The sequence below is a fragment of the Trachemys scripta genome, chromosome 12, assembly GCF_013100865.1.
Source record: "Trachemys scripta elegans isolate TJP31775 chromosome 12, CAS_Tse_1.0, whole genome shotgun sequence".
In the NCBI taxonomy this organism is placed as follows: domain Eukaryota; kingdom Metazoa; phylum Chordata; order Testudines; family Emydidae; genus Trachemys; species Trachemys scripta.
The window spans coordinates 17,001,724-17,233,450 of record NC_048309.1 but is presented as its reverse complement, the minus strand read 5'-3'; the positions used below and the strand labels follow the sequence as shown (position 1 = coordinate 17,233,450).

Sequence of the window (231,727 nt, the reverse complement as noted above, 5' to 3'; positions counted from 1 at the left end):
GGGGGGGCTTTTTGGGGGGAGTGGAGAAAGTTTTGGGCAGTCAGGGTACAGGTAGGGGGTAGGGTCCTGGGGGGCAGTTGGGGGGGGATCTTAGGAGGGGGCAGTTAGGGGACAAGGAACAGGGAGTCTTAATGGCTCTCCATGCGTCTCTGGACCCTCTCAGCTGTCGGGCTTGGACGGAAACATTGCCTGAGGGTAGTGAGAGAATGGGTTATCGGTGAGGTGGGGGTGGGCGTGAGCCCGGTCAATAGGGGCAACCCCTACCAAGATCTGAGCCTTTTCTCACACGCCCGTTAGAGCTCGACATTATGCTGTTTGGGACCCCTCTTTGAGGAAAGCCTCTGGATTGCAAGTCCAACCGCTACCTCCTCGTGGTGAGAGTCGGTAACTGGCTTGGATAGCCAGGCGGATTGCGGAGGACGAACCCACATCCCACATTCAGTCGGGTGTGGGACGGGGTTGGGCAGCCCCATATGGTGCCACATGGATGCCCCCCTGGTAAGGGTAGCCTCCCCCAGGTACGGGTTGACTCCCCCGGTAAGGGTTAGATTCCCCCTGGTAAGGGTAGTCTCCCCCAGGCACGGGTTAGTTTCCCCCAGGTACGGGTTAGTTTCCCCCTGGAAAGGGTTAGTTTCCCCCTGAGAAGGGTAAATCTTTTAGCTATGGAAAAAAGTAATTTATATTTTTATACCGGATTGGCGCTGGACCGGGTTAATAACGCCCCCGCTGTTGGCTTTGATGCCCCGGCTGACAGTGTTAAATATATTAGGGGTGTGATCAGGGTCGCTGGACCAATGGATAAAATGGTGTGGACTATAATGAAGTCTCATGAGCATGAGAGTGAGAATCAAGTCCTCCCAGTGGAGCATGGAGAGGAGGTAGAGGAGAATGTTTGTGATGATCATGGTGAGGAGATTTTATCTATCTTACCGATGGTTTTTACAAGGGACACTTTTAATGATTTAACTATGGACAGTTTTAATCCAGATTTTAAGTATTTAAGTACATTTGATGATCCATATGTTAGGGAATCAAGTACTGATTTTAATAGGGATCGTAATAAGGATCTTAACAGTACTGGTAGTAATATAAATATATTAGAAAGTAGTTCGTGGAAGGATGGGGTTTTTTATTTAGAGTATCCCGTTGATCGTTTTAATTGTCCAATATGTCCCCAGATATTACCAACATTTGGTAAATGGGCCAAACACATTAATGTGGTTCATAAAAGTAAAGACATACGAGTTGTATGTAGTAAATGTGGAAAATCTTCTTAATATCATAATATAGCTTGCCACTACCCCAGGTGCATACCCAAGAAGGCGGATACCCCAATGAAGAGCCATACGTGCTCGGTCTGTGGGCTTGGTTTTCATACTAGATCTGGATTGAGCCAACACTGTAGACATAGACACCCTGCTGTGAGGAATGAGCAAAGAAAAGAAGATATGGCTGCTAAAAGTAAGATCAAAGAGGGATCGACTAGATCTCGTATATGGACTAAAGATGAGGTTGCGCAGCTTATACAGTTGGAAAGGAAATATATTGGGAAAAGGAATATAAATAAATGTATTGAGAGCGAGATGAGGACCAAAACGAATAAACAAATATCAGATAAAAGACGAGAATTAGCAAAGAAGAAGTTAGTGGTAACAGGAGATAGGGAGGAAGTGACTGAGGTAGAGGACATTAGAGTAAATATATTAGAAATTCCGCCCCCAAGAGAGAGGATTTTCCCACTAAAAGGACATCCAGAAGTGGATTTAGTGGAGAAAATATGTAAACGGGGAAAACAAAGTAGGGAGGGAAGAGAAATAATAAATAGTTTAGGGGAAATTGAAGGATTATTAAAGGAGGATTTAACAAAAGCTCTCGGATGGGCAATGTTGGAAAAATTATGTTATTCATTAGTAGAGGGACAGGACCCTAGAAATGAAAGTCAAATAGAGTTGAGGAATAAAGAAAAAGGGAAGATTAGAAAGGAGGGGAGAAGGAAGCAATTTAATGCAATTAGGAGATATGCTACAAAGAAAGCTAAGTATAAATTCTATCAACAATTATTTGATAAGGATAGAAGAAGATTGACTCGCATTATAATGGGAGAGCCAGATAAGGCTAAGTGTGCTATCCCTATGAAAGAAATTGAGGAATACTATGTAAATATTTTGGGAACAATTGGACATGGTAATATGATAGGGTGGCCATCATCCACAGAGAATGCGGATAATGATATATTAATGAGTCCGATCTCTGTGGATGAGATTAGAATAGCTTTAACAGAAATAAGAAAAGATAGTGCTCCTGGCCCAGATAAAGTAAAAGTGAGCAATTTGTGGGATATTTTTAATTTAGACTCCTTAATACTTACAAAAATTTTTAATATATGGTTTCTAAATAGACAGGTACCAGATGAATTTAAGAAAAATAGAACGATTTTAATATCAAAGACACAAGATGAGGAGGAAATGAAGAAGTTAACATCTTGGAGACCATTGACAATTGGGTCAGTTTGGATTAGAATCTATACCAAAATATTAGCAAAAAGACTGGTGGATATGTTAAGATATGTAGTAGACAAAAAGGATTTATATCCGCCCCTGGGTGTGAGGAAAATATTGCTATATTAGACAATTTGATTAAAGGGGCTAAATGAAATGGGAATGAAATTGCAATAGTGTTCGTAGATCTGGCTAAAGCATTTGATTCTGTGGGACACGGACATATAATAGCCGGGTTGAGAAGATTTGGTATAGATGAACATTTTATAGATATTATTAGGGACCTTTATGATAATTGCACAACTAGGGTATGGGTGGGTGATGAAGCTACTGAGTCTATTTTAATTAGGAGGGGGGTCAAGCAGGGTGACCCGTTGTCCCCAATTTTGTTTAATATTGCTATGGATCCCCTTTTAACTAGATTAGAAGTAGAAGGAAGTGGTTTTTATGTTAAGGGTAATAGTGTCACGTCATTGGCTTTTGCCGATGATGTGGCAATTTTAAGTAGCTCATATAAAGGAATGATCAAAAATTTGGGTATCTTAGAGGAGTTTTGTAAAAATACTAATCTCTCTGTTAATGTGAAGAAAACGAAAGGCTTTCATATTTTAACTAAACATAAAACCTATGTAGTTAATCCTAAGGATAATTGGCAGATAGGGTCAGAGAAGATTGAATATGTTCAACCAGGGGATTTTGAAAAATATTTAGGGGCTAGAATAGATCCCTGGATAGGTGTAGGGGGACCAGTACTTAAAGAAAAATTGAAAGATTGGAGTGAGAATTTAATTAAGGCCCCATTAAAACCGGCCCCAAAAATATTAATTTTACAGACATACATCTTACCGAAGCTATTTTATAATCTTCTTTTAATAGAACCCCCTTTTAATCTTTTAGACGATCTTGATGTGTTAGTTAGAAAAATAGTTAAAGAGATTTTACATTTACCTCAGTGTACCACAGATGGGATATTTTATTCTAGAGGTAGGGATGGTGGTTTAGCTCTCACTAAGTTTAGTGTGCAAATCCCAAATATGTTAATTCGTAAATGGAGGAGACATATTGTCTCGAGAGATGATTGGATGGACCTATCTTATCTATATGCAGGAGAAAATCTTGTGGATAAAATATTGTCATTTAGTGCAGTAACATCTCATCCCAAGAAATGGAGGGAAGAGGAATTTTTAAGATGGTCGGAACTGAGATGTCAGGGAATAGGGATAAAATATTTTTAAAATGATTTAATTAGTAATTCGATTTTTAGAAACTCTAGTAAAGTTAAATCGTCAGCGTATATCGCAGCATTGCAGCTTAGGGCAAATATTTATCCTACTAGGGAGACATTAGCAAGAGGAAGAGGAGGTGTGAATGCTCTTTGTAGATGGTGCAGTAAAGTGCGGGAGACTGTTCCCCATATCTCAGGACAATGTTATAAGACTAAGAATGCTAGGATAAAAAGGCATAATAGAGTAGTGGCTGCAGTTGTAGATAAGGTTGGTAAATTAGGGTGGAAGGCAATGATAGAGCCCCATTTGAGAAATAGTAAGGGTGAGTTAAGAAAGCCGGATATTATATTTATAAAAGGAGATACAGCAGTGGTGGTTGATGTTACAGTGCGATGGGAGGATAATGCCGGAAGTTTGGAACAAGCCCACAGTGAGAAGGTGGCTTATTATCTTGAGTTAGAGGAAGAAATTAAAAACTTAACGGGAGGTAAAAATATCCACTTCTTTGGTTTTGTGCTTTGGGCGCGTGGCAAGTGGAGTGAAGGTAATAATGATTTGTTACAATTATTGGGAATGGACAGAAGTAAAAATTTTAAGGAGAGTATATGTAGACTTGTTTTATATTCCACTATTGGTATGATGGCTATATTCAGTGACAGGTAAAGATCCCGGAGTTTCCATTCCGTGTATCTTGCCAAAACTAAATTTTAGCTATTTTGGTTTCCATGCTCTAAATTTTCAAATTTTTAATATTGTTTTGAACATTAACATATTTAGTGTTATTTAATATCTGCCCTTCAATAGAATGGTTTTAACTATATAATAAATACTTATTAATGGATGAAATTCCAATTTAAATTATTAGTTTATTTTTTTTTTTAACTACTGGATGTGGATGCGGACTGGCCGCGTATAGTAACCAGGAAAGGGCAGGTAGTCACGCCTGTACATAAATAGGGGGTGGGGTTCTGGAGGGCAGTTAGGAGTAGGGGTCCCAGGAGGGGGCAGTCAGGGGACAAGGAGCAGGGGGTGGGGGGCTGGGAGTTCTGAGGGGGAGCTGTCAGGGGGCAGGAGTGGGGAGAGGGATCGGAGTAGTCAGGGGACAGGGAGCAGAGGGGTTTAGATGGGTTGGGAGTTCTGGGGGGGGCTGTCAGGGGGTGGGGAGTGGTTGGATGGGGCATGGGAGTCCCAGGGGTCTGTCTGGGGGTGGGGGTGTGGATAAGGGTTGGGGCAGTCAGGGGACAAGAGGCAGGGAGGCTTAGATAGGGGGTGGAGTCCTTGGGGGCAGTTAGGGGCAGGGGTCCCAGGAGGGGGCAGTCAGGGGACAAGGAACGGGGGGAGGGTTGGAGGTTCTGGGGGGGTGGGAAGTGGGAGGGGCAGGGCTAGGGCAGGGCTCCTCCCATCCTCTTTTTTGCTTGCTGAAATGTGGTAACCCTACATAATACAAGTAATCAACAATTATAATCATCTGGTCCTAAAGTTCAGTCTGTACTTTTTTTTTTCATTACAAGTTTAAAAATATCTGTTCTCTCCCTCTGCAACTACTTCTCTGTATCTCAATGCAGCCTTCAAGACCACAGTGTGGGTCAAACACTTGATTATTTGGTATAAACAGATCAAGCACCCTTTGTCTTAGCCTATTTCCAGCTGCAGCCTGCCACCTCTATGCCAGGCTGACAGACTCATACATTTTCTATTTTAAAAAATGATGATAAATGAAAAAGAAGAAGAAGAAGATTCTATTTCAAGAAAGCAGAAATGAGAGTACCTAAAGACTATGGTCACGTTGCTGTGTTTGAAGATCCCATGTCGCCTTTCCCCCTGACCACATGTGGGCACAGCTGGTGTGTCTATAATAACATTACCTACTGAGAGGCAAGTTTCTGGCACAGTAAAGTAGGTGACACACTCAGAAAAAACACTGTATAAATAACAGCCTTAGTATTCTCCACCATGGAGCCCGTGCTTTATCCAGTTTGGCCAGTTTAGGGGAGGTTTTGTGGGAACCTGCAGTGGAAGTGCAGTTCTCTTATGATACAATGAAAAATGTCAGATTCATTTTTATTATAGCTGAGGGAAGTCCTCTGTTACATTGTCCCTGGCACTTGGAAATATAAGAGGGGTATGATATTACTGGGCCACTATAATCTATCATCCAGTGATGGTCCATGGTTGCATTTTCCAGTTCCTCAGGATTATTAATGTTATTGAGCCTGTAAAAATGCATTTTACCAAACCAGTTGATTTAATGAGACTAAAAGCATAAAGTCTTGTTTTAAGGCACTGGAAATAACTCAGAGGGGGCCTGTTTAGAGAATGGAAAGGGTTAATGATGACTCAACCAGACAGAATGGATCCCATGGAATGCATAGGTTCCTTTCTACCTTACTCATGCGAGGTCAATTTAAAGTGTGGTGAATGGGTTTGCTAAGGACTAGGGTCCTCAAAGCCTTCTGGAGATTTATACGGCCATTTTCAGAGGCTGTCAGCCTGTCCTTGGGAAGGACACCCAGCTGCCAAAGGATGCACAATTTGCTGCAGAATATTTTCTTTCCAAATAAGTTATTCTTGTGCCATACTTAGAATGAGCTCCCGAGAGGGCATGATGGCAGGGACAGACATGCTCCCTGGGAATTCAGATACAAACATATCAGCTGAAGGGGAAAACATTCACTCGGTTTACAAGTCAAAAATATTGCTGTAAAACTGCCAGCCCAAGCCAGTATTGGAAAACCCAGTGGTACCCTTTCTGTTTTTTACATCAGCGCTATCCCTCCCCTACAATACAGATCCTAAATCGGAACATAACTGGTAATTAGGTTGATGATGCATGAAGTGAATTTGAATCTAGCTCTCTCGTCTTCAGTTTTATTTGCTCTGCTATGCTGCTGACAGGAGTAAAAGCCTTGTTTTCGTTTTTGTCAATAAACTAAGCAAAAGTCACTCAAAAGTCATGTGGAACCTTATTCTCTCACTTATGTCAGTTTTACACCACTGTAATTCCACTGACTTCAGCAGAGTTATTCCTGATTTACATCGATGTAAATGAGAGAAGAATCAGGCACACAGACAGCAGGAGCAAATGTGGACAGTCCCAGGTTGATCAATTTTGCAGAGTCACATTTCTGATCATGAACGCATGAGTTATTTGAAACATACCTATTTGAAAACCTTATCCTCAGTAGGTACATAGAAAATATCAAGACATTAAAGTGAGAAGTACTATCTCCACAGAGCATTGACCAGATCCTGTGGACTGTGCAAGGGACTTAAGCTCCTTAACTTCTCTGTCTTTCTTAGGGCTGGTCCCCACTTAGTCCGGACTTCGGACTAAGGTACGCAAATTCAGCTACGTTAATAACGTAGCTGAATTCGAAGTACCTTAGTCCGAACTTACCGCGGTCCAGACGCGGCCGGAAGTCTCCCCCCGTCGATGCCGCGTACTCCTCTCGGCGAGCTGGAGTACCGGCGCCGACTGTGAGCACTTCCGGGATCGATCCAGGATCGATTTATCGCGTCTTAACCAGACGCGATAAATCGATCCCAGAACATCGATGGCGTGCCGCCGGACCAGCCGGTAAGTGAAGACTAGGCCTTACCATCAGTAAATACATTCCAGGGGAACATGCTTGTTCTTTGCTGCAGATTTTGAAGAAAGAAAAACTTATACATATCCAGCAGAGATCAGGCCAGATCCTCAGCTGGTGTAAATCAGCATAACACCATAAAAATCAATAGCTCGATGCCTATTTACACCGACTAATGATCTGGCCCACCAACCCCATCTCTTTTGCAAAGGAAGATTCATAAATGCTTGAAAACATAATTAAATAAGAACTGAGACTGGACTCAGCTACATGCAGCTTTTAGCAGAGGAGTCCAACTATGGGAATAAATGAACTGCTGGAGCCTGATTTGCTTGTGACTTACACAGGAGTGACTCCATTGAAGTTAATGGAATTTACAGTCACTAGGTGAGTGAAGAATCAGGCTTTGTGTTATTGTTATAAGAGTTAGGCCAGATCTACACTACACATTTTTGCCAGTTATGTTGGTCATGGGTGCGATGAGGTGTGACTTGTGACTGCCATAGTTGTGCTGGCTAAAGCCCCTAACACCGACACAGTTGCACTGGCAAAACTGTGCTTTTGCTAATACAGCTTATTTCACTTGGGGTGTGGACTGTAATAAATTATGCTGGCAAAAGCATTGTTTTGCTGGTATAAACTATGTACACACTCGGAGCACTTTGATAGCATAGCATATGGGTATAGCTATACCAGCAAGCCTGGCCCTATTTTCAATCAAGCTCATCTTGAGTTCCAACAACTCTGGACAAGTTCATTGAATTAAGTTTACTTCAAAAAAAAATCAAGCGGCAGTGTTTGGGGAGTTGTTTACTAATTATTCTTCATATTTGAGTTAAAGAACTTCAACACAGGTTAAAGGACGGCAGGCAAGGCCAACATAATATTTTACAAAATGATAACAAATATCGTTACCTGTGTTACTTATAACATCTCAGATGTTTAAAGCTGAAAGAATTTTTAAAGTCAAATGTACTTTTTCTCACCACTGAAGTTTGTTTACTGTGTGCACCTCATTCAGCTCCGGCAGTGAAACTAGTATAGTCAGTTTCCAATTTTCCTTCTCATGCAGTGCTGTGAGGTTTGGATTCCTAGCACTGGAAGGAAGGCTTAAACTACTCCCCACTCCTCCTTCACTGAACTAGTTTATGTTTTAAATATCATGGAACCATTTCTATTCCTTTTAGAGCTGGTAAAATCAATGAATACCCCTCTCCCCAAAAACCTGGATTTCAGGCTGAAACCACTTAGTGGCATGGATCCATGTATCCAATATGAAACCTTCAATAGGACATGTCCTATCTAACCTCAGATTAATGCTGAGGGGCACATTATTCCCTTCTGTGGTAGGCACAGAATGCCTCCCAGCAGAAGGACTAGTGCAATTTTGCAGTGCAAGGAGAAGGCTGGATTTGGTTGGGGAACTAAGAAGGGAAGATCCTTGAGTATGGCCTATCTCTCAGTGGAGGGAGAGTGCTACGCTGGAGTAACCTCCATGCAGTGTCTCTGCTTCTGCTCCATGGCTTTATAAAAAGGTTTCTCCTTGGATACTCAGGCTGGTTGCTTGGGAGTGGATTTGCACTTTAGTGAATAAAACAAGTATTATGTGCTGATCTGAGGGTGCAAATGCTGAGGACATGGTTGCCCTGGTAATGCACTCATCTTTGAAAATTGTGGTCTGTCTCTTTAAATAATCTTAGCTGTAATGGAAAACTCTGATGTGTTGAATAAGCAGGGGCACGGGCAGCAGAGACTCATGATCACCAGCGCCTCTTCCTCAATCATCACCCTCTGGGACTCTGTGTGCCTCACACAGATGAATCAGTCTCCAGCAGATAGGATTCTGCACTCATTAATGGTGAAGATCTGAAAGATGGTTATATTGGAGCTAGAAAGGAAGAAGAAACGTAAGGGTCCGTAAGGGTAAATCACCAGAGTTTGGAGGTTAAGAGAAGAAGGGGAAAGTGCAGGTGCTTATTCAAAATGACTTGGTCTGGAAATCTCATAAGAGCAGGTTTTCTTTCGAGGTTACCAGGGAGTTCTGGTTTCGGCCAGGTCACAAATGCCTCAACAGCATATCGAGCTAGCCCAGCAAACCTGACCCCATTTTCAATCAAACAGCAGCCTTGTTTATGGTATTTCTGCATCCAGACAAAGCCAGGAAATTTAAAATAAACCACCTAAAACGTTATTTGTTTGTAAAAGGTTAAAATTCTATTCCATTTGGGCCAGTTCTTGTTTCATCTGAAATAGTTCATCCATCCCTTGTGAGCATGTGAGGCCTTCCAGAAGACAAAGCACAAACAGTAAGCTATAGATTTTTAAGTAATGGCTGCTCTCTGGTTAGACATGAGCATGACCAACAATAGGCTAGAATTGCACTGACACTCAAAAGCAAAGATCCATCATGCTGACTCCCAGGGAATTGTAGGAAAAACTGGGAATGAGTCTAAACACAAGTCACAAGAAAGGAGCGGGTTATTTGCTCTGGTACTTTCTCAGGAATACTCATGAAGCCTAATTCTTTTCTTAGCATGTATAACAACTGACCAATCGTCATCCAGGGATTCACCACACCCTGCACCACAGTTTTGCAACACAAAGCACAAGGAGCCATTGCTGACACATCCACAATATGGGATTACAGACAAATGGCTGAGAACGCCTGGAAGCAGTTTTGATACAGCTTTGTAAGGCTGGAACTCACCTTTTCATTTTCAATAATTCCTGCTGATCAGATACTCCTCCTGCCAAGAAAAACAGTGCAATGTGATATGGTGAGCCCTGTTCCAGAGATTTCAGACCCAACGATATTAATTTAATGCTGCCAGCCTGGAAATAAACTGTCCTGACATTCACTGCTTCTCATATTAACCTCTCCTGGCTTGCATGAAGTCATGCCTGTCAGTGCAGTTTATTGCCCAGTGGCAGTCATGAATTGATATCCTTGAGTTGGGAACTCTTTGTGAGCTGGACATGCTGGAACATCTCAAGTTATTGGGATTCAAGCAGCTTTTGAATTTATGGTGAGAGGAAGCAACTCTGCTGATGACAGGCATTCAACACAGACGCCTCAGCACTGGTGATGCCTTGAGCCTCTGGGGAGAGTGAAAACAGAACTAGCTGGACCAATCTGGAAAACTGAAAACTAAGTTAATACAAGTCTTTCTTTGAATTTTGTGTGCTACCAGGGATATCTTTTCCTAATTCAGCCGCATGGCCCATCCGCATCCTAGGCTGATGTACTGGAAATGGCTAATTTACATATTATTTCAGGGTTTTGTGTTCTGGAAAAAAAATCTGGCTTTTTTGCCTTAGATATTCCTTTCCACCCCCACAAGATTGCCTGGGCCCTTGGACACTTTAAAGGTTTGTATTCAGCCACAAGCAAGTGCCTTTAGCTGACTGCTGCTGATCGAGCTGTGCCCAAGAGCCAGAAGACGATAAGGGAGCTTTTTTCTCCGCGCCATTAACTTGCTTTCCAAAATCCCACTCCCTGTGGCATGGGTGATATATTGTTGGCAAGGCGTTCTCATCCCCTTTCCCTGCCCAGTTTTGTATATGGACTGGAATCACTGCTGCTTTCTGACTCATATGGGGCAGACTGAATTTTCTCCCACTTCACCAGGCTGTTTCCTGATCCAAGAAATACAGTGCACCATTTAAAACAGAGAATCCTCAAGGAAACCTCCCCTATTATATACTTTAAAAGCATGTATCTTTATGGTGCTGAATCATAGCAGTCAGAGAAGAAAAAGAGATTCACTCTCCTTTCTGCATTCCAGACCTCCTGACAAATGTCAGCCCAGCTTAAGTAGAAGGGCTCCATGTCAGTTTAGAGGTCCAGCAAATGGATTATACAGAATCAGACTGAACTCAATAGAGAACATTAAACCTAACCAAGACTGCCAGTACATTTCTGCAAAAGTGTTCGGAATCAGTCAGGACACTGACCTAACTTACCTTCTGCAACTGCTCTTCAGAGATAGCTTAGTGTTGATTAGTGGTGAAGGAGTGGGTGGAATTCATTCTCCATGGCCAACATCTTCAGATGGTTGATTTAGAGGAACCAAGAGTAGTTGACATAGCCCTGCTGTTCTCTACAGGCTGGAAGTGAGACTTCATGCCTGCCACGTTCCTCCTCTAAAGTCCTTCACAGGGTTCCTTTATTTTTCTACATTGAGTTCAAGCTTTGGTGATCACACCTGTAAGGCTGGGCACAACTTCACCCTGCCTTCATCTCAGTACCAGTGCCAAGGTTCTATTGTGATGTATACATTAGAAATATCATGGATGAATGGATGGATGGATGGATGGATGGATGGAGAGAGAGAGAGAGAGCTCCTACATACTACATGCTCCAGCTCTCATTCCCTACATTCCTCTAAATTCTCTTTTCTAACTTCTCTTAGCTCCTTCTCCCATTCTTGGCTTCATTACTTTTTTTCTTCCCTCCTTCTATGCTTGACACTGCTTTTGAGTCATGCACCCCATTACCCTCTTCATATATCTATAAGAACTTTTATCATGAATCCTTCTACAGTCTTCTCCACACCAGTACTACCCTTCAACCTCTTGCATTTTAACGGCTATCCAGTGTATTGTAGTTACTTGAAGTATATTGCAAGCTTTCTGGGGAAAGGACCTTGTCTTCAATGTGACTCTTAACCACTATGAACAGAGCTCTATAAGTTGTAATGCATTTAAAAAATCAAATTCCCTGGCCAGGTGATGTTCTGAGAAACTGACCATGAAGGTGTGGAGATCAGATCTGTGCAAACCCCAGACTATGAAATCAAACTGTAACAGGCAGAGTATTTTGTTGCATGCCTTAATGGCTCTTAGGAGTCACAAAGACTTAGTGACTTGACTACCTCATAAATGCAGTCCCTTAGAAGTGGTCTGCCTGGACTGTCACAATAAATAAGAATAGATAGTCTGTGCAATTACTTCACATTACTCACATGAGTCTAACCTCATTGGCAGCCAGTCAGAAAAGCTCATGTGTCCACAGTACTATCAAAGCAATGTTTAATCTCATAACAACAGTATAAGCAGGCATGTGCAGTTATAATGGATTCATGCACACACACAGCTGCATTGTGAGACAGGGACACATGGAACCAGGGTTTCTAGCATACATGCATTTCTCATGCTATGGCTTGGATAAACTTGGATTTTTGTTACTGTTTGAAACTCTGGCATCTTTTATGATGATCCTGGACACCTACCTAGTCAAATCGTGTAACAGGCAATCTGACTCCTTCTGCCTTAAACCCAACATTAACTAATACTTGAGCAGAGGCCGTTCTGAAATATTACTCTCCTAGATCCTAACAAACATGCAGCAGCTTACTGTACCCCACTCCTAATGGAAAAGGAAGGGAATTACCTTCAACCAGCAATTTTCCAAACCTCTTTGGCTCCCAGTGCATAGCTAACAATTTTGAATTAATGTGCAAGAGCTGTTTGAGTCTTGTCTGAGTAACAATATGTGCAAGGCCTCAAAATCCAGAGAAAGGGATCTGTAAAAGCATCCCTAGAAACTAAGGCACAGAAGGTCACTGTGTTTGCTGAAAAAAGTTTTTGTTGTGACCAGCAGTGAGACACGGTTATAAACAGGAGGATAATTAGCTTCAGAAGCACAAGAATTATTCTCAGGAGCTACAGACTAGATAGCAGAAACTGTTTGCAATCTGACAGACTGTAACAGAGCATGCTGGTCCTTTAAGGGAAGGCACGGCCCACCACACCTACTATGAAGCTTTGGCCATGCTCCCAGTCTGGTTGTAATCCCTTGATGGGAGCATATGACTTGGAGCAAGAAAGGCTTATTGGGGGAAGCAGGATATAAGATCTCTCTGAGCTCAGCATGAGGGAGACTCTGGTGAAAGCAGCAGCTCTCCCAGAGCTTGGGGGCTGGACCAGTGATTCCTTGCTGAGAAACAGCATGGAAGATGCCAGAGAAGGCTTTAGGAAAGGAAAGGCCCAGAGAGACGAGCTTGTGTCAAGGGAGGAAAGACAGTTTGAATTCCATGAACAGAGGGCAGAAGGAAAGGCTGTCCAGGTCCCTGAGGAGAAGGCTGCATTGGTGAGCCCTAAATTCCCCCCTAGGATCAATCTCCATTAACTAAATCCAGGTACAAGATGTTAATCTCTCTCCACACTAGGGGAAAGATCAGGGTTAAACACATGTTAGCTAACCCCACCTAACCTCAGCCTCTTTTCCTAATCTAGACAAACCCAGAGTTGAAAGGTTTCCCCCCTCCGGGATGGCCTGTGTGAAATTCCCAAACCACACTCTAAAACCACATGAGTTGCAGTAATACAAGATTTATTAAAAACAGAGCAAGTAAGAGAATCAGATTAAAGCAAGAGAAACAGTGCGTATAAAATAGCTTGTCTTGTGGTCTGCAATAGCTAATCTAGAGCAGTCCTCTTCATGCTGTCACAGGAAAATAAGTAACATCTGACATTTCTAGGAAATGTGCTCTCTCCGGTCCAGCTTGTCCCTTTCCTCCCAGTCCTCTTGGCAGGATTGTGTGTGAGACCCGGTGAGAAGGCAGCATTCATCTCTTCCTTCCTACCTGACTTACCACTGACATACTTTTCATGTTTTTGTGACATGTGATTTATTAATTCCAGACAGGCTCCCCACCAGCCCCTCCACACACACAGAGGTGTGCCCCATTTTCTCCAGAGGGGGAGATTCCAGTGTCTTTTGACATGTCCATTGCAGATGGGTTCCCCATCACTGCTTTGGATAAACAGTGTAGGTTCCTGTACACCTGCCACATCTTGGGCCTGATTCACATGTACACTAAGGCCCCTTTTACACCACTCTGGGAGCATAAAGGAGCATTAAAATGAGGGTAATTGTGTAAAAGGGCCTTAGTGTAAATAAGAATTGGGCCCTTAGTTCCTAATAAGCATCCTCCACTCTATGAACAGTTGGCTTCTTTTTCTAACCCAGCGGCCACACTTTCTATCCTGTTAATTTGCCCTGGCTGGACTGTTTGCCTTTAAAGATACAGGATTCACTTGTCACGTAGCTCCCTCTTAATTTTATCTCTGCACTCTATCAAAGATGAATTATTGACAGACCAAAGGTTATCTGTCACAATCCTCACCAGAGATTTTTCATCTGATGCTGCCTACTTAACTTACACTAAAAGGCCAAATACTGCCTTTGGCCAGGAGTACAAGCAGGGCTGTCATGTATCCTCTGGCATATACTTACCTACTTCTAGGATACAGACTTCAGCACTGATGTGTCTTGTGAAACTAATCAAATCACAGACACAGATTTCCCTTTAACTGCAGAGCTCACTACCACAGCTGACCGAGCTCTCTCTTCTTTATTCTCCTCTTCCAGCTCTCCCTTACTCTGCATTTTAGCCCATCTCGATTCCTTTCCTTCTCCCTCCCGCAGTGAGGGATGATTTATCCGGAGGTGACACAGCTTGAATTCCAACTGTTGGGGAGATATATTAATCCCTTTCTTTTCTAAATGAATCCAGTCAGAAAAAGAATTAAAATTGTCACTTAGTTTTTGTTCTATCAGTGATGACGCTTTTAGGTTTGTGCTGAATTTCTTGCCTTACAGATCAGAACAAATTAAATGAGATGGGGCTCAGTCACTGAGACAGCCGGTGGAAAGGATGTGAAAGCTTTTGCTGTAGTAGAGCTGCAGTGGAGCTGTGAGGAAGAATTCAAGGAAGCAGCCGAGTCATACAAAGCACGGCAACCTTCCCAACTAATTCACTGTGAGGAACACATTGAATCAACACTAACCTGAAAAGCTGATTCCCAGACTTTGCCTTTCTGACCCAGATTTCTGGTTTGAAAACTGTAATCAGACCCCACATAATACTATCAGTGTTTTAGCCCTTAATGCAAATCCACTCTACCAATAGGGCGCATGACACCAAAACGATCCTTCAGTGCTGTGGGACCCCTCAGAAAGCTGTTCACTCTGCCGTGGTGTGGGGACACTTCAAGGGATCAAGACATAGACCAGGGCTGCAACCCTGCAGGATATTGTCACAAATCTGGAGGGGTATTTTGAAAATGCCTCATGCAATTTAATAGCCCAGCATGAAAAATACTAAGCCTTATAGTGTATTTTCAAAACAATCCTTTAGACCTGTAAAAATACTCTCCAAAATTGCAGTCCTCTACTCTAGACTTTTTGTGGTTAGCGCACAGGACTGGGAGTCAGCTCTGTTTCCCTTCTAGGCTCTATTTCCCTTTCTGCCATTGCCTGGCTCGGTGACGTAGGCCATTTAATCTCTCCGAGCCTCACTTTCCTCATTTGCAAAATGGATATTATGGGCCAGATTCATCCCTATTGTAACTTCATTAATTTCAACAAATTTATAGCAGGCATGAATTTTGCCCTTTAATACTGACCTACCACACAGAGGGGTTGTGAAACTTAACTTCCATTGTAAAGTGCTTCGAGATCCCTGCTAGACACTGTTGTTTTAACATCACAGCAGAGCAAAGTGCATTCTGGAATCACCTTTCTGTTGAAAGAAGCTTTGTCAGGTTCAAAATTTAGTTTTTTAGTTTTTAAATCATTGCAAAACCCAAGACCAATAGAAATGTTTCCATGAATTTAAGTTCCAAATATATATATTAGGACTGTCAAGTGATTAAAAAAACTAATTGCAATTAATCGCGCGATTAAAAAAATTAATTGTGATTAATCGCACTGTTAAACAATAATAGAATACCATTTATTTAAATATTTTTGGGTGTTTTCTACATTTTCAAATATATTGATTTCAATTACAACACAGAATACAAAGTGTACAGTGCTCACTTCATATTTATTTTTGATTACAAGTATTTGCACTGTAAAACACAAAAGAAATAGTATTTTTCAATTCACCTAATACAAGTACTGTAGTGCAATCTCTTTATCATGAAAGGTGAACTTACAAATGTAGAATTATGTAAAAAAAATCAAAAATAAAACAATGTAAAACTTTAGAGCCTGCAAGTCCACTCAGGCCTACTTCTTGTTCAGCCAATCGCTCAGACAAACAAGTTTTTTTACATTTGCAGGAGATAATGCTGCCCGCTTCTTGTTTACAATGTCACCTGAAAGTGAGAACAGGCATTCGCATGGCACTGTTATAGCCGGCATTGCAAGATGTTTTCGTGCCAGATGCGCTAAAGATTCATATGTCCCTTCGTGCTTCAAACACCCTTCCCGGGGACATGTGTCCATGCTGATGACGAGTTCTGCTTGATAACAGTCCAAAGCAGTGTGGACCGATGCATGTTCATTTTTATTATCTGAGTCAGATGCCACCAGTAGAAGGTTGACTTTTTGTTTTGTGGTGGTTCGGGTTCTGTAGTTTTCACATCTGAGTGTTTCTCTTTTAAGACTTCTGAAAGCATGCTCCACACCTTGTCCCTCTCAAATTTTGGAAAGCACTTAAGATTCTTAAACCTTGGGTCAAGCTCTGTATCTATCTTTAGAAATCTCATCTTGGGGTGGGGTGGCTGCCCCACACAGGCAGAAGCAGGGTTAAGGCAGCCTTGGAAAAGCTGTGCAGCACCCAGCCAATCAAGAAAGGGTTTATTGGGAGAGCCAATCAGGAAAAGGCTTTCTGGAGAAGCCCATATATAAAGGGCTGTTCAGCAGAGTAAAAGGCAGTTTCTTCCTGGAGGGCAAGGGAGAAAGACTGTTGGCCGAGGAGCGCCTGAGATACTGCCGTGCTGGGTAGGGTAGCGGAGCAATAGGGGAGCTTTTGGCTGACCATGGCCAGACTGAGGCCCTGAAGCAGGGGCAGGGAAGGTGCTAGGGCTACAGGGGAAGTGGCCCAGAAAAAGTTGGCAGTGGGAATATGAAGAAGGGAAGTAAGTGGTTTACGGCTATAGGGTCCCTGGGCTGGGACCCAGAGTAGCGGGCAGGCCTGGGTCCCCCTGCCCCTTTACTCCGACTTGCCTATGAGGAGAGTGGCCTAAATCCAGACTGCAGTTTGCCCCTGAAGCCAGGGGTTAGACTAGAGACTGCAGTTGTCTGCTGAGGCAATTGGAGGGACTGTGGACCGCCTTTCCCCTGAAAGCAGGGAGACAGCTGGGCACAGCCGGAGAGCCGTGTCCTGAGGAGGATGCTGCGGTTTGGGAGCGACGGGGGTCCAGATGGTGGAGATGGTGGAGGAAGTAGAAGTAATGGCGAGTGAGAGGCTGCTAGTAAAAGGCGCCCTGATGGTCCAAGAGAGCTAATTCCCAGCACGACCAGCAGGAGGCGCCATGGTAGTGGGTCTGCACCGTTACATACCTTCTTTGCATTTTGTGAAATTTGCAGTAAAAGTGTTCTTAAAATGAACAACATATGCTGGGTCATCAGCCGAGACTGCTATAACCTGAAATATATGACAGAATGCGGGTAAGACTGAGCAGGGGACATACAATTCTCCCCCAAGGAGTTCAGTCACAAATTTAATTAATAGATTGTTTAATGAACGGAATCAGTATGGAAGCATGTTCTCTGGAATGGTGGCCGAAGCATGAATGTTTAGCACACCTGGCATATAAATACCTTGGAATGCCGGCTACAAGAGTGCCATGCAAATGCCTGTTCTCACTTTCTGGTGACATTGTAAATAAGAAGCAGGCAGCAGTATCTCCCGTAAATGTAAACAAATTTGTTTGTCTTAGTGATTGGCTGAACAACAAGTAGGACTGAGTGGACTTGTAAACTCTAAAGTTTTACATTGCTTTGTTTTTGAGTGCAGTTGCGTAACAAAAAAAAATCTGTTTGTAAGTTTCACATTCACAACAAAGAGATTGCACTACAGTACTTGTATGAGGTGAATTGAAAAATACTATTTCTTCTGTTTATCATTTTTACAGTGCAAATATTTGTAATAAAAAATAATATACACTTCGTATTCTGTGTTGTAATTGAAATCACCGTATTTGAAAATGTAGAAAAACATCGAAATATTTAATACATTTCAATTGGTATTCTATTGTTTAGCAGTGCGATTAAAACTGCAATTAATCACAATTAATTATTTTGACTTAATCCCATGATTAACTGCAATTAATCGACAGCCCTAATATATTAAACAGACATTTTTCTGCAGCGTTTGTAATCCATATTCTGCAGGATTGTTAGTGCATAAGAATCTTAAAGTTTGACTAAACAAAATTGAAATGCACTCATCTGCTTTCGGTGCCCATACTGAAAGAAATGCTAAATGTGAACAGCATAAACAGTGAAAAATAGATGAGACCAGATTTTCAAATAATTTAGACATGTAATTGTGACTAAAACTGCATATGTAGTTTCTGTGATTGTTTGAAAACTAGCTAATTGTACATGCAAATAAAACTTTGCTATTTGAGCACATAGCTGTAATAATTACATACATAAAATTGGCATAAAATTCCCCATGTATTTTCTGCACCCCCTTACTATTATAGCAGTCTCCAGGTGTGCGGCTTGTGTTTGTATCATGAGGTATTTGTAGCAGTTTTTCCTTAATATTTTACAATGCTGTATTTGGTGCTGCTAGTACGACAGGTGTCATATTGCCTATGTTGAATCAGGAAAAAAATAAGCTCCCATTCCCTGTGCTGCTGCTGCAGTTGCCTGGAATAATGCTCTGAATTCTAACCCTTGACATCCGCATGCACACAGCTTTGATTCTATAGAGAGTAAGGGAGCTGGATGCATGGAAACATAATCCTTCTCAAGTAGGAAGAGACGTTTTCTCATGTTCCCTGCAGAGGTTGAGAAGAGAAGACTCATAGAAATGTAACTGACAGAGCAGTGATGTGGCCACTCTATCTGAGAGACAACTGGGGAGAATCACTTCTAAAGAAGGAGAGGAACTTGAAACTGAATGTAGAGCCCTAGCAAGATCATGAAGTCAGCGCACGGTCCTGCAATTGTTTACAGTTCTACAAACTGCTGATTTCCTGCTATTCCAACAAATGTGACACATTATGGTTTTGCATTATTTTTTCCTAAAACGTTTAGTAGACAGTTATACAAAGAGGCAGCAGAGCTATACATCTGTGAGCTGCATCTCACAACGTTCAGTGACCCCAGGAGACTTTGCAGTTCTGCAAGGCAGTCAGGCTTCCTTTAAAACTATATGCAGAAGGAAGTATCACTGTGAAACTACACATGTCCAAAGAATGACATGAAAATCAGTGGTTTGGCTCTGGGAGACATCACCTGTGGATTCTGCACACCTTATCTTTCTACAATGTCACAATTTAAAAACAACACATAACCCTGATTTTTAGAAATGCTTATGCACAATTGCATCACTAAGATATCTAAAAGAAGCAAAGAGTCCTGTGGCACCTTATAGACTAACAGACATATTGGAGCATGAGCTTTCGTGGGTGAATACCCACTTCTTCGGATGCATGTAGTGGAAATTTCCAGAGGCAGGTATAAATATGCAAGCAAGAGTGAGTCAGGCTAGAGATAACGAGGTTAGTTCAATCAGGGAGGATGAGGCCCTCTTCTAGCAGTTAAAGTGTGAATACCAAGGGAAGAGAAACTGCTTTTGTAGTTGGCCAGCCATTCACAGTCTTTGTTTAATCCTGAGCTGATGGTGTCAAATTTGCAGATGAACTGAAGCTCAGCAGTTTCTCTTTGAAGTCTGGTCCTGAAGTTTTTTTAAAGCAGGATAGCTACCTTTAAATCTGCTATTGTGTGTCCAGGAAGGTTGAAGTGTTCTCCTACAGGTTTTTGTATATTGCCATTCCTAATATCTGACTTGTGTCCATTTATCCTTTTACGTAGGGACTGTCCAGTTTGGCCGATGTACATAGCAGAGGGGCATTGCTGGCATATGATGGCGTATATTACATTGGTGGACGTGCAGGTGAATGAACTGGTGATGGTGTGGCTGATCTGGTTAGGCCCTGTGATGGTGTCGCTGGTGTAGATATGTGGGCAGAGTTGGCATCGAGGTTTGTTGCATGGATTGGTTCCTGAGTTAGAGTTACTATGGTGCGGTGTGTAGTTACTGGTGAGAATATGCTTCAGGTTGGCGGGTTGTCTGTGGGTGAGGACTGGCCTGCCACCCAAGGCCTGTGAAAGTGAGGGATCGTTGTCCAGGATGGGTTGTAGATCACTGATGATACGTTGGAGAGGTTTTAGCTGGGGACTGTATGTGATGGCCAGTGGGGTTCTGTTGGTTTCTTTCTTGGGCTTGTCTTGCAGTAGGAGGCTTCTGGGTACACGTCTGGCTCTGTTGATCTGTTTCCTTATTTCCTCATGCGGGTATTATAGTTTTGAGAATGCTTGGTGAAGATTTTGTAGGTGTTGGTCTCTGTCTGAGGGGTTGGAGCAGATACGGTTGTATCTCAGTGCTTGGCTGTAGACAATGGATCGTGTGGTGTGTCTGGGATGGAAGCTGGAGGCATGAAGGTAGGCATAGCGGTCGGTGGGTTTTCGGTATAGGGTGGTGTTAACGTGACCATCACTTATTTGCACCGTGGTGTCTAGGAAGTGGACCTCCTGTGTAGATTGGTCCAGGCTGAGGTTGATGGTGGGGTGGAAGCTGTTGATAAAATATCTAAGCAGTTATTTGCATCTTCATTTAATCTGATTGTACATGCAATGTTGGTAATTAAACTCTCAAACGAGGCACACAAATGTTTATGCAAGATAGAAAACAATGACCTATGCTTTATTAAACAAGGGAAATACAAAATTATTAAGGAATCTAGCCTCATGTTTTATTCTGTAGTGTATTGGATATATAGAAACAGTAGAAAACTGGGACTTCACAGGAAAATACCAGAGAAGAATCTGGAGTATTTAGCATTCTGTAATTTGAAGCAATTCTCTAGATGTTTAATAAAGTTAGTTGCTACTACAGAAGCTCCCGTTTTCTTTATATGGTGGTCCAATGTTGTAGGGAGTATGAATTTTCAGAGGGAGTATCAATTAGTCATATGGTTACTATAAAAAGTTGAGCCAAATGATTGGCCCAAATCTATCCCTGCCGTGAACACACTGAAGTCAATGGGGATTAATATGTGCCTATATTTCAAATTCAAATACTAACAAGAATGAATGTGCTCTGTAAAGAAAACCTGAACTAAACACATAAATTACCAGGTTGCAGGAGGACTTTCAGCAGAAAATTAAACCTAAATTAAAGCTTCAATCCTGCAATGAACTCCATCTTTTAAACATTTTTTATAGTTCCTACAATCTAATTTAATCTTACTTGATATTATTAATCTATATCTTTCTAATTTTCCCATCACCATGATATGTAGCTTCCAAAGTCCTCCTGTTCGAATAAGTCTTCCTGTCTGCTACAGCATTTACACCCTAAAACAGTGGTTCTCAACCAGGGGACTGGGGCCCCCTGGAGGGCTGTGAGCAGGTTCCAGGGGGTCCACCAAGCATGGCCGGCATTGGACTCGCTGGGGCCCAGGGCAGAAAGCTGAAGCCCCACCACACAGGACTGCAGCCCTGGGCCCTGAACCCCAATACTTGGGGGGAGGGATAGCTCAGTGGTTTGAGCATTGGCCTACTAAACCCAGGGTTGTAAATTCAATCCTTGAGGGGGGGCATTTAGGGAAGTGGGGTTAAAAACCTATCTGGGGATTGGTCCTGCTTTGAGCAGGGGGTTGGACTAGATGATCTACTGAGGTCCCTTCCAACCCTGATATTCGAAGCTGAAGCCTGAGCAATTTAGCTTTGCAGTTCCCTCTGTGGCATGGGCCCTGAGCAATTGCCCTGCTTGCTACATCCTAATGCCAGCCCTGGCTTTTATATGGAGAAATACAGTTATTGTGGCACAGGTGGGCTTTGGAGATTTTATAGCATATTGAGGGGACCTCAGAAAGAAAAGGTTGAGAATCCCTGCCCTAGAATACATCGTTCTGGCATGTCACAAACACAGTACCAGAAAATGCCACGGTTACAGTGACTTGGCCTCTGGAACTGTAGGTAAATCACATTTTTTCTCAGTTTAATGTTTCCTTATTTATCATTATTTTACTATACTAAATATCATTTGCATTTGTTTTTTCTATTTATTGTATTATTTTATCAATACCCCGCACAACCTAATTAGTAAATGACTTTAGCACCTACTTGTGTGCTTGGCTCTGGGTTCAGGTTTCCACTAGAAGGTACCTTTAACATACCAAAATAATTATCTGGCAGTGTACTGCGCTCGGCTGGAGCCAAAGATGATGTAGTGAAGGCTGCTTCTCTATCCTAGCACACTTAGCCTGAGTCACTCTGATAGCCATCAGCTTGGACTTTTCCTGAAAACTTGATGCTGATCTAATGTTCCAGAGCAGGTGGGTTTTCCTGTTGTATATGATCTACAACTTAGTCGCTTTAAAACTGCAATGTCAGCCCCTTGCTAATAAAAACTAGTTTTCTTTAAGCCATTTCCTTTCTCCTGCTCTCCGTCAGGGGACTAAGGCCTTTTAAAATGGGAATTTAATTTTCTTCATGTGTGAAATCACTTCTCTTCTTTCATTACCTTTACCTGTGCCAGGACATTTGTTTGTTATTCTTGGCTGCAGCTGGCCTTCTCTGTGGAATTGTACAGCATCTCTCAACAGAGGGGAGTCGCACCTGTTGTCTATGTACAGACCTTTGGTTAAAATAATAAGAAAACTTCACACTCCTTTAATATCCTTCCTCAAAGGTCTCAGGGCATTTTGAGCATTATTAATGAATGCAGCTTCACAACCATCTTCCCTTTAAGATAGTTAAATATTATTATCCCAGAAAAGAAGAGCAACAGCTGGGCAGCCAAGAAGACAGTGTAATTCAGGAATGTTCTGGGGGAGGATCTGATAAGGGGCAGTGAATGGAGGGACTGGGGATTGTGGGATGGGGACTTGATTCTTGACTGTGAGATAAATCCAATACATGTGCAACTTTTGATTTACTTCATTCCCCCCCCACCCCGAAACTCATTCTAAATTCACCTTCTTGATTTCAAGCAAAGGGAAGTACCCATCAGCTGCCCTACAACAACTTCAGCAGACAGTCCCTCCAGGAGGATATTAACCTTTCCATATAGCCTCCCCTTTTGTTACACTACGTATTTCCATCCTATCACCAAAAGGCCAAACCTACTATTAGCTGCAAGAGAACTTTGATAACTAATAGGTTTTGCTTGCACTCACACCTACAATAGACTGTGATCTCATGGCTAATCACTCTTATACTGTATCCATTCTTGGATTGGAGATCTCCAAAGAAAACCCAAGGACTTCTTATGGGAGCAGGCTTTAAAATGATCTCCACTAAATACTGCATCTGCCACTTCTGATCCTCCATTATTACTGATTCTACTCCCTCTGAGTTCTTTGTTTTAGTGCTGGTTGAGTCTACAGTCCTCATTGGCCTGTGGGCAGTGGGATTAGTCACAAAGCATCTGTCACTCTTTCCCAAGTCAGTACTGAACCAGAGCCTCAGAAAGATATTAACCTTGGACTCCTGATGGTGTCTTTTGGTTAAGAAAAAATCAAAGTCCTGTTGCTTGAGGACACTTTGGTGCCATTTGAAAGGGTTGAGTAAAAGCCCTGTTGACCTGGAAATATTCCCACTCATATAACAATCTAGAAAACCTTATTTGCCCCAGTAGTTTCAATTGGATAGTATACATTCTTCACTTTTTTGTCTAAAATGTCATGTAATTTTTCTGACACAATTGAGCTCATTGCATTTCTATGATGACAAATGTTTCATGTAGCCGCTCAAGCACCCAGTAGGGGTAGCCATAGGAATACATTAAAATCCAGAGATCATTTTGGGTGTTATAAGTGTGACATTCCCCCAGGTACAACGTGGACTACTGAACTGCTGTGTCCCCTATCGCTCTAGCCTGGGGTGCCTTTTACACTGCTTTACTGTCAGAACAGCCACTCCTGGCCTGCTCATGCACAGCCACTAGTATGTAACATCACTCCCAGATGTTTACATGAATGCTCTCCCAGCCATTCATGAATAGATAGAAGACGACACCCACATATCCCCCAGTCCCAGCCTGATATCCCAGAAATGTATGTCTTGTACTGCTCAGTAGCCCACAAGCTCATAAATTAGTCTGTCATTCCAACAAAGGGTAATGAATATGCACTAACCCCATTGACCTAAGTAGAGTTTTCCCAAACACTTCAACCAAACACACTGGTTTAGATAAAACAATAAACAAGTTTATTAACTAGACAAAGATAGATTTTAAATGATACAAGTGATAAAGCATAAAAGTCAGAATTGGTTACAAACGAAATAAAAAGATAAAACACCAATCTAATTCCTAAACTTTACCAAGGCTAATAGTTCTAAAAACAAAATAGGTTATCTCACCATTAGCTATAATTCATTTCACAGGCTGCTTCTTTTTCCAGCCTGGGACCACTCCTCTTAATTCAGTGTTCTTTAGGTATTTGTTGATGTCATGGGAGAGGAGAGGAGATGGTAGAGGTGGCCAGAGGCCTTTCCCCCACTTCTTATATTCCGACCCCTTGTACTGGAAAAGTCTTTACTGGGTCATGGGGTCAGCAGTCCCATTGCGTACATCCTCTGCAAGCTGTCCATCAGGTGAATTGTAAATACTTTGTTTATAACTCCCCTGGTGGTGATTCTCCAATTAAGCAGATACTGGCCTTTTAGCGCCCAGCTGGCGTGCCAATCTGCCTTTGTGAAAATGGTCTGAGGGCATTACCCAGAACTACAGCATATTTCAGTAACAATCATATAGCAAAATCTCACAATTTTACATGCAGTGATATTACACACATTTCAGCAGGATAATAATATTCAGCAGTTTGTGAGTTTTCAAATGATACCTCACCAGGCATACTTTGTACATAATATATAATAACCATATGACATGCATGAACATGGGATACAGGGTATCACATGGGGTACAGTGTGTCACAATGGGCTTCTATTGTTGAGGCCAAAGGATAAAGAGATTAGAGAGGAAGGGGCCTATGGGTTACAAAAGGAGACTGGGTGTCTGGGATCCTGGATTCTCATCTCAGCTCTGGCCCTACCTCACTGTATGATCTTGCTCAAGTCTCTCAACCTTACAGTTTCTTAGTTTCCCCATCTATAAAATAGGGATAATGCTGTGAAAGTTAATACTGATAAAGTATGTTGAGATCATGAGATGAAAGGCATTAAACAAGTGAACAGAATTGTGTTAAATTGCCTCTCTTTCAGTATTCATAATTTTGTGCATACAAATAACAAACAACATTAAATTGTTTCTGCATCTGTTTCTGGGTGCAACTGAAGTTATGTGGATATCTAAGATCCGATGGTTCCCACAGATCAGTTACACATTTTAAATAATATCAGATAGGCATGTAATAGCGTATCCCCACAAACCCTGGGGCAAGAAATGAGGCCAAGTTTTCAAAAGTCCAACAGGTGCCAGCATTGGTAGCATTAGGGTTTTGGAGCTCCCCTTTCCCCCATAAGATCAGTTGTGCAGGGCTGGTCCCAAATACAAACCTTCTACTATCTACGGAGACATTTATATAAATGAGTAGCTAAGTAGCTCCAACACGATGATGCATTTTAATTTTATTAATTTACTCTAAATGTTTTGATTTTTCAACAAAATGAATTGAAATGAAACATTTAAATAGTCTTGATTAGAAAGCTTTCATTTAATTTAATAAGAATTCCCATTCTTATTCGACATTGGTGAGGCCTCATCTGGAATACTGTGTCCAGTTTTGGGCCCCACACTACAAGAAGGATGTGGAAAAATTGGAAAGAGTCCAGCGGAGGGCAACAAAAATGATTAGGGGTCTGGAGCACATGACTTATGAGGAGAGGCTGAGGGAACTGGGATTGTTTAGTCTCCAGAAGAGAAGAATGAGGGGGGATTTGATAGCAGCCTTCAATTACCTGAAGGGGGGTTCCAAAGAGGATGGAGCTCGGCTGTTCTCAGTGGTGGCAGATGACAGAACAAGGAGCAATGGTCTCAAGTTGCAGTGGGGGAGGTCCAGGTTGGATATCAGGAAAAACTATTTCACTAGGAGAGTGGTGAAACACTGGAATGCGTTACCTAGGGAAGTAGTGGAGTCTCCTTCCTTGGAGGTTTTTAAGGCCCGGCTTGACAAAGCCCTGCCTGGGATGATTTAGCTGGGAATTGGTCCTGCTTTGAGCAGGGGGTTGGACTAGATGACCTCTTGAGGTCCCTTCCAACTCTGATATTCTATGATTCTATGATTCTAATTTCATTTCAAATAAAAAAATTCATTTTTTCCCCCAATTTGAATAGAAAATTAATATTTTGTTTTTTTCCCATTTCTTTCCCTTTTCCCACTGGAAAATGGTGTCAGGAGCCAGGGGGCTTGAATGTAGCCCACAAGAGCAACCACACTCCTATCCTCCATCTGGCAGCCTACTGGCAATAGCTTACCTGGGACCCATGAAGCCCACTCCCAATGTGAAGCTCCACCCCTGAGGTCTGATTGGCAGAGTCCCAGAGTGGCTGACTGGCAGCAGGAACAGGAAGCTGTTTGAGCAATTCTGCCTCTAGCCTACCCTGGACTGTGTGGCTCCCCCTCCTCGGCTTGATTTCATGGCACCTGATCTGGGCCTCCATTTTGTCTTCTGCTTCTGACCTTCTGGTATTCTGATCCAGCTGATTGACTCCTATCTCGTGTTTGCTGATTCTGGCTCTGATTACTAGATCTGGCTGTGACAAAAGGGAAGTCAAATGATAAAAGATTTGAAAACCTGACCAATGAAGAAACATTTAACAAATGGGCATGTTTAGTCTTGAGAAAAGAAGATTGAGTGAGGATCTGATAACAGTCTTAAAATAAGTTAAGGGCTATTATGAGGAGGTGATCTTTTGTTCCCATGTCCATTGAAGGTAAAACAAGAAGTAATTGGCTTAATCTGAAGCAAGGGAGATCTAGGTTCCATATTAGGAAAGACTTTCTAATTATAAGGATAGTTAAGCACCGGAATAGTCTTCAAAGGGAGGTTGTGGAATCCCCATAATTGGAGGTTTTTAAGAACAGGTTGGACAAACATCTGTCATGGATGTTCTCGGTATACTTGGTCCTGCTTCAGGGCAGGGGGATGGACTAGATAATCTCTTGAATTCCCTTTCAGCCCTACTTTTCTAGGGTTCTACTCAAAGGGAACACAAACCCAAAACAAATGAAATTTTTCAATACGAATAGAAACTGAACTTTTTAATTTGAAATTTTCATTTTGATTCACTGAAAAATAAAAACAAATCTGGGACAAATTTAGAACATTTTTTATTTTTACATAAAATACCTAACATTTTCGGAGCAGACCTAATCACATTGCAATATTATATGGCAATGAATGTGCTGCCGATTTGATGTGATGACACTGTGTAACCCACACACCTCCTGTGTGTGGTGTTATGTCCCAGGGGTACCAAGACCACTTAGAGAGAGTTAGCTAAGGCTGTAGAGTAGACTAATTTAACAGGTAGTTGGCTTTTAGCTCATGCGGTACAGGCTCACGCACTAAGCTCTAGAGGTTCCCTAGTTCAATCCCACCTGCAGATGACCGGGGTCTGTCGGCGTTACAGTTGCAACAAAATGTCCTCAAACGTTCACTGGCTAAACCACGACTCTCTACCACCTAAATGCGTTCTGTTCTGATTTTGGGGGTTCAGCCCTGTGGCAGGAGTCCTTCTGGGTCCTAAGGTCTTAGGACCTACCTCAAGGTCCTAAGAGGTAGTGATGCTGGCTTATGACATGATATCATTGACTGAGAAGCAATGGTGTTGAGGTGTGGCATGCGGAGTCACTTCCTATCACAGTGACATTTCTCTCTTTGTGGTGACGGTGCCACACTGGTGCCACCTGACTGTGGCTATGTCTACGCTGCCATCGTAGCAGAGGCTAGGCATACCCATACGAGCTAGCATGGGTAACTATTAGGGTTGCCAATTCTGGTTGGACGTATTCCTGGAGATTTAATCACATGACACAATTTTAAATTAAAGATTAATCTTTAATTCCCGGAGACTCCAAGCCAATCCTGCAGTAATGGCTGAAGCAGTGTGAAATGGGGGAGAGAGGGGCTTTCCCCTTTCCTCCTCTGCAGGCCCCCAGTTGTGACCTTATTATCAACCCAGACACGACGGCCACGCCTCTCCGTCAGGCCACACCCACTCTCCCGGCCCCTCCCCTTTTCCTACCCCCGCCCTCTCGTAACCATTGGCAACTTTGTGGGGGGTCAGAGGTCACGCCGGAAGACGGGGGAAGGTAGCGTTGGAGGAGTCACGTGACGGATCCAATATGGCGGCGCCGTGTCCCTGGCGCTATTGCCGCTGCTGAGGGAGTCGCGCCTCTTCTAGATCATGGGGCCCCAACGCGGCCGGAGCCTCTGAGCCCCGTTCGCCTCCCCTGGCGGGGCCTTCGGCCATGCAGCCCCCGGCCCGGGAACAGGACACCCGCACCAAGAGCATGTTCGTCTCCCGGGCCCTGGAGAAGATCCTAGCGGAGAAGGAGGCGAAGCGGCCCCCGTACAGCCAGCTGCGGAGAGCCTGCCAGGTGGCGCTGGGTGAGTCCGCGCCTGGGCCCTGTTCCCCGGGAAGCCCCCGCCCCCGCGCGGCGAGGGCTAGCTGCGGGGAGCCTGGTGGCGGAGGGTGAGTCCGGATCGCCCCAGGTCCCTTGTATTCCCTGGGGGGCCCATTCACCCTCCTTGGCAGCTGCGGGCACCCTGACAGGTGGCGGAGGGTGAGCCGGATCGCCCCCAGGTCTCCTGTATTCCCTGGGGGGCCTATTCTCCCTCGTAGGCAGCTGCGGGGACCCCGACAGGTGGCGCCAGGTGAGTTTGGATCAGGGTCACACTTAGCCTTCCTTTGGGGGATGGCCATTTCCTTTGTGTGCCCCCGCTCCGGTAGGGGAGAGCCAGCCCTAGGTGTGGCTGGGCGAGCCCTGCCGGGGCTGGGAGTTCCCTACTTCCCCCGGCTGCGTAGAGCCAGCGTGCAGTCCGTCTCTGCCAATGGGCAGTGACATTATCAGTGACTGCGACTGTCATTAGTTACCATTCTGCAGGTTAATCGGCCACGTTGGATCCTCTTTGGTCTGTGAGCAAACAGTGTGACTCTGGATCTTCCTGACTCTTAGAGACTCTGTTATTCTCTGGACAAATTTGCTTGGGGGAAGGAAAACGAGGCTTTTTTTTTTTTTTTTTTTTTAAACTCAGAGAAAAGAACAAGGTCCAATTGATTTACTTCTGATGTTAATGTAAAATTTAAATGCTGTCTGTAGATTCTTTTTAAACTAGTTCAGGGGCTATACAGCTGGAAACCAGGAGGGACTGTCAAAAAACTATCAACTTTAAGAACAGTTCTGTCAATCAAGCTGATAATTCTTTGACATCTTTTTTTATTCTTCAAATAATAATCTTCTATATTAGCCAAGTTAATGGATTTTGGGAAAGTTACAGTGTATAGGATAATGGAAATTAGAGTTTGGGCAGGAGAGGGAATGGCATTTGGTCAACCAGTCCAGTTTTTATATTCAAAATGACTTCTTTTGTTTGTGTTCTTTAAAGGGATAACATGAACTTGAATTTTTTTAATCAGTTAAGTTTCAGGTCCTATATTTACCCTGGAGTACTTGTAAAGCCACAAAAACTGTAAAACCAAGTGTTGCTATTTTTGTTTTGTTTCTTTTTTAAGTGTATTTCCCCTAGAGCTGTGTGAAATACATAATAGGTGGAAAGAATCATTGAGTATGCAGGGAAAACAATGAAACTGACTAGACATGAAGTGCTGTCCCGTGCACTATGTAAATACCCTCCTTCCCCCCCCCCCCCCCCCCCCCCAAAAGACACACTCCACCCCAGCTCTGCCTTATAGAAATATTCTGGAGTTAATTGTATTAACAGTAGACTGGGAGGTGGGATCAGGAATCAGGTATACGTGTGATTTGATTTTTTTTTTTTTTTTAAGTTGACTATTTCTGTTATGTGGTGGTAGTATTATAAATATTGCCTTAGCGACCCCAGATTCAGAAACCCCAGTGAGGATTTGGGACTCCATTGTACTGGGTGTTGTACAAATGCACATGGAAAAAATAATCTATGCCCCAAAGAGTTCACAATCTAAAGCTCCCATCCTGGAATTGGATTTGTATATAGGCACAGGAGTGTGCATTGATCCAGTTGTAGGCCTGTTGTCTAAAGTAGTAAGATGCAATAGCTGTGATAAATAGCATGTTTCTAGTTCTTAAAAATGTGTTTAATAAACAAGAGATAATAATAATATGAGTAATACAGTACTAGCTACCAGTAGATGTATTGATCTTGGTTTGACTATTTGACACTTGAAGTAAAACAAAAAAGTGAAATCCTGTGATGCTAATTATGGGGGGGAACCCAATTTCATTGTACTTGTCTTTCACGGGATTATTTCTACTAGTGAATAATTAACAAAAGGAAACTAGACAATTTTATCAAACTGCAGAATATCAAAAAGCACTTAAAGCGGTGCGGTCAAAGACACTAGGGCTATTAATAAAATTCCCTGTGGCTCAGGCTCTGATAAGAGTGATATAAATGAATTTGGAACTAAGTTCTTGTGTCACTGCATATAGACTGTCTTTGGGGGAAAACTGGTGGTGATGGTTGGTATGAAGCTGACTCTTCACATTTTTGGACATTTGTTTCCAAACCTGTGTCAGGCACAAAATTGGCCTGGGCAGATGATAATCTATTGCTCAACTATTGCTGCTCATGTAGAGCCTTGGTTGCTACATTGAAGGAATCTCTACAAGTTATGTTTGGTGAGTGTTGCCAAATAACTTTTTCAGCAGCAACATGAATACATTCTCTTCTATTTATACTTCCAGGTATTAATACTTCATTTACTAAATTTTCCTCCATATCAGATGAACTCCTTTCTATTCCAGGTGAAGAAAAATAAGTTACATTGGAGTTCATTGGTGTAATTCATAATTAATGAATCTTAAACTCTTTAAATAACAGTTATCAAGTATGTATAGTATGAAATGCACTGGGGAGTGTGGAAGTAACACAACCCTTGCAGTCTGAGAAATTGAGGATAGACTGCCTAATCCAAGGGAACTACTATGGGAGAATAAGGCTGCAGAATTGTTAAGAGACTTCTGTTGTTAATGAGACCTGTTTTCTCCGGCCACTCAAATCTTAAACACTCCTATAATTGTGTTGCAGAATATCAAAGAAATAATCTAGCACTCTTTTTAAATTAATGATTTGCCAGCAGAGCTAATCTAGTGAAAGAAGAGCTCAGTGAATTAAGATGAATTTTGTTTTGTGTGTAACTAACATCATGCAGTTGTCAACTGTCTCTTTTGAAATTCCTTGTTAGAATACTAATTTATTAACAGATCTTTATTGTTTAATGATACTTCAATTAATAGCATGCCAGAGCATAAAATAGCGAGTGAGACCACAATACACTAATATATCAGTGACCCACGCTACCTGTACCTGTGGAGAACATGGTGCACTTATGATGGGTTCTCGTTCTAAATAACTGGAGGGGGTGAGGTTTGCTACTCCATTGTTCTAAATAATCATTTAGTTCGATTGATTACTATCTTGATATTTAACCCCTCAATAAAACTTTCTATGTCCTGTGTAATAAACTTGAATCCGATAGCACTAAATTTGGGAGCTTAATTTTTCTCTCTAACTTTAAAATCCCACCCCTATTACTCTTGTCTTGATTTTTTTGAGGGGCACATTCAAATCTTTTAAATTGTATAGCTGTTCTTTTAATGTGTGGGATTTTGAGCCTTGACAAGATAATGCACATGTCCTTAAATTGATTTAGAAAATAAAATTGTTGATATTCTGCAGGTCCCATAACTGAATTATTCTCATAATTGTATCTTCCTAAATTGAATGTATACAAGTAACTGAGAAGTTCCACAGCTGTACTATAAAAATATGAAAGGAACTGTGAAAAGCTGGACTTTCTTCTATTAAGCTTGAGGACATATTTTGACAGTGGGAATAATGTTCATCTGTGAAATTTGAAATCAACCAAATGTGTATGTAACATTAATCAGTTGATGAGAAAATGTCCCTTCACATGTGAATTGCCCCTGAATGTTGTGGTGATTCTTGTCAAAAGAGGTGGAGGTACTCTTGCTCTGTAATTTCAAGTCTTTGGTAACTGATGATTTTCTAACAAGATTCCCACTCTCCCTGGTTACAAATAGATCAGCAACCTGCAGTTTTCTCAGAAGAGCTTCTCAATGTCTAGCATAAAGCTCATCATAGAAATGAGAAACATACTGTGAAGATGTTTAAGTTGTATGTTAAACAGGAGTCCAGACAGGAATGAAAGGAAAGGACTTTCCAGTCATGCTCCTAACTATGTCAGGACCATCTATGGGGCGAGAACTGTCCTGCCTGTTATCTGTAGCAACTTGTTTCTGTAGACTTTTCTGAGTTGAGTTGTATGGTATTGGGTGTAGAATAAATGGAGTCTGAATGATTCCTTCATTCGGAGACTTGCTTCAGCAGTGCTTGTAATAGTAGCTTGTACCCTTAATGCTTGTAAACCCCAGGAGAAATTGAATGGGAGAAATGGAGCCTTTAAACAGAGACTCTGTTCTCTGGAGGACAGTGAACTCAAGAAAATTGGTGTAAAATAGACAAGTATCCAGAATGTCGGGATAAATAGCTGAATAATAAGCATTTATAGAATACTATAGGCATTTATGGCACTTTACAAATGTATTGGAACACAGGCTTAGAAGAGCTTACAATGGGATATAGACAAGATGAAACATAGGGCAGTAATTAAAAGAAAGACACAAGACTAGCCATGCATATGGTTGCATTAAAGTGACATGGCAGTATTTTTAAATGACAAAACTATGCAGCCAGCCTAGTAGCGGGTGAAGGCATAGGAAATCTCACATGTATCTACACTTCACCTTTTTAGTTGTGTGTGAACACGTTTATTAAATTGACTCTAAAATCAAAGTTAGATAGGACTGCACAGTTGTTGCTTGTTCTGTTTAACCTTAAGCTGCAGTGACCTTTAATAAACATCTGTGTGGTGTATGATACAATTTACAATCTAGCTAGTTAACATAATAATTAACATGTGTTTGAAACAAAGCCCCTCAGTTTTACACTGTCTTCACTAGACTTCCCGTGTGGGTGGGTGGGTGGGTGTGTGTGTGTGTGGGTGTATAACAGCTGTTATAACCCCAACATAGTCAATATGGGTCATTTAAAAACCAGAAACCAGACTCTTTCCTCCAGGGATTTGGAGCAATTAAATTTTTGAATTGCTCCGCTCCGGCTCCGCTCCAGCTCAAGGCAAAAACTTACTGGTCCGCGCTCCAACTCCAGGCTCCTCTCCAAAGCCCTGCTTTCCTCCAATCTCACCCTTTTTCTAGTTAAGACAAATTCTAAGTCGTCTTGACCAGACCGGCTGAGAACAGGCAGGGTGTGCCTCCAAGCGGAAGGTCTTGCATCACCACCAGCAACTTTGTCTAGAAAGGCTGGGGAAAAACATTTCCAATAACTATTCTGAGTATTAAACATAGTTTTGAATTTCATTGCCACAGGTCTATCCAAGGCACAATCTTGATTACAAGTTAGCAACATATTCTGCATTTATATTAAAAAAACAAAAATCATCAGGCAGGGATTAGACCAGGGGTAGGCAACCTATGGCACACGTGCCGAAGGTGGCACATGGGCTGATTTTCAGTGGCACTCACACTGCCTGGGTCCTGGCCACTGGTCCGGGGGGGGCTCTGCATTTTAATTTAATTTTAAATGAAGCTTCTTAAACATTTTAAAAATCTTATTTACTTTACATACAACAATAGTTTAGTTATATATTATAGACTTATAGAAAGAGACCTAAAAATGTTAAAATGTATTACTGGCACGTGAAACTTTAAATTAGAGTGAATAAATGAAGACTGAGCACACCACTTCTGAAAGGTTGCCAGCCCCTGGATTAGATTTACTGGTGCCATATGCCAGCTATCTCTCTAGTACGGCTTGATCAAACTATGCAGAATTGAAGCTTTTAATAGTTTTGAAATAAAGTTTGTAGTCCTAATAGTTGCAAAGAAAATCACTTGAGGCAGACTGCCTGATTCTGCAAATAAAAGCAGCTCAGAGAAATGTGAAAATGCACTCTTCATTGAAGCCTAACATAACTGAAATCTCTTCATTAAGTGTTACTGCTGATTAAATCATAGAAAGATTCAGTTGTTTTGGGATTGTGGGCAGAGCTTAATTCCACTTTCCCTATCTAGTCTGACTTTTGGACCTCGGCGTTTTGAACAAATAAAATGTCTAGCAAAATGCCAATATGTTAAGCAAATTATTCCTATCCTCAAAGTGTAGTGCATGTGAAGAACATTCTACTGTAGTGATATAGGTTCAGGCCACCATGCAATAAGGGCAAACAGATGGTTTATCAACATGTTGCCTTTATTAACTATGCAGTAACAATTTTATTAAATTATTTCCCAATTATTTCAGCTTCCAGCACAACTTGTAGAGTCCTCTTAGGGTAGCTTTGCCTGTTCAGTCACTATACTCAGCATTCCCATCACTGTGGCATCTGGACAGCAAAAGCAACAATCTTGTCTTTTATGGATAAATTTGACTACTCCCTGTTTCTTCTTGAGTTAGTCTTTGTTACCTGACATTATTTGCCAAAATACAAAGGAATCCATCTGGTTCAGCTTTTCTCTTCTGACTTTTATTCCATGAAGGTGGATTGCAGATAGCTTTTTTTCTGACATTTCAAGATTTTGTTTAAAGCATGGGGGGTGGGATTTTGTTAAAAAATAGTGTCTCCTTCAATGGATCTGCACCCTCTATGTATTTGGATTCATATCGTTTTGTTTTTGTGACCAAAAATAATTTTATTTCTGTTAACAGTGCAGAATCAGCAGAGCTTAGGGAGAGGGGGAAGGATTGTATTCTAGCTTGTTTGTCTGTAGCAGAACTGCTAGATTCTGGAATTAAAATGTAGCTATTGCTAGTGATGCATGTCCCATAAAGCAAACAATTTGGCTCTTGAGTTCCAGCCTGGATTTGCAGGACTAGTAGTTAAAAATCCGTTTTCTTTGTAAACCGTGCAGTTATGTCAAAAGAGCTGCTCCCTTCATACTTTATCCCTGATGAAGTAATGCTCAGGAAGTTTGGTTGTAATCTTACTGTTTCAACCCATTTAAAGGGCTAAAATAGTAGAAGCCTTTCTCTCTCTCTCTCTCTCTCTCTCTCTCTCTCTCTCTCTCTTTTTTTTTTTTTTTTTAAGAGGCCACAATTCTGGACTGTCTTTTTTCTGCTCCACTCCCCCAAAAAGATGTGGCATAGTCCATCTTTTGAAAGAAGTAGGTTTGTCTTGGGCTGTTGCCAGTAGCATCTTGTGAGTTTGCCAGAAAAATAAATTAATGTTATACATTATGTTCTCGCCTTGACATTAGGCAAAACTCTTGATGTGGAGTATGTCCTGGAATGGTTTTTAAACTCACAAGCTTGAGTTGCGAAACTACTATAGCCTGTATTCCATGGAATTTTGCATAAGGGGATGCTGTCATGCCACAGAGAGTCCAACATTTAACTTTTCTTGCCCAATAGTGCTTTACAGAAAACGAATGAAGCCACACAGCATGCTTGTGGTGTGCTAGTACTATCACTATTTTACAGATGGTGTAACTGTGGTAGAGCAATTAAATGAATGGCCTAAGTTTCCACGGCGAGTCAGTCTCAGAGCCGGAAGTGGAATTTAGCTAACCTTTCTCTTGATCCTAGAATGTCTCTGGTCACTTCCTGAATGGGTCCTGCCATGCTTTAAATCTTGAGCTGAGGGGACTGTCATAATATTAGGCAGCTGAATTTTACTTTAAATCTTGTGTTCTAAAGCTTTTGCTTGTTCTTCTGCATTATCCTTGAACCAGACAGAATACCTTATGCAATGACTGGTGATAGTAGATCTCAAATCATCAGCTCAAAAGTTCTGGAAAAATGTATAGACTTGTATCTTCAGTGAGTATTGGTGTACAGGATTTTAATCCTAAAACTATGTGGATATTAACCTTACATCAGAATTGTGATGGGGAAACAGCTAGTGTATGATTCATAATAAGGAGTGTATTTTGAGCCTTGAGGACTAAGAAGCAAGGTAGCTTCCCTTGCTATCTGATGGAATACAGGAAGTAGCTAAGGCCAGTTCTATTCAGTTGGAAACGTCGTTTTTCATCGGTTTGCAAACTTCAGTCTGGTATCTGATGCAGCATTAGAGAGGAAAACAGACAGCTCTGATCCATTTAAACAAAATTGATTACATGCAAGATAAACCAATTTAGTGGGGGAAGGAAACTCAAACAAATGATTTGAACTATGTGAGAGATTGAGGGCTTATTTACATGCGGAAGTTATTTCCATAATAAGGTAGGGTGTGAATTTAAAGTACTATAGCTAAGGTTACGTTTTAGTCACGGGTATTTTTAGTAAAAGCCTGTGACCTGTCCATGACAGTAAACAAAAATTCATAGCCCGTAACCTATGCATGACTTTTTTTTTTTTTTACTATATACCCCCTAACTAAAACTTGGGCCGAGGGGCTGCAGGTGCTCGGGGGTGCCCTAGGAGCTGCAGGGACATGCTGGTGGGAGCCAGGGACCCCCCCCAGGCTTGAGCCCCCTCCCACACCCAAACCGCTGCTGCTGGCCCATGAGCTGCACGGTTTGGGCAGCCCCTGAGCCAGCACTGGCCGCTGGAGAAGTCCAGGGAGGTCACGGAAAGTCACGGAATCTGTGACAGACACGCAGCCGTAACTATAGCTATTGTGAAGTAACTCCCTATGTAGACACTTATTTCACAATAAGAATGTCTTTGTAGATATAAACTAAGCTGGAAAGAGGGAATCTTCTGAGAATACGAGTTACACGGGGAGTTATTCTGGAATGGCTATGCTGGTTAAATTCCTCGCATAACCAAGCCCTTGCATTACCTGCTGTTTGAGCCAAGAAATGGCTAGCCTAAGCAGTAGGAGATAAGCCTCGTTGTGTAAGAGTGCTAGTGATCAGTTTACATACAAGCATGACTGTTTCAGAGAATGATTAACTCTGTGTAATTCCAACAAAATAAAAAGATTAGTTTTTAAACAGCTGAAAGGAAGACTTAGCTGCAAAGTTTTTTATGACAAAATGAGCATTAATGACCTCTACCAAACTCAGTGACCACATGAGATCTGTCTCCCCCTGCCCCACCACCTGGGGCTGCTGCCATAGTTTCATCTGGTAGACTATATAACCCAGCCCAATCTCTACCCCATCTCTCTGATAATGCTTAACTTTACTAATACGAGTGATCTCATTGAAGCCAATAGGACTATTCATGTGAGTAAAGTTAGTTTAATCAACACAGAGTATTGTTTATCTGGCTTTTGATAGCACTAGAAGGAGAAGCCACCACCAGTTATAAATCATTTGTTTTTCTTTCTGAAATTTAAGATCTGATCAGCAAGCAATCATTTCTTATAATTGAAAACTTTGCAAAAATACTGCTTACAGCTATGTCAGGTCTACACTGAAACCTGTTTGACAGGACCACTCAGCAGTCATCTCATAATAAAACTCTGAATTTTTATAATTCCTGCCATCCAGGGAGCTCAACACATTTTATACATTAAGCTACACTGCCCACCTGTATCTCAACAAACCACATAGAAACAGGATAGTTAGCCATGACATACTATGGGTCTCATTACATGCTTTTCAAGATCTTGCACTTCATTAACTCGAAGGATGTTACTCAATCTTGCTGCTGCCTCTGATGTGCAGAATAGGTAGCATATTGTCCAAAGAGTTCAGTCTGTTCTTGTGCAATTGCTCATTGTTGTCTGCCCCTTCCCTTCTTTTAATCGCTGAACACATTGACCTGTAGTGTGATATGGAAGGATAAGTGTGGTATTAGGAGTCGAAGGTCCCAAGTTCCAATTCTGGCTCTGTCACTAACTGATCTTATGCAGGTCACTTCCTCTCTCTTCCATCTCCTCGTGTGTAAAATGGGGATAATAGTACTAATTCACTTACCTACTTGACAGGCACACTGGGGATTCATTCTTGTAATGTGCTGTGTATAAATGCTAGATATATGTAAGGGATGTATAGTTGTCTGAAACACTGCAAGTTACTGTACCAATCAAAAGCATCTCTTGTTGTGATCAAAGCTGTGGTGTGTTTTTACAATGGGATTCTGCAGCAAGTCCCCCATCTTAGTCTAGTACAAATGTTAGAGAAAACCAGGTAGAAGCTTCTCTCGCCCCACCACTCCCACCCCAGTCTCAGTGACTGCTTTTTGTTTACCCTGGCACTTCTCGGAAGTGTGAGAAATGTCTAAAGTTTGAGTGGACAAGGCCCAGTTGTGGGTCAAATTCTAGGGAGGCTAAGTGAGCATGAGGGGTTGTTTAGAAAGGAGTTGGAATGAGAAGGAGCTGTTGAGTATGTAATATTATTCAGAACTGTGGCACTGAGACACAGACACAAGCTACAGAAACAGTGGGAGGAGGAAGGATCCCAGATTTAGAAAACGTTAATGTCTTTTTCTATAAAATGAGTCTAATACCACCTGGAGAGTTGGGAGGCCCAACTAGGTTGTTAAAGCATTTTGAGATCTTTGGATAGAGAGCACCGTAGAAGTTCAAAATGTAGTTCTGGAATAATAATCTATCAATGTGCCATTGGTGCCACAGTGTCACCAATACACAGTGACACGGTCACAAGTCTTGATAAATAAACGGATCCATGGAAATATGTATCCTGGGCTACTTGACAAAGGTTGGAGCGATGGCACCCAACTTTCATAATATTAACATGACGCTGGAGGGGTCCATTGGAGAAATATATTTGACACCACAGAGATGCATCACTATTTAAGCATGTTGTTTTACAGACAACTACAGGCTCCAAGTGAAGGAGGTGTGATGATAGTGTTTGAGTCCTGGAATGCTCATAGGAGCTCTTTGCGTTCCTCCATTCACTTACTATTCCTTGCATAACAGAACTCCTGAGAATGAGCAAAGTTATTAGGATACTCAGGTGACCCCAAAATCATCTGAATTTGTGCACATCTAGTCCAAGGCTAATGACGCTCCTCCAAAGGTGGTTTTGAAGAGCAAGTACAGAGTGAATTGCCCATTGTCCAGGATTATCACTTGAAACAAGATAAGATACCGACAGTATCCTGTCTGGGAGTTATAAGAGTATAAAACTGCTATCCACAGCTAGTGAAAATTAGGTCACTGTTAAAGTACTGGGATCTTAGATTATTATGTGTTCTGATTTCACTGAGAGTGTGGCATAAAGGCTAAAGTAACATTTGCCGTGTGTACTTCTGATTGGTGGTGATTGCTGTATTGACACTCCTGAAAATTTACTGAATTTAAAAAGTTCTGCTGTTAGTGTACATCCAAGCAGATTTATTTATGTTTGGAAGCTTTGTTTAATATACAACAGAAGGAGTAGCAGACACTAATGATATATAACTTCTAGTTTGAGACTAGTTTACTTCATGACAACTGGCATGTAAATTCAGAAGGTTTAATCACCATTTCTGTTGAATGTTGTCGTATCTTCATTGTTGTGCCTTTTCTTTTTTTCCCTAGATGAAATAAAAGCAGATCTAGAAAAACAAAGGTAAGTTCTTAATACAATTTATAGCAACCTCTCTTGCTGCTATTTGTCAAAGATTGCACACTAGTGAGCGTGCAAGTATCTGAGCAGCAATTTTTGCAAAGTACAAACAAGCTTGCTTATTGGGGAGAGTTTGAATAGCTTTGGTACGGTCTGTGTAAGGAAACGTGTGTATGTAGAGAGTACTAATTATGTAATGCTCGTGGTTGTGGGTAATCAAGCCGTAACTGCCAGCACATTTCATTACAAATAACTGCCACATTTCTGAAGGATGCCAATTTTTCACTTCCTTTTGTTAACTAGGTTTGTCTCTTAATAGTCATGACTTAACCATATTTGTTCATAGAAAATCCTAGTCTCTTCTTTTTATGGTTATTTTGTGTTCAATAATGCATGTTTTTAGTTGTTTTGATCACAAATGCTGGTCTGCGATAACATTTAATTGGCTACAGGTCAGCCAAGTCACTGGATTTCTTTCCGACATTAGCAACTCTGTGAATCCGTGTTATTACATCATATCTATTTTTGTGTCTCTCTCTCTCTCTCTCTCTCTCTCTCCCCCCCCCCCCCCCCGGGATGGTATACTATTAATCTGAGTATCTTAATGGGAAAATCTTTACGTTCTATGCATCCTCCAGTGTGTTAGGATGGTGTTTTGGAGTTGGATGGGGATAAGCTGACAAATGGTAATGTTCTAAAACTTAATAAAGCGGAATCTAATAAAATATTTAAGCAACACTGTATCTAAATTGTTAGTAAAAGCTAGAGATGGCTTTCGTGGAAGAAAGTAAACGTGTGTGTGCGCGCTTAAGATCTAAATGCAAAATTAAAAGTACTTCCCAAAAGATTCTGACATTTCTTGGGGTATAGGGAGGGGGAATTCAGGACCAACAGAAGATATTTGAGTCTCTGAGACTGATCTTTCCCTAGTCGCATCATATTTAATTGTATTTCCTTTAAAAATGAAGTTTCAGTATGAACATCAAAATATAATCTGAGGGCTGTAGTTTTTCTCTTTGAATTAAGAGCAGATTTATGGACGTATAAAAATTCAGTAGTCATTTGAATCTGTGAATCACAAACTGAGTGGAAAATTGGAGAGAGTAATTGTCAAGGCCTATTTACCTGTTAATGCTAAGAGAAGCTACACTTAGTGAAACACTCTGAGAGGAGTAAAGAGCATGATGAAAAGCACTACTAATTCCTAAATGGATAAATGGCAGTTAAAATTTATTTGCACACTTGAGTCCTAATCTTCAGCTAGTATATATGTCATAGTTTCACAGATTTACATCCTTGGTGTCTGTCTGTAAATCAGTTTCCAAAATCATCACTGGCTTCTCCTCTCGCTCTGCTACCTACCAAGAATAAAAATGTCCATCTCAGTCTCAATGTTTGTTTTCAGATTGCCAGTTCGGAAATGCAAGGAATTCATAAAGGTCTCTTAAAAAAAATTTGCAAACACATGGCCCTCTGGCCAGTGACTGGAAACTTCTCCATTTATTAGCATTTTCACTTCTCGTAATGTTGCTTGTTACTTAAAATATTTTGTCAAGTCACCAGTCCCCCAGAAAGCTTCACATGGTCTCTAGAGAGCTACTCTCCGTTATCACCAAGATTGTAGAATTGTAAGACTGGAAGGGACTTCGAGATGTCTTCTAGTCCAGTCCCCTGCACTCAAGGCAGGACTAAATATTATCTGTAGACCATCCCTGACAAGTGTTTGTCTAACCTGCTCTTAAAAAATCTCCAGTGATGGACATTCTGCAACTCCCTGGGGCAATTTATTCCAGTGTTTAACCACCCTGACAGGAAATTTTTCCTAATGTCCAACATAAACTGCCATTGTTGCAATTATTTAAGTCAATTGCTTCTTGTCCTATCCTCAGAGGTTAAGGAGAACAATTTTTCTCCCTCATCTTTGTAACAACCTTTTATGTACTTGAAAACTATTGTAATGTCCCATTCTCTCCCACCCCACCACCCAGTCTTCTCTTCTCCATACTAAACAAACCCAATTATTTTAATCTTCCCTCATAAGTCACATTTTCTAGACCTTTAATCATTTTTGTTGCTCTTCTCTGGACTTTCTCCAATTTGTCCACATCTTTCCTGAAATGTGGTGCCCAGAACTGGACACAATACTCCAGTTGAGACCTAATCAGCGCAGAGTAGAGCGGAAGAATTACTTCTCATGTCTTGCTTACCACACTCCTGCTAATACAGCCCAGAATTATGTCTGAATTTTTTGCAATATGGTTACACTATTGACTCATGTAGCTTGTGCTCCACTATGACCCTCAGATCCCTTTCCACAGTACTCTTTCCTAGGCAGTCATTTCCCATTTTGTATGTGTGCAACTGATTTGTTACTTCCTAAGTGGAGTACTTTGCATTAGTCCTTGTTGAAGTTCATCCTATTTACTCCACACCATTTCTCCAATGTGTCCAGATAACTTTGAATTTTATTCCTATCCTCTAAAGCACTTGCAACCCCCTCCCAGGTATTGGTATTGTCCACAAACTTTATAAATATACTCTCTCTATGTTTATTTATCTAAATAATTGATGAAGCTATTGAACAGACCCGGACCCAGGACTGATTCCTGCAGCACCCCACTCAGTGTGCCCTTCCGGCATGACACTGAACCACTGATAACTACTTTGTGGGAACGGTTTTGCAACCAGTTGTGCATCCACCTTATACAGTAACTCCTTGCTTAACGTTGTAGTGATGTTCCTGAAAAATACTTCTTTAAGTGAAACAATGTTAAGCGAATCCAATTTTCCCCATAAGAATGAATGTAAATTGGGGGTCTTAGGTTCCAGGGAAATTTTTTCTCCACACAAAAGACTGTGTGTGTGTGTGTGTGTGTGTGTGTGAGAGAGAGAGATGTGCGCACACACACAGTATAAGTTTTTTAAACAATTTAATACTGTGCACAGCAATGATGATTGTGAAGCTTGGTTGAGGTGGTGGAGGAAGAGGATGGGATATTTCCCAGGGAATGCCTTACTGCTAAATGATGAAGTAGCACTCGGCTGAGCCCTCAAGGGTTAACACCTTGTTAATGTAGCCTCACATTCTATAATGCAGCACAAATGGAGGGAGGAAACACAGCATGGCAGAGAGAGACACAGAAACACACCGTGTGTGAGAGACAAGCATTGCCCCTTTAAATACGCTGACCCCACTCTAAGTACACTGCCTTTTTAAGTAAATCAGCAAGTTGAGACAGCAGCTGCTGCCAGCAAGCTCCCTCTGTCCTGAGCCCTGTCCTGTCCCCCCCCTGTTCCGTGGAGATGAGGATCAGGAGCTGGGGGAGGGGGACACCCTGACATCAGCACCCCTCTTCTCCCCCCCCCCACCGCACAGCAAGCAGGAGGTTCCCGGGAGCAGCTCCAAGGCAGAGGGCAGGAGCAGCACATGTCAGTGCGGGGAGGCACAGCTGAACTGCCAGGCAATTGATAGCCTGCTGGGTGGTGCTGCACAGGGAATTTAGGGGAGCTGATAGGGGGGCTGCCAGTCCACCCTGGTTCCAAGCCCCCACCAGCTAGCTCCAACGGTCTGCTCTTTCTGCAGGCAGTGGACAAAGCAGGCAGCTGCCAAACAATGTTATAAGGGAGCATTGCACAACTTTAAATGAGCATGTTCTCTAATTGATCAGCAACATAACAACAAAACAAGGTTAACAGAGACAACGTTAAGTGAGGAGTTACTGTAGTAGTGCCATCTAGCTTGTATTTCTCTAGTTTGTTAATGAGAAGGTGATGCAAGACAGTATCAGAAGCCTTATTAAAGTCAAGATATACCACCTCTACTTCTGCTTCTCTCTCCCCCCTCCCCCCCGCGCAGCTTGTTACTCTGTCAAAGAAGGCTATTAGGTTGGTTTGACATGATTTGTTCTTGACAAATCCAAGCTGACAGTTACTTATCACCTTAATATTTTCTAGGTGTCTGCAAGTTGATAGCTTAATTATTTGCTCCACTATCTTTTTGGGTACTGAAGTTAAGCTGACTGGTCTGTAATTCCCTGGTTTGTCCTTATTCCCCTTTTTATAGATTGGCACTATATTTGCCCTGTGGAATCTCACGGGTCTTTCATGACTTTTCGAAGATAATTGCTAATGGCTCAGATATCTCCTCCATCAGCTCCTTTATTCTAGGATGTATTTCATCAGGCCCTGGTGATTTGAAAACAGTAATTTTTAACTTTCCTATTTTAGCCTCTGAGCCTACCTCATTTTCACTGGCATTCATTAAGAGATTTCCAATTGCTACTAAACTTTTTGGTGAAAACTGAAACAAAAAAGTCATTTAGCACTTCTGCCATTTCCACACTTTGTTATTGTTTTCCCCCCTCAATGAGATCTGTTGTTGAATTAGTGGGCCTGTTTTTTCTCTTACTTGTACTAGTGTAAATGGAGAGTAATTCCACTGAAACCACAATGGCTTAAAATAATATAGGTGAAAGGAGAATCTGACTGTATGCTATTTGTGAGGAGGGATGTATCAAAATGATTAGCTGTAATATAAGAAAATCTGAAGTTGGATTTTAAAGCAGATTGAGTCTTCAGGGTTTTAAAATGTATTCAGTTTTGTAGGGAGAAACTTGCATCCCTTTTACATGCTGCGGCGTGTCACTTATATCTGCTTTAATTTTGAAGAGGGTGAAAATGTAGTAGAATTTTTCAGAACACAAGCAATAATTTTTTTCCTCTTAAACTAGGCAAGGCACTGTCTCTCCACCAAAAGCAAACTTCATCGAAGCAGATAAGTATTTCCTTCCATTTGAGCTGGCCTGCCAATCAAAGTCCCCCCGCATCGTCAGTACCTCACTAGACTGCTTGCAGGTAAGTATTCTGTTTAAACAGGAATAGCGTGAGGTATTATGGGCAAAATTGCAGGTCTAAAATCTTTTGTCCTTTTATTAGTAATCGTGACAGTGAAGGAGTGAATTTAGCCAGAACATGTACAATTGCTCTGACAAAAACCATTCTGTATTTACTCCTGCTGGAATTCTGTGCCACTGCACAATGGAGAATTAATGTTTTCTGCAAAATTTTATCTCCACCACCACCTCTCCCAGCACTCCTGCCGGCCGTCAGTCCCAGGTGGCTGCGGTGCCGGGAGTGTGATTATATTGTGGTGTTTTGTCAAAGCAACACATCATTTTTCAGAATTTTAAAATACTGTGCACAGAATTTTTAATTTTTTGGTGCAGAATTTCCCCAGGAGTAATTTATATATGTAAATCACACAATAGGGCTTTGCAAAACTTGGCTGAAAAATCTTGCTGTGATCTGAAAGCTTGTCCCCAAAAGATCCTTTTCAGCTGCCTTTCTTGAAGCAGTTTTTGAACTAAATAAGCATATGTCAGCGTTAGCTTTTCAGGCACTTCACCATTTTACATAACGTGGTAAAGCATTCTGTATAAAGATTTGTAGGTGGAAACTAGCATTCCTAATGGGGCCATTGTAGTAAACCCTTAAACTGCCTTGTAGCACCAACTTGAAGTCAGTTGGAGTTTTGGGTGCAGGATCAGGGCCTTTGATTATTGTCCATTTTTTATCAGCTGTTTCTAATAATTTAAAATGGGCTTTTTCAGGAATTTCACTATTTAAGCAGACTTGGTCTTTCTGGGGTGTTAAAAATAACTCCAAAAACCAAAACTTGCTTATGTTCTAGCAGAAAATTTTGCTAATGCACATTTGTATTCTATTGACTATTATATGGACTGGCATGAAGTCCTTTTATGATGGCATTTTGTATCTACCTGCTCATTGCTGGTACAAAGCTTGCAAAGGAGCTGTTTAACTTGGAAAAATGTTTGGTTTCTTTAAAGCTTTAGTTGTCTGACGTATGGACAATCCGAGCATACATGTGACTCAGTCTGGTCTGGCTCATTTTTGTGCTGTCAGCAAAGGTGAACATTGTCTTGTAGGAGGCTGTAATTGGTTAGGAGAACTGTACACAAAAATCTTTTCCTGCGCTGTATTGCAGGTGTCTTGTAACTGACCATGTGTAATGCTCTAATCTCTAATCTCTCCACTTAGAAACTCATTGCATATGGACATATCACTGGCAATGCTCCAGATAGTGGAGCTCCTGGAAAGCGCCTGATTGACCGGATAGTTGAGACCGTTTGCAATTGCTTTCAGGGTCCTCAAACAGATGAGGGAGTGCAGTTACAAATAATTAAGGTATTTCAGTTCACTATTTTCTAAGGTTCATTTTAGGAATTTGTTTGCTTAATGGAAAACTCTTTCCATCTTGTATGTTATGCTGCAGCAATAGAATTCCTAAATCTGAAAGCCTTTTTAAGGGCCAGATTCTTCACCTGCTTATACTTTATGCAGTCTCATTGATTTCAATGGGGTTTTCAAAGGGTGTAAACTGGTAAGGAATGGGGACTATAAATCTATTTATTTTGATTAAAAATTAAAACAAATTGATCAGCAATTGCTTGAGACTACATAAAATTAGAGGCATATGTCGGTGGCTCAGTAGATATTAGTCCACCATACACTGTGCTCAAAGATCTGGCATGCTATAGTAGCTTCACAAGTCTGGTTTTGGTCCAGAAATATTAGGGTATTGCAGGTGAGAGCAGAAGTTTGCCTGGTGGAAATCCAATAATTTGATGCCAAACGTTAAAGCTTCCATTGGTCAAAGAAAGGAATCTGTGACTGATTGTGAAGGTGGAGAGAGTCCTTATTTTCATTACAATATGTCGTCTTCGATGCAAACATTGACATACTTTTAAAATAACTGCATGGACTAGATCATTTGATATCTCCAATCTCTTTACAAATTTCAGCTATAAAATCATAGGGTTAGAAGAGATTGTAAGGGTTTGTTGTGTAAACTTCCTCCAATCTAATTTTGATTTCAAAGAAATAGTCTATAAAGGTGGATTGGAGTAGACGTATATTCCATAACAAAGCCACAGCCTACTTATTTACCTGTGTAAATCTTCTAAAATATGGTGGTTCCTACTTATTTAGATTTCAATTTTACTCTGTGTGTGTAATGGTGGGTTGTTTTTTTTTGTTTTTTTTTAGGCTCTTCTTACTGCTGTGACATCTCCATATATAGAAATTCATGAAGGAACCATCCTTCAGACTGTTAGAACCTGTTATAACATCTATCTAGCCAGTAAAAATCTCATTAATCAGACTACTGCCAAGGCTACCCTCACTCAGATGCTGAATGTTATTTTCACCCGGATGGAGAATCAAGCTGTATGTCATTATTGCTTTTACCAATCCATCTTCTTTAATGTTTAGCCTTGAAAAATGAACACGCTACTCTTTTTTTTTTTTTTTTTTTTTTGTGCTGTTGTGATACAATATCTCTTCCTCGGTAGTAAAGAAAATCTGGGCCAAATTCTGTTTTGAAATGTGTTACTGGCAACAGAATTTGATCCTGTAACTTATGCTTAACAGAGCTGCATAAAGAAATGGGGACACTCTAGAATAAAGCTCCCTCCCCCTGACCACTACGAAAGGACTTTTTATTCTGGATTTGCCCTCAGAGAAATTGTACTCTTTTAAATGTCAAGAAAACGCAGCTCTATTAATCTTTGCTAATCAAATACCATACATGCAGGCATACTTACAAAAATGTTTGATTTGATCTTCAAAATAAAGCAGTTCATTACACAAGCAAAGCATAGAGGAGACTTTAGACAAATGCAGATGTAACTTTTTATTAAACATGATTAGTGAATGAACTCAGTAATAGTCAACATTTGAAAGTAAGGGAAAAACAGGGCTCAAATTTGAAGGGGGTTATGTTTATGCAAAGCTAATCTGTCAAGTGTAATAGAGCAGCTTGAATAAAATTTAAGATGAAAAATCCACAAAGCTTGTAGCTAGAGCAGAAAGATTGGTTTCTAATTAAATCTAATAGCCATTAAAGCGGGGGTAGTGAATAGGCAGAGCGAGGGCCAAATCCGGACCACCAAACACTTTTTTGAACAGACCCTGAAATCTTTTTATTTATTTATCATTATTGGGGTTTTTTTATTATTATTTTTCTTCTCTGGAGTTTGTACCTTGACCAAGAAATTTGGACCGGGACAAAAAATAATTTGACTACCTCTGTCTTAAAGTGTGAACTTGTATATATTCTTGGTGTATTTCACAGTCTGATGCTTAAGTTATGTGTTAAACTTCTCTTTGCTCTATTATGGGGTGTCTTTGGAGAAATAGTATTACCTTGTTTTTTAGATACAAGATGCCAGAGAATTAGAAAAACCAAATCAACTAAAATCCCAGTCTCCCATGATTCAGGATATGGCAGGATCTCCGAAGATTAATCTACTGCGTCACGGCCAACAGGAAGGAAAACCGTCAACCCCTGAAAAAACAGATTTAACAAATGGCGAGCCTGAGAGAACCGAAAATGCAGACCAAAAGCCAGAAAGAGATCGGACTCCTTCAGTCTGTGGTAAATAAGATCGTGTTGCTTGTGCTGACTTACAGTAAAATGAGTTGCCCACAGGGGTAATTCTAAGTATATCCCTATACATTCTTTAAACTCCCATCTTTTTTTTTTTTTTTTTTTTTAATGGCTCGTTAAATCATGAAAATAACACTGCCTTTCTTTTGGCAATCAGGTCTGCCTCCCTTCTCCTCCCTCCTATTCTCTACTTTGGGGCACAACCCACCATGGCTCTAATTTCTTGGTGTGGAAAAGCATGATCATGTTAGAGAAGTTGTTGAAATGGGAGGTTTAGTTCCCATAACTGCAAGTCTTATCTAGCTCTGTAACTGCCAAGACAAATATTCTAGGATAACACATTTACAGCATTTGTCTTGCAAACTTGTCAGTGAAAGTGGATAGATATCCTTGGGACTCAAACATTTTCTTTACCAAAGTGTAACCACTTTGAAATGAGTGAAATGTTATTCTTGAACTACTTGGTAATATAAAATCTGTGTGTGCCGGGTTGTGCTGGATTTTGACCTTATTGTTTTCAGTTGGGGGGTAAATGGGGTTGGGGGAGGAATGGAGAAGGTGAGGTAAGGTGTCTAGAAACAGAGCTAAAGCTAGTTGAAAGTCCTGGGGGGGGAAATAGTATGTGAACATCTATTTCAAAGATTTTCATAATCATAGAATAATGCTACGCACAAGGGTCAGAATTAAGGCTGCCTCTGCAATTTGGGCATTTCTTAATCTTTGCTTGACTTTCATAGTTAATGTTCTTTACTGTAGGTATTTCGTTTTATTCGGTAAAATAGTACTAACAAATTTGTGCTTATTCAGTAATATTTGACTGTAGTAAACAAAATGTAGTGTTACCTACATAGTGTGGTGGTGGTGGTGGGGGGGTTGTATGTATAAAATGCCTTTAAAAGAAAACACTAAATTGCAGTATTCTTCTTACCTCCCCCACAAAAAATCCTATTTCTTGGCATATTTAATCAGAGGAAACCACTGATGGAGGCAAGGAAATGGTTACAGCCATCCTGGAGGATGTGGTCGTATCAGCTGTTAAAGGTAAAACTTTACTTGGGAAAGGTTCTTCCGATATGAAACGTATATATTTATACAGCTTTTGCCTTGTGCTTTTAGAAGTATGGAATGCCTTTTTCCTTAAGAATTTATTTTGAGATCTACAGATGTTGTTGAGCCTAATAAGGCCTGTAATAGGAACACTGTCAATATCCTTCCATATACAGTAACTCCTCATTTAAAGTCCTCCCGGTTAACATTGTTATGTTGCTGATCAATTAGGGAACATGCTTGTTTAAAGTTGTGTAATGCTCCCTTATAATGTTGTTGGCAGCTGCCTGCTTTGTCTGCTGCTTGCAGGAAGAGCAGCCCGTTGCAACTAGCTGGTGGGGGCTTGGAACCAGGGTGGACCAGCAGCTCCCCTAAGTTCCCTGTGCAGCAGCTGCCCAGCAGGCTAGCAATTGCAGCTGTCCCTCCCCCCACTGCCATGTGCTGCTCCTGCCCTCTGCCTCGGAGCTGCTCCCCGAGACTCCTTCTTGCTCTGCGGGGCGGGGAGGTAGGGGAGTGTGTGTGGTGTGTGTGTGTGTGGTGTGTGTGTGTGTGTGTGTGTGTGTATAGTATATATAAATAAAATGTCTTTTGTCTGGTGAAAAAAATTTCCCTGGAACCTAACCCCCTCATTTTACATTAATTCTTATGGGGAAATCGGATTTGCTTAATATCGTTTCGCTTAAAGTCGCCTTTTTCAGGAACATAACTACAACATTAAGTGAGGAGTTACTGTATCACAGTAACCCTTCCTCTGGCTGAAGCTGAGACAAGCTCCCTCTAGCTGATTAGTGCTGCTCTTGTCCATCAACCACAAGTGTCACCTGTGCACCCTAAGAATTTGTCTGACATTGATATTTTAGTGAGTTTATTATTGCAAGTATTTATTTGGGCTTTCTCGTCTTTTTTTTTTTTATTTATTTAAGTGGCTGAAGAAAAGCATGTTGCAGCTGAAACAGCTACTCCCCCATCTGAATTAGAAGCAGCGGATCTTGCCCCTGCTGGTGGTATTAATGAAAATGTACAAACGAATGGAATTCCAGATGACAGACAGTCTGTCTCCTCCACGGATAATCTGGTAAAAACAAAACCCCCACACTCTTGATTTTCTTTGGGGGGAAAAAGATAAATCAGAAAGTGCAAAAGGACAGCATTTGGTATTTAAAATTAGGTGTGGAACAGTATGTTCTTAATTTTTGCTTTGCTACCTGAAAGTTTGCATTATAAGAGCATGAAAGTAAGATCAGGTTGCATTGTTTTCATGTGAGTGCTGTGGTCTGAATAGTGATAAAATAGTCTCATTCCTGAATGCCTGTAGATATTGGTGAATCTTCATGGTTAGTCTGTCTCAATACCTGGATCTTAGTGGCTTTCAGTTTTTCATCTAAAAGTTTGGAATTACTTCTTTTTGATACAGAGGGTCCTGTGGCACCTTTGAGACTAACAGAAGTACTGGGAGCATAAGCTTTCGTGGGTAAGAACCTCACTTCTTCAGATGCAAGTAATGGAAATCTCCAGAGGCAGGTATATATCAGTGTGGAGATAACGAGGTTAGTTCAATCAGGGAGGGTAAGGTGCTCTGCTAGCAGTTGAGGTGTGAACACCAAGGGAGGAGAAACTGTTTCTGTAGTTGGATAGCCATTCACAGTCTTTGTTTAATCCTGATCTGATGGTGTCAAATTTGCAAATGAACTGGAGCTCAGCAGTTTCTCTTTGGAGTCTGGACCTGAAGTTTTTTTGCTGTAAGATGGCAACCTTTACATCTGCTATTGTGTGGCCAGGGAGGTTGAAGTGTTCTCCTACAGGTTTTTGTATATTGCCATTCCTGATATCTGACTTGTGTCCATTTATCCTCTTGCGTAGTGACTGTCCAGTTTGGCCAATGTACATAGCAGAGGGGCATTGCTGGCATATGATGGCATATATAACATTGGTGGACGTGCAGGTGAATGAGCCGGTGATGTTGTAGCTGATCTGGTTAGGTCCAGTGATGGTGTTGCTGGTGTAGATATGTGGGCAGAGTTGGCATCGAGGTTTGTTGCATGGGTTGGTTCCTGAGTTAGAGTTGTTATGGTACGGTGCGTGGTTGCTGGTGAGAATATGCTTAAGGTTGGCAGGTTGTCTGTGGGCGAGGACTGGCCTGCCTCCCAAGGTCTGTGAAAGTGAGGGATCATTGTCCAGGATGGGTTGTAGATCACTGATGATGCGTTGGAGAGGTTTAAGCTGAGGACTGTAGGCCACTGGCCATAAAGGTTGCCATCTTACAGCAAAAAAACTTCAGGTCCAGACTCCAAAGAGAAACTGCTGAGCTCCAGTTCATTTGCAAATTTGACACCATCAGATCAGGATTAAACAAAGACTGTGAATGGCTATCCAACTACAGAAACAGTTTCTCCTCCCTTGGTGTTCACACCTCAACTGCTAGCAGAGCACCTTACCCTCCCTGATTGAACTAACCTCGTTATCTCCACACTGATATATACCTGCCTCTGGAGATTTCTATTACTTGCATCTGAAGAAGTGAGGTTCTTACCCACGAAAGCTTATGCTCCCAGTACTTCTGTTAGTCTCAAAGGTGCCACAGGACCCTCTGTTGCTTTTTACAGATTCAGACTAACACGGCTACCCCTCTGATTCTTTTTGATAGGTAACTTGGAAAAACAACCCTTTCGAATTTATGGTGAATTAGAAGGGGCTGTAAGAATAAAAACTATTAAGTGCCCTTACTTATATTACTAGCATCTTAGGGATTGTCTAAATGAACACGTAGTTCATGTCAGTCTGGGCTGTAAATATACCACACACTAGTCTGCCATGCATGGTGTCCATGTATACCCTGGTGGCCCACACTAAAAGTTCCCTAGTGTGCTTTGATCTACTCCAGGGAACTTCCAGTGCGCAGCAGCAGTGTCCACACAGACACTTAGTGACTAGCTGGCTGTGCAGAGTAGATTTATGCCCCGACTTGCCACAAACTAAGTGTTTATATAGCCAAACCCTTAGATTATTGAAACTGAGAGTTTAAAAAAAGTCTAATTTACTCTGTTTGCCTGGTCTCTTCTTTACATTTCTCACACTGGACAGTGTAAGCAAATTAGTTTCACTTTTGAGTGTTCTTGCATCATGATGCTGCTTTGGTTCTGAACACTGCAGACAGATGACTTTGTTCTTTAAACACAGATTCCACTGGAACTTAAAAATAAATCATTGCATTCCTGCTAGCTGTGTAAAGATGACTTTTGCTGAACTTAAATTTGTGGCTAAACTTGACTTTTCGGTGACTCTTTAATTTTTTCACCTTATCAGTTGTTTTAATGAAGATTTGATGTGGTGGTTCTTTGCTCATTAGGAAACAGATGTACCTGGATCTCAGTCAGCTGCCAAATTCTCCCATATCCTGCAGAAAGATGCCTTCCTTGTGTTCCGGTCACTGTGCAAGCTTTCGATGAAACCACTTGGTGATGGACCACCAGATCCCAAGTAATGAGATTATATTTACTGAGTTGTATGCTCTTCAGATAGCTATTTTTAGGAACAAAGGGAATCAGATTGTCTAGGTACTTCATAGTACAGCCTTGGTCATCCAGAACTCCCAGTTATGCCCCTGTTTTGAATACATTGAGAGTTCTCTTTGCATTGAAAATTCCCTGTATGCAAACCTTCTTACTTGGATAAACCAAATAGCAGAGGGAGGCAGTACTGCAGGAAACCATTATGCTGTAGTTCATGTGGTCTCAACAAAAGTTGCCTTAGATGTAGTATCTCTGCCGATCTGTAGAAAGAACTCCTTCTGCAGTTTGAATCCTATGCTTTTATGCAACCAGTAGGACTAACTGACCCCATCCCATGGGTTTCAAGCATCTAATATTCTCTAGAAGGAGAAGAATCTCCAAGGTAAGAAGGTTGCTCTTCCCTAGCATTCTCAGCAGAGAAGTTAAGCAAGCTGTTATCTCCAAAATGAACTGAGCTAGTGCTCATTTCACTTGGCCTCAAGAGTCACCGTGACTTACGTGTGTGTGAGAGAGAGAGAGAGATGAAAGTAACCCGTTTTCTTAACAATAGTCTTCTGCTTTCTTCCCCAGATCCCATGAGTTGCGTTCTAAGATAGTGTCCCTCCAGCTGCTTCTCTCCGTATTGCAGAATGCTGGTGGAGTATTCAGGACACATGAAATGTTCATCAATGCAATCAAGCAATATCTTTGTGTAGCATTATCTAAAAACGGGGTCTCTTCTGTTCCTGATGTCTTTGAGCTATCTCTTGCCATCTTTCTCACACTGCTTTCAAACTTTAAGACCCATTTAAAAATGCAGATTGAGGTAAGAGTGCTTTATCTTCATTTTACCTACAAAATGTTCTGTCAACTCAATATATTTTACTAATAATGCAAAGCACAGCACAATACTTTAAAAATTGCTGCTTCAAAATTTTGCTTTCTTTGCACCTTGAAGTACTACCTCCTTTACAAATTGGATATGCATGAGATGAAGATTTTCTTCCAAGTGAAATTACTGTGTACAAATGAATATGCTCATTTAGCATGTTTTTTTTAAAAATTCTTCAGTAGGAAACTGCAGACGTTGTATCTTTGTCTCATTTGCTGTGCACAGGTGTTTTTCAAAGAGATCTTCTTGAATATTTTGGAGACCTCCTCAAGTTCTTTTGAGCACAAATGGATGGTGATTCAGACCTTGACTAGAATTTGTGCAGGTATTTAGTTATAAAAGTTACCTGTTCTTCACAATGTAGAAATAACTTTCCTTTTGGTTTGACAATGATCTGGAAATACAGAAGGCAGCTAATATCAGAGTAGTGGTAGCTTTAAGTGAGTGTCCTAAGAGAAGCATTTGTCTTTTAATTCAAAATATTTTAATCAAGAAATGATGCATAAAATAACTGTGCTCTGATATCATGGTGATGAACATGTTTTAAGAAACTTACTTAGATTCTTTCCACCTATTTTTAAGTTTTATATCTTTGAATTCTAATACTCTGATTTTTCTCATTTTTAAGATGCTCAGTGTGTGGTGGATATTTATGTTAACTACGACTGTGATTTAAATGCTGCTAATATTTTTGAACGCCTTGTAAATGACTTGTCTAAAATCGCTCAGGGACGGAGTGGACATGAGTTGGGAATGACACCTCTGCAGGTAAGAGCAACAACATTGGAAATAATATAGCTCTGCTTTTCCCTTCAGTGCCGCCTCCTTTAAATAATGAGTACCACTTAGTTCAGGGTGGGCAAAATACGGCCTGCGGGCTGGATCTGGCCTGCCAGCTGTTTTAATCCGGCCCTCGAGCTCCCGCTGGGGAGTGGGGTCGGGGCTTTCCCTGCTCCAGCTCTCCAGATGGGGAGCAGAGTCGGGGGCCGCTCCACGTGGCTCCCGGAAGCAACGGCATGGCCACCCTCCGGCTTCTATGCGTAGAGGCAGCCAGAGGGCTCCACTCTGCATGCTACCCCCACCCCAAGTGCCCCCCTGCAGCTCCCGTTGGCCAGAAGCTGCACCCAATGGGAGCTGCAGAGGCAACGCTTGCAGACAGGGCAGCGTGCAGAGCCGCCTGGCCGCACCTCCGGGTCGGAGCCGGAGGTGGGACATGCCGCTGCTTCTGGGAGCTGCTTGAGCTGCTGTAAGTGCCACCTGCAGCCCTGAGCCTCTCCCTGTGCCCCAACCCCTTGCCCCTTCCTTGATCCTCCTCCCACCCTCTAAACCCCTCGATCCCAGCCCGGAGCACCCTCCTGCACCCCAAATCCCCCAGCCTCACCCCAGAGCCAGCACCCTTTCCCGCACCCCTGCCCTGATCCCCCTCCAGTCCTCTGAATCCTTTGGTTCCAGCCCGGAGCACCCTCCTACATCCCAAACTCCTCATCCGCAGAGCCTGCACCCCCCAGCTGGAGCCCTCACACCCCAGTCCGGAGTCCCCTCCCGCACCCTACTCCTCATTTCTCACTCCATCCCCAATATTGTGAGCATTCACGGCCTGCCATACAATTTCTGTTCCCAGATGTGGCCCTCGGGCCAAAACGTTTGCCCGCCTCTGACTTAGTTTTTACTTGTAGCTGCGTTGCACACTAAACATTAGTTTTATTGAGAGTCACCTATGACTGTCACCGGGGAGGTAGTCCTGTTGTTTCATCTCCTAGTAAATTTAGTTGGTTGAATGCCCAATGATAATACTATATTATACATGTTCAGGCCACTCTTTTGTTGGGGGTGCTAAGGGAGAGTTAACACTTTCATGATGTGAGGCTTCTCCCTACTTCATCACCCATGTGACTGAGTCATCTGATTTCCTTCTGTGGCTTACCCCGAGATCAGTAACATTCTGGGTTACAGTACTTGCATTGTGTGGAGTCCATGGTTTTGACATCACCTCTTTATCACAAGCTGTGTTTTTTTTCCCCTCTTTAAAATGGCACTCTCCTAGCCATAGAAAATGATGGGGCATAACAATCATTCTTCAGCAAGTGCAAAACTATCCTTCCAACATTGACCCTGAGCTATGGTCACCTCTTGCTTGCTAACAGTAGTGCTGAAAGCAAATTGTAGGGACCACTCATTGGTATTCTTCACCTTGGAGCTGAACACACCTCTCCCCCACAGTCACAGATCCATTAACACCATCCCCCTGCAATCCCCTTGTTGGCCAGGGAATGAAACTGACTGAGGATTTACAGCTTGGTTGCCTGCCTGTCAAGGTAATGCAGTGCAGCTCACTTACTGGGATGCACCTATATTGCTTTTAGTTGGAGAGGATCTGAATTGTAAATCCTTTTGCAGCTATTAGTAGTAGCATTTAGAAAATTTGAATGTTTACAACAATATTTCTTGCAATTACAAGGATTAAAAATTGGTGATCCCTGATCCAGGACTTACTATAGACAGACCTGGGCCAATGTCAATAAAACAGTGCTAGATCAAAGAACTGAAGTGGCTCTGTATTCCTGCCCTAATGATATTCTTGCCTTAGTCTCTTCTTCCATTCTTTGAAGTCATGGTAACAGTAGGGAAACAGTCCACTTTACCCCTGGAAACACTGCTTTATCAATAGTTGCATATAATATGGCTCTCCAACTAAAAATACTAAAACTGTTTCAAGCTTAAAAAACCCCACAAGCTGTCGTTACTGGTGTGTAAAGCCAAAGCAGTGCTGTACATCAGAACAGCTCTCCTCTACTATGAAGTCTCTCTGAGGTGAGTTTGTTTAAGATTTTACGGGTGTGATTTAACTGGAGAGAGAGAATTTGTTGGCTTGTTCTCTTCCTGCTTTTAGATGTATTTTGTCTCAGCACAGAAATTCTAAATTTTAGTATCTAGGACTTGACCTGTCCAGTACAGTGTGATTAATTTTTTTTCTTATTTCTTTTCTGCAGGAGCTCAGCCTGCGGAAAAAAGGTCTTGAATGTTTGGTTTCTATTTTAAAGTGCATGGTCGAATGGAGCAAAGACCTGTATGTGAACCCTAACCATCAGGCCAGTCTTGGTGAGATTCTCTCCCCCAGCCCCCAGCAGTAGAAAAATGCATTAAAATGTGGATGCCAGTTGAAATGTGTATCCAGCAAATAAATAAATGTATATAACTTTATGTACACCTTTTTGCTGCTGTTATAACACTAGCAAGGTTGCTGTGTGTGTTTCCATAGGAAACCAATAGAGGTACCTGCCCTGAAAAGCTTACAATCTAGATAGTGGACTTGACAAAACACTCTGAATGAGGAGGATGGGGAAACAGAGCATTGGTTACAGAAATAGGATTTTGTGGCTATTTGGTTAAGCATAAAGTCCTATTTCAGTAAACCATGTCCTCCTTCCTCTGCTTTCCATTCCTGGTGTGTGATCCTCACTTCTCTGGCAGATCCACTGACAGGGTTGTAAGGTACTTGAGACATGGATGATTTTTTTTTGTGGGAGCTTTAAGATTAAAAATACAGTGTACTTGGTAGACTGAGGAATATCAAAGCTCTATGAAAAGTAACGTGTCTTTTCTACAAACTGGTACTTCCCAGTGAACATGGGGAAAGATGCTTGTTTACAGATATTTCTTTTTCTGTTTAAAAGCTGAGGTTCTAGGAGTTGAGCAGGAGACTGAACAGGATAGTTCTTATGTGCACTAATAGTGTCTGTAGGCCCCAGGAATTGAAATAGTTTAAAAAAAAAAAACTCTCACGAGGTGGGGGCCTCATATTGAGTAGTGTGCTAGCCAGCTCTCCCCCGATCACTTAGGTGGTGAAACTGGTGTTATTTGTAAGTAGCAATAGCTGTTCTTCTGCACCCTGTACACCCTTCTTTACTAGGCGGAGGCGCAGAGATCTTTCCTCCACTCTTCTCCCTCACTGCTTCGGGAAAGTGGCATGGGGCATAAGATGCCCCTAATGATTAAATATTTGGTGGCTGTTTGCTGGAGAGAGAGGGGTCGGATGGTTTAAAAGGAGTGTGTGTGTTCAAATGCTCTTTGGGGGCATGTTGGCTTTTCTCACTAATCATTCTTATGCTTCTTGTACTCTTCACCTACCTGCAGGTCCAGATAGGCCTTCAGATCAGGAAATGGGTGAAGGTAAATGTTTGGAGACTGGAAGAAGACGGAGTAGTGTGAGTTCCTTGGATTCAACGGTGTCCTCAGGAATTGGAAGCATTGGCATCCAGACTGCTGTCCCTGATGATCCTGAGCAATTTGAGGTCATCAAGCAACAAAAAGAGATAATTGAACATGGGATAGAATTGTAAGTGGATTGGCAAGGAAATAAAGGATAACTAGTGTGAATGTCTGTCAGATGCATCTTCACTGTAGTCACTATGTATTACAGGAACCATGTTTGTTTAGTTTAAAGGGACACTTGTCATAATAAAGTAGCACTGACAACTAAAAATTAACACTTCCTTCTGAAAACCTTTGTCTACTCTTGTCACAAGCTAACTCCTGAGGGGGTCTGTCTGCGGCTGACCTGAGTCACCTGAATTGGCCTTCGGGGCTAAAAATCGCAATGGAGCCCGAACGTCTACACTGCAGTTTTAAGCCTTGCAGCCTGAGCCCGTGTGCCTGATCAGTTGCTCTGGGTTCTGAGACTTTGCACCAAAGGGGTTTTATTGCAGTGTAGATGTCCCCAAAGTCTACTGTAACTAAAAGGAATTGAGGGATGATTTTGTTCACTCTGTGCTCTTGACACAACTTTTGTGGTGGTCTCCTTTTAGGCCGACTCAGCCACAAAGGAGGGGAAACTTGTAAATTGTAAATTACTAATTGGTTTGGAGCAGGTGTAATATCAGACTTCTCTTTAATTAAAAAAAATGGTTAGACTTCAAGTTGGCAATGACCCTTTCAAATTGCTATATTTAAAAAAAAAAAATCCTCTTTAGTTGTATTACTAATAATATTAAATGAAAACTGAATTCTGCAAGTGCTTTCGCCTTTCATGGTGCCTGTGTTACACACACAACTGGGAGAATAAAATGATTGGTCCAATTACATTTGTCTTATAATCACTTAAAAAAATTAAATTATCCTGAATATTGCTATGCTTCAAATGCTGTAGAAGAGTGTTCCTTTTAAAAACATCCAAACACAAGCACAAACCTCCTTAAAACTGTTTTTATTTTATGAAAAAGCTTCTATTAATAGCATTTGGAAAAATCAGGTTTTTTTATTAAACCTAAATCATATTCACATCTTTAATTCTAAAATAGTGGTCTTTGAATATACCACATAATACGCAGGATGGGATGTCTAGTGTTGCCTAGCTAACGCATTAATCCTCCCTCCACCCCCCAATTTCCAGACATCTTTTCTTAACTATTCACCTTTAAGGTGGAAGTAATGTGATTTTTAAATACCTTCCTTTTGTAAGGGCTCTGCAGATGCAAGTAAACTTTATGCACCATAGTGTCTTGTGAAATGATATTCCAGGTGTAAGCTATAACTTTTTTCTGCCTCTCATTTAATTTTTTTTATATTCTGTCTGTATGAATAGATTTAACAAAAAGTCAAAAAGAGGAATACAGTATCTTCAAGAACAGGGCATGCTTGGCACTACAACAGAAGACATTGCACAGTTTCTGCACCAAGAAGAACGTCTGTGTTTTGTAAGACTGAATGCTACTTAAGTGATTAATTTGTTTGATGAAGAGATTCCTTCCCTCTCCCCAGCAATTCAGCTGTTGCTTCTTTCATATTCCATGTCACCTTACTTTAACTACCTTTCATGGTAGAGAATCTAATGAAGGTTCTCAACTCCCTCCCCCTAGGTTAATCTCAAACCACCGCCGCACAGTGGCACTGGAATGGGGGGTGCTGAAAGCCAGCCCCCACCCCCAGCTGAGGCTGGGAGCAAAGCCCTAGGTGCCTGCGCCTATGCCTCCGCACCACTACTCCCAATTTACATACTTCTTTTAGGCTCTTTACAGATCCTTTCTTTTGGCAATGGAAGACAGGGTGGGATTCCCTTCATGCCTACTAACAGGAGCGCTGCCAGCTTTTCTGCCGCCCTAGGCGGTGGAAGGTCCAGCCCCGAAATGCTGTCCCCCACAGAGGCGGCGGAAGGTCCCGCCGCCAAAATACCGCCGTGGTCGCCGCCCCCTAAATTATAGCGCCCTAGGCGACCGCCTAGGTCACCTAATGGGTTGCGCCGGCCCTGCCTACTAATGCTGCTTTTTAGATCTGCCAGAAGAGCGAGCTGGCTTCTTACTGGAGCCGGTTATTTTACAGCATTGACTTCTAAAGGTGGTTTTAATGACACTTAATGGAATGTTGTGACAGTTGACCAGACTCAACTTTCCATATCCAACAGTGGCTCTGCTTATCATAAGCAACATACCAACCTTATTATGAAATTGACTGTAGTGCAACTGTTATACAATAAGTTCATTGAAATATAAAAGGGAGAAGGTACAGTTAGTTTGATACGTAATTTTCATAACAGTCTCTCTTGTGTTTAGACCCAAGTTGGAGAATTTCTGGGAGAGAGCAGTAGGTTTAACAAGGAGGTGATGTATGCCTACGTAGACCAGCTTGATTTCTGCGGGAAAGACTTTGTCTCTGCTCTACGTATATTTCTGGAAGGCTTTCGGTTGCCAGGCGAAGCCCAGAAGATTGATAGATTAATGGAGAAGTTTGCGGCTAGATACATCGAATGCAACCAAAGGTAACTTGAAACATAATATTGGATAAACTGTTTTAGGAATGGTCACCTTGTTGTCAGCCTTAGGCAATAAAGTAAGGCTTGACTCGCGCTTGCCCCACAAGGGCAAGGCACATTGCAGGGATGTTTGGGGGCAGATTTTGTTGCGGCTGTCCATGCTATACTTGTTCTGTAGCTAAATGGAGACCTGTGGGATGTTCCTGTAGGCAGCTGCTAAATCATCATGAAGTCTTGGACAGTAGGTGTGGCAGTATTGGCACTTCAGAGAGCACTTTCTTACCAGTCCATGGGATCTAATTGAGCAAGAATGCTTCAGATACTGCATATCCTGTTTATCCATGTTGTACTTAATCAGTTAAACAAAATCAAAGTTTTGTGAGCCTTAATTGTTAGTGGAAGATTAAAAATCTAGTTTGGTAAGTAATGTGCAGGGTCGCCCAGAGGATTCAGGGCGCCTGGGGCAAAGTGGGGGAGCTGCAGCGCTTGTACTCACCCGGCGGCGGTCCGGGTCTTTGGCGGAATTTCAGCAGCGGGGAGCCCTTCAGTTGCTCCGCGTCTTCGGCAGCACTGAAGGACCTGCTGCTGAAATGCTGCCGAAGACCCGGAGTGACTGAAGGGCCCTCCGCCGCCGTAATGCCGCTGAAGCCTGGACCGCCACCGGGCCAGGGCTCGCGGGGACCCTGTGGGGCCTGGGACAAATTGCCCCACTTGCCCCCACCCCCGGGCGGCCCTGGTAATGTATCTCTGTTTAATGAGGCATTTTCCCACTTGCCTTCAGCCTGTCAAATGTGCATGGATGGACCAATTTGTGATAATATAGACCATTTTACTCTAAAACAAATTTGAAAATGCAATTCTTGCTTGAAAACTTTGACATTGTCTGCCTAAGAATCCAGACTTAATCAATTTCCACTCCCCAGATCAGTCACACATCACTGTTTTAATAAAAATGAGTATATTTAGAAAGGAAACCTGGATGTGAGTGATACACTAGTGGATAAATCTTATTCTAGTTGCTTGTTGAAAACAGTGGAAGAAGATGGAAGAATAGTAATGAATAGCATTTTTTTAAATGCCTTTTTCTGTAATCTTGTAAATGTATGGCTTCACAAATTCTTCCCTTTCCTCTTCATTGGCCTTGCTGTAGCTTTTAGTACATATTAAGCAGTAGCTGGGCTAATTTTAAACTTATTTTAATATAAAAGGCTAAAGTATGAGATTCCTTGTCAGGTTTTACTGTGTCAGGAGTGTGTAATACTTCTGAACTGCATCTCTTCCCTGCATGCGCAGAGAGAGCTAATGGATTGAAGATCTAGACTCTAAAACGTGTTTCTCTGTTTCAGGCAAACCCTATTTGCTAGTGCTGACACTGCTTATGTTTTAGCATATTCTATTATTATGCTGACTACAGACTTGCACAGTCCCCAGGTAGGGAAAAATCACTATCGAACAGTTACAAGTGCTCTTCTCTAGAACTTGTTCTCAAAATTTGACACCTGAATTTTTATCCATCTCACCTGTTGACAGGTAAAGAATAAAATGACAAAAGAGCAATATATTAAAATGAATCGAGGAATCAATGACAGTAAAGACCTGCCAGAAGAGTATCTGTCCACTATCTATGAAGAAATAGAAGGGAAAAAAATTGCAATGAAAGAGACAAAAGAATATGCAATTACAACTAAATCTACTAAGCCAAGTAAGATTTAATTAGAAACTCAATATAATGCTCAGTTTTTTTTAATAGTATCTCGTATTCAAGAATTAACATTATAAAATGCGTTAATTCAGCTTAGCCTTTGTGTACTTCATACAAGTGTTGGCAATCTGGGGACCACTTCACCCAATGCTGAAATGTGGCCACTGGTATGTGGCCACTTCCGTCTAAAAGCGCCTGGCACCACTAGACACTGTTAAGGAGAAGAAGTGAAGAATGCTGTAGCTATTTGAAAAAGAAGAGGGACTTAAGGGAGGCAGACTGTAATAATCTAAGTTGGCGCTTGGCCAGGAGAAAAGAGCTGACAGTCATCTTCTTCAGAGTTTTATGCAACTATCTCATGTTGTGCCATGTTAAACAATGGCACCTCCTAGTTTAGAGAGACGGATTGCTGTTCCTAAGGAGTTTGCAGTCTGAGGTGATAACACAGGGAGGGCTTAGCAGTTGGCAACATCATTAAAGTCACTTGAAGTTTGATGACCTTCCTGTACCTAGAACAGATGAGGACTTAAATGGTATGTCGCATCCAAATGACAGCACCTCCAGCTGCACTGTACTTTTAATAGCATATTGGGCAATTAATGTAGTGCCAACTGAAGGAAGAGAACCAAGTACCAAATAATCAGCACTACCTCCTTCAGTGCTTGCATGCTCCTTCGAGGTCTTACATTTAGGTATTGACTCTCTTTATCTTGAGAGTTGACTAAGTCACAGCCTGAGGTGGTGTTGCTACAGGAAAGAAGAAACAGCACTGATTATTTTAATAGCCTATGGCTATGTCTACATTACACAGCTTTTAGCGACATGGCTGTGTTGCTACAGCCGTGCCGCTAAAAGTCGCGCAGTGTAGTTGCTGCTTGTCGGCTCTCCTGCTGACAAAAAACGTTCACCCTCCCAACGAGCAGCATTTGCATTGTCAGCAGGAGCACTGTCCTGCTGAGAAAGTGCTGTTCACATTAGTGCATGTCGCTGGCAAAACGTTTTGTCTTTCAGTGTTTGTTGCACACCTCTGAAAGACACAAGTTTTGTCATTCAATTGCCAGTGTAGACATAGCCTATGTCTATACTACCACCTACGTTGCTCAGGGGAGTGAAAAAACCACCCCCCTGAGTGACATAAGTCACACCAACGTAAGTGCTGGTGTGGACAGCTTCTCCCGCTGACAAATGCCACCACTCGTTGGGGGTGGATTAATTGTGTTGACGGGAGAGCTCTCTCCCATCAGCATAGAGTGGCTACACTACAGATTTTACAGCAGCACAGCTGCATCAGTACAGTGGTGCTATTGTAAGCTCTCTAGTGTAGCCATAGCGTCTGTTTTGCAAACTTGAGACTTTAAAGCATTCTTAAGTAGTTCACATGAACTAAATGACGTAACGAAATACACCTCTGGATTTTAGTTTTTCTATGAAGCAGGTCAAAGTGTGTGAGATGGTTAAGGGAAGAGCTGTATAACTGCAGTACTGTACCTTAAGATATATGTGGATTGTTGTACTAGACATGTTTTTTTTTTCACCCCAAGGCTTATACTTTATATGAAAGGCAAAGTCCCATGAGAGCATCTTGAGTAAATTCAAAAGCTTCTGAACAAGCTTCCTTAAATTGCAGTCTCTAGATAAAAATTAAAAAATCTCCCTTCAGCATCTGATACCCAGAACTAAGGAATGGAGCCTGATAGCAAAAATATATATATAATGATGCAGGTTTTGTGGTGTTCTTCATAGATGTAGCCAATGAGAAGCAGCGGCGGTTATTGTACAACCTGGAGATGGAGCAAATGGCTAAAACAGCTAAAGCCCTCATGGAGGCAGTAAGCCATGCAAAGGCTCCTTTTACTAGTGCCACTCACCTGGATCACGTCAGACCCATGTTCAAAGTGAGTGTATGGATTTCTCTGTCACGTATCTGTTAGGGCACGTAATCCTCTTCAATCCATAACATGCCTCATTGAGAGCTGTGATAACTGAGCCATAGAGTGCAGCAGTGCATCTCTTTTATGAAGGTGTCAATATTCTGATGTGACTAAAAGTGTTGCATTCTGCCATGAGTCTCTGGCTCAGGAGTGTGAAGAGAAGAGCCGGGAATATTGGAGGCAGAAAAGGGTCTTTATTTTTTTTATAGGGGATATTAATATACTCTAAATCGGGGTGGGCACACTTTTTGGCCCGAGGGCCACATCTGGATGGGGAAATTACATGCAGGGCTATGAATGTAGGGCTGGGGCAGGGGGTTCGGGTGCAGGAGAGAGTGCAGGGTGTGGGAGGGGGTGTGGTGTGCAGAAAGGAGCTCAAGAGGAGTGTGGGGTGTATGAGGGGGCTCAGGGCAGGGGGTTGAGGTGCAGGGAGGGGTGTGGCGTGTGGGGGGGCTCAGGGCAGGGGGTTGGGGTGAGGGAGGGGTGCTGAGTGCAGGAGGGGGCTCAGAAGGGGGCTAGGGTGCAGGAGGGGTTCAGGGTGTGGCAGGGGATTGGGGGGTGCAGGTTCCGGCCTGGCGCCGCTTACCTTGAGCGGTTCTGGGATGGAAGCGGCATGTAGCGGGGCTAAGGCAGGCTCCCTGCCTGCCCTGGCCCCGCGCCACTCACGGAAGCAGCCGGCACCATGTCCCCGCAGCCCCTGGAGGAGGGGCGGGCAGAGGGCTCCGTGCACTGCCCTCACCTGCGGGTATCTCCCCCAAAGCTCCCATTGGCCACAGTTCCCCATTCCCGGCCAATGAGGGCTGTGGGGAGTGGTGCCTGCAAGTGAGGGCAGTGAGCGGAGCCCTCTGCCCCCCTTCATACCTCCCCCCCCAAGGGGTCACAGGGATGTGGTGCCTGCCGCTTCTGGGAGTGGCGCGGGGCGAGGGCAGGCAGGGAGCCTGCCTTAGCCCCACAGCGCCACAGGGGTGGCAATCCTGCGGGCCGGATCCAACCCGCAGGCCATAGTTTGCCCACCCCTGCTCTAGATGCTGTAGAAAAAGTATGTGAATGGCATTCTGGTACTTCATTATGTGAATAGGAGGATACGGTGTTGGCATGGGCAGTGTCTACACTAGCCACTGCTTTAGGGAGAATCATGATTTGGTGATAATGAAACTAAACTTACAAAGGTTTCCTTTTTGCTAGCTTGTATGGACTCCATTGTTGGCAGCTTACAGCGTTGGCCTTCAGAACTGCGATGACACTGAAGTTGCATCTCTGTGTTTGGAAGGAATTCGATGTGCAATCCGAATAGCCTGCATTTTTGGAATGCAGGTTTGTATATGTTAGACATGCTATGTCTAGGTCACTGGAGGCCATCATGGACTCTGACATCTGCAATAGTAAAACTATAGAAGTGTTACTTTGGTGTAAGCTATCTCAAGCAAGTGAAAATAACTTGCTCTGCTAATCTACACATATAATGTTTTTGTTTGCAGAACCGTTTTAGTTTTAATCTGTCCAGAGCTCTGGATCATAAATAAAGATAATAGTGGGGGTTTATTCTTAATCCTCAAATGCCTCTCACTTCTGAGGCTCCCATTAAGATCATTTGCTAGTATGTCTCCAGCTCTTCTGTACTAGATTGACTGGGAAATACTTTGCCATAATTGCAATCACAGAGCCATACTTGGAAGGGAAGTTACCCAAACCTGAGGGGGTTGTGTGCATTTTGGGGTAGAGGGTGGTTTTTGTTTAGTATTTGCAGACATCTCAATTTCTCAGGCTTATTTCTGTTCTCATATTTGTATCTGCATTCTAGCTTGAACGAGATGCCTATGTGCAGGCCCTTGCTCGCTTCTCACTGTTGACTGCCAGCTCTAGCATCACAGAAATGAAACAGAAAAACATAGACACCATTAAGACACTTATTACCGTGGCCCATACAGATGGCAACTATCTTGGGAATTCCTGGCATGAGGTAAAAACTTGAATAGTAAACGTGAGGCTTCAGTGTGCACTCACAGCTTACCAAACTTTTGTTCACCGAGCTCTGCCTGTTTGCACAGCCCACAGGATTTGAAACTCCAGCACCAGACCTCCCCTAACCCACAATAAATTAATCAAGCTGTCCCCTACAATCAAGGAAGGAAAGAGTCATTTCTGTCTTCACGTAGTTGGGAGGTATTTGGAAGCTACATCAATAGAGACCATATAAGTACCTAGGTAAATGGATGAGTGCAGCACTGTCCTCTACTGGAAAGGATATCTGACTAGTTGAAGATATTAGAAGTACTCTTTTATCGGCTGAGCTAGCAGGGCAGTTTCTCTAGCTCCTCAGAATAAGGTCTGTCTTAGAGTAGAAGGCCATGAATTCTGCCTTGATGGCATATGCCAGTATCTGATATCTATATGTATATGTTGCCAGTGATCTTTACCAGGGGCGGCACCAGTGCAGCAAGCCGCAGGGGACGGCCTGCCGGTCGATGTGAGGGCAGCAGTCAGGCTGCCTTTGGCGGCATGCCTGCGGGGGGTCCACTGGTCCCGCAGTTTCGGTGGCAATTCGGCGGCAGGTACGCCAAAGGCGCGGGATCAGCAGACCTCCCGCAGGCATGCCGCCAAAAGCCGCCTGACTGCCGTGCTTGGGGCGGTAAAATACATAGAGCCGCCCCTGATCTTTACAACTACTTCAACTCTGAGAAAAATTTTGCATTTAGATATTGAATCTAGTCTCTTGTTTGTGTTCATGAGATTAATAAATTTTGCATTATCATGGAGAGAGTATATAGTGCATGGGGAGGCTTTGAGAGACTGGGCTAGAACTGAAGTAGAAGTCAAGACTTGTCAAACCAAATTGGAATCATGATCCTATTGTAAACTTGTGGTCGTCTTCACTTGACGCATTGTGGGAATTTCATTGCAGCTGCCATTTGTAGTAATGGGAGCTCACTTATTTATCTGTATGGGGAAGAGAACCTATTGGATAATAAGCCCCATAATGTATAAGTTCTTAAACCACACTCTAAGAAGGAAACTTGGTCTCGTGACCAGAGAACTAAGAGTTGGACTTCTTGGTTCTGTTTTTCACAGCTGCCACTGACTCACTGTAATCTGTGGCAAGTTGCTTAATTCCATTGTAAATTAGCAGTAATATTTGCTTATATCACAGAAGTGTTGAGGTTTAGTGTTGGTAAAATGGTTTGCGAACCTGTGAAGTCTCATAAGGTAAAACGTGGTAGTGATCACTTACATTATTGAAATGTGCCTTTGTTATTAGATCTTGAAATGCATCAGCCAGCTGGAACTAGCACAGCTTATAGGTACTGGGGTTAAAACTCGATACTTATCTGGCTCTGGGCGAGAAAGGGAAGGCAGCATTAAAAGCTATACATCTGGAGGAGAAGAATTCATGGGCCTGGGACTAGGTAAGTTTAATAGCTCTGTCACTTCACAAACCTGCATTTACAAGTTAATTAAACCTAAAAGTTAGTCGCTATGAGAACGAATGATCAGTTCTTCACATGATGTTGGGTCATATATTTAGCTGCTTTCATTTTAACTGTGTGGAGACTAGTGTCACTACATAATTAATGAAAATCGCCATTACTTCAACTAGCTTGGTAATGATTAAACATCTGAACATGTTCCAGTTTCTATAAATCAGCTATGAGAAATTACTTCATAGACTACCCAGATTAACTGCCTTGTAGGAACTTGAGTGTGGCCATAACTTTCTGTTACATCAGATCTAGTATGGCCATAGTCTTGTTACAGACATTAAAAGCTCTACTTTTTTCATTCCATTTTGAGATAAAAATTTTGAAATTACTGAAATCTGTCTGAATGCTAAAATTTTTTTGCTGATGCTAACAATTTTCTGCCTTGAGATGTGGCAATAGATGGTTTTCAAGTTAGATATTTCACCCCAATGCACGTTGCATAGTCTAAAATCTGGTTTGTAAGTGGGGATTAGGGGGACGATGGTACTCTGCATTTACCTGAGAAAAGAAATAAACACTCTCCATGAAAAAACATTTAATGTAGAACTACTCTAGAGTTCCACTGAGACAGTAGCACATTCTGTATATTAATGTAATTAAACTACATGTGCCCAGTACTAATTGCTCATATTCAGTTAAATGTTTATGTAGTACCAGTGTTACTGTAGGTTAATTACAAATATTACATTCAAATGTTTTTATTGTAGCTTTAGGCATAATTGTCATGACAACTGTTACTTAACTACTAATGCATTTCTCAAATGTTAAAGATGATTTGTAAGCCTGTTGTAATCTTGATGGCCTGCTTTCTTAAAATGGATACTAGCCACCAAAATTCAGGATGCAAAACTGTATCCATTAAAACATCTCTATACCCTCCCCCACAAAATCTTCACATGCTCATAACTTTTGTTATGAACTTGCTGAAATAATTTTCAGGCAGTTAATGTTTTTAAGAGGCACACTGCTTTGAAACTGGACCTTCAAATGCAGAATAATCATGGGCATCATTTCTGACTTGTAGCACCTGTCCTATCTAAATTCTAAGCTTCTTGGGAGCAGGACCCATCTTAATTCCTGTTTTGTATAAAATTGAGCATATTGCTGGTATTTAACTATGAATATTTCCTCAGATTAAATGTTTGGATCTGAATGTTTTATTACAGGTAACCTAGTTGGTGGTGGAGTTGATAAAAGGCATATGGCCAGCATTCAGGAGTCTGTGGGCGAGACCAGTTCGCAAAGTGTGGTGGTGGCAGTGGACAGGTACTGTAGTGCTTTCTCTCTTTCTGTTTGTAGTGACTTGCAAATCAAGAGTTACCCAAACTGTCCTGATTTCCCCCTGCAGACTGTCTCTAAAAGCCTAACTTAAAACCAGTTTAAGAACAGGTTGGCATTCACCCTGAATGATGCCAAATCTCCTGGACCTGATGATGATAAAATATTCTGGTGGGTGTTTTTTTTGTTTTGTTTTTTGTTTTGTTTTTAAACCTCAGTCCTGCAACACTAAAGAGAGTGAAAGACTATTCCAGTAAACTAGTCTGGTGTTACCACTGATAGCTGGGTAATTGGAAAAAAGAATGTATGCAAGTTAGTTTGAGGGTGGGAAGTAAAGGGAGAGAGAGTATTCTTAACCCTTTCCATTTGGAGAAATGGCAACCAGAATTCATTAAATTGGTGCCTTTGTAATGCACACTTGGTGATTGTTATAAAGGCTTTCTGCTACGCTGGGTTTGTTCTGTTAATATTTGGCCATGAGCCACTACTTTACAGTTAGACTTTTTGTCATTGCTGGGTAACTAACCAGGTCAAGGTGTCTGAAATGCATCAGTGTCCTCAGTCTATTAGACCATGCTGACTTCTGTATTTCAGCTTTCCTTTTTCACTTCCTCCCTGTACATAGTTCACTCTTTCCACCCGTAAGTGACTGGTGGAAATCCAAAGCATTACCTTGCTAGTCTATTTCGCAGCATCAAGGTTTCTTTATAAACTTGCACCTTTTTACCTGGAAATACTTCAGTCTGTTATGTTCTTCTCCTTTATTTTTTTAAATAGAACTTATATTTTATCACACCTCTTGATTTGTTCTACAGAATATTTACAGGATCGACCCGGTTGGACGGAAATGCAATAGGTATGTATGCTGAACATATGAGGAAATTGACTGTGTTGCAGTAGAACACCCAAAACTCATGGTTTGTAATATCTGTTTAATATTCAGTTGATTTTGTCCGATGGCTGTGCGCCGTTTCCATGGACGAGCTGGCTTCCCCACACCATCCTCGCATGTTCAGCCTGCAGAAGATAGTAGAGATCTCGTATTACAATATGAATCGAATTAGACTGCAATGGTCAAGGATATGGCAAGTGATTGGAGATCATTTCAATAAGGTAATTCAAAACTTAAAGGTTACACAACATGCTTTTGTAGTACTATTTTTGAGTCCAGTTGGAATCATGCTCATTAGCTTTCCCTTAGTAAGATGCCCAAGATTATGTCTTGGAGGACTTTCCTGATTTAGAACATCATAGGTTTTGACATGTATTGATCAACATGGATTTAGTTGAAGCTACTACATTCTTTATATTTGAGTTGGAGAAGTCCTAAGTCTTTCATATGTGTTTGGATCTTAATTGAATCCATGGTGTTGGGCCATAATATTCGTATTATCTTGAGGAGGGGAAAGATGTCTGTCGTCTCCCCTTCCCCCCCCTCCCCCCCTTTTTTTTTTTTTTGGTTTGTTTTTGGAAATCATATGACCGCTTTCTTCATCCTTTGTTTTCCCCCCTTACTGAGAACGTCAAGACATGATTTATTTTGTCCTCTTCTTTCTAAACTATGTAGGTAGTTTCCTTTTGGAATCAGTAATGCCTGGTTAGGTTTCATCTTATAAAATGTGTGTAGACTGAGGGACAGCAACCATATGTGTTCCTTATGCCATGCTTGGATGATTAATTTATTTGTTTCTCCTGGTAGTCTCCGCTGCTAATCCTTTTTTCCACACAATCAATCAAAGCAAGAAAAATGCCCATCTGATTTTTTTTTTTTTTTTTTTTTTTAAGAGGACAATCTAAATTCTCAATTTGTTTTACCAGCTCAGGAGTCTGTTTCTTTAGTTTGAACATGAACAAAAGCACACATGTCAGCTTCAGAAAAACATGGTCTAACCACAACATCTAGCCTAAGAACATCGATGATGTGCAGCATAAATATCTGGATAATTCTAAATTAATCTTTTAATTTAATATTTCCCCATTAACACTTAATCCTTGCCAAAGCATTCAGATGTAGGTACCTAAAGTTAACTGCGATTTAGTTGCCTATCTGACTTCCTTCCACTCCTGACAAGATATACTGACCACCCGTAGCTCCTATTGAAGTCAATGACTGAGTGGTCAGGATCTCTGAAAAAAATCAGCTCATTATCATCTCTGTTCCTGTCTTTAGGCATTTAAGCAAAATGTTGAAGCTTATGAGGTTTGTTCTTGCTATGAAATGTTATCTTATTGAAACTAGAAAAATAGTATACAAGGAAACTGTGTGTTTGCAAACTTAAATATGCTAACTCTCTAACATAAAATGATTCTGCATGTCCTAGTCTGATAGTTTGGTGATGTACCCCTTCCCTCATGCCCTTTAGTAAACGAATCCCTGGGGTTCTTAGACAGCCATTATACATTTGTAAAAACCATTTGGGGGTATAAAGGTTGGGTCATGGAAATGAAACTCCCCTGATGGGCTTGTGTAGTGTACGTTAAGACACGCATACACCCCTTTTCCTTCTCTATTACTAGGTTGGATGTAACCCGAATGAAGATGTGGCCATCTTTGCAGTTGATTCATTAAGGCAGCTATCAATGAAGTTTCTCGAGAAAGGAGAATTGGCCAACTTCCGTTTCCAGAAAGACTTTTTGAGGCCCTTTGAGCACATTATGAAGAAAAACAGGTGTGCGTGCACTGAAACTTCTGTCTTGGCTTGGGTTTTTTTATGCAGCAACTTAAAATGTGACCAGGTTTCCTGTGCTAATGTGGGTGGGATGCTTTCTGGTTTGCAGGCAATGGCAAATAACATGGTGGTTAATTTGTTTTTAAGATCTCCTACCATTCGTGACATGGTAATACGCTGTATTGCTCAGATGGTGAACTCACAGGCTGGTAACATTCGCTCAGGCTGGAAGAATATCTTTGCAGTATTTCACCAAGCGGCTTCAGACCATGATGGGAATATTGTGGAGTTGGCTTTCCAAACAACAGGACATATAGTTAGTAAGTAGTGGTTGGCAGATGGAATACATTAACTAACATACTCTTATGCTAAAAGGGCCTGTCTGCATAATAAACTCTATTGTAGGAGAGGGGGTTGTGGTTTTAAATGTCCAAATTATTTAAAGTATGTGGTTACGTTTTGCCTGCTCCCCTGGCTCTAAACAATTCTGTATCATGGAAGACCAAACTATTGTACAGTGCCTGATAGTTTATGGCATGATCTGTAAGTATCATTGTATATAATCTGAATCCAATCGGGTATATGAAATACTTTTAATAGTAATGTGAAAGTGTTCTCTCAATCCTGTATAATACATCTGGACACCTAGATTAATTCTCCAGCCTTACAGATTTAGTTAAGTACTGTGTCTCTGATATATAGCCTCAAGCAAAGGCAATGATGGGTGTCTTAGAAATATCATGGATGGCTAGAGGAAAACTCTTCCCAGTCCAAGCATAATCTATTCACAGCCCTTTATCATAATTAACTGCGATTTAAGACACTCCACCCTCACACTTCTCCTTAGACAGGGGTAAAAAACAAAACAAAACTACAAATGACTTGATTTCAAGGCTGGATTAGATGTCGCAGTAGTGTGAGGTTAATCTGAGGTGTGATTGTTAGTTGAAAACTTTCTCTCCCCCCGCCCTCTTTGTCAGGTCAGATTGTTTGTGGGGGTATGGGTGGGTTGCATTGTACTAACACCCAGTGCTTACTCCAGTCTGTCTTTTAAACAGTACGTGCTGGAGTTTCAGCACATCGGGTAAATACCTTGCAATGCTAGCTACAAAAGTGCCATGCAAACACCTGTTTTCACTTTTGGGTGATATCGTAAACAAGAAGCAGGCAGCATTATCTCCTGTAAATGTAAACAAACTTGTTTGTCTTAGCGATTGGCTGAACAAGAAGTAGGACCGAGGGACTTGTAGGCTCTAAAAGTTTACATTGTTTTGTTTTTGGGTGCAGTTATGGAACAAAAAAAAAATTACATTTGTAAGTTGCACTTTCACGATAAAGAGATCGCACTACAATACGTGTATGAGGTGAATTGAAAAAATACTATTTTGTTTACAAATATTTGCTCTGTAAAAATGATCAAAAATAAAGTGAGCACTGTATACTTTGTATTCTGTGCTGTGATTGAAATCAACATATTTGAAAATGTAGAAAAACATCCAAAATATTTATAATAAATGTCCATTGATATTCTATTGTTTAACAGTGCAATTACAACTGCGATTAATCACAAATATTTTTTTTGTTAATAGTGTGAGTTAACTGCTATTAATCAACTGCCCTACATATTTTACTTGCTGAGTTAGCCCTACAGAGACATCTACTCCTCTATTAAAAAGATATTTGGGCAAATTGATGCGCTAATTAAAAAGGAGGGACACTGTGTACTCCAATTTTTGAAATGAAGTAATTCTAGTTTCTGATGGCATATTACTTGCAATATATGTCCTGAAACTTATTTTTAAGCATTCTCTGTACACTTTTGTAGAAGTTATTCTGATTTGTTGCTGTTTAAATGCTTTTTACAGCAAGGGATAAATTGACTATGAGTTAAAAAGTGAAACTAAGGGCATGTCTACACTACATGTAATTACTGTGGTGGCTGATGTTAGTGGTGCGCGTCCTCACCAGGAGTGCTTTCACTGACTGAAGAGTAGCAGTGTGGTGGGGCTGAGAGCCAGGGCTCTTAGCTTTGTGAAGTTCTCCCCCTGGGAGCCCAGCTACCCTGTGGGGCTTCTCGCCTTGCTGCTCCCAGTAGGGAGCTGGGGGGGGGGGGGAGAGCCACTTAGGCTTCTTGCCTCCCGTGGGAAGCAGAGAGCCTGGGGTGGCAGGCAGCCAGACTTCTAGCCGGGAGCCTCTGTGCTGCTGGGCTCCCAGCTGGGATCCCAGGGGGAGACAGCCAGGCTGCCAGCAGGGAGTGGAGAGCCCAGGCAACACCACCAGAAGCCTAAGTGACAGCTTGGCTTGGAGCGGAGACCCTGCAGCAGCCCTGCTGGGGAGCTGGGCTTTCTTATCAATTTCAGGGCTCCAGCAGAGCTGTGAAATTGACAAGACAGCTAATAACTGATGTAAGTCACTCAGTGTCTACATTGACACTGCATAGTCCTAACTACACCGACATAAACCCTATACCCCTCGTGGAGGTGGAGTTATTATGTCGGTGTAGTAGGGCACTTAAATCGGCGGGAGCAAAGCTGTAGTTTGTACGCTGACATAGTTAGATCGACATAGGCCCTGGTCTACCCTACACATAAGGCAGCTTAACTGCTCTTTGTATTTAATAGCATTATGCTTAAAAACTAACAGAATAACTTTCTCTCCCCCCCCCCCCCCCAACATCAGTTATAGTGATCTTATTATGGTTACAACTACTAGGTACAAAACTTTTGGACAAATCTGATTTTCATGCTGACTGTCCCTTCAGTTTTTGAACACTAGTCAGTTTCTTTTATTACAGAACCTCTGAGGACTCTCTAGGTTATTTGACCTAAACAAGAAAGGTTGTGCATCTTGCATACAGATAGAAGATGATTTGAAATTTAACAATACTTCTAAAGAGCTTTAACAAAAGTATCTGTGGCTTTAAAAAAAAATAGACTTGAACCATTTTAATGAGGCTATGAAATAGTAATGATCATTATCCTAGAATGGATTTTTAATATTAATACTATTTACCTGTTAGTACATGCTAAGAAATTGGGGTGTGTTGATTCTGTAATACTGTTCAGTGTTTAATATTGATAAAATCAAATTACCAGGTCCTCAGCTGATACAAATTGGTATAGCTTCATTGACTTCGGTGAAGGTATGCCAGTTTACATCAGTGGAAGCTCTGACTCAAAAAGTCTGATACAATATTAATATGTTTAAGACATTTCTCTTTCCTTTGTTTTCCCCAGCCAATATTTTTCAGCAGCATTTTCCAGCAGCAATAGATTCATTCCAGGATGCTGTAAAATGTTTATCTGAATTTGCCTGTAATGCAGCATTTCCAGACACCAGTATGGAAGCAATCCGACTCATCCGTTATTGTGCTAAATATGTTTCAGAAAGACCACAGGTATTTTCTGTTCTTGTAATAATTTTTAGTTTTAAACTGTGATTACTTCTGTAGCTAAGACTCTGCTCTTAAACGTAGACTTTAGGCTCTTAGTGAATATCGTGCTAAAATGTTTACCCCAAATTAGATACCTGTTTAGCATTAGCAGAACACACACTTAACGCTAGTCAACCATCTTCTTTAGAAAATGGAGAAAACTTTGTTTCAATCAGGTGTGGAAATAGCTGGATAAAATTGGCTGTTGCAGCTTTGTTAAATGAAAATTGTAAACTTTTAAACTCTAAATAAGGACTCTTGTAATCTAACTTTCATATTGCATGTCACTTCCTATCCTGTTAGAGCTTAACATCAAATCGCTATTGTATAAATATGTAATATTACAGTAATTCCGTTTAAAAGAATGTAGGCTGAAGTTACCTAATTAACATTGTTAGTTAATCTTGCAAGATTTGCAGGTTCATCAGTTCTTACATGCACGAGCACAGCATTGACTTATGCAGAACTGTGTGCACACATCTATTTGGATGAGCAATTGTGTGTAAATGTGGGTGCAGTTAAGAGGTTGATCAGAAATCTTGTCTTCAATGTACCAAAAGAGACAAATATTTTTTTTAAACCTAGAGTAGGAATAGAACTAGATGAATCTTTTTATTATTTAGAAGTGTTAAGGAGAAACAAATTAGGAAAGGGTTAATCAAATATCTCATTTGACCTGTCACTACTTACCTAAATTTTGAGTAGCCAAATTCTGTTTAGAAGATGCAATTTAGTTTAAAATTCTGAAGTCTTTTAGATGTAACTTAATAGGTAATAATCTTTCTCTAAATGGCTTTCAGGTATTGCGAGAATATACAAGTGATGATATGAATGTTGCTCCTGGAGACAGGGTCTGGGTCAGAGGATGGTTCCCTATTTTATTTGAACTTTCCTGCATTATTAATCGATGCAAATTAGATGTTCGGACAAGGTAATGAGTTTATTTTCTTTTTAGCTGCATTCAGTTATTGAAACTCTGATCAGAGGCAACCATTTTAGCATCTTATTTTTGTATTCCTGTTTCCTTATTGTAGAGGCCTAACTGTGATGTTTGAAATAATGAAGAGCTATGGCCATACCTTTGAAAAACACTGGTGGCAAGATCTGTTTAGGATTGTGTTTCGGATATTTGACAATATGAAGCTTCCTGAACTACAAACGGAGGTAACGAAAGCCCTCTGAAGGATCTTGTTGGGACAAAATAAGAGATTTCCATACAATTGTGAAATAAAACCCCCAAACTTCCCCTTAGTGAAATCCTACTGTTCTGGAAGGAGCCAGATTCTTAGCCCTGGTAAACTGACGTCTGGTAATTTTTTAAAAATAAAATAAAATAAAACCCAAAAAACAAAACTGGTTCAGCCTGGACAGTGGTATATTGTGTATTCCCACACCCAAATGGTAACTAGTTTCTAATCGCCCCTGACTCAAGGTACTTTCAAGATGATTCAGTTTTATCCAAACCAGGACTTTTTGGAGCTGTGTTCCGGCTCCAGGCAAAAACCTGCAGCTCCACTGCTCCGCGCTCCAGCTCCAGGCTCCGCTCCAAAGCCAGACTACATTCCTCTCTTTACAATTCATGTCTTTTTGTATAGCCAATCCTATGCCATGTACCACCATAAGATGGAAACCCGTTCTTTCCATTCAGCACTTACCATAACAAAAATAAAGGCCTGTCATTGTCTTGCAGAAATCTGAATGGATGACAACTACATGTAACCATGCACTTTATGCAATCTGTGATGTATTCACGCAGTTTTATGAAGCTTTAAATGAGATCCTTCTTCCTGACATATTTGCACAGTTACACTGGTGTGTAAAACAAGGTAGCTTATTTACATACATATACACATTATTTTTAAAGTACAATGTCTGGAATGCATGCTTTAACTTTTTTTTCTTGAGGTAATCAAAGCAAGGAAAATAAACCACTATTTCTATATGTAAAACTGATGCAAGAATGTTTTTCATGTCGCTTAATCCATTAGTGACTTTTCTATGTGTCTGCAATTTTTGCCAAATGTGTGCTGCTACTTACGAAAGATCTTTAACTTATTTTGCTTGAATTATGTTAACACTTTTTTTGCCATTATCCTTTCTTCATTTGGCAAAAAACAGCATTTTATTTGCTGCATGAATAACATTTAATCTCACATTGCTTTCACACTTTTATTTATTTTTATATATATATATATATATATATATATAATAATGTGTGTGTGTGTGTGTGTGACAGCATTCTAAAAAGTTAGAATACTTACTTTGAACAAGAGACATAAGGGGTCAGCTACCATATCTTTGTGTTGGAATATTATATTATGTAACCTTTTTATGCAGACAGCACAGAGTGTGTAGGGAAGACTGGGAGGGAAAGGGTGGCTTGTGAATTGAATGCAAACTGTCCTTAAATCCTCTATGGTGCCTAGTTTATTATTTCATGGGAAAATGACTTGGGGCCTCTCGGGCACTGGACTAGGCATCAGGAGATCTAATCTCTATTCCCAGCTCTGCCACTAACCTGCTGTGTGACCTTGGCAAGATGCTTTGTTTCTCTGTGCCTCTTTCCTCTCTCACCATTTGTCTTGTCTATTTAGCTTGCAGGTTCCTCACAACAGGGATTCTTGCTGTCTTTGTACACTAGGGTCCTGATCTTGGTCCTTACTGTCACACAAATAATGGTTACGCTCTAAGCAGGCTTTGAGCTATTGGAGATTCGGTACCAATACCAATTGCATCATAATATCAAACATGCATAATGACTGTCAAGCACAATAGATGTTTAATTCACATTGTTTGACTAGAAGAGCTCAGAGATTAATAAATAAGGATAATTATTTTACAGATAATGAACAGCTGGCTCGATCAGGTACGAACTGTCTAGAAAACCTGGTGATACTAAATGGACAGAAATTCAGTCCTGAAGTCTGGGACCAAACGTGTAATTGTATGCTAGAAATCTTCAAAACCACCATTCCTCATGCGTAAGTTAGTCCAACATAAATTTGTTTTGAGGCCAGCTGTCATGTTAAGGTTATTTATTATATTTCTTTTCTCTGTGAAGCTTGCTGACATGGAGGCCAGCAGGAATGGACGATGATTCATCTGAAAAGCATTTGGTAAGACTTTAAGTATTTCTACAGAAGAACAGTTTATGTGGTAAATCTGTTTGTAAAGACACATACTGGAATTAAATACAGACTATTCTGTATGCTAGGGCCAACTGATCATAAAGTCAAATGCAAGACTATCTCAGTACTTTGATAGTAGAAAACTTAAGCCACATTAGTTACATCATGTGAAAACTGAGTTGTGACAAATTTTAAGTACATTGGATAAACAGAATTATATCTTCGATTGTCACTTCTAGGATGTGGACCTAGATCGTCAGTCTCTAAGCAGTATTGATAAAAATGCTTCGGAAAGGGGACAGAGTCAGTTTTCAAATCCCACAGATGACAGCTGGAAAGGTGGTCCTTATGCAAGTAAGGCTGCATTTCACTGTAAAGTTCTTTAGTTTCAACACAACCTCTAGTCACTGACCCAAATCATTTAATGAAAAACAAAAAATAATTGCTCTACTAACTTGCTGGGTTTTTTTGTTTTTTGTTTTAAACCTAACAACTTGCTGAGGTTCCTAAATCTGTGCTTCAGGTGCCCTAATGTTTTAATGAAAACTTACTAGCCAAAGCACATAATCTACTCTCCCATTTCTACCATGATTATAATTGAGAAAATGTTTGACTATGCAATACGGTACTATACTTCAAAGATAATAAACAAAATAACTGGATATGGAGATGCTGGTAGAACTATGAGTTTTAGTCTTCTAGTTTAACAGACTTTAGCATAAGTTGCATCTAAAACTAGACTGAAAACCAGAGTTCTTCTATTCTATTAGACCAGAAACTGTTTGCTGGCCTCCTTATTAAATGTGTGGTGCAGCTGGAATTGATACAGACCATTGACAACATAGTATTCTACCCAGCAACTAGCAAGAAGGAGGATGCCGAGCACATGGCTGCAGCCCAGGTAACTTATCTTAGATTCTGAACGTCCTAATCTTTTGTCTTTGCATCTTACTATCCTAGTAATAATTAGCACTTTTTGCAGTGCTTTATAGTTTGTGGAAGGCCTTCTAACCATTAAGACTATAATAATAATAATTAATTATTAATTATTAATTTAAAAATGGGTTCACTAGAGTGTAACTTCCTGTATCAATTTCCCCTTTCTGAACACTGTACTTTCTGAAAGGGGCATCTCTTCTAGAATACATGCTCTGTTGAGGGGAGAAGTTATTCTTTGTTTAGCAAGGCTTAACCTCTGAGGCTGATAGCAGGCTGTCTTCAGTGACAAATCCTTAACTCTGAAACTCCATGTTTCAGGTCCAAATACCCTGATCTTGAGGGCACTGTGCAAAGCCCACCTGCTTGTTCCAGTAGAAGGCGGGGTTAGGGGTTTGGATCGGGCTTTGTCTTAACAGGTTTGGTGAGGATGGTTAACTCCTATATTTTATTGCTTGGGGGTAGAGGTGAAACTGATATTTTGGGATTGTCTGCTTCCTGACAGTTGGCAGGTCTGTTATTAATGTGTTATGTCCAGAGGCTTGTGTAATGGGTACACATCTTACAAATATAAAGAATAAAATTGTATTGATGCAACCTCTAATTAAGGCAAAGAAGCTGAACTCTTATGTTGTGCAGCATCTACTTAAACATGTGGAACTACATATCTGACTAGTTAACTTGTCTGACAGTCTTCAGAGCTCTGCAGAGGCAGTGAATCAGGCCTTGTGTGTAGGCAAGTGCTTTGTATCACTCAACGGGACCTCTCTGTGCCTTGAAATGGAAGTCATGTTCTTTTTTGGTCTAATCTTATGCTAATTGCTAAAATTACATCATGTATCTTTGGAAATACACTAGTAGGAAGGAAAGCACTAAATCACTGGAACACAGCCCTAACATTCTCTAAACCCACTGGTCTGATGGAAACAGATGTGTAGATATTGTGGGCCAAACTTTGTTCTGGTACTCTTGAGTAAATTTCATTTACATCCGTGACAATGGAATTATTCTGGATTTAGGTACTTCACTGTGTAACACAACTGAGTTGGTGGTTGTTGGTTTTTTTTGGACCCCTTCTCCATTAACCACCACTAATAACTTGATTTTCTCTGTAGAGAGACACCCTGGATGCAGATATCCACATTGACACAGAAGAACAAGGAATGTATAAGTACATAACGTCACAACATCTTTTTAAGTTATTGGATTGTTTGCAAGAGTCTCATTCGTTTTCAAAAGCCTTTAACTCAAATTATGAGCAGCGAACTGTCCTATGGAGAGCTGGTGAGCACCTTACTTAGTAATGGTTTTGAGCTTTCTTGCTTGTGGGTTTTTTTTAAATATTTACCCTAAGGTAGGAATGTGTAGTATAGCAAAAGTGACTTTTTCCAAGTGTACTATACAGTAAAAGTTTTTAATCACATAGTGCTACTTAACTACTCTATATTAGACTTGTCACTTTTCTAATTCTTTTAATTACAACATTGAAATATTGATCAAAAGACCTACTTCATTTACAATAAAATAGAAACATGATGGGGAAACATTGGATTTTATTTATGTAATTCAGTTTTGTCAATATAACTTGGGGGCGGGGGATAGGTAGGGGGAAGGGGGTTGTTGGCCCAGGGAGCAATGGAATCCATTCTTCTTGCACGGAAGTGCTCATCACCAGGGATCCCAGTTTTCCATAATTTTTTTTTTTTAAATCATCTGATACAAAGGTATAAAAATCTGCATTTTTTCCATGTTTAAAATGAAACTCTGAACTTCAGTTTCCCTAACCACAATATAGATAGGTTCAGTGGAATCCCAATTATCTGATCTAATTGGGACCGAGGTCAGATCGGATAGTCAAAAATTTGGATAATCCGGAGAGCTTCAGCTCTGGGTGGCAGCCGGGCTTGGGCTGTCAGTTTCAGTTTGGTTAATATGGAGAGCCGGATAATGGAGGCTCAGATAAATGGGGTTCTACTGTATGTTTTTATTTTTTCACGAAATGTAAAAACGGAAGATTTTCTGTAAAAACGCAAATTCTGCCTTTTTCCATGGCAAATGGATTTCTAGGATTCCTGCTTACCTCTAATCACTGGGCAACCTTGTGGCAGTATCTTTGACCAGTGCTGCTACTTGGTGGTAATTCTGTACCAACTTGGGGAGCTATTAAAAAAACAAAACAAAGTTAGATCAAACAGTTTTGGAAGGCTCTTGCTTCTGTCTTTGGCGTGTGTGTGTGTGGTCTGTCTTGAATAAAACGCCATATAAAATATGCAAGGAGAGTTGTGTGTGCTGAACTGAGTTTTGTGGGACCATACGTGGATTGAATAGTAAAATACACAGAGATTTTAGAGGCAAATCCAAACCTATGTAGTTTACAAATCTAAACCTCTCAATGATGAGTGACTTGCACCACCTAAGGCTCCATGACAAACCCTGACAGTGCACCCCTCAGATGTCATGTCAACAGCCTACAGGATTAGTTGTTTTAAACATTTCTGTGTAATTAAGTTATCCCTTAAAATGATTTAGGCAGCACTACAATAAGTTGGTCTGCCTAGCTGGTATCTTGAAGTTTAATTATACTTTTTACTGTTTCTAAACTATATGCAAAGATGTATGAATGTGTCAAATTGGAATTCATTTCTAGGCTTCAAGGGTAAGTCAAAACCCAATCTTTTAAAACAAGAGACCAGCAGCTTGGCTTGTTGCTTGAGAATCCTCTTCCGAATGTACGTTGATGAAAGTCGCAGAGATTCCTGGGATGCTATACAACAGCGACTCCTAAAGTAAGAATGGTATTTTACCTAATGAATCTTGGGCTTCAAAAAGACTCTTTGAGGGGGAGTGTCTTGTACTGTTTTTCCAGCACCTAGCATAGTGGGTCCCTGATCCTGATTGGGACTTCTGGGTGCTAGTGCAGTATTAATCATGTTGCCATTCAAAGTAGCTGTGCAGATGGATCATAAATTGATTAGGGATAGAAAAGGGGGCACTCTAATAAAGGGGTTTTGGCAACCAGAAGTAAGTCCATTCAGAATGGATACTATGTGGCCAGATAGCCCTTCCGGCTCGGTGGGATTGGTAGGGTGGGAGCACCAATCGCCATATAGCTCAATTCCCGATGACCTTTTTCAGGCATCTGTTGCATCACAGTTTGAACTTCAGGCAACAAGAGGTAATAAAGATATCAACTTCATCTTTACCCCAAAGATGACTTGCTGCTGACTGGAGGCTCAGAGGATTCATATTGAGTCTGTGTGGGGAGAACTTATAGATTGCCAGTTCAAATCCAGCTGAGGCTGGCAGCAGTCTGGTGACCATTACCTATTGGCTTATAGTTGATTTCTTAAATCAGTGTGTGTAACAGGAAGTCTCTATCAATTTCTAGTCAGCATAGCAGAAATCACCACAATAAATGGCACCGATTATGCCTCTTGTTGGCAGTCTTTCCAGAGGGACCAAAAACTCCGCTTCTGTCCCTAAAAGATCTTGACAGATCTTTGTTAAAGGGATGCTGGTTTGAAGGGGGAATCTTGCACTGCTATACCTGTTCTGAGGATCAGGAAAGGATTTCTCTTCATGGGGTTATCAAACTGATATCTCTTTAATGATTACTATAGTAATGTATTTAAAAAATGTCAGTATGGAGGGGGGGATTTGAGGGGGGGAAAAACCTTTTCCCATCCTGCCAGTAGAGAACCATCAGTTTTAATGCAAGTCTCAATGCCAGTTGGTTATCAGTAACAATTTCGATAAATGAAAACCTAGAGAGACATAGCAGTGTCTTGTTTAAAGTTAGCAAACTCTATTAAAAACACAGATATACGAATAGGAAAAAAAAAAAAAAAAAGCTCAAAGTGCAGCTCCCATTTAAACACAAAATACTGCTGTTACAGATGGCGGCCACATATATAAACTTGATTTGTTTTGTTTGCTGTACCCTTATCTGCACTAATGTGTGTAATTTTTTCTTAGTGTGTGCAGTGAAGCACTGGCCTATTTTATAACAGTAAATTCAGAAAGCCACAGAGAGGCCTGGACCAATCTCCTATTGTTGCTTTTAACAAAAACACTTAAAATCAGTGATGAAAAGGTAAGATAGACCTGGAAATCATTGATACTTGCGTCCAAATATACTTTCTCTGATCTTAACTATTGCTAAAAGGAATCCGTGTTATGAATTCTTTTGTTTTTCAGTATTTTTATTAGCTAACTTGTAAATTTTCTTTGAATGTAGGATTTTTTTAAATTTAGTTTGCCAGTGCTCCACAGTGCACAGAGGAGACTGTCAATGAAATATACTTATTCACAAAGATATGGTGGAGAAATATTATTTACATACCAATATAGATATTCATGGTGCTTTACATACAAATGAATAATGTAAGGTTATGAGAATACTTGGTTTTACATTGCGTATGTTACATTAGTTCCATATAATTTAAGTTGGCAATTGTGGAGAAAATTTGTAGCTATAAATGTAAGTCTCCTGGATTTCCTGCATCCCCCAGGATGTTGACCATGCAGACGAAGGTTAGTGTAAACTGGTGAAGTAAGATGAGGTTATTGGTACTCACTACAGTGTAGTTCACCCAGGGAAGGTTACAAGTGGCCCAGTTTTGCTTGAAGAGTTGTTTAAACCAGCTGCCACAGCAGTGTGTTGATAGTTAGAAATAAATATAAAGCCAGATCTTACTAAACCTTTTATCTTATTGTAAAATATTTTACTTAACTATGCATAGTTATCAAAATAGGAAATTCCAGGCATTGAACTAGTGCACTGTCTCATGGTCTGAAATATCATATTGCTGCTTTACAGTTCAGAAATTGGCTTTAGTGGTGGCATGAGCATTTGATGAGTTTCTTCTCTTCATTGGGAAAAACAATGCCAACTCCTGAGTTTTACTGTTGTAACGTTCTAGGTAATGGGAGTAACTTTCTTTTTATTTTTGTCTTGCATTAAGTCATTTTATTCTTTTTCCACAAAAGTTTAAAGCACATGCTTCAACTTATTACCCGTACCTCTGTGAAATCATGCAGTTTGACCTGATTCCTGAGCTCCGAGCTGTGTTACGGAAGTTCTTCCTGCGTATAGGTGTAGTGTTCAAAATCTGGATACCACAGGAGCCGTTACGGACAACTGGGACCCGTTCGTCTTCATGGTAGCCCCAAGTAAGACTGGCCATTGCTGCTTATTCACAAAGCTTTAGTCATGCTACATTCAAGGAATGGATTCAAGAGGAGGAACAAAAGTCATTGGTACCTCTCTGTAACCCAAGAGAGCAGCAGATCATCCGGATCAAGATGCTATTTTTGGAAAAACAGATTTTTGTTCTGTCTACCCTACAAAAATATAGCTATCAGCAGTTCAATGATTTTATTTAAGTTGTTGCCTACAGAGTTAACATAGTGGATGTAAAGTCTGCTTCAGTGCTAGTCATTCTTACGATTAATTCTGTTTCTGCAGATCAGTTACTTCAATTGTTTGGTCTTGTACCTTCCAGCTTATTCCCATAAATCTGCTGGAAATGATTCCTCAATGGAAATTATTCCCCTTGGAAATACTGAATATGGTTGTATAGGCTTGTGATGTTAGCACATGTGTTAATAATAAAATATATTGCAATGGCTAATGGCCACCAAAAGATCATGCTGGATTTTTTTCTTTATGTGCACATGACTAGAACAGTTAGTGTGGTTTTTTTTAGTTTGTTGTACAGTGGCTGTAGATACACCAGTTGGGGGGAAAGACATTCCTCCTGCAGGTTATGTAGTGAGCCATTTTAAAACCCTTTAGTAGCAGTGTTTACCCTTCCAAGATCAGCTTTCATGGAAGGTTTAGTTGTGTCAGGAGTACGTAGTAACACATACTCTCAAACGAACTCAGAAAAATTTCAAGTTATTAGGAATTGGAAAGCTTTTTAAATTCTTCATTGCCTTTTATATTTTGCCTAATTATCTAGATGAGATGGTAAAATGCAAGAATAGGGTTATTTATTTGATTTTCTTTAAAGTGCACACTGAACAGATTAAGTAAAAATAACATTGGTTTGTCAGCCTCTTCCATTTTGAATATATATTTCATAGCAAAGATGTCTGTTTAGCCAGAAGTAATCTCTTTAGTACATATCAGGACATATCTGTTTTTATTGCCAATTTGTGAGTGTTGGTTATTTTAATGCCTCAACTTTCAAGTTCTGTCAGTATGGCTTGGGGAAATAAAGTCTAATTCCCATCAGGACTGCTTTAGTTAAAAAAAATTAACTTAAGCACACACTATAACACACCTTCCAATACATTCCGATTTATTGGAGGCAACCAAGAAGCAAACTTGTGATTTAACATTGCAATTTTATTAGCCCTAGTGACTTCCATTTTATTTTATTTTATTTTATTTTATTTTTGAAAGGCCAGACTGTAGTGTTCTTGTTACAATGATTCCTCTGATGCACTTTCAGTTTTAACTGAAATTCAACAGAATTGAACCTGTCCATAGGATTATCTGTATTTGCAAGTGACTTAAAACCGTAACTCTAAAGACAGTATAGGATCCATGTGGAGCGGTGGGAGGAAAATCGCCACCTTCTTTAATGTATTAAGGATGCAAGTGGGAAAAGTGTTATCAAGCACTGTTTGTGCCGCCCATATTTGCATACAAGAACTATATAAGTGTTAATTGAATGAAATAAAGCATTTGTGTCTTTAGTACTTATCCTTTTGCTTTGTAAATAGAGATTTTTCCTGCTAATGCAATCAAAGTTTAATATAGCATTGGAAAATCCAAACTTTGGATTTGATGGGGATTCATTTTTTGTGGATTTCTTCAGAGTCAGAATGGTGCTCTTACTTTATATTAACGTAGTTTGTTTTGGCCAGTAGTGCTCTGAGGTTTTCACTTACCTTATTTTGTCTTTTTAATTTTAATACCAAAGAAAAGTAAATGGGTTTTTACTTTAAGTATACATTAGAAGAAATATATAAATTCTTTCAGTAGAAAATAATATATGGCTATATTTTACCATGAATAAAGACTGAAAAATAAGTAATTGCATATAATTAACTTGCTACATTTGAAGTCAGTATATGTCCTTTATGTGGCATTGTAAAGTGTAGCAGTCACTTATTCCCTTCTACTGTATTGTTTCATCAACTACAGTAAGAAAATAAATAAATAGGACTATTTATTTAGATTTTATTTCTCATGTTTGAATGTCACACTCATTGTTAATGAATGTACAGTATATGACTTTAGTCCTGTCTCCTGTTAAAACATTACCTTTCAGGTTGCATGCTTTCTATCCCTATTAGGCAGCATGAAAGCAATACAACTAATGTCTTAAGATCTGAATGATGAGAATTGGGCTTTTTATTTTTTCTCCAAATTCTTTCACAACAATGGAATTATGGGTTTTCTTTCAATATAAAATAGTATTGAAGTGGTTTTAATAAACATGTCTTTATACATATACGGATACTCAAGATAATGAAATTAAGAGCCTTGATCAGTGTTGGAGAGCCTTTTAACACAGCCTGAGGGTTGAGTGACTATTTCCTTAGATTCCTTATGAAAGAATTTGACTAGTTTATATGCCATTCATAAACTGTTAAAATCGGTATTTGATCATACATGACATCTGAAACATTCTAGCTTTACCATGTAGTGTATGCAGTGAGGAGAGACTATAACAGCCTTATTCCTGTCTCAGAGGTTTCTGAAAGTTGATTGTATAGAGAATGGTGCATTAGTAAATGTAATGTCTGAAGCCCTTAATTTTACACCAGCTGTTTGCTTCTCTGTACCTTTTGGAAAGGCCATAACCCATGGACATCATAATAACAAAGCTAAGAGCGCTCAGTCAAAACTCCAAGAGTAATTACCTTCTCGCTCTGATCCTAAACCAGGATCTGCTGGCACAAACTCCCACTGTCTGTGTGGAGTCTCACTGGCTTCAGTGGGACTATGCATGAGAACAGGGATCCATGTTAGCATATTCTGATAAGGATCTAGGCCTCCATGTGCAGTACACAGTTGTATTCAGATGTTGTATTTTAAATGTTATGCCACAAATGACAGTCTTATAATTTAATGGTATTAATGTGGAGTACCTGCATGTTTATGATTTTTTTTTATTATTATTTTTTTTTACTGGAACATTTTGAAGGCGGTGGACAGTGGGAGAGTTGTTAATGTGCTGATTAGGATAAACCCTCAAAATTACCCTCATCTTGGTGCTTCTATTGCTTGTTATGGTGCAAGTAAAATATATTGAACCTTGTTTTTTTTTTTTTCTCCCTATGTGATTTCACTTATTTTTGTAGCTTCTAAAATGCAAACACAACAAGATTCTAGTACAACTCTCTAGCTTAAAAAAATCTAACATTGTAGTGATATATTGATGAATGTTTTAAAAGAATATTCTATCCTTGGCCTGCAGTAAGTTTACAAGCTTTCTAAGGTACAGCTCACTTAAAATGTCTTTAAATTTTGTTCAATCACTTCTGCCACTTCAAACAAAATGTACTTTCTGTGCACAATGTATGTTTTATGTATGTAAAATGCCTAAGTTAGTAACTAGTTACTTTTTCTTAAAGATCTCCATATTAAGTGCATTTAATATCAGTAATTTAATGAGAAGCGTTTCTTGCCCAATGGATGTATACATTTTTGAGAGAATAGCAGAAATAATTATATAATAAAAACTATGTAAAGTTTTCTACATAAAAATATTGTGTATAATACTGTTATAATCCATGCTTTAATCAGGTGGTAAATCAATAAAGTTTTAAAAAGTGAAGTGGTTTTTAATGTAGTAATTAAAACTTATGTGAAACTATTTTGTGGTATATCCAGTTTGTGAGATGTAACCACTCCTCTTGTTTTCAAACTTCTGAACATCAAAGCTTTTGGTGTATGATGAGTAACAAATAGAAATGGTGGTAATGTGCTTTTTAAAAAAAAAAAAAAAAAAAACACAAAACAAAAAAAATTGACACATTTTCAGAGAAGGCAGCTACATCTTGGCTATTCGCATAAAGTTGCCTTTGCAGTCTTGTTAACCAAAGTGATTTGCTTAAACAGTAATGTAATGGTATATGTAGGAAAAATTGTGCTAACTTTAAATTGGGGCAGTTCCCTATCAGTGACAACTTACAAAACATAGAGAATTGTCCACTATTATTCATATCTCTTGTTTTGTTAAGTGTGTTTGTGGTCACTGGCAGGAGAATTCCATTCCATTATTGTGAATTCCCTATAATTCTTCTATGAGCAATGAAGTACAAGTTCTTATGGATGCTTCTGTCAAGGCTGCTTCCCCACTTTGAACTTTAGGGTACAAATGTGGGGGCCTGCATGAAAACTTCTAAGCTTAACTACCATCTTAGATCTGGTCCGCTGCCACCATCCCAAAGCTAATTCCCTTCCCTGGGTAGCCTTAAGAGACCTTCACCAATTCCCTGGTGAATACAGATCCAAACCCCTTGGATCTTAAAACAAGGAGAAATTAACCATCCCCCCTCCTTCCTCCCACCAACTCCTGGTGGATCAAGATCCAACCCCCTTAGATCTAAAAACAAGGAAAAATCAATCAGGTTCTTTAAAAGAAGGCTTTTAATTAAAGAAAAAGGTTAAAAGTCATCTCTGTAAAATCAAGATGGGAAAATAACTTTACAGGGTAATCAAGCTTAAAGAGCTCAGAGGACCCCCCCTCTAGCCTTAGGTTCAAAGTACAGCAAACAGAGATAAACACTCTAGCAAAAGGTACATTTACAAGTTGAGAAAACAAAGATAAACTAACAAGCCTTGCCTGGCTGTTTACTTACAAGTTTGAAATATGAGAGACTTGTTCAGAAAGATTTGGAGAACCTGGATTGATGTCTGGTCCCTCTCAGTCCCTGAGAACGAACAACCTCCCAAACAAAGAGCACAAACACAAGCCTTCCCCCCCCTCACCCCCCAAGATTTGAAAGTATCTTGTCCCCTTATTGGTCCTTTTGGGTCAGGTGTCAGCCAGGTTACCAGAGCTCCTTAACCCTTTACAGGGAAAAGGATTTTGGAGTCTCTGGCCAGGAGGGATTTTTATAGTACTGTACACAGGAGAGCTGTTACCCTTCCCTTTATAGTTATGACAGCTTCCATGATTAGAGGAGTCCTTTTCCAGGTTACTATTCCATAGAGTACCTGTTAGTGTTCTTACTACTTTTTTGGGGGGGAGGGGAGGAGAGAGGAAGGGTTGAGAATAGGTAATTCAGGAATCAGAATATTATCACTTTGATTTCCGCAACAATCATTTTTAACTGCCACTACTACTCATCTGAATAGTAGCTTTTCAGAAGCTAGGAGTACCTGGTTAGGCAGAATAATATATTATGAAAGCTACTTCTAACTAGCATTGTGTGCTCAGCTAAGTTTGTCAAATAAATTGACTTTGTCCTCATTGATGCTTGTCTGATGTTTGTTTATAGATTCAAAATATTTTTGGGGCACAACTATGAACTACAACAATCTCGTCTACTGTAGGAAGAGAGAATAGAAGTCTTGGGTTATCTGATGATAGATGTATGGTTTTTAAATTAGGGTGTAGTATAGACCTTTCTATGCTTTTTAGTACCACTGCAATTATAGTAAAACCTCTACAATAGTCTTAAACTTTTCCTACTATATTAATTTGCAACAATTCAGGCCATAACATTTTATAATCTGTCCAAACTGGACAAATGGCGCCTCGCTTGCACAATGTCAGCTGAGGTGGAACCATGAGGCTTAGTTTGATGTGATTTGCCTGAGTGTGAATTTCCGTATTAGCTTTTGATTATGGCCAGTCTAGTTTTCTGTTGACTTCTTATTTTGCTACTAGCTGACAGGCTGATCTTTTGTGTGCGCCAGAATTGGAGAGTCAAGAAAAACACCTCTTCCTCAAGGAAAATGAGAACCAAAGGTGTAACAGCAACCACAGGGTAACAATTATTGCATACAAATGGAAGTTGAGAAATAGAATATCCGCAACAGGTATAACACAAACTACCATTTTGCCATGGATCTACATCTCATCTTAAACATTTTGCCCGGGATTAGAGTTTAGTGCAAATGGGAGAACATTTAATATACACACTTAATCTGAGCACACAACATATTACATTAATTTAATGTTTGGCATAGTAGTATGTGGAATCAGTAACATGTTGTGGGAAGTGCATTGAATGACCATCTTAGTTTGACACAACCCATAACATTTTTAGGGAATTAAGAGAGTGCTTACTGTCTGCTATTAGTTTCTTCTAGCATTCCTTAATACTCCTGTAAAGGTACTAGAGTGGCTTGTATCCAAACACTTTGTATAGTCTGATTTCTATAGCATTCAGTTTTATGTGATTAGGTTTTGAACTAATTCCTTTTTGGCAAAGGTCCCCATACTAACCCTGCTTTTGTTAGGCTGTTCCAAGAGAGGTGTTGGGGCACCGGCAAAGGCAAGGGGATGAGGAAAGATGGTCAGGAGTCTAAGCTACCCCAGCGTGAGACTGAAGTATCTTCTGTGCTGCTTTGGATGCATGGCTCACACACATATGCCTATCACAGTATGGGGTGTACTTCCTGCAGTGCACTAAATGTGCTCATAGAAGGGGTGTGTGTGTAACCAGACAATTGCTATGCTCTCAAATAAACTCACACAGGAAAATAAAGACGAAAAACATCACATCTGTGGGTGAACATATTTCACAATGCAATTACTTCATCTGACCTATCAGTTCTCTGTAAAGGAAACCTGCATACACTTTCAAAAGATGAGCTTGGGACCTAAAATTCCTAACTCTGCTAGAGATTAAAAAACAGTGCCTCCATAGAGACACGGGATGAACAATCTATAACCCCCTTCCCCCCTTTGAGTGGAGGGGTTTTAACAGGCCACTTCACCTTGAATGGTCCCTTGAGATGTATTAAGTAGTTAAGCTAAACAACATGATGTTCTTTGTAGTTAGATGTGATACTGAGTAAGCTTCTCTTCTCTTCCCCCCACAAGCTCTGTGTAAATGTAAAAGCTGTCTCCACCACCAACATAAGTTGGTCCAATAAAAGATTTTCCCTCCCCCACCCTACTACTTACAGTGGCAGGTTTGACTAAATGGCCATGTTGAGCACCAGTGGGAAGCTTATGCTGTCAGTTTCCTTTTTTTTTTTTTTTTTAACAGGTGCTTGTAAATTCCATGCAATCCTTAGTCACTTGTCCACACAAAAACAAGAGGCCATGCCAGCTATTCCTGAAGCATGATGGTAGAAATGAAGGTTGTGGATGAGCTCTGGCTGGCTTGCTGCTGAGCGGAGCTGTGACAGGGGCAGGCCTCGATTCCTGAAGCTGGAGATTAAATGAGTTGCGGGAGGGGTCCATTGCACTGGCTCCCCTGCCCTGGAAGGAGCAGCAGCAATGGCACCAACTCAGGTGGCAGTTGGTGCTTAACGCTCTGGGGGGGAGGGGGGTCGTGTAACTAGGTGAGACTCTCAGGGGTTGGGGGGTGTATGTGGGGGGGGGGGGCTAATGTACGTTTCCAGCCCTTGGGGGTCGCAGAGAAAAGCTGCAAAACGTGAACTCTGAAGAGAAATCCACCGTCCAGGCCCCGGCAGAGCCGCTCTCCTGCGGGGGGGGGGGTGGATGAGGAGCGGCGGCTGCCTAGCCAGGCCCGGGGGCAGAGCTGACCCAGGCCTGGACCCCACACAGCCCCAAGCCCGGCTGCGCAGGATGGATTGGGGAAGGAGGCTGGCGATTGGCTCGGCAGCCTTAGGAGCGAAGATGTCGGCGATTGGCCCAAGCCGGAGGCGCTAAGGCTTTGTTGATTGGCTCAGCTCCGCGCGCGTAGCGTGATGCGGTCAGTGCGTCGCCGCCGCCGCTGCCGTCGCGCCCTCTCACCGTGGTTTGAATGTGAAGCGGAGCCGGAGCTCTCGGAGCTGCCGCCGCCGGGGAGACCCTCCAGGTGAGGATCAGCCGCGCGCGCAGCGCCAGGGCCCCTGCGGGCGAGGCTCGTAGGCCGGGTCCCCTTCGCTGCTTACATGGGGGTTCCCTGTTTATTCTGGGCTGGGGATGGGCTCTGGGCCCGCGGCCCAGTGGGAGGCGCAGCTGAACGTGCTGGGCCCACCTGGGCCCGCCTTCTTCGCTTGCACCCGCGAGCGTTGGTTCTTAGGCCGAAGTAGTAGGGAAAGGTCCTCTCTGATTGGTCTGCGCTGCTGTCAGTCTCTGGCGGGTAGCGAGTTAGTTTGAGGGAGGGTGGATGCTGCTTCAGTCTCTCTTCTCCGAGGCCCTGAGCGCGCCCCCTTGGCGGTAGGGCCTGGGGGCAGCCTACCCCGACCCCCGACCTAGTAGTAGCGACTGAGGGTGGCGGTGTCGCCTCCTATCCCCTCTTCGGGGACCGCGAAAGGGGCAGTCTCCCCGGCTCCTCTTGCACAGCCGCCGTCCTCCGATCGCTGCAGGGAGGAGATAAGGGGACAGCCTCTGCCCTCCCTGACGGGCATCTCTCGCTCGCCTGTCTCTCGGGCACGTGGTCTGGTTTTACTGCGGTATGATGGGTAGAGGAGCACAGGAGGTGATTTGCACAGCAGTATTTCGGAGGTAGCTGGGTAATAACTGGAGGAAGCCTCACCACATGGGTGGGATCTTTTCAGTCTTTGCTGCAGAAGTCTGTGGCACTGAGTTTCTCCCTCTCACTGTTTGGTTGTGTGCTTTTCCTCTGTCTTCCCCCCTTCCTTGTGCATGCTATACACTCGCTTGTTAGTACAACCAAAGGCTGGAAACTCAGGCACTCGTCTCTGGATGTAAGCTGGGTTCACTTCCCAGCATTGTACCTGTTGGAAGGCACCAGCTTATGCTGCAAAATACTTGTGTGCACTTAGTCCTTGTTCTAATTTAACTCTATCCCTGGTTACTGGCTCCAGTTGAAAGGGAAGAGAGGAGCTAGGATGTATTAAAAAGGAGTGAAAATGAGCTGAGGTTTGTGGAGGAAGGAGGAGCAATCTTTACATCTGTGTAATACTCTGGGCACTGTAGTAAAACAGGGATTTAGAAACTTGGAATGGATGGTGAAGGAGCGATGGTGGTTGGGAAAACATACTAGGCCAAAGCAGCAAAGAGTCCTGTGGCACCTTATAGACTAACAGACATATTAGAGCATGAGCTTTTGTGGGTGAATACCCACTTCATAGGCCTAATTACTCTAAAATATATGTGCACTTCTATGTGTTTAGCTCCTTTCTTTCCTCCATCTCTTTCCTGCTCACTGACACACAAAGTTGGGTACAAGAGCTCTGCTGCTAAAGTAACTGTGGTTACTTACAATCTTAAGAGAAGTTGGGGTTAAGAGAATGGGCGATAGCTGCTGGGGGAAGAGAAAAGTTCCAGAACATGAGACAGCCATTACTTCAATGTGTATTGGCTTCGTGCTCTTCTATGTACTGATATCTGCAACAGAGGTCTGGGCTACACCTAAAATTTAGGTCAATCTCGCTACTTTGCTCAGGGGTGGATTTTACTATATGGATAGAAAAACCCCTTCCATTGCCCGCACAGTGGGCTTTGTGGTAGAAGGAGTTTGCAGAGAAGATGGGTCTTTGGAACAGTAAATCATAGCACACGGCACTTCTTTCTACCTCTTGACTTTGACCTCACTTTGTCTTGTTTCAGGTAAAATTCCAGCTAGTACTTGTTTCCAAAGTATTGTTGCTTAGTCAGTTCCTATTCCGCTTACTCTCTTTTCACTAAATTAAGGAAATAAGTATTCCTGTGAATGAAACTCCTGCTTGATAAGTGATGTAACAATTTAGAGCAGAAATGCAGTGTTCTCAAAAGTTTTTTATAGTGTTCCATGAAAGTGGAATGGGGAGAAATGTCTTTTTTCTTATTTCTGACTCAGTAATCCTCTCCCTCCTTAATATGTGAATTATGTTAGTGTCTGTCAGCATAGACACTTGCCTGGGTCAAAACTCAAAAACGTTTTTACTCTCTCTAGAGTAAGTTGTAGTCTGTTAAGGAAGATGCATTATTATGGCTTGCTGGTGTGTAAAGGGGGAAAAAGTTGCTGGCAATATAGCACCACAGCTACCAACTGTGCACCTGTTCACAATACTTATGTGAATGAATTCATTGGCCTTTGGCTGGAGCAGATATGGGCCCATTACTTTACATAAATAATCCCACTGAAATTAAGCAAGATTTAGTCCAGAGTCTGAAACAGGACTGTGAAAACAGACTTCAGTTTCTTTCTGTTTGAGGTTTTTCTATAACTTTATAGTAAGCCCTCCAGGGAGAAAAGCCCATTCTATTTTTGTGGAAATAAGAGAGGCTGAGAGATGAGATTTCCTGTGGCCCTACAGGACCAGGTACTGACTGACATGCCAGATGCAACTGAAAGGGCTTTGAAATTCTAAACTCCTGCTCTGAGCTCAGAGAAGGAAAGCATAGTCATCTGAGTTTAAAGTTGTTTCAACCGACAGTTTCCCAGAGAAGAAAATCTCTGATAAGAAAGCAAATAGATTGAGACTGAAGGGAATAGAATATTAATTCAGTAGCTAACATATTTTTTGGCTAAAGTGTCTTTTATTTCCTGATTGTAACAGAAAAAGGACGAAAGTAGTAGAGCGGTGGAGTGAGAAAACAAGTTGTAAAGATGAAAAATCAGCAACATTCTTGTTGCTAATGAAAATTCCATCCGCTATAGGATTGTGGGAAAGGGGCTGTGTGTTATGGGTTCATTACTTACCACTGCAGCCATGTATCATGTCTATATAATTCACAAGTGACATGAGTTTAATTAGGGTGGCGTATGTCTACATTCCTATATTATACAGCTGCTTACCAAGGCCAGGCTCTCCCTAGCCAGTACTTGCGATCCATTTGTTTCATGAGCACTGAACTTCATTCAGACTCAAAAGATAAACTGAATGACTTATGTATTGGTTGATTCTCTGGCCTTGCAAAATTATACTTGCCTGGAGTAAGTAATTTTTAATTATGGATGCATCAAATATTTGTTTTACCATAGTAATGGTGAATGAGGGCATTCTGTCGTAGAGCTGGTAAACTCTCATATTAAATATTACCTTTTAGTAGGGTTTTGTTAGCTGATATGAGCTAGTGAATGTGATTGTAGTCAGGTCAGCTGAAAACTGCAGGAAAAAGTGATGCCTCTGACCTTTCTGTTTTGGGGCAGGATTGTATTCTTTTACAACATACAATGGTCACTCGCATACTTATCCCCAGTAAGGTAAATGAAACTCTTGTGGTATTACTGTCTCTTTAAAATGCTATATAAGTACATACTATACCATCAGGCAAAAATTATCTCAAAGAGATGGAGGCTGAATGCATTTGTAGATGCATTAGAAATTGTTGTGGATTGGTGATCAATACTAAAATGGGACACCCAGACTTCAGTCTGGATTACAAAAGTATCTGCTAATACTCCAGTGGAAAAGTGTGTGTTCTCATAGCAAATTACAAATTCTGCAGTTGGTAGCAACAGTTAAAATTATCTCCTTTTTGAGAAGGGAAACATCTAAGGATGGCTCACTGAAGAAAAGCCCAATCTTATTTTTGCCTAACCAATAGGATAAGAAAGTGCTGCTTGGAACAGCAAAGAAAAACAGACCACTGTGGGAAAAGGAGAGGGAGAAAAAGAGCTTGAACAAAATTGAAAGTGTCTTGACTCTGGTCGAGTGATGATATTGTCACTTGAATGATCTCAACTAAGTTGTGAAGGTAACAGCTCACGGAGGTGAACCTGGAAATATGTGTAGGACAATGAGGGGAGAGGAAGAGTAACATAGGTTGGCTTTGGCTTGAAACAGCTGTTAGCAGTCATACATAATTGAGAAAAATGTCATGCTTTCTGCTTTAGATACATATTTCATTTCATATCCGCTTTGCTTGGATATAATACAGGTTATGAATGTACTTTTTGAAATTCCAAATGAAAATGTAAATCCTAAATAAGTGTATGCACAGCCTATTGGGCTGGTAAATAAATTGCATAGAAACTATTTTTTACTCTGAATTCTTAACCAAATATTTTATGCATCTTTAGGTTCTGCAGTTATGGAGCTCAGTGATGCCAATTTACAGACTTTAACAGAATACCTAAAGAAGACACTAGATCCAGATCCTTCTATACGGCGTCCAGGTAAAATGGTTAAAGAGTGCATTGCGCTTGGCTGAAAAGCATAGTATCTGCTTAGCTCTTCTGTCTGCCTGAACTGCCACTGAAGTTTGTTAGATGTGATCTTTTTCCTACCTTAAACTGTTTTGGGTTAGTTTCTAAAGCAGTTGAGTCTTTGAACGAACCCTCTGATAAAGGGTGTAAATAAAAGCTATCCATAACTCTTCTCCCTGTTTTCCTTCTCTTCCATTTCCCTCTTTTCCTAATTTCATATTCTCTTGTACATCATCATATGGTTGTCAATGAAAAGAAGCAATGCTGTTTCCAAACATAGATAATGCTAATTAAAAATCCAGGATTTGCCTCTGGGTGTTCATGGCTTTTTAGAAATGGTGAGGATGCAATATTTCCACAGTTTGCTCTGCATTCAAAACTTTTGTTTGTAGTGGAAACACTCTAGCACCACTATTACTTAATATTTGTCAATTTTTGTGGAAATAAAAATGCATTCTATTTACATACTTCTCTTCTTGAGACACACTCATATGAATATTAGTCTAATTACTAAATGGTGCTTTTTCTATTTCAATGTTGAAGAATGATAGGGCTCTGTGTAAAAGCTAATGCATTTTTTGTTAAACTTAGCATATTCTCTTACAGCGGAGAAGTTTCTCGAATCAGTCGAAGGAAACCAGAATTATCCATTGTTACTCTTAACGCTGCTGGAGAAGTCGCAAGATAATGTCATCAAAGTCTGTGCCTCTGTAACTTTCAAGAATTATATTAAAAGAAACTGGAGAATTGTAGGTATTTTGGTGAATAGTTGAGATAAAATGTAATATAAGCTCTCTGATATGCAGTAAATTATTCTTATGTGAACAGTAATCATGGAGAATGTTTGCATACCCATGCTTTGAGAGATGATAGATGGATCATTCAGAAAACAAGTACAGATCTTGACTTATTGATGGGATAGGAATTAACAATATTTGGGTTCTTGAAGCCTGAGAGAAGACGGTAGGATTCTTGTTAATTTCACTCCATTTCTGGATCATAAGAATAGAGCAGGATAATGAAATGGTGAAGGAAGAATATAGCATTTGACATTCACATTTCTCCAAAAAATACAGAAGACAGTAGCACAAGCCTGGTCTAAACACAAAGTTGCCTCATTTCAACCAAAGGTGTGATTTTTTTTTTTTTTAAACCAATTGATATAAACCAATACAACTTTGTATGCAAACACTCTTTAAATCAGTTTAGCTTAGGTCAGGTTGTAACTGACTTATGCTAACCAATATAAAGAGTGTCCACACTTGGGCATTATATTGTTTTGGTTTCTCACTTAGAGATGTTGTTACTTAAAGTTGTTCTTATTTTGGAGATCCTGGAGCGTTCTTTGTTCAAAATATTCAGCTGTAGTGAAATTTAATTTATGGTTAGAACAACTACATTTGGGACCTATCAACCCTGACAATGTGTGGAGATTTTTGTAGGTACACCTGGCAGCTAAATGCTGAATTCCCACTGGAAGTTAATGGGAGTTAAATGCCTAACTGTCATTTGTGTCTCTGAAAATCTTCAATGTATACATTTTATAATATTGGAAAAAATGCTTTAGGTTTAATGCAAAGTAGCTGTTAAATCAGAATGTGAATTCCCATTACAAATGGGATGACTGTATTGGGGATGTAAAATTTTAGGCCTTTGGTGTCTCTTACTACAGTTTAAATGGACACTGTCATATCACACTTCTTTATATGAAATATTGTATTTGCTGTTGTCATAATTAGTACCCAGCATACAGTTATAGCAAAAGTTGCTAATGGTTTCCTTATTAGTACAAGCACTCAGGATAAAGATGCCATGTAGTAGGTGCATCCAAAAAGTCATTAAGGATGCCATGTGGGTTCAAGCACTCCCTTTGTCGGGCAGTTGAAATGCTGAGATTCACTGGTGTTGGAGAGCAGCTGTACAAAGTATGTGCCCAGGTTCACCTTTCTAGACCATGTGGTCTTAGTGAACAGCCTTGGGCTGGGAGGTATTCCCCTGGTGTTGGAGAGCAGCTGTACAAAGTATGTGCCCAGGTTCACCTTTCTAGACCATGTGGTCTTAGTGAACAGCCTTGGGCTGGGAGGTATTCCCCAGATATAAAGCTCATGGGCTGGGGGAGGAAAAAGGCACCGAGTTTATCAAGCACATAGGTCACGTCTGCGCTACGAACTTTTATCGGCACAAGTTCTGCTTGCATAAAGCCACCACAGTTACTCTATCACTTGTGCACATGCACACTTGGCTCCTTATGTGAGCACTTCATGTATGCACCAGGAATGCTTGTTCCGATGAACAATGCGGTGTGTCATGGGTAGGTAATCCCAGTGTGCCCCTTCCCGTCATTCTCTGCACTGTGTTTTGGAAAGTTTTGACATTGCCTGGTAGTGCGTAAGTGAGTCACACAGGGGTGACTGGGACTGTGGGGTTCAAGTTCTCATCATATGACTTTCTCTACCCCATAATGCCATATCTATCCCATAATTTTCACGCCTGTTTTGAAAATTCTGTGAACCAACGTGGAACTTGTTGCTGTCTGCTATCTCTGACACAAGCATGGAGCATGCACAGCTCTGAACTATTGTCATGAGTATTGCAGGCACAGGAGACACAATCTTCTGGTATTTGAAGAGCTGCGGAGAATGTGATCATTTTCTGAAGAGCAGATTGCTGTGGGACATAGTGAGAACTAGTTCAAGATTGTTTGTGGTGTACATGGAGCAGGTGCAAGTGGTGGAGCGCTGGTTCTGGCCTTGGGAAACCAGTGCTGATTAATGGGATCGCATTGTAATACAGGTTTGGGGTAATGAGCACTGGCTGCAGAATGTTCGGATGTGCAAGGCCACTTTCCTGGGTCTGTGTGCCGAGCGTGCCCCAGCCCTCCAGAGCAGTGACACAAGAATGAGAGCTGCACTGACATTGGAGAAGTGAGTGATGATTACACTGTGGGAACTTGCAATGCCAGATTGCTACCATCATTGCAAAGTCATTTTGGAGTTGGAAAATCCACTTTGGGGACTGTTGTCCTGCAAGTGTGCAGGGCCATTAATCATCTCCTGCTATGCAGGATTGTAACTCTTGGCAGCGTGCAGGACATAATGCGTGGATTTGCAGCAATAGGTTTCCTGCACTGCAGTGGAGCAACAGACAGCATGCATGTGTCTATTTTGGCACCAGACCACTTTGCCACAGAGTACGTCATGAGAAGGAGCTATTTTTCAATGGTTATGCAAGCGCTGGTGGATCACCAGGGACTTCACTGACATCAGTGTTGGCTGGTCAGGGAAGGTGCATGACACTTGCATCTTTAAGAACACAGGACTGTTCAGAAAGCTACAAGCAGGGACTGTTTCCTGATTGGCAGATTACCATTAGGGATGTTGAAATGCCAATACTGATCCTGAGGGACCCAGCCTATTCTTTACTCCCCTGGGTCATGAAGCCATATACTGGTTCAGCAGTTGGAGAATGACAGTTGAATGAATATGCTTTTGGTAGACTGTATGGGTGCTGGCGTTTATTCACACAATTGAATCTCAGTAAGAAAAATATCCCAATTGTCATAGCTGCCTGTTGTGTCCTGTATAATATCTGTGAAGCAAAGGGGGAATAGTACCTGCTGGGGTAGAGGGCAGAGGTGCAGTTGCTGTCTGCTGAGTTTGAACAGCCAGGCGTAAGGGCTATCAGAAGAGCTCAGCATGGAGCTGTATACTCAAGGAGGAATTGAAAGAGCACATTAACAGCAAGCCACAGTAATGCGTTGTGGTGTACAGTGCTCTACCTGGCCCTATAGTATGGAGGCTTGTTACAAATTGTGTGGTGCTTGGTGCACATCTGATGATTTCACTTTGTTCACTGAGCCTATGAATTGTCTTACAATGTCCAATAACAACGAAGTGGGTGCTTTCAGTGCCACCAGGCATTCTGCAGCATATGTTGGAACTAATAAAGGTGAATTATTTTCCAAACAATACTGTTTTCTTGAGTAAATGAAAACACTTAAAAAAAAAATGTGTGCAAGTTAAAACTAAATACATTAAAACCTTAATAGACTTGTGGAACAGAGCTTAAAGAAGGGGAAGGAACATTCATGTCCATTTTAGCTTCACATACAGCAGTCATGGCTCTTAACAGGTCAGTGTATGTGAAGTTGTGGTTGTCTTTAATGTCCCCCAGTGTGAAGTGGTAGGGGTAGGGATGTGGCCCCTGATGCCACATGGAATATGGAGTATACTGGAGTTCTCCATGGCCTTCAGAGCGAGGTGAGCCTGGGATTGTTGAATTATTAGGTCCAGAAGAGTCTGCAGCATCTGTGTTTGTTGATAGAGAAGCCCCTTTATGACCTGGTGCATCTCCCTCTCTGACTCCTGGGCCCTTCCCCTGTCTGATCTTTCCTTCTCCCTACAGTCTTGCAGTATTCATCCTCCAGGTCCTCTGTTCACAGTCTGATGCAGCACTGGCTTGCAGAATCCCACTGAAAATGTTATCCCAAGTCCTCCTCTGGCTCAGGCACTCACCAGTGTGGAAGAGAAACCCCTGATTGCTGCAACTGCAGCAGCTACAAATAAAACACACAGAGGTTCCGTTGTCAGTATAGTCACAATGGAAAACGAAAGTTAAGATTCAGAACTCCCTTCCCTTGTTTCCCTAAAATGTTAAACAAGAGGTTGACATTTCTGCTTCAGAGTGATTGTGCACAGCATCACTCACAGCTTCAGCCATGGTATGCCCTGCCAGGGATGAGGGAAATGAAGGGGGGAATTGCTCGGTTGCATAAAATTATGAATATAGGGCAATGGCACTGAATACTGGCACCATTTTTACACCGGCGTGGGCTTGCCTTTGCTCAACTGCCTGAACTGCAGTGAAGTCTCAAATAGGTCCTGGCTTGTGGCATAGCTGGACACCTCCCCAGTTGTATGTCCCCTGTTGTCGTCCTCATCCTTGCTGTTCATGCCAGGGGCCTGTGATTTGCGTTCCTCAGTGGTATCAATGGGGGAGTTTGAGATGGTGGTATATCCACCAAGTATGGCATGCAGCTCTTTGTAAAAGTAGCAGGTCTGCAGCTTGGCACTGAATCGACCGTTGGCTTCGTTGGTGTTCTGGTATGCCTGCCGCCATTTCTTTGCTTTGGTGCTGCTCCGTGTCGTACCCCTTCTGCCGCCCCCTGTGCAATCTGCTCATAGATGTCCACATTTCTATGGATGGTCTGTAGCTGTGACTGCACAGTATGCTCTCAGGCTCAGGAAATCCAATCCTGTCTGCTCCTGGCTGGAGCATGTAGCTGATGTGGAGAGCTGGGCAGTTGTCCACAACAATGGAAAACTGGTAGTTGTGCTCACCAAGATGGACAATCAGGAAAAGACATTTCAAAAATGTGGAGGGCTTTAAGGTCTCTGTGATGCCTGGGCAGTGGAGTTCACAACCGTGACCAGAATGGTCAGTGTTGGGTATTATGAGACGACTGCTGGAGGACTGTTAGGGTCAACATACCAAAGGGGTAGCCGTGTTAGTTTGGATCTGTAAAAGCAGATCCAGAACAGAACTCCACTGGCCATCACATACAGTCTCCAGCTAAAACCTCTCCAACGTATCATCAGTGATCTACAACCCATCCTGGACAACGATCCCTCACTTTCACAGGCCTTGGGTGGCAGGCCAGTCCTCGCCCACAGACAGCCCGCCAACCTGAAGCATATTCTCACCAGTAACCATACACCGTACCATCGTAACTCTAACTCAGGAACCAATCCATGCAACAAACCTCGATGCCAACTCTGCCCACGTATCTACACCAGTGACACCATCACAGGACCTAACCAGATTAGCCACACCATCACCGGTTCATTCACCTGCACGTCCACCAATGTAATATACGCCATCATATGCCAGCAATGCTCCTCTGCTATGTACATCGACCAAACTGGACAGTCCCTACGTAAAAGGATAAATGGACACAAGTCAGATATTAGGAATGGCAATATACAAAAACCTGTAGGAGAACACTTCAACCTCCCTGGACACACAATAGCAGATTTAAAGGTAGCCATCCTGCAGCAAAAAAACTTCAGGACCAGACTTCAAAGAGAATCTGCTGAGCTTCAATTCATCTGCAAATTTGACACTATCAGCTCAGGATTAAACAAAGACTGTGAAAGGCTAGCCAACTACAAAAACAGTTTCTTCTCCCGTGGTGTTCACACCTCAACTGCTAGAAGAGGGCCTCATCCTCCCTGATTGAACTAACTTCGTTATCTCTAGCCTTACCCACTCTTGCTTGCATATTTATACCTGCCCCAGGAAATTTCCACTACATGCATCCGAAGAAGTGGGTATTCACTCACAAAATCTCATGCTCCTATATGTCTGTTAGTCTATAAGATGCCACAGGACTCTCTGCAGGGTCAACATAGGTAATGCAGTGTCTACGTTCACTCTGCGTCAACCTCAGTACATCGACCACGGCTCAGTGCTGCTCAGGGAGGTGCTATTACTATGTCAACATAATGGAGAGCTTATGTCGGAAGGAGACAAAATTGGACACATTCAACTAGGTTGATGCAAAATGGCTGATGTTGACATAACTTTTTAGTGTAGACCAGGCTTTAGACTTGATAGGCCTTGGAGAAGAGAGCTAGAGGCCAAGATGCTTCTGGCTACGGGGCAAAGCTACCTTTCCTGAGGCTGCTGTAAGAGAGAGATGCCTATGCACTGCTCATTATAAGTCCTGTTCAAGGAAACCGGATTTGTGCATCTTGTAAATAAACAAGCTACATTAAGAGGTTCACTCTCACTTATTTCTGCTCCAAATAGGAAGCTGATCTCGCATGGTCCTGAGTTCTGCTACTGCTCAGCAAGGGGTCAATAACTATAAATCACAGAGAAGGGGGCGGGGGGACATTTCTCTAGTTGTTTTCAGTTTTATTTTGTATATGTGGCAGTGCTTTGAAATTACTTATTAATTGTTTGAAGTTCGCTGGGTTCCAAGTTAAGTTCAACCACCCAACAGAGAAATACCTTCATTTAATTCCAATTCACCTATGGGTGTCTATTTTGAAGTGGTTGGTCAGCCTCTTCAAACCAGTAATTCTGAAGGAAAAAGTGTAGTCCCTAATTTTATAGAAGCATTTAATTTTCTTGGTTTATCTGCAGAGATTGCCATGATAGTTCCAGCATAGGCAGAGGTATATCATTAAAAATAAAGATGTTGACAAACACTCAGTTTTCTACACTGGGTTTCCTTATTGTGGTGCAACATGCTCAATTTATGTAAAGAGCACTTAAAAAAATATGGAGTATTTTTTTCCTTTCATTGCACAGAGGAGTAACAGATGTGTCTCATAGTTAACTAATGTTTTACTTTTAGATTGAAGATGAACCAAACAAAATATGTGAAACAGACAGGATAGCTATTAAAGGCAACATAGTACACTTGATGCTTAGCAGTCCAGAACAAATTCAAAAACAGGTAAGATGACAGAATGAAGTGGGGTCTTTTAGATTGCTTCACTGAGACCTTCGGGAGGATGTTGTGCCTACAAGCCCTGATGGGAGATCAGAGTCATGTTCTGGGGTCTCCCAAAGAGTTTACTCTGTGTGTGTGTGTGTCTCTATAGTCATTCTCATTCTTTGTCTTTCTCTCTTTCCTCTCCCCCTGCCCAAAGAGAACAAGTGGATAAAATAAATGTTTTTTTCTTTAACTTGTGATCCCTCTCAATCTAACTAGCTTAAAGTGAGTGAGCATCTAGGTATTTGTCATGTCAGTCACTGTCGCTCCTAAGGGAATTCTGTACCAAAAAAATAAAAATTCTGAGCACAGTATTTTAAAATTCTGCATATTTCATTAGTCAGTAAATGTGGAGACTCCAGCATGGCAGTGGGGAGCATAGGCCACTGGCTGCATGGAGGTGGGAGATCACCCTGCCCCTTGGGACACACTCATTGGTGAGGCTGCACCAGACCCCAACACAATGCAAGGGCTGGGCTTGCCCCAGAAACACCCCAGGGCCATGCCCCTTCATGCCATATGTACTAAGATAGCAAGTGAGAGGGGGACAGAGTCTTGCATGCCTAGCCCTGGCCCCGATCCAGGTGTGAGGCAAGCAGGGTTAGCCCAGTGGGAATCTAGGTGTGGGGTGAGAGGGTTCTGTGTGGGTGGTTTGAAGGGGGAGATACGGATGCAGAGGCTGTTTGGGGGTTCCTGGTGCCGGGGGAAGGGGACTCTGTGGGGAGGATCCAGATGAAGATGGTTGGGGCTCAGCAGGTGTGGTCTGGGTGCAGGGGTGGGGGTCCGGTTGCAGGAAGGGTAAGAATCACCGTGGTGGGGGTTCGGATACAGGAGACTGAGGGGTTTCTGGGGCGGGGAAGGGGGTGTTCTGGGTTGCTCTGGTATGGGGGGGTCCAGATGCATGGGGGTTGGGTGGACTGGGGAGCAGGGTAGGAGCCACCAGCAATGGTACAAAATTCCCCCAGGAGTAACTGTCGTATGTAAGTACTGATCACTATGCTGCTCACAAATGGTATAATATAATGGTTACATTTCCTTTCCAGTTAAGTGACGCCATTAGCATTATTGGCAGGGAAGACTTCCCTCAGAAATGGCCAGACTTGCTGACCGAAATGGTGAATCGTTTTCAGAGTGGAGATTTCCATGTCATTAATGGAGTCCTTCGCACTGCACACTCCTTATTTAAAAGGTATTAAGGGATTACTGTGTGGATTCCAGAATTTCTACTAAAATGCACAAACCTTTGCTTATTAAATTGAATTTTGTGGTTGTGACTTCTAATTGAAGTTACTGACTTTATAATGATTGGTCGCTTTATTTAAGTGGTTATTGAATTTCATACCTTACATGGACAGTTTTAACTGTAGCATTTAGTTCTTGCATTTGCTTGAATTGACTTGTCTCAAAGTTCAGAGTTCCTTTATAAATAATTAGATGCAAGTTAAATCAGAATGAAGTGCTATTACTATTTTTTTCCCTCCCCCTCCCTTCATTTGCCAGATACCGCCATGAGTTTAAATCAAATGAACTGTGGACAGAAATCAAACTTGTCCTTGATGCCTTTGCACAGCCCTTGACAAATCTCTTTAAGGTACAGGATTATTTCTGAGAGTTGTTTGAGCTTCTTTTAAGGATGATTTAACACTTTAAATTGACTTACTTGTGAATTCTTGTGGAATGCAAGTTACTTAGAAATAGTTGTTTAGAAACGTACTAAATTTTAAACTGAAATCAGGATGCCAGAACTAAAGTCATCAGTACTCTGGAATGTGCTCTCAATAAAATTGTAACATTACATGGCATTTGCAATACACCCAATACATTTCTGTTCATGTTTCCTATTAATCCTTTCTTCTTTTCTAGGCCACCATTGAACTTTGCAGTACACATGCAAATGATGCCAGTGCTTTGAAGGTTCTCTTCTCTTCTCTAATTCAGATTGCAAAATTGTTCTACAGTTTAAATTTTCAGGTGAATCTTAATTTATTGTTCCTAATTATTGAGTCTGCTCTGAAGGAGACAGAGCTGTTATGCTTTAAGCTGTTATGCTTTTTGCTGTAGAATCAATTTAAAAGATCCCCTCTGAAGCATACTATCTGGTCAAGGTAAAAGGTATTAACCTGTGCCTACACGAGGGAATAGGCAGAGGTTGAGATTGACTAATGTGTTTGTTAATTTTAGTCTGTCTTCCTGATCTAGGTAAACTCTAAGTAGCAGATCAGAGAGGCAAAAATACAAGGGTAGCTAGTTACAGGTGAATTGCAAAAGACTCTTAAAAACAAAAACCCTGAATTTGTGACCACTCTGCTTCTTCATAATGCATCAAGGAGCCTGAAAAGCTTTTGTTGCTTATAGTAAGGTAAACAATAGTGAAAACGATCAAAATGTCAATTTTGGCCTTTTCTCGTTTTGTTAGGAGTGTTCAACCTTAATTACAAGAGCCGTAGTGGTGGTAAAGGTTCAATGGACATTGTTTCCCAAGTGTCAAACTATTTTGCATGTCTAATAAGGCTTGACAGAAAACAGTTGTAAACAGTCTCAAGCAAATCAAATGAGAAGGGATTTTATTAACTTTAAGTTTGATAGCAACATCATTTCACAATTTTTTTATTGCCATAGAATTGCTAAGGTATAAAACAAGCATATCTGTGTTTAAAAACACGCTAAAAAGCAAACTTTTAGACTCTCTATACAATGCAAAGCACCCATGTGAGTACAGGCCCTTGAAGTTTGATAAACGTCCCCGTAGACTGTTGGAGTCCACTCCTGTTTCCTTCTTTTGGACTGAAGAGTAGGATTGAGCCTGTGCTTTTGTGTTTTTGTGTTTGAGGCTAAGGGGGCAAGAGGAGTAAGAGTGTCTTTAGTTAGGACAAAAAGGGCCGTGAGTTGCCTCTCCCTGACCATCTTTCAGAGGAGAAAAATCTCTCATGGCTCCTAATATCCCCTGAAGTGGCATCTACAAACAGATACTAGAGATAGAAGCTATAACATGAAGTCTCTGTCAGGGTCTTGCATGATTTCCTATGTCCTTGTCCATCTTCCTTTTTGAGAAAATAAATGAATGAACAGTGGACAGTAAAGCTGCCAAACTAGTATAACCAGGAATGAACTTAAAATGTGCATTTCTTTCATACTTTTTTCCCCTCACAGGATCTTCCTGAGTTTTTTGAAGATCACATGGAAACCTGGATGACAAATTTTCATAGTCTTTTAACTTTAGATAACAAACTTTTACAGACTGATGTAAGTATTCCATAAAATTTGCCTCTGTTCAAATCTGTTTGCAATGGGAAGGAATGACTAAGGACTTGTCTACACTGGCAACGTTAAAGTGCTGCTGTGGCAGCGCTTTAATGTGGCTTTTGTAGTCATGGCACAGCGCTGGGAGAGAGCTATTGATGGACCTATCCTCTGTGAACTTATCTAATTCTTTTTTGAACCCTGTTATAGTTTTGGCCTTCGCAAGATCCCCTGGCAATGAGTTCCACAGGTTGACTGTGTGGTGTGTGAAGAAGTACTTTTTGTTTGTTTGTTTTTAAACCTGCTGCCTATTAATTTCATTGGGTGACCCCCTTGTTGTGTGTTATGTGAAGGGGGTAAATAATACTTCCTTGTTCACTTTCTCCACACCAGACAGGATTTTATAGACCTCTATCATATCCCCCTTTAGTCGCCTCTTTTTCCAAGCTGAACAGTCAGTCTTTTTAATCTCTCCTCATATAGAAACTGCTCCATACCCCAATCGTTTTTGTTGTCTTTCTCTGTGTTTTTTCCAATTCTAATATATCTTTTTTGATATGGGGCAACCAGAACTGCACACAGTATTCAAGGTGTTGGGCATACCATGGATTTATATAGTAACATTGTGATGCTTTTTTGTCTGATCTATCTCTTTCCTAATGGTTCTTAACATTGTTAGCTTGTCTGCTGCTGCACATTGCTCAATGATGCCAAGATCTTTCTTGAGTGGTAACAGCTAAATTAGACCCCATCATTTTGTATGTATAATTGAGATTGTTTTCCAATATGAATTACTTTGCATTTATCAAAACTGCATTTTGTTGCCCAGTTTTCTGAAATCTCTCTGTAACTCTTCATAGACAGCTTTAGGCTTAACTATGTTGGGTAATTTTGTATTGTCTGCAAACTTTGCAACCTCACTGTTCACCCTCTTTTTCCAGATCATTTATGAATATATTAAGCAACATTGGTCCCTGTACAGATACTTGAGAGACCTTGTTATTTACTTCTCTCCATTGTGAGAACTGTACACTTATTCCTATATTTCCTTGTATTTAGAATTGTGAAACACCAATTCAATAGCATTATAAAATACTTGCCTCTTTTTTTTTTTTTTTTTGATAGCTGACTGTTCACTAGTGTTGAAATTTGCATGTTTGAGTTTTTAGTTTTGTTTTATATGAGGATGAAGAGGAAGCTGGATTATTGGAGCTATTGAAATCCCAAATTTGTGATAATGCTGCTTTGTATGCGCAAAAATATGACGAAGAATTCCAGCCTTACCTGCCTCGTTTTGTCACAGCGATCTGGAATTTGTTGGTCACGACAGGCCAGGAAGTTAAATATGACTTGGTAAGTTGTTATATATTTCCATCCAGTTTTAGAATAAACAGTTCAGTTGTGCTAAAAATGGTCCGTTTTATGTTCTAGTTGGTAAGCAATGCAATCCAGTTTCTGGCCTCAGTTTGTGAGAGACCACATTATAAACATCTGTTTGAAGATCAGAATACCCTGACAAGCATCTGTGAAAAAGTTATTGTTCCCAACATGGAATTTAGAGGTAACTAATTTTTTTTTAAGGCATGTTAGTAGCAATTATGACCCGTAAAGGATAACTTTGGGTATAGTGGTGGTTTTGTTACCTGCATAGTAACGTAAGGGCTGCATGATTGGATCCTATGCACCCTTGCACAAGAGTCAAACCAAGTCTCTCTAATAGTATGCTCATCTGTTGAGTTGCTGTGCAAATGATCATGTAGGAAAATCTCAATTTGGGAAGGAATGATGGAAGTCCTTTCTCTTGTAACTTCAAGTTGAGCTATTGCTTTGAATTTTTAAAGTTATTAGAGCAAACACCAGAATAATTCAGGCTGTGTAACGAGGTGGGGCATGGAGAATTTACCCCATCAAGCTTTAGTGGTTCATCTGTCTGGCTCATCTGAATCATTTTGATCCTGGGGCTAGCAAGACTTAACCTGTAACGAAAATTTATTGCAGCAATTGGAAGCTTCTCTTCTTTCTAGTGCATGAGTTTGAAAGCCTCTTGGTGCAAATACACTTAAAATATATTGAATGTGCCCCATCTTTTCTACATCCAATGTATAACAGCTCATGAACATGAAAGAAAAAGAGTTACATTTGTCAGTTAAAGCTCATTGTGTCACTTGTTATGCATCAAGCCCAATATGCTATGTAGTAGCTAGCAAGATCTCTTAATCCCATTAATATCACAGAACACTGTTAAACCATAGTTGTTGACACAAATTATCTCAATTCTTTGCCAAGAACCAAACAAACGAATTAATTAGTGTATCTCATAAATGGTTATTTTCTCTGCAGCTGCTGATGAAGAAGCTTTTGAAGATAATTCTGAAGAATATATAAGAAGGGATTTGGAAGGATCTGGTAATGCACAGATATAGTGGGAATATTTTACATTTTTAAACATAATGCCAAAGAACTGAAGTAGTTTACTGAAGTTTATATATCTTTATTTTTACACTTGGAAGGTCCTTTCCAAAATCAGTTCTAAAGAGACTTTATCCAAATCTTGAGAAAGTTGACTGCCATGCAAAAGAATAATTGTTCAGTTTTCTTAAACTATAATAGGAAAGAGAGTGGCTAAAAGTCAATGTGTTGCTATTGAAAGACATAGCAGAGTTTTAAATACTACAACTCTGACCTGGAATTAGGCACACTTCAGATGTACAACAATAATAATAACTAGTACCTAGTTCTTATGTAGTGCTTTTCATCCATTGATCTCAAAATGCTTTACAAATGAGGTCAATATCATTATCCTCACTTTACAGAGAGGGAACTGGCATTGAGGTGAAGTGTCTTGCCCAGGGTCACCTTACAGGTCCATGGCAGAGCCAGAAATAGAGCCTGGGTCTTCTGAGCGCTTATCTACTAGGCAACACTGCCTCCACTATTGGCATTTATTCATGATGATCCTGAAGTTCTGTGATATAATATGCAGTGGTGGTGTAGCCATGTTGGTCCCAGGACTGTAGAGAGACTTCTTGTGAACTAGTATACCGCTCTTATCGAATTTAGGCAACTGGTTACATTTTATATGAACTTTGAGGCTACTTGGGATACTAGGAAGACAGCCTGATGCATCTGAATCTGATTCTGATTTCCCTTACCTCAGTTATATTATGTTGGAAACCAGTTGGGTAAATCTGCAAACAGTTATGGAAAGTAGGTTGTTACTTGTGTTGTCCAGTTGGAAACCTTAAATTTTTAATCCATTTTTTTAAAAGCTCATTCCATATCTCGAGTTTGTCTAGAATAAGCTCCAGTGTGTACATGTCCTCTTTGGAAACAAAAAGAAAATTTTACAAAATTGTCATGCAAATTTATTAGCCCAGGCACTTTATTGTGAGAGTAAAGAGAAAATTATGATGAAGAAGAAAACTCCTTGCATACCTGTCAAAAAAAAATTTTTCATTGAGCATTAAATATGGAGTGCATGCTATCAGCAGTGTTACATATCTTTGCCTGTATCCTAGAATATTGTTTAACACTCTGTTAATCTACTGCTTAAATTTTCTGCATGGATTTAAACTTATCCATTCTATGTTCATCCCAGTAAATAAAATATTTGACTTAATACTGTACATGGCAATAGTTGTTGGTAGTCAGTATAAACTATATTAGGTATGTAGGTGACCTAGATCCATTCATTCTTTCATATCCAAATAATCTTTTTATTTCTTTTTTATACAGATATTGATACCAGACGCAGAGCAGCCTGTGATCTAGTACGAGGCTTATGCAAGTTTTTTGAAGGACCTGTAACAGGGATCTTCTCTGGCTATGTTAATTCCATGCTGCAAGAATATGCAAAGAATCCATCTGTCAACTGGAAGCATAAAGATGCAGCTATTTACCTTGTAACATCTTTGGCATCCAAAGCTCAGACACAGAAGGTACTTTTACATGCCTTTTATTTTAAACCATAATGTATCCATACACACATCATAGAGTTAAAGGCCACTGGATTGTCTGACCCCCTACATATCACAGACCGCTACCATCACCCAGCACTTGCACATTGGTCTAATTTTGGTCCTTGAATTTAAAGTATTACAGCCCACAGGAGACTAAATTATGTACCACAGGTTGATTGAGTTTGTTACATGGTATATACTGGCAATAAATTAATTAAAGGGAAGGGCATTATGCTGATGATCAAAATTTGGCCCACTGTATATGAATTAGAATGACCTTATGAGAGACTAATACAATTGTCTGCAATCAAGCATCGTGAAAAATGTTATGCACGCTTCTTTCTTGCTGTTCTGCCAAAGAACCCGAATTCTGCTCTATAGCTCTCTTGCTTTCCAGTTGTGAGCATCTGAATAGCAGTACTCAATTATGATACATTAGATGGTTGTGATATAGATAAGGATTACGAAACTGCCATGAAACACATCTCCACTTGATGTAAGAGGAACTTGATTTCACCTCTATATAGAGGTTATAGGATTAGCAAGTGTCAAAAGTACTTTCTCAGTTCAGGTGCTATTTTATGTTGAGCTTTTAACATTGCAGCTAGAAATGATGCCAAAACAAATGTGTGCAAAATAATTGGAGAGGATGTTCTGAATGACAATACCTATGTAGCACCTAGACTGTGGTGATTGAGCACTTTATAAATAACTAGATAAATTTGGGTGCCTTCTGTAAAACCACTTGGAAATAAGTTAGAAAAATAGATGAATGTTGATGTCTATAAAGATTTTTCTTTTTTCTAGCATGGAATAACGCAAGCCAATGAATTTGTAAATCTGACAGAATTCTTTGTGAATCATATTCAACCCGACTTAAAGTCTGCTAATGGTAAGTTGAGGGTTACGTATGCCATAACGCTCCTTTTGTAGCATACCTAAAACCTCTTTGGTGGCCGTTAACTTTTATTGATGATTTTTCAGATGCACAAAAGTTTTAAGAGTAACAATACTGATGGCTTGCCTGCAGCGTATACCCACCCATTTTTGAGTAAGGTAGCAAAGTCAAAAATGTGATTATAGGAGACTGAATATTTTGTATTCTGCTGCAGCCGTTTATTCTGTGGAAGTATTTGGTGGGGCTGAGGATGGGAGGTTTTTCATATTCCCATTTGATCCATGATAGACGGCTGTCTTCAGCCTAGAAATTCAGTTAACTATTCATGTACAAACTACCTCAGATTTTTTTTTTTATTTTTTTATTTTTTTTCGAAGTACTTCTTTAAACTGTGTCATGAGGTTACCTTGATCAGTTTCATGGCTTACCATCACTGTGGTCTATTCACGCATCCGGGCAGAGTTCCTCTGGGCGGCGTCTGCTGGCTCCCTTGACGCCTTCAAGGAGCAGTGGGCGCTGTCCGGGGTTCTCTGCTCGGTGTCCCAGTCAGGTTCTCTTTGTTTGACCCTTTGACCTCACTCCCGTCCCTGTTATCTCATTAGTTGTCCTCCGGAATTATTTGGTTTCCAGGCCCTGTGGATCCTCCCCTTAGGCTGGGGGGAGGGTCCTTTAGCAGTTGGCAGGCTCCGCCCACCCACTTCCTGGTTCCCAATAGGATCAGTGTGGTGGCTAGTGTCATGTCATATTGTTGTAGGTCAGGGCTATGAATAACTGATCAGACCAACTCAAAATCCAGAGTTTAACATATCTGATCGTAAAATTATAAAAAGCAAAAAAGAAGCAAATGTGGAGAGAGCATTACGTTCTTACAACTGCTACATGCTGTGTAAGTTCTCCTACAACAAAGTCCACGTTATAAAATTTTGAAAATGTATTGTACAGATAACTCATGAAGAATTCTTTGAGCTGCTGTCAACTCTGTATGTAATTTTATTTAAATAATAATCTCCATATACAATAATGCCCAAAAGCTCACTAAACATACCATTCATTTGTAGTGAATGAATTTCCTGTGCTTAAAGCTGATGGCATCAAGTATATCATGATTTTCAGGAACCAAGTAAGTTGTTTTTTTAATCCTCCATTACTAGTGTCATTTAGCTTGCAGTCATTTTATACTTACTAAGCCTAACGAACTAATTTCTACACAACATATAATAAATTACTTCAACAGATATTCAGTAACCTCATGTTCCATGATAAATTAAGTCTGAAGGTGAATATTAGTGGTATAAAAAGCTTGTTAATGTTCAGTTACTGTTAGAATAGGGAACATTTAGGATTTCTTTTCCACTCTTAAGCTTCCATGTGCACAGAGAAGTGAAGTGACTTTTAGCTAGGGCTTGCCCAGTTGCCTTTGTCATGACATCTGTTGTTACAGGAAGTACAATAATGTTTCCCCTCTCTCTGACTTTTTGAAATGTAGCAAGAGAAGACATTAGGTATTTCAGTTGTATACTCTATTTTTGCTAAGCTTTTGAAATCACAGGTATGTATTATTTCAGAAGACAAAAGGGCCTGATTCCACACCATTGGAATCAATGTGATCTTTTTTTTAAAAAAATTAACTGTAATGGGAGCAGGATTGGGCCCCAAAATAAAATCAGACAGCCTGATTCTGCTACCTTAGTCATGGTGAGTAGTACCTTATTCCCCAAGCATTCCTGATCAAATTGATACCACAGGGGATATCAGAGAGCTATTTTTCATCTAATAATGGGGGAGAAAAGTATTTTAGGTATATCAAATGCTGGTAGAGAAGTCTATAAAAATGATCAACATACAGACATTTAAGAGGAGAAAAAATATTGAGATCTTAATTTAGAGATTCTTTGCATAATAAAATGCGGAAGAAATATTTAAAAAAATCATATTATATTGATAGGGAGCAATACATAGGTGATGACAGAAAAAAGGTTATGGATATCAGGTGGTCAGGGTGTGATATTAACTGCTGGAGAAGCCTGCCAGAGATTCTTTCTGATCTCCTGCAGAACTTGCGTTGTCTCAATGAAACAGATTCTAAGGTGAATGTTTTCTCAAAATACAGGTGTCTGATTCTACAATGTCAATTTTAATATTATATAAATATTGTCACTATTATTTTTGTAGGTACCTAAAGAACAACTTTTGGTGTCTATCCCTCTCTTAATCAATCATCTGCAAGCAGAAAGTATTGTGGTTCATACTTATGCAGCCCATGCTCTTGAGAGATTGTTTACCATGAGAGGAACTAACAATGCTACACTGTAAGTTTTCAGTTAGAAGTAATTTTATCTCTGGGTTTTTATCATCATTTTAGGGGATTTTTTTTCTCTTCATATCAGAGTATCCTAAGTTGCTCAGAAATTGTATTTTGAATAAAACATTGAAGTGTTGCAAAACTGTGTTTTTCATCTACAGCATTACAGCTCCAGAAATGGCACCATTTGTAGAAGTGCTACTGACAAACCTTTTTAAAGCCCTGACATTTCCTGGCTCATCTGAAAATGAGTATATTATGAAAGGTAAGAAATTCCATACTGTGCACTGAGAAACTGACTTAACGTGAGGTAAGAAGCTACTCTAGCTATGGGCCTCTGAAAGTCTGATTTGAAACGCCTATTTTATGCAGCTTTTTTAAAAAGGTGGATAGACACACTAAATGCAGGTGCTTATTAGTCAAGTTAACATAGCTAATTTTGCCATGGTCCAAATGTGGAACCCAGGAAATATAGTATCTATAGCAGGCTTGTATGTGACAAAAACGTAGCAAGGCCTCAGAGGAGGGATGTGGCAGCTAAAACAACGGGCCCTGATCTTAGCTGGGGCCTCTAGGCTCTACTATAATACAAGATCAAAGGATTTATACGTATAACTGGCAAGCCGGCGCATCTTCATGGATGTAAAATTCTCTATCTCAATTTATTTACAGCTGTCATGAGAAGTTTTTCTCTGCTACAGGAAGCTATAATCCCATACATCCCTTCTCTCATCGCTCAGCTTACGCAGAAACTGCTGGCTGTCAGTAAGGTAAACAGAAGGCTATCTGAGCACAATGTTCACTTCGCTATTAGCTGCTTCTGCTACTTTTTTAAGGCAGAAATCTGTTTTGTTTTTCTTAAAAATGATTTTTTTTTTGTTAAAATACTGGGTGTTGCACAACAAATTGTCAATTAAAATAATAATAAGCAGCTTTTTTACATTTGGTAGGAACTCATTCTTCATACCTAACAGTGAAATAGTATCCTCTTTTGTAGACACAGGTTCCTGCAAAGTTTCCCCTCTTTCATTTGAAATACAAGCTTTATAAAAAACTTAAGTGTATTTATAATATAACAATTATTTTAGTACAAGCTTTTGTGTATACACAAACAGCCAATATATAAATCTGGATTTGTCATGGATAGTCACATGCATCTTAAAACTGTCTGTTTTTCCTTTGTATTGGGGACTTCTCAGGCAGTTGTTTAAACCAATGAAATATGGAGGCTGTAAATGTTATTTATAAAAGAAGAAATTAACTCTTGATATGTTTAAATCTCTTGATCACTAACAGATTTTTTCAGTTCAAGTTGGACTGCTATACTTTATGTAGACAATCCTGTGAAGACTACAGACCACCTTCAACTGCTAACCAAATAAACTTTTTTTTTTAAAGCCTACATTTTGCTGTAGGGAATAAAGGCCATTCTGTATAGATAAAGAATTGAATGAACATTGTTACGTAATTGCAAAATATATTTTTTATTTTTTTCAGGAGATGTTTTCCCATGCTGTTTCTTTTTTTATATTTGTTTGGTTTATCTAGTTATGAAAACCGTATTTGTATATTTCCAAAACAGATAAGAACTTAGACAACGAATATTAGTGGATCTTGCTGCTTTATCCCATGGTGTCAGTGGAATTATTGTTAGAAAAATATAGCATAATGCACTTATTCTTTGACTAAAATTAGATTAAGAAGCTGTAGATTTCTATTTAAATATAAGTTACATTGTGTTAAATAACTGACTTGGCTCAAAGTCTGAGTTGATTGTTTATTCATAACTTGTTTTTAGAACCCAAGCAAACCTCACTTTAACCATTACATGTTTGAATCAATATGCTTGTCGATAAGGATAACTTGCAAAGCAAACCCTGCTGCTGTTGGAAGCTTCGAAGAGGCTTTGTTTATGGTGTTTACTGAGATACTACAGAATGATGTGCAAGGTAACTAAAAGCAATAAGTAGTCTGTGTTCCCATCCTATGTTGTAGTGTATGTGCAATGACTTACTACACATATCTGTTAATGCAGTAATTCTGAGTTACATATTATATCTACAGTTCCAAAGAGCTTTATTTATAAAATACAGTATCCCAACATCTCCTTGGTCATACAGGACATGCCAACTGAAAATTTAACCAATTTAAAAAAAAAAAACAGTTCACTTACAACTAGGGATGTCAATTGCAGTTAACTCACGTGATTAACTCAAAAAAATTAATCGCAGTTTTAATCGCACAGTTAAAAAAAACAACTGAAATTTATTAAATATTTTAGATGTTCTACATTTTCATATATATTGTATTCTGTGTTGTAATTGAAATCAAAGTGAATATTATTTTGGATTACAAATATTTGCACTAAAATTATAAAAGAAATAGTGTTTTTCAATTCACCTCATACAAGTACTGTAGTGCAATCTTTGTCATGAAAGTGAAAACTTACAAAGGTAGATTTTTTTTTAACATAACTGCACTCAAACAAACAACGTAAAACTTCAGAGCCTACAAGTCCACTCAGTCCTACTTCTTGCTCAGCCAATTTCTAAAACAAACATTTATTTTAATTTACAGGAGATAATGCTGCCCTTGTCTTATTTAAAATGTCACCAGAAAGTGAGAACAGGTATTTGCATGGCACTTTTGTAGCCGGCATTGCAAGGTATTTATGTGCCAGATATGCTAAATATTTGTATGCCCTTTCATCTTTCGGCCACCATTCCAGAGGACATGCTTCCTTGCTGATGACGCTCGTTAAAAAGAAATGCGTTAAATAAATTTGTGCATGATCTCCTTGGGGGAGAATTGTATGTCTCCTGCTGTTTTACCCGCATTCTGACATATATTTCATGTTATAGCAGTCTTGGATGATGCCCCAGCACACACTGTTCATTTTAAGAACACTTTCACTGCAGATTTGACAAAACTCAAAGAAGGTACCAATGTGAGATTTCTAAAGATAGCTACAGCACTCGACCCAAGGTTTAAGAATCTTAAGTGCCTTCCAAAATCTGAGAGCATCGAGGTTTGGAGCATACTTATGGAAGCCTTAAAAGAGCAACATTCCAATGCAGAAATTGCGGAACCCAAACCGCCAAAAAAGAAAATCAACCTTCTGCTGGTGACATCTGACTCAGATAATGAAAATGAACTTTGGATTGTTACCAAGTAGAATCCGTCATTAGCATGTCCCCTGGAATGGTGGTTGAAGCATGAAGGGACATATGAATCTTTAGTGGATCTGGCACGTAAATATCTTGTGACGCCGGCTACAACAGTGCCATGAGAATGCCTGTTCTCACTTTCAGGTGACGTAAACAAGAAGCAGGCAGCATTATCTCCCTAAAATGTAAACAAACTTGTTTGTCTGAGTGGCTGAACAAGAAGTGGGACTGAATGGACTTAACAGGCTCTAAAATTTTACATTGTTTTGTTTTATTTTTGAATGCAGTATTTTTGTACATAATTCTACATTTGTAAGTTCAACTTTCATAATAGAGATTGCATTACAATACTTGTATTAGGTGAATTGAAAAATACTATTTCTTTTGTTTTTTTTAGAGTGCAAATACTTGTAATCAAAAATAAAGTGAGCACTGTACACTTGGTATTCTGTGTTGTAGTTGAAATCCAATATATTTGAAAATGTAGAAAACATCCAAAAATATTTAAATAAATGGTATTCTATTGTTTAAGTGCGATTAATCATGATTAATATTTTTAATGGCACGATTAATCGCGATTAATTTTTTTAATTGTTTGACAGCCTACTTACTACTTTTACCCCCGAATCATCCTGTCAGTTTTTGCAGCTTTCTAACATCTACATAGTCTTGAAGTTTTTCTCCTCTCTGTGAAAGATTGACAAATGGAGAAAATTTGAATTTGACTATACACAAAGTGCTTGCAAATGTATACAATAAGTAAATGTAGGGGCAGAAAAGCTTTTTTTCCTAGGTTTCATTACAGGGATCTTAGGTGTTACTTGTAACAATAGTAGGTTTAAAAATAATTTAGACAGAAATATGTTTGTATGAATTGATAGTGACCCTTTCAACTGTGTGTAAATGTCATTTTCTACTCCCTCATAACAGAGTTTATTCCATACGTGTTTCAAGTGATGTCTCTGCTATTGGAAATACATAAAAATGACATCCCGTCATCCTACATGGCATTGTTTCCTCATCTCCTCCAGCCAGTACTGTGGGAAAGGACAGGAAACATTCCTCCTTTGGTGAGACTCCTCCAGGCATACTTAGAGAAGGGTGCCAATACAATAGCAAGTGCTGCAGCTGACAAAATTGTAAGTTGGGTTAATTTGACTGCAACATGCCTATCACTGCATTTTTTTAATTCAGACAAATGAGATACTGACACACTTCCCAAAGCTTAACAAATTTAGTAGGTAGCAAGATTAATGCAGAGTTTTTACTCCCTTTGTAAACTCAAACTTCTCATATAGTAAACTGAAGAATAATGTACACAACACAATGTACACTGCACATCCTCTTCATTCCATTTTTCTTTATTGATGGCAACCACTCCGTCACACAGCTAACCATTGTCGATGCAGAATTCTTGTGCCCAGTCCCTGCTGCTCTTGGCATGCAAATAGATTTCCCCACTTCTGCTAGTGAGATGGGAGAAGCTGGTGCCTCTCAGTAGAGCTCTGGAACAGGAAAGGACAAAGATTTCTCCCAGAAAGAGCATTGGAATGGCGAGGAACAAATATGCCCCCCATGCTTCTCGCTGCAACTTCCAGCAGCAGATTTGTTCTGCGTGTCCTGACCCTCCGTCACCACCCAGCTTCACAGAGTCAGGCCTGAGCAGATAATGCCAGGCAGCCATGTTGTGAATTAGCTTTGTCTTTCAAGTAGTTTTCAAAGTTAGCTCTAACTCTTGAACACTTGGTTCCATCAATATCCTTTTGCTAAATCTTTTTGTCCCTAACTGCAAAAATGAAATTGTCTGTTAGATTGATTGATTTGATTCTCCTTGATATACTTTTTAGGAAAATAGGTGCGTGACTTTTGCTAGTTCTTATCATATCTGCTAAGTCACACCAGAGAAAAATGCTGTCTTTCATTTGTTTCTCTTACAGCCTGGATTATTAGGTGTGTTCCAGAAGCTGATTGCCTCTAAAGCTAATGACCATCAAGGATTCTATCTTCTCAACAGTATTATAGAGCATATGCCTCCGTGAGTATAACTGCATGAAACTAGGTTCAAGCCTAATTACTGAAGACCAGACATATTTATGTACTTTGAAAGATACCAGTGCTAAATTCAATCAAATGTCATAATTTTAAATTAAACTTATATACGCTTTCTATAAAACTACATTAGCAAGCTACAGTTGTAACTTGAATAATTGTTTTAAATTTTTAGAGAATCAGTTGACCAGTACAGGAAACAAATCTTCATTCTACTATTCCAAAGACTGCAAAATTCCAAAACAACAAAGTTTATCAAAAGTAAGTTTTGTGCCATATATGAATTCTGATATACAGAAATCCCTATAACTTGGAACACAAAAAGTGACTGGATGAACTTACCATAGGGAAGAATCCTGCAGTGGCTAAGGGGGATGAGTACATGACCTAAGAGGTCTTTTGCATCTCGAACTTCTGTGATTTATACCAACTTATTTCTATTAGCGAACAAAAACTACATCTTGAGGCAGTTAAGGCTGCACTCCATCCATCCAAAATAAGGGAAATAACTTCTTATGGGGAAAGACTTGTGTTCCTTTCCACCTCCATATTGCTGACACCACTATTGATAAAACACTCCATAAGACTTCCATTTTCATCTCAAATTGATACTGAGAAGCAATATATAATCCAGCTTCATCAAACTTGCACTCTAAATACAGAAACTTTACAGTGACCTGATGTGCTTGTATGTCAATTATATCAACAGATCAGCACATAGGACTCTCACATTTCATGTATTTGGGAAGTTATTCTGCCTTAACACAGCTGTGGTCATGGTTAGGGTTTTGTGTTACACAAGCAAAATGTGTGGCAAATAACTGAAATGTGTTTTGGTGATTTACACCATAATTTAGAGATTATCATAGTTACTCAGTATAAAATCTTGTGTTCTTTTACTATGTAAATAATACAATATGCCACAAAATCTTTAGTCTTGTAGTTAAATGTGTGTCTTTGGCAAGAATAAGAATGGTATGATTGTTATAACAACCTACATCAAACTGAAATTAAGTGATTTTCCTAACAGCCACATAGGAAAGAGGGTTGACAGTTGTTGTGTTACAATTGCTGTAATTCTTAGTTTGTCTATCTAATTATGGCAGGAGCTTGAACACATTGCATGAGAAAATCAATCTTTGTTCATTTCTTTTTAGATATCTAAACTGTACCCTGTGCATAACTTTTTGAACAAATCTCGATAACTGGAATGAATCTAGTTCCTATAACTAAAATTTTACTTTCTTTGGATCACCATTTCTAATCCTATCAAAAAATGCCACTTTTTGAAATCACATGTTTTATGCCAGGTTGAGTAGTAATGGTGCAGTCTGTTTCTCATTCTAAAGCTAGTTCAGAGAATTCTCTAGTTATACAATAGTATGTACAAATATTCTTTAGATAGTTTTTTAACTTGATCCTTTTCTTTCAATAGGTTTCCTAGTCTTCATTAATTTGTACTGTGTAAAATATGGGGCGTTAGCACTTCAAGAAATATTTGACAGCATACAGCCAAAGTTAGTATCATTCTTACTTAAGACTTTTGTATATTTACTACTTGTAAGTGGGAAATAGTTGGTCTGCTACTTAAAAATCAGAAAACAAGTACTTGTCCCTTCAACTAAATAGTCATTTTATTCCCCCCCATCCTGGAGGAGGGGTTATCCGCTGAGATTTCTGCTACCATGTAGCAGTAATACTTTCTTCTGCTGAGACTGGCTGATTGTGATTTCCTCCTGAGTCATTCTGATTGTCTGAGTATCTGCCAAAGAGTGTCTCCTGAAGAGGGCAAGAGGTATTCCCTGTTTCACTTCGATCCATGAGAAGAGTGTGCTGCCTACACACAATTTCCAGTTTGGGTCCTCTGGGAATGCTCTGTCATGCTAGATTCCACATTTTTGTATGGTTTTTTGATGCCTCTTGTTGCTGTCCTTATTTGTTCTCTAAGACTGGGTAGTTCTCATATCCTCTAGTCTTTCTTTTCTTCCTAGCTTATCTAACCTACTTTTCCATGTAATTTCTATTGAATGAACTTGTTAGATCACTTCACTGATGATCGTGGGGAATTGTGAAGTTTGATTCTGTTCCTGTTAGGAAATTAAACTTGGCTTGGTTTGGATTTTTGAATGAACCCATTTCAGGTCACCTCAGTGATGGCATAGCATTGCTTTTCTTTAGATCGCTCCCTGAAGATTACATACACAGTTTTAGTATATGTTTATTTTAAATATAATTGGCGGCTTTTTCCCCTTCACCATTTTTATTTATACTTATCTTTCTGTTTATAACATCACAATAGGATGTTTGGAATGGTTTTGGAGAAAATTATAATTCCTGAAATACAGAAAGTATCTGGACAAGTAGAGAAGAAAATCTGTGCTGTTGGTATTACGAAAATACTAACGGAGTGTCCTCCCATGATGGACACAGAATACACAAAACTGTGGTAAGTGCAGAACAACATCTGAAGGTTTGTTGGTGAAGATACTGAGTGTTGCTTATGCAATTGAACTAATCAAATCCCTTTTTAAAAAAAAAAAAAAATCTTTTGTGGTCTTAGATATGCTTGCTGCAATATGGAGTGAGTGTTCAGGCCTGTTTGCTGTTACTAAGAGAGATATTATACTGCTCCTTCCAGAGCAGATGTCAGTATTGTTTTGAAACTTATCGGACAGGGATGCAGCATTGGACAGGTCAGCTAGGACCCTGCTTGAGAGAATATTACTTTCCTTTATCTTTGCATTACTTATGAAAAATCAAGCCAGGTTTTGACTCATTGGTCTTCAGAATGGCAATATAATTGAGCCTATATATAACTTTAGTTCTGATGTTGCCATTGTTACATTAATAAAATTCTTGTTTGCCATCAAGCCTCGTAGAAATTCCATTGTCCAAATGGCAAGTAACTTATATTTCAAATGATTTGATCTCAATGTTAGAATATTAGGAAAAAATTAAATGGCAGCATGAATGGAGTAGTCTAAAAGAGTTGCTTTCCTTAGACACTTTAAGAGAACTTGAAACAATCCAAGATGAATACATTCTCCATCTCTTTAATAAGAGCACCCAAGTTGTGCCTGTAAATTTTTGTGCACATCCATTACACCTACACAGCCCATATTTGCACAAGTCAGGACACAATCTATGAACACCTGGCCCTTGGTTAGTTCTCACTCAGGTTCAGATAAATTTGAGTTTTTGGTATTCTTTTAAAATCCATCCATGCTGACATAATGTGTGTCTATTTTGGTTTTATCCTCCTTCATCCTGTTGTAGGACTCCTTTACTGCAGGCTCTAATTGGTCTCTTTGAACTGCCTGAAGATGATACCATCCCTGATGAAGAACACTTCATTGATATAGAAGATACCCCAGGATACCAGACTGCATTCTCTCAGCTTGCCTTTGCTGGGAAAAAAGAACATGATCCTGTGGGTCAAATGGTGAACAATCCTAAAATCCACCTGGCACAGTCTCTTCACAAACTATCTACTGCATGTCCAGGCAGGGTAGGTAACAGTTGATGTATGGCACATTAATCTCCATTTCTACAGAGAGAAGATACCCTTTTGACAACGGATTTCTTTTGTGCAAGTTGTCTTGCTAGCCAGAAAAACTGAGTGGATGTTTCATTTAGTTTGCAACTGAAGTATTTTTTCTGTAAGGTATACTTTGCTAGGCTAATAAGGGCCCAAATACTTCTGTTGGATTCTGAGAAGAGTTTAAAATGTTGCCACCTCTTAGGGTAAACTATCTTCTCTTGGGAAAAGGGTGGGTTGCGGGGGTGGGGGGGGTTTGGCGGCGGCGGGAGAAACAATTCTGAATTGGATTCTAATGCATTTATTGGTCTTCTGGGGAAGATGATGCCTGGACTGGAAGCAGAATCCAGAGAAAAAATGCCACTAATGAGTTAAATAGAATGGTAAATCTCCAAATCAGTGTTTTCAGCTACATCAGTGGTTTTCAAACTTTTTTTCTGGGGACTCAGTTGAATAAAATTGTTGATGCCTGCAACCCAACGGAGCTGGGGATGAGGGGTTTGGGGTGTGGGAAAGGGTTGGAGTGCGGGGGTGAGGGCTGCAGGCTGGGGCCGGGAATGAGGGGTGCAGGGTGTGGGGGGGGGGCTCTGGGCTGGGGAAGGGGGTCAGGGCTCTGGGTTGGGGGTGCAGGCTCTGGAGTGGGGCTGTGGATGGGGGGCTTGGGGTGCAAGAAGGGGTTCACGGTTTGGGGAGGCTCAGGGCTGGGGCAGGGGATTGGAGCACGGGGTTGGGGCGTGGACTTGCCTTCGGCGGTTCCTGGTCAGCAGCACAGCCGGGTTGCAGAGGCAGGCTTCCCGCCTGTCCTGGCACCGCGGACCGTGCTGCGCCCCAGAAGCAGCCAGCAACAGGTCCAACTCCTAGGAGGAGGTTCACAACTCTCGCACACAGGCACCGTTCCCCTTCCCCCCCCAGCTCCCATTGGCCAGAAATTGGAGTGCAGAGCCAGTGCTCGAGGTGGGGGCAGCGCGCAGAGCCCTGTGTCCCCCCGCCTAGAAGCCGGACCCGCTGCTGGCCGCTTCCGGGGTGCAGCACGGTGTTGGAAAAGGTAGGCACTAGCTTGCCTTAGCTGGGCAGCACTGCCGAAGGGACTTAACGGCCCGGTCGGTGATGCTGACCAGAGCAAGGCGACCCAGTACTGAGTCACGACCCATGGTTTGAAAAACACTGAGCTGTGTTACTGTTGGCATGGAAAACACCTTTTCAGGATGAAGAGTCTCGTGCCTGGACATACTAATAGGCTGCAGTTAAAAATACCTTCGACCATATAATATTTTTAAGTTTTCATAACTCTTAGTAGTCTTCAAGATTTCTGAGGAGGAGAGAGATGAGGGTACAGCCTACTGTGTAAGGCACCTGATTTTTGTACTTGGTTTGTTTTCATTTTTCACATTCTACTCAAACTGGTAATACAACAATATAAGCGAAGCTGCTCATGTTAATTTCAATTTCAAGGTGCAGTATTGAAAAATGCTGGGAATTAAGATCTCTGATACTAATCTCTTGTGCTGGCAGACACTGGCATGTCTGTTGCAGGAAGTGCTTTCACATTGCAAAACTCTTTGTGTCAGGACTTCAGTTAGCTCCGTACCTTATACCCTCAGACTGATGCAATCCTGAAATATAGTGGTATTTGGTTAATGCATAGACATATTAATGCCTCTGTCTTATTTATGTTTAAGGTTCCATCAATGCTGAGTACTAGTCTGAATGCAGAAGCCTTGCAGTATCTCCAAGGATACCTCCAAGCCGCAAGTGTAACGCTGCTCTGAATTGCATGTTTGACAAGCAGGATCGAAAACTGTTTGTTTAAAAAGAAAATTGACACTGACTTTCTTTTAAGCAGAGCTCAGACAAAATGAAGTTGCTACTTCAAAATGTATTGCAGAATTCATCTTGTAAAAGATATTAAATATTGCTTTAAGCAGAAATGGAAAATTAGGTGGTTCATGTGATCATAAATAAAGAGGCAGCTAACTTCCATTTCCATTTTAATTTCAAAGAGAATAGTAACAGCAGTTTATCGTGTGGCATTGATTTGAGTTCTGCATCTGCAGTGTTTGGATAATATTTTGAAATGTACGGAGAGCACTGGCTATAGAAACTCACTTTCTGTCACTAAACTTCCTTTTCATTTTGATGTTGTCATTTGTATTTCTTTTGTGTCTTTCTTTAAACTGTCTAAATTGTGAATAAATAAGAAACACTTGTTTAAAATGTCTAAAAATGTGCATTTACTGTTGTAAGGTAATCTAATAATCAGAAAATAACTAAAATTTAATACAGATAATAGTGGGACTTCAAAGTTTCGGAGGTTTCTTTGGAGTTTTTTTGGTGCTTCTAACTCTAAGCACCCTTCAAAACATAACTAAAAATATATTTGGAGGAAAATTCAAATCAAGGTATTGCTCTTTTAGTAATAAAAATAGAAGTAGGAAGCAGTAATTGTGCTTATAAAGCACCCCTTCTTTTTGGGCGATGATTAATAGCATAATGTAGTAAAAACATAACAAAACCCACCAATTTCTTTAAAATTTTAAATAAAACTAGTAGATTCTTTTCTTTAAATGGGTTTTTACTAATGTATTGTACTAAAATTGCAGTCATATAAAACAGTTCTTGTGCACTTGATTAAAGTGTTTTTCCCATCCCTTCAAATTTATATTGAAAAAAATTGAAATTTGGGGTTTTTAATTTTAGGTGCATCTCAGTCTATGCCTAACTTTGACATGCACCTATGATCATGCATGCAAATGTACAGTTAAATGCTCCGCTCATTTGTATTCTCAAATCCCCAATTTGCACGCCCATAACTTCTGAAAATCAGGCCCTTAGAGCACTAATACTGTAGTGAGACAAATAAAACTGGCTTTGAACTCCTGAGACTGGGATCAGGGAACTCTGCAAAAAGGAACCAGAGAGAACATCTCAGAGCTTTAACAATGTCTTGGGGTAGGGGTGGGAGGAAGTAAACTTTTAAGGAATAAAATAAAATCTAGGGGCCTTTATGCTTGGTGGCAAATTACTGAAAGCAAAATTTCTCCTGAAGAATCCACAGTGGCTAGGTAAATCACTAAAGGAACATGGAAATACTAGATTTAGGTTTTTTTAATACCTTGGATAAGATAATAAATCCTCCTGCTTTTGGGGCACAAGGCAACCTTCGATAAGGGGTTTCTTCTCTTATGGACAGGAATAAACCTGCCTACTTCATAGCTTCTTGCTTCTACCTCTTGAATCATCTGGTACTGGGTATTGTCACAGGATACAGTTCTATCCAAATTCTTGTATTGCATCCAAGTGCTAATGATGCATAAACAATGTGACTACCAGATGTTATGTGAGGTGCCTCCATTCACCCTCCCAGGAGGAGTATTGCATGTGGGGCTGGCCTTTTTTTTTTTTTTTGGGGAGCTGTGTGCTTTAATTTGTAAAGTCAAATTTGAAGAGGCATGCTTTGCACTTAGTACACAAAATGGTAAGTATATTGGAATAGATGGAACACTGATTTGATCTGCAAAAAGAACAGGAGTGGGCTGTAGCCCACGAAAGCTTATGCTCTAATAAATTTGTTAGTCTCTTAGGTGCCACAAGTACTCCTGTTCTTTTTGTGAATACAGACTAACACGGCTGCTACTCTGAAATCTGATTTGATCTGGTTATCCCTGTGTTTCAACAAATCTGAATTATGTCCACTTCTAGAAGTTTCTAGATTGTCTGGTTATTTGTTTTGTAACTGTTTTCCTTTGAGACCAAAGCCAAAAGAGCTGATGTAATCCTTAGAGGCATAAATAGGAATCACAAATTGGAGCAGAGATTATTTTACTTCTGTATTTGGCACTGGTGTGATCACTGCTGGAGTATTGTGTTCAGTTCTGGGTGTCAACAATTCAAGAAGGATATTGATAGACTGGAGAGGGCGCAGAGAAGAGCCACAAGAATTCTTACAGGATTGGAAAATGTGCTTTATAGTGATGGACTCAAACAGCTCAATCTATTTATATTAACAAAGAGGAACGTTTAAGGGGTGACAGTTTGTCTATAAATACCTACACTGGCAACAAATATTTAATAATGGACTCTTCAATCTAGCAGAGGAATTTATATGATCCAATGGCTGGAAGCTGAAGCTAGACAAATTCAGACAGGAAATAAGGTGTAAATTTTGAACTGTGAGTGTAATTAACCATTGGAACAACTTACCAAGAGTTGTGGTGGATTCTCCATTACTGACCGTTTTTAAATCAAGATTGGATATTTTTCTAAAATATATGCCTTAGGAATTATTTTGGGGAAGTTCTATGGCCTATTCTGCAGAAGGTCAGACAAGATAATGACAATGGTCCCTTCTGGCCTTGGAATCTATGAACTTATGAAAGTTATGTCGCGTTAAAACCACAATGTGTTTCTGACACTTTGATTGTGAATGGTTTTAAATATTAATGTTTTTACTTCTGTAGCACCTTTCATCCAAAAGTCTCAAATCACTTTACTTAGCTGATTCTCCATGGCCCTTTTTTCGCCTCCTCCCTCCCCCCCAAAGTTTCTTGCAGAAACTAAGGTAAAGAGATTAAGTGACTTGCCCAAGACTAACAGTGAATCTGTACCACAGCTGGGAATAGAACCCAGGTCTCTTCATTTCCACTCCTGGGCTTCCTTTTTATGGCCTGGCAATTAAACAATAACCTGACAAAAGCTAGGAACCATGCATCATATTCACTTCCAAGCAGTCTATTTTGAATAATCTTATATCAGAAATGGGACTAAGCAGGTCTTTGATAGTGTGTGTATGTGTGTATATATATGTATATAATACAAGAGTGCTAATGTAAGCTGTGTGAAGCATAATTTGCAAGTTGTTTTTAACTTGCCTGGCTTACCAAACTAACAACGTACTTGAGGTTGTCATTCTTCAATTAAAAATTAAAACTTGTACAGAAATTGTTGTTCATTCTCCACATCTGTCCAAAGCTCTATGGTTCAAGCTGTCGGCCTACGCCACTGAAGTGGCCATGAATCATGGTTTTCAACCTTTTTTTTTCATTTGCAGACCCCAAAAAGTTTTAAATGGAGGTGTGGAACCCTTTGGAAATCTTAAACACCCCCAGGGGTCTGCAGCCCACAGGTTGAAAAATGCTGCTCTATGATAATGACAACCATTCCTGGATCCCTTAGACATAGTCTGTGGACCCCCAGGAGTCCACCGACCACAGGTTGAAAGCCACTGTTATGAGAAAATAACCTTAAAATAACTAACTTGCATGGTGCTTTACAAAATAGCTAAACAGGTTCCTTGCTTCAAAGATTTTACAATCTCGGGTAAGAGGAGAACCTTATATGGCAAGATATTTTAAAGTAATTAAGTTAACTTTAATGATGCAGGAAGGATTATCTTTTATAATGTATATAAAAAACCCTGACTTTCTCCCTCCAAACATTTGTTCTACTTTTTTTTACCTACAAAATGGCAGGAATACAGGGTTTGTCTCCTCTGCTTTTGCTGCCAGATTCTTTGGATGAGGACAACCAGGAAACAGGTATGCGTGCTTTCTCAGACCTTGAATGAAGGCATGCTGAATCTCTAAGGCCTGGTCTACACTGGTCTGTTATTTTGGAATTAGCCGAGTTAATTCGAAAAAAAAAAAAAAAGATTCCGTCCACATGACCAATTGGTTTTTTTTATTTAAAGAGCTCTAATCCGATTTCTGTACTCCACCTTGGCAAGTGGAGTAGCGCTTAAATCGAGATCGCAATCCCGGGTTAAAGGTATTATGAATGCAGTTTGACGTTATTTGCCTCCGGGAGCTATCCCAGAATGCTCCCTTGTGACCGCTCTGGACAACACTCTCAACTCCGATGCACTAGCCAGGTGGGCAGGAAAAGCCCTGGGAACTTTTGAATTTTATTTCCTGTTTGTTCACCATCAGCACAGGTGACCATCAGCACAGTTCACCATCACAGGCGACCATGCAGAGTCCACCATCGCCGGAGATCACGCAGTCCTGGATTCGCAGCATGGTCCGAACGGGAGGTACTGGATCTCATCGCATGTTGGGGAGACGAGTCTGTTATGGCAGAACTACGTTCCAAAAAAAGGAACGCAAATACGTACACTAAAGTTGCCAGGGCCATGACAGAAAGAGGCTACTCCAGGGACATCGAGCAGTGTCGTACAAAAATCAAGGAGCTCTCAGGCAAGCGTACCAAAAAGCCAGGGAGGCGAATGAGCGCTCTGGGTCATGGCCCCATACATTCCGCTTCTATCATGAGCTGCATGCAATTATGGGGGGAGAGGAGGACCATGACCCTGGAGAAGGTATTTCTGGTGAGTGAGAGCCTGATCGGAGCCACGTGGTGGGGGTTGGGGGGGAAACCCAGCCATGCTGAGCTATTCATGTTTAGTTTAAAGAGCTCATCCCTGCTCAGAGCCTCATTGGAGCCACGCGGGGGGGAGGGGAGGGGGAGCAGGGGGGTTGTGTGAAACAATCATCCCAGAGAGCCCGCAGGTCCTCCTTTTATATGGCAAACCCACCAGGCATTGCTTGCTATGGGAAAGGGGGCCCAGCAGTTTGAAAGCACTGAAATGAATGTAGAAGAAGCAGAACCCCGCGTGCCCCTAGGCTGCCTGCAAGCTGAATTCTGTTGCCCGGCCGTGTATGATGGTTTATTCACACTGAAGTGTCCCCTTTGTTCTCTGAAATGTATCTTTTAAAATACTATCCTCCCTTTTTCTCCTTCCCCAGGTGCAAATGTTTCAACGCGGCCCCTATCTACTCTGTCCCAAAGGCTGGTCCAGATTAGAAGGCGGAAAAAACAAACTTGGGATGACATGTTCGCCGAGCTCATGCAGTCTTCCTGCACTGATAGGGCCCAGCTGAATGCATGGAGGCAAACAATTGAGTCCTGTAAAGCATTACAGGAACACAAAGAGAGGAGGGACACGCGTGATGAGAGCAGGCAGGACGCTATGGTCAAGCTCATGGGGGAACAAACTGACATGCTCCGCTGTATGGCGCATCTAATGCGGGAAAGGCAACAAAAGCAGAGACTGCCGCTGCAGCCCCTGTATAACGGCCCTTCCTCCTCCCCAAGTTCCATAGCTTCCTCACCCAGATGCCCAAGAACACGAGGCAAGAGACTACGGGGACCCATACACGCAACACCAGAGGATCACCCAAGCAGCAGAAAGCTGGCATATGCGAACTTTCGATTTGGTTTCTGGACTTGTACTTTCCTCCTGCTCCACTCCCCCAACCCTATACCCTCCCCTCCCCTGGTCTACCTTCAGATTTCTCTCAATGTGTTGTGCAACAAATAATAAAGAACAGTTTTTAACCAATTTTGACTTTATTTCCTTTCATATATATAGGGGGCAGGTAACTTCAAGAGAAACAAACACAACTGTCTCACCGTACCCTGGCCAGTCATGAAACTGGCTTTCAAAGCTTCTCTGATGCGCAGCACGCCCTGCTGTGCTCTTCTAATCTCCCTGTTGTCTGGCTGTGCAAAATTGGCTGCCAGGCGAGTTGCCTCAACTTCCCACCCCGCCATAAATGTCTCACCCTTACTCTCACAGATATTGTGGAGCACACAACAAGCAGCAATTACAATTGGAATATTGGTTGTGCTGAGATCTAACCAAGTCAGTAAACTGCGCCGGCACACTTTCAAACGTCCAAATGCACATTCTACCACCATTCTGCACTTGCTCAGCCTATAGTTGAACTGCTCCTTACTACTGTCCAGGGTGCCTGTGTACAGCTTCATGAGCCATGGCATTAAGGGGTTCAGATTTCCTGAAGATGCGAGCGTCATGCACCTTTCCCGGCCATCCCATGTTGATGTCGGTGAAACGTCCCTGGTGATCCACCAGTGCTTGCAGCACCATGGAAAAGTACCCCTTGTGGTTTATGTACTGGCCGCCCCGGCGTGCTGGGGCCAAGATAGGGATATGCGTCCGTCTATCGCCCCGCCGCAGTTAGGGAACCTCAGCGCATTAAAACCATCCACAATGGTCTGCACATTTCCCAAAGTCACTACCCTTGATAGCAGCTGGTCAATGATTGCATTGGCTACTTGCAGCACAGCAGCCCCTACACTAGATTTGCCCACTCCAAACTGATTCCCGACTGACCGGTAGCTGTCGGGCGTTGCAAGCTTCCACAGTGCTATGGCCACTCGCTTCTCAACTGTGAGGGCTGCTCTCATTTTGGTGTCTTTGCGCATCAGGGCAGGAGACAGCAAGTCACAAAGTTCCATGAAAGTGGCCCTACGCATACGAAAGTTTTGCAGCCTCTGGGAATCATCCCAGACCTGCAACACTGTGCAGTCTCAGCAGTCTGTGCTTGTTTCCTTGGCCCAGAATCGGCATTCCACGGCATGAACCCGGCCCAATGCCACCACGATCTCCCAATCGCCACATGCCATGCTTCTAGGAATGTCTGAGTCCATGTCCTCATCAGTATAGTAATTGCACTGTTGTCGCTTCCTCGCTCGGTTTTGCAGGTACTGCACATACTGCTGGATAATGCGCGAGGTATTTACAATGGTCAACTGCAGCGGAGATCTGAGATCTCCATGATTGCCGCGCTATGGTGCCTGCACGGGTAATCCTGGAAAAAGGGCGTGAAATGTAGGAGGCCTGTTCGGTTCAAGATGGCAGATAAAAGGCGGTAAATGGTTGTCTTCTGTAGCTTTCATGGAGTCGGGAAGCTCGCTAGAGCTGCAGGAGCGGGAGAGCAGAGTTTGCGGCAGAAGCTGTGCGGCTCAGTTCACGATGTCTGAAAAACAGCGGGGAATTGTTGCCTTCTGTAACTTGCACGGGAGCCCAGGATTGACAACATGGAAAAATTAGCTAGCGATGCAAGAGCAGGAGAGCAGAGTTTGCAGCGGAAGCTGTGCTGCTCGGTTCACGGTAGCCAAAAAAAGGTGGGAAATGCTTAGATAGAAAGATGAGAGGACATGCAAAGTGGATTCATAGTACCAGGAGATAGGCGGTGCACCGTGGTGCACCGTCTGCTGGCAGCATGACGTCTGCCATAGCTTTCATGGAGGGAGGAGCGAGTGACGGCACACGCCCAGAAACACCCGCGAGAATGTTTTTGCTCCATCATGCACTGGGAGCTTAACCCACAATTCCAATGGGCCGAGGGGACTGCGGGAACTGTGGGATAGCTTCCCACAGTGCACCGCTCCAGCATTCGATGCCAGCCTCGGTACTGTGGACGCACTCTGCCGAATTCACGCGCTTGAGTGGGGACACACAACATCAAATGTATAAAATCGCTTCCAAAAATTTGAATAAAATAAGTATGAATTAATTTCGTACTGTAGACGTACCCTAAATTTTTTTTCTCTCAAGTATGTCAGATGTTTGACTTAATGCAGTGAAAAAGTTGTTTTCTTTTGGAGCTTACATTTAATTAAAATCTCTTATGACCAATCAGGATAAGTCAGTATTACTGTTTACCATAATGCAGGGGAGAGTGGAGATGTTCCTAATGCATACTAGCTAAAATAGAAACCAATCTGAAGTTAGTGAGAGCCTGAGATACTGTGCCACTGTTTGTTTGAAGTACATGATTGGACCTTAAAAAACCTAAGCTACTGCATGTTTTTAAAATAATGCATAACAGTGGAATATAAAGTGACGTAAGTGAGATGAAATTTTATTACAAGCAACTAATGTGTCAGGAAAACAAGAAAAGCAACAAAAAAAAAAAAAAGTGCAGCCAGCAAAGCTTGTTCACATGTTTAACTGCCTGGTAAAAATTATTATTCAAATACCATAAGATGAATTGTGCAATCTGACTTTGTTATGTCAGTACTAGACTACTTTGAAGCAAGTATCTAAATAAATGACAGCATGATAAAATAACAATACTTTATATGGTAAATTCCAAATGATTGCTTTATGGTCTGCCTGAAAATATTGTATTTACTAATGTGATTACAGTACTGTTCCCTTAATACCTTCTTGCAAGGATATCAAAGTGCTTTATAAGCAATTAACTACTTCTGTGACCTGCAAATGAAAGAAATGGATCCGTGCCCTATTTTTGCTGCTTAATGATGCATAAAGACGTTGTGATTGGTATCTTATAAAGAACTTTTTCTGCTTGCTTTACCTTTCTAGGAATATAATCTTGTATTTACTTGAGGCAGTCAAATCTACTTTAGCTCTCTGTTGAAGCGTTGGGCATGTTGGATATCTGACACTCTCCCATCTGTTGTCTCAGACTTTCAGATTATATAGCTGTTTGTTTAAAACTTGATTCAGTTTTTGTAATCTGGCTACACATCCTTTCTCCCCTTCCACATTATTACTTCAGATGTACATAGTCTTTTGGGGAAAACAATGTCGGTAAGATCTGAATTTCTAATATAAAAATTTAATCAGAAAATATTAACATCCCTCCTATATCATAAACCAGCCTCCTCCACTCCCCAAAAAGTGTGCACACTTGCTTTTTCTTTTATAGGTCACCTTTAAGCCTCACAATAAATAATAAATAGGTAAATCCTATAATTTCATCTACTGCTGAACTGCAACCATCTCTGGGATGGAATACCAAAGATATCTTAACAGCACACAGCAATTACTACACAACAGATCCAGACAAAATAGGAACTGGTATTTAAATACAACATGGGATGGATGTCTAATATTTTAATTTTGGCAAATGATCTTTTAAAGGCCATCTTGTCACTGTACTTAAAGCTGTACAATATATTTTCTTTATGGTTTATTTGGAAAGCATCCTCAGAATAAATATAGACTTGAGTAATGTATGGAAAGCTCCACATCTATTTGTTTTGATGAAGGGCTTGTAATTGAATTATTTATTCCTGTATGCAAACCTTTACTCTTTATAACTAAGCTATTTACACATGGTTGAATGATGCAGACTGCCTGCAAGGGTTTTTTCAATTTACCGGCAAAAATAACTAATTTTAGTTTAGTGAAGGATTTAAATACTACAGGGACTTAAATGTTACATTGTAACTTTTGAATGTGGGCTTTTTTTACCTGATGTATTAAGAAAGAATAAATAGTTCTGAATAGAAAATTCCTCCCAACACGTTTCTCTGGCAAAACAGATTGACCTGATCTAGCTGGCATTTTCCCTTCCAGAAAAAGACTATAAGGATTATTTAAGATTATTTTTGGCATAATTATGCTATCATTTTATGTTTGTTTTTATTATAAAAATCTGCAGTTTGCTGCTGCTTAACCACCCCCAAAAGACTTACGAATTGAGGCGAGTTTAGCCTCCTGGAGGTATTAGTGATTACGCATAACATTTGATAGTGATGGTTAAATCTCATGTAGCATTCTGATTGTAAGTTTGATTTTACAGTGGCTTAGGGAAAAAAGCTTCCAGTACAACCCTGCACAATCGGTCCGCTGTGTAATGCTGCCGGTTTTTTGCCTTCCTTTTGGAACATGGGGTTAGTGGCTATTTTTGGATTTAATGGCTCAACATATTATGGCAAAGCTAAGGTTATGAAAGGTTGTAGACTCTTGCCATGTTATACAGAAAAGTAAATTTTCAGATAGTGGTGTTCTGCTTGGAATCTATAAAATCAAAAGACTCATACCTTGCTTTTGTCTGCCAGAGTACCAGTATTTAATAAGAACTTTTACCCCAGGTGTTAATTTCAGAGTCATGTGGATATAATTTGTGTCACAAGTACACAAAACACAACTAAGTTGGTTAGTGATGGTTATAGGCAGACAGTTCCTTTTGGGGGGGGGGCAGAATGGGCTATTAGTGCAAACTGAAATCATATATGCAAATTAAACAAATAGGAAATAGCTGTCTAGGCCACACCCATGCTTCATATTTTTGAATTCCTTCTACATGTGTTGTTCAGGTTCAAAGGGTATAGTTATGCTTACCTCATTGGGCTCTTGGGCCATTAGTAGCGCTTGTGCCATTATATGGCGGCCCATCTGTTCCCCAAAAGCTGTCAGCACTATGAGTTTTGTGTTCTCTGCACATACTATTCTGTTAATGACCCCCACGAATTTCGGGTGCAGCACAGATATTTATTAGGCACTGCACTTCAGTTACTTCTAGATTTTCTTGACCTGCAAGTTGGAGTGCATTTAAACTTCATTTTGAAAAAAAATTTTGAGTTAGGGGTTCTAACCATTTTGACATGGCTTGGAGATTGGAGGCAGATACAGGAATTGTGGTGATGGTGGAGTTTGCTCCCCCAGTCTCTTACTTTGGTGGTCGCAGTTTGTTTTATGGCTGTGACAGGGTTTTTAAGTCCTGTCCTTTTAGAATTGTTATTCCAAATATTTCCATCCCATACCTCACAGGGATCCCATGGTTTATCCCAGCTAGGGGTGCCGTCTTACGGGCTGTCAGCCGATTTTCCTGCCGTTACCACCGCTACTTGATGGGTTGCAAATTCCAATTTTTCCTTAAGGTGTTTAATAAGGGATTCAGAGCGATTATGATTGGCAGGGGCTCTGCCTTGTTTTAAAGTTAATTTTTAACTATTTCTTGTAACACTTAATTTATTCTTTTATCTCTTTTTTTTTCCAGTCCTGGTCTGCTAACTTTTTTCCCCTTTGTTTCCCTTCTCTAAATGTGTCCCGAAGGGAATCTAACTGACTCTGTATTCCTGTTCCCAGTACCTTCCATTTCTTGATCTTTTTTTCTGCTTGGGAAAACTTCTTCTGCAGGGAGGCATTCTCCTCTTGGCAAGCAGCCAGACGGAGATATGACTCATTGCTTGCCTCCCATAGTAGCCAAATTGCTGCTGAATCTCTCTTTGCTGGGGTAGAAGGTTTATATACCAGTATATATTTGGCAAATTCAACTTCTAGATATGAAATAGTGTGGACATTTGAAAGTACCTGTTCGGTCCATGGACTGTGTCTGTATTTTTGCAAATTTTGTTTAAAAGGAGTAATCTCATGAACAAAAGGCAGTGATCCCAGTCCTTCCTTGGAGGCATCATCTTTAGATTGCTTCCTTTTAAACATTTCTACAAAGGTGCCAATTTACACGCTGTTGCGCTGTGTACCACTATTTGCCCACGCTCCTATATTCTTCAGAGCTGGGTCTTACACAAGGAATGCAGGAAATACCGCCTGAAACTCCTATACCCTTCGGAGTTTACTCCGATGCTCAGGTTGGAGCGAGAAACTTTAAGTTCTCCCCCATTTACTCGGCTCGCTACGACCGAGGGTGTGCACACCAACTTCTACAAGGATTGATCAATTTTATTTTACTGTAGGCAAAACTTTACAAGAAGTATGGTCTATCACTATGTTCCCCTCTGCTATTCTCCACCAAAAATCTTATACTCATAAGAAGCACACGGAATTTTTTTTAGGGGGATAAGGCAATACGCCACGTTTATTGAAAGTACAATTTAAACATTAAAATTAGCGCGCGCACACACACACCCCCCAAAGGTTCTTCAGTTGGATCTTATAGTTACCAGTCCTTAGGGTTGCTTGGTCAGTTCAAGTGGCCAGCTGAATTACAGACAAGGGAGAGGGCAGAGCTGGGTCTCTGTCTGACGTGTCCAAAGCTTCAATGTCCATGCAGAACGAACCCAAAGTCCCATGGCAATACACCCTTTTTTATAGTAATAAGTTCCCATGCAAGTTTATGAGCCTTGCTGTGTTATGCTGAGGTGATTAAAAGGCAATAGTTAAGGTTGCTTTCAATCAACGCTATTTTGGGTCACTACTGGGAGTTGCTGTTTTTTATTCCTTTTTTTGGTTTTATTTATTTTTATTCTTGGGGGCATATGCCTTTCCTTTAGGATTGTTAATTTGCTGCTGCTTCAGCCATCAGAGCAATTCGGATAATTAGCTTGGTGTCTTTTGGTTTCTTCACTTTCCTTTTGACCATTCGGCCCACTTGGTACTGGCATTTTTTATTTTTTATTTGTCAGTGTGCCATACATTCCTTACTTACACAGCAGAACAGTAAAATAGTTTTAAAGCAAGACTTCTTACAGAACAGCAGTCCACAATCTTAACCATGCTAAAAGCTAACGATGATGCTGGCCCTCAACTTCAAATACTGAATAAGTGGAGAAAAAGAAGTCTCCGTAAACTGATAGGCCTTATTTTTTAATATTCTACCATTTGTGTGTGTGTGTGTGTGTGTGTGTGTAAGACTGTATGCTCTTTGAGGCAGGAGCTCTGTAGGCAGAGCGTGTATAACACACTGGCTGCTATTTCAAAGTCAATAATTAAAACTCTTCAATCCCTAAAACTCCTCAGCAGAGACCAGTTAAACTCTATATTCTTCCTTATTGCAGTTTTTCATTATCTTGGAGTATACAATAACAATTTCTAAGTAGGAACTTTTAAACAAAGTTCCTTACTATTTTATTGGGGAGGGGGGCGGAGCGGGTATAAAGTTCAGCAGGACAGGAACATGAACACTTAATGTTGCGTTGTTTGGCCTTAAACCTGTGTCCTAACACCCACATAATTACAATGCAATACTTCCTTCCATCTAAGGATTTTAAATGGTTTTAAACTAATTACACGTCTACCCTCAGGAGCCAAAAAATCTTACCCCGTGATAGGTGAAACCGTATTATATGGAACTTGCTTTGATCCACTGGAGCACGCAGCCCCGCCCCCCCGGAGCGCTGCTTTACCGCGTTATATCCGAATTTGTGTTCTATCGGGTCGCGTTATAGCGGGGTAGAGGTGTATTTGTATTACAATGGTATCAAGGGTCGCTAGTGGTAGACCAGGATGCTGTTGTGGGCTATGTACAACAACAAAACAAACCCCAAATGCTACTTCCGTCTGTGCAGAGTTTACAGTCTCATCTGCCTGCTCAGGGCCCTTGTTGACGCTAAATGGTACAGTGAGTAATTCAAACTAAACAGCTTAAAAATCACTCTGGAGTATGTGAAACTTGATCTAGAATATAAACTCTCTTCCTAGCTTTGGACTATGGCAGTGGTTCTTAACCAGGGCTACATGTAGCCTTGGGGCTACTCATGTCTTCTGGGGGTACATCAACTCATCTAGTTACTTGCTTAGTTTTACAATAGACTACAGAAAAAGCACTAGCAAAGTCAGTACAAACTAAAATTTCATACAAACAATTACTTGTTTATACTTCTCTATACACAGAAACATAAGCACAATATTTATATTCCAATTAATTTATTTTATAATTATATGGTAAAAATAAAATTTAATTTTTCAGTAATAGTGTACTGTGCCACTTCTGTATTTTTGTCTGATTTTTGTAAGCAAGTAGTTTTAAGTCAGGTGAAATTTGGGGGTACATAAGACAAAGACTCGTGAAAGGGGTTTAGTAGTCTGGAAAGGTTAAGAGCCACTGGACTACAGCTGTCAAGTATCAGGAGGTAGCCGTGTTAGTCTGTATCCACAAAAACAATAATGAGGAGTCTGGTGGCACCTTAAAGACTAACAGATTTATTTGGGCATAAGCTTTCGTGGGTAAAAAAAAAACCCACTTCAGATGCATAGAGTGAAAATTACACATACAGATGCTGTATCTGTAGTTTTCACTCCATGCCTCTGAAGAAGTTTTTTTTTTTTTTTTTTTAACCCATGAAAGCTTCTGTCCAACTGTTAGTCTTGAAGGTGCCCCTGGCCTCTTCATTGTTTTTGTGGACTACAGCTCTACTATAGTGAAAGTGAGCACCTACTGTTTCTGGGAACTGGTAGGGGCCGATAGCTCATTTGGATTAAATAGAGCAGCTGTCACCTATGCTGCCTTTATGAGCTAGAGATTAGGGGTGGACCAACTACACCTCCCACTATGCAATGTTCCATGTAGATCATAGAAAGAGACTACACCTTCTAGTACACTGCCACATTGGAACTACCGCTCCTTTATGCAGTAGTCAATATTAGCTCCACTGCTGTAGTTGATAGGATGCCTATGACTTTGTCTTCACGTTCAACTTAGCTGTACGGGTCCTGGCTCAGGCAGGAATAGGCAGCAGGTTTAAAACAAACCAAAGGAAGTATTTTTTTCCCCACAATCCGTAGTCAACCTGTGGAACTCCTTCCCCGAGGATGTTGTGAAGGCTAAGACTATAGAGGGTTCAAAAAAGAACTAGATACGTTCATGGAGGATAGGTCCATCAATAGCTGGTAGCTGACACGTGCAGCGATGGTAGCCCTAGCCTCTCTTTGGCAGAAGCTGGGAATGGGTAATGGGATGGATTACCTGATGATTACCTGTTCTGGTCATTCTCTTTGGGGCACCAGGCATTGGCCACTGGCGGAAGACAGAATACTGGGCTAGATGGACCTTCAGTCTGACTGAGTATGGTTCTTGTGTTCTCAAACAAACAAAATACACCCCAGGGGCTCCTCTCCCATGAGTGGGATGCTTTGCCTCGCCTAGCCAAGAGGGGCTGGCCCTCTGGTGTGCCCACAACTGGAACTCAAGTGGCCCTGCTCTTGCTCCACCCTACACACAAACCCCATCTGCTTGCCTTCTCACCTAGCGCCAGTGTAGGCGGGGGATTCCCAGCCACCTGAAAGAAGGGCCTAAATGGGGAGGAAGGGCCTGAACGACGGCAAGCGCACCAGAAACACTGCAGCAGCGCCTCTCACTCCCGCGCCTCCCCCATAGGATCCTAGCCCCCGACCCCTGCGCCGGTGGGTAAACAGCCCCCAGCAGCAACCAGGGTCAGAGTCAACCTGGAGCGAGGCTTCAGGCCCTGTATGCTGAATGGTCTCCGGCCTAAGGTCAGCCCGGGGCCCCAGGGACCCCAGCCTGGGGCCCGTCTTGGACTGGTTCCTTGGGCAAGTTTGACCAAGTTCAAGTCCCCCTCAACTCCGAGTGCCCAAGCGAAGCCGAGCATGCCGGGAGCTGTAGTCCCCTTGGCGATCCGGCGGGCGGAGTGAGCGATGCATGACGGGAGCTGTAGTCCGGGATAAGGGCTGTGCTTCGAGCCGGTCCGCTGGCGGATTGGCTGCGGGTGCTAAGATGGGCGGGTGCTATAAGGTGCTGTGGCCACTCTGATTGGCTATCTCTTTACTCAGGCGCGGTGCCGTCACTTCCTCCCCGGCCGGACCTGCCCCCGGCGTTCATTCTCTTTAGTGTTTGCCCTGTGTCCGCCACCTCCCTCCGCCACTGCGATTCGCCCCCCCTTCCCAGACCCCCTCCCCGCCTCGGGACCCGGCCAATGGACTGAGACGCCCGCCTGCCCGCCCGCAGCACCAGCCGGCCCGGGAGCCGCAGCCCAGGCAGCCAGGTGAGAGGGGGGCGGCTCCGGATTCCCCGCGGGGGGGGGGGGTCGGCGGCGGCGGCGGGCCTAGTGGGGCAGCGGCGGCTCTGCTGTCTCCATCTGTGGGGTGTGCGAGGCCGGCAGCAGGGCCCCTGATTGGCGGGGATGGGAGTCGGTGCTCGGTAGGTGGTAGCGCCGCCAGCTCGCACAGGGGCAGGGTTCCCCTTCGCCTCCCGCTTCCTGGGGATGAGCCGGAGCCCCGTCCTCACGGGCAGCGGTAGGCGGGCCCTGGGGGGAGTCGGCCTGGTGTAGGGGGGGGCGGCGGCTCAGGTTACAGAGCGGGCCCTGGCTGAGGCTTCTGAGGGGGAGCAGGCCGCGCTGGGTGGGAATCGCCGCCCTGTCCGCGAGGGAGGCAGTTGAGAGGAGCATCCCGGGCCCTGCCCCGTCGGAGGCACCGACCCCCAGGTGCCTAGGCAGGTGGCAGCTGAAGCGCCAGGTTCCCTCCTTCCCACTCATCCCCTGCAACACCAGGGCGGGTGACAGCTACAGTATCCGCCACCCCCATTTTCCCGTCATGACATCAATTTTTTGGTAGATGTAACAGCAACAGGTTCCTTTGCAAGCTGTTTGCCTGCTGCCCGTTTTAGAGCCTGTGGGACAGGTGCTTTTGTTTAGTTTATACCTGCTGCCCCATTGTGTTAGAGCCCCGATAGGCAATATCTTAACTTGATATACAGATGACAGCCTCCTGTTTGGTTTTGCCTGTTAAAGAGGCAGAAGAACATGGTGCATGTCAGTGGGTAGGTTAAGATCACAGTGACACAAACAAATAAAAATGCCAGACCAACAATATAATCCTTTATCCGCTGCTTGGGTAGTAAGTTTATAAAATAGATACACAATGGTCTTCTGAGTTTTATTTAAAATTCTTATAATTCTCATTTTAACATGCAGTTACAGTACCTTGTAGCAGTGTTCATATGGGGGCGGGGGGGAAGCTGTATTTTAAATGTGTTAATGGTGATGTTAACATCGGAGCATAGATGAGACAAGTTGTAGTTTTAACATGTGGCATCTGTCAGGTCAATCTGTGTAGAAATTAATCCAGCCATAGACTTACCTACATCTGTGCAATTGTGCTGAGGTAACTACAGGATCAGAGGTAAATTGAAAAAATGGGCTGTCTATATTTCTGGCACTGAATAATGTAAATTCTACTCTACAGGTGTCTGGATTTTTAAAGCCCCATCTAATAGTCTTTATTGGTAAACCTAGAAATTGTGAAAGTGGTTTGACTATTTTTACACATTTATCATTCCAAAAAGGGGAGTTCATTTTGCTTGTTGTAACAGTACTCTCAACAGCTGCATTGACAACTTCTCTTAGACATGAAGATGTTGATATTTACACTGCATGTATGTGTCTTGATTATTTTAGTGGACTGGACCAATAGAGAAGACCTGTGTGGTATTTTTGATAACTACAATCATTAGCCTTGAGTGTGTATTTTCAAACCATGTAATGTTATAGAAAAATAAATAAAAAAGTTTCATTTAACATATTTTTATGATAGTGGAAACTGTTAGCATTTAAAGGCTTCCATGTTATCTCAGTTCTTTGCCTTAATGACATCTCTCTCTGCTCTTGGTTTTGTGTCTTTAAATCACGGTGTTGCTCCTGCTTCTCTTCAGATCCCTGTTTAGGCTTTTCATCACCTGCTTCTCTTTTTATCATTAATCCACATCCTCTCTCCTGGGGTGTCTTATCTGTATTTGTGAAGCACCATGTAAATTATCAGCTATGTGAATTATTTTGAGCCTCATCTTATAGTGCCACAAATATTAGCTTTGAGATATTCCTTGGCTAGTCAAGGTCTTGTAAGAGGAACATGTTTGTGGTTTATAGAAAGTTTGTCCAGGAGCATGACCTTGCTCAGCTAGAGTGTTTTTGCATTCTAATCATACATTTTTTCCTGTAATTGATAGAGTATGAGGGGCTAGTGCCTTTTTTGTGGCAGCTATTTAAACCTTTCAATAACAAATATTTGGCTATCCTATTTTAACACTAATTATAAAAGTTAAATAATCAGCCACATCAGAGCTGCTTCATACTGCAGGTTATCAAGCCATTGTCACTGAGGTTTGGTTTACATCTAAAACTTGGGTCAACCTAGCTACGTTGCACAGGGCTGTGAAAAATTTTTGACCCAGTTAGGTCAATCCCCTCACTGTAGATGCAGCTAGGCCGACAAAAGAATTCTTTCGTCGACCTAGCTACCACTCTACAGTGAGAGAAAAACCCTTTTGTTACTGTAGTAAGTGTCTATGCTACAGCAGCATAGCTGGAGCTGTGCTACTGAAGTGTAGACATACCCTGATATTGGGTTATCATGGAGTATTTTGTAAAATGACCTAACTCTACAAAGCTATTAGTTTGTGGAAATTTGGACTTGAAGTTCCAATAATGATTTGGTGTAGGGGAAGACTGGAAAGGAGCAGAGGCAGCTAAGCCATCAGTTCCTGCAGTATTTAACCTTCCGTGTTTAAAAAAGTGTGTAGCCTTTATAGTAGTAAGGAAAATTCACATTTTGTAGTGTGGTTCTGTCTTCCTGGGTCTGCAGACAGCAGACTTAATTGGTTTCACTGTTGCCATGGGATTCTAACTAGCATTAGTGAAACTGACGATGTCTTTGTCACTGCTACTTGGAAAAGTTATGAACAGGCAGGATGCTGTAACTATTCACAGAGAAGGAGAAAACAGAAATGGAAGCTGAGTGAAGGATAGAATGACAGTGCCCCTGGTCACTGCAGTGAGGAGTCTGGAGGAGATGTAAAGTAATGGATCCTTCTGTACGCTCAGGGGGCTTGAGACGATGGAGGGGAAGGGGTGTGATATGTATTACCCTTACTAGCCAGAGGCTGATATTGGAGACAATAATAGCATCTTTCTTGGTAGCCACCAGCCATCAAGTTAAAAATGGGAAATAACGACAAGTGGACGTTGAATAAATTCCCAAACATCCCACTTCTTCATCTTGGGCACGTCTAATATATTGTACAGATCTCTGACAGACCCAAGCATAGTTTCATACACATTGACAAAACTTGTATAATTTGTCATGGCATTAAGGTATTCATTTAATAAGAGATGGAAGCCCTGAGCAGGATTCAGGAACAGCACTTTGTATGAATTCGTATACCCTTCCTCGTCTCAGTGGCTTTGTGGGAGGTGGTTGTTCTCACTGATTGGGGTAGGTTGGTAGATGTAGTATTCTAGTTATGTGGATGTCAGGTAAATTTTTCAAGACCTCAATTTTTGGGCTTCAGTTAATCACCGCTACTATTTCTACTGAGGTTTCAGAGGTGTCCGATTGCAAGTTTCAATTTTTTTATATGGTGAGTGTAGAGTATTAATAATTTATAAAGAATGTGATATGAAAACCATTCCTTCAGAATTGCAGATGTCACCAAAACCCTGCTGCACCGCAGACTTTCTCTCTTGGGCAAGTCACTTAGCCTCTCTGTTCCCAATCTATGAAATGAGATAATAACACTCTGTATTTCACAGGGACATTGTGAAAGATTGAGAGGCAGGTAGGTATTGTTATAATAGGGGCCATGTAAGTGCCTAAGATAGATAACAGATTTATTTAAACCTAAGTTCAATGTGTCTTTTGTATTAATGGGCAAAAATACCACTATTCCTGATCTTGAACTGAAGTTCTGAATATTTCATTTTATAAAAGCTTTTGTCTTCCCTTTTATACCCCTGAACAGGAATATGTTGCTGATTAGAAGAAATTATTCTGTCTACAGAATAACTCATACTTTTTAGACTTTAGTTTTAGCTGAACTACAGTACAGTAGCACATAAAATAGTCTGCTTTACTGTGCCTTATTAATCAGTTACTATTTTTACTCCCTCACTTAGTTTCTGAAAACCAATACAATATTTAAAATTAGAAGAAAAGTAGCTACCCCTTCAAAGAAAGGACACAAACATTCAGAAATGGGTTTCTAGAAACATGCCCATTTCAGCTAGCTTCTAGTACAGAGGTGGGCAAACTACGGCCCGCGGGACCATCCTGCCCGGCCCTTGAGCTCCCGGCCGGGGTGGCTAGTCCCTGGCCCCTCCCCCGCAGCCACGCCGCTGCGCGGGCAGCGGGGTTACTCGCTCCTGTGGAGGAGCGCAGCAGTGTGTCTGGCTCCAGCTGGGCGGCACGGCTGCCAGACATGCTGCTCTGATCGGCCTGGTAAGGGGGCAAGGGGGTTGGATAAGGAGTGGGGAGTCCCGGATAAGGGGTGGGGGGTCCCAAGCGGCAGTCACGGGACGGAGCAGGGGGCGGTTGGATGGGGCGGAGGTTGGGGGGGGCAGTCAGGGGACGGGGAATTGGGGGGTTGGATAAGCATGGGAGTCCTGGGGGGGTCTGTCAGGGAGCAGGGGTGTGGATAGAGATCAGGAGGTGGGAACGGGGGGGATGGAGGGGGGAGCTTGGATAGGCGTGCGGTCCCGGGGGCCTGTCAAGGGACGAGGGTGTGGATAGGGGTAAGGGCAGTCAGGGAGCAGGGGGGGGTTGGATGGGTTGGGAATTCTGAGGGGGGCAGTCAGGGAGTGGGAAGTGGGAGAAGTTGGATAGGGGGCGGGGGCTAGGCTGTTTGGGGAGTCACAGCCTTCCTTAGCTGGCCCTCCATACAGTTTTGCAACCCCGATGTGGCCCTCGGGCCAAAAAGTTTGCCCACCCCTGTTCTAGTAGATTTATGTTCTTTATAATTACAAGCTATTTGATTTACAACTATTAGACAGGTATGATAATGGAGAGAATATTATTAAACACAAATCGGAGGACATTTAATAATGTTATCAACATGATGCCATGTTGGTTTTGTGTTAGTCATTTAAAATTAAGAACTAAAAAATAGACAAAAATACATTTCTATAACCTCTTATTTGTTTAAAAATCATTCTGAAAAATATGTATCAATCAATTAGATGTTAAACTTCATAAACCTGCCCTTGTAATTATTCTTCTACCTTGTGATAGGTCACTCTGAAGATTGTCACTGCACAGGTGACAGATGTTCACAATATATTGGCTTTTGTTATATTGATGGTGATTGAAGAATTCCTTTAGTTTTTAAATATCTCTGGGGAATACGACTATAACAACTCAATTTAGTGTGATGGGGTCTATAAGATATTGTATTATTTATATCTAACATTTTTCTGATTAGTTTTTTTTACAAAGTATCCTAAGTCTAGAAAAAACTGGATTTGTTCATCTAAAAAAGATGGCTGGAAATGTTAGTACGTCTTGTACAATTTTCATTTGTGTAGATTGAGCATTCCTTGTCAGCTACTATTTATTGCACAGCCCTTTTCTCGTCCGTTCTTTTTTCAGTCTTCTGTTGTATACTGCTTTGTGGTATAAGTACAGAAGAAATTGTTCCTGTCCCACCTTGTTTACCATTAGACACAGTACAGTATACTAAAAACTACACATGGTGCGTGGACTGAAGGTCAAACCTTCACGTGGCCAGTTATTTTTTTTTACATACAATTTTAAATTTAATACTTGATGCATATCCTTGAACTGCTTCACACAATGTTCTGGGATGGTAACATTTGGATTTTATGAGGAAGGTCACTTATAGAACAGTGAGAAGGGGATTAAAAGGACAACAAGTCCAAGCATTTAAGAAATATCCAGCTATTGAAAATGGTTATGATCATTCTGCAAAGTACATTCTCAGAGGCTGTATTGCTGCAACGGAGGAATACTTTTTTTTTTTTTTTTACTATCCAGGTGAAAATCCTATGGAGAGAGAGGAACTTAAACCTGTCTTTAAAGTTTTGGCTCTAGTAAGATAGTTATAAGACTTTTATGTTAGGGATTGAAATGCTACTTTGGGACTTATTTTCGGTCTTGGCTTATGTCAAAAAATCATTGCAGTGCCAAGAGACCATCCACCTTCTCTGATAAAATAGTAGGAAATAACTGAGTAGGAAACTAATTTTAATTTTCAAGATCCCAGAGGCAAAACTGGGGGCATGCTATGTGTAATGTCTGTCAAAAAAACAAACCATAAATGTATTGAGTAGGATTGGTCTAAAATTGCAAGTGACTGACTTGATCTTAGTACTGAAAGCATTTCTTTCTTTAAAAAAAAAAAAAAAAACCTCTGGCATTTAACTACATAATTTTTAGTTATGAGACATGACTAAGTTTGAACATTGAAATTATTGCTTTAATGTTACTTAAGTTTTAAACCTTTAACAAAATATATAAGACATTAACTCTTTAGGGAACTTTTACTAATCAGTATCTCTGCTTTCTCCTTTTCCTACTTCTACCGCATAATATCAGTATATAACACAAGAAGTTAATCAGAAATATTAAGGAGCCTGACCTGGGCCCTGATAGTCAATAGTCATATAAAACTCACCTTTAGTAAGTAAGGGCTGCAGCGTTTGATTCATAGTTGTTAAACTTTTTCTATTGAACCAGACTTTATAAAAATTCTGCAACACAGTGCCAGAGCCAGCGCTTTAACTGATACCACTGTGTGCACAGCTGTTACTGTAACTTTTAAAGATGGTTGCAAAAGCCAATTTTTGAATAAGGCTATCAGATATGTTTCTCTGTGTAGTGCATTGCAATGCATTGGTTCTGTGGAGGAGGCATAAATTCTGTTCCCTTATCTGATCTTAGTCCTCCAGTGTTAGATCACATGGCAGTAAGATCAGGCCTTGCTGTGGAGGGGGTACATCATATTCTTAAGCAACTCTTATAGCCAGGCGAAGAGCAGGATTGATGGACTCCATGATTCCAGCCATTTCTCCAAATTTAAGGCTTGGTCTACACTTAAAAGTAGTTTGACATAGCTATATCAGTCAGGGATGGGGAGGGAACACACCCCTGACCAACATAGGTATTCTGACCTAAACCCCAGTTTAGATGCAGATAAGTCGATGAAAGAATGCTTCCATCAGCGTAGCTGCTGTAGCTCATGGATGTGGTGTTCCTCGTATACAGACAGGAAAACCTCTTCCATTAGTGTAGGCTGCATTTACACTATAGGGTTGTGCCAGTGTAGCTATGGCAATATAGTCTCTGTACAGTAGGCATCCCTAAGGGGGGAGGCTAGTTGGGATTAGGGAAAGGGAGCAGGAAGAGGAGGGTTGTCAAATCAAGCTGTAGTTCTGCATTGTTTACAAATGAGCTTCATTTTTTACCATCTGTCAGGGAGAATATAATGTTTATGTAAGTTCTTGTCTAAGGCTGAGATTTTCAATGGTCATGGGGAGTTAGGCACCCAACTCCCTTAGGCCCCTCTGAAATTCACAGCCTAAATACTTACAATGCATATATTGAAGGCATCTTATAAAACAAGCCTCAGAAACTTAAAATATATGTGGAGTTAACATTTTTCTGAAAACAAATTGCAAAATTTTCAAGCAGTCTTCACTCTCAGCTATACTTTGGACAATTTTGCCCTCATATTCAGAAGTTTCTTCATTGCTGCTGATGATAATTTTTAGCAATGATCAGTTAATTATAGAATACCTTAAAATACTTAAGTAGCTTCACAAAGCAAATTATTAACACTGCATTTTTTTCTTCCTAGGCTTTCTCCAACATAAATACCCGCCTTGGAACTAAAACCAAAACTTCACTGTCCCTGGATCACCTAAAGGTACAGGAAGCATTCAACCTATGATTGATTCAGTAACTTTTATCACTTATAGTGTCTATCTTTTTTTTAACTTAATATTCAAGGAGGTTATTAACTGGCAATATTCTGTTACACGGTGGAAAAGAGCTCTTTTTCCCCTGGCATACTTTAACTTATCTGAAACACCTCTAATAATTTTGGCATTAAAGAAATTACCTAAAAAAGAAGTTACCTGAAAAAATTACTTTCTTGCATAACTTTTTCTTACAGAAATCTGACAATTTTTGGCTGAGTGAAATGAGGCCGTAAACTCAACTTGATAGTATTTCTCTGGATGTAACATAACTTTAGACTACCATTCCCGATACCTACAATATTCCCTGAAATTTTGGAAGTATCGGTAGACGGAATTCTATTGATTTTGGTAAAAATTGGAAAACCAGGAGGAGGAAAATGTGTGAGGGAGTGGGATACAGTCCCTGGCATCTGGTTAGCACACCCATCAACTTTAATAGGCTCTCTAACTGTTTATAGAACAAAGAACTGGTTAATGGAAACTACAAACACCTTCCAGTATAACAACATTCCCCATCTAAACTCTGCTCATCATTCCAATGGAGTTTAAAATGTTCTTCTTTCTGCCTTATCTCCTAGGCAGAAAGAAGAAAACTAATTTAATAAACTACAAATAGGTAAATAGCTAAGGTGGTACTATGTCCCTGAACTGAAGGGGAGGTGGGGATGTAAGAGTGGCAAATTGGAACCGTGGGGTTGGGGGAATGGAGGATACAAGAAGCCCCTGTTGTGTGCAATGAGGTTGGCATATAGAAGCTACAAAGTATGACTCTCTGATCTAAAAGTATCTTAATGAGAAAAGGATTGGGAGCAAAACCACTGTGTTCACTTCTGTACTCTGCCTCTGTTCGTTGTGACTTTAGGCTTCAGTTTTGCTACCTGTATCTCACAAGGGTCATCTAAAGTTTGTAAGGTATTTGCCATCAAACAGAAGGTCCTATAGGAGTTCAAAATGTTTTTTAATTAATTTTTGAATGCAGCTTGCAAGCAAATTATCTGGTTTTTTTCACCTAATACATGAGTGTTTTCTTAGTTTTCTATTTCAGTTGTAAAATGTCAATATCAACCTAAGTCTCAAGTTTTCTTTTGTAAGTGGCAACCTAAAACAGTCTAAATTTCTGTTACAGGACACGTTGCCTTAATTTGTAAAGGTTATTGCCTAAATTTTTTTTATAGATGCTAAAACATGGCCTATAATTAAGCTTTTGCTTTGAGTGGAATGTCAGTCGCAATAGCTTAATAAGTAACTTGTACAAATCAGTTACAGTAGTTTGGCTACCTAAGAAGTTTAAATTTCACCAATAAACGGACACCTTGCTTTGTGCACTGTTTGGAGTCCTGTCAAAATATTTCTCAAATTTGGTTTTATAAAGTGTATATATATGTTATATAGAAGTTCTCTCTGGGCCATTCCTATATTTCTTATTGTTTGCAGTACCAGAAATGAAATAAATGGAGACTTCTTAAAAAAAAGTATAGAATTAGTTAAATATCTGCTTCACAAGAAGGATTAATTCTTGAATACAAGATTCCTAGGCTTTCCCTGCTCTGAGAATAAGTGTTGATGCTGATATATTTCCAGATTGGTAATGTCTGTGCGTCTGGCAAGGTACAATGCAATTGGAGTATAAATATAAATGGGCTTTGCTTGAAGGAGCAAACTAGGTAATGACGATTGCATCAAACAACAAACAAGTTATATCTGTGTACGAACAAGCATTGTGTACGTTGATAGTAACACAGATAAAAAGGATAGGTTAATTAGAAAAATTTCACCTGCAACACGATTCAGTTTTATCTTTTTTTTTTTTTTTTTTTTTTTTTTAAGTAGCAAATTCATCTTGTGGTATGGAAATAAACTGTGGGTTCATGTATTCAAACGGTTGGCATAGGGTAAATGTTAAGAGATGACTACTGCCACAAGCTGGCAATTATACTTCAAGTGAAGTTTTAGCTCATTGTGGATTCTTTCAAATCTCCAATTTGGGCAGACATTACTGCCACCTAGAAACAGTGATGGGAGAGAGCACTCGCGATTTTGCTTGGTGCATTTTTCTCGCCTGCTAAATTGCCAGCATTGTGTGCTGGGGGTCTCCATAATAACATTCAATACCTATATAGCATTTTTTTATCTGTAGATTCAAAGCACTTTACAAAGGAATAGTGAATGGTATTGTCCCCATTTTACAGATATGGAAATTGAGACACAGAAAAATGCTGTGTGGTTCTATTTAATTTAAATGCTGTTACTTGGTTTCTTCTGAGGCTGGAAATCTCATCTCAAATTCCCAGAGGATAAACAAAAGCTGCGCTCTTTCAAGTTATTTATTCAAAAGTTGGGGGAGTGGATGTTGGGGTGCATGGAGGGGAGGTAAACTACATATCATTGTTCCAAGCAAAGAGGTAAACTTTCAGCAGCTGTTTCCTAAACCCTGCCAGGCCTTTGTCTAAAACTTGAGCGGTTGGTTTGTAGGCTGAAAAGAAGCAAGTTATGACCCTATGAACATGTCTACAGCAATTTTGTTGTCTGGTTCTGGAATGTGAACAGCTGAAATTTGTTCACGTTTGGATTAGTTTCTAAAATCTTATTGCTTTAAGTCCTAGGTCATGTGCTGGAGTTTCTATAGAATTTTAGGATAATGGCTGAATTCTCGATCTTAAGCATTGTTCTCTCTAGGGAATTTTTTTCAGGCTTAATATTGTTGTCTGACTCTTGATGGAGACTGATCCACGTAGAACTTAGTTTGAGCTATGATTGTATGTGAAGCTCCATCCCTTTGTCCTCCACAGTAAATATAGAAAGTAACTAGTATTCTACTGAGACTTGCTTCCCTGCAAAAAATACTAGAGCAGTTTTGCAAGATCTAGGTAGTAAGCACCTTGTGGATGAAAGGAGCAGAAGAAAACAGGAATAAATGTATGGAGACTTAGAACCATAACATGCTAAACTAAACCACGAAACATGGGGAAAACTCAAACATAAGTCAAATGAAAACTTTGGCTAATCCTGTTAAGTACATACTTACATTTGAGGCAGTGTGGCTGCTAATGGATGTCCCTGACTATCAAAAGTGTATTGATCGGGGAAGTACTGATCCCAGTAGATCATGATGTGCACACAGAATTAAATTAGCATTCTGCTGTGTTTTTATCTTGGTTGCACCCTGATGGATTAGCACTTTTAGCATTGCAGTGATTAACAATATTCTGAACTAAGCAGTATTTAGGAAGTAACAGGCTTGTGTTGCTATTATCCCCAGAGGCTTATACCAAGTAACCTATGAAATTGTTCAAAAATGACCACCTAGAAAAAGAAATCGGGGTGGTGTTGAATGGCTCTGTGAATGCATGGCAGGAAGTTGGTACAAATTTCAGCAGCTTCTGCCTAAATAATATCTCCTATTTCTGCAAAAATTTAACTCTGAGCCATTGGGTTGCTTTGACAGTGTAAGTGTGATCAATGTACGTATTCACATGTGATTTAATTTCATTATTTTTGCTAGTCTTAAGTTTGTATAATTAAAAATAAAGTGTCACCAAATTTTAGATTTGGCATCCACAAACATCTAACAAGCCACATTTGTTACAGAGAGTAACGTGTTAGTGACCTATATTTTAACATTTGTAAAAAGAAAAGTCAAACTTTCTCTCTTGCTAGAAGGACTGAGAATCTGTCCAGAAAAGTTGCAATCAGTGTTTTTGTGCTGGTATGTATGTTCTTTAGGCTGAAAGATGCTGTCATTTCTGTAAAATATTGTTTCATAATCTGCTTGAAAATAACTCCATTTCAGTAGCTGCTATAATCTTTGGGGTTCCAGCATGTAGCACATTCTTGCGGTAGTTAATCGTATGGTGTTTTTAAACCAGCAATTTTGGAGACATACAAAACATCTGAATAGGTTAGTTTTTATACTTGTTTAATTTAGCTAGCCAGTCTCTTTGAAATCTTAAAAATTATGCTCATTGGTAGACCTTAGTGCTGACTTGAAAACCTATGAAATATTTAATGAGCAGTGTGAAACATTAGAAATAGGCTCCTAAAATTAAACTCTAGTCATCATCCAGTGAGCAAAATAGACTAAATCGCAAGCAATGAGGGGATTATGGAAGGCAGTATGCCCTTGATAAAAGCATGGAAAGTGCTTTGGTAACTTCCTAATTAAATTAACTATTGTACCTCATTGGTATTTATGTGCTAACAGTATTTGTTACTGTGACAATGCAAGCTGAAAGGTTTTTGGAACATCAGCATTTCAGTTTGCTTTTTTAAGCATCTAGTGTATTTTGCAGTACAATAACCAAGCAGAAAAATCATTAAAGGAAAAAAAAATCAGAGCTTAGTTACATTTTAGATAGTGAAGTACCTGCTACAGGACTCTGCTTTACCGTTGAAGACCTTTTGGAAACTGCCTCTAGAGATGAATTTGGTGGCTCACTTAGGCGATGTCTACACTAGCCCTTTTGTCGGCATAACTTATGTCACTCATGGGTGTGAAAAAATCTCTAGTGTAGACATAGCCTTAGCAGTTTCCCACAAGAATTAATTTTTTTTCTATTTTCTGCACTGCTGCTAGCTTGATTCAAAGTGCAATTTAATGTATGTTTTGCAGCTTAGCTACCTGAGATTCCCTCTTCCTATTTGGTACCACAGTAGTGGAGTTCAACTGAAAAATAGTGCACTGGTTTAAACATATGGGAGTTGTGGGCAGAGTTTTCAGTGAAGGAAGTGCACTTTAGAACTTGGTTTCTCCTTTAGGCTTTTCAGAAAAGCAGTGTAAATTATGTTGTTTTAAGGGGCATAATATTACTTCAAACTCACCAAAGGAAGAGAAGATTCAATAATTTCTTCTATTTGTAAGATGTTATTCTTTAGTTGTGCTGAGCGTGGTATCTCGTTTCACTCGGCCAATTATTTTTTCATTTAAAGTCAAGACTCTTTCAGTGCTTTCAGACATATACTCTTTGTAATTAGATGTAAGGGCTATAATGTCGTTACTCTGGAGCCACCTTCTAAATTTACTGCATCTTACCTTCTCTCAACGTCCAGATCCTTCTTTATAAACACTGACAAGTTACTGACTACTGTTATGGTGTACCAAATGTGAAAAGTCTAAAAGTTTGATAGGCACATACAGCGCTTGCTCTCAGATGTTTAAGACCATTTGCTGCATATATGAAAAACTAGTTTGTCTGAACTAATTTTCTCTCTTCTGCGAGCTAAAGCATTTAGAATGAATCACTCATGGCATTTTAGCGTTTATGCTGGCAACTTTTAAAGTGAGGTTGAATTAGCAGGAAAATCCTTTTTTAGCCCTCAGAACATAATGAGGGAGAAGTGCACTTCAGAGATTCAGAATTTAAACTGCTTTGAATATTTGTAAAGTGCCATAAGGTCCCTGTTATGCTTGCTAGTATTTTTATTTTTAAAATAATGGAAATGGGAACCTTTTAATCTTTCACTATGTATATATCTGCAAATATTTAAAAAATGTAACTGTGTACTACTACAAAACAAGGTGAAAATATGCAAGCAAGTAATTTGCATCAGACACAAGCAATCTTGTACAAAATCCTCAGACACACATGGAGTACATAAATCATAACGGGAAAGGTAACTATTAATCCCAGAAAGAAACTCCACACAAGCTTTTAACTACAGTATGATAGTCTTCAAACTTCCTTAACAAATATAAAAAATATATTCAGTCATTCAGGTGAGACTGAATGTTCCCACTTCAGTAGAAAATAAATGAAAATCTTGATACTCAGATCTGAAAAGAGGAAATTTCCTTCTTACCAGAGTAACTTTTACTAACATAAGGAAAGATGCATACTTAAGTAAGATGTTACCCCTAGTTGTCTAAACCTAATTAATTCATGATCAATTGTAGATAAAGAAACAATGACTACCTTTGTTGAGGCATGGAATCAGAATCAAGAGTATTTAAAGGGGACTTAATGGAGATGCAACAAAAAAGTTTAGGAATATGAAGAGGAGCATCAAAATCAGTGAGTCTAGTAGACCAAAAACCTCCAGTTGAGATCCATTTATCAGAAATGCCACCAATTACAAATATTGAAATATTACATGACTTTCAGTCTACTGGATTGGTAATGGAAGTTTATTTGCAAAATTATCACTTTGCCTTCTAGAAGTTTTTCCTCAATCCTTTTTCAAACAAACAAACAAAAAATCAGTGTTTGTATATTCATGAATACAAGTTCCCACTACTGCTCTTTTTAGCCATGTAATGCCTGTCCCACTTCCTCCTCAACGCAGGGAAAGGCTCTGGCAGTTCCCTGCTGCCAAAACCTTTCCCTGCTGCCTCCCCCCACCAGAGTCTTTCACTGACACGTTTAGCTACATGCATGCTGCAGCATGAATGCAGCTTGCTTTTCACTGTGGCATGTAGCTACTCAGATACTACATGCACCTCTAGTGGGTTGCAGTGTAGACATACCCTTTGAGTCATCCCCCTTTCCTTCCTACATTTGGAAGTCTCTTCACAGGCTCAGAATTTGAAGCCTGCAGAACATGTGGATAGTTGTATTGCTGGTAATAGCACCTGAGTGGATTCTGGATGAGCAGTTTCACTTGTATTCTTCATCTTAAAGTCATACATAAACCTTTGCCAGCAAGTTAGGTTTTATAGAAATCCACAGCTGGGAAGTGTGTGTGTAAAATACATTAGTAGTAAACTTGGAAGTAAAAATTTACTTTGAAACAGTAAATTGCTGGATGGCTGGTAAATGGATATTGGCAGCTGGCTCCGGCAGATGTAATCTCTTCAAACTGACAGTTTTAGTGTATATTTAAGCTGAACTGTCTGGGCATGAATGTAATGTTGCACCCATGCAAAGCAGAATGCTACCACTAACTTGTTAGTGGAGAAAAGTGCTATCATATATAGTACTTCACAATTACTCGTATAAGTTTGTCACTTGGAGGTTACGTCTAATTTAAAATAGACAGTTGCTTAAGAGCACTTCTAACATTTGGCTAGAGGGCCACAAAACTGAACAGTGCTATCGTAATGTATGAACTGTGAATAAGGCACCTTCTAATTCAATTATATGTGCATTTGGAATATTCTATCTAATGTATGATATGTGTCAAACTCTTGACCCACAGTTTGAAAACCGCTGCTGTAGAGTAATGGCATGTTAGCATTGACTGCTGTCACCTACGCAGAAAAGGTGAACAATACAGTGAAAGCCACAGTGTATCTTCCTTCCAAATCAAATATATGGTTGTGTACTTGCTTTGAGCAACTGTTCTTTTTTAAAAGACCACATTATTGCTTATCTTTTTGAGTTATAGACTAATTCCAAATAGCAACAAAGCTGAAATGTAATATGATTTTGAAAGTTGTTCTGTTTTGTATACTAGCAACAACTCATGTAACTGGATTTGCTTTGAAAGCGGATTCAACAATGATGTAGAAAAGAGATGGGCAGTTATGTAATTTTAAATGAGCAAGAATAAATGCAACTACTGTCCTTTTCTGTTTTGTAAACTAAACCAATGTGAAGTTTATGCACTTTGAAATATTTTGTTAAAATTGTTGGGATGCAGGCGAGTTTTTGTGTACAAAATGGAAACAGTAGGGTGCTTGAAGAATGTTTGGGCTCTTTTTTTAATAATAGAGAAATAAATTTAATAGATATTTTCCAGTTATAAACTTCTTATACATACTGATGTTCCAATCATGTTTGTGAATTATTGGAACTTAAATATTTGGTATAATCTTTTTTTTTTTTCTTCCTTACAACCTTTTAGGTAGACCATTAGGCTCCATCACACTGAATTAATCTGCATTCAAAGCTGTCTACCTGCAGTAATTCACTTTGGTTGCAAGTGAACATGTCTCAAGTTCAAATTCAGAATCCATCTGCTGCTCTCTCTGGGAGCCAAATATTGAATAAGAACCAATCTCTTTCGCAGCCTTTGAGTATTCCTTCTACCACTAGTTCTCTGCCCTCTGAAAATGCAGGTAGACCTCTTCAAAACTCTGCTTTACCTTCTGCATCTGTTACATCCACCAGTGCAGCTGCAGGTAAGCATGTTAATGAACGTCTGTATTTCTCAGCCTTGTTCTGTGGTCTGATACAGCAGGTTGCAGACATATAGGAACTGATTTACAAACATTACTCTAAAAACTGTATTTGTCACCTGAGTTGGCTTCCATGTTTTATCCCTGTTTTAAGATCATAGTTTTAAGAGAAATTGTTTTAAACAGATCTAAAAATAGCTTTCAAAAGTTTTGAGAGAATGAATTAAAAATATCTATTTAAAATTATAATAGCTAGATTTTGTTGAAGGAATTGTCAGCAACATTTTAATCAGTGTTCTTTACAACAGTTTTTTCACTTTATGCACATTTTAAACTGACAGCATGTCTTCAATTCACATATAACAGCAGGAGGATTGGTGTGTGAACAAAGGCCTGACCTTAGACCATCCCTGACAGGTGTTTGTTTACTGGAGGTCTTTAAGAATAGGTTAATGAGAATTCTACACACACCCCTTAGAAGACTATTCCAGTATTTAACTATCCTTATATTTAGAAAGGTTTCTCCCCCCAAATATCTAACTTAAATCTCCCTTGCTGCAGATTAAGCCCATTACTACTTGTCTGCTTTCAGTAGACATGGAAAACTATTGATCACCATCCTCTTTATACATACCCTTAACATGTTTAAAGACTGTTCTCAGGTCCCCACCTTAGTCTTCCTTTCTCAAGATTAAGCATACCCAGTTTTTTAACCTTTCCTCATAGGTTGAGTTTTCGAAACCTTTGTCCACATTCTTCCTAAAATGTGTCACCCAGAATTGGACACAAACTTCTGGCTGAGGCCCCACCAGTGCTGAGTAGGGGGACAATTACTTCCTGTGTCTTACAAACAACACTTTTGTTAATATACCCCAAAATATTAGCCTTTTTTGCAACTGCATTGATCACAAATTAAAGGATTTGTAGTACCCCAATAACTCCCTGATCCTTTTCAGCAGTGCTACTCCCTACCCAGTTACTCCCCATTTTGTAATTGTGCATTTGATTTCCCCCCCCCCACCTTCTTCCTAAATGGAGTACTTTGCACTTGGATAATGAATAGCATAATGATCAGACTTTTTCAAAAAGGGGAGATACTTAACAAGGGTTTTCCTGAGAAAGTGGGAACAGACCTGAAGTGGAAAGGATGATATGGCTAGGGAACTAAATTAAATGCTAGAGAACTTGTCCTGATTTGGTTTAAATGCATAGCATATGTAGGTTAAAATTAATGTAGAGTTTGCGTGGAGGAAAAATGAATGAATACAGACCAGAGTAACATAGGAAAATAGATTCCCAAGGGCAGAAACAGAAAAGCCCATAAATAAGAACTGACCCTTCAAACAAATGAACATGATGATGCACAGTTAGAGAACATCTAATGTATATTGCGTAGGTCAGAGTTGAGGCCTCAGCCTCCTAAACTTTAAACCACATCGACATGTACCTGGGTAGATGTCTGAAAGCAAATTGCCATTTGATCCTTCCTCTTAGTTTCTGTCACAATTATGGCATTTGCCCTTGGATCTTGAATTTAAATACTTTCCATTCTACACACAATGGTTAGAGATCTCCACATTCACAGATTCACTGGTTTGAGACATGCTTAGAGCTCTCTATCCCAGCAAATAACTCTGATGGTAAAGTAGCATGTTCCCCCTGAACCAGCATGGATTGCAAGCTGCTATCAGTACTTCCATAAAGATACAGAAAATTAATTGTTGAATCTTTGGTAACTTTTTAAATTCTGGAATATCAGTCATCTTAATTATGATCTAATAATCTGTGATTTTTGCCTTATCATTCAGCTCCTTCTAACATGGCAAACCCCAAAGAGAAAACCCCAATGTGTCTTGTGAATGAGTTAGCCCGTTTCAACAAGATTCAGCCTGAGTATAAGCTTTTGAGCGAGCAAGGTCCAGCTCACTCTAAGGTAAATATTGCTCATATCACGTATGCATTTATATTGACAAGTAACTTTGTGAGTGGAAAGACAAAATGTCTAGCTCTTGTGCAAAATAATCTACAGTAGTAGAGTTATGGGTAGTTTAATGGGACACTGAAAACAATTTAAAGCCTTAAGTGATTTCCAATTGCTGTCCAGCTTTTTTAGTACATCCCTATTGGGTATGATGAAGCATATTAAGGTTGAGCTGGGGATGGTATCCCAGGGGTTAAAACTTGTCCAATGCTAATTAATTGTTTTTAAAGCTGCTTATTGTAGTTGTTGCAGGAGAGGTTTGAGACTTACCCTTAACTGTACACTACTTACTTTTTTCCATTGTCTGCATTGTGGTCATGGCTTTAACATACAGTGTTTAATGGAGTACGTGTTAGCAATCAGTTTCTATTATAATACCCAACTTTGAATTGTTACAAATGTTTTTTTTGTGCTGAAATTTCCCATGCTCTCCCTGCTTGACAGTGATTTCATTTTAAAGTTTGAGCTAAATTCCATTCCCCAAAAAACTATACCTTCAGATGCAGTAAAGATGGCTGAAATGTGTTGTTCTCTTCCTCCCTACCCCCCTTTGGAAAAGTAGTCCTTAATGAGAACTCAAGTACATTTGTTTGGTATGGGAATAGTAAGTTCACAGGAAAATCACTTCTGGGAATACTCAGTTGGCTACTTAAAATTTTAGGAGTAAAAACAGTCCCTTTCCTCTTGTACATAACTGCACATTTTCATTGACCAGATTGTGCTACTCATCCTGGAACAATTTAATCTGGGAATTGTCTGAACTGAATCTTTGCAAAGCTTTCCAGAAAATTAGAATTGGAGAGAATCATGGGGAGAGACTCATGGGGTCCCTAGAATTTTTGCTGCATTTTGCAAAGTGTCAATATTCATTTAAGGTAGTACCTTTCCGATGCTTGCTTTCTACAGATCACTTCGCCTTTATCACAGGCAATACAGTGCATTAGAAGTGCTGTGACAGCTTTTAATAGTCTATTCTCAAGCATTAAACTGTCTGAAATAATGCCTAAAGGTACTTGATGTTCAGATTTGCGTTTTTGGGTGGCTCTCCCACATTTCATTTATTTGCAGCTACAGTAACTCCTCGCTTAACGTTGTAGTTATGTTCCTGAAAAATGCTACTTTAAGTGAAACAATGTTAAGCGAATCCAATTTCCCCATAAGAATTAATGTAAATGGGGGGTTAGGTTCCAGGGGAATTTTTTTGCCAGACAAGACTATATATTTTTATGTGTATATATACACACACAGCGTATAAGTTTTAAACAAACAATGTAATCCTGTACACAGCAATGATGTGAAGCTTGGTTGAGGTGGTGGAGTCAGAGGGTGGAAGAGAGTGGGATATTTCCCAGGGAATGCCTTACTGCTAAATGGCCAACTAGCACTTGGCTGAACCCTCAAGGGTTAACATGTTGTTAATGTAGCCTCACACTCTACAAGGCAGCACGAATGGAGGGAGGGGAGACAGCATGGCAGAGAGACACACCGTGTGTGAGAGAGAGAGAGACGCATTGTCCCTTTTAGTAGGCTGATCCCAGTCTAAGTACACTGCCTTTGTAAGTAGATCAGCAAGTTGAGACAGCAGCTGCTGCCAGCAAGCTCCCTCCATCCTGAGCCCTGTTGTGTCCCACCCCCATCCCCTGCTCTGTGGAGGTGGGGTACAGGAGCAGGAGGAGGGGACACCCTGACATTAGCACCCCTCTTCTTCTCCCCCCCCCTTTCTGCACAGCAAGCAGGAGACTCCCAGGAGCAGCTCCAAGGCAGAGGGCAGGAGCAGCACATGGCACTGAGGGGAGGGACAGCTGAATTGCCAGGCAATTGATAGCCTGCTGGGCAGCTGCCACACAGGGAACTTAGGGAATGGGGAACGGAAAGGGGGGCTGCTGGCCCATCCTGGTTCCAAGCCTCCACCAGCTAGCTCCTACGGGCTGCTCTTTCTGCAAGCAGTGGACAAAGCAGGCAACTGACAAACAAAATTATAAGGTAGCATTGCTCATCTTTAAACGAGCATGTTCTCTAATTGATCAGCAGCGTTTTTAACTGGGAGGACATTAAGTGAGGAGTTACTGTACCTTGTTGTAACTGACAGTGAAGTGCAATTTACTAGAACCCTGCTTTCTAGATGGTTGAGAGCAAGATTTTAGTAAATTTCACTTAACTGCAAATACACAATATAGTGGAATCTCATAGGGCATTAATCCACTTTGAAATAAATTACTTTAGTATTAAAGTCTTCAGTGCCTTATGGAATTAGTGGTGCTCATGGTTTAAAAATATTACATTGCATGGACCCATTTGTGTACTTTCTGTGCCATACTATTCTAGTGAAATTTTGGCAGGTTGTAGTAAATACTTCGTTTCTTGAGTATGTGCTGTTAGCATTCAAATGCCCACCTTAAAAGGTTGTAGAAAATATACAGGAGGCTTCTGATGTTGCAAAAGGAGTGTACGGAAAGAAGTTAGAAAATTAAACTTTTTTCCTTAGTAAATCTCTGCATTGCCTGGATCCTGAGGCTAAGACCTACAGGGAAAATCTGGTGGAATGTTTTTATCTGTTTAAGTTGCTTCAGGCAAGAGGCCTATGCTGTAGAAGTGATTATGAATGTCATATGCACACTAGAACAATTGTTTTCAACTTGTGGTCCACGGACCCCCAGGTGGTCTGCAAATCGTGTCTAAGATTTCCAGAGGGGTCTGCATCTCCATTTCGCAAAAGAAAATAGGTTGAAAACCACTGCCCTAGGAGAATATGCTTAGGTGTGATTATTTTTAAAACATATTAAAGTTGATTTTTGCTCCAAGATAGACAATTCCATTGATTTTTATCTAGTGTCTTAAGCCAAAGATTCCATGTGCAATGCAGGAAAGGGTTACATTTTTTAAAAAAATTAGTATTTGGGAAGAATAATCAAGGCATATACTCATTTGCATTGTTATTCTGATCAAAATTAAACGTATTTAACCTACTGTGGATTTGATTCACTTGTGAAAATTAGGCTAATAGGTCTGTCCTTATCGCACTTTACTTACGGTGACGTATTACAAAGTTTCTGTAGTCGTTACACTTGTGTAAAATAACTGTTTTATCACCATATGGGTCTGAAAAACTGTGCACCTATGACTGTGATTCCCCAAATCTTTTCTGTTCTCCCCCCACCCACCCCCCATTATCCGTAATGGAACCTGTCCACCTGGGGCTGCAGCCGGAAGCTGAGCAGGGCTGCCCAGAGGGGCAGGCAAGTGGGGCAATTTGCCCCAGCCCCACAGGGGCCCCCACGAGAATATAGTGTTCTATAGTATTGCAACTTTTTTTAGTGGAAGGGGCCCCTGAAATTGCATTGCCCCAGGCCCCCTGAATCCTCTGGGTGGCCCTGGAGCTGAGGCCAGAGCCGGGACTGGGTGATGCTCCTCCCCCCTCCTCCAATCTGGGGCTGGCCTGGGCCCCACCATGTGATGCCCCCCGAACATTCCTCCATGTTCCCCCTCCGGGGACATGCCCCACACTTTGGGAACCACTGACCTATGACAACATAAGAAGTTATTCCTTAGTGCCTCACATATCTTTGATGTGACCTCTGAAAAATGTAACCCAAATTGAAAGTTTAAAGTAACAAGTGAATGACTTACGCCGGAGGCTCCCAAATTTTTGTTACTGCATATCCCCTTCCAGATCTACCAGCTGCCCGTGTACCCCTACCCGTCTCATCACTGATACTTTGTTCTTCCTAACACTACGTGTCTTTAGCAATCTGTCCATATTTCAGTTACATACAGATACAGTTACTGTGACATACATACAACCGAAAAAAACCCCCAACCTGACTAAGTTCCGAAACTCAGTTAGACATGGGCAACTGAACCCACGCTGTATGGTGATTGGGGGTGAGGGCTCTGTATGTCAGCAACTCTGTGTTCTTATTGGTACATCTTGAAGTCCATTAACTACTGTATTTTATATAACAAATTCCCACACAGAGTTTTAAAGTTTCGTTTGAATGGCCTATTATGAAAATGCAATAAATAAAATCCACCATTACACAATTTTTCCTGCATTCCCCAGAGATGTCTCGTGTATCCCTGGGGGTACATGTACCACACTTCGGGAACCCCTGACTTGTGCAATATAAAAACGTAATTCTACATAAGCAGTCTGCATTTTGAGAAGATTTAGGAGAATCATGTTGGCATTATAAACATTAAAATCACACAATACATTTCTTGCAGTAACAGCCCTCTCTGTAGCCATTACCTATCTACATACTTCTGTGCACATCCTTCAATGCAGACTCCCCAAATGTCTTGCAGTGGGGAGTTGTTTGGTTAGTACTGTTATAACAGTTTTGTTAATCCCTGCATTCAGTAGCCCAGGAAACCAAAAGCGTAACTTCAGCTACTGTGTTGACAAGGCTTTATTTAAGTTGTACTTAGTAATAAATAACCTTTCTGATTGTAGCAGAAGGCATATTAAACACATAAGAGGTCCTAACAAATAATGTGAAATGGTGGTGTTGGCTCTAATAAAGAACTTGCACTTCTTGTTTGTAGGTGTTTACAGTGCAGCTGACTCTTGGGGACCAGCACTGGGAAGCTGAAGGAACTAGTATTAAAAAAGCTCAACATGCGGCAGCTGCCAAAGCTTTGGAAGGGACAAAATTTCCTAAACCTACAGCTCGCCCGTCTCGTAGTGAAGGAAAGAATCCAGGTATTTGCCAGGACAGGCTCTTTAAAAATGTGTATAGGATACCCACATCTGAACTTGGTATGTATAAGTTGCTTAAGCTTTTGCTTACTTGGTGATCTTGAAGTGACATTCTGTACAGTCAGTGGCAACTGTCAAAATACGTGAGATCTTCATCTTAATCGAAAGGTCACCTGTACGCATTGTGGAATTGTTCAAATGCCTCTGACCACCAGAGATTATTTTGAAGTGTAATTTGTTCCCTACATCTAGATGTGCATTGTAGTAAGTTTAAAGAAACGTCAGTTTCAATTTTACTGTTTGTATTTTGCCATCTAACACTTCAGTTAGAGTATCCTTGTAAAGATTGATTTGCCCATGGATAGATTTTTTTTTTTTTTTTTTTACTGTAATAATTGAATTATGGTGAGGGTAGGTAATAAGACTTTTTGCTTGGGCAGGTAAATATTTGGTAATCCTGAAAGCCTGATTTTTTGCGGCTTCATAAAGTGTTTTTACTTAGTTTTGTTTCTACTGACATTTCTGTCAGGTACATTTTGAAGGAATTTATGAGGACTTCCAAATATAATGAAAACACATGCATAACATTTGTAGTACTGGATGTAAAATTATTGTAGTTGGCATTTCAGTTAAAAGGTTTCAAATTGCTAAGTCAGCATTTAAGTGGGACCTGTGTGTTGAAAATAAAAATGTTCTGATTTCACTAAGCTTCTGTAGTAAGAACTTTTTGTAATTGGTAAAGTGAAGCTGAATAATCTTTTTACTGCATGCTCTTGATTTAGCTTTATATTCTGTATCCAAGATTTTCCAGTCTGATTAATACATTTGTATAACATCTTGATACTTAACCAACAACATCAACAAAATTAGTAGAGATTTTAAAACCGCAATACAAAAGATAAAAAACATTCAACCCTTCTCCTAAATCACACTTTTAAAACACTCTATAAAAAGCCCTGCGCAGATACAAAATTTATATCTGCGGATATCAGCGGAGCTGCAGTGCTGTATCAGGAACCGCAGCGGCAACAGCAGCATGTCGGACTGTCCCTTGCAGGAGTTGGCACCCAGCCCAGCCCAGGCAGCTCTTCCGGCATGACTCCTCCGCCCCCAGCCCTGCCCGCTGGGGTGCGCACTAGGCTCACCAGCGGTTGTCCCTGGTCATGCTGGTGTGCACAAGTGCCTTGCATGCTCCCGGACAGGAGACACACACCACTGCATGGAAGGGACTCCTGCCTGGGAACATGCGAGGCACTTGCACACACCAGCATGACCAAGGACAGCTGCCAATGAGCCTGCTGGCTGCCTCAGTGGGCAGGGCTTGAGATGGTACAGCCACACTGGAGCTGCCTGGGCTGGGCGCTGACTCCTGCAAGCGATGGCCTGACATGCTGTTGCCGCTGTGGTTCCTGGTACAGCACTGCAGCTCTGCAGATATCCGCATCCATGGATATAAATTTTGTATCTGTGCAGGGCTCCACAAACTATAATGAAATGATAAAACTTATGAATAAGTTGTCATTTAGCCCATAAAGAAGATGAATTTCACACAGCTCTTTCCTTGTATTTGTCACTGCCTAAGCAAATAGGGCAACTGCTCATATAACCAACATGTTATCACTACATAATAAATATTCTTCTTCGAGTGTTTATGTATTTCACTGTGGGTACACTGGAGCCAGAGAATTTTGAAAGCAATGTCCAGTAATCCGCATATGTTTCCTTGCCCATCCCGTGCCTTTGACTGAAGAGATAAAGGGTGCAGTGGCCTCTGCCTCTACAGTTCCTTCTCATACTAACCTCATACAGTCCAGGTCAGAACCTCCGGTGTCCAAAGCTTTGGTTTATCCTTAATCTGTGAATATGTATCTGTAAATCATTTTAGAAGTTAAGAGTTTAAAGTTTTATCTGAGAGTTTTAGCGTTTTATAGTTAGCCTCCCTGACATGGGGAGCCCTCCCAACCCCCATACCCTGTTTTGCGTACTGGACTATGTGCAAGACTCCGGCTTCAAAATTTGTGTTTCCTGACCACACTCCTCCTTGGTCAGCGATGACCACCAACGCTGCTTGTACTGCCTTGGGGAAACCCTCGTCATAGCAAGGTGTAGTATCTGCCATTCATTTCCCAGTTGTACCCGGGAAGGCCCTCAATTTTGCCTTAAGAAGCACCTCATGGAGAGGGCACTGAGACAGCAATTGGACCATGCCAGCAAACCCACCAGACAGTCCCAGTTGAGCAAAGTACATGCCTCCTGCCACAAGGTCTAGCTCAGGAGCGAGGGAGTCTACCCCTACAGATCCGTCATCAGGGTCTGATCGGGAGAGCAGGGAGCATTCTCATAAGCATGAGACCAAATCCTTCTAAGTGGATTTGGAGGCAAAAAAGGATTCTGCCTAAACTGAGAAAGTATCTAAGATCAGTCCAAGAGAAGTTAGGATGACCTAAGTCTCAGGGGCATGACCAGAAAGCCCACAAGTCCAAGGTTCCATTGGCACCAGATTGTCATTTGGCAGCAATGGTGCCTCCAGTATTGCCCAGCACAAACCTGGGGTGTGCTGGCACTGATGAAGAGTGATCGCTGAGACCCTTGAGTAGCCATGGTACTGACTTTGTCTTCCATGGCTGTGGCACAAACTGTCCCTACTGCAGCTCTGTTGGTGCGGGTGGACAGGATACCTCACTCCAGGAAAAGCCAAGTCCTGCGCTCCTCCTGAGGACATGTTTGCTCTCCCAGATCTGATGTCTCCTGCTCCATCAAGTTCCTCTTTCTCAAGAAAAATCCTAATTCCATTCATGAGCCAATTTTTGGGAGGAGTCTGTCTCCCATTCTATGTTTGGGTTATGACTTCCCTCCAGCAGCACCGTGGCTACTGCCATTGGATCTGGAATTGGCTTTCTCTTCCTCGGGAGATTCTGAACTGCATGATGAAATGCTATTTCATCCTCCAAGACGTCTTCCCAGACAGGAGGCCTATACCAGCTTGGGATCAGCCTGCACCTCATGACCTGCCTTTGAGCCATTGTTAGCCTATGCCGTGGGGACCTCCGCAACCCTCATTCAATCTATCCTGTTAGCCGTAGTGGCGGCTGCAGAGTTGGTCCGTTCTGTTAAGGAGTCGTCTCATCCCTCCCCTCAGAGAGGGCAACCGGAGTTGCCTCCAGATCCAATTGAAGAGGAGGAGTAGTTACATGCCTGAACTAGCAGTTCTGTTGTAATCAATGAGGGTGTGAACATTGTCCATTCTGGCTGTATGATAGTTTGTGTCTACCCTGTGCACCCCATTCCTTACCTCTTTTCAGAAGCCTCTGTCATGAGAAGATTCTCAAACAAGAAGTAGAATCCATCGTAGAGTGAAGAGTGATAAAGCAGGTTCCTCTTCAGTACCACGTTTTTACTGGACGTACTTCCTAGTACCCGAAAAGAAAAGCGATTGGAGACCCATTCTCAATCTTCGCCATCGCAACAGTTTTATTTGCAGACTCAAGAATTGCATGGTCACGTTGGCATCTATAATCCCATCCCTGGAAAACAGAATGTGGCTTTCAGTTCTGGCTATGAAGGATGCCTGCTTTCACATAGACATCTACCCTGCTCAAACGTTTTCTCAGATTCATGGTGGGCTTCAACCACTTTAATATGAAGTACTCCCTTTTGGCATTGCTTCTGCCCCCAGGGTCTTTATCAAAGTATTCTCTGTAGTGGCAGCCTATATCAGACACAAAGCTTATATGCCAAGAAGCCTGTGTATTGACTTTGGCAATGCTGCAATTCCTCTCCTTATTGGGACTCAGTGTAAACTTTGAAAAGTCCATCACCCCAGTGCAAACTTTAGGCTTTATCAGTGCATCCTTAAATTCGATCGTGGCAAGGGCTTACCTGCCAATGGACAGGTTTCAGATTACAAATGATCTGAGACCAGCTCATAAGCAACCCTTGAGCACTTGTCAAGATTTCTCATTCCTTGGTCACATGACTTAATGTGCTTAGATCATGCTGTTTGCCACACTCTATCTTGGTTGCCTGCAGGCTTCAAACAGTGTACTCATCAAACCATCAATCTCAGAGCCATTCCCTGTTCCCACCAAAATATCATCCCTGCTGTGGTGGAAGAATCCCCTTCAGGTATGTGTGGGTATTTCCTTTCTTGCTCCCAATTAGACAAGGGCGATCCTTACAAATGCCTCCCTGTTGAGGTGAGGAGTTCACATGGACAACCATACAGTACAGAGCACCTGGACATTGCGAGAGTCTAGGATGCACATCAATGTTCTGGAATTGTGAGCAGTTTGAAAGACTTGCAAAGCCTTTCTCCCATTCATTCAAGGTCACCATGCTCTCAGTGTAGGACAACATCATGACTGTCTTGCATCAACAAATGGGAGGAGCAAAATCCTGTCCACCAGCATGTAGAACTGGTTAGTTTGTGGAACTGGTGCATCAGCAGTCAGATCACCCTGTGGGCAGTCTACCCCCTGGGAAATAAGAACATGTTAGAGGACTCTTTCAGCAGACATTTTGCTGTTGGCCACAAATTGGTGCTACACAACAGTGTGGTGAACCATATTTTTGCTCTCTACAGGACCCCCACTAGGGACCTGTCCGCCTACCAAATGAACAGGAAATACGAGATATACTGCTCCAGAAGCCTAGTTTGCCACTCACAGGGCGACGCTCTGCTTCTTCCTAGGTCAGACCATCTGAACTATGCCTTCCCTCCACTACCACTCCTACCTCTGGTCTTACAGGAGATTTGGTAGGACAGGGCATGAGTCATCCTGGGGGGAGGGGAGGGGTAGCTCAGTGGTTTGAGCATTGTCCTGCTAAACCCAGGGTTGTGAGCTCAATTCTTGAGGGGGCCATTTAGGGACCAGCAGGGGACAAATAAAACTGACAGGGACAGTACTTGGTCCTGCTAGTGAAGGCAGGGGACTGGACTCAATGACCTTTCAAGGTCCCTTCCAGTTCTATGAGATAGGCAAATATTCATATATTATATTATTATTCTCAGTGTCCCCAACTGGCCCAGATGGTTTTGGTTTATGAGCCTCCTGTACATGTCATCTTGAGCACTGATCATTATTATGACATTTTCCAATCTCCTGACCCAAGGAAACAGCAAGAGCAAGCATCCCAACCCCTGTCCACTTCACCTCAGGGTGTAGTTTTTGGATGGGCATCATCTGTAGAATGATCATGTTCTGGAGAAGTACAGAGCATCTTTTCTGGTAGTAGAAAGGAGTTCACTAGAAAATGTCATCTAGCCAAGTGGAGGTGTTTTTCTGTGTGGGCACATTGACAACGTCTACCCTCAGAAGCAGTGGCTATTCCTCTTATGTTCGATTATATTCTTTCCTTAAAGACACCAGACTTGTCTATTAGCTCCTTATGGGTCCACTTGGCAGCAGTCAGTGCATACTATCCACCTTCACAGTGTTACTCTATTATCATGCATCCACTGACTAGCAAACTCTGGAAAAGCATAGTTAGAGTGTGTGTGTGTGTGTGTGTGTGTGTGTGTGTGTGTGTGTGTGTGTGTGTGTGTGTGTGTGTGTGTGTGTGTGTTTAAAAAAAAATAGCTTACTTAATCAGATTTAAAACTTGTTCTTTCGTGACTCAAGCCATTAGTTTCTTGTTTCCATGTCCTATCCATGAAGGTTGCATTCCTGGTAGCCATCACCTGACCCAAGAGGGTTGGTGAACTTGGAGCACTGATGGTGGAGCTCCTTATGCTATATTCCATAGGGACAAAGTTTCATTACCCTTTATGTCCTAAATTAATCCCCAAAGTAGCTTCAGAGTTTCACCTGAACCAGTCAATTCACTTACTTGTATTTTTTCCAAAACTTCATGCATCCTTAGAAGAAAGGAGTCTCCATTCCCTTTGCATTTGGTGAGCCTTGGCCTGCAAAGGACAAAAACAATCGGTCTCCCAGACTATTTGTCACCATAGTGGAAAGAGTTCAGGGTCAGGCTATAGCCTCTCAAAGAATCTCTCAATGGATCTCAGATTGTATTTTGCTCTGTCAGGTGTCTAATTTCTCTCTCCCTCCCTCCATGGGGTAAGGGTTCATTGCACAAGAGTGCAAGTGACATCTGTGGCATCACTTCAGGAAGTGCCTCTACTTGATACCTGTAAAGCAGTTACGTGGAGTTCTAGCCACACATTTGTGAAACGTTGTGCTTTGGTTCAGGACTCCTCTGATGCATCCTTCAAAATAGTGCTCCTTTGTTTGGCTCTGCCATCTGCATCTTTAACCGTCCTCTTGAGTACTGCATGTCAATCGCCCACAGTGGAATACACGTAGGGACCAGCACTCGAAGAGAAATTACCTTGTAGTAATTTGAGGTTCTTTGATGTGTAGTCCCTGTTTGTATTCTGCTACCTCCTCCCTCCTCTGCTTTGGATCATCTTTTTGTTCGCAATGGAGAATGAACTGGCGAGGAGATAATTGTCTTGACCTTTTATCTCCTTGGTTGGAGGCATAAGGTGAACAAGAGTGCATGTGCGGACAAAGGGATGCTGCTTTCAAAATTCTCTGGCTCCAGACACATGGAGTGCATACATTTGCACATTGGAATAGAGATAGACCACACATCTGGAAGAACCTCCTGTTAGTATAAGGTGACTATCTTTGTCTTCTAGTTTTGGCCCAAACGCTTTGTTTCATTGGATCCAAAATTAGAGAGCCATTTATTTCTTAAATGACAATAAAAGTTGCAAGATAATGTAGCAAATCTTTGACTTGGTCGGACCCACCTGGAGGCAAACAGTTGTGCCTCTTAATGCTATTATACGTCCCTTCCAAATAAACCAACTGCATTGTTTGGAAATGGAGAACTGTAAAGGCTCTCCTTAGCTTATTCATAATTTCCAAATATTTCTTTCCAGTCAAATGCCAAAGGTAAAATTATACAGCTGTTTGTTAATATAAAAAGGTACCTCATGGGAAAGAAACCTGCATTTTTTGTGTGGTTTCCCTTACTGTTTGGGAAAACATAAAGGAAATATCCTAACAATTTATCAGAACCTAGAAAGCTCAATTGATTGCAACAAGACTTGCCAGTCCAATAGTGGTACTAGATTGCTCTGGGATCCATTTATGTATGTGGTAAACTTTTTTTGGACTTGCTTTCACTTATATTCATATTCACAAATTCACTACTGATTATTGTGATGTGTGCACCAAGAATCTAGTCCCAACCTGTCCTGGTTTGAGAGTTTACCTGATTTTACTCTGCCTTGACACTTAGACAGCTATATTCTATATTTCTATTTATCTAGATAGTGTAACCCCCACAGTGGAGCTAAATGCTCTTTGCATGAAGCTGGGAAAGAAACCTATGTACAAACCTATTGACCCTTACACAGGGATGAGATCTACCTACAACTATAATATGAGAGGTGGTGCTTATCCTCCACGGTATGTATTACAGTTTTTCAGCTTTGTAATCAGTCCCATACTCTTTGAGTTCCTTTCTTTAATGTGCATGTATTGCTGCTGCGACTTTTTAAATAATATCTCTGAAAATAAAACATGCCTTAAAGGGACACTCAACTTTAGCCAGTATAATATTCAGGAACTCTCCTGCCCCAAGTACCTCTGCAAGTTTGTTTTTTACAATCATGTTTTCTTTAAATTTTTCTCTTTACTGTGTGGAAAAAATCCAGGGGGGGGGAGGAGCTAAACAGTGAAATTGTGCAGTTGAGAACATATTTATTGTTTCACTAAATAAACTGAAAAAATTTCCTCTAAGTTATACTGTTAGATATGAGGAAAAATAGGGAAAACATTTTTAGACATGTTTTATTCTGAAGCTGGCAGTATGTCTTTAAGTATTAACTTTGGTCTAAAATACTTGAGTATAAAAATCCATTGTTCCTTGCTTAGTAATTTGTCAAGTCTATAAAAACTTAATTTACTATGCTATCATTCTGTGCTTCAAAAGTATTAGAAATGTGTTTAACTTTTCCTTGTCTTACAGTGTAGATTTTGTAAGTTTTACAAATGTAATGTAAGTCCTACATTAAAGTTGTTCAGAGTTAACAATTAATGTATTCAAATTGGCTCTCTACTATAGGAGTTTATTGTTGAGCTTCGATTGCTGAGAGACTCATTAATATATAATGTTTAACCCTAAATGTTGACTTTGTAGCTTACCAGCAATTTTTAATCGGGCAAACTTGACCTTCTAATTTTAGGTACTTTTACCCATTTCCTGTTGGACCCTTACTTTATCAAGTTGAGCTCTCTATTGGAGGACAGCAGTTTCATGGGAAAGGAAGAACAAGACAGGCTGCTAAGCATGATGCAGCTGCTAAAGCACTGAAAATTCTGCAAAATGAGCCCCTGCCTGAGAAACCAGAGGTAGGAATTAACCTGAAAATGTCTGAAGTTAATTAAGGTACCTTAAAAGTTGAAATGCAGTTTTAAATATTCTGTGCTAGTTTAAAAAGAAACTGCACTTCTTGGAAGACTTAATTTTAATGGCTTAACACTTGTTGTATCTAATGGAACCACTTTTAGGACAAATAGAACTATATCTATGCAATCAGGGTTTCCCTGAATGAGGTCATATTCATTGCTTTGTGCTGTCATAATTCCTGTACCATTGTCACCAGAAGATTGATCTCTGATGGGTGATAGGCAGCAGGAACAGATAAACTGCTAATATTTAACTGACAGTGTGCTTGTTGCTGTACAAACTTATGGAGAGAGCTCTCTCACAAGCAACTTGCCGCTTAGTTCAGACACCTTTAGTACATAGTGTCAGTATGAGTTTGACATGATGTAGGAATTTTGCCAGGAGTGTGGATATACACTGTAGAAGTTTGAAAAGGTTTAGAAGAATGGGAGGTTGTTGGGAGATTAAGGAATTGGATGGAAGATGCATGAAGAGGTGCGGGTGTGTTGCTGGGGGGTGCATTTCTAGGTATGCCTTGGGGAAATTGTGTATCCGTCTTAAATGTTTATGCTTAAACTTATATATAAAGTACCCAGAGCAACAGTGTATGCTTAATATATATTTTAAAAAGAACATATGTGCAGGGCTTCAAAGGTGAGGAAGAAATGCATCATCCAAATTGAGTTAAAGGAGACTCCAGAATGGTTTGAACTGAGTGACATGACTGGAGATAAGAGAGATTTAAGCTATGTTTTCTGTATGGACTGGAAGCAAGGCCACAGATGACAACACATTGGTTTGGTTTTTAGTACTAGACTTAGAGAACTATCAATTTACCTGCAAATGTCTGCCTTAATAGATAGCAAACACTAAGGCGGAATTGTTTCTGTACATTTTTCATTAATTTTGTTTTTCACTATACTGTTCATGAAGTGTCAACTGTTCTTTACATTCTTCATATCTATTTAATCATTTGAACATATTTAGACTACAAACCATAACATAGTTACCAATGAAATAAGTTATGGGGTATTTCTTGGCTTGTCCTCCCTTGGCAGTTCAAAATAGGAGAAAAGTTAGTCCAATAAAGAAAAATCTGGTCCTCTTAACAAGGAAAAGTTTGTAAAGTTTCAAAATGATGAGAAAGGAATGCTTCAATGCATCTGAAACTAGAGGTTAAAACTATTCTGCTAATTGATATTTTGAAACTAAAAGGGGAAGTCACTGAAACAGCATCCGTAGAGGTGGCACTGGTGAGCTAATTATTACACTCAAGGGGTTTGAAGTTGACCGCATTGCACTATTGTAGGATCATGGGTTAAGACCTGAAATGGTCATTCTATGTCCTTTCCTTTCCGTTCTGTCACACCTGGTAGACTCAAAATGAGTGAATCTGAAATCAGAAAAGTGTTAAAACTTGATGTAAAATCCTTTTGACTACTGCTGTCGATCTGAAATGCCAAATGTCTTGACTACATCTTCTCCTGGGGTGCACTCCAAGAGATGAACAGCATTAGTACTGATACTACCTAAACAGTTGTCGGATGCTACGGCACACAGTACGTTTCTCAATTCTCTACCAGTTATGCCATTGTGTAGACCAGGCTTTGTGAACATAGAGTACATACCCGCATGTCTGTATGTAGTTTGGACTTTGAAGGCTGGAAGCCAGCATGATGTACATAGTACTGAGAAAACCAAAAATATTGGATGTTTTTATTATGAGAATTATGTTGAGATTTACACATCCCTCTGGAGTGTTTGTAACTCAAACACTAAGTATTAGTGAATGAGAGAGAGAAAGTAAAACTGACTGAAAACAAGTGAAAATGGTAAGTATTTTATTGTTTACTCATATTTCGCTTGGGTTGGGAGCTAGGACCATAAATGGTGAGTAGGAAACTAGATTTCTAAATGCTTAGTGTCTTAATCTAAGATGGTTGTAACTCAAGTGAGGAAACTTTTTTTTAATTAGAACTATTTTTAACCTGACAAGGCCTCTTCAGAGTATATTTATTTTCCAATTTAAAAAAACTAACCCATTTTCCATATAGTGTTATGGATGGAAGTGATTTGTAAATTGACACTATTCCTCTCCACCGTGGTCCCTTCCACATCAATGCATGACAGCGCAAGCCCTAGAGTTTTAGTCATTGTTATTCTGCCTGTCAAATTCACCTTTGTACCTTGTGTGGAACATGAGTGCAGTAAGGCCATAACAAACTTTTGAAACAGTAATTTGTGATGTGCTCAAGATAGCATTGCTCTGCTAGTGGAAGGTGAATGATCTTCGACTCAGTCATTTGATTTTTAGGCATTTTGTGAGTGATGCATTGTACTAATTTCTTATGTTTCTCCTGTTAGAAACATCTGGAGAGCAAATGATTAAACAGAAACACGTGGAGAACATGTTACTACCCCAGAAACTAATTAACCGTCACTCATGAGAGTCCCACACATAGAATTCAAATTTCTCCTGCCTTTCTCTCATCTGATAGTCTTACAGATGTTAGATCAGTTTATGAGACTACAGTGTTTCACAAGTCTACTTCAATTTGGGCGCCAGTTCATTTAACACTTAACACTTCTACAAATAGTTTTGTTGCTTATTGGCCTTTGTGGTGTATTTTTTTTCCTTCCTTCAGTGAGCACTTGTGAATCTTATCAGGCTTTTACATAAAGCATGTTTTTCATTAAACAAGATTCTTAAGCTTAAGTGTTGATACTATATCTGGTGTATTGTACATTCTCATGAAAAGTGACAGTAAAGGTTAGACAACTTAAAGATTTATGGGTTCAATAAACTGGTTTGCTAACAATTCAATTAGTGAGATCTTTATTTAAATGATTATGCTTCTTTTAGGTTAATGGAAAAGAATCAGATGATGAAAATCTCAATAAATCTGAAATAAGTCAAGTGTTTGAGATTGCACTTAAAAGGAACTTGCCTGTGAATTTTGAGGTATGTTTATTTTACAAGCTCTAGAGTTATTCTTTAGAATATTAGAATATTAATTTAGGATACTAAGCTAAAATTACATAAAGTGGCTCTGTTTTAGACAAATACAACAGACCTTTAAAGCTTCATGTTAGTTCTGAATATGCTTTTATCTTGAGTTTCAAACTGATCATCCCAGATCTATATAATTTAAACAAATTCTGCCACCCCAGAATTGGCACCCTATGCTAATTACATCACATGTGAGCAGTTCTGTTGTGGGAGAGGCCCTATATCATGCTTTTTGAAAATGAATCCTGAAAGAGTCTTGAACTAAACTTTTTTTAAAATCACATCTATAGTTAGAACAATAAAAGCAGAGTTAAGAAGGGAAAGAGTTTAAAGTGTCCCTTTAAAGGCAAGTTACAGAAGCATTTGCTTATTTGTCCACTGATATGAATGGCAAACAAGGTGGGGGTTCCCATTACATATTACCCTAATCCTCAAGAATCATCATGGGTTTACTGTTACTTAAAATTGCCCTCCTGGCTTCAAGAACTGCAGAATCTTTGGCCTCATATGCATAAACTGTCCTGCCGCTTCTCACTGTCTCGGTTACCTCCTTGTCCATCTCTCTCGCAACTATTTATCTTAAATGAATACCTGCCAGAGGAACATCTTGTTGCACTAAAACTTTAATGTATCATATTGCTGTGATATGCAGAAGACCTAGTGATTCTTCATACAAACACCTGAGTTCTTATGAGATAAAATACAATTGCATATCACTGAATTGCTTTTAATCTATTTTGTGAAACACTAGATTAATGACAGATTTGTTAAATTTTCAATCCTCTGCTTGTCACACACTTGAGTTTAAATTTTTATTTATTTTTTAACTCTTTACTGTCAATTAATATATGGGCATTTGGTGTCTTTAAAGCGTGAGTGGAAATAGAGAATGTCTGTTCAAAGACTTAAGTTGTAGGCAACAGTATCTCACATTTCTGCAATATGTTCTGTTTCTTTGAACTAAAATCACAGTAGACTCTAGACCCTAAAGAATTACTTTACTGATCAAATTATTGTAATATGAACCATTTAATGGGGTGATGTTAATTGGGTGGAAATATACACCAAAAAAAGGAACACCCATGTTTCCTGTTGAAAGGTAAAAACAGTAAATTAAATATGATGTGAATGATGTCTGCAGCATGTAAAGTCTACTTACAGTTTGCTGTATATAAACTTTTTCAGATATAAATATTTTAGCAAATTATGGATGGGTGGGTAATATCCATTATACTTAGTGATAATGCATTTAAACAGCCACTACCTGGATTGTTTCAGGAATGCTATTCCATGTGAGTGTTCTGCATTTGAGAGTTTTTGTGAGTGAAGTTTGCTATAACCAGTGTGCCCTACCATTTTTAATAAGTGTTTATCACGCTTTCACTCAGTTTTTCCCTCTGAAACAGGTGACAAAGGAAAGTGGTCCTCCCCATATGAAGAGCTTTGTAACCAAGGTGTTTGTTGGAGAATTTATGGGTGAAGGTGAAGGAAAGAGCAAGAAGATCTCAAAGAAAAATGCTGCAATAGCGGTCCTAGAGGAACTGAAAAAACTGCCACCCCTTCCTATGGTTGAGAAAATGAAGCCACGAATCAAAAAGAAAACAAAATCAATAGTGAAGGTAAAAAAATACTTTATGGTGGACCCAAATTTAACTCTTGTAAAATGTCATAGGGTGAGGGACATTCCCAAGCTGATTATAAATCACCTTTTCAAATGCTGCACCTAAACCAGCAGTCCCAAGCTGCAACTGAAATGTTAGTTAACCTCCATCCACTGTTAATAGAGCTCTGCCCTCAGTGTTGCACTAACGAGGAATTGTTAGATTTGAGAGCAATGAGAAAACACGGAAGAATGTTTACCCTATAAACTACTAGTTTTATCTTACTTTCAAGCTTCTAAGGCCATTGCGGTTTGTCGATTAGTTTTAGTGGTGCCACCTCCCTCAGAGACTGCACTTTCAGCACTAGTCTCCTAACATTCAAAATAAGCTGAACTTGTGACGCTTTCTGGTGGCAGGTTATCGAAGAACTAAGTTGGCTACTTCCGTTTGGCTATTGGTATTGCTCTTTGTAGTGTTTCATAAAGCAGGTTTTGGTGTTTTTTTTAGAGAAGCTGAAGCCTAGAGTTGAATGAATGAATTGGCACACTACATTTGGGATTACTGTACTCAAATATTCACAAGTGTCAGCTTATTTCTTCAACGTTATTTCCACCTTAGCTGCAAACAAGCCCAGAATATGGCCAAGGAATGAATCCCATTAGCAGACTTGCTCAGATACAGCAGGCCAAAAAAGAGAAGGAGCCAGAGTACATGCTCATCACAGAACGTGGTCTTCCAAGGCGCAGGGAGTTTGTTATGCAGGTTTGTATATTGATTTCAGATCTCTGGTTGCCTGGCTTTGATTTTTTTTTTTTTTAATTTTTTTTTTTAAGCTTAGGGTTACCAGACTTTACAACAATGATAAATGTAGTTAGCAGGATTGCACCCTTCATTCCACTGAACTCATTAGGAAATATTTCCTCTGACTCCACTGGAGCAGAATAAGGACTCAAGACAGCAAATCTCTCCTATCTTGAGTTCTGTTAAAAAGCTGGATAGGTTGCTGGAAGACTCTCTCATAACTACATCATGCTCCAGTTTTCTTTTTTAGAAAAAATAAAACTAACATGAATAGCAAAGTGCTGCCGAATATGATAGTAGGTGCTTCATACATCCAAAATGTGGGCTTCATTGAAATATAGCTCTGAGAATCCCTTGGCTTTTTTCACTAGTTTCCTTCTCCCATTAAAAGTGCTGTGGTCCAAAATCTCACTCTGCATTTCAAATTCCAGTAATTTGGTAGCATTTGTGATAGTAGGTATTCTACTGATTTGTGGTTGATTAACTACCATCCCTTGGTAGTTAAAGTGCTTAAATGCTTTACAGCCCTCTGTCTTTTATGCTGAGCAAGGCAGAAAACTACAACTATGTAGAAGGATGTGAATTCTTACTGCACTTGCATTGCGCCAAGAAAGCTGCATAATTCTGAACCAATTACTTTAACTTGGTGACTTGTTGAATATAAATTTCCTGGCTTGACAGAGCATTTAAGCCAATGCCAAAGTGAGATCATGAAATACAGCTGATTATTCTGTTCGTATGCGGCTTTATGCTGTGGGGCTCATGATCAATTATATCAAAAGGCAAACTTGGTTAGGACAATAAATCAATTCAACTGATTCTCTGATCACTCAGACCATATTTGAGACAAATGGGCCACTAATGAGCATACACTGGTTTTACTTTTATAAGGATTTATTTGCTTTTTCTTTGTCCCTGTTTCTTCCAGGTGAAAGTTGGCATGCACACAGCTGAAGGAATGGGTACGAACAAGAAAGTGGCTAAACGCAATGCGGCTGAAAACATGCTGGAGCTTTTAGGTTTCAAAGTCCCCCAACCTCAACCCCCAAAGCCAGCACTAAAGACAGAAGAGAAGGTAACACATTTTTAAATTACTACCACTTGGTATTTCAGCAAATGTTGAGTGAAATGATGACTGGTGGGGGCAAGAGTATATCAAGTTCATACTTCCCACTGCAGCACACTTGACAAGAGGCAGCAGTGATCCAGCTACAATGCATTGAGTGAAAGGGAGTGCCAGTTAGTACTGCCTGTTGGTATCAAAGCCCCAGTGAGTTTCTGAACAGGGGTATAATCCATGGCCCTATGCACTAGCCACAGGTGCAGAGTAGTGTTGGGGTACATATAATACCCATCTTCCTGGATCTTGACAGTACTAGATCTGCTCCTGACTTATGCAAGCATAATGTTGGCGGAGGACCGTCTCTTCACAGAATGGGTCAGAACCTGTGATATTTAAAATCATTGGTCTGAGGACCTAGGCTTCAGCAGGCTTATATGAGACCTCATGATAACATTATTTTTATGTAGCTTAATAGTGGATACTGTGGGGTATTTAAAACAATTGAACAGGTTTTCCCTTGGTTGATACTTTAGCATACTTCACAATGAGGCTTGAAATTAACAAGATATTGTTTTTCTCCCTTTGTACTCCAGTGTCATCTGTCATCACTGCTCTAGGAACAGTGATAACTAAGGTTAAGATTTTGTCATGGTTATTTTTAGTAAAGTCACGGGCAATAAACAAAAATTCACAGAAGCCGTGACCTGTCTGTGACTTTTGCTGCTGCGACTCTATGGTTTCCCCTGCCTCCTGGGTGACTGGGAGCTGCAGGTTCTCTTTTTTCCACCCCACTCCCCGCAAGGCTGTCCCCGGTCACTGGAACCCTGAGGAGGGCACCCTGAGGAGGCTGTCACCTGTTGCTGGAAACCCTGCTGGGCCCCCACTGGCTGCCAGCTCCAGTCCCGCAACACCAGGGGCTGAAGCAGAAAATGTCACGGAGGCCTCTGGAAGTCATGGATTCCGTGACCTCTGTGACATAAATGTAGCCTTAGTGATAACTAGTGTTCATTTAACTGGCTATACTTCAGTAAGCTGTTTGCATGTAGGCCCTACACAAACAATTTTGGCATTTGATTTCTTGGGTGGGAGTGGTGAACTCTTCCAAGGTTTGTAAGATAGACAGGGTCAAAACTTGGCTTAATTTGAAACCATGAATTAATGGATAGATTTTTAACAGACCCTTTCAGTTTACAATTGATACGGTACCATAATATTTCCTTTCGAGAAGGCACAGTAATCTCAGGAAACTCCTATGGCTGTGCAGTCAGCTTTAAAGATTCAGACTAAGCTTTATTATCTTCAGCCTAGGTTCACTTTAGTCCACTCAGTTTAACAGTACCAACCAAGAGTGTCCAGTTCTGAGCTACAATGCTTTTCAGTGGTACTTACTCATAGACTAAATGTAGTCTTGCCTACCTAGTGTGTGTACGATTCACTTAATGTATTTTGTTCTTGCATGGTTATGTAAAGATTAAGTTCTGGTTATACAGCTGGAATCCTTTTCCAAAGTTTTGTGACAACTGAATCACTTTGATCTTGAAATCTTTAAGGAAAAGTTATTGGTGTTTGGGTTTTTTTTAGACGCCAGTAAAGAAACCAGGTGATGGGAGAAAAGTAACCTTCTTTGAACCAGGCACTGAAGAAACTTCAGCTAGTAAGTGAAATTACTGAAATTAATTTGGCCCTTTATTTTATTACGGGTGTATGTTCACAAGACAAGTTTGTTTCTTGATTTGATTGCTGCACTTAGCCTGCTGTTTGTATGGAGTACCAGATGAGCTTTCTTTAAGGAGCTGCCTTATTGCAAATGGTTCTGGTTCTGCTAGTGAGGTCTCAGATGAATGAGCATGGATTTGTGTGAATTAGTCCTTAAAGTTTATTAATAGAGGGGGCTTGATTCTGCCCCAAGTTGTACCCATCTTCCAGCTATGAAACCTCATTTGCTTCCGAGATCATTTTCCTGGCTTGTGCTCTGACTTTGTCACCCCTTCCCTCCTCCATTTCTGGTGTTCATCCTGTAGTCCTGCCCTACCTAATTTATCTATTCTACCAGGATGCTGACCCCTGCCTTTAATTTGCCACTGTACCCACCCTTCAAGTACACCCCCTCACATTCTTCCATGGCACTCCGTATTGGCCTCTGTCAGGGGATAGAGGGACAGAACTCCTGCAAAAAATCACTACCTTATCCTCTTTGAAATCTCTTCTTAAATCTAACTTCTGCCATGGTGCCTACAAATAACTATTGGTTGACAGTGGTTAGGCAGGTGGTGAGCTGTGACTTCTGCTTATTGTATGACATGCTTGCTTACAAACCTCATGTTCCTCCGCATGTGTTCTCCTCAACCTGCTGTGTCTTGTCATAACCTAGACTGTAAGCGGTCTTGGTCCAGGATTCTTTTTACTGCCTGTACAGTGCTTAGCACAAAGAAGTCTGGTCATTGTGTGGTTCCCTATGCTGCTACTGTGATTCAAGTAACGTAGTAAAATAAGAGACCTTGATGTCAAAGGCCACCTGGAGTCTAGCTGCAGCAATGCAGGATAGCTCCACTGGAGAGGCTGTGATCAGGGCACTTAGGGATAAAGAGGCACCTTTAGCAGAAACAGCCATTGCATTGAATAACTCATTCAACACAGCATTGCAAATACTACCTGAGGTGCAGTTGCACCCTTCTGAAACAGTGGAGATGAATCAAGCCCAGTAAGTGTGACTACTTTTGGAACACAACAAAAACTTGTAGATGTTTAGAGATTTATAAATTGTTATATACATGCTGAGAAGGCTCCTTTATAAATGGCTAGAATCTATTTAATGTGTACCTCTGTCTCTTCAGGTAATAAAGATGATGAGTTTAGGATGCCTTATCTCAGCCATCAGCAGCTTCCTGCTGGAATTCTTCCCATGGTCCCAGAGGTTGCACAAGCTGTAGGAGCCAATCAAGGACACCACACCAAAGAGTTCAACAGGGCAGCCCCTAATCCTGCCAAGGCTACAGTAACAGCCATGATTGCTAGAGAGCTGTTATATGGTGGTACATCTCCTACTGCTGAGACCATATTGAAGAATAACAACTCATCAGGCTATGTACCCCACGGACCACTCACTAGGCCCTCTGAACAATTGGACTATCTTTCCAGTGTTCAGGGAATCCAGGTAAATGTTCAATCTGAGGTATATCTGGAAAAATATTATATAGGGTTTACCATACTAGATTAGATCATTATTTAATAAAATTCTGTCTGCCAATTGCTTCTGATTTTAAGAGTATTTAAGTTGCCCTCAGCTTCCTATTAATATTTCTCTTCAGCTGGAAAATCTTTTCAATATTAGAGTTTTAGTATTTGAAATATGCATTTCTTTTGATGTGTGTTCTACCTTAATTCAGTGCGACTACAAAGTCTATTTTTAAGAAATGGAATTAAGTTCCATTTTGTAAAGTATTTCCTTAATGTGAGAATATACAGCCGACCAATATTGGCTGATCTAAATTTTAAGTTTCTGAAAAAGCCCTGGGTACTTTGATACTTGCTGTAGGCTACAAATTATTCATCTTCCATGTTCTCTTTAATCGGAATTTACATTTCAATTACTGCATTGCATTAATACACAAAGAATGTAATGGATAAATTCTATTATGAAGAATTTAGAATGGCAAGTATTGATGGAATAAAGACAGCAACAATAACTTTTATACAGCACCTTTCGTCTAGGAGCTCTTAGATGTGTTCACGAACTATTACAGGTTCAAAGTTAGGTTTCAGAATAAATGGTTTTACTAGTTTTTATAAGAATCATTGCTCAATTAGAGTGAACATGGTTTCTTGGTGAGGGCACATACTACATAGTGTCTGGAATACATTTACTCTTTTCACAGTTCATTGAGAATAACTGAAGCATTTTTCTCTTTTTTCTCAGGTGGAATACAAAGACTTTCCAAAAAATAACAAGAACGAGTTTGTATCTCTTATAAACTGTTCCTCTCAGCCACCACTGATCAGCCATGGAATTGGAAAGGATGTAGAATCTTGCCATGATATGGTATGATGACTATCTTCTTTGGTCTGCATTGAGCAAGGGGTGCAATTGATCGTCATTTCACAGCCAAATATCTATGCTGTGTAATTGTCTGGTTATTTTTTGTCTGACATGTTGCAAGCCTCAGAAGCACTTAAATTGATTTACCTTATAGTGATGATGTACTTAAGATGCAGAATTGACATTTAAAATGCTAAATACACGCTCACCATTTTGGCCTATAAAAATGAACTTATTTTCTTATCTTGCTGTGATTAGCTAGCTTACATGATCATTTAGTAAAGAAAATGTATAAAATGAACTTTCAGAACATAAATACCTATTGAACAATGGTTCTTTACAAAAGGATGAATCTCCTAGACTGTAAACTTTGAGGGAGGGACCTCGTCTTTGTACCAGTTTGAAAAGTGCTTATATTGTTGGTAACCTGCCTCTAGTCTATTACAACTTGGAAAAAGTTTGTCATTCCTGGGCTGTTCAATGGTGAATTGTGTTCTAACTGACAGCCTCAGACTGTTAGCATGGCAGCTTTTTAACTCATATATATTTTTGTGTGATTTAAATTATATTTTTTATCTTTATACTTGGATTCTTTATAGTGGCTTTTTATAATTTTTAAAAAAAATTTCTAGAGATTTCTTTTTAACCTGTCTTATGTCTTCACTTTGAAGTATTCATAGATATCTACCCATCTTGTTCAAAGAATGTATATAAGATTAGGCATACAAACAGATGTAACAGGAAAAGCTGTAAATTTGGGGAAGAAACTTTGAGACCAGCCTTACGAAATAATTTTGTCTCTTGCACATGTTCATATATTTATCTTTAATTGATGCCTATTACATAACTAACCTTTAAGGTTAATATTAAACCAAAAATAATTGTTTAAAAAAAGAGAATAGTCCAAGCCTGATCCTAATCAAATTACTGTAAAATCTTTTTCAGTTCAGCCCAGAAGATATGACCTGTTTGTCACATAGTGACAAAATACGCATAGTCTGTTAAATAGTAATCACACCATACCTATATTTGTATCGATATTTTAACCATCTGTGCCTAGTGTCAATATGGTTAGAAATAAAGAATTGGTAATGGCCTCTTTAATGACACGAGTATCAGGCCAGTGGTGGTGGTCATGTTTGGCACTGCTGGATCCATTGTTCCATCCCCTAAGAACAAATGCAGTAGGAAACCAAAAGCCACAGCATCCTGCTACTGTATAGTGCTACAAGATGCTCTTAGAAGTTGAAACCTTCATCCTTCCTCACTACTAACTACACTGGAGGGAAAAAAATTGACTTGGCTTTACTTTGATACCCAGTTTCAGGTTGGCCTTTAGTCCTGTTTTCCCCAAATGAACTAAAAGAAATGACACATTAAAAACCCTAAAAAGAACAGGAGTACTTGTGGCACCTTAGAGACTAACAGATTTATTAGAGCATAAGCTTTCGTGGACTACAGCCCACTTCTTCGGATGCATATAGGGTGGAATAAATATAGAGGAGATATATAGACACGCATACAGAGAGCATGAACATTAAAAACCCTAAATGCTGTCTCTTTTTTCTTTAGGCTGCACTGAACATTTTAAAGTTGCTGTCTGAGTTGGACCAACAAAGTACAGAGATGCCACGACAAGGAAATGGACCAATGTCTGTGTGAGTGAAAGAAATTAATTCTGGCCAATATTTTTCCCTTGCAGTAAAGTAAAAGCAGCTGTGACCTTTTAAGGACAGTCTTACCTCAGGCAAATAAAATGTTGTAAGGCTGGTTGGTTTGTTTGTCTTTGGGTTTTTTGGCCAGGATACTTTAAATATCAAACTATATCATCTTGGTAAAGGCGAGAGAGCAAGTTTTATGACTAAGCTTGGACATTTTTATGACAGGCCAAAGAAAAGTTATTGGGCTCAATACAGGGGTAATTGAGTGAAATGTCATGGCTCGTGATATATACAGGTAGTCTAACTAGATCATCTGATTGTCTCTCTTGGTCTTATGCTCCATGAATCTATTACTCTTTCCCACTTGCTTTAACAAATGTTTAGTAGTTCATTTTTTCAGAAAGTCTTCTAAATATGGAACCATAAACAGAATATCCAGGTTAGGCAGCTTACTGTCATCTGAATTGTCACCCTTCTGGAACTGTAAATGAATTGCCTTTGCTGATCAAAGTAACATTCTTTTGCAAGAAGTTTGAGCTAATTAAATTGTGGCACTGGCAGCACACTTTCTGTCAATTTAGAAAAAACATTATGGTTCACGTGAATTATTTTTTCATGTGAATATAAAATCCTCTGTGTCAAGACAGTTAATGTTAGTGAAAATAGCATTACAGGAGGATCCTCTGAGTAACATGGTGTTTCTCATTTCTAGATGTGTGAAACAAGAAATGGAAAGTGACCCTCTCCTCAAACCGGCTAACTCAAACACTTTGGGACAAACACTGGACAGCACTGCCTGAAAAGGCTTTTGACTGGACCCAAACCTGAAAGCACCAGAGAAAATCAAATGCTTCCTATTAATGTAACCTAACTGTTTTAGAGTGCTACAGTCTTTCCAACCTACTGTAGTATCTAAATCATAACCGTTGCTTTTTCTTCAAAGTGATAAATTTTTAGTTTCATGATACTGTTTTGATTGAAATGACACTATAAATTTTTCATTTAAAAGTTTCTTAATTGTATCTAGAACAATAGCACAGTTTAGAAACTTTGTCTTCTGAGACTGATGTTATCTGTGAACTAACTTGGGAAGATCATATCCATGTATGTGGTTATTTTGTTTTTATTGAAATAGCAAAGTTTCATTGGAAACAAATTGTGTGCCCTCCATTTAATAATAATAAAAAAAAAAAAAGTCAAGGACTTTGGCAAACTTAACTTAATTCTCAAAACGGTTGTATGAATTAAACATTTTAGGAATTTTAAACTTTGTTTGATTTTTGATTAATTTCTAGTTTTCTTGAGGGGGATGGCGGACTTGAATGCAACAGGAGTTTAAATAATCTCTGATCTATGTTTTAAAGATTGTGTGTGTGTATATATATATATATATATATATAGTGGCACACAACTCACTACATTACAGGATATGATCTCAATGTAGTGCATATAAAACTGCAGATTGATTTTCCTTGAGTGCTTTATACTGTTTAATTACATCTCCATGTAGGGCTGAAAAAAATTACCTATGTTTATATATAAACTGTGTTGCTTTTGATGTTGTGTTATTGCGCACAATTCTGTGTGCAATAAGTTTTTTGCATATGGTCCAGGTAAAGCACGATAGCCTTGCAAGTTAAGTACTGCTTCAGTTCATTGTTTACGCTGGAATTTTTTCTCCCCATGGAATGTAAGTAAAACGTAGTGTTTGTCTCAAATAAATGGTAATACTAAAAAATTTTTGGTTAATTTATTCTTGTATGCCATTACTGGGGCTCCTTTTTGATAGGATTTGTAATGCTTGTGATATAGTACGGGCTGTAATGTAAAACTATGAAGTAACTGTACAATGGTTAATCAATAACCTATAAATAACTACTTTTTAGTAATGTGGAGGTTGTGACAAACTGGCTAGGTCAAGGAAATTCAAAAGTAATATGGGTACACTCTGTCTTTGGTGCCACAATGTCTAGCTTAAAGACATTAATGGGAGTCTTTCAAAATTATAACATGATTTTGAAAAGCAACATGCATAGCAGATTGAAATGATATCAATACTTAGATCTCTACTTTTAAGTTTTCTTGCTTGCTTGTAATTTGTGTCATAATCTTAGCTTTGCACAGAGTAATTTTTTGGGGGTACTACTTAAACACCCAAAACCTTCCCTCTAGCAGCAAGAATTGGCACCATAGACTGACACACAACAGTGTAACATTTGGATGTGAACTACCTTAAATGTATATTTAACTGGTAACCTGTAGCAGCTCTTCCTAAATATCTACATGCAGTATGTGAAGTAAATGTTCTTCTGAAAAGCAGTTACTGCACATGCTGTTTATTCAAAGTTAAATGTCTCGGCCATATTAAACCTTATTTTGTTCACATTATTAAGCAATTAGGCCATACTAACTGCTTACCAAATTTTTTATTAAATCAAAGTTGTTTTTGATCATTATAAGTGCAAAAAGCATTGTAAAGTTTTTTTACATTTGTAGAACTAAAATGCTGTAAATTTAAAAATTAAAAAAAAAAAAGACTTGCTAGGCTGAGACTCTGTATTGCAAATTCTTACAACCAACTTAGAAATTCCCTGGAAAATCGTTTATAATGGAAAACCTGAATGATGGTGCAGGTGGTCACCATAAGTCTCTATTCTGCAGTTGGTTAACTCTCTTCTCACTAAGCTGAACCGGACAGCCAACAGTTCTGGCTGTCTTGGCTTGTGTAGCTGTTGAGGTATTACAGTGCTCCACGTGAACTTTTAACAAAACTGCATAAAAATATCAAATGTCTATACTATCAAATACCTAATCCATTCCTATAGGCACTAGCACCATAGTTGTATGTGGTACATTAGACACAGGATAAGGTCCCTGGCCCAAGTAGCCTGGAGTCAAAGCCAGAAAACAGGACATCAAATTATTGGGGAGGTGGGTGGTAGGTGGGGCCAAGAATGTGCAAAAGGAGAGCTGTTTTTTTTCCACCTGGAGCTGTACTCACTTGAGCTGCTTTGTTACGTTATTGCTTGGGTTTTATGTTGTATTTAGTCTACTCTTGATGCAGAGTAGGATAGGACAAGTGTATAATAAATACCCAGCTTTTATATAGCATTTTCCATTAGTAGATCTCAGTGCTTTACAAAGGAGGCCATATCATTATCCCCATTTTACAGATGGAGAAACTGAGGTGCTTGGCGGTGAAGTGACTTGCCCAACATCACCCAGCAGGCTAGTAGCAGATCTGAAAATAGAACCCAAGTTTTCTGAATCCCTGTTCAGTATCCTCTAGGCAACACTGCCTCTGACTTTTCTCTATGCTAAACTCCTATTGCTTTGATCCTCTTAGATCCCTAAAAACATGTGTGCACATGACTAAAATGTACAGTGTTCACCACTGGCCAAACTCCTTCCATTGAAGTAAAAATCCCAGTGCAAGTCTATAATCCTGGTAAGTCTTATTTTTGCTAATGAGCCTCATACAAGCAGACTGCAAGATTTAAAGTTCTAAAAACATGCCTTTGCATCAGACTCTTGGCTTAATTGGTTTTAGTAATTTTTTCATGCAATGGGAGATTTTGACACAGTGGAACCAGTCCAGGAGCCTTTTCTGCTCTCATTAATCAAACAGTCTAGCAAATGGATAATCTTCCTGGGTTTATCCTTTTGTCTTAAGTTTAGGGTTACTGACTATAACAATATCAGTGTCCCAGAACCTAATGAACGTTCAACAAGGGGATAAGCTTTGCAGACCGAAAAATAATGCAATTTAGTCATACAGTAGAACCTCCAAGTTACAAACATCTCGGGAATGGAGGTTGTTCATAACTCTGAACAAAACCTTATGGTGGTTCTTTCAAAAGTTTACAGCTGAACATTGACTTAATACAGCTTTGAAACTGTACTATGCAGAAGAAAAATGCTGCTTTCCCTTTATTTTTTTAGTAGTTTACGTTTAACACAGCACTGTATTGTATTTGCTTGTTTTAGTCTCTGCAGCTGCCTGATTGTGTACTTCAGTTCCAAATGAGGTGTGTGCTGCTGGTCAGATCTTAACGTTGGCGTTCATAACTGAGGTTCTATTGTACTGGGTGTGCCTTTCAAATCGCAACTGAGTGTAAGGAAAATCTAACATTTAAAATATCTAGTCCTGTTCTATCCATCAGTCTCGGAACAATTACACTAACAGCAGTTGAGACAGTGATCTTTCTTTTCAGTCTTTGCTTTCTCTCACATAGTAGTAATGGCATTTGTATAGCACTTTACATGTTCTTAGTACTGTACAGACACTAATCCTCACAACATCCCTGTGAGGTAGGTGAGAAAGTTCAATTTACACCAACTTTCAGCATCGAAATCAAAACACACACTTAAGGCAAGCTTCACAGTGAGTCTGCTAACATTTATAAATGGCATCTGTGTTTCATACTCTAATCCACAGCACTGGTTTGCCTCCTGTGCAGTGGAACTGAGACGACCTATCTGCTCAGCTATGTCTCTTCCTCTTGTCCCCAAGTGGTCTGCCTTCAGCTGAGGCAAGCACTCCCTCTTCAGCCATTGCCTTTAGGCACAAATCCTACAAACTACTGGGATGGGAGCAGCTTTAGATTAGGGTCCCTTCCTCCAAACTTCAGAGCAGACCAGTGATGTCTGGAACCGTCAGCTCTCCCTGCCTCACAGCAGCAGGGTGTGGCACATGTATAAACAAATGTTCCACCTGTGAAGTCTGTCCAGGAAGCAACTAAAACAGAATTGTCTAGTCTGTTCCCAGGGAAAGGGACTGTCTCGGAGATGGGAGGATCTTCCCCTGACACAGCATCTATCCACATCACAAAACAAGCATGTATTTACCAGACACCTAGCTTTAACTAACAAGGACCCTGGGTCCCAATTAGACTAAGATATTCTTATAAAGTCCTAAAATGAGCATTCAAGCAGCCATCCTGTAAGATTATCCCAGCTTTCTAATGGAATATCCGCACAACCAAGGGGATACAGCTGATAAAAAACAAGGTGGGGGGAAATGATTTTTTTTAAATTTTCCTGTTTCTCATAACTTAAAATTCAAAAGTCATCCAGCTCCACAAGGGGATTCTTTCCCATGCCCCTTAATCATATCCCCAGCTGAGAACATACAGCATAAAACTTCCCATCCAAAAGGAGCTAAGGGAAGCATGTCTGAAAATACATGTCCCCTCCCCCTCTTTATAGTGTGGTGGCCAAGAAGTCTAGAAAACAATTAAAAAAAAAAAAAAAATTCCTGGAAGGACTTCTATTCTCCTCATCTCCTTGCCATCTCCTGGGACTTTGGGACAAAATACTACTCCAGCTTGTGGAGCAAAGTTGAAGACCTGATCTCTTCCTGCTCTAATGCATAAAGACTAAAGGATGGGATTTTCAGAAGTGCCTATGTGCAGTGAAGGAACCAAGCATCAAGTGCTGATGCATGTATTTATATCCTTCATCTAGCCCTCCCCCTTCTGTGTAGTAGCTATTACATAAATGCTTGGTGTTGTCAGAATTCTCCTGAAAGCCTGTAGACATAGACCAAAAGATAAAGTATGGATCAAAATAAGATGCTACCTTAAGTGTTTCTACATTGAAGTGAGTTTATTCACCAGGTTTTCCCAGTTGGGTTTAGATTAAGAAAGTGTTCCAGAAGCTGTTAATAAATCCGTGCAAGTACCAATCTTCATCTTCCTGTTGCTACAAGATGGCGTTTCGCTTCCCTTTGTCTAATGAATGGATGCATGCACTTATCAATACCCAAAAACTTGTGAACAAGAACTTGAACATCCCATGGAAGGAGGCTGGAAATAAAGTTTCAGTAATTAGGAAAAGATGTTAATTTTCTCAGATCATTATTCAATTAATTCTTTTAGGGCCTTGATTCAATCTGTGGACTAGATCTAAATAATGTATTGAAAAGTGAACAAAACTTACCTCAGAGGATATCTATGCTACCTTCTCCATCCAAAGAAAGAAAAAAAATCTTGTATGTTACTAATACTATTCTAAAATACTAAAATTGTATAAGATTATGGTGGAAAAGCTATAACATATTAAACAATCCATCTTCTCCCTGTCAGATCTCAGAACATATTCCCCAAATTGCTAATAGATATGTTGAACATTAAATGTAATGTAGCTGACAATCTGAAGAAGCCTTTGACAGAGTATCTTACCTCCATGGTCTTTGCTATTTCAAACATAAGATGTAGGTGTAGTGTCTTGCATATTTAAAACAATCTCTTTTGCAGTGGAAAGAACATGGTTTCCGAAGTAGCAGACCCCGGCCCTATGTAAGGCCAAGAACCTTCTGATACACTTTTCTATTAAAGCTGAATGTTCTAGCCATTTTGGGACAGTCCGATAACACCACAGCCAATTATTTCACTTTTAAGTGCATCTTGAAACAGTACCAACAAAATGAATTTACGCAGCTGCAATTCCCTGAGTGGAAATACTTACTGTTTTAAAACTACTGCAAAGTACATTACTCTGGGGATACATATTATGGGCTGATTATTCAGTATTCCTTTCATTGCTATCTTCACACAGTCATCTGGTTTTAATGGAGAGAGAAGAGCAGCCAGCTCTCGCCTAGAAAAACAATTGGTAAATGTTTCATTAAGAGAGAAATCAGTAATTTGGGGAAAATTAGATTCTGTATAACCCTTCTGAAACCCCCACTGCATAAAGGAAAAGTGTCAACCCTTTCCTTTTAAACCATATTAGGTAGAGCCAGGGGAGTTCATAAACCAAGGTGTCTAACCTGTTCTAATTACAGTAAAAGCTGTGTTATCCTGCACTTTATCAACCAGAAAGCTCTTTTAACCGGCATTTCTGATACCTCCCAATACAAATCTTCAGTCTAGTAACCGGGACTAGTATACTGCCCAGGAGGTTATGCAATTGCACATTCTGCACTCTATTTTTATGCAGAAGAGGCAGAAGACACACAAGCTGATATCAGGGGTTTATTCAAAAAAGCCACTTTCAGGGTGTATCAGAATCCTTACAGATTCAGCCCAATCTCCTACACTACCTACATCTACAATGATGATTGAGGTTGATAATGATGACTGATGCACTGCAAGATCCGGAAGTGCCTTCTGAATCACCAAAGATTAAATTATGTTCAGTATAGTTTTAGTGAAGTGTATTTTTAGTGATCTGGGTGAACGCCATGCACTGCCCCTAGTGATATGTAGTGTCCTAAGATAACCTACTGTATAGAAAATTTTACCTGTATACACCTAAGTGCTTCAAGAAACCAACCACTCTGCGGTGCAGTACTACTACTGGATTGGTGAGTACCTGTATACTATTTTATACTTTATTCATTTGATTGTATTCTAATTCTTTGAAAATTGGTATTCCAGGGGTCAGTATAACTCTTAGCTAACTAGAATTTTTGACTAACAGGCAGCCCCCCAACATGCCCGATAAAGCTTTGACTGTATTAGCTCAGATATCACCCTTGTTGGTGATGTACAACGTCAAGTGCTCCTGGCTTAAATGAATTTAAACAATTCTGGCTCCTGGTGAGGATTACTAGCAATAATTGCGGAGTTCTTTATATTATGCTAACATCAAAGGTAACTGTCATTTTTAAGGATCAGAGGGGTAGCCGTGTTAGTCTGGATCTGTAAAAAGCAACAGAGTCCTGTGGCACCTTTAAGACTAACAGAGGTGTTGGAGCATAAGCTTTCGTGGCATTCACCCATGAAAGCTTATGCTCAAATATATCTGTTAGTCTTAAAGGTGCCACAGGACTCTGTCATTTTTAGTGAGCCTTTCAATGTGTGTAGTAATGCTAGTTCCATTCCAAGTGTTGTAGGTGCTGACTCTCAACTAGAACAGTGTCATGTGATCTCTTTTTCTAAAGCATTGCTTCTGCAGACCAACTCTGCATTGTTCTGGGAGTCTGGCTTCATTCCGGCAAGAAAGAGAGTTGCCTGATTTACCTAAGGTGATGCACCCTGACAAACTGGGCCAAAGGTAGGAGTTGATTGCAACTCTCTCAATTGCAATGCCATTGATTATTTTTTTTAATGGAATTGTACTGCATGCTGAATCTGGTCCTTTTGTAAGCTGTTTATCCAAAGTCAGTTTAGTTTTAATTTAATGACCAACATTAAGCACAGTGCACATTTGTGAGTAGTGCTCCATAGTCATGACTATAGGTTTACTATCTGAGGTCTGGTCTACACCTGAATCTTAGATTGACCTAGCTATGTCGCTCAGGGGGGTGAGATATTCACCCCCCGAGATAGATTCATAGACTTTAAGGTCAGAAGGGACCATTGTGATCATTTAGTCTGACCTCCTGCACATGGCAGGCCACAGAACCTCACCAATTCTGAAATAGACCCCTAACTTCTGGCTCAGTTACTGAAGTCCTCAAATCATGGTTTAAAGACTTCAAGTTACAGAAAAATCACCATTTACACTACTTTAAACCTGCAAGTGATCCATGATATGCAATTAAGCTGCCCTAAGCCCTGGGATAGACACCACTAGGTTGGCAGAAGAATGCTTCCATCACCCTAGCTACTGCTTCTTGAATAGTGGATACTACAGTGACTGAAAAACCCCTTCCATCACGGTAACAAGTGTCTTACACGACAGTGGATTAGCTGCACCTGTACCACTATAGCGCTTGTAGTGCAGAAAAGCCATACGTGAGGGTCTCGTACCCGAGCTGTAGTTTTTGTTTTGAACATCTCCACATTAGTTGAGTTCTGGTCTACTGGGAGCTCGTTCTCTTTGGACAGATGAATTGGGAGCTCAGCATTAAAATTCAGTTATACGTGAGCGTGGCTGGAGAGGGGAGGCCTACCTCCAGCCCCTAACCCTGCAAAACACACCTAAAAGGTATGTCACCTTTTGGCTTATGACATTACTTCGGAGGGGAGGGAGAGGAAATACTATATACCCTGTAGTGTTTCATCACCTGGAATTTTTTATTCTCATATCCTGCGATATTCAGGCCCAATCCCCCTGGTCAGAGAATCATGCACTCTTTGCAAATTCTATACAGGCTACTTCATTAATAGAAATCTTTGCACAAAATTAGTACCTGGCACCCAGGGGCCTCCAAGTGTTTTGCAATTAATGCTCCTGTGATTGTGAAAATAGGTAAACTTGAAGCTAAGTGACTTGTCCAAGATCTCAAAGTGGTAGAGTCAGTAATACAAGAAGCGCATCCTTTCTGCTGGTCCTGTGCTATAATGTGGATCTGATCTTATAAATGGAGAAATCTATTTCAGTATAGGGTTCCTCCCTCTCTGACAGGAAGGTACTCTTTATTTTCATGTGAGTGTATCATTATCCAGTAGGTTCACTCTAGTTTGAAGTGTTTTGTTAATGAGGGAACATGTGAGTATTGACAGCTCCTGCAATTTAGAATTGCCAAAGTTTGCTACAATTTTCCCCTGGTTTCTTGGTCATGTCCAATCATTCTAGACGATCCATTTCTAGCCTGATTCTTCTTACATAAGCTCTCATTTGCATCCATCCCTCAGAGAAAGGATGGTTCCTATTTTCATTTTTGTAGGTAAGGATTTTACAAGTTCTCTTTACTTTTATCAAGAGATGCCAGCTTTACCTTCTGATTTTGCTGTCTGCCCTTTCTTAAAAAAATGTCGGTGTTATACACTAGTGATCCAAACTGCTATAATTCAGTAATATTAAGGGACAAGTACGCTAGGCTAATTAAAGGAGAGTTTAATTGCTCCATTATCTGAGCGGCTGAACCAGGGCAGAGTTGCTGCAAGGCTAAACGTTGGGGGTGTCTGCTGATTCTAGTTGTCTATAAAGTCAGTTGGTGGTGTTCTTTCAGGTTCCCTAACAACTGAGGAACTGACCCCAGTGTGCAGCTGGACAGGTGTGATATGTCTGCGAATGAGTCGAATGTAAATGGTTTTACCTGATTCTACATCCAGTGAACATGCCTGTGTCGACAAGATAGGGGCACACCAGGGTAGTCTTCACTCCATTGATTTGCTTGGCTTTCAGCTGATGGCTAAGCGCTTCATGGAATCCAACTACTGCAAACTTGCTCGCACAGTAATCCTGCAGACAATGAGAGGCTTTGGCTAGTGGTAGGTGGGGGTAGGCTTGTTCCTCCTGGAAACACTCCCAGGTATTAGATGGCAATTGCTAGCTTAGCTACGGGAGCGCCGGAGGCTGGCTTCTCTGCACAGAGCAGGTTTGCTCATTGAACCAAAGCATTCCAGTGAACCTATGCTGAAAACAGAGACTCTTGTGACCCGCTTAGTTTTCCACATGCCACCTTTCAATATTGTTATGGATTGAATTAAAATCTTATTGAAACTGTGATGGATGTGATGCACCCTTTAAGAAACAGCTAAGAGGCCCCACCTAAAACAAGGCATAATGGAGTCTGCCCCAAAACTACCACCATGTGGGAAATTAGTGGGGGCTTGGCACGCACCTGCAGCCGGCTCCCCCACAATTCACCCAGTGACTCCTATCCGCTGGCGGCCCTGCCGATCAACTGCTCCCCCTCCTTCCCTCCCAGCACCTCCCGCCCCACCGCAATTAGCTCTTCTGCGGCATGCAGGAGGTGCTGGGGGGAGGGGGAGGAGCGGGGATATGGCGTGCTCAGGGAGGGGTGGAACTGGGCAGGAAGAGGCAGGGCGGGAGCTTGGAGGAAGAGGTGGAGTGGGGGTGGGGCCTGGGACTGGGCAGGGGTTGAGCACCCCCTGGGAAAGGAGGAAGCCGGCCCCTGTGGGTGGGGGGGTTTGACAGGGTAATGTTTAAACATGGGTGGGTGGGACAAACTGAAGTGCAGACAGAAACTGAGAACACACGGGGAGACCGAAGCACAGAAATTGAAGCAAGACGTACTGGGAGAGAGTGAGAGCCCTGGAAGAAACTAGAGAAGGGACTTCTGGTGCTGGATAAAGAAGCTTGAGGCTGTAAACAGAGAAACTATCCCGTTTTTCAGCTCCTCTTGTGTTAGGAGAAACAGGACTTTATACACTGCTTGATTTTTTTTTTTAATTTTTTTTAAAAGCATCAAAGAAAGCACCAGATTCCAACATCAATTTCTGTTCACTGCTGGAACATCCTCTGGGCCTGAGCTTTGACTAGTTACTCAGGTCAAAAAGAGGTAACAATCTTATGAGCCAAATGATGGTCCCCAGTAAATGGGACACAAGGAGGCTGTCATATGTTTCAGTGAGTTTGGCTGTACTCAAAACACTTTTTTCCTTTTTACCTCTGATTTAAACTCCTTTCTGAGTCACCATATTGTTCTATAATCTCCTCCATCTTTTTGAGCCAGGATAATGTCTGTCTTTGCCCCTGGATAAATGCCTTTTACTAGCAATGCCTGCTGATAAACTGCAGGTGCCAATGAGCTAAGGATGTGATCTAAAACCCAAGGGGAGTCTTTCCATTGGCTTGGATCCAACTCAGAGCCAGGTTTTCATAGCACTTAGATGTGCAGTTTTGCTTGCAAAAAGTGTGCACAATTGTGAGCTTCACTTCCCCGTACAAATCAGGTCAGTGCAGACCTGAGAAGTGAGGTGCATTTACACCATTGTTCTTGCTTTTTAAAATCCAACCTCTGCATTAATACTGCTCCTGTAATACTTTGCAAATGCCTAATAAATATTGTCCTTGCACTTTAAACAGATGCATAAAACCCCCATATTTATAATGAAGGAAAATGATCTGTTGGTTTTTCTTAATTTCAGGGACCCCATTTTCCATCCTTTACCTTGTTGCTTCTGACAGCCTTTCCATTAGCATTTAACATCCTATTTTTATTGTACATTCCAGGTAATTTTCTCTCTCACTTGACTTGTCCCCTCCTCACAGCTTGAGAACATGTTTAGAGGTTTTAGCACCAATAAGCTATTGTGATAAACCCCCCACGTTTTTAATATGGATAGTAGACTGAACTCCACAACACACACACATTTGAAACATGCTGGGGAAATAAGCGGGGTGCTTGCCAAAGCTGACAATTGCTGACATTGAATTTTCATATGTATGCCAGCTCTTTAACAAAGGTCATCCCAGTCTCAGGAAAACAAGGCAACAAACTATGGCTGAGGTTTTCAAAGGTTTTCAGATAGAGCGAGGTGTCCAAATGCTACTAAATTTCAATGGGATTTGGGTGCCTTAGGTTATAACATTTGCATTTCATTCTGACTGTTCCAAAGTGCTTTAACAGGTAGATATGCATTGTTATCTCCATCTTAAAGATGGGAAAAACAAGGTGCTGAGATTTGGGAATACAGGACCATGTGTCTAGAAATCCACAAGAAACTCCATACTGACATAACACTTTCCACGTGCCTGTGATAGAGGTAATGATTACTCTTTGCCTTTTAGCTAGAAGGAAACTGAGGCTGGAAAGGATTAAGTAGCTTGCCCAAGGCCCCCTAGAATCCGTGTAAGAGGTGGTATTAGAACTCAGGAGTGCTGTGCTTGGGCCACTAACCTACACCCCTCCCTAGTGATGCCTTCTGTTTTATCAACTACATTTTGGGGGGGAGGAACACCAATGAAATTAATTACAACTGAAAAGTAAGGCTACTACGATTTAATCACGGGTATTTTTAGTAAGTCATGGACAGGTCATGGGCAAGAAACAAAAAATCACAGTACTTGACCTGTTCATGACTTATACCATAAATACCCCTGATTGAATCAGGGAGAGAGGGGGGGCCTGCAGCACCAGCTGCTGAGGAGAGGGGGAGTGAAAGGAAAGCACACACTTTGGTGATCCATAGCTACTGACCGCCATACAAGCTGTTGCAAAGAGGCCCAAGGATCCTGCTATCGTCACAATGTGACCATGGTCCATCTCCATCATTCTTGGAAGGAAAGCCTTGACAGTCTGTATGGATAGAAGGAAGAGAGCTTATTCATGTGCACCATTCGCCTATTACACTTGCATATCTAAGAGCGTGGGTACAAAGCTCCAAGGTCTGTTTTGCTGATGCGCTGCTAGGACACACGTTTATTTCTATTCTTAGCTGCAGATTAAAAGACTCATGGCTCAACTATTACTGCAGAGAAGCAGCTTCTTTTACTCGCCCTTATTCCATTATGTGGACTAGATGATTTTTAGGCATTTGCAATTTCCTTATTCCGAATGGTCCATGTTTCTGATTTGGCAGCGGCATGGAGATTTTCCCAATGTGCAGTAAAGATGCTGACGGGTGTATTTTTATGAACATTCCACACAGCCCCTTAGCAGCGTTGCTGATTTCAGATGAGAGATTTTTTTCATGGCTTTAAGTCGCCGATGCATGTGATTTAACATGAGGCAGCTAGGAGAGATGGGCTTGAGCTGTAAAATTACAACCTGGATTGGAACTTGACCAATGTTTGGGGGTGTTTGGCCCTGTGGTTTTGGTTTAGCTTCTTGTATTACATAGAGACCAAAGCTGCTGTTTTGATCTCCACTCCATCCAAGTTTGGGATAGTTCAGATCCAGGGTTCTGGTTCAAGCCCGTATCTAGCAGTTGACCATTTACATGCTAAACACTTAAGGATCCTGCAGAAACCAGTGTGGTCAGTTTTGGCAACTCAGACATTTTTCTTGTTTTAACAACTTTTATTTGGGCACTTGAGCAAAAGAATGACAGTCTGCCAGTACAGGGCGTTCACATTTAGAGTGTTGAAAACACATCCCTTTAATGTTCAGCTGCCAATGAAGATTTCCCAGATTGTAGAGTAGTGGCTCTCAACCTTTCCAGACTACGGTACCCCTTTCAGGAGTCTGATTTGTCTGGTGTACCCCCAAGTTTCACTTCACAAACTACTTGCTTTACAAAATCAGACATAAAAATACAAAAGTGTCACAGCCCACTATTACTGACACATTGCTGACTTTCTTCTTGTTGCCATATAATTATAAAATAAATCTATTGGAATATAAATATTGTACTTACATTTCAGTGTATAGTATATTAGAGCAGTATAACGTCATAGTATGAAATTTTAGTTTGTACAGACTTCGCTAGTGCTTTTTATGGAGCCTGTTGTAAAACAAGGCAAATATCTAGATGAGTTGATGTGCATCCCCTGGAAGACCTCTGCGTTGCAGAACCACTGTTGTAGAGCTCTGAGAGTATTAGCGTACTGTGGACAGCAATGAGAGCATCAGTGTAATTCAGGCCACCAGCAGCCTTGTAACCATCCCGTTGGCTAGAGCCTCTCTGCGCAGGCTTAGACAATAGCGTGGTTCCAATGCCAGCAGCCACTCCTATCATTGCTCCCACTGGTGGGGAGACACTGGCAGGAGAACAAGCACCTCTAATGTAGACAAAGCTAAAATGCTAAATGCAGATGCAGCCCAGAAGCATCTTTACCTTGTAGTGCTGTGCCAAAAGCATCCATGCCAAGAGAGTGAGCACTCTGACAACTCTCCGCTGTCACTTGGGAGACGTGTTCTGTTGGGTAATGCACTGATAAATGACTGGATCCAGCAAAGCTTTCATAAGCTGGCTGGAAGCCAGTGAATCTCTCAGAGAGGAGCTCTGTCTGCATCCAAAAGTGAAAAACAATGGGAGCTGAAGTGGCTTCTGACCATTTATTATGCACTTACAAACTTTACTCTGCCTTCATAAGGGCCTTGCTACAATCAACCCAAAGTGAGTTAAGAAACCATATTTAAACACTGCTCCAGCCAAAGAGATTTCTATGAAAATATCTGAATGTTACCCAGGGAGATTAAGTAAATCCAGCCAAAATAGCTGTGTCTCATGTGTTTGATTATCCTAGGCCCTCCCACTTTCCCTATCCTGCCAATTTAGGAAACACTGATGCCCATTTAAAGTTCCTTTTTGGTTGCACATGTGAGATGGTTTTGCTGTGTAACTTGATTAGTTTTCACTGCAATCCTCTTAAAATGTCCTTCCTCTGATTGTCTTTTCATCTTTCAGTGCTGTGAAACCAGGATTAATGGGGATCCAGACCTCATTTCCCCAAGTCCTGGCTGATAAGCTACTTTCCAGAATTAGCTGCCTACAAACATAAGTCATACTGAACAATAATTGTTACCAGAATTTAAATGGGCATTTTTATAATATAATGTTTTGCATAACGCCTATATGCACTCAGCACTTTATCTCCATATGATCCCTCTAGATAAGGAGGGGGGTGAAACAGCATAGGTTAGGTTGTCTCTGAGAGAGTGAGCACAGAATACCTCATGTGGGTTTCTCTTCGGGCTAGCTCTGTAGAGAATTGGTATATTTTCATATCCTAGTTCATACATTTGCAGGATGTCTTCTTGCACTCTTGTCAGATTTTAAATAACATCCTTAAACCATCCACTAGGATTTCAGGACATACTTTTCTTCAGCTTGGTTTTGATGTGGCTGCTGTCACAAGAATCTCAATTATGAAACATAGGCTGATTGGTTGGTTGAAAAACCAGTGTGGCAAGTCAAATTGTGCTAAAGCTTCCTGTAACTTGGTAGATCCGAGCAACCAAATGGCTATATTTGGTTACTCAGCAGAACCAATGTTCATTTTACACAGAGAGAAACTGAGGCACGGAGTGGTTACGTAAGTAAGAGCTATAGAGGGAGTCATCAGCACAATGGGATGTGAAACCCAGGACTGCTCACTTCCTAATCCTTTGTTTGTTCCAGTAGATCACTCTGCTTCTCAAAGCTCATAGATGTGAAGCCAAGACATGAATGGGGAGGGTTCCTCAGCTTTCCCCCTTGCTGTGCTGTGTTGCACTATCCCTTCAAGTTGTTGATCTTAGCCTGGCCACCAGAGGAGGTTTCATTCACCAGGGAAATTCTGGGAAGCAGCTCAGCGTTCAACCTTGGAAACCACCCTGTCACGTATATGTTATCACAGGGATGGGATGGGAACACTCTGCTTGGCTGACCTTTCTAAACATGAACAGCTGCGCTTGCACTGCCCAAGCAATGCAGATTGAGAAATACCTTCGGTGTGTTTTCACAGATGCCATGTGGCCCTCTCTGTCAAAGTACTTCTGCAACAGATGGATGACCATTCAGTTCTCATGACTAAGGTGAATCTATGGATATAAAATCACTGATGCAGGCATGTCTGAGTGTGCCATTCATGAGACAGATTGTTCTCATGCGAGACAGATGCCTTTCTCTTTGGAAGAGTCATTACTTAGTGGAGAAATATTTAAAGGGATCTTATCAAGACTTCAAAGCCTGGGAAATTCAATCTGCTTTAATCTTTGGCCATAAATTAACACTTTTATGTTGAGTAAAACTAATTCAAAATTTTGGTTTTATAGATTTGGAAAACTGGATTTTTTTTTTATTTGCCTGGACTCTGCTTAGGGTGAGTTTGAGAGTTTGTAATGAATGAATCAGGGACTGTAGTTTTTTATTCTGTTTGTCCAGCAGCTAAGGGGCTCCTGGTCCAAGACTGGACTTCCTACATGTTACTATAATAAAAAAAAAATATGGAGATATACCTATCCCATAGAACTGGAAAGGGACCCTGAAAGGATAGAATCCAGCCCCTACCTTCACTACAGGACCAAGTATTGATTTTGCCCCAGATGGCCCCCTCAAGGATTGAACTTACAACCCTGGGTTTAGTAGGCTAATGCTCAAACCACTGAGCTATCCCTCCCCAATAATATAATACAGTAATACAAATAATAAATAACGACAATCCTTGGCGAGAACCCAAAATAGAAAAATCAATCCACTCCTGAACTGTATCCCATGGGACCCTGATGTTCTGCATAGTGTAAACTGGAAAATATTTGATCATAAACCATTACGGAGTCTATTCTCACATGTAGGAAGTTGTGATAATTTACTGGGTTTGGATTCAATGCTCTGATTTTCTAATGTTTTGGTTCAGAAAATACGAGCATGAGAAGCTTGCCACATTGTATCTGATCTGTCTCTCTCTCAATAACCAGTGCAGGATGCTTCAGAGGAAGGTATAAACCCACCACAGTGGGTACCAAACTAGTAATACTAATCAATGGGGGTTATCTCTGTTCTCTGTTGGTGACCTTATCAAGCCTTGGAGTACAATGACTGATTGCCATTGCTTTTAATTTTAGCTAGGGAATAGCTGCTCCAAATGTAATTTCATCTTGGACAAATAAAATGACAAATAAAATGTTTAACCACCTAGTCTAAAAAGGAGAGAATAATATACAGACCTGAAGGAGTACAGTTGCTAGTGTGATCTAGACTGGATCGGGCACCGGACTCGAATAGCTGGATTCTATTCCCAGTTTTTTCATTGCATTTGTATGCCGTTGGACAAGTCACTTAACTTCTCTGAACCTGACATTTTCCCTTCTGAGATAATGATGCTCATCCAACTTTGCAAAGTGCTTTGAGATCTATTGATAACCTTGACTCAAATCTTTGGAATTTCTTGTACTGCAAATATTGAACTCCAGCAGTGAGTAGAGGGGTCTTCCCAATGAAAAGAGAATCTCAACCTGTCTCCAAAAAGGTTAAGAAGGAACTAATATTTCAAATGTTAAACTGGCCATGTGATGCCAGGACCCATTTAGAAGGCAGAGATTGTGGTAAATATCCCCCTTCTGATGCTTGTCTCAACAGGATGTGTCCACTTCAAGGTCTAACTGGATGCTATGAGTTATAGAACCCTGCAAATCAATGGATATCCATTTTTGCAGAAAGTGGATTGGATGCGGATACAACCGTACAGGGTTCTAATCACCAGCATTGCCTGACCTGTGGCATCGGACTTGGGCAGCCTGGGTGGTGCAGCGCGATCGGGACTGGGGGTCAGTGGCTGGGGGGCACCCAGTTGCTGCACCGCTTCCTGTCCAGCAGCTCGGGTCTCTTGGACAGTGACAGCGTCCCCACTGTGGGGACTGGAGTGGGTGGGGCTCCAGTGCCCCACCCCTCCACCCCATTGTGATGCACTGCCCTCCTGCTGCCATCACTTGCGAGCCCATAGGAGCAGCACGCGATGCACTGCCCCTTCCCCTCAGCCCACCACTCTGAGCCCCTCCTTCTCCTTGAGACACCCCACTGTCCAAAGTCAGACAGTGAATTAACAGCACCCAAATACAGGGAACCCACCCTGTCCCAAATCCCTGAACAATGGATGGGTTCTGCTCCAGCATGTCCTGAAGGACAAGACTTTTGCCTTCAGGGATAAAGGGGTGGGTGAATTCCCAAGTAGAGGGGCCCTGCTGCATCTCCCTCCGCTCTGGACTCTATAGTTCCCTTCTGTGGTTGGTCTAAAATAGGCCATATCGGTTGCCTTCAGGACGTGCTGGAGGGTGAGAAGTAAGAGTCAGTCCCAGTCACAAAGAGCAGACCCGAGGAAGAGCTTGTCTCTTTCACTAACAGAAGTTGGTCCAATAAAAAACATCCTCATCCACCTTGTCTCTAATAAAGAGCATAAACAGATAAGTGAAAGAGGCACACTGAGGTAAAGTGACTTCTCTAGGGTTAGACAGCAGGTCAGAGGCAGAGTAAGGAACCGAAACTGGCGCTTGCTTCCAAGCCTGTGCCCGACGTATAAGGCCACCCTGCCTCTCAATCATCTTATACTTGGTTTTCTGCACTAAATGACACTTACCCAGAAATGCGCATGGCAGTTAGTCTTCATGGTCCCTTCCAGAATTTCATCTGAGCACTTCAAGATTGGTTTCCCTGCTACAACCCCAGCATTATTTATCAGGACGGTGACATCTCCCACCTCCCGACGCACTCTCTCTGCAGTGTTATAGACGTCCTCTCGCTGGCTCACGTCACAGGTGTAAGCATAAGCCTTGGCCCCCAGCTCCCTCACCTGTACCACAGTCTTTTCGTTACCATCTGTGTCTATATCCCACAGGACAAGCGTCGCACCTCTTTGGGCGAGTTCTAAAGCAAAATGCCGACCCAGTCCTCTTGCACTGGCCGTACCTGTTATTAAACATATTTCATTGGTGACTCTTTTCTCGGTGGGCCTCTTTATCCACCGCATAAGGGACTGGATTATATAGCCCACAACTTTAGCTGTGAGGAGCAGAAAATCTATAAGCACACCCATTGTTTCTTTTCTTTTAAAATAGGAGCAGTCTGTGGAACGCCAATGTACTGAAAGCCTCAGTCAGCACAGTCCAGAAAGGATATATAGGGAAATGCTGGATTAAGAGATTATACAGGCCTGCCACCGCTACCAATAAGTGAGAGGGATCTGTACTACAATGGAGGCATTAGAAGCCTGATCCTGCAAGGTGCTAACTGCCCTCGATTCTCATTGACTTCACCAGGAATGGAGAGCACTCAGCAGCTTGCAGCAGGATCAGGCCTTAGATTTGCAGCTCAAGGATTTACTGAATGTGTAACAGTTGGGGAGCGTTTCATTTATGAAACGTTGCACAAGCTTGAACTCTTGAGTGCCACAGTTGCTGCCCTGAAACCACTGCACTGATGTGCTAAATGTCAGAGTCCTGCCTGCTTTTGACGCAAAAACTGCCATTAGTGCAAAGCACTGGCCTGGAATGAAACAGGCACGCTGCTTTCGGACCCGTTACACTTTCTCTTTGCTGTCTTTGCCCAGACTCCCGCCCGGTGGTCTCAGGCCCGCCTGGGCACAGGACCTGTTTGATGGGGCTTTACCAACCCAGACCTGTCCTGGTGTGTGGCTGCCTTAGAGAAGGGACAAACCAGACCCTTTAACTCCAGGCCCATCTCCTCCTCCTCCAAACCGTGGGCAGGCGGTCGTGGGTTGCACAACCGCTCAGCCTTTCTGTGTCTGACTGGCCAGCGGGGAGGGAGCCCGATTAGAGAGCGCCCAGAGCGGTGAGCCCTGGCGTACTGAAACGAGCATGGCCCGACACAGACAGCTCCTCGGGGACTACGTTTCCCAGGTACACGTGCGTGGAGCATGCGCAGTCAGGCACAGTCCGCTATATAAGAGGGTGCTCGCGAATAGTCGCTCCCTTTTTCGTTCCGTTCGCTGAGGGTATCGGTGAGTGGCTTGGGCGGGGGGGCGCGTACAATCTAGTGCCATCCGCGGCCGTCCGCGCAGGTGCCTGTCCCCTGTCCAGCCCCAGCAGTGCCTCGCAGCCCCTACTGCTGCACTTGGCCTGTATTGATGGGGTGTCCCCGCTGGAGGGGCCGCGGGGATCCGGCTGCACCTCGGCCGCGCCCAGCTGCCGGGCGGAGTCCTTCGCTAGCGGCTGCCTCTGCTGCTCCAGGCTGCTCTCTCGCTGGCCGCCACCCCCCGTTCTCCCGCAGACTGTCGCTCCCCCTGGAAAAGGGCCCGGGGGTGTCTGGCCGCAGACCGGGTTGGCCGCTCTCTGCTCCCCAGCCAGGGGTTCGCCCGCAGCCCGGGGTCTCGCTGGTGCACGTGATGACTAAAGCTTTTTTCCCCATCAGAGCGACAGTGTTGATTTCGCTGCTCTAAGCCAGATCGTGTCTGATGCACCAGCCCGGGGAGGCGGCCTTTGCTTTGCTCCCGCCGGATGGTCAGTGAGACTAAATCTCTTTCGCCTCTTCGGTCTTCTGCTTCTTAGGTCCACCAAGCAGGCGCGGGCAACATGTGCTGGAGACCTGGGCTGGTAGAGCAAGGCCAGGGGCGGCCCCAGGATAGAACCAGCAGGAAGCACCGGTGCTCTGGTTATGAACCCACTGTGTCCATTCCCCCCTGCGACTCTCATGGAGGAGGCAGCGGTAAGTCCGTCTATGAATAAATACCCGTCACTACTGTTTTACAAGTTTTTGTTTCTTGGTGCCTGCATGTAACTACTGTGTGAAGCTTTGCTTAGGGCAGCCCAGGTGGGGGTGGCTGTAGCTTGCACTCCAAGTTTGCTAGTTAGGTGGACTAAGCAGTCGTTGTACAGACAGAACAAAAATGGGCTTGCCCCAAAGAGTTTACAGTCTAAGTAGCTTAATACTTTGTATGGCCCTCTCCACGGTAAATTGTCACACCCCAAACCACCATTGCCCTAGCCAACAGATGTAAGCCACTCTTATTTTGCATCCTTTTTGCCACTTTCTCTGCCCAATATCCGAGTTTCTCTTTGCTATCTTAGGCTCCCATTTTTTAAAGTGCTGCTCATTTGCCAACCCTAGTCTCTTATCTGCTCCTGTAACACTGCTGTTTCATTTTCCCCCCTTGTTTCTCAGTATGTTTTTTCCCTTCCCCATACGTGACCGGCTTCTGCTTTAGCACCTACCACTGTAACATTTAAGGTGCTGCAGTCTCTAATTTAGATGGGTGCTAGATGCTCACAGTTTTCTGGCTGAAACATGTAACTGGTATTCTTATGGCTGACTTATTCAAAAAGTGAAGTGCATTTGTGCAGTTGCATGCCAACCTAATGTACAGATAACCAGGTAGCTACATAGGTCACATGTGTCTGTCTTGCTGAAACTGCATGCAAACTAGGGTGTCATTTGCATGCTGCCCTGGCACTTCCCTCCAACTCACTCTGGAGCCGAGATCTCGCTGGTGTACGTGATGACTAAACTTTTTTCCCCATCAGAGCGACAGTGCTGATTTTTCATTGCTTTAGCCAGATTCAGTCTGATACACCATCAGGGAATGGCCCCTTCTCCTCTTTCTCCCCTCCCCCAACACACACTCTGTAGTTAATCCCATCCCGTGCCTTTGTACATTTTAGGTCCATGGCAGCAAGGTGGGAGCAACGTGAGCCTGGGATACCTGGCTCACTGAGAAAGGTGCCATGGTGACCTGAAGCAGACTTGGAAAAAGTGGTCACTGTCCTGGTTAACAAGCCATTTGTGAGCCATTAATAGGGGAGAGTGGTAAGTTTCTGAATAAATATCTTTCAGTATCTGACAGCAATCTCAAATAATTTCTCCCTACAAGGGAGAGACTGGCTTTAAACACAGTCCATGTATCCCACTTACTTCTTATTATGGTAGTGCATAAGGGCCAATTGAGAATGGGGCTCCATTATGCTAGTCACTGTACAAATAATAGTAGACAGATGCTGCCCTGAAGAGTTTACGCTCTAATAGCCAAAACAGACATTTATTTAACCCTTCGCCTCTCAGGCTAGAAGTTTGTGCATAGTGCCTCCCAAGTAGGAGTGACTGCAGCCTTTGCTTTTAAACATTCTGTTTGGGTATCATTTAAAAAAAAAAAAAAAAACTTTCACTTTGGATGCATCCTTTCTGCAGAAATATCTTGTCCCTCCATTGCCCCCCACATGTCTGTTGCTGACCAAGTCTGCCAGCCTTAGACATAGGTGGCAAATACTGCATGTAAACAGCAGTGCATGTCCAGTGGTGAGGAACATGAAAAGCCAGGGCCCAGCCAATCCACCATTGCTCAGGTTGCTGGATGGCAATGGGCACATAATTGATTGGGGGTCATTAAGCTTTGCAAATGGTCTGTGAATGGGAACCTTTGTGGAAGTCTGGGAGCATTGAGAAATGTCTGTAAATGCATGACCCATGAAATGCAGGCCAGTCAAGGGTGGAAGGAAAGGGTTTGCTGCTGATGTGTGTGGTGTTCTGTGGGCACCTGAAGAGCTCTGTGAATCTCGAAAGCTTGTCTGTCTCACCAACAGAAATTGGTTCAATAAGAGATTACCTTGCCCACCTTGTCTCTCTTGCATCCTGTTAGGCAGATCCCATTGTGATAGTTTAATAGTTTGTCATGGAATGGGTAAATGCTAGAATGAGCAGGGGATCCAGAAGGATATTGTAGGAACAGCTCCATGATATAAGAGCTGATGCCCTGTTAATCTGTATCCACAAAAACGAGGAGTCCAGTGGCATCTTAGACATGCTTATTTGAGCATAAACTCTTGTGGGTAAAAAAAACCCCACTTCAGATCCATGCATCTGAAGAAGTGGGGTTTTTACCCATGAAAGCTTATGCCCAAATAGCTCCATAGTGGCTCTGTCCAAGCCTGTAAATAAAAGTGAACAGCAAAGCCAATGTGAGTTCCCAGGTTTAGGTAGAGTAACCCGTGTGGCCTAGTTACCAGCAATGCATAACAGTTTATGGAACCAGACTTATGATGGTGGTGCCAGGTACAGAATTTTCAGGGCCATGGTGGCGGTGCAGACAGCCAGGGCATGTGATAGCTAGTGCATCTGTATATAGCATGAAGGCAAAATTTGCAGCACCTGAGGTGTGCTGTGTGCATAAAGAGATCACATGTGAACACTACAGAGTACATCAAGCCTTAATAGAAAGGTTTTGTTCAAATAATGACTTGATAATTCATTGAGTGGATTTATTGATGGCATAAAGTAGTAAGTCTTCTCTCCTGTATTGCTGTTAAAATTGTTTCATAATTTAATACTTGTTCTTAGCAATTCAGTTAGATTACTAGTGGCACTCAATGTGGAATATAAAATAAACCTTTGTCATTCAAATGCACCCACTTACTGCTCTGTAGCTCATAGACTTTCTAAAATGCAGATTGAATATTTTAAATGCCAGCAGCCCTTGAAAGTCATTAATTCTCCTGTACAATATCTCTCTTGCAGGGACTATTATGTTGTCCATAGACATAGACTTGAGGATCTTCTAAAGGTAAACTGGGGTTTTAATTTTTTGCAAAAAAGTGTTTGACAACCTGAAAGGCGTGTCATTCTGTGGAATGTGATGACTTCAAACTTTTTTCCCCATCAGATCGGCAATGCTGACCAAAACTTGCATTTTAGCCAGGTTGTCTGATTCCACAGATGCAGAGATGCTTTCCCTGTTCATGTTGCTGTGTAAATACCAATTACATATAGTGCTCCATGCCCAAGGCCTGTATGGTCAAAATGATTGCACATAAATGTAGACTGCTTTGAAGGCAGGCAGTAATTGAGGGTGCTCTTTGCACACAGCTCATTAACACTTGAAGATAGTTTATATATAGTCACCAACATGTGTAACACACATTAACTCGGGTCGGCAACCTTTCAGAAGTAGTGTGCCGAATCTTCATTTATTCACTCTAATTTAAGGTTTCGCATGCCAGTAATACATTTTAACGTTTTTAGAAGGTCTTTCTATAAGTCTATAATATATAACTAAACTATTGTTGTATGTAAAATAAATAAGGTTTTTAAAATGTTTAAGAAGCTTGATTTAAAATTCAATTAAAATGCAGAGCCCCCCAGAGCGGTAGCCAGGACCCGGGCAGTGTGAGTGCCACTGAAAATCAGCTTGCGTGCCGCCTTTGGCACGCGTGCCATAGGTTGCCTACCCCTGCATTAACTGATCCATGTTTTTATGGGCCCTGCAGATACTGCTGTACCAGTCTAAAACAAAATGTAGGTCATTGGCATAGCTGACTGTAAAAATAGCTTGTGTGCTATTACTGCTGTGTTAAAAGTGACTGAATTTATTTTTTGGGGAGAGGGGTATGGCTGGGATTTCTGCTCTTTTCACTTGTTTATGATGTTTGTGGGTGGGTCATCAGCAGACTTTTGTTAGTACTTCAGGTCCCATCCAGCCTGAAAGACTGAAGGTGGGTCAGGTTTTAAAAAGGTATTAGATGCCTAAAGATGCAGACAGGCTCCTAGTGGAATTTTCCAAAGCACCTACCATTTAATTCCCATTTGAAATCAATGGGCATTAGGCATCTTGGTGCTCTTGAAAATTATAAATTCTGCTTAGGCACTTAAATCTCCTTTAGTGATTAGTGCTCATGTCACAGGACTTGTGGGGTGGAAAGCTCAATTAAGTGGGGAAAAGGATGGTATTTATTCAAAATTACTTTGAAACTGGTCTTAACAGCAAATTTAACTTTAGTCAGTAAAAAGAGCTTTTGTTTCAGATTATTATTGTGTGCCATTATTATTGTGTGCCTCAACTCTTCATTCAAGGTGTTTACCTCCTTTATACACTTCCCTTCATCAAGCCCAGGAAATGGCCCTGGTTTTCTTGCTTGCCTTTTTTTTTTTTTTAAAACCTTGGAAACAATATCTTAAAACAGAGGGGACTGAAAAGTTCACTCCGTTGTGAAGAAGCAAACAGTTCTTCTTCACTTGCGAAGTAACTCCCTGCTCTCCATGTGTCAGTATATAATGCCTGCATCTGTAACTTTCACTCTATGCATCCGAAGAAGTGAGGTTTTTACCCACGAAAGCTTTTGCCCAAATAAATCTGTTAGTCATTAAGGTGCCACCAGACTCCTTGTTGTTTTTGAAGCAAACAGTTGTGTGTCTTAATTTTTCCAAAATCTTTAAACATAATGAACTGAAAAAGCAGATTTATGTGGGTGTCTTGCTGTACTAAGTTTGCATTTACTGCTGTAGCTGCATTGGGTCTTAAGATGCTCTAAGTGATACGGAGGGAGAAGTAGCTGTTCCTTATTTTAGCTTGTGGAGAACACAAACACACAAGGTTGAATCAAACTCCCATGTGTCACTCTAGAAGTGCAAAGTGAAAGAACTGCTTTAACTGTCTGTAAAATAGGCAGAGTTCATATGACTAAATCTTGACTTTCCCTTGACAGGTGAAGGAGTTGTCAATGTCAGCATGAAGCAGAAGTTGCCCTGTGAAGTAGCAGAAATACTCTCCTGTTAATATTGGGAACATTTGCCAAAGTGACAGCAAAATATCCCGAGTCTAGGCTGTTGTATCCACATTGCTCTGCAATGACTTCATGGTCAAGCTTCCCTCTTTCTGTGTGGAGTAAGAAATACTGCATGTCCTGCCTCCTTAAGAGATGCCTAGGGGCTTTAGTAATTTATTGTCTTAAATGTCACGAGCCATTTCATTGGAAGGGATTGACCATCTATGGATCTTGACGTCTTTTTATGCAGTAACATACTATGTCAAGTGTTCTTGTGTCCATGATGGCTGTATTCACCCCCTGCCAGCTGGGTTCAACCCACTGCTGTAATGTGGAAGATTATGATGTACTAAAAATCATTAAAAGTACTGAGGTAACTTCTTAAATGGATTGAAGTGTGTGCTTCTGTATAAGAATGGGAAGGTTGTGTGGTTAAGCAGAGCCTGGGTCTCTAGACATCAGGATTCAAATCTGAGCTGTGCTAAGCAGATTTCCTGTTGGATCTTAGCCAAGTCATTTGATCTCCCGGCCTCAGCACCCCATGTGTAAAATGGGGATTGTTTACCTATGTTGTGAAGAAAAATCCGCTTGTGTTTGAGATGCTCAAATGCCACAGTCGTGGAGATGACCAAATACCTTGATAGCCTGTTCTAGACATGGGTGAATGCAGACCCCAGGCATAAGGTGATGCCAGTATCTTGAAGCTTTTAAATGGTTACATTGGAGAAAATACCCAACTGTCAGCTTGTTTTCAGACGAATAAAACTACCCCTCAATCATCCTCCTTTGAGACACCTTTCTTAAAACCTACTTTGCATGAGATTCTGACACAGCTGGCTGCTCTAAAAGCTGTTTAGGTTTTGTTGGGCTATTTACTTTACAGATCTGGATGGTCATCAAATACATGCACCTGGGAAGGTAGGTGTTGCTTATTGACAACTTAGGAGAGCCAGAGCCTCAGTTGGAGTAAGAAACTAAAGGGAACAAGGTTCTGGAGCCTAGTCAGTACGTACTGCCTTAGAACTGGTAATTCATCCTGCACCGGTATCAGGGACCGGTGTAGCAGTGTTAGTCTGTATCCACAAAAACAAGTCGTCCAAGGGCACCTTAAAGGGCTGGTCTACACTGGGGGGGATTGATCTAAGATACGCAACTTCAGCTACGTGAATAGCGTAGCTGAAGTTGACTTATCTTAGATCGACTTACCTCACGGCGCGGGATCGATGGCTGTGGCTCCCCCCTTGACTTCGCTTCTGCCTCTCACTCTGGTGGAGTTCTGGAGTCGACGGGGAGCACATTCGGGGATTGATTGCTACCTGCTGATCTGGCGGGTAGTGAAGATGTACCCAAAGATTAACAGATGCCTCTGAAGAAGTGAGGTGTTTTTACCCACGAAAGCTTATGCCCAAATAAATCTTAGTCTTTAAGGTGCCACAGGACTCCTTGTTTTTATCCTGCACCAGGTGGTTTGCATGCTTTGGGGATGCTGTGGTAGCCAGACTTGCAGTGAAGCCTTGTGTTCTTAGTGTCTTGGCTCCCTCATCTCCCTGCTTCTGACACATGGTATTGGTTAAGGGTATGTCTACACTATGGCAACAATGTTGGCATAATTATGCTGGCAAAGGGTTTTTCTGTTGCTGTAGCAACACCTCTCTGAATGTGGGTAGCTATGTTGACAGCACTCTTGCATAGCTATAACCTCTCTGATGTAGTTTTTTCACTCTCCTGACCAATGCAGCTATGCTGATAGAACTTCCATGTGTAGACTAAGCCTCAGAGCAGATAGGGCTTAGTAAGGGTGGGCATACTGCAGAGCACCTGTTGCCAGCTTTTCCTCTCCACACTTGTCTGTCTCCTCATTCAGCTCGTGGAGTGTCTCAGAAGAGAACAGTGCCCTTGGGGTGGCAGTCTACCTTTTCTAGCTGGATCTGTTTGTATCTCTACCCCTTGAGTTGGAGTGGAGAAGCTAGCCTAAAGGCATTCTAAGCAGTTGCTGCACTCTTCCCTCGTTTTTTTTGACTTGCACTGAAATAAAACCTAGGCCCCTTCAAGGCGAATAGCTGCTGCTATAAATTACAAAACACAATAAGCCTACAGAACTCTGCCTAAATCTCATTTCCCCTTAAGAGTTCTGTTCTGTAGATGCAGCCAGGTGACTTCAGAACTGAGAGAAAATCCAAGGCCCTTCAGAGAAAGGTCTAGGGTCAGCCCCCCTCCTAAATCCAGGAGAATCTAGCTCTGTTGCCTTTGCTGATCCTAACTGTCAGTCTGACAGGAGGAAGATGACCTATTTAGTGATTGCATTTGCTAGTTCTGGCTTTTAGAACCATTTCTTTAGTGAAATGGAGGCACTTAAATACTGCAGCTTTCTAACCCCATCTTGCTGACACTTGTCTCAGACCTCCCAGGCTACCTTTAATACAGATGCATATAGTGCATACTAACAGGAAATCACTAAAGCAGGAAAAAGCCAGTCAGGGTGGCAGTTAGAGCCATGGGATAGCTGGCAGCTCTCCTGTACATCTAATTTACATATTCTGATTCCATTGATTATATTAAGCAGTAGTAAAAATCTGTTTTCCCTCAACTGCTGTCAGTCTGTGCTAGTGTGCAGTGAATTTACCACAAGATACAAAAATCCTAACTACTTTGCCCTGTGTAATGAAGCTGAGTCTCAGGTGAGGCTACTGTGTTGTTGGTTTAGGAAGGTGACAGCCATTCTCCATCTGGCATGATTGCTATGTGGCACACAATATTCCTGGCTAAGTGATGTTTCGCTGCAAGCCGGAAGCAGCGGGGTCAGAGTAGCTGGGGTCAGCCCTGGCAGATGTTTGGCATTGGTTGAACTGATGACTCCACCAGGGTCTGGCTATGTGTGGATAAATAAGCTGGTAGCACTTCTGCATTCCTGCTGCAATGCACATGCACGCTTCAGAGTGGATACTAAGAGCTGGAATGTGTTCATTAACTAGCAGCATCTAGAGTGTTTTTCACCTTATATGCATCCGAAGAAGTGGGTTGTAGCCCATGAAAGCTTCTGCTCTAATAAATTGGTTAGTCTCTAAGGTGCCACAAGTACTCCTGTTCTTCTAGAGTGTTAGGACTCCATTCAAACTGCAGGCTTGACAAAAATAGCTGCTACTAATGTGCTCATGTTGGGGAGTAATGCAGCAGGTGTGTACATTAGAGGTGGGTGTTTCTAAAAACAATTCTCATGCCATATTCATTAGAACTCAAGGAACAGGCTGAGTTTTCCACAGCTGTAAGGTAACATGTCTGCAATGTCCTGGTCAGTGCAAACCTGTAACTAGTTAATAGTTCATACATGCTTAATACAATGAAGTGAGCTGCATTTGCCTGGGGGCAAATAGTACTTCTGGGGGAATTCTGTGCTTAAAAAAAATAAAAATTCTGCACATTGTATGTCAAAATAACACTAAATAATCACATCAGTGTGAATTATTTTGGTAATTTATTTCAAAATACCTGTCAGCAAGTATGTAGGTAACAATACAGATCCACAAAAAATCCCCCCTGGAGTAGAGAGTTAAAGAAACCCCCTCAGCAGCCCAGTTCCTGTTTCTCTACACCAGGCCTGCACAACTCATAAAGCGCCGAGGGCCACTGCCCACCCGCTCGCCTACTCAGCCCCCCTTCACCCGCCACAGGCTCTCCTGCCCCCCCGCCACTGCCCGCCCACTCACCTCCTCAGTCCTCCACCTGCCTGGCTCGCCTACTCAGCCCCCCCTCCCTCATCCACTGCTTGCCTACTCCCCCCCTCCCCCCCACGGGCCGCACAGTGAGCCCATCTACTCAACCCCCCCGGGCCGCATGTTGTGCAGGCCTGCTCTACACCCCCAGTCCAGCCAGGTGCTCAGACACTCTTCCCACCCCAGAGTTCAGCCATGGGGCCCTCCCCGGCCCACACACTCTCACTCCCTACGAGAGGTGAAAGTAAGCTGGTCTGGTATAGCGTACTGCTAAGAATGTGGCTGCTAGTACACAGCCGACCATACGAACAGGGCTGCTGATGGGGTGGGGGGGGAAGGGCCAGCTGCCCTGGGCCCTTTAAATTGCCAATGGATCCCTGGGCAGCATAGGCCAGGCAGCGCTGAAGGAATGGCTAGGGGAGTCTGGCCCTAGCCCCGCCCCTTCCAGGGCCAAGTGCTGCCCCCCACACTTTGCCAGGACCCCGGCTGCCCTGCATACTGGTAAGTCCTTTAAATTACTTTCACCCCTACCCACCTAGAGCCCAGGGATCCAGGGGGAGAAACAGCCTGATGCTGGGTTCCGGGCTTGTATGGATTTTCCTGTAAGCCATCACCTTCTTCCTTCAGGGTGTGCTGGGAACAGCAGCTGCTGGGATCCTCCAGTTCCTCCCCCCTGGCCTTGTTTTCTATTTGCGAGCTGGGTCCAGCGGCCCCTAGTGGCAGCCAACATCTCTGCAGCCTATTTCTGTGGGGATGAAAGGAAATTCTGTACACACTAATTAATGCAAAATCCTGTATTGCGCAGTATTCCCCCAGGAGTAAAATAGTTGCAGCTCTTAATCACTGCTTCAAACTATCAGCGGCGGCTCCAGGCACCAGCGCTCCAAGCGTGTGCCTGGGGCAGCAAGCCATGGGGGGCGCCCTGCCAGTCCCTGCGAGGGCGGCAGTCAGGCAGCCTTTGGCGGCATGCCTGCAGGAGGTCCTCAGGTCCCACGGATTTCGCGGTGGGTACGCCAAAGCCTGCGGGACTGGCGGACCTCCCGCAGGCATGCCGCTGAATCCGCAGGACCAGGGTCTTCCCGCAGGCATGCCGCCGAAGGCAGCCTGCCTGCCATGCTTGGGGCGGCAAAAAAGCTACAGCTGCCCCTGCAAGCTAGTTAGTGGCAACAGCAGCAATTCCTCATGCTTCTTCAGCAAATAGCAGTCAACTAGGCAGAGGAAATATTTAATCAATTTCCTGCAGCAGTTAAAGTATGGCTTTGTTAGTTCAATGCCCAATAGCAAGAGCCTAATTAATACTCTAACATTACCAGGTGGGGAGGGTATTGCATATTTGTAGGGCATTACTGCTCCTTAGAACCATAAATGACAGTTTCTGTGGTGAAGGGAGGAGAAGGGGTGGCTGAGCTAACAGCTGCCTTTTGCATGTGTAGCCACAAGACAGTGAGGATGGAAAATTGACTCATAATTTAAAGTAGTTTTCCATTAATCTGGGTAGCGATTTTGCTCATTTAGCTACTCCAATCAGAATAATCTCTTGAATTTACTAGACTAGAGCATATTGATGCGGGAGCTAAAATACTTCTAGTATAGATAATGTTAATAATTTAAGTCTGTTTAGCAGACACATCCTTTATAATAGGGATTGAAGGCAGCTGAACCCTGCTGGTTCCAAGGGAGTCCAATAGGAAACTGGTTAGCCAGTCTGAGAGGGACCAGCTGGGATGGAATTTTCTTTTTGCCTTTTTTTTTTCTCCGTTTCTTCTCTCCAAGAATAATGGGTCAGGATTTCTGCTCTGTCTCACAGGGTTGCTCTGCATGTGTATGGGAATACAGCTTAAAATCTACCTCTGACTACTGCTGATTTGCTCACAATCGATTGGACATCCCTGTGAATGCCAACAATTCTGGATGTGAGTGTCTGGTGCAGGGATAGAATAGATGTGGGTGGGGAAATCACATACAGATTGTTGAGAACTAAATCCAGAGATTTGCAGGTAATTATGGATCTGCAGGGGGTGCTGTGTGCATACATTTGCCAAGGTTTTGTATGGGTCAGATCGAATTCTCTGTCTAATACTCCCATCTGTTTGAGTTACAGAGGGTAGTTTTATCTGCTAAGCCATCACTTCTTTGTGTTCCTGTATTTTGGTGCTTTCTCCTTGTCACTAGATTAGTGTTGTAATAAATAAATTGGGAGCTTCTAGCTCAAAGAAGTCCTTGACTTTTTTTTTTTTCTGCAACAGAGACGTGAAACAGATTTGACACACAGCCCTCTCAGAAACAGCTCCTAAGAAAATCTGAACTTGTCAGGACCTCATGCTGGGAGAGATGGTTAGATGAGTTTTTTTGCACGTTGCTGAGAGGCACAAAGCCCAGACAGAATGCAATTTTCCTATGCTGTAGCAAAAGCCTGGGTTAGTAAGTGTATCTTACAAAGTTTTGTGTTAGCCAATTTTGGTCAGTTTCCCGAAACTTGCTTCTGTTTGAGTTCCTGGCACTTATTCAAATACACAGAAGTGTAAGGACAAGATTTTCAAAAAGAGGTGTTCAAAAACAGGGTTTCTAAGTAAATGGGAGCTGCTGAATTCTCAGCACTGGAAAAATCTGTCTACGAAAGCCCAGATAGCTAAAAGTATTTAGGTGTTGCTGTGCTCCAGCAATGTCAATGGGATTTAGACTCCCAAGCACCCAAATCCCTTTAAAAATTAAGTAGAGGCTTCTAAATCAGTTAGGCATTGTGATGCTGAGCACAGCAATGCCTAAATACTTCTAAAAATCTGGGCCTAAATAACTATCTAAGGTAAGATGCCCCCCAGCAGAGTTGTATCTAAATACTTCACAATCCTTTAATGTATTTAGTCTTACAATACCCCTGTGAGGTGGGGAATTACGCTCATCCCTGTTTTACAGGTGGAGAACAGAGGCATAGACAGTTTATGGCCCATATCCTCAAAAGGATTGAGGCCCCCAACTCCCACTGTGATCTCAATGAGAGGCACCAAGATACCTTTTAGGACCTGGACCAAAGTGACCTGCCTGAGGTCACACAGGGAATCTGGCAGAACCGGGAGCTGAACTCACGCCCCAGGCTAGTGATTGAAACATTGGACCAGTTTTCCTCTCCAGGATAGGGAAGGATGATGGAGCACCCGTATTTGAAAATCTTGGCCTTACCCTATTCCAGGCCTGCACAGCATGCAGTGGGTTAGTGCTGCATCCAGCCCTGTGGCCATGTGAAGTAGCAGGAGAAGAGAATGAATGCTGAGAACTGAGTGGATTTTCTCTCTGCTTTGCCTTATCAGTTACTGCAGGAACAGACAATTCCATATATATTTACATAACTTTAAAAAAAAAATCTGGAGTCTCTCACTTGGTTCCTATTTTTAAACAAATGTTTACTTTTCTCAAACAGATCTGTTTCTTGGTGCCGTTAGGGGTAGGGTCTGGGGGGGGGGGGGGAAGCAGAAATAAGCACAGATTATTTCTCTGTCTGATGTTGCTTTTAATAGATTTCCTTTTTTCCCCATACATCATGAGTGGTTTAACATTTATTTTCCCAAGACCCTATAATCTTTCTGGCCATATGCTGATTATAATATTATTTTTAGAGCTCTACTGAGCAGCAGCATTAGCTGATGCGTTAGCACGAACTATTTACTCATTGCTGTTTCTCTCCCCCGCCCCCCAGCTCCCTCTCTCATCTGAGAGTGATAAATTGAGTTAGCAGCTTCTGATACATCAGTTGTGTTGACAGGCCAGACTGCATTCGAGGCAATAATAGTTTGTGATTGCTCTAGGAGAGATCTAGGTCTTCTGACTGTGGAGCACAGTGCAATCAACAAATGTTTTTGACTGTCATAACATCTTGTTGGTTTTCGGCTGATCAACTGATTAATTACCTGATGATGATGACTTGCTTCTTCCTTTCCTTGCTGCTCAGTTGATTCTTTTCAACTGAAAAATGGTTCGATCACTGCTCTGGAGGCTGTGCATGGTAAGTTTCATTTTCCCTTTGCCATGGCAAATGTGTTCTAATGTTGGTTTTGTGTCAACCATTTAGCCATGCAATGAAGAACTGTAAATGCTTTCTTGTGGGCTACAGGAGTCAGGATCCTTTTAAAACACATCTTTGGGGCTGAATTTTCTGATGTCTTTGCTTTTAAACACAGCTGTGGGCCTATGTTTTTATTACGAGTTTGAGTAGCACTTAAGGGTTCCCAAATAGGGACTGAGGTTCCATCGTGCGAGGCACTGTGCAAACATTTGTGCCCCACGTCCACTTTCCATTTTCCCCCTCCTTCACACCAGTTGCCACCTGCATGCATGCGATTTTACACCTGCAAACACTTCTATGCACAACATCTGTATGTGTGCCCATGGCAGATTCAAACAGTGGCAAATACATGTGGTAGTGTTTCCCGTGCATCATCCCCTCATTGGGACAAATGGGCCTTGCATGTGAAATCATCTGTGCGTGCAGGTATGGAGGGAGCAAAGTTGAGGGACCATAGTAAACTGGGGCCTTTGTCAGGTGTTTATTTTAAAATAATAAGGCAGGGCCTGACAATGATGCCATTGTGCACATATGGATAAGCGTGTTCTAAATAGCATGCACTGTCTTTTGTCACGGCTTGCCATGGGAAAAATCATGACAGCTTCCCCTGCTATTTGCTGGGAATTCTCTTGCTAGCACTTGAGGGCTGCTGCCCAGGTTTGCTGTATGCAGTGGAGTGGTTCCTGCTGACACCATTGCGGATGGGTGGGTGGGTGGGCTGGAGGGAAGGCAGAGGTGCCCAAAGTATTTTGTAGCTTTTTGCTGGTGTTTACAACCCAGCCTTTACCACTGTGAGAAGACTCTCCCTTTTAGCACAGGATGCACATCAAGGGCCAGTGCCAGTGTCTTTTAAAATGCTTCATAGGGAATGAAACACTGGTGAGAGGTGTCAGCTAGATGGTCAGGAGACTGTTACACTCACTTTATTCACAGAGCACAGGCAACAAAAATTAAAGCTTCTCTGCCTCCGCCTCTTTGCTGAAGTGACCAACAAGGGGCCAGTTAGGGCCTGATCCAACTCCCATTAGTCTTTCCATTGATTGGAGTGGGCCCTAATTGCATATTGTGATGTGGAGCCTGGGAACAGGGCTGAGTCACTACCCTAATGTCACATGCCATAGAGCAGTGGCTCTAAACCTTTCCAGACTACTGTACCCCTTTCAGGAGTCGGATTTGTCTTGTGTACCCCAAGATTCACCTCTCTTAAAAACTACTTGCTTACAGATATCGGACATAAAAATACAAAAGTGTCACAGCCCACTATGACTGAAAAATTGCTGACTTTCTCATTTTTACCATATAAATCAATTGGAATATAAATATTGTGTTTACATTTCAGTATATTGTATATAGAGCAGTATAAACAAGTCATTGTATGAAATTTTAGTTTGTACTGACTTTGCTAGTACTTTTTATGTAGCCCGTTGTAAAACTAAGTAAATATCTGGATGAGTTGATGTACCAAACCCCTGAAAGACCTCTGCGTACCCCCAGGAGTAAGCATACCCCTGGAATGCCATAGACCGCCCAGCAACTATCAGATTGTAGCAGTTGCTGATCACTTCTGAACTGGGCTGGATTTGCTCCAGTGACACAAGTGAAAGGATCCACAGACCATTACCATCCTTCTTATACAAAGACTTAATTCTCTTCATTTTGAACAGTGATAAGCTTGGTTTCAAAAGGAAAATGTAAAGGGATTCTCACCAATAGGCCCTAGATCAGTGGTTCTCAAACTGTGGGTTGGGACCCCAAAGTGGGTCATGACCCCGTTTTAATGGGGTCACCAAGGCTGGCTTAGACTTGCTGAAGCCCGAGCCCTACCGCCTGAGGCCGAAGCTGAAGCCCAAGGGGCAGCAAGGCTCAGGCTACTGGCTTCCTGCCCGGGGCTGAAGTTCTTGGGCTTTGGCTTTGGGCCTCCTGTCTGGGACAGTGGGGCTTGGGAGGGCTCAGGCTTCAGTCCTCCCTCCTTGGGGTCATGTAATAATTTTTGTTGTCAGAAGGGGATTGCGATGCAATGAAGTTTGAGACCCCCTGCCCTAGATCTACCAGCAAGAAACAATACATCCTTATCTCCAATTATCCATCAGGGGAAAAGATTCTCAGTTCCTGAAAAGAGGGCTGCAAGGGCCTTGACTTTTAGCATCTCTCTGTACATAATGCACAGATCCTAAGCTATAGGGACCACACCCACCTCTCCCTCCAGCCCAGGTAACCGGTGATAGAGAGATGCTAAGGGAGGGGAAGACAGGAGGGGAGTCATTCCTCAGGGACATAGGGCCACCTACTGACCGGAGAGCTGCTGCAAAGGGCTGATCATCGGGCCCCCACAGAACTGATTTTTCATAAACTGATTCATAGGCTGTCTCTGTTTCATTGGAATTTTGCTTCAATAGTGGTACTTAAAAAAACCACCTTATGAGTCAGACTCTGATCTTGGTGTAAATCTGGAGTAACTCCATTAGCTTCATTGAGGTCACTTTTGAGTAACCGAGATCAGGCTCTGGCCCTGAGTGTTCTCCACCTGCCTGAATCATTTGTTTTTTCTTTCCTGTTCTATTTCAGTGTCCCCTGGGGGCATCTGGACTTTTCACTGTGCTTGTCATTCAATCTTGTTCTGCATAATTCCAAACACTTCTATTGGGTCACCTTGAAGTCTTCCCTGAACTGCTGAGAATAAGCTCAATGTCTTGAGCCTTTTCTCCAAACACATATTATTAAAGCCAGGAGTTGTCCTCATTTCCTTACTTTGCACCTGCTTTCCCAGGGGTGACTGTAACCTTCCTGTGCAAAGGTGACCAGAGCTGAAGAGTTTTCTAGACCAGGGGTTCTCAACCTTCTTCTTTCTGAGGCCCACCCCTCACCAACATGCTATAAACACTGCGTGGCCCACCTGTGTCACAACTGCTTTTCTGCATATAAAAGCCAGTGCCAGCATTAGTGGGTAGCAGGCAGAGCAATTGCCCAAGGCCCCACGCCACAGGGGCCCCCATGAAGCTGCATTTCTTAGACTTCAGCCCCAAGTGGTGGGGCTCAGAGCCCCGGGCTTTAGCCCCACACAGTCGGGCTTTGGCTTTCTGCCCTGTCCTGGAGATCTAGAGAGGAATCCATTTGAGCAGTTTTGTTAGTCAGCAGTTTATGTTGCCATGGCAACGTTTTATGTTGCTGTAAGGACTGAGGGAAAGCGCATAGAGACAAAAGCTGTCAAGCAGGCCAGGAGCAATTATTGCCTCTCATTGGTTTCTAACTCACTTGTTACACCATAAAAAGAGGCCTGTGGTACCCAAGGGCTGCCATTAGCTTATTTAGTGGCAATGATTTGAGACACGTCTCTTCCTGCTGCTGACTTTGGCCTGGCTGGGCCCCTTTCTCTCTTCTCAGATCTGTGAAGCAGATTCCCTGCCAGCCTTTCCACTGATCCATTTACTCCGCTTGGGGCCAGAGTAGTTTTCATGCATAACATGCAGTGCCCACATGTGAGGTTACTGGCTTTAAGTCAAATACATGTAGATGTTGGCATGGGGGGTAGTTAGTGATCGCTAATCAGAATGCGAAGTTATGTGCAGTCCGGGCTACAGCCCAAGCAGCTAATGAATGTGTTTGCACTCAAACAGACCTGGGTTTTTGTCCAGCACATCACACTATGCATGCTCTGTTCTGTTTTGCGCTCTCTGTATAAGCTGGATGCCCACTGAGATAAGGGCAGTGCTGAGATCAGCCTGCATGTTTATGCAGCAAACACAAATAAATCCCCTTTCTGCTCTTTACCCTAAAAGGACATCGTGTGCTGACTTCCACTGGAGCTATCCCATGTCTCCTAATCCTGCCCAAAGTATGCAGAGTAACATGGCGGTGAGGAGACAGCTGGCAAGTACCCAGATTGTCATGGAGCAGACAGAGCCAGGATATCAATTATTTAACATTTATGCTTCAAATTGGACAGCTTCTGAATGCTTCACAAATAGGATGTGCCAGGCACAAAGGATGGAGGGGCTGTTCCCTGTGAGGTGAAATGCAGCCTTTTCTCTGCAAGCGGGTGTCTCTCTCTCTCCATGCATTGTGTGCAGGTGTCTGAAGTTACCAGTGTCTTTTTGAGATGCACTTTAGCCCTCTCTGCAATAGGAGGAAGGTGGGGAGCATCCAGGGAGCTGCATCCTGCTCTTCCACGTGGCTCATCCTTACAGCAAAGCTGAAAACACAGGTCCCCTCCAGGAAGAGGTTGTGCTCTTGAAGTGTCCCTTTCTAAGAAAGGTGTAATTGCGAGATGTGAGGGAAAGCTTGTTCTTTGCTGTAATAAAACCCGTACTTGGTTCTGATTCAAGCCAAACTCCTATTGGAGTCCTGGGGAGTTTGCTGGACTGAAGAAGAACTGAGTGTTTAAATCTCATTCCGACCCCCAAGATCCCTATACTGAGGGGATCTCCCTCATTCCCTTCAGAATGGGGCTCGGCTGACTTCATCGCAATATTTCCCTCCCTCTTCTTCAAACCTTGCTCCGTGGGTCCTGGGATCCGTGTGGAGGGCCATGGTGCTCTGGAAGAGGAGGGGGCAGGTTGATAGAGGACATATACAGATCATCTCCTCACCAGCCCTTTGGAACTTGCAGCAGGAATCTGCCTTTTGGGGGTGTCCCTCAGGGAAGTGTCAGAGACAAGAGCCCTGTTAGCACTATTCCATTGGAGCTACGCTACAGAGTTGGACCTCCAGAGACCCAGCACCAGGGTGGAGGCTTGAGGCCTCCTCACAGAGAGTCATGGCCTCCTGCAGGTCCCCCTCTCCCTGGGATCGGTGTGGATCTGGAGGGATTGTGGGGGCTGGCCTGTGGAGAGAACCCTCTGGCAGAAGGATTGATGAGCAGCTTCCATGAGGAGCAACTTGTGGTGGTTTCTTTGTGTTTAGCCCTCTCCCACCAGCTGTTTGGACCTCAGGAGTTGGAGCAATGTGAATAATCGTGAGGTTGTGTCAGATGTATTAATGCCTCCCGTGCCTCAGTTCTCAGCCATGCTGATAGAGTTGTGACTTGGTTCAGGGCAGCCTTAGAGATGTGGTGTTACGTGGCGCCCTCTGTCCATGAGACCTAAAGTAGGTAGAGGATGATAAAGTGCCGTTTGCGGTCTAGCCTTTTCTAACGTTAGTGCCTGCTGTAGAAATGGGGTGGCTCGGAAGTCTTATGGACAAAAAGCTATTCAGAAAAAGAATGTGCATAATAGTGCAGTGAGGGAAATAAATGTAATTGGCCCAGAGCTTTTGTATACCAGTTCATGCTGCTGTTATGGAGAGCAGAACCTGACAGGAAAATGTGCAAGCTGGATTTATAAAGAGCTCACTAGCTATGTAGAGAGAGTTCCAAATCAGAGGAGGAACTGAATAAAATGTTCCTTGGTGTAATAGCAGATCTGGCCTCTTAGCAACAGCCTTGTAATCGTCATGTCATCTTGCTCAGAGCACTATTATTAACAGAGCACTGAGCATGTGAAGGAGGAAAAACCCTAGCGGGCAAACTTCCTTGTTTTGTTTTTGTCTTGTTTCGTTAAAAATAATAACAACCAGCAACTCTGTGATTTCCCAGCATATGAACTTTCACAGGGAATTCGGTTAAAATGGGTAAGTTGAGCTGGGGGTGGATGGTTACAAGGCTGTGGCTGAGTGCATAGTGCTGTGCAAAAAATGTAACCAGCTGGTCAGTGTCAGGTATTTGTCTGTCTCCCAAACCACAGATGATGTGAATCTGTTACAGCTCCCACCTACAGTGCCCGGTTCTTTAGCTTCAGCTCGAGAGATCTCTAGTTCATTTCCTGGTGTCAATCAAGATAGTGGCCATTTCACAAATATAACTAGAGGATGTCGTCCCTGCTCCAAGGAACTTACAATTGAAATTGGATACAAACCATATCAATCAGGTGCACAAGACAAGCTGAAACACTAAACTAAGCCAGGCAGGTGTTTCTTTATTTTATAAATTGACCAGAATATTCAAAATTTTCCCCATGCAAAGATGTCTACCCAGTTCTGCACCTAATTTGCTTTGGCACTCATTTCCCTCATTGCACGGAAGACTGTTTAATTGAACATGCAAGTGGGCAGTTATGGTAATTTACACGTACAATTGTCTGATTTGCATGCAGATTAGGCGTGTGAGTGTGCATGCATTTTTGCATGGGCAATATTGATGCTATGGGTTGTGTTCTGTACTTGGCAGGTAAAAATGAGAGAGCTGGCAGGAGACATGCATTTAAGGAGCGCTTTGGAGGTGGAGAGGGAGTTGATTAGCTGCACAGGCAACAGAAATCATTGTTCAGTTCATCAAGCCTATCTGAGTGACTTGCCCACTAAAGCTGTTCCCTTTCCACATCAGCTGAAAGCAGGGGCCCAAATAAAGGAGATGATCTGCAGTCTCTTTTGTATCCAGTAATCTCCAAAGATGTGATTCAAATGAATTGTGTGCACGTGTGTGTGTGTGGGGGGAGGGGAGGGCGGGGCGGATGTTAGTGAATCTTAGTGCTTGTAAAAGGTGCTGAGCTGATAGCTCTGGAGACTGAAGTTCTCCATTTGTCCAGTACAAGCAGTGGCAGAGCTAACCGTGCCTTCACACTGGCCCTCCAGTGTGCCTCCGCCTATCCTAGAGCGATCACTAGAGTCCTGGTTTCCAGGTCTAGGCTGCTCACAACAAGGGGGAGAGTTAAGCCCAGATCCTCAACAGTATTCAGGGGCCTAACTCCCCTTAATATCAATTTCAAGGGGAGTTAGGCCCCTAAATGCCACTGATTTGGGCCTCAGTGCCTATTGTGATGGTGATTCTTGTGATATGGACACACATCTGATATGAACTGGGCTGAAACCACCAATTCATTTCTGGCGAACAGCTGTCAGATTTTCAGTCATTATGTGAATCCAAATTCTTGAGGAGGTCTTGGCTACTCAGCCATTGAAATCTGTGCAGTGAGTCTTAGCATTTCATCCTCCAGGCCCTCAGTCATAGGAAGTGATGGCTGAATGGGGTCAAATGGCTGCAAACATCATAGTCTTTGTCTCATGGAAACAAGAGTTGGAAAAGTCTTAAGTCACATCTCCTTCATCTAACTTCCAGCGAAGGTTTGTTCCTTACCTTCTGCCCCAAAGAGCTTACAATCAGCTATAGGACTGGAGACAACAGATAGATACAGACAGAGCATCATCCGTGAGTTCATTGCAGTAGAAAACACACAGGAAACTCATGGTCCTTGTCCCAAGGGGGGGAGGGATAGCTCAGTGGTTTGAGCATTGGCCTGCTAAACCCAGGGTTGTGAGTTCAATCCTTGAGGGGTGCCACTTGGGGATCTAGGGCAAAATCAGTACTTGGTCCTGCTAGTGAAGGCAGGGGGCTGGACTTGATGACCTTTCAAGGTCCCTTCCAGTTCTAGGAGATAGGATATCTCCATTTATTTATTTATTTATTTACCCTGTATTCTGCGGGGCTTGTACTATAGCATTTAAAGCAAAATTACAAATACGATTTTTAAAACTCTGCTTGGATTTCACACATAGATTTCTCTTGTTTCTGCCACATGGTGCTAGTGAATTCCTCCTCTGGCTTTCTCCACCCCCTTTTCCCATTGACAATATGAGATGCTATTCAGCCGTATTTCCATTATCTGAAGAGATTAGAAGGGAGAGTTACAGCCAGCCAGTGATACTGTTAATGTGATTTTTGGGTTATAAGGCCAATTTCTTGGGCTCATTTAGTATGTTATTAAAAGTTCTTAGTTCTTTTAAAATATAATTATTTAAAGTCTAGTGACCCCTTTTGTTATTCAAATCTGTCCTCTGACTGTTTTCTTTAAGGCTCTCCGCTCCAGACAGTGTTAGGCTCATATTGTGCTGAAGTTAGCAATAGAAATTTACAGTATGTTTGCATTTAGAAAAGGATGAGGGAGGGTTTGGGGAGGTTGCCTAGAAATCTAACTCTATGGAAAAAGAGAGACAACAAAAATGTATGTGAATTTTCTTTGACACGATGCTCTGGGATATAAAGCTACATCAATCCACTGAGCAATTACTCGAAACTTAGTGCAGGGCATTTAAAACTGGATTCTTCCCTGGCAGGACTCCAGCTGATAAGCAACTCGTGGTAAATACAGTTATTTATTTGTTCTGCAGTAGTGCCTGGGAGCCATGGACCAGGGCCCCATTGTGGTAGGTGCTTTACCAACACAGCACAAACAGATGGTCCCTGCCCCAAAGAGCTTACAATCAGCTATAGGACTGGAGACAACAGATGGATACAGACAGAGCATCATCCGTGAGTTCATTGCTGTAGAAAACACACAGGAAACTCGTGGTCCTTGTCCCAAGGATATTAAACTCTAAGGGAAGGATCCTGCAACTGGCTTTGTGTGGGTGGGCCTCTGGACCCCCACACATTGACTTCCTGGGGCTCGGTACTCTGTCTATGCAGAGCTAGTTACAAGATCAAGGGCTAAAATGGCTGCCTAAAGCTGTTCAGCAGTATTGCTCTGGCCTGGCTGATCAGCAAGAGAGATTGGCTTAGGTCATAGCATTCTGCCCCCTCACCCAAATCCTAGTATCTTCTGCTTGTGAACTTGGAATCTCCACAGCAACTAAGTGTCACCAGCAGAATGCTGCACCTTCAGTTATCCTTAATAATCACAACTAAAGGACACCCCATGCCCTCACCCTACCCCTACGAATGCAAACCCCAGAAAATATCCATCTGCAGAATTGTTTGTAGAGGTAAAGTTTTCTCTTGTTACACCTTTCCAGGAAGCACTAGGAGGTCTTTCATATGCTGCCTGCTATGATAACTGTAAGAAATAATAAAAACCAATTATATGTTGGTTTGAATAAAACACACAGCTATAGTGGGGGGGGGGAGGGAGCTATTTTCCATCCACTTAATTTTCTATCTCGTTCTTTTTATTTACAAGATTTTTTCCTTCCTACTATAATTTTACTGTCATTTTTCATGAGTCCAAGAAGGAGCCCAGGCTGTGAAATTAGTATTGTTCTGTGGTGAAGGAGGTTAAATAGATAAATAAAGCTTTGATTTGGAGCCCCATAAGTTAAACCTGGAACCAGCTGAACAGCGTTGAAATGATAAAAGTTTAATACACCCCTACCTCGATATAACGAGACCCGATATAACATGAATTCGGATATAACGCAGTAAAGCAGTGCTCCGGGGCGTGTGGGGGCGGGGCTGCACATTCCGGTGGATCAAAGCAAGTTCAATATAACGCAGTTTCACCTATAACGCGGTAAGATTTTTTGGCTCCCGAGGACAGCGTTATATCGAGGTAGAGGTGTATAATTTTGGAGGAGAGAGAAAAATTCAGGTTTTCCCCCCAGCATGAAAAACCACAACTAAAATAATTAAGCTATTTCTTTTGCCTAAACTGCAAAGTATAGAAAAGCGCATATACTGATGGCTTACATGGCAACTTTGCTTATTCTAAGAAAATGCAAAATCTAACCAAACACCCGACCGAATAACAAACTCTTGATTCCATAGTTGCTTCTGCTTTCATTTTAGAAAATAAGCATGGCTATTTCTGCCAATGTAGTAAGTTGTATCAGCTGAGAAAAATATTATATAGTAGACTAGTTTGTACAGGTGGTTATTCATTGCTCCCATCTGCATTATTATTATATATTATTTGTATTGCAATAGCAGCTGAAGGCCCCGGTCGAGATGAGGGCCTCATAAGGCAGAAAGATACCATCTCTTATTTCATTACAGTTCCTTAATGCAGTAATGGTTAGAGAATACAGGGCTCTTTGCTGGCATATTCCGTAGATGAGCTCCTGTGAGTTCTTTCCCACCCTCCCCTCTTCCCACCACCACCATATGGGCCTGCTCCAAAGCCCCATGGAGTCAATGAGAGTCTTTCTGCTGACTTCAGTGGGGTTTGGAGCAGGGCCTTTTTTTTTTTTTAAATTCCACAATCTGGTGTAATTTTATGCTGCTACTCAAGGTTCTGCAGATTGCATAGATGGCATCTGTGGATACTGAATGTACCATGAGGAGCTGCACTTGAACTTCTCCCAGCTACTAGGATTTGAAGACTGGGTGTTCTGTACGTAAGTGGAAAGGTAAATTTCACCTAGATGAGCTCACAGGTTTAATCAACTCAGCGTCCCAGCCATCGCTGATCTTCATGCAGGCAGTGTCCTGGCTGACAAATAAGCATCCAGCTCTTGTGTAGCTCTGCTACACTTTTATTGATTTACAAGGGTCTGTTGCAGTTCAGGGAAATTGCCTCTGCATTCCCTCTCTGTGGTCCACCCCAGGGCACCCACGTTAGGTTCCCGGCCTTCACCTCTCCTGGGTGAAGTCCTGTGTCTCACTCTCTCCTGTCTGTGGGTTCTTGAAGGCCGCACAATCCCTGCCTACACTGTGATTTCCCTGGTAACCCAGACTGCCTAAAAGGTCAATGTTTGCACTTTGCTTTCTCTCCAGAGACTATTTCCAGGGTATAACCTGCAGTTATATGTTACCACACAGCTTTTTCTAAGCAAGCACATTTATTCTTAAGGTGACTGTATTACAGAGAAAACTCATAAAACCCCATCAAAGTTCTTATATGCATGCTAATAAGCTTACCAGAGTCATCCGAAAGTCTTCTCCAGCCCTGGTAGGTCAAGTCCTTCTAACTCTTCTGCAAGGATTGGAGACCTCTGTCTGGACAGAAAGGTCCTGTGCATTTACTGGATCAGAAAGCAGCCCCTGAGTTAGTTTAACCTCAGGCCATTTATCCAAAAGTTCTTTTTTTGTTGGTTGGTGTCTGGAGAATCTAGTTGGAACTAGTCTATGCAAGCCGCACCAGGACATGGTGCCTCTTTGGAGGGGCTGCTGCATCCTGGCTGATTTGCCATCACCACTACCCCTACTGTTTTTAGTTCCTGGAGTGGCTGTGGTAGCCCTTTCCCATGGAGTAGAACACAGTTCTACAGCAACTGTTCATTTAAAACAATGGATCCCAAAGATATTGTCACAGGATCAGGTCCACTAACCAAATGGCCAAAAGAGCCTATTTATAGAATCCAAAGGCTAAAACAAGGGAAGGGAAATGAGCTAGATATTCACCGTGAATGTTGAGAGTCTGTAACCAGCGTCTAGATATTGTAGTGCTGGTTGCATTACAAATGCATAGAGAGATTATATCAGGGCAGCAGCTGAGAAGTGCTGTCACGTGATGAGGGTGAGTCTACAGTCATTCTGGTAGGTAAACAAACACGGGCAGAGCAAGCTCCTCCCCCTTTGTGGGCACCACAGGAACCAGGTGCTCTCCTCTGACCTCCTTATTTTATCAATGAGTTGCACTCTCAAAAGACCAAAGTAACTATGACTATACAACAATGATTAGGCACCATCTGTGCAGCAGGGCCCCAAACAGCATCTAACTGGGCCTGGCCAGGAGAATCAAATCTTTTTGCTACCTAAGTTTTAACTAAAACCATTGTCAGTTTTTTGGGAGTTCCAGATTTCTCATTAGGTATCTCCATATGAGCCGTTTCCTGGGGCCTTATCATTGCTACACTGGTTCTTGCTAAGATTCTGGTACACTTCATTTTGCCATCTGACCTGGTTATGTCCTCTACAATGACTATATTCTTGCTACCCTAGCAAAACTCTTCAGTGACCACGCAATCACCCAACACCATTGTGTGGGGCCAGGGCTATGCAAACCACTCTCAAAGGAAATGGAAACCCTTGACATTGGAGGGTTTTGCTTTTCATTTTGAATTGTCAAAAACTGCGAGAGTTCACTGAAAATCTGACTTCAGCCAGAGTTCTGCATGACTGGCCACTGAGGCCTGACTTAGGACTTAGCCCAGTAAGTGTTCCACAAAAGGCCGCGAATCTTCTATTCAGGTCTTGTATTAGAAAGGAGAAAGTTGGCAAACCCAGAGGAGAATGAGTCTGTGAAAATCAGGGCTTCCTGGAATTTATTGCTGAAAATTACTTATGGGGGTGAAGAGGAATTAACATTAATTATAATAATAGATCTAATGTTAATACAGATCCAACTCCCATTGAAGCTCATGTGAGACATCTCATGATGCTAAAAGACCCTAATTTTGCTATTTTATAAAGGGAAGCTTTTAGGTTCCTCAGACTCTAAAAGAAACTGACGTTATTCATTCTGTTTTAAAGTGCCTATTCTACAGTTCTTTGTAATCTACATACATTTGACCAAGTATTTTCAAAACCTTGCCTGGATCAATCAGATATTAATGGCTTGTATCTTTAGTTACTGGATAGCTTTGTTTAAAACCAAGGTTTCTTCCTGGATGTAATTATTTCCCCTGGCAACTTAAAATCAAGGTCATTTTATTTTAAATGTAATTGCTTTCCTCGGCAACTTGAATGGCGACCTAATGAGGTTATGCATGATGGCCCTGATGTATCAAAGCATTTAAGCATGTGCTTAAAGTTAAATATACTTGATAATCTGGGGTGAATATTTGATAAGTTGTATAATTGGGTGAACATAAGGGTTTGAATATATAATGATGCCCTCAAATAGTTGTTTCCTGTACTCAGAAACTGGATAAGAAGCTTGGAAGTCTAGAGATCAGTCTAAGCCTGAAGTTGGCAGCTAGAATTTATGTAGGACAGGTCCTCTGCACTTGCTACCTTCAGATAAGCCAATTCAGCTGGCCCTGAAAAATCAGTAAATAAACAAATAACTTGAATGGCTTCATTAGCTTTGTCTGGACTAATTTATCCTGAAACACACACACAGGTACAGCTATAAATCCCAAACAAAGCCCATGCTTCATTCAAGAATCATTTTTCATTGTCTTTTCAGGATAATTCATTGTAAGAAAACCTTGAAGTTTTGCTTAGATTCATGAGTCGTCCTAAAGGAGGAGGGAGATGTTGTCTTTTGCGTTTTAACCTTATGAATTGTCATATGTCAAAAACATAAAAGGGGCTTGGACTTGAGCCAGTGCCAACTTGCAGATATTTCCTTAAAGAGGCCTAGGGTGGCAGATTTGGCTCATGCTGCCCTAGGTAACTGCCTAGTTTGCCTAGAGCAAGGGTGGCCAACCTATGGCTCTGGAGCCACATGCGCCTCTTCAGAAGTTAATATGCAGCTCCTTGTATAGCCATCAACTCTGGGGCTGGAGCTACAGGTGCCAACTTTCCAATGTGTTGGGAGGTGCTCACTGCTCAACCCCTGGCTCTGCCACAGGCTCTGCCCCGACTCCACCCCTTCCTGCCCCCTTCTGAGGCTGCCATGCCCTCGCTCCTCCCCCTTTCGCCCCAGAGCCTCCTGCATGCCATGAAACAGCTGATTGGGAGGTGCTGATCGGCGGAGCTGCCAGTGGGTGGGAGGCCCTGAGAGCGGGGGGAACTGATGAGGGGACTGCTGATGTATTACTGTGGCTCTTTGGCAATGTACATTGGTAAATTCTGGCTCCTTCTCAGGCTCAGGTTGGCCACCCCTGGCCTAGAGCTAGAGCGGCCCTTGGCTGTAAATGCACCATAAAAACTGGAACGAGATGGTGAGGATTATGTGGATGTTAGAGAGGCAAAGTAGAGCAAGTCCATGGAGAGATCTGAAAACCAGCAGGGTGTTTTTGAATTAGTCTGGAAGATGAATAGGGAGCCTGTGACAGTGACCCAGGGGATACTGAGTGATCTATTCCCTCTTTCCAAGGAGGGAATGTGACCTGTCCTACTTGAACTATGTTCTAGAGTTATTCTGGGCTCGGAAAAATTCCCTGCCAGCACCTCACAACGTTGGGTATGACCCAGGAACAGTGGTCCAGTGCTATCCCAGTGTGTGTGTGCAGAAACTCCAGCTTTCACGGGAAAGTGGCTCTGCCCTTGGCTTTCCCTCCAGTTAGGAGAAAGTAGTCTCGGACCTGGAATGCTCATGGGGGCATTTTTTAAAGGGCAATTTCTCAGAGGCTTTTTAATATACAGTAGAACCTCAGAGTTATGAACTGACCAGTCAACCACACACCTCATTTGGAACTGGAAGTACACAATCAGGTAACACAGGTGGGGGAAAAAAAGCAAATATAGCATAGTATTGTGTTAAATGTAAACTACTAAAAAAATAAAGGGAAAGTAGTTTTTTCTTCAGCATAGTACAGTTTCAAAGCTGTAGGAAGTCAATGTTCAGTTGTAAACTTTTGAAAGAACAACCATAAGGTTTTGTTTAGAGTTACAAACGTTTCAGAGTTATGAACAACCTCCATTCCCGAGGGTCTCCTGTATTCTTTAGGAAGCACAAAGCAGAAAGCCAAAGCTTTAGTCTGGGTGTGAAATGTGCCAGTTCCAAATAAGCAGGTTGCTTCTGGGCTTGCTCTGGTGGGGAGCAAAAGGGCATCAGAGAAACCACTAAAAGCTTTATAAGTGTATTTTATTTACTTAAAAATAAATGGTCTGACCACTTTGGACCTGCTCCTGGTCTCATTATAGAGTCAGACAATGGGAGTTTGGCCACTGATTCCGATGACATAAAGGTTTGACTCCTTTATGTCCAGTGTGTCACCGATGAATCCCCTCTTCTCTTCCAATTCATGAACAGAAGACAGAGCAAACTGAACTGAATCCGTTATTTGCTATACGGGCCTGGAGTTCTAAACTGGCACAGGATGCAGAAGGGCCAACAAAGAGTTGTTTGTTTCTGGGTGAGAGGCTCTTAAACCTATGGGGCAATACCCTGCTTACATATGCTAGCCAGATTCCCCTTTAGTGTGAAAGGGGCCATGTTTATTTTTTGTTAATTTATACAATTATTTATGAAGGGTGTTTGTTGCTGATGGCGTTTAGGATTAGATTGTTCAATGGTTTTATCCGGTATAGCAGGAGACAGAGTACCAGAGCTTATGAAACAATAATAAATATGGCAAATCTTATGTGAAACGTCTCTGACTTTTGCTCAGTATCAAACCTGACCTGCTTGGTGAAAGCTTTTGCTCCATCTCTTCTCAGAATAAAGGCTCACAGGCAGGTACAGAAAAGTAAATATAATAATTCCATTCAAAGATCCCTTCCATTCCTAGATCTCAACAGTACTTAGCAAGGAGTAATGAATGAATCAAGGTTCAGAGTTAGACTGCCCTTTAAGTCAGGCAGAGTTAAACACCCTTATAGCTTAGAATCCTCTCACATACATTCTGGGTGAACCAGACTGGATAAAATAAGAACTCTCTTGA

The 231,727-nt window shown here is 41.4% G+C and overlaps 4 protein-coding genes, 2 long non-coding RNA genes and 3 other non-coding genes across 17 annotated transcripts; 7 read left to right on the top strand and 2 right to left on the bottom strand.

The window, feature by feature from the left end:
• Window positions 1–28,571: 28,571 nt before the first annotated feature.
• On the top strand, window positions 28,572–87,016 carry ARFGEF2 (ADP ribosylation factor guanine nucleotide exchange factor 2). 3 transcript variants are annotated; one of them, XM_034787920.1, is made up of 39 exons: window positions 28,573–28,867; window positions 39,960–39,990; window positions 44,718–44,841; window positions 46,045–46,191; window positions 47,053–47,232; window positions 48,286–48,442; window positions 49,424–49,495; window positions 50,425–50,576; window positions 52,848–52,978; window positions 53,581–53,815; window positions 54,107–54,206; window positions 54,510–54,649; window positions 56,872–56,980; window positions 58,016–58,217; window positions 59,463–59,574; window positions 60,427–60,632; window positions 61,973–62,057; window positions 62,157–62,328; window positions 64,072–64,223; window positions 65,445–65,573; window positions 66,061–66,219; window positions 67,516–67,663; window positions 68,905–69,004; window positions 69,832–69,872; window positions 69,960–70,129; window positions 71,534–71,685; window positions 71,833–72,005; window positions 74,922–75,082; window positions 75,919–76,049; window positions 76,153–76,282; window positions 76,809–76,944; window positions 77,961–78,099; window positions 78,180–78,234; window positions 78,486–78,600; window positions 79,017–79,147; window positions 80,298–80,466; window positions 81,830–81,968; window positions 83,158–83,275; window positions 84,172–87,016. In XM_034787920.1, exons 1-39 carry the CDS (start codon window positions 28,729–28,731, stop codon window positions 84,346–84,348), a joined length of 5,319 nt encoding a protein of 1,772 aa, XP_034643811.1. In that variant the 5' UTR covers window positions 28,573–28,728; the 3' UTR covers window positions 84,349–87,016. The 3 variants fall into 3 exon arrangements, with proteins under 3 accessions (XP_034643812.1, XP_034643811.1, XP_034643810.1); XM_034787919.1 differs by having other exon boundaries at window positions 48,223–48,442; XM_034787921.1 differs by lacking the exon at window positions 83,158–83,275 and having other exon boundaries at window positions 28,572–28,867; window positions 48,223–48,442.
• Window positions 69,932–91,661, bottom strand: LOC117886252. Of its 2 annotated transcripts, none has more exons than XR_004647900.1 (3): window positions 91,284–91,661; window positions 81,263–81,342; window positions 69,932–70,033 (listed from the first exon to the last, which is right to left on the bottom strand). It is a non-coding gene; the product is annotated as an uncharacterized LOC117886252 (long non-coding RNA). The 2 variants fall into 2 exon arrangements; XR_004647899.1 differs by lacking the exon at window positions 91,284–91,661 and adding an exon at window positions 89,005–89,047.
• A 364-nt stretch (window positions 91,662–92,025) lies between these two features.
• Window positions 92,026–125,240, top strand: CSE1L (chromosome segregation 1 like). Of its 2 annotated transcripts, none has more exons than XM_034787917.1 (25): window positions 92,026–92,145; window positions 96,244–96,339; window positions 96,976–97,118; window positions 103,733–103,834; window positions 104,917–105,062; window positions 105,374–105,464; window positions 105,737–105,844; window positions 107,024–107,116; window positions 108,299–108,466; window positions 108,545–108,674; window positions 109,454–109,519; window positions 110,849–111,051; window positions 111,880–111,964; window positions 113,029–113,090; window positions 114,143–114,279; window positions 114,434–114,537; window positions 114,945–115,042; window positions 116,071–116,221; window positions 118,370–118,578; window positions 119,377–119,474; window positions 119,664–119,749; window positions 120,924–121,005; window positions 121,788–121,934; window positions 122,765–122,996; window positions 124,706–125,240. In XM_034787917.1, exons 2-25 carry the CDS (start codon window positions 96,255–96,257, stop codon window positions 124,793–124,795), a joined length of 2,916 nt encoding a protein of 971 aa, XP_034643808.1. In that variant the 5' UTR covers window positions 92,026–92,145; window positions 96,244–96,254; the 3' UTR covers window positions 124,796–125,240. The 2 variants fall into 2 exon arrangements, with proteins under 2 accessions (XP_034643808.1, XP_034643809.1); XM_034787918.1 differs by lacking the exon at window positions 92,026–92,145 and adding an exon at window positions 92,473–92,751.
• A 14,849-nt stretch (window positions 125,241–140,089) lies between these two features.
• Window positions 140,090–185,035, top strand: STAU1 (staufen double-stranded RNA binding protein 1). 5 transcript variants are annotated; one of them, XM_034787073.1, is made up of 16 exons: window positions 140,091–140,264; window positions 147,863–147,931; window positions 155,766–156,042; window positions 157,848–157,972; window positions 162,566–162,722; window positions 170,005–170,143; window positions 170,923–171,088; window positions 173,989–174,087; window positions 175,542–175,754; window positions 176,355–176,498; window positions 177,466–177,612; window positions 179,182–179,254; window positions 180,435–180,754; window positions 181,517–181,639; window positions 183,209–183,294; window positions 184,010–185,035. In XM_034787073.1, the coding sequence occupies exons 3-16, from the start codon at window positions 155,850–155,852 to the stop codon at window positions 184,095–184,097; spliced, it is 2,073 nt and encodes a 690-aa protein (XP_034642964.1). In that variant the 5' UTR covers window positions 140,091–140,264; window positions 147,863–147,931; window positions 155,766–155,849; the 3' UTR covers window positions 184,098–185,035. The 5 variants fall into 5 exon arrangements, with proteins under 5 accessions (XP_034642965.1, XP_034642964.1, XP_034642963.1 ...); XM_034787072.1 differs by having other exon boundaries at window positions 175,524–175,754; XM_034787070.1 differs by having other exon boundaries at window positions 162,566–162,779.
• Window positions 185,036–188,592: 3,557 nt separating this feature from the next.
• LOC117885887 (retinol dehydrogenase 10-like) lies at window positions 188,593–202,332 on the bottom strand. The gene is made up of 5 exons (XM_034787416.1): window positions 201,877–202,332; window positions 196,079–196,177; window positions 193,229–193,374; window positions 189,766–189,897; window positions 188,593–189,104 (listed from the first exon to the last, which is right to left on the bottom strand). Exons 1-5 carry the CDS (start codon window positions 202,330–202,332, stop codon window positions 188,987–188,989), a joined length of 951 nt encoding a protein of 316 aa, XP_034643307.1. The 3' UTR covers window positions 188,593–188,986.
• Window positions 202,333–203,157: 825 nt separating this feature from the next.
• On the top strand, window positions 203,158–209,173 carry LOC117886220. The gene is made up of 5 exons (XR_004647897.1): window positions 203,158–203,256; window positions 203,804–203,960; window positions 204,914–205,058; window positions 206,760–206,805; window positions 208,724–209,173. It is a non-coding gene; the product is annotated as an uncharacterized LOC117886220 (long non-coding RNA).
• Window positions 203,628–203,719, top strand: LOC117886352. Its single transcript, XR_004647935.1, has one exon. It is a non-coding gene; the product is annotated as a small nucleolar SNORD12/SNORD106 (small nucleolar RNA).
• On the top strand, window positions 204,738–204,829 carry LOC117886358. The gene has a single exon (XR_004647941.1). It is a non-coding gene; the product is annotated as a small nucleolar SNORD12/SNORD106 (small nucleolar RNA).
• On the top strand, window positions 206,865–206,958 carry LOC117886353. The gene has a single exon (XR_004647936.1). It is a non-coding gene; the product is annotated as a small nucleolar SNORD12/SNORD106 (small nucleolar RNA).
• Window positions 209,174–231,727: the final 22,554 nt, after the last annotated feature.

Excerpts from the sequence above, each read along its gene's own strand:
- ARFGEF2 (XM_034787919.1), top strand. The coding sequence starts at position 28,729 with ATGCAGCCCCCGGCCCGGGAACAGGACACCCGCACCAAGAGCATGTTC. Across the intron at positions 44,842-46,044 it reads CCTCACTAGACTGCTTGCAG|AAACTCATTGCATATGGACA; the intron begins GTAAGTATTCTG and ends CTCTCCACTTAG. Across the intron at positions 53,816-54,106 it reads ATTTAAAAATGCAGATTGAG|GTGTTTTTCAAAGAGATCTT; the intron begins GTAAGAGTGCTT and ends TGCTGTGCACAG.
- CSE1L (XM_034787917.1), top strand. The coding sequence starts at position 96,255 with ATGGAGCTCAGTGATGCCAATTTACAGACTTTAACAGAATACCTAAAG. Across the intron at positions 115,043-116,070 it reads AACTGCTGGCTGTCAGTAAG|AACCCAAGCAAACCTCACTT; the intron begins GTAAACAGAAGG and ends ACTTGTTTTTAG. Across the intron at positions 116,222-118,369 it reads ACTACAGAATGATGTGCAAG|AGTTTATTCCATACGTGTTT; the intron begins GTAACTAAAAGC and ends CCCTCATAACAG.
- STAU1 (XM_034787069.1), top strand. The coding sequence starts at position 155,850 with ATGTCTCAAGTTCAAATTCAGAATCCATCTGCTGCTCTCTCTGGGAGC. Across the intron at positions 170,144-170,922 it reads GGTGGTGCTTATCCTCCACG|GTACTTTTACCCATTTCCTG; the intron begins GTATGTATTACA and ends TTCTAATTTTAG. Across the intron at positions 183,295-184,009 it reads GGAAATGGACCAATGTCTGT|ATGTGTGAAACAAGAAATGG; the intron begins GTGAGTGAAAGA and ends TCTCATTTCTAG.
- LOC117885887 (XM_034787416.1), bottom strand. The coding sequence starts at position 202,332 with ATGGGTGTGCTTATAGATTTTCTGCTCCTCACAGCTAAAGTTGTGGGC. Across the intron at positions 196,178-201,876 it reads ACTGCCATGCGCATTTCTGG|ACTGTCAAGGCTTTCCTTCC; the intron begins GTAAGTGTCATT and ends CTATCCATACAG. Across the intron at positions 189,898-193,228 it reads TTCACTGGATGTAGAATCAG|GCGAGAGCTGGCTGCTCTTC; the intron begins GTAAAACCATTT and ends TTGTTTTTCTAG.